Genomic DNA, 252929 nt, shown 5'->3' with positions numbered 1-252929 from the left:
GGACAGGACCCCGTGGTTTTCGTTTAAGCCCTGTTGTAGAGTATTAAATTTAAAAATTAAAAATGATTCTCGTTGTTCGCGCTCACGAGTGTTTTTGAAGCCACTCTGTAATATTGTGACTTTAAGATTATCGAACTCATGTCCCTCCTTGCGAAGGTGCTTCGAAAGGGGGAGGTTGGGAAGGGTTTGAGCGTGCGAGCGGTGGTTATTAAATCTCAATCGGAAGGAATTATCTGTTTGGCCAATGTACTGCATACCACAGTCACCACACTCGAGCATGTAAACAACATTGCTAGAATCGCAATTTAAATCTTCTCGTATAAAATGTTTGAAATTTGAGTGGGTGCTTTTAGCTAGTGCTGTGGATTGCATGTGTTTACAGATTTGACATCGGCTTTTCCCGCATGACGTGCAACCCAAAGGTCTCGGTTTATTGACAGTTGAGTGGACAACGTGGTTTTGTAAATTCTTTGGTCTTCTGTATGTTACCTGAGGAGCAGTCGAGAATATTTTGGAAAGTCGTTGACTTTGTTCTATGATATTGAAATGTTTTTTAAGGATTTTGTTAATATTTGGGATATTGTCTGCGAAGGTTAGAATGAGATTACAGTGTTGTGGTGTTGGCTGTGATTCCGCAAGGGTGTGATGACGATTACTTATTTCAGCCTTTTTTATGGCATCTTCGATGATAGAGGGCGGGTAGTGTTGTTTCTCTAGTGTTACTCGCATGCGATTAGCATTTTCTTGAAAATCTATGGATTTTGAGCAAATACGTTTGAATCTGATAGCTTGCGAGTATGGGATTGAAGTCTTGCAGTGGCGTGGATGGCAGCTTTTGAAGTGAAGGTATTGTTGTCTGTCTGTGGGTTTTTTGTAAACGCTAGTGATTAATGCGCCCCCTTCAACTCGAATCAGAACATCTAAGAAGTTGATTTTACTAGTTGAGTAGGTGTGTGTGAAAGAGATGCTAGGGTGTATGTTGTTGAATGAGGCGATAAACTTTACGAGTTCGTCCTCTGTTTCGGTCCAAATAATGAATATGTCATCCAGAAAGCGTTTGTAAAAAATTGGTTTGATTGCACATGAGGACAGAAAGTCGGACTCAATTTTGCTCATAAATATGTTTGCGTAATTTGGAGCCATTTTGGTGCCCATAGCTGTACCACTAGTTTGAAGATAGCATGAGTTGTTGAATTCAAAAGTGTTAAGTTTAAGGACCAGATTGGCTAGTGTCTCGATGGTACTTGGACTAGGAGAGTCTAAAATTTTATATTTCTCGTATGCTCCGATCATGGCCTGGATTCCGTCGTCATGTGGGATGTTAGTGTAAAGTGACACCACGTCAAGGGTGACTAGAAAAGCGCCATGAGGGAAGGTAATATTGGATAATTCTCTCAGGAAATGATTGGTGTCGCGTATGTAAGATGGATGTTTCGGAGGTATGTGTTTGATTAGGGAATCGATATAATCTGAAATTGGCTCTGTGAGTGTGCCGATACCGGAAACAATAGGTCGCCCTGGATAATTCTCTTTGTGTATTTTCGGGAGCATATAGAAGCGCCCCGCTGAGGCATTTTTTGGCGTCAGTGCCTTACTTACACGTAGGGGTAATTCACCTTCATCGGTTAGTTTAGTCAGAGTTTTTCCTATGATGCTCCGGTGTTCAGCGGTGGGGTTCGATGAGAGTTTCTTATAGAATTTTGGGTTATTGAGTTGACGGTTGCCCTCCTGAATGTAATCTTCTTTGTCTAAAATGATTATACCTCCACCTTTGTCGGCGGGTTTAATAACAATGTCAGTTCGTTTGCCGAGTGAGCCTAATGCATTACGTTCTTTCCTTGTGAGGTTAGGTGGGCCAGATCTGCGTGTCCCAAAGGCCTGAAGAATATCCCCTTGTACTGCTTTTATATACATGTCAAGATATTTTTCCCTACCAGGTTTGGGCGTCCACGGTTCCTGAGGTCGGGGGAAGTGCGGATTACTCGAGTTTGGTTTATCGAAAAAGTATTCACGTAGTCTAAGATTTCGAGAAAAGTTATCCAGATCTTTGAATAATTGAAATTCATTATACTTTCTATTACTTGGACAGAATTTTAGGCCGCGTGACAAAAGGGACTTTTCATCGGAGGTGAGTTGAGAGTTTGAGAGGTTAATCATAATTTCTGGAAGGTGTGGTTCCTCGGGTGTTTGGTCTAATGTGGTTAGGTGTTCGGTTACGGTTTTGAGGTTCTCGTTGGATGGGTGTATGTGGCTCCCTGGTTGTATTTCTTTTGTAGGGTCTATGTTTGCATCAACAATTATGTTATCCCGGGAGAACTTTTTAAGTTTCTTTGTCCAAATTTGCTCAATTTTGCAAGACTGGAAGACCTCAAGCTCGGTTGCCTGTGATGTTGAAAGCAACATGTTGTGACGCGCCCGCCTCTCCTCGACGTTTAATGATGCCAACGTTTGTTCGAAGTGCTCAATTGTTATTTTCAAAAGTTTAAAAGATGCCCCGAGTAGTTCTTTGGTCCATGCTAGTCGATGGGATTCCGAAAGGTTATTCATCGATGGGGTTAGAGATAGAGTAAGTCCTCTCGGTACAATTTCCGATTTCAGATATATTCGAAGGGATTTTACGTGGAGCTCGTGCCTGATTCTTTTGTCTATTATTTTTCTTAACTTTAAAAAATTTCGAGAGTGTATGTCATCGCCAGAAGGAGAATTGGTGGGCGCGTGAGCCTGGTCGGCCTGTCAGTATTGCTTCAGCCGTTGGGCTGAGCCACAGCGTCGTCTGAGGTCATACCTTTGTTTTGGCGTGGTGGCTTCATCCCCGAAGCACTGCATGGTGACTGATGATTGCTGGGATCCAAGTGCCGGCTCCATTGGTGCCGACATTGGAGCCATCCGTGGTCCCGGGGTTTTCGGCGTGGCAGCCGGCGACGTGTCGCCCTTCCCCATGGGCGTCGGCAGTAGGGACGGGCAGTTCGATGTAGAGCTTGGGAGCCGGAGTGTGGTGTCTCGTGCTGCAACACTTTGTTTCGGTGTAGCGGCGCTCTCTGGACGGTCGTTTTCATTGGAAGGAGGCTGTTGGTGTCCCGTTGGGTCTCTTGGAGTGGGCGTGTTGACGTCATTTCCGATGTCCTGCATGGTGGATGAAGCTTGCTGGGATCCAAGTGTTGCAGCTGAGAGTGGATCCATCCGGGATCGGGGCCTCGTCGAAGTGGAGACCGGGGATGTACCGCCTTGCACAGCAGGCGTCGGTAGTAGGGACGGGCGGTTTGATGATGGGCAGGTGGGGTTATTCGGTGTGAGATTTCCTGTTGTTCTGGATGGTTTTGCGGCGGCTGGAGGCGCAGTGAAATGTGGTGATCTTGGAGTTGGCAGCAGAGCTTGGCGAAGGGGCGTTTTCGTGAGTGTAGTGTAGCCTGAACCACTTGGTGGTAGGTTATGCGTGGCACGGCGGCATTTCAACCCAGATGTCCGTCCTTGGTTGATCAGATGATTTGCTTCCTCAATGGTTGGGAAATCCGGTGTTGCGGGTGGACCAGCATCTTCACTATATTGGGATGGGACCTCAAAACAGCTGGCAGCTATTCGGGTGCTGTGCTCCATGGTGGGTTGGTGGGTCTTATCTGAGGTTGGCAGGTAGTCTTTCCATGGGGCCATGCAGTGCCGTTGAGCACTGAGGAGGAGGTTGAATATATTCCAGGCGAGCACCGAAACACCTCCAAAACTTGGGTGCACTCCATCAGCAGCCAGAACTTTGGTAGCGGGAAAGGCCTCCAAGGAATGGTGGAGGTGGAACACGTTTTCGCCTTGAGAACACAATTCAATGAGTCCGTTGTTGAACTGCATGGCGCGTTGATTAAATTGATTCACCGTCCGCCAATTCCCGGAACCTCGTCGGCGGTTAGGAGCCCGTGGTAGCACCAAAGTGGCATATACTGCCTCGATTTCAGGCCGTGTGGCGCGGATGAGTTTAAGTGCACCCGCGTAGCGGTTGAGGGCATCATCGATGCTTGTACGGGAGATGTCGTTGGTGCCCAAATGAAGAATAAGTCCACTTACACTTGGAGGCACGAAGTCCAGGAGGTTTGTTATGTCCTTGATTTCAGCACCGGGTTGTGAAATGAAGGCTGGAGAGCACCGGCTTATATATATATATATATATATATATATATATATATATATATATATATATATATATATATATATATATATATATATATATATATATATATATATATATATATATATATATATATATATATATATATATATATATATATATCTGGTCACCCGGGTCGCAGGCCTGGTGGAACACGAACTACCCGACCTTCTCGGACGCTCGTTCAACAGTACCGCAGCTCTCTTGTTCTCTTCCACTCGCGCCTCACGCCGTTCAAGCCCCCCTGCACGTTCTCCTCTTCTCTCTTCTATCTTTTTCCCGAACAGGACTTTTCCTACTCTTTACTTAGTTCATTTCTCTCCCTCTCTCACACAACCAAGTTCTTCACACCGCCTATATCTATGCACTTGCATTATTTGTCTGTTTGTTGTTGCTGCATTATGTAACCCCAGTTCCCTCTGTAATGCGCCCGGGTCTGATTGTACAGTAAGTAAATACTTAGCTGATGTAAATTAATGGGATAAAAAAGAATGATTGTGAACTGGCTTTGCAATGACCATTATTATTTCTTTTCAGCTGTCATCTTACATTCGAGCGCGCACTGAACGACCGTATTTATTTCGGTTATGCTTCAATACGATAGTCTGCAGGAGTGACCACTTTCAAGCCCTAGCTTGCATTTTTTTATTGCAGGACAAGACCATGCCCGGAGCAGATATCATATCCTTGACTCCGATGGCCTGGACAAACACATCTTCGACTTTGGAAATAATATAGTGTAGCTGTACATTAAAATCAGAACGCACCACATGACGGATTGAAAGAGCAGTGCATGCATGCGTGTGAAGAAAGGTCAGGCCTGTTCTTTCAAGGCTCATGTAATATTCAAGAGTAAGTCGAAACGGATGGCATATTTATTATTGCTACATTGCTATTGCTACTGCTATTGCTGTTGCTATTGATATTGCTACTACTACATTGCTAATGCATTTATTATTGCTACACAGCTCTAAAATCATGAAAAGATGACAAAAATTAAACAGCATTTTCTCCGAACAGCGGAAGGCTTGGCTGGTTGGCTTATAGACTGAGATACAAACACGTCGGTTCTTGCGCGTTTCTCCCTTTTTCGCCTTGTAAATTTCGCGATGCGATTCTAAAATTAATATATTTTCTCGGAAGTTTTCTTGTTCTTTTCTGGTCGCCACATCTTGTTTAGTGTCAACACCAACAATGCAAATCCATGACAGTGTTGGAAGTAGAAGAGGAATGACTGCCCCCTTTCAGAGAAAAAATGTATCCATGAAAAACTTAACATATTTTAAATGCATCACTTGAACAAATTAAGTTATAATTTGTTTTGTTTAAGCAGGAGATGTATACTTCAAGTTCAAGTTAGAGAGGTATACGTCTCTAACCATCCCCTCCAAGAGTCACTCATAAACCATGTCCTGATTCACAAATATGAGGGCCGAAAAAAGCTATACCAGAGCGCTACGGTCGGATACAACTGAAGTCTGCAGCAAGCGCCACACAAAAATCCTCCGCCGCACAGAAAGCAGACCGCTGTTGAAGTTTTTCTGGTTACCTAAATAAAAAGTTATCAACCAGACGAAATCATGAGCTCTCGAATTTAGCTGTCTCTCGCTTGTTTGGTATATTAAAATATCAAAAACTGACCATGTTTACGCTTTGGCGGAGTAATACACACAACGTGCATACCACTGCACATAGTTAGCAACTGCTGCTTTTTTAGTTGTATCCTACAATAATAGTCTGTCTTGTTCATAGCAAGGTGGCGGAAGCGCGTTCAGCCAGGTGGGCTCCGATCTAGCAATTCTGTTATACCCTCCTTGTTTCTAATCGAGGTTTCAGCAAATACGGCCTTCAAATGCCGCGTGAAGCACTCTACATGGAACGCACGCACGCACGTGCACCCTCCCCCTCTCTCTCTCTCTCTCTCTCTCTCTCTCTCTCTCTCACACACACACACACACACACACACACACACACACACACACACACACACACACACACACACACACACACACACACACACACACACACACACACACACACACACACACACACACACACACACACACACACACACACACACACACACACACACATGCACGCACACACACAAGCACACACACCGATTACTTCATTACCTGTCGAAAACCTCGCTGGAAAATATTTCCCTCATACACTATCATGATTTCCGTTTTAAGTTTCTTTGCAGAATTCTGTTACCGACGTCACTAATTAACAACCTGTAAACGACTCGTCATTCCTTCCGGCGTCGATATGCCGACGTCGGGGAAAAAATTGGGGTAGGAGTGGGGGTACACTTAAGGGATCCTCGAAAGGTGATTTCGATCTACAATACAAGACAATATAATACAAAACAAAACAATACAATACATATTTATTTTCCAGATTAGAACCGGATGGTCTCTGGGCTGAGAGCTACACAAGAAGCTACCCAAGCGGCAATTAACATGGCAGCAGCATGAAATGAAAGCAGTGGTAATCTCGCTACTAAACAAAATTAAACTCAAGAAGGTGACAATAAACGGGGAAGCTTACAACTACGTCAATTTCAAATAACTAACCAGCATCCAGCATTCAGCAAAAAAAATAAAAAATACAGTTATAGAACAACGAAGAGCGTATGTGATGCAAGAAGAAACAAAATAAATAGGTCATACTTGCACAAAATTAGAATGCAATTGCTTTTGTTCATGCTCTCCCTATATCCGTATTTGTTAAGCGTTGTTGGCAGGTTATGTGTTAGTGACTTAGGTACAGAAAAGAGGAAGAACCTAATCATCAGTATTTGTTTCCATCCACGTTTATATTTCGTCGCTCTAAAGATGCCAAATAGATTAGCAGTTTTTAAGCTTCGCTGAAGGAAAAGTAAACTGACTGAAATAAACAAAATTCATGTAATCTGTCGACGCTTATTGCATTAAATGATTCAAGTGGATATTATGAATTTTCTATGGCTTCAATGATTGCAATGTAGCAAATAATTTGGTTTTTTTTTTTTTTTCATTATGAGTTCATCGGTTTTGGTAGTTGTGACCAAACCAGACTGCAATACCTGAGATGGGAATTAAATAGAACGTGATATAGGTCCAGTTTTATCATTGTTCCAAGTATTTTACGACATCTTTATGTAACTCCTGTAATAGAACAAAGTTTTGTGCGAAGGTAGTCACCATGAGTGTCCCAAGTTAGATGTGGGGAAAAGCGCATACCTAAGCTTTTATGGAGGTCAAAAATTTATTTCTTGGCACTCAAGTGTTGTGATATCACTTACTCCGACCAATTTGTTTCTATCGCCAAATGCAATTGTTTTACAAGAACTTGAAGGCGATTTATCTACGGCTGCTTAGATTTCCGGCACAAAACACTGTTACATTTAATTATTAAATTAACGACATTAGAGCCACAAATATTCAAAATACTATCATCAGCATACCCCAGGCGAAAAAAGCTACAGAACCGTGTCAAAAGTACGACACATATTCTGTAGTTCTGTAGTAAACGTCAGATTTTTCTGTAGTTCTGTAGTACTTTTCTGCAGTTCTGTAGTTTTTTTGTAGTATATATTTCTGTTCTCTGTAGTTCTGTAGCATTTTCTGTTGTAAGTTGTAACTGCACAAATAACGTCCTGTGTTCACAACAGGTTTCCCATCAAAAACCGCACAGAAATTCTGTCGTAACCACAGAAAATTTTCTGAAGTTTTTACCGACTGGGACAATACAGATTGTACTGCATTATCTATATCTACGAAGTCATTAACATATCTATTAAACAATAGTAGACCTAAAACACTGCCCTGTAGCACGGCATCATTGTATTCATAAAAAGGATTAGCTATAATTTTTAACGAAACCTTCTGAAACCTGTTACTGAGGTGGAACCTCAGCCAGGCTAGCTAGACAAGTCCTGTAAATTCCGTGACCTTGAAATTTTGGCATGAAGAATTTTATTGTTCCGGCAGTCGGAAGCCTGGCTGAAATCTATAAAAACAGCAAGCGAGAACAAGTTACTTTTGAATGCAGAGTAATATATCCTATTTTAGCATTATTAAAGCAGTTTCTGTCGACTTGACTTTCCTGAAACCGAACTGTGCTTTAGTTATTATGTTTTTCCTGTCCAAAATTCGATTTTTTTTGCACTAAAGAAATATTTTTTTCAAGCACCATAGAAAAAAAAAAAAAAGAAAACAGGGAGAACTGACAATGTGTGATGGCTTATTTCCAAGTTTGGGTTTCCTCCCTCAAAAATTACTTAACCATAGCACATGTCATTCTTTTCTGGAAAAACGCCAAGTCTAGTACTAAATAAATATGTAAGAAAGTACTCAAGTAATTAGGATAAATACATACTTTAATCATGTTATTTGAATATTTTCTATATAAATTATTTTATTGTCTTAGAGCGACACAAAAGTATTGTAAACCTCATGCTCATCAGTTGGCTGAATGTATATGATTTCAGCGTACCATGAAATGAGAACATTTCAATGAGTTTATTTTGGCCCACTCAGCGTCGTGAGACCTACGGGGACGCCACCTATTACCAGGAATCATGGGAATGAGGGCTCTGATCAACTTTCGTCTCTGTATTACGCCGCGGTCGCACAGTGCATAGCACTGTATAGCACTGTCCCTGAGTGCCACTGCGGTCGTCTGTCCAGTGCACGTACCATGGGCATTCGTTGCTGCCAAGAGCGCGTTCTAACGCGCAAGGTTTACTAGCCCCGTTACGCCAAAATCCGTCTGTCGGCGTGAACACTGCATGGTACTTGTAAAAATAGCGCATCGCAACAGCCGTTGTCTAGCCGCCAAAGTTGCAAACGTGACGACGGCTGGCACGACTGATACCCACGTATAGCAGGCCTCCTCCATCCTATATCCTCTGACACGTCATTGGCTCCTGCATCACTAAATTATGGCCAATAGCACTGACGGATGTTTCCGCTCTCTCGCATCAGAATTGTGACACAATAGTTCTTCATGCAACATTCCGAGTGGTGGTGTACCAATCTACATCCCTTTTAATATACGTATCTGGTGTACGTCAAGTTTGAGGCGGCTTTCATTCATTCATTATTTATCGCATATCTTGCAAAATACAAATATTGATGAACCCATGGCCAATGGCTAGTAATGGGTCGATAATTAACATAGGATACAAAATAAATACAGCACGCGAACAAATGAAACAAGAAATACAATCCATAACACAATAACTCATAATATGCACAGTTTATAGAAAAATGAATATGAAGACAGTCATCATTCACAATATTTCCGAAGATAGAATCTCTTTAAAGCAGGACTTTTTAGTGGCAAAGAATTCCAAATAAGAGCATTTTTCCGTACAGGTTCTGACATGGAGGTGGATTAAAATTTTTGTATGTGGCAGCTCTTGTGTTTAGTAACGGAATTTTAAACAAAGTGATGGAAAGTGGATCAGTAGTTACTATGATTCTGTGAATGATCTGAGCAATTTTGAATTCGTACAGTGCATTTAGTGAAAGAACATGAAGAGACTTGTACAGGTATATGCTATACTGCCTGAAAAGGAAATAATTCTTAATGCGTAGACGAAATACAGGTTCCAGGTAAGTAGTAATAGGGTTATGATAGAGTTATGAATGACGACATATGTACCTATAATGTATGTTTTAATCCCCTCACCACACCACGTGACTTAGTGCTACAGGTCAGAGGAGGACTAGGGAGGGCACCGCCAGAGAAGCAGAAAGAGTCAAAGAGAGTATCGCGCTACCGGTTGTGCACTGCAGCGCACCACAGAAGGAAGCGTGGAGAGCGGGCGTAGCGGCAAAGCATCGCGCGAACGAGCTTTCGCATTGATGCACGAAGGCGGTTGTGACTGCCTGCTGAACTTTTTCGAGCAAATCTATCGGCAGCCGTTGTCGCTACCGATCAGGGGCCGTCAAAATCTTGGCTCCTATCCAGATTGACCATGCACATTCATTCCATCGTGCAACTGCCAGTGAGTGCTTCGAAAGCAGCTGCTGCTCCAGTGGTGCAGGGGAAAAAATACGCCGCCCATGCTTTTCTTGCCGAGGTCTAACTCCGGTCGGACTCTTCTGAGTAATTTCAAATTACACATATGTCTATACAATAAAGAGTATTCATGTAATTATGAAAAGCCTCTCTCGGCAAGGCATTGCGCAATGCAAGGAAAATGGGACAATGGCAGCTGACAAGTGTAACAGTAAGTTGTATCACCACCTTTCCGGACAATTCAAAATGGCAGCTGGGCATTTCTCACGCGCTTAACCGCGCGAATAAAGTGAAGGGCAAGCTGACCGGAGCTTCGCATTTGGCCGGTCTTCATTATATGTCATTCCTTCCTTGTCATTTTGAAGTGTCAATGTTTCCCTCCATTACTCTTCTCTCTTTCCCTGCTTTAAAAGGAACAATCTGTTTCTGGCCAGATTTTTTTTTCTTGCAATAATTGAAAGCTCATTTCTCAATTTAACATATTAACAAAAAGGGCAGGGCAGGCAGGCAGGCCAGGGCAGGCAGGCAGGCCAGGGCAGGCAGGCAGGGCAGGGCAGGGCAGGGCAGGGCAGGGCAGGGCAGGGCAGGGCAGGGCAGGGCAGGGCAGAGCAGAGCAGGAAGGAAGGAAGGAAGGAAGGAAGGAAGGAAGGAAGGAAGGAAGGAAGGAAGGAAGGAAGGAAGGAAGGAAGGAAGGAAGGAAGGAAGGAAGGAAGGAATTGGGAATTGCACTCTTTAGGGGGACCTTAGCTGCGTTTGCATGGACTTAACAGGAGCAGGTTGAGTTGAGTTAAAAGGTCGAAAACCGGTTGCAGGGTTCATGTAGACACTGTCGGGCCGGGCCGAGAAGTCGAGGAGTTGAGTGGAGCCAACTCCGGCGCAGGGGGTGGGTTGACTGGTCTCGACTCGACTCTGCTGTAGGAAGCATGTAACGGCGGTCGAGGTGAGTCGGGACACAATGAGAGATGAAAACAGTGCGGAAAACGCTAGAATTTCGCGGGGGAGCTAGTATGTGGTTATTTTATCATATATCCAAAAGTCGAGCAAACCGCGGCCACATTGATCCCCATTTCCTGCTGTCGTCACAGCACATGTTCATGCACTGCCCCTATTATGATTCAACGCCGCATCTATACAAACCAATATGTTTTATGTAGATGTCTAATTGTGTAGGTATTATACGTAATCTGTCCAAACCTACTCTTCTTTTTTTCTTAATTTCTATTAGAATGCTATCAACTCGAATTTCTCCTCGCTCGGCTCCATTCAAAGAACCAAATCGGTTATTTCTCGCAACCATCGGCTTTCTTTCCGCTCGTTGTTGCGCTGTACCTTTTCCGAGATTTTCCCACTTTGATTGAGGGGGAGGGGATAAAATGCATGGAGTGGGTGTCGTATTTAAGTGCAGTGAAGAGCTTGATCAGTGGTTCTTTATCGCCTGCGGCGCCTCTCTTTCACTACGAAACTGTCTTCCTGTTGAGGAAGTACCCCCAAGCATGGGTAATTGTATTTTTCAAGCATATTTCTTCCGCCCGCCATAACTCAAGCTCGACCTCGAAACGACGAGCGCAATAGAAAAGTTTGCATTCGCGCTTATGTGTTGGAAACAATGTACGGATGATTACATAGTGCGAGAAAGCGGCATTTCCTTCACTGCCGACCCGTTTCCGATCGCTTACTTGCTTCACACAGACAATGAGATACAGGCCTGGAGCAATGGAGAAAAGGAAGAAACGTGCCGGTACGCACGTGTACAGCGTATACTGCGAAGCATGTTCCTGTCACGATTAAGAGGTGCACAATGGATGACGCGCGAAAGCAGCGCACCCCTCTCCTCTCTTCTCAATCTTCGGCACCGAAATAATAGCGACACTGCGTCGTTACACCAGTTCAACGTCGATGTACGGTGGTAAAACTTGCCTCGTTACCGGAGGCGGGCAACAGTATAGGGGGAAGAGGGAGGGTTTATATCTCGACTATAGATGAAGTGCGCGAGAAGTGGTCTATGAAAACGAACCACGATATTGGATAATCACCCATTGTCTCCTAATGGAATCGTGTCCCGCGACCGCGATGCAAACGGCGAGGCGTGGCCCTGTTCCGGGGGACTATTTAATTGCCCGCGACGTCGTGCAGCTCAAGGAGTCACGCTTCTTTCGGGCAGCTACTGCTTCGTAAGTTCCGCGCTCGTGGCAGGATTTAGATAAAACTCCACAAAGCCGCAGCTTTCTATGTGGCCACCGGCTTGGCGGCGGTGTAGCCGCTTTAACCTCGGCCACTGCACGCTTCCACCACACCGCCATATTAGTAGGGTGTTTGTTGTGTCTCGCTTTGCGCTGGACTTCGTCTTAGTAGTGTCAACAAAAAAAAACACCGCCATATTAGTAGGGTGTTTGTTGTGTCTCGCTTTGCGCTGGACTTCGTCTTAGTAGTGTCAACAAAAGTCACAGCCATTATTAGAATATGGCATAGAAGATTGCTTTGGATGAAACCTCCAGTATATAAGTCAGATCAACTCCAAACAGCAGCAGTTACAACGAAGGCTCGCTTATTACGAACGTACCGTATAGGCCAATGGCTGTGCGCCTGAGATAAATGGAACAAACAACCGTGACGATCTACGCCACTGGTTTAGAATGAACTAGGATGAAAATTAAACGCCTTCACTTTCGAAAAAGCAATAAGTAGGGCTATAGGCTTACTGGCTTATAGCGCATTAATAAGCGAAGGCTGGTTGGACTTAGGACATAAAGGACCAAAGTGACAGGGTTGTTTTGCCGACTCTATATATTGTAGCAGTCCTGAAGGCGAAGTTGAAAAGTGGAGCGAAGGAAAAGGACAATGACGTTGGGCTTAACACTCATGCGGGCGCGTAGTCGCGTTGACCAGCTGAATTTTAAATCCTTGGTTTTTGTTTAGTCGACAATAGATTTATTACGTTAATCCAGTATCTGCATTACAGTTGGCTGTCTACACTGAACCCTGGACAAACCCCGTTAGTAAGTGTGTGTCATTTAATATAGCTAGAAGATGAAGAACACTGAACCCTGGACCACGGCCGCTCGATGGAAGCGCTTCCATCGAGCGGCCGTGCCTGGACAATTCCCGTTAGTAGGTGTGTGCCATTTACTATAGGTAGAAGAAAAAGAAGAAGGCCGGCTGAGTTACCTGCCTTCTTCATCAGTTCAGCGCCCTGGCAATAAACCCCGGCTGTAACAAATTGGTGGCAGGTGCGAGGTACGCCTACCCTCACGACGCATTTTCAACCGCTGGTGGTGGTGACAAACTTTATTAAGGTGAACCTTAGCAGTAACATCCTAGTGATGGGATTGCTCTTGAATGCGTGTCGTGGCCGGCAGGTGATGCTTCCCGGCGACTTCCAAAGCCCAGTCCACCAGCTGCCGTTGGGCAGCCGGGTCAGAACTGGACACCGCAGCATTCCATCGCTCGGGGTATGTGAGTTGCCATTCGGCTGGTGGAAGATGCTCAGAGAAAGAATAAAGAATGTGAGCAAAATCCGCTTTGGGAGCACCACAGATGGTGCTATCCGGCCTGAACAGTCCCGGGTGAACAAGGGTTAAGTATAGCAGAGGAGAGGAAGGTGCGGGATTGTAGCTGGCGTCCCGTCATCTGTTGCAATTTAGTGAGAGACTTGTGTGGAGAGAGATAGGTAAGGTGTTGTTCACGATAGTGCATAGTGATCTCGTGGTAAGCTACAAGTACGATCTCGAGCGCCTCCCCAGGTGTAGGCGACTCCTGCTCGGCAGACGAAACCTCGAGCTAAAGAGTGAGCCGCCTCATTACCTAGGTGGCCGGCGTGGGCCGGAACCCAGAGAAGCTGAATAGGTCGGATAGGGAGACAGGCTAAGAAGCCGGAACGCGGGTTCGGAGATACGGCTTTTCGCAAAGTTTCGTACCGCTGTCTTTGAATCAGTGAAAATGAAGGTCGCCGATTGCTAAGGCTACTGCCGCCTCCTCCGCTTCCACAGAAGTGGAAGCGATGACAGTACCAGCTGTAAGAGGGGTGGAGGAGTTTGACACTACCGCCAAGGCAAAGACGGAAGAAGAGATGTAAGAGGCAGCATCAACGTAGACGGTCTCCGGCTGTGTGCCATAGTGTTTGTGTAGAGCCCTAGCAGCGCGACGAGCCGCGTGATGTTAGGAGTGCATGTTCTTGGGGAGGGGGCGAATGGTGAGATCTCGTGTGCGGCGTGGGAGGGACATGGTGTGGGAGTAATATCCAGGGGGATCATAGGCCAATAGCATTAAGAACGTGACGACCAGCTAGGGTGGAGGAGAGCCGATCAAGTTGGGCAGATCGATGAGCCTCAGTGAGTTCGTCAAGAGTATTGTGTAATCTTGCCTGTACTCACCTATGGGGCTGAAACGTGGAGGCTAACCAAGAGAGTTCTACTTAAGTTGAGGACAACCCAGAGGGCTATGGAACGAAAAATGGTAGGGGTAACATTAAGAGATAGAAAGCGTGCAGAGTGGGTCAGAGAAATAACTCAAGTTAACGACATTCTAGTGGAAATTAAGAAGAAGAAATGGACATGGGCAGGACATGTAGTGCGAAGAGAGGATAACCGATGGTCGCTGAGGGTAACAAACTGGATTCCAAGGGAAGGAAAGCGTAGCAGGCGGCGGCAGAAAGTTAGGTGGGCGGATGAGATTAAGAAGTTCGCAGGGGTCAAGTGGATGCAGCTAGCACAGAACCGGGTTAAGTGGAGAGATATGGGAGAGGCCTTCGCCCTGCAGTGGGTATAATCAGGCTGATGATGATGATGATTGTGTACACCCATCCTAAGAAAGCACTCATTCGACGTGTGGCGGGGAGGATTGAGGGCCGTCTTGTACGCCTGACGGATAAGGCGGTTGACCTTGTTCTCCTCTACTCGAGAGAATAGACTACTCGGCTAAGGACGAAAACATGGATCAGGGGACGGAGGTCGTGTTCCTGCATGCCATGGTGCTTATTAGCGATTCGTCTAATTAAGCGGACTGTTTGCTGCACGGTAAAAGTGAGCTTGGTGATCATGACAGTGTTCTTGCCATTGTTCTGGAGAATCATCCCCAGGATGCGAACTCTTTCTACCTCCGGGATGCGGCCGGCACCAATGGTGACCTCGATGCTAGGTATGGGAGCTTTGTCTATCCTTGCGCGATGCGGGCGAAGGACTAAATGTTCAGATTTGGTAGGCGAGCATGCAAGACCGACTCTATGAGCATGAAATGCCACCCCGTCAACGCCAGCTTGCAGTGTCTCTTCAATGGTTCCCAAATTACCTCTGGAGGTCCATAGGGTGATGACATTCGCATATAAAGAGTGCGAGAGGACGGGAATCTCTGACAGAGCCTTTGTCATGGGGATGAGAGTAATATTAAACAAAAGCGGAGAGAGCACAGATCCTTGAGGGGTACCTCGGTTTCCAAGGGTAAAAACAGGGGAACAGAGCGAGCCGAAGGTGATTTCAGCTATGCGCTGACAAAGAAAGGCTGATATGTAATGATGGATACGATGCCCGACGTGTAGGGATGACAGGATGTCCAAAATGGCCGAATGAAGTACATTGTCGAGTGCCTGTTCCAGGTCGAGGGCGAGCATCGCTCACGGCCGCTTCGTACGTGTTACGGGGGTGGATGATGTTTACTGAGAGCTGGAGCATGATATTTTGAGTGGAGAGGTGGGGTCGAAATCCTACATTTGTGGGGAGAAAGGGGCGGTTATCGCCCATGTCTTCCTGGAGACGAGCAAGGATAAAGTGCTCAAAGAGCTTCCCAAGACAAGACGTCAGAGAAATAGGGCGCTAACTTCTGATATCCAGAGGCTTGCCTGGCTTGGGGATGAAAGTCATGCAGGCATGAGTCCACTGCGAGGGGAGAGGTCCCGTTCGTCAGCACTGATTGACAGGTGTGCAACAAGCTCTACAGACGATCCGTCCAGATTGCGGAGCGTCCTATTAATGACTCTGTCAGCGCCGGGGGCTGAGGTGGTTCGAAGTTTGTGCATGGCCGCGCGAACCTCCGCTGGGGAGATATCCACGTCGAGGTCTGGGTTGGGGTTCCCCGTATACGGGGGAAGAGGTGTGGGCGGTGTTGTGGAGATGTTGATCTTTAGGACTTGGAGAAGTTCGTCGTCTGAGAGGGGGAGTTAATGCAAGAAGCGTGTGACACTTGCGTTGGGTAGCCTTGGTATAACCCGGTACAGGAGATGCCTCAGGAGGGACCAAGTGTTTTTGAGGCCTAAATTGCCACTCGTACGGTCACAGGATTGTCCCCATTGTTGATGGGATAGGTGGCGTGCATGCGCTTCAATCTCGCGTACAAGGTCAGCGATACGTAGTTTGAGGGGCCTATTGTGCTTTTGACATAGCCAGCGCCGTTGCAGGCTGGCGTGTGCTTCCCACATATGGAGAAGGCGGCTATCAGCACTCGTTGTGTCCTCAGGTTCTGGAATGGTGGAAGAATCAAGGCCAGATACAAATTTGACGGAATCGATGAACAGCTTATCAACCGACTTAATGACATATATATAGGCCCCGCATTCCCGGCAGTGTATAAAGAATATCAGGGGGCAGAGAATCTGCTACTGGACGAACCTATTCTAGTAGCAGAGGTCAGAGCCGCGCTCTTTGACCTCAAAAGAAACACAGCGCCTGGGCCAGACAAGATAACCTAAGGCATGCTAAGGAACTTAAACGACAACTCTATAGTTCACCTTACAGCATATTTTAACAAAGTTTGGGTATCCGGGGACGTCCCTAAACACTGGAAACATGCCAACATAATTTTTATCCATAAGAAGGGCAAAATTCCGGGTATAGAAAATCTCAGGCCAATTTCACTGACCTCGTGTCTAGGCACATTAATGGAGAAGGTAATTCAGACGCGAATAACTCTATTCGTGGAAGAAAACAGCATCTGGCCCTACCAGATGGTAGGTTTCAGACCTCACCTTAGCGCTCAAGATAAAGCTCAAACACGATATAATAGACAAACAAAGACCAAAGATATAAGAGCAATATTGGGCATAGACTTAACCAAAGCGTTTGATAATGTCAGCCACTCGGCCATCCTTGACGGCCTGTCAGATATTAGCGTAGGGAAGAGGACCTTTGATTACGTCAAATAATTTCTCAAAGACAGAACAGCAACTCCATACATGCAGAGCCTCAGCTCGGAAGAGATTGAATTAGGAAACAGGGGCACCCCACAAGGGGCCATCTTATCCCCCTTCCTATTTAATCTAGTTATGAAAGACCTCGCGCGCAAATTGGGAAGCATCGAAGAGCTAAAAACGAGCGTCTACGCAGACGACGTGAACGTTTGGCTCAATGATGGCAGCGATACGTCTATCAGCGGGGAGCCGACATCATAGACCTCCATGCCGAGAGTAAGGGGCTGAGCATGCTCCTCGACGAAGTCGGAACTACTAATCATCAGACCTCGGACGAGGACAGCCAACGCATCTCCTCCCAGAATCTCGATAGAATTGAACGGGAAAGAAATTGCGAAAGTAGATGAGATCCGAATTCTGGGCATGCGCAAACCATTCAAATCCTTATTTGTTCCTTTTCGACAGCCGCCGGCATGCGGCCTTCGTGATTGTAGCGCACGGATCGATTATGTACTCTACGTTTGTTCATGCTCCTTGTCGCCAGACGCGGCTTTATCATTTCCTTTCTTGCAAAAGGTGCTTCTAGATGTGTTTCGAAAGGCTGCAGCCACGCGCATGTGTTTCTATAATGTTCCAGGGTATGCTAGTCATTGTTTGCGGTTTTATCGCGATCTTTCTTCGCCGCCTTTAATTGGCTAGGTAGTACAGGGAGAGGTGATGGGGTGCAGTGTGCATTTGGTCCTGATGGAAGGGGCTGGGCATGGGGAGCAGGATTGATGCACTATAGCATTATAGTGCGAGAGGTGTTGCAGGAATCGGAGGCTGGGCATGGGTGCATCATGTATGGAAAATAGCAGTGGACTGTGTTGACCATGGTAGTTGGCAGTGAAGGGTCGATGGATCAAGTGATGAGGATGAGGGGCCGGGGGAAGCGCATGGCCCAGGCAGTAAGCGGACACCCCGCAGGAAGCTGAACCATTCAATCGAGCGCTGACGCGTGAAACGGGCATTTCCTGTTTCAGAACCAGCGAGCACGTTTGATGTTATCGCCGCCGCCGAATTGCTTAATTATTTTGCGGGCGCAAGTCAACCAAATAAAGAGGTTTCTTTAGTGCACTTCAAGATTTTTCTTGTCATCGGCCTTTTCACCACCACACGACAATATAGAACTTAGATTGACAGGGGCTAGAGGTTTGCCTGGTTTGGAAATTAGGGTCACTGTGTCATTCTTCCAAATGGACGGAATAACCCCATTTCACAGACCTCATGAATTTAGTTAGGTATAATGTGAGATGCAAGATCCGGTTCTGCAAGTCTGGACAGAAGGGTTCACTGTACGTGGTCCGAGCGCGGGGGCGTACGTATACGTTTGATAGACATTCATGTGGCTTTGACTTCAGCCTGAGTGATGGAAGCGTTCATATAGTCGATATCATTAGGTTAATTCACCAGCGCCCCGCCAGGTTGGTGCAGTGGTAAGACGCCCGACAACTGGGCCGGAGTACCCGGCTTCGAACCCGACCTCGGCGGCTGCGTTTCGATGCAGGCGAAACGGAATGGCGTCCGTGTGCTTTGCAATGTCAGTGCACGTTAAAGAACCCCAGGTGGTCGAAATTTCCGGAGTTCTCCACTACGGCGTCTCTTATAGCCTTAGTCGCTTTGGGACGTTAAACCCCACAAAACCAAACCAAACCAAACCAATTCACCAGCATGTTCTTGATACAGTGGGCTGTCGGGAGCACAGAGGTAGCGCCGCTGTAGGTGCTCCAGACACTCTTGACCAGCCATGTCCGCTTGGTGCAGGCGAAAAATGTCTCCTGAGCGATCCGAGCGCGCTCCTGGTTGAATGAGATGGCGAAGAAGGCCCCAAGTTCGAGCAGTGCCAAGGGTAGCGCGAAGCTTGTTACAGAGTGTGCCAAGTGTCACTAGTTACTGAGAAGCCTTTCTCAGCTATTTGGTTTTTCTTTTGTTTCCGATTATGACGTTGTCGAAGACAACTAAGCTCCAGCGCTTCGGCACACTTCCCACAGGTGCAATAAGTGGGTGTCAACACCCGGAGTGTTCGAAGAGGTGGTGATTTCTCGGTTTGCTTGTCTATAGTCGCTCCTAAAGTGCCTGCACCACTACCCACCACTCCTTCTCCCCAGGACCAATTAGGGAGCGTTTTGGTGAGGGCACTACCCGGACAAGGGGGCCGCCGCATGATGCCATCACAGGAGTGGGCTGCATCAAGCGTGAAGACTTGTGGTTTGTAGCCCCATCGTGGCATTGAGCCAACGAGGCATTGGACCTTCATGGCCACACAACAGGTGTCACCAAGGACGACCGTTCCCTGTGATGGAATCGTGCAGCGACGTATGACATGACATTTACCCTGAAAGCTGAGTGCATAAACCTATTTCTGCGCATGTGGTTTCAGGGTATCTGCATCATTAACCTTCTATTACCTGGTAGAGTGCGAGCTATAGCCGAAGCCAATATGCAATACGAAATCGACGACTAAACGGCACTAAAACCAGCAGAATGCGGCATCCTATTTCATATTGCCGGCTTCCTTGTCAAATGCAGTGCAAGGCTGCTCTGTTGGTTCAAATGACACTGAATACTGCTATCTCACAGGACTAATTGTGTATATTCGAAGTGGTGACAACCTTCGTTACTACATCATTGAAATAATCAGCGTACTAAAAATTAGCAGGACGCTAAGCTATCAGCTTAACGCGGATAGTGTTCGTTCGTTGGCTTCATTTGTCTTTTTGGCAACTACGGACAATGGTGCAAAGACTGAGCACATTTAGTACGATGGACTGTAGCATAATGACTAATCACTTTCAGTTTGTTAGTTGTGACGGACTACGACGCGATGACTAGGCACTTTTAGTTTTCTATTTTTAATTTATATTTCTTCAACATTTAATTTTATTATTTTATTTTCCTAAGCATACAATTTTAATCTTTGATTCTTGATTAATCATTCTGTTACGGATTTAGCATTAACCGCCAATCACCCATCACACTTCCCACCGATTTCCTAGCACTTATCGGCCAACTAAAGGTCTTCATTTTTCCTATCGTGACACTTGCGACAGCTTCCGCCAAGTCTCCACAACACCCGAGCTGAAACTGAGGTACGGCGATGGCCTTTCGGCCGAAGGAGCGTAAAATCATTCTAGGAATACTTGAAGCCTCACAGAATAAACAGAAATTCTTCTCACTGTAAAATCTCCTCTTCCGGTCGTTGTATCATACTTAAGCAAAATGGTCAAGGTCGATGTGAAGGATGGACTATAATGAAAAACATTTGAAAGCTTCTGATACCCACATATGCTCGAATGAGGCCGCTCACCTGCGGCAGCTTGGAAAAAAAAAAAAAAAAAAAAAAAAGAAGAAAGAAAGAAAGAAAGAAAGAAAGGAAAATAAGACAAGGGTTTAACCGTGGTTACACCCAAGATCGAGCGACAGCTGTACGATGATATATTCTGATTCTACTCATTAGAACCTCTCAACGATATATGACTTCACCTGCAGCATAACATTCAATCAGATCACAGTTTGTATTTAACTATAATTAAGACCTCCAATTAATGTGGTGAAATCATGGGCGTTATTAACTATTCAATGTTGTGTGACTTAATTATGCAGCACAAACTACAAATTTTTAATCGCAGTTAGCTAATAAATGGTATTTAGATTCGATTTGATTTGTGGGGTTTAACGTCCCAAAGCGACTCAGGCTGTGAGAGACGCCGTAGTGGAGGACTCCGAAAATTCAGACCACCTGGGGTTCCGTTTTTCTTTTCGCCTCCATTGAAAAGCAGCCGCCAAGGCCGCGATTTTCAGCAAAGTAATTAGTAATGTAATTTAATTCCTTTTCAAAAAGTAATTTTGCCAAGTATGCCGGCGACCTTGGCTGGACGAGGCCAGTAAAATTTTTTCTTTAGAAACGTGCCGGGGACTGCAGTACGTGCCAGGTGTTCTTTTTATAAGTCCAGAATACGTAACTGTCTTTAAATTTATTTTAGCCCGTATTGGCGGCTACGGTGGACACCAGGTAAGAGGTAGACTGCCTAAAGCAATTTCGTTATCTAAATACGCTAACTTTTTAAATTTTCATTTTAGGTGCTATAGTATTTGCAGAATTGGAGCTTGTCCTTCAAATAACATAGCCGAGAAAGAAATTGAAAAATTGTCGTGCGCGTTACAAGGCCCAGAAATATCATCCTGATATACAGCTTCACATCGCAACACATCGCGTGCGCTTGTGACTTAGATCGCCTCATCCAGAGATTTCGTCACTCCACTGGCACCGCCTGAGAGCCAGGCGGGCGCGCGGCGGTTTGTTTTCAGTTTCACTTCAACCGCGGTCTCGCTGATAACCGCTGCATCAGTAACCAATGCGGTCGCAATCCGGCTTCAAACTTTGCTTCAAAGCACCGAGGCGTAGCGATCTACGCAGGATGCGCCCGCTGGCGCTGTGTTTCGATGCGAAGCCGCATATCAGGCTGACGCGCTACAAAATTTAAAAAATGCCTTTTTCTCGGCTATTTGACGGACACGCTTCAATTCGGCAAATACATCATAGCTCCTAAAATGATTTATTTTTAAAGCCCTGCAGTGCGAGGAAAGCTGACGGTTACTTTCCATACGAAACCGAAACTGAGCGCAAAGAACACGCAGAAGCTCCATACAGACCGGCGATAACATAATGCAGCGGTTACAGCGTCAAATTCAAACTGCCTGCTCGGCAGTAGCCTGGAGGAACATACAGGCTAGGACAATCCAAAACCTAGCAAAGTACCACAAAACCAGGCCCGAAAAATTCAAAAATAACACATGCACTGCATGCGGCGAAATCTCGGACATGCCTTCACATGATATGGAACTGCAAAGAGCAATTAGATAAATATAAAGTTCGAGCACTCAGCCAAGCGGAGTGGGAGGCAAAGTTGGCCCACACGGGTCTCTCTGAGCAACGCAGCCTGCTCAAGCCAATGGTATCCTGGACTGACGAAACCAACCAATTAAAGTTTACTATCTATCTAGGTTGGTTGGTTTGTGGAGTTTAACGTCCCAAAGCGACTGAGGCTATGAGAGACGCCGTAGTGGAGGACTCCGGAGATTTCGACCACCTGGGGTTCTTTAACGTGCACTGACATCGCACAGCACACGGACGCCACTCCGTTTCGCCTCCATCGAAACGCAGCCACCGAGGTCGGGTTCGAACCCGGGTACTCCGGCACAGTGGTCGGGCGTCTTACCACTGCACCACCCCGGCGGGGTTACTATCTATCTATCTATAACCACTTTATTTGGCTCCGCCGCTTGAAAAATAAGGACTACACAGTTGGCAATAACTGGCCTTTCTTGCACCAAGCTAGGAGGCAAAATGTACATGATGTGGCGCCATTTCGGTTGTAGTTCGAACTGAGCACCGTGGCCACTTCACACGTGATCACCGGGCGTCGCGTTTATTCTATACCGAGCTTCCCGAGTCTCTGGCGTGTACGGAAAAGAAGCGTCGGGATCCTCACTGTGCAGGGTATTAGAAAGCCGATTTTTCTTCGTTTCGAAAACTGATATGTCGTCGCTTTGTACACGGCTTCGAACCCCCCACTAGAAATAGCCACACAACCTCGATAATTATAGTAATTATAGTGGGTTTTAGTTTAGTAGAGTAATGAATTCTTACTGCACATTGTGTACACCGCGTCTGAGCTTGCTCTTGCATTTTTTTTTTTTTTTAATCTTGAACTCACTCTATATTCAGAATTTTTTTAGTGTTGGCTGGAACACCCGGTACAGTAGACCACAGGGTCGAAGCATAGATAAGTACCTCCTTAACACGCCACACTAGGTGAAAATTTGCCATTAAAAATTGTCAGGTGAGCATGTGCATGGAACCAGGGGGCGGTTTTATAGTCCCCTGCTATTGCATTCTACCGGTACTGCAAACTCGGCCGCAAGTAGTTATGTTTAGGACATAGTTTGTGGGATTCGGACTTTCCGCTTTCGCCTTTTGCGCGGCCTCCGCCTGTTCTCATATTGTTCTCCTCTTTCCCTTTCTCCCTCCTCTGGCCATAGAGAAACAGATATGCTCTGGCGGCGGAGAGGTGTTGGGACGACTTGTCACCGGCGCTCGACCACAGCTCCGCCCACGCGTCCCAATGGCTTTTTCTCATTGGCGCCTTTTGGCGGGAACACGACACCGCTTCAAGTGGGGCCGAGATAGACCCCTCCGAGACATTGCAAAGTGCACAGGCCATTGTTCTTATCCGCCGGCCTTTGTCCGCGCAGACCAGTGTGGAGTACTTCAGTTCGCCCACTCCGGGTCGTACCCTTTGGTCACAGCATCGGGCATATTCCTCATGCGCGCTCCCGGGACGCGGTGACGGAATGTGTCTATCGCTGGTCGACGGCGTTGAATAAACGTCTCCTTCGTGAACCTGGAGGCTTGTGTCATTGCAGCGAAGCGCTTTCCTTCCGGCGGAGGTTGAGTGCGCGCTGCGGTCTTTTAGTGTGCGCGTGGTGACATCTGATCGGGGTCTCTCCTCGTGCGACGCTCGAACCCGCGGTGGTTAGATGGCCTAGCCCACGTAGCAACCACAAATTGTATCATGAGATCTCAGACTAAGTTTCCACCAACCTTACGCATCTGATACATTCGCATAGGGCAAGAAACGGTTGAAACTCCTCCTCTCTGGACTGCTGGAAATGGGTTCCCCAAGAAGTTCTCACTGCAATTGCACGTACAGCCTCTGTCAAACGTGTAGAGCCCAATGGGTCTGCTTCTGAGCCCTGTAGTAACGCTGATTTAGTATTAGTGGAGATCGTTCACATTGAAGTGGGTAGGACAGAAAAAAAAAGTCTTACAAATTTGGAACACTGGAAATGAGTTACAAGCCGCACGAAGCGGCTCAGAAGCAGACTTCCTGGGCTCCAGGCCTGCTCCTACGCGGGAAACGGCCGGGTCGAACACTGACGGCGACCAATGTTATCAGTCGCCTTTACCACGTCACAAGACATGCGTCTCAAAAGTTCGCTCACTCATCGACTCCGGTTCTGAGATATTTGCCCTTCCCCCTAGGTTGGCTGAGCGGCTCCATTCTTTCACCGCTGTAAACGGATCTATGGACATACTGTCAAAAGTCGGCGACTCTCAACATCGGCCTCCGACGCACCTTTCGCTGGGTCTTTGTAATTGCTTACGTGCGCAAGCCTATTATCGGTGATGGCATTTATACCACTACAAGCTTGTCGTTGACATGCCGCATGGTCGCATCTTGGAATCTGAGGCGAGCTTGGCCGTCCAAGGAATCTCCTGTCGTGCTCCACTTCCCCGGCTCCTCCAGGTGCACACCATTTGACCGATCTTTGGTCTAGTGTAATTGCCGAGATTCCAGACATTTTCTTCAGTCTTCGGAATGTGGCACAGACCTTTCAGCGCTTCGTTGGCCAGGTCTTAGTGTTTGACATGCTGCTTTGCCTACATGGACGACGTCCTTGTCTTCAGCCCACCACTGAGGACCACAAGCTCCACTTGCCTAAAGTGCTCGCACACCTCAGCAAATTCGGTCTTGCAGGTTTGCATGAAAGGAAATGCACAGTACTATTTCTTACTCGCGGACAAATATCCCCAACGCGAGATTTTGACACTCATTTCACACTTCTGATCACGATCAAGTATCTATTTGGCTCAAGTCAGTAACACATCCACTTCCGGTTGGTGTGAGGTCGCATCCCTTGGACGTCGATATTGGTCGTAAGGCTATTTAGACGTCTGATTGATTTTGCTTTTACATTTTTGGCTCTAATGATATGTCGTCTTGTTCACGGCTTCGAATCCCCCACTGGAAATAGCCACACAACCTCGACAATTATAGTGGGTTTTAGTTTAGTAGAGTAAGCAGTAGAGTAACTAATGATCTTATTGAAATAATTTTATAACAGCAGCATCCTCGCATCATTATCCTCTACTGATCACAACCTACCTCTTCTGAAAATGACACAATGGCTGCGAGCGCGTTTTGCTCACGGGAACCCGCCGACATTGCCTAGGAAGTTTTTCGATCACCTTTAAAAGTATGCATTTCATCGCTTTATCCACCATCACTGATGCAAATACCTAAGACAGTCTAGAAAGGTGGTACCAAGCTAGAAGTGTATTAATGATACAAAACGTAACTAATGAGTAACCTGGTATACAGGTTGCGCAGTGAAGAAGGAGGTTGGGAATAAATGAAGGAATAAAGGGAATAAAAAAAAAAGAAATGCTAAATGCAGGGCGTCTGCCTACTTTGCAATATACAGTCACACATATGGTATATACATCATTTGTCCTGGGGTGTGTGCTTGGTTCGAACCTTATCTGATTTTAAAGTCATTTAGTGGGAGCCGGGAAAAAACATTGCTGTACACGCAGCAGTGGAAGTTTCGCTCCAAAATTAAATTCACGTGAAATTCTGTGTACCTAAAAACACAGCAGGAAACATTATTTTCATTTAACTTTAACAGCTTTAGTTGGTTATGCCACTGAAAATATTATTTTTCTCCCATCCTGCTCTAATTGTCAGTCACTCATTATAAACATTTTGCTGAGGTCTGTACAACCAGTGGAGCATGTAACATCTGACGACAAAAACAACAGATGGACAACTATATAAATATTTAGCTTTTATTATATATGGGAATAAGAAAACTCAGTATTAAAAAGTGGAGTAAAAAAAACACACACACTAAGTTTTTTTTTTAGAAACCCGAACCCGCTTGAGCTGGTTCAGGCAGGATTGAACCGGTTCGAACCGGAATGAAATGTGTCTCCGGAGCTGAAACTGAGCCCCCGAACCAAACCGAACCAAACCAAAAAAAGTCCGGCTCAAAACCCCGGGTCCTAGCACCCTGTGGGTTTGCAGCTGCAACGAAGCACACTCGCATGTGCTACTAACAAATCACTTTTATTTACTCGCATATCTCCCCTGTCCCGTACATGAATGCATGATCACTGGTGGCTTAATGGGAATGTGATAGACTGTACAACAAAAAAAGGTATACAAACAACGATCAAGGGCAAGGATGGGGGCAAATGAAATGTGACAGTACACAGTGCCGAGCAGACAATGTTGCTTTCAGTGTTTACTCTTTTTGCTTTTGTGAGTCTTTCGTGGAGGTGACTGCGAAGAGCGTCGCCTGTGAGGTGACCGTGACCGAGAGCGCCGCGACTTGTGTGGGCTTCGGCTCCTGGACCTGGAACAATGCACCACACATGACAATGGTGATTTGGCTTGCCTAAAAAACAAATTCTGTAGTGGCAAACCTGCAATAAACCTTTCCTTTAACTGCAAAATTTGTGAGGAATCTGCGGAACTTTTGCCTGCATTTGCACTGCTGCATATTAGTGGATGCCAGCAAGTAACCCAATTCCCTAAGTGATAACGTATCGCTTTTAGCTAACTCAAACAAGATTTAGTCTTTTAAGCTTTTAAATTTCTTTAGAACAGGCAATAGTTCAGCCGTATAAAAATCTTGGGACCTTTTTTTCCAGTACCTGAAGTCAGAATTTACACGATTTTACAGCACTGAGAAAATAACATATTAATGATAACTTATTACAATCATAAAACCAGTTGAAAGGACAAGTGTGTGCCATTCTCTATACCTTATGTTGTGCAATCTTTTTTACAACTGCACACAAAATGGTTCCAAAATAGGATTTGTGTGCATAGTTGCACATAAAGCCAATCAATTAGTTATGGTTCTTGCTGAGAGGAAGGTCTGATAATAAAAACGAAAAATTATCCAGACCCTTGAATTAAGAGAGTCTACTGTACACAGTAATTAGTTCCAAAGAAGTGTGTTATTATGATTACTACTTGGCTCAAAATAATTCAAACTAATCGTATTGCTTTCAGCTAACTCAAACAAGATTTTGTCTTTTAAATTTTTTGTAAAGATTTTGTCTTTTAAGCTTTTAAATTTCTTTAGAACAGGCAATAATTCAGCCATAAAAAAATCTTGGGACCTTTTTTCCAGTACCCGAAGTCAGAATTTACACGGTTTTATAGCACTGAGAAACTAACATATTTATGATAACTTATTACAATCATGAAACCAGTTTAAAAGACAAGTGTGTGCCATTCTCTATATCTTATATTGTGCTATCTTTTTTACAACTGCACACAAAATGGTTCCAAAATAGCATTTGTGTGCATAGTTGCACATAAAGCCAGTCAATTAGTTATGCTTCTTACTGAAAGGAATTCCTGATAATAATATATATATAAAAAAAAAGAAATCTCCAGACCCTTAAGACTTGAATTAAGAGAGCCTATTGTGCATAGTAATTAGTTCCAAAGGAGTGTGTTATGATTACTACTTATTCAGGCAACTCTGCGCTTTGTAGCAGTCAATCCATACTTGCGGCCACTATGCATGCAAATTTCAATCGTGAACTGGCACTTTGTATTGAGCCTGCCTCAGCTCAGAGCGACTGCAAAAATATGTGGAAAACTATGTACTTCTATTTCATAAACTCAAAGCCATTCAATTACTGCCCTGCTTTGGGAGGTGGAAACTGCACTGCGAATTTTTTTATCTGAAAAAAGTTCTGAAGAACTCTTACCGCGAACGTCCACATTCGGCTGTTTGAACATGAGCAAAATACAGTCAAGGACTGATTTTTCGGACATGCTTGATTATTCCGACTTTTTCCCAGCCCCAGGACATACCTTATAAAGTCAATGTATTACGCGGTTCAAAATTTTGAACATTCTATGAAGGGCTATTTAATTTTTCGGACATTCCAAATGTCAGCCGGGCGAACTGCCACATTTTGAGCGGTGTCGCAGGCATCTTGTTTGTCTACTTTTTCCTTCCATAGCCTCGAAACCAGTGCCGGCCTTGCGTGCCGCTCCTCGGCTAAACCGACGCTGGATTCAGGCTATATGATTTGCCTAGCAGCTTCCGCTTCCGGAAAACACATCTCTGCTCGCTGCCGGAGTGTTTCTTCTTTCTTTTAGCTTGATCGCTTCGACTGCCTGTTCCTCAGCGTGTGTGCCGTGCATTTCACGTGCGTTGCCGAGCAGAGCGAGCAGGCCTAGCCGTAGTCGTGCTGATGCGAGAACTATGTTCTGTCGCTACAGTGGCTCGTATTTAAATGAACCGGCTTCAGTTCATCAAGAAGCTGTTTCCAAATTTTATAAGGAGCTTTGTTTTTTTGTTTTTTTTTTTTTTTTTTTTTTTTGCGTGCAACGCGGCAGCAAGAAGGCACTCAACGGAGTCAGTGTTATGATCCAGTGGTTGGTGGTGGTGGTGTGCCTCTGCAGTGGGAAAACCTACTCTGTCGATTTGCTTAGAGCACTTAGTATGCTCGCCGATGCGTGGAAGTCGGTGGCACCCACAACGCAGTGAAATTGCTTGCGCCATGCGGGATTTGTGCTGAATGACGAGTTGGCTGCCTTGGACGAGGAGAGCATCGTCGAGCAGCTGTCAGGCAATGAGCAGCTCGTCGACGACCTCCGTACTGCAGGTGTCGACATTCCATCGACCTTCTCGTTTAGTTCACAGACATGGACCACGAGTTGGAACTGTGCGCTGGGCTCACATATGCAGAAATTATTCGCCAAGTGCTTGCGGAGTCTGACAACGATGACGACAATGACTCACCTGCAGCAGCACAGCCGAAGCAAGCTGAGCTGATGCAAGCGGTCGCAACCCTTTCGTTGGCTTGCGGCGACACTAGGACTCTAAGCCGGACCTGTTAGCACGGAAGCGGAGCGTGGTGCAGAAAAGCATTCATGACTTTTTCCAGCCTCAAAGTCAATAACAGGCAATAAATTGAGTTTTTCTGGTGCACATTTGCTTTTTCGGACTGCCCAATTTTTCGGACATTTTCGCGGTCCATTGAGAGTCTGAAAATTCGATCGTCGACGGTAATCACATGGACTGTTGATGACAACACCATCTCAAGAAGCAGTGGGAGGAACGTAGGTTCGTTACACTTTTGAAAACGAATGACACGCGTACGTGAAGCACAGCTAGCCAAGGTCAAGGAATAACGGGTGTTTCCTCAGTCAGTTCGCAAGCGCCACCTACAGTAAAACCTCGTTATTCGAAGTCATTGGGACCACGGCAATCTTCGAATTAACTGAACTCGGAACACACTATACTACTATTCAGCATATTTTGAATTATTTTAAGTAATCATACTACTGTGCCGGAGTACCCGGGTTCAATCCCGACCGCCGCCGGCTGCGTTTGGATGGAGGCAAAACAAAGCGGTGTCCGTGTGCTGTGCGATGTCAGTGCATGTTAAGATCCCCAGGTGGTCGAAATTACTCCAGAGCCCTCTACTACCTCTCCCCGTCTTTCCATTTTCACTTCCACCTTCCCCCTTCTCTTATGGCGCAGTTCAGGTGTCCACAGAAAAACTGTGACATATATTATTAAGTAATCAGAGATACTAGTTTGCCATGTCTGGTAGTTTGCGGCTCCGAAGGTATGTTCTCGAGTTGGTCAAATAGGTGAAACATTTCAGAACTTTCTTCATTTCATTCAACAAAACTGCGGATAATGTTCAACGACCCGATAACTTCACTGATAGCAGGTGCTCAGGGAAGCTCGTCATCGTTGTCGTCATAGCGTATGTTTGCAACAGCAGTAACCTCACTCTCGAAGCCTGAGTAGCCTGTCTGCTCACCACTTTCAAAGTTCAGATACTTGGCGAAGCCTAGTGTGTTGGACTCACCATCTTCAGCGTAGAGTGCATTGATGCGGTTGCAATACTTTGCCCCTTCTTTATCAAGCGCACATCGGTAGTCTGCATCAGCATCAACAATGCTTTCACTGAAAATATCAGTGTGTTCAAAACACCGCCTGATCAATGTGGGCTCCACTTGTTTCCGAGCGTACACTATGAGGCATATGGCTCTGAAGAGGTTGATGGAGCATTCCCTGCCATTGTCGTAGCAAAGGAGCACGCACTTGAGCAGGTGGCGCCAATAAATCTTCCTTTGAAGCAGCGAGGCTTTCCCGTCTTCCCGGCAATCAGTAGTGTTAGCTTGTGTTTACTGCACACGTTCGCACCGAACAGCACAGAAATCCTGTCCTGGGCCCGTTTTCTACTCTTGACTGAAATGTCCTTCAATGCAAATGGTTTTGTTGGCAGCATCTTATAAAAAAATGCAGCCTCGTGAACGTTGTAAACGTCGTCTGCACCGTATTCGCAGAGCAGTGGCACTAAAAAGTGCGACTCCCAATTCTCGATGACGCTCTCGTTTGTGCTGTCGTTCTCACCGCAGATGGTCTCAAATGTCAAATTACTGAGTTCTTTAAAAGGGCTAAACCATCCATTACTACACCTGAATTCTTTACGCACAAGTGCAGAGCCAGGTAGTTGACCTTCTCCCGCAGTATTGTTCTACTGAGAAAAGGTGGGCTGCGTTTGCTTTCTGCAGCCAGCGAAGCAGAGCAAAACTTGATATGCGGGAGCCCGCACTCTGACTGTTTCGAAGACTGTGTCTTACTGTAGGCCTCTAGTATCTTAGACTTGTTGCTCAGTATTGTGGACAACGTAGAGAGGGGCATGCCAGGCCTTTTAGTCAACACTGTCTTGGAACAAGCATTCTTGTTTGCTTCTTGGATCAAGCAGAATTTCTGCTGAAGCATTAAAGTTTTGTACTTCGGAATTTTGTTCACTTGTACGGTCACAAAGCTAGCACTTCTGCACAGCCCAAAAGAACAAGGCGCAGTAGCTGCCCCCAAATCGCTGCGCTCGACACGAAGAAATGGTGCTGGCGAGACCTGCTTAGCGCATACATTCAGCATCGGAGGCACCAGGGAAGAGTGGTCGCGGCATGGAACACGTGCTGCTGCTGCTGCAGTGAGAAGAAAGGATGAAACGTGCCGTGGGATGGAGTGGGGCGAGACCATGTAACAAAAACAGTATGTTCGCCGCGTTACAGTGAAGCACGTCTTTTCTTCTGCAGGCACGTGTTTTGGCGGTCCGCAGCCCACACTATGGTCCGATTTTTGTGCCCAGAGTGCTCCGGCTCGGATGCGTCACCTATAAATTATCGCCATCACAATGTGGCTTCGCCTCGCAGCTCCATAGGGCCGTCGTTTCGCAGGGTTTGCAGCGAAACATGAATTAGGCATTGTCACATAGCACCTCAAATTTTCGAAGATTAACCGGGCTGGCGGAGACCGCCGGTTCGAATTTCCGGTCAGATTTACATTGGAAAATATGAGACCGCATAAAACCTTCAAATTATCCGGGATTTCAAATGAACCGAGTTCGAGGTACAGTTGAATCCCGCCACAACGAATACCGCCACAACGAAATTTCCGCGACAACGAATAATTTTTTATTCCCCGCGAGTATCCTCTAAGAATTAATGGCCTAAATTTCTCTGCACAACGAACCATTTTTGCAGAGCGTTTCCGCTTCAACGAAATTTTCGCGTTCAAAATCGAAACCGAAACTAGTTTTATTGTCGAGAAGTCCAAGTCAAATCCAAAGCCACATTGAAATCACGTGATTGCAGTTCCGCCATTTTGGCTTTGTGTCGTGGTCGCGTCGTTCACTCGCTGCCTTTCTCTTCGACAACGACGAGTTTTCATCCGCAGGACATGATGGCAACGCAAGTGAAAAAACGCAAAACTCTTTCCCTTGAGCAAAAAGCTCAAATAATCGCCCAAGCAGAAAGCGGAAGGAAGAAAGCGGCAATTGCTGAAGACTTCGGAATTCCTGCAAGTTCGCTGTCAACGATTCTAGGCAATAAGGACAGCGTGAGAATGGCACTTGCTTCAGGCACATCCTCGAAGCACAAAAAGGTGACGCGGCCCCTTCATGAAGAGTTGGACAAAGCAGTGCATGCGTGGTTTGTGGAAGCACGAGCCAGCAACGTCCCCCTGTCCGGAAGCATCGTCCAGCAGAAAGCCTTGAACTATGCATGCCTACTTGGCATTGATGATTTTAAAGCCAGCATTGGCTGGCTAAACCGTTTCAAGGCCCGCCATAACATCGTTGGAAAAGTGTTGTGCGGCGAGTCAATGTCAGCAGACGTGGACGGAGCAGCTGCTTGGAAGGCGAGTAACATGGCCGGAATTTTAAGCAACTTCGCGCCTGCAGACATTTACAACGCCGACGAGACCGGGCTATTCTACGAGATGTTGCCGGCTAGGACGCTCGACTTCAAGGGGCAGCGCTGTCACGGCGGCAAACACAGCAAAAAACGCATCACAGTGCTGCTTTGCACAAACATGGATGGCTCGGACAAGCGTCCGCCGTTAGTCATAGGCAAAAGTGCCAAGCCGCGCTGTTTTAAGGGAACTCGTAGCCTACCTGTGCAGTACAAGGCGAACAACAAGTCATGGATGACCCGCGCTATTTTCACCGAGTGGATGATGGCATTCGACCGCGACATGAAGCGGCAGGGCCGTAAAGTTTGCTTGCTTTTGGACAATTGTTCAGCGCATCACTCCGACGAAGTCAAGCTCACTAACACGGAGCTGAGGTTTTTCCCTCCCAATTGCACGTCTGTCTTACAGCCTCTCGATCAGGGCGTGATTCTTAGCCTGAAGCGCGCTTACCGCGGGAGGTTAATTCAGCGGCTGCTTTTTAACACTGAAACCGGCCGAGACACGAAGGCGGACTTGTACGTGGCACTGCAGATTATGTCTGCTGCCTGGAGCACACTGGGGCGCTCAGTAATTGTGAACTGTTTCAGGCACGCCGGATTTGCCGAAGGTCGACCCGTACACTCTGCTGGCCTAACACCAGGCGTTACAGACGACGACGAAGAGGCGTCACCGGCTCCGGGGATCGCGGCCGCCTGGAAAACGCTGGGAGAAATAGGAACCGTGCCGCCTAATCTCGAGCTCGTACATCGGCGCTGACGCTTGTGTTGCTGTTCACGAAGATGTGAGTGATGAGCAGATCATAAAAGCTGCCCGGAATGATAAGGACTCTTCCGATGAAGAAGACGACGACGTACAGGAAGCGCCGGCTGCGGCAACCGCCGTACAGGTGATGGACGCTTTTGATGTCATCAGGAATTTCGTTGCTGTCCGAGACGACGATGTTGCAATGGGTTTGCTGACCGAGTGCGAAAATCGCGTGACGGCGTTGCTCGCCGTGAAGCGTAAGCAAACCAAGCTTACAGATTTTTGGCATTAAACGCCTTTGCTGCTGCTTGGGCAATTCTTTCTGCGTTTCACGTCAAATTTTTGCGATAACGAAGTTCCGCGAGAACGAATTTTTTTTCGTGCACCGTGAATTTCGTTATAGCGGGATTCAACTGTATTACTGTAGTTGCTCCGGCCAAAGTATGAGTGTTCCAAACGCAGTCGGAACGCATGCTCTCCGCCGGATTCAGGTGCTATGTAGCGGAGCATGCGGACCACTCTAGCTCTGCGATTGGAATTCACCATATGAGTCAATCCCTCAATTACACTATGTGTCAAGGATGTGATAGAAAGTATTGAAGTGTGAGTTTTCTCTCAGCCTGCTTCTCCTCTATTACTGCCGCTTGCTGCATACACCAATGAGCCCGTGCAGCTGCCAATATTCCACATTCAGCGACATACTTCTGTTGTTGCTCTCACCACTAGTATAGATTTTCCACTACGGTAGACACATGTGACATCAATTCCGGCTCCATTTCAACCCAACCTCGTATGCAAAGCTGTATAGACATGTCTGCATGCAAGCAAGCGCAGCTGTCAACTGACGCTGAGCACAGTGCGAGTGCACAACCTACCGGCACACCTGCCGACTTGGCCATGTCATATGGTCTCATGACTTTGCAATGCGATGCCGCTGATGGACAACAGTTTCTGCTGCAATGAGGCTTCTGTGCTACCACATAATAGTACAGAAATCTTCACTACAAGAATTGTGAGCTACTCAGAGAGGCCCACTAGGCTGACCTTGCAGGGAGGGCACTACGGCAAAGGAAAAGGTGGCTATAGAAGTGGGAGGAAAGCAGCACAGGTTGTTTAGAAAGAGGAGGCACTGAGAGTTGAAATGATAAGTTCTGAAAAAAAAAAAGAAAGCTGGCCAAATGGAAGCATGAAACATGTACATATTTACACGAAATCTAGTAGCAGCGATGGCACAGGTGCCAGCAGCTGCTGCTGCATGGGTAAGGTATGCAGTAACGAGAGTGAAGGCCTTGCTGTGTGTGGTCAATGGTGTTTGCACATTTCTGAAACACAGAGTCTCAAATAATGTTGATGTATTTGCTGCACGGTGTTAACTTCGCATTTTTTTCTGCAATCCTTCACGGCTCGGAAAACTGTGGTAGCATAATAGCATTCCCCCCCCCCATTTTCGTGAGGTCTCGATATCCCCTTAGCGTTACAGCTGAACCTCAATATAACGAAATTTGCGACGTAACACCATTTTTTCCCCCAATCTCTAACCCTACTGAAATCATATTTTTTGTTTTTGCGATTTAACGAAGTAATTTTAAACCATACTTTTGATTTAACCAAGTCCTCGCGCATTGCATGAGCAGCCATCTTGACAATCGCATGTGAACTAAAACTTTAGCCGAAACGAACCGCATTTTGTATATATGCCTTTTACGTGCCAATTTTGCCGGCAGTCTGGAATTGCGAGAGAAACAAAATGATAATGATATAGGAACGTACCGCCGCGCCATCTGTCCTGTGCATACAGAATCCACAGTGTGGAAGTTTCAGGATGAGTCATGCTATAAAGTCACTGGCTAGTCGGAACTGCAATGCGCTAACCGGAAATACCTATTTATTCGTGTGATGGACCACATAAACAAAATATTGACATCAGTTTGAGGGTAAAAAAAAATCTGACAGGTATAATATATTTTGCGAGTCATCCATCGTTCCACTTCTACCCACCAATTTTCAAAGAAAGCATACGGTCAGCCGTGATTATGATGCTGGCTTTTTAGCATTGTTTCTTTAAAAAGCATTAATTTGCTGTTATCACATGTTCCAATAATTTTGTGGCAGTGGACGACATTCAACTCAATAACAGCGTGATAAAAACCATAAAGCCAACATAATGAAAACCAGGTTTGTGCAATGGAGGAGAAGAGCAAGCCACTGCCGGGTCTCCTGTCAAGGCTGCTGGCACTCTGCTAGGTGCCCCCCAACCCACCACTAGGTGACGGCACCGAAACAGAGGGACACGCTAACGTCTAACATCAATCCCCCCCCCCTCCCGCTTCAAGTTTTCAGCAGCAAAAGTGAGAGGCGGGTTTATTATGCGAGTAAATCGGGTACAGTAGAACCCCGCTGTTACATTCCTCACTGCTGCGTTTTCTGGTCTGTTAGTCGTTTTCATCCGGTCCCGGCGTAGCTCCCCTAGGATGTAAGGAATTGCAAACCCTTGTAAACTTTGTAGCTGAGAAAGGGTTCCCGCATGATACGTCGCAACCTGGCTCCTCGAATCTGCCCGAGAAACGTACGCCAGCCGCCACTTTGGCTTTTGACAAGTCTTGGCCAAGCCTGGCTACGGAACTGGCGGCAAGAAGTCGCACGAGAATTGGAGAGGCTGGCATTACATACCACATGCCTCGTGAACATCGAACCCAAATTTTTTCCACCACCGTCAAACTTGTAATGTCTGTTGTGCTTCGATAGCGTCACGTAAACAGAAAGCTTCCCCTAAAGGAAAAGCTAGCCATACTCAACACAGTCGACAGGCAGCCAGCATGAAAAAAAGTGGACATTGGGAAAGACCTTGGTCTGTCATACTCTACACTTAATAGGACCATCTTGAAGAGTGCTGAAATCGAGGGAAATGCAGCGCTCTTCGGCCCGAAGGCTAAGAAGGCTTGTGGCGCCAAGTATAAAAACCTCGACAAGGCTCTTTCTTCTCACCTGGTTTAAGCAAGCTCGTGCTGCTGGCGTAAATTTCGACGGGAGCATTTCTGTATGAGAGGGTGATGGACATAGCTGACAGATTGGGCATCACTGGCTTCGCAGCATCGAATGGCTGGATTGATTGTTTTCAAAAGAGGCACATAATCGCTTATAAGATGGTAAGCAGAAAAACAAGTGTCAGATAGAAACAGTCCATGATTCGGAGGCCACACTATCTGCTACAATTGAGGGATTCAGCCTCATGACAGCTATAACGCTGATGAAATGGGCCTTTTCTTTCAGGTGCAGCCGTCTGAAGGGCAAACCAAGCTATGGAGGCAAATGCAGCAATTTACGGAGCTCCTTTGCAGTAACATGGATGGCTTGGACAAGCTAAAGTCCATAGGTAATTGGAAAATATCAGAACCAATGGTTCTTGAAAACACTTGCTGCCATGTCAGTACAGAAGCAACAGTCGTGCATGGAAGATGTGTTCTTTGTCTGAAGAATTTCTTTGGTACAGTGGAGACCACTTATAACGTAACCGCTTTTAGCGTGGAACCGGTTATAACGCGGGTTTTTCTGACTCCCGGTATTCGTACCATAGAACTCAATGTATAGGCAGACCGCATAATACGCAGGCGCACAAACCAGAATACCGGTTATAGCGCGGTATTTGGGAGGTTGAAGGGCGCACTCCGCGCCCTTCGAGGGAGCGCAGTCCGCGGTGGAGAGCAGTGGCTGCAGTGGCTGTTGGGCGGACTTGCGCGACGAAAACAGAGAGGGAGAAGGCAACCCCGAAGCACCCGACGAAAGGCAGGCGCGTACATCACCATGGTAACCATGGAGCATGTACGTCATGCTGGCAACGCCCAATCCGAGCGTGCGCGGCACGGAGTCCGGGGTAGAAGCAGTAGCGCAGCCTTTTTTTTTCCCCGGCCCGCCAGTCTTTTCGTTGTGTCCGTCGTCGTGACTTGTGCTACTTGTGCTGTTGATTCTGCTGTCATGGCGTCGGCGCCTGCGTCTTCAAGCGACGTGAAAAAGCGGCATGCTTTATCGCTCGAAACGAAGGAATGCATTATAAAGGACGTCGAGAGCGGGTTGAAGAAAGTGTCGGTGGCGGCAAAGTATGGCATATCCGACACAACCGTGTCGACTATTTACAAGAATCGGGAGAAGGTGCGGCAGCAACTGCAGCAAGATTCTTCTTCGCTGTCGCGAAAGAGAATTCGTGCGTCTAAGTATGAGGACGTGGACGCAGCACTTTTCAGATGGTTCCGAGAAGTGAGGGCTCAGAGCATACCAGTAAGTGGCCCCCTGCTCCAACAAAAAGCTAAGTGCCTCGGTGCTCTTCTAGGACACGACGACTTTAAGGGGGGACACGGGTCTTTGGGACCAAAAAATGACCAAAAAACCGATTTTCTGAAAATGGCATTTTTTGAATCTGTGGCTATTAATCTACAAGTTCACCAATTTTCTTCTTCCAGAAGTCAGTATTTTCAGCATAATAACGAATTGAAATCATCGCGCGGGCTGAATTTGCGCAGCAGCAGATGATAAAACGGCACATTTTTCGTTGCGCGCAACTGCCGTTCCGCCGGACCGATCTCGGCCATGTTAGGCTCGTTTGAAAGAGCGCTTTCTGGGTTTCAATTTCCCGCCGCTAGCGCTTGTCTGCCCTCAATGGCCACTGAGAAAAATAACCACAAAGAAAAACGAAAACGCGGCATCTGATTCGCTGCTGAGCGCACGTGACTGCAACTGAGCCATCCGATTGGCTGATTCTATCGCACGTCGTCTGCTTGCGGCGGGCCAGCAGCCGTTGAAAGCGTCCGAGACGCCATTTTGTTCTGAGTCGAGACCGAGGCGAGACGATGCCCCTCAGTAAATTCCGCTCGCGCCACAAATTCGGCAAAAAGAAGAAGAGTGCGCGCGGCGACAACTTTCGGAACTGTCCTGCGGCACCCGAAAGCTCCGAGGATGTGCAGGAGCCAGCGGCAAGTCAAGAAGTCCCCGCGGCCGAAATAGGCCTAGCGAGCTCGGCGGCGCCTACGCCCAGCGGACGCGTCCGCCACGACACGACGATGCTGCAGCCTTCGGACTTGATTGAAAAGAAAAGAAAAGCCGAAGGAATGCTGCAGGAGCTGGGTTCAACCGCAGCGACGAAGAGGAAAGCGGATTTCATCGCCACTTCTGATGCCCGTCTTCTTGACGCGACCGGCGGTTGCCGTGCGGACGATACGACGTTCACTGTTGTGAGTTTGGAGTCGCTGAACGAACTGTTGTCTGCTGTGAAATGTAAAGTGTGTGGCGGGGATGTCCATATTTCAAAAGGAAATCGTGAATATGGTCTAGCCGTTAAACTCTCTCTCGCGTGCGTGATTTGCGGGGACATTTCATCGGCATGGAGTTCGCCGCGCGTGCAAGGCAGCCAGAAGATAAATCCGTTTGCCGTGAATATCCTTGCTGCACGCGCGATGCAAAGTACCGGACATAGGCAAACGGCGCTGAATGATGTGTTTGCGGCGATGAACATATCTCATCGTGGCCTGCACACGAAAACGTGGCAGGACTACGTAAAGAGTAAGCTGACGCCCGCAGCAACACGCGCAGCCGAAGGAGTGTTGAAAGACAGCGCCCGTTCTGTTCGGCAACTCTATAACGAGTTGAACCTTGACAACCCCGGGAACATTTCTGTCTCTTTCGATGGTTCATGGATGACCCGGGGTCATTCATCCCACATCGGTGTCGGCGCCGTAGTAGAACTTTTTACTGGACTGGTACTTGACTATGTAGTTTTCAGTAACTTTTGTGCTGGGTGTGAGCGTGGGCCCAAAGAAGGTGACCCGTCCCATGAGGCGTGGAAAGAAAGCCACTTGTGCCAAAAGAACACGGACAAAAAGTCCGGTGAAATGGAAGTTCAGGCCGGACTTGTTTTGTTCGAAAGGTCACTGGAGAAACATGGCCTTAGGTACACGACCATGCTCTCAGACGGCGATAGCCGCACATTTCTTGCATTGCAAGAATCAGCTGTGTACGGCTACATCGAAATCAGCAAAGAAGATTGCACAAACCATGTGCAGAAGCGGATGGGAACGGCCCTACGCAATGCAATTGCCAAGCATAAAGGTGATGCAAAAGAGAGCTTGAGTGGCAAAGGAAAGCTGACAGGCGACCTTGTCACCAAGTTGACATCGTATTACAGCTGGGCCCTGAAGTCCCATGCTGGAGATGTTGGGGCAATGCATAAGGCAGTGATGGCTACCTATCATCACGTAACCTCCAATGATACCGTGTCAAATCACACCCTCTGCCCGACAGGCGCAAACTCGTGGTGCCGCCAGAATGCTGCTGCAGCCAAGGGAGAGCCTGCTCCCAAGCACAGATACAGTTTGCCACCACATGTGTGCAAAGCACTTTTGCCTATTTATGAGCGTTTGGCAGACCCAAAGCTGCTAGAGCGGTGCCAGCAGGGAAAAACCCAGAACAGTAATGAAAGCTTGCACTCCCTAATATGGTCACTCGCACCAAAGGAGCGCCATGCGTCACTGTTCTCCGTTCAAGCAGCTGTTGCGGAGGCTGTTGTCCGCTTCAATGCAGGAAACCTACAAGCATGCTCAAAAATACTGAGTGAGCTAAATATGAACCCTGGCGTCCAGAATATCAGGAGGATGGCTGAGAAGGACAGGCGCCGAACAGCCGAATCAGTACGCAAGCGTGCCTCTGCGGAAAACATGCATCGGGCACTGAAAAAGCGGCATTCTAGTCAGCCCAAGCAGTCAGATTACATGCCTGGTGCATATTAGCTGTCTGCAAGTGTAAATATGTATATATCTTTTCGAAATTTTGAATAAATTGTGCCTAGTTTGTTTTTTCCCATTTTCTCAAAACTCAAATTTTGGACACTTGGCTGGTTTAGTTCGTCGATATCTCTGCATCTAGGACAGATAGAGATGTAATTCCTTTTTCTACATAAAGCTGAAGGTGCAGTGAATGCAATGATCGAAGCAGAATTCTTTATTCAAGCTTCAAAAATTTTTTATTTTGCCAAGTTAATTGAAGCATGATACCCAAGCGGCAAGCCTATGGTCGGCCCGCGCTCGGACCTTGGCAATATGGCCGACTGAAACTCACCGGGCCAACCTAGGCGACCAACCTCAGCCCAAGGTCGGGGATTGACAATGGCCTAAGAATGGCCAATCATTGGCAATCGAGCTTGGGCCAACGAGTATGGCCGACTTGGCCAGCCTACCGCCACGCTAGGGTCATGCATGGGCCATGGCTTGCCGACTTGGCCAGCCTACTGCCGCACTTGGGTCATGCATGGGCCATGGCTTATCCACACATGGCCCAACCTCGTCGGTGGTACTCGCTGGCCGGTGGTTTATCCACCATCGGCAGTAGACCTCGGGCCAATGAGTATTGCCGACTTGGCCAGCCTACTGCCGCGCTAGGGTCATGCATGGGCGCTGGCGTACCCACATGGCCCAACTACTTCGGCAGTACACGCTGCCCAGTGGCCTATCCATGTGTAATTAGTGACCTACTCATCCATGGCCTATCGTTTACCCATTAAAACGTCCGCAGTGCTATTGTTGCTGAAAATTAGTGTTGCGGCAGCATTTTGAGATGCGCATCTTCTCCTCCAAGCGGGCTCTAACTTTGTGGCATCAGCAATGCTGTTCTCCGGGCAGGTGAAAAGCAACCCATACGTATGTAGCTTAAAAAAGCCTGTGCATCGACAAATGTAGGTTTAAACAGCACTTTTTATTGGTCTTTCTTAAATATTCGAAAGGCTCAAAGCCCTCCTAATACAAAATGGCATTTACAGCTTACTAAGTTTGTGAGGCTTCACAGCAATTTATTCTGGCATTCAGCTTCTAGGCTGAGTTAAGGATGTCACGTTTCCCTGCTCGTTGTGCCTGCCGTCCCATTACTTCACCGTTACGAGCCATCGCTTGACTGCTGCCGCGGTCTTCCTGGAGAGGACGTCACTCAGGTACACGCTGCCTCTCCTCAGGCATCCTAGAAAATATACGAAAGAAAATATCAGCCTTCATTCCGTATTCATGTGAATTTTCTAGCCTGTTAAAGTGATAAAAGGCTGTCACTCAAGCATTTATAAGGCCCTTCAGTGGGATCAGTGGTGATGTAGTCATCGGATGATATATTTTTACACATATACTGCTTGTGTAAGCAAATTTGATCCAAGGGGGAAAAAAGACATTTCTGAGGCAGGGGAAGGAAACCAAATACATATCGCTGGAAGCTACCTTGAGCACCACAGAAAAGGTTTTGTTTGGAATCCTTAATTGACATTATTTACCTAAGTTACTGATTAATGACTTACACATTAAATGGTGTTGCTACTTTGAAGAGTACCGGCTCAAACCACGTTTCATTATTTGCGATAAAGAACCCTCACGTCTGCATTTTGTTCCCCAGTACAATAGGAAACCCCGAAAATGCATCCCTCGTTCCCCATCGTCTTGACGCTTCCCCTCCTTTGGTTCCAAAGTTGCAGCAAGTCATCCGCAAACAAGTCTCAGTACTTCCCACGCTTCCTGAAGCTCCTGCTGTCGCTCCCTTGACATACGTCGGAGGACCACTACAATATAGCCAACCTTCTGTCCCAGCCCCTTTGACCTACGCGGCAGTAGCTGCGCGGCCTCCGCCTCAGCCGTTACCACCCGTGCAGCCTGTCCTACGTCATGCACCGCTTCCTCAAAAGGCTCCGCTTCATCCTGCGACTCCACGCTATTACAACCCGTAGCGCACTTCGGACAATCGCCCAAGTTACTACTGTGGTTGCCCTGGACACGTGGCTCGTCGGTGCCGTCGCCACATGGCTGCGTGTCCCGAGCCTGCGTCTTTGGAGGACTCCCCACCGCTGCTTCATTCTGCTCCGTCTTCACCTGCATACGACGCCGAACAGCGTTCGTACACGACCCATCGTTCTTCTCCACGTCGCAGGTCACTGTCACCAATGCGCTGGCGACCACCCCCTGCTGATGAGGGAAACTAATGGCGATTTCCACTGGTCGATCGGAGCTGGGCGTCCGAGCCGACCTAAAGCGCTACAGAGCGAATCAGCCTTGGTCGACCAGCGGAACATGTAGAGCGCGCGGCGGAAGTAAAGCTGAGCCGGTTTCGAAAGTTGTAGCCGCATCCCAGCGCCAAAATGTTTGCGCTTGATAAATAGGCAGGAGTGCGGCCCTCAACAACTTGCTTTCTCATTTTTTTAACGCTGCAGACGTTTTTCGATAGACGCACTTCGACAAATTCGCGCAAAATACGGTGACATCCAGCGTCCTCTGCCGATGTCGCTGAAACGGTCAAAAACAGCCAAAAGAATCCAGCAGCATCCGGAAGTGACCGCGTCAGCGACTAGGACTTCCGGCGAGATCCGACTTCGGTCGGCGGATCGAGCTGGAGCGGCCCGAGCTGCCCCAAACGACCAGCGGAATACGCGCAACCTATCTTGGTCGACCAGTGGAAATCGAAATCGTCGTCCCGGAGCAAGAAAACGTGCTCCGTAGCGACCAGTGGAAATCGCCATAAGTTCCGCGGTTCATGAGGCGAGAACTGCTTGCTCTGCGAAAAGCTCAAGGCCTCATATTTTGCCCACGAACGTTATAGTAATCTCTATCGATGGTCTGCCTGTACATGCGCTGGTCGATACAGGTGCTGCAGTGTCTGTGATTCATGAGCGACTTTGCCGATGATTACGAAAAGTTACAACGCCATTTAACGGTTTGTCACTCCGCACTGCCAGCGAAGAGAGGATTGCACCTTTAGCAGCATGTACAGTCTGTTGCAGAAGTTTGCGGCCCAACGCGCCGGGCAGAGGAGCAGTATCGCTCCCGAGAGGCGGCGCTGCGCCCGACGGCGCTGCCTGGTGACGTAGCTATAAAGAGTGAGGAGGCTTGTTCTCTTCTCCTCATCCCGCGGTTGATATCGCACATCTTTGCTCTCAGCCGCGGGATGAGGGGAAGAGAACAAGCCTCCTCACTCTTTATAGCTACGTCACCAGGCAGCGCCGGCGGGCGCAGCGCCGCCTCTCGGGAGCGATACTGCTCCTCTGCCCGGCGCGTTGGGCCGCAAACTTCTGCAACAGACGGTACAGCGCGTGTCGTCATTGAAGGTCTTTTATACAGTGTCGAGTTCGTAGTTTTGTCGTCTTGTTCTCACGATGTGATCCTTGGATGGGACTTCGTCTAAAAATAACGCCGTGATCGATTGCGCCCGAGCTGAAGTGGAATTTTCTGCACTGTGCGACGTACTGCACGACGAAAACCGTTCAGTGTGTCCTCAAAAGCTTACCATCGCTGAAGATGTCGACGTAGCTCCAGAAGCTTGTGCCCTTGTACCTCTTTCGTGTCCTGCCGTGTCAGCCGTTAGTGTTCTGTTTACACCATCTGCATCCTTCATCCACCGCAAGCACCTGCCGCTGTCGTCTGCTGTTCTCGATGTTCACGAAGCTACTCATCTACAATCCGTCTCCGCGCCCGATTACTTTGCTACGTGGGGAATCTCCCAGTTCCATTGAACCAGCCCACCTTCTCTCTGACCTGGATGCCTCCGAGACCAAATGTGGTAACTACATTGATGCTCTGCAGTCCGATTCGACGCCTGATTCGTTGCCAGACGACTCCTTCCGAACCGCCATCGATGACGCCCTTCCTTCCACCTACCGAACGCAGCTTGCGGCCCTTTTACAGACGTTTTGCTCCGCGTTCGACGCCGCCCACACACCTCTCGGCCACACTTCCACAGTCGCGCATCACATTCAGACCGGCTCTAACGCCTTTTCGACAGCGCCCTATCGTGTGTCAGCGGCAGAGCGCCGCGTGATCAATAAGCAAGTTGAGGACATGCTACGTGGTGTGATCCGTCCATCTCAAAGCCCCTGGTCTTCACCAGTGGTGTTAGTCAAGAAGAAAGATGGTTCGTTTCGCTTTTGTATCGATTACAGACGCTTCAACAAAATTACCCACAAGGACAATTACCCCCTTCCGCGTATAGACGATGCTCTTGATTGCTTCCAAGGTGCCGAGTACTTTTCATCCCTTGATTTACGTTCCGGTTACTGGCAAGTACCAATGGCCGCCTGTGAACGAGATTAAGACCGCATTTGTGATGACGGATGGCCTTTATGAATTTAATGTGATGCCCTACGGTCTGTGCAATGCGCCCGCCACATTCGAGAGAATGATGGATAACATCTTGCGGAAGTTCAAGTGGCACATCTGCCTCTGCTACTTGGACGACATTGTTGTCTTTTCCACTGACTTCGCTACGCACCTAGAGCGCTTGCGGCAAGTCTTGGTTTGTCTTACTGACGCTGGCCTACAATTGAATCTTAAGAACTGTCACTTCGGTGCCCAGCAGTTGACAATTTTGGGTCACATCGTCTCTAAGGAAGGTGTTCGTCCTGATCCGGCCAAGCTGCGCGCAGTCGCAGAGTTTCCTAAACCGTTCTCACTCAAGCAACTTCGAAGCTTCATAGGTCTGTGCTCGTATTTTCGACGCTTCATACAGAACTTTGCTTCTATTATTGCACCCCTGACGAAGCTACTCGGGGGAAACAGTCAGTTAAGTGATTCGTCAGCCGAGTGCGACGAAGCGTTCACCGCATTGCGCCATCTTTTGACATCGCTACCAATCCTTCGCCACTACGACCCGACCGCACCCACTGAGGTCCATACTGATGCGAGTGGCATTGGCCTCGGAGCTGTCTTGGCTCAACGAAAAAACGGCTTTCAGGAATACGTCTTCGCCTACGCGAGTCGTGTTCTCTCTAAAGCTGAATGCAACTACTCAGTTGCAGAAAAGGAGTGTTTGGCAATTGTGTGGGCACTAACGAAATTCAGACCCTACTTGTACGGTCGCCAGTTTGACGTCGCCACGGACCACCACGCGTTATGTTGGCTGTCCTCTCTTAAAGACCCGTCCGGCCACCTCGCAAGATGGGCCCTCCGCCTTCAGGAATTTGGCATTCGAGTTGTATATCGTTCTGGCCGTAAACACATGGACACCGACGCTCTGTCTCGTTCTCCCCTATCCAGCGAACCTGCTTGCTCCACGGCAGCTGATCCCGTCCTGTCGACTCTAACCATCGCCGATATGCCTGCGGAGCAGCGCAAAGACCCGTGGCTCGCATCTCTTATCGACATCATGTCCACTTCTCCCAACGCTGCGCCTTCTCGGACTTTACGCCGTCAAGCACCACACTTTGCCCTACGAGATGGTTTTCTCTACCGCCACAATGATATGACTGATGGTCGACGGTGGGTTCTCGTCATTCCCCGCCATTTACGACATGAAATTTGCGCCCCTTTCCATGCCGACCCTCAGTGTGCCCATCCTGGTGTAGTCAAGACGTTTCAAAGAATTTCTCAACGCTACTATTAGCGCGGAATGTACGGTTATATTCGCAAATATGTCCGCTCCTGCATCGCCTGTCAGCGCCGCAAGCCATCCACACCTCGTGCTTCTGGCCCCTTACAACCCGTTCCATGCCCGGCCCGTCCTTTTGATCGCATTGGCGTTGATCTTTACGGGCCACTTCCCTGCACGGTCTCTGGGAACCGCTGGATTATCGTCGGCATCGACCACCTCACCCCATATGCGGAGACCGCTGCCCTACCTGCCGCTACTGCCCGTGAGGTCGCCCTGTTCTTGTTTCATCATTTTGTCCTTTGCCACGGCGCGCCGCGTGAGCTGCTCAGTGACAGAGGCCGAGTCTTCCTTTCCAATGTCGTTGAAGCTCTACTGGCCGAATGTCGCATCATACATCGAACCACCACAGCCTATCACCCTCAAACTAACGGGCTGACTGAGCGCTTCAATCATACTCTTGGAAATGTGCTCACGATGTACGTTGCCGCCGATCAGACTAACTGGGACGCTGTTCTTCCTTTCGTGACGTACGCGTACAACACCGCCACGCAGTCAACCACTGGATTTAGCCCTTTCTTCCTCCTTTATGGGCGTGAGGCTTTGTCCACGATGGACACTATATTACCATATCGTCCAGACTCCTCCGAGTGGACTCCACTTTCTGACGCTGTAAAGCATGCGGAGGAATGTCGCCAGCTGGCCCGCAGTTTAACATCGGAATCTCAAGGCCGCCAAAAGCATCGTCACGACAAAGATCAGACGCCACATGTTTTCCCTACAGGGTCCCTCGTTTGGCTCTGGGTTCCTGGCACCCCACCGGGATTGTCATCGAAATTTCGAACTGAATACCACGGCCCCTACCGCATCGTTCACCAAACCTCCCCTGTAAATTATATCGTGGAGCCACTCACTCTCTCTTCGGACATGCGTCCTCGCGGCCGCGAAACTGTGCACGTGAACCGCCTCAAAACATACTACGACCCGCTCGTCTTGCCCTCACCATAGGTCGCCAGGGTGGCTCCTCTTCGCTCCCGGGAAATTGTAGTGAACGAAGAGCAGATGTCACGAAACACGAGGAAGAGAACAACGAAGTGCCGCTGCGCTGCTCGAGCTCGCTGGTTTGTGCCTAGACGGACTGTGTTCCTGTGCTTTCGCCGTGCAGCTTACAGAGGACTATATTCTGTTGAACCCTCAGTAAAACCCATTTCACACTCATTTATATCCTTACCGCTTTGTAGTCGTTATCCGCATTGCAAAGTTCGGCGCGCTCACTGTAACTCGCACCTTCATGTGTGCCAAAGGGCCGACGTGAAGCAACCATTGCCAGCATATCACCCTTACTCATGCATGGGGCCAGCCATCATAGCGGCAGGTTGTTTCGTCCGCTCAAAATCATGTTGAGAGCAGCGCAATTGAGGTGCGCGAATGGGCTGGTAACGGTCTCGGTATTTACATAACCCGGAATTTTTCTGCAGACGAATAAAAAGTTACACATGAGGTTTCTAACCGCAAATATTGAAACAGGGGTTTCCGAACGTGCTCGCCGACTCTAAGTCCTATTTATTGTCTAAAGTGAATATTTAGTACTTGGAGAGAATAACCTCACTTTCCTATGCAGAAAATAAAAATGTACTGCGCTGTGCGAAGTGGCTGCCAGCAATGCACCCCCGGTTTCCATCGCCTGTTTCCAATGGTTTATTTCTAACCCTTGTCTCAAGCTATCGGACACACCAGGTGTAATGTACCATGCATAAAATCTGCGTGAGAGCATATTAATGGGTAGATTTGTAAGCTTTACAGATTTCACTTACAAATACTACGAGAATCGCGTCACTGCGGCCTTTCTTAAAATTGACACGCAACAGTGCAATATACGTGGCTAAAATATAGTACTCAACGTATTAATTCAGCTTCGCAAATGCAGCTGTAACAGAAAGTGAGGGCTGGAGACACCGAAGGTGCGCCTAGCTTTCAAATTTTCTTAGATGGCACAACCGTTCGAAATATGTAATTTTAAAAATAAGCCCTTGATAGCAGCTTTCCCACAGCATATATATGGGTGCCTTAGATAAGAATTATAATCGAGGTCCCATGACCATCTTTAGTTTCCAATTAAATTTTTGTATGTGATGGGCAAATATCAGAAACAAAGGAATTAACCTTAGCTTTGCAAGATACGGCGTAGTTTCCTTGAAAACAAAAAAATTGTACGGTATATCTTTAGAGGTAGAAATTAAACGCTGTTTTTGTCATTTCAAAATGTTGCAAGTTTGGATACCACGATTTTGTCATGTATGTTTTACTCACTAAATTTTACATTTACAAACACTATTAGAAATCCGTCTTGTTTTTGCAGTTGAGTTATTAAAAATCGCAAACTTTGCTTCAAGAGCAATGGGCTGCAAAAATATTCATTTTTAATCTTATATACTGGAATATGATGCTTAGGTTGGTTGCACTAAATATGTTTTCACTTCCTAACGCATGTTCTTAATTCCAAGCAATTTTTGGAGCTCCAGACCGCAAGGTGTGTTCTCCACAACTTATCAAAATTGCCCAAAATTCGAAAACAGCAGTAAAGTGTAAATTTGCTGCAAATAAAAAAAGGATCATATTCGATTTTCATTCAAATCCCGGTCAAGAATCTTCAGTGCCTCAAAAATATCACGGACTAAAATGTGTTGCGTTATATTGTTTAAAAATATAACGTTGAATATTAAACCGAGTGCTTGTCCTGATAATGGCCAAATTCAGTCTGCATTCTTGCAAGATCCAATAATATTGTGGCACTGAAACTATCTCTAGATTATCAAGGTTCCATTCTTTATTTCTAAAAAAATTTTAAGCTCTAGATTTGTTTTTTTCTGCATATTATATTGAAATCGGGCAAAATTTAAAAAAAATGATAAAATAAGGAAAACTGATTAGAATTGAAGAAACTGCCACAACATCGATTTGTATCAAAATCTCTGGAAACAATGCAAACTACTTTGTTAATACGAGTCAGTAAATATATTCAATTCTGCAAAATGAATTATTAGAAACATAAAAATGCCTGTTTTTATTCTATAGATGTGCTTATATGGCTCCACCTCATGGAGTAGGCATCAAATCTTCAATTTAGTATTTGCTGAATTTAGTTACAGTCTTGTAAAATTTAAAGCCTTGTCAGAGCTTATAAACCCTTTTTCTGCTTGTCGGCAAAGACTTAATATAGCTTAAAATTGAATTATTCCCTATTTCTGTCAAATTCATGACAGAACGCAAGTGAAGGCTGAACTTTTTCTCTGTCCTGCACTCTTTTTTTATTGCTAGGTGCAGTAGTATTCAATCAAGTTTATTATTGACCATAACTAACAATACTATAATTTTGAAGGGGAAATGAGGGTGCTCGTTATAATACATGAAGGAAAGAAGCCAACAGTCGGCGAGGCCGAGGAAAGCGTTGGGGATGGTACTTTTGTCTTTTTTTTTAATGTTTACTTGGATAATCACAGAAATTATTAATGTAATCTGATTAGGGGAAACATAATTAAACACAAAGTAGAAGAAAAAACAACGTGCCGATGGTGGGAACTGAACCCACGACCTCCGAATATCGCGTCCGGTGCTCTTCCAACTGAGCTACATCGGCCGCTGTCCCCCCTGCTACTTTCTTGGGTATTTATGTTGTCTGTATACGAACCTTGAGAGTGTTCACCAGCGCCACCCTCAACCATAGCGGCGGACGTGGAACGTCCTTTGTTACCGCCAGCGTCGCATAGAACGTGATCAAGAGCGAGGGCGAAAGCTGTTCTAGAACCCTCTTACGCTACAAGCAGATCAATTAAGGAGGAATGAAGGTGCTCGTTATAACACATGAAGGAAAGAAGCCAACAGTCGGCGAGGCCGAGGAAAGCGTTGGGGATGGTACTTTTATGTCTTCTATTTTTTTAATGTTTACTTGGATAATCGCGATATTCGGAGGTCGTGGGTTCGGTTCCCACCATCAGCACGTTGTTTTTTCTTCTACTTTGTGTTTAATTATCTTTCCCCTAATCAGATTACATTAATAATTTCTGTGATTATCCAAGTAAACATTTAAAAAAAAAAGACATAAAAGTACAATCCCCAACGCTTTCCTCGGCCTCGCCGACTATTCGCTTCTTTCCTTCATGTATTACAACGAGCACCCTCATTTCCCCTTAATTGATCTGCTTGTAGCATACGGAGGTCTCGGTTCTGGCAGTCTTGAAGCCATAGGTAGCGTAACAGGGTTTTAGCACAGCTTTCGCCCTCGCTCTTGATCACGTTCTATGTGACGCTGGCGGTAACAAAGGCCGTTCCACGTCCACCGCTATGGTTGAGGGTGGCGCCGGTGAACACTCTCAAGGTTCGTATATGGACAACATAAATACCCAAGAAAGTAGCAGGGGGGACAGCGGCCAATGTAGCTCAGTTGGAAGAGCACCGGACGCAATATTCGGAGGTCGTGGGTTCGGTTCCCACCATCGGCACGTTGTTTTTTCTTCTACTTTGTGTTTAATTATCTTTCCCCTAATCAGATTACATTAATAATTTCTGTGATTATCCAAGTAAACATTAAAAAAAAAAGACAAAAGTACCAGCCCCAACGCTTTCCTCGGCCTCGCCGACTGTTGGCTTCTTTCCTTCATATAATTTTGAAGGTCATTTTTCAATGTGTAATTTTTTATAATTATAATCATAAGCAAATCTCTTTCCAGCATAATAATTTTGGAGGTGTTACAAAGAACACACATACCAGCATAGAGCTCCAGATTCTGCCTTAAAATAACAATATAACCTGCGTAATAAACACAATGTTTTAGTGCAAATAACGTAACGCATTACGCCAGTATGTAAGGTCGAAAATTAACATTTTTGTAGCGCGTTGCTCCTGAAGCAAAGTTTGCGATTTTTTACTAAATCAACTGAATCAATGAAACAAGCTTTTAATACTTCTTATACAAATAAAAGTTATGTTGATTTGGTGAGTAAAAAACAATGGATGACAAAATTTTAGTGCGCAAGCAGCAGGCCTCCAAATGTGCAACTTTTTGAAACGACAAAAAACGGTGTTTTCTTTAGTGATAGGCGTTCTTGTTTTCTTTTTTCGGGAAAACTATGCTGCATCTTGCAAACCTAAGGGTCTTTCCTTTGTGTCGAGACATTAGCCCACGACATAGGAAAATTTAATTAAAATAAAATGGTGATGGCACCACGATTACTGTTCGTGTCCGAAGACATGCATATTTGTTTTCATTTCGTCTCTTTAAACATGTTCGTTTAGGCAATGCGGTGAATAAAAATATCATCGCATATATTAAAGATTTCTGCGCTACGCGTTATACCTAAAGCCACCTATATTGTCACAACTGTTATTCGTTATTTGTAGCTGAAACAACATCACAAAAGGAATTCGATCGCAAATTGTTCGTGAGTTAAATAGACGTACAAGATGACACACGTATACTTTGTAGAATACAATTTAAGAAAGAGCAGTTACAAACTATAGGCAAATAATGCTATGATATGGAGCATATGTATTACTCCGGTTAACAGTAAAAAAGGCGACTTTTAACATATTAATGTATTCGACAAACTATTGCATGAACACAATTATGGGGTCATCCACGTATGTAATGTCTATGGGCATTAGATGTGTGAATGACTTCGTTTTAATCCAATTTGTGCGTCACTCAAACTAATTGAACAAGGAAAAATTTAGTATTTACACAATTTTCAGCGAGTATACCACAAAATATACTAAGGTGCTTCATATACAGTCACATCACATAGCAAGTGAAGTGGGATACCAGAAGTAATCACTCACTCTGATCAGCATTTCGGTTTTGCGTCATCTTTGTAACTTTTTAGGCAGGCTTTTTCACTGATTATCCTCTTTATTCCTCTTCCAACCACAGGACACAGATCTTCTGGGGGTGCCGAAGTGTTGGTTTTCGCACCAGTGATACAACTCAATCGATCCATTTCTACGTAGAAAACACTCTCAGTGCGCACCTAAAAAAAATGAAAGCATGTATGTGTAGGCGAAATCATTCACCCGTGATAAAATAATATGATTTGAACGATAAAATCGAATGATCACACTCGAAACAACAAGAAAGTGGTGGAGAGATAGGAATTAAAGCTTGAAAGGCGGTTGCCTACTGCAATAATAGCAAGAGGTCCACTGTCTATAAGAATAGGCAATAAATATAAGGCACATTTAAAGGTGCATGCAGCAGTTACAGTGATGCAGTGCTACCTTTTGTTAGGCAGGCTTTTCCGCTGATTATCCTCTTCTTTATTCCCCTTCCAACCACAGGACACAGATCTTTTGGGGGTGCCAAACTGTGTCGGTTTTCGCGCCAGTCATACAACTCAATCGATTCATTTCTATGTAGAAAACACTCCCGATGCGCATCTAAAAAAAAAAAAAAACATTATGTATAGGCTAAATCCTTCACATGTGATAAAACAATACGATTTGAACAATGAAATCACATGATCACACCCGGAGCAACAAGAAAGTGGTGGAGAGATAGAAATTGAAGCAATGAAAGACGATTGCTTACTGAACAAAGCAATAGCAAGAGGTCATGTGTCCATAAGAATAGGCAATAAAATTAAGGCACGTTTAAAGGTGCATGCAGCAGTTACAGTGATGAAGTGTTACTTTTTTTTTTTCACTGCAGTAGTTGGTATAAATATTACAGCAATTGCTAGGTATCAGAGGTAACCCCATTGAAAACCTCATCCAAGGTACCGAGCAGCAGTGGCGCGTTTGTACCTTAAATGAAAGCGACTGAACAGTGGGTGTTGTAAGAGGTGCAGCGTCCCTAGGAATAGGGACCAAAATTAAGTTTGCTTGTAATAACCAAGTACAAAAAGGAGCAAATATGCTTGCAATAATATCATGATGGCCTATGTTTTCATCAACAGCTGTAAACAACCTGTCACTACCAGTCGGTTCAATTTGGATAGAGTTGTCAATGCCAGAGCTTAAAGCTAAGAGCAATATGAGTAATATTTATTGCGGTCACGGCTGTAAAGAATTCTAGCACAACACTCCATTACTGTAACTATTGAACCGTCCATTTGTATACATATTGTTCATTTAAGAACCATGCACATCTTATTAAGTTGCTCTTTTCTACTCCCAAATGGTTTCCTATAGAATTAGAATACGTAGATCGCTGCTTCGGTTTCAAAATTTTTGTACGATGGCTATGACGTGCACTTCATGCATACAGTACGTTCATTATTTCCTATTCTTCTCCCATACTCGTTCTATCCTTCTCGGCCGCTCAATTCTCCGCAGCTTTTTTTTTTTCCCGCAGCCACCCTAGCTTGGGGCATTCTAGGTTGGCCTTTGTGAAGCTCTGCCACACTTGGGAGGAAGGGTGTTCGCCACAAATGCTTTTCGTATTTATCTTCATTTTTACCATGTCTTTTACGGCTCGGCTGCTATCGTCTATCGACTTTTGCCAGAGCTAACAAAGGTTCCACACGTGGCTGCACTACAATAGACGCTATCTCCCTTGATTCATTCGGGGACACGGTGCCCGATTCCTTGCCTTCAAAGTCCTCTCTGTCACTGACCTGAGCCACTCTGCCAAAATCTGATACTACCTTGGTTTGCCACTGCCTGGCCCATCGCGAGAGAAAGCTCATTCTTCTTTCGGCTTAGTTCAGCTGCAATTTCGCGGGCTTTCAATCAAGTGAGCGCTTGGACGGCTCGGTCACCGAAGCTACGACCTTCCTCCTGCAGCATCTGCTCTGACCTGTTCGAAAAGAGGTACGGAAACTGCTCTGGCAGGTTCCGTGATACCGCTGCCTCTATTTCCAGAATGCCAAATGGGCCTATTCTGACACGTGCGACCGGCAAACATGGGCTATTCTTTACGGGAACCTGTTTAATACATGCACAATCCCCCGTTAAGTCAGCTGCCTTCACGTATGTGGGGTGGATTACGTCCATGATGGCCGCGGAATCTCTCAGAACCCGACAATGCTTCCCATTAACCTGCATCTTTTAGGTATGGCTCTAGCAGGCGCATGTTTTTTTTTCATCTGCATCTGCCGAAGAGAACAAAACCTTCAACTTCCTATGTGTTGGCAAAGTGAACGGGCTCGTTGCATCGGAAACAGACCGATTTTTCTTTCTGTTTCCTTCCCTTTGTCGGCTGTCACTTTAGGGTAGTTACTCGACTCTGCCCTGTGGCTTTCGTCTCGCTCCAAGGTGCCGCTTGCTAGGTTTCCAGTCTGGGTTCACGTTTTAGTTTGCTTTAGGGTTTCCCCGAGAACGCGATCACTCCGTTTCCCACCTAGCATGGAATTCTTCGGCCAGCTCTGCTGCACGTTCTAAGCTTTTATTTCCCGGCCTGTCTTGCACCCACACACACGTTCATGCTCCTAGACAGCTATAGAATTGTTCCAGGCAGATCACTTCTATTAAGGAATTGAACGGCGGCGCAACACGGAAACGGACACAGACAAGAAGGGGACACCACATGCGCACACTACCAACTATTTATTAAACGGAAAGGTGGCATATTTATACGTTCATCTCAAGCATCAGACTCATCGCCACAGTCCGCTCCAAACCCAACACGTGAACACCGAGCACCGCCAACAGGAAATCAGACACGATATTTCTAACCTCAGTAGATAAACTATCAAAAACGGGAAAGAAAAAAAAATTTTTTTTTTTTAAACGGAAGGCAGGCCATATCTCATAGCAAATGCAGTGTGGACCGAAAACAGCAGAGTAAGACATGAGAAGCGGCCAGCCCGAACCCTAACAAATAAAAAATAAAACGATAAAACAATCGTAGCAAAAGCAGAGTCAAAACAGTTAAGCAAAAGCAGTCAAAACCCTAAGCCAACAACAAAAGACGATCGTAGCAAAAGCAGTCAAAACAGAAGAAGCAAAAGCAGTAAAAAAAAAAACTAGGCCAACAACAAAAGACGATCATGGCAAAAGCCGAGTCAAACAAAGGAAGCAAAAGCAGTCAAAAAACCTCAACCAACACCAACATTCGTAGCTCAGAGTCAAAGAAATGAAGCAAAAGCAGTCAAACACAATCGTATACCAAAGGCGTAGTCAAAAAAAGGGGGAGCAAAAAGTCAGGAACCTAAAAGCAACTAAAAATGATCGTAGCAAAAGCAGAGTCAAAACAAAAGAAACAACAGCGGTCAAACCTAAAACACCAGCCTAAAACAACGATTTCCTGACTGTTTTTGCTCCCCCTTTTTTTGACTTTGGTATGCGATTGTGTTTGACTGCTTTTGCTTCATTTCTTTGACTCTCCTTGAGCTACGAATGTTGGTGTTGGTTGAGGTTTTTGACTGCTTTTGCTTCCTTTGTTTGACTCGGCTTTTGCTACGATCGTCTTTTGTTGTTGTTGGCCTAGCTTTTTTTTTTTTTGACTGCTTTTGCTTCTTTTGTTTTGACTCTGCTTTTGCTACGATCGTCTTTTGTTGTTGGCTTAGGGTTCTGACTGCTTTTGCTTAACTGTTTTGACTCTGCTTTTGCTACGATTGTTTTATAGTTTTATTTTTTATTTGTGAGGGTTCGGGCTGGTCGCTTCTCATGTCTTACTCTGCTGTTTTCGGTCCACACTGCATTTGCTATGAAATATGGCCTACCTTCCGTTTTAAAAAAAGAAAAACTTTTTTTCCCCCCGTTTTTGATAGTTTATCTACTGAGGTTAGAAATATCTTGTCTGATTTCCTGTTGGTGGTGCTCGGCGTTCACGTGTTGGGTTTGGAGCGGACTGTGGCGATGAGTCTGATGCTTGAGATGGACGTATAAATATGCCACCTTTCCGTTTAATAAATAGTTGGTAGTGTGCGCATGTGGTGTCCCCTTCTTGTCTGTGTCCGTTTCCATGTTGCGCCGCCGTTCAATTCCATCATGCACCAACTGGCCCCCCAGGCCGTTATTCACTTCTATTATTTTGTCATGAGTTCCGAAAGCCTCTTCTCCTCTTTTACCATTCTGTCAGGTCTGCCTTCAGATTGTAAGTGAAATGCGGAAACGACTGATTACGTTGTTACCTGGTTTCCCTGAAATGGCGGCAAAACGCATCTGAGGGATAGGCGGTACTTTTTGAGAAGCGCTGCCTTTGCTTTAGCATAGTCGGCTGCTCCTTCTTTTGTCAGACGAGCAAGCACTTGGGCTGCCTCACATGGGAGGATGGTCAGCAGCTTCTGGGGCCAAAGCTCGGATGATAACTCAACATTTTCACACGCCCACTCGAACTTTACGAGAAAAAACCCTATGTCTTCTCCTAGTTTGTACGGTAGCAAGAGGTTTTTTATTTTAACACTTGATGCTTCCTGACTCACAACGGAGTTTGGTGTGTGTCTCCCAGTGTATTTTGCCTGTGCTAACTGCAGATCGAGCTGTTTTTTTCTCGATCCCCCTTTCATTCTACTTGTCTTCAAGATCCTTTTTGAGTTTCTCCTGTTCCTCAGCCTTCTTTAACTCTTCTTGAATAAGCTCCCAACGTTCTGCTATCTCCTCCGCGTCCGCACCGATGTCCTCAATTGCCCTAATCAGTTCTGGTTTTCTGCGGATGGGCCCACAGTCAATGCCCAATTCCCCAAAGATTAAAACCAGCGCCAGTTTGTGCAACTTTTTTTAGTCCATGACTACTGCAGCAATGGCAAGTCCCTGCACTATATGGTTAGAGGAAACCAATCTGCCTCTAAAACCACCCTTCATTTGCCGAAGCTTACAAATATCTACAAGTTGTAAAACCTGGCAATGTTCCAAGAGAAGGACCATGTACTTACTGTACCAGAGTCAGGACTGGAGGCGCAGACCATTACACCGCAGCCATCCACTTGATGCGATCAGGTTCGGGGCCAAGGCTTCTGGGTAGCGTGATCAGGTGGACAAGACATCGGACGGGGAGCAGCAGGTAGAGCTGGCAAAGAAGTTTTATATACATTATTTACATGTCAAAACAGGAAGAAAAACTCAGACGAGGAGAGCAGAACCGAGCTGAACTCCTTAGCTACCATGGATAGCTCCACACATTAATAAAGCGTCCGCAATCTCCAGTTCCCTAGCTGGGGAAATGAAGGTCAATTGGGCCTGTCAGGGGGAGTACAATTATGCTATATCCAGCTTTTAACACTAAACAGCATGACGTATGGTAAAACAGTGATGAATGGTTTTGTAGCGCATTGCGTGTAAAAAAAAAAGAAGGTCACAGCTCAGCGGTGCGCTACTACACTGCGATGGAAGCAATGACTTCCTCTTGCTCCTTTAGAAAATTAATATCTACCCACACTAGCATATTTATTTTCCTTTACTACCCTACCAAGCTTTTACTGAATTGTCTCGATGCGCTCATATATGCACGGATCAGACGAAGTGAGCGTCTGCAGGTTCTTCGCTCAAATCGGACTAGGAAAACCAACTTCGCTCACAAAAAAAAAAAAAAAGAACCAGGACGAAAATTGAGTAGCCCAAAGCCTTCTGCGATTGGCTGCCTAGCGAGCTGTTTCTGCGTGATACGCGAAATTTTCTACAAACCCAGAACCTGAGCGCGACAGCGCCGAGCGGAATGCTTTGGCGTCCCTCGGCCTGTCACGCCTGTCAACGCTCCACTGCACTAAGGGAGCTCTTGTAATTAACGGAAAAGAACTCTCAGGAAAAACTCAACCTTATGATTTTTGAAGGAAGAACTGGGTAATGCTTGCCAGCTTCGCGTTGGCATTCTGCCCGACAAAAGCGTCCTCTAGCTGCTAAACGCATCGCATAAGCCGTTGGTTGCCGCCGCTGCATTCAACTTTGTTGCGGACACCACATATACAACAAAAATCAGTCAACGCTTCGTGGATATGGCGCGACAAAACAGAACCCCACAATCACTAATTTGCTCTTGCCGGTATGCACATGCGGAGGGCAGCTGACCGAACCACGCCCAATAAGACCCATCAGCCCCCGCGTGCGATCGGTGCTTACGTGACTGCTCCCAAGGTGAAAAACGGCTGCGTCTGCGGGAATTTTGTATTCGCTCTTTAAACGTGACTGCGTTCAGCACTTAATATAAGAACAAAGCACTCGCTTGGAGCCCCTATCACTTTTTGGTAATGACCTGTGTCTTCGATCTTTGCGGTCAAAATTTCGACATATCCGCATTATGCCCGAAAAATGCTTCGAGATAAACGGGAGTCAGTACATAGTACCTATGGGAGGTGAAAGCGCGACGTGGAAAATTTTGAACTTAACCAATTTTTCGAGATATGCGAGTCCGTGTTAACGAGGGTTTACTGTATTTTTTTTACTCACATACCTTACAGGCTCCAACTGGAGTATTATGTGAGGGGGGGTTACATAAAAACCTGGGGTGCAAAAAGAAGCAAATAGAACACAGTTACTTGAACATTGTTATACAAATAGTTAAAAGCCAACCAGAAAGTTGAATGCAGTTAGAAAAGCTTCAGATCAAGAGCTGAGCACCCCAAAAATCAGCCACTCAAATAACACACTAAGCAATGCATCTTTAGCTAATAGAGTCACTAGCCGCTATTTACAACTGAAATTAAGAAGTGAAGCTCTCATTTCCTATTTCTGTTGATTTATTTGGCCGTGCAATGCAAAAGAAAATACTCTTTGTAATATTTTTACTTCCATGACCACAAGCTATATAAACAGGTAATAAAAGGAAGTGAAGGAAAAGCCCTATGCTTATGTGTAGCAGACTGCACAAAATATCATGCAGTGGAATGTTTACTTCATGTGCCTACACTATGTACAAAGATACTGTCCATGTCTACCTTCTGGCTTCTTAAGTGTTATGGACAGAAGTCTGCCATCAAGGACAAAATTTACTGGACCACTCCACAGCAGCATATCATGCACACATTCATGGTAACACACCAGGTGACGAGACTGGCTCTAGGACCATGCGTGTCCTTCGTTACCAACAAGCATGCTATTTTTCTGTCACTGAGTAGCTGCTTATTGATTGCCAGGGGCATGCTGCAAGGCACTGTTGCAGCAGTGGCATTCTGCTGACTCACCAGTGCGAGCAGGTGCCTATTGTTCCCTTGCTCGGCCACTTGCACACCATTGTGATAATGCACATCTTCGGTACTGTGTATTAGCATAAATACACTGCCGCATGCAACGCATTCATTACAAAAAGTTCCGGTCTGCACGTCGCTGCTTCTTTATATTTGCACAGGCAGACAAGATGTTGCAAACTTGAGCATGCACTGGGGAGCACCTATACACAATACCAATGAATCAGAGTAATATTGTAGATAAAAACAAAATATAGAAAACTAGCTGTGTGGGTATTGCTCATACTTGCTCAAGATATCAATTGCATCTGTCCATGAGTTATCACTTATGCAAACACCTGGTGCCGAATTCTCTAAGGTGCTGTATGTTTGGCGACGACCCCTTAACTGATGCAATAAATATACCAACCATTTTCCTTGTTGGTAGATCATTTAATATGCAGCTCTATTGCAAAACTACATTCATGAGAACTGTGGCAGTGTCCACTCATATGATACGCATGGAGTGTGGTGGCTCGTAAAGGCACAACTGCTTTTTGCAACATTTGAATCAAATTAGCAGATAAGGAAGCTTGGGCAAGTTGGTGACAGTACTCTTGGTACCAGTGGCCTAGCCAGAAATATTTTTCGGGGGTATTATACAACAGAATACAACAGACAAAACAGACCAACCAGAAGGGGAGAGCGGGGAAAGGAATGTGGGTGCAATGTTCAGAGAATTTTTCTATTGTTCTCCTCAATGTTACACTAACTTATGGTTTCTGCTTGTATATAGATCCCAAGTACTAAATCGAGACCACAGTTCTCACCTGGCCCTTAAAATGTAAGGAGACAGTAAATTGCCATTTTAGAAATGCGCTGTTTACAGCACTGCATTTGTTGTTTTATTTTCCTAATATGGCCTTTTAATAAGATGCGGTTAAAAGTGCTGAAGGTAAGCATAACCATAATTGCATTAAAGCTCCCGGGTAAGTGCATGAGACGCGCCTGACCATGCCAATTAGTCAGCGGGGTGCCAGTAGTGCAACAAGAAACTAGAAGCACATTCTTGACGACCAATAAGAAACAACCCGAAGCATGAAAATTGGCATGCTTTAAGGGAAGGATTGGGCATGCTCCCAACATTGGCCTTGTCACAAGGCGTCTCACTGTTAGAGTATGTGCAGATATCTAATTAATGAGCAGCAAGTCAAGTTTAGGAAAGTAACCAACATCTTCAATTTCTTTTCGACACTGAATATTGCTAAGGACAATGAAGATGAAGCGAGCAGTGGCACAGGCATGAGCACTTGATCCAGGCCTGCTCCCATTATTAAAAACCATCCCATCCCATCACCATAGGTCATGCTCTTTCTTCACTAGCTTCCCATCCTGTAACAATGTTTTTCTAATCTTTAGAGACAGGTAAAACTCAACACTGGGGCCCCAAAAGCCCTTCAAAAGAGGTATTCCAGCTGTACAACATCATGGCTTAGCCAGCTGCCAAGCAGCTCATCTTTGGGACTGCTGCAGGTACCACTTCTTACATAACAGCAAAAGCAGAAGGCAATATTCAGAGATAAACACAGGGGTTTCAATCCTCAGTGCCTTTACCTCTTGCTTCTCCCTGCCCTTCCGCCATGTGCAAGGTGGGTATCCAATTTCATTTCAATATTCTCTGCGAACACATGCAAACAGAAACAAGTCAAGTAGAGTTTGCAACCTCGTTATAGGTAATTAACAAGAAGCTGATGTTTGCAAGCTTCCTTCATGCACTGCACTGCATCAATGCTAAACACTTTTTACAAGTGACCAACATTTGACAACTCCTTGCATGCAAGCTACAATGAAAAACATTGTTTACAGCAAAGAGAAAGCCTTAAAAGAGCTTCGAAATGCTTGTTAAGCACATTGTTCTGCCTTTTGGTTACGTAGATAGTGACACAATAACTGCTGGTTGTTTTGTGTATTATCCAGCGTTTAATGCTTTAAGTTGGTCGCGAAAAATGAGTTCGGGCCACTGAGGGTGCTGGCACACAATGGCCGTTTTTGGCAGCGGATGTGTTATCACTGGGTAGGGGTTTGATGATTGGACGAACAATAAATTCACAGCTAAAAGGGCTCATAAGTAGATATATGTTCTGTCATATTTTTGTATTTTCTATAGTATCTACAAAACCAGCATGTTTGCTTTCGTCAAAGTACTCCAAAGTATTACAAAAAAGTAATCATTGCTACAGGCTCTGGCTATTGTTCTGCCTCGGAGAACTCTGCGTCTCTCTACATAAATGGCTTTGGCAAGTATAGCTACCCTCTATGCACATGCAAACTCTTGCCTAAACAGCTGGTTTCTCGTAGGTGATATCTCGTTGAATTCTGCGCTGCCATGAGAACGAAAACTAGGCAGCACCATGCTACTTGAGCAGCGAAGGCAGTGGAAAAATGTTTTTTTTTTTTATATATTTCCCTCTCAGAATGAGCGAAAAAAATATGGATGGAAGTTCTTGGCATTCACGAGCCTGACGCGGCGGGTGTGCTCAGCACATTTCACTCGAGCACGCCCTCGAAACTCCTTAGAAGGTTCACCAATTCGGCATTCGCTGGCTACAAGCAACGGCGGCAACGATGCGACGCGGTGCTGGCGGTGGCAGGCACTCACACAAAACATCAATTGAAAAAAGTAACTATCGTGCGCATTAGCTGAGCAGTGAAGGCTCGTTCCGATCGGAGCCTATCCATGTTCATACATAATAGTTTGCAATGTTTTCACTGCTGTTCTTTTCTCAAAAACTCACCATCACGAGTAACGTCCCTGGCAGCAGCTCACTGTGCTCTCGCCTGTTGGCTTAGTTTTCAGTCAGATTAACGCGCATGAGCACACTTATTGAGAGCTTACATGCCTTTGAAATATTTATAATATTGCGTTACCATCGGATGCATGGATTGTCAGCGCCAGGTTACAGTGGAGCACAGGAAGGTCAGCGAAATTTACCACAAGTGCACCATTCCTTTTTTTTTTTTGCTTCATTGTCACTAGGAAAAAATACTGACGTATTTACATCTATGGGACATGCGTTTCCTTTTTTCTTGCCAAAGCGTCTGTTGACGCAACATAGATAAAATGTATTTTCAGCCAACCCTGCTGCTGTTGTTTTTTTTCAATGACTTGAACCCATACATACCAAATGGAATTGATCAAAAACTAAAATGGGAATTTATCAACTGCGTGCTGGGTGCTTTTTTTTTTTTTTTTTTTTTGGAATGTGAACCTTTTGATTTTCCCTCGCAGGACGCAAATTCGGAACGCATTCACAGGAGTGAATCAGGCTGTATTCTATTTGAAGCAATAAGTCTTTTGAATGCATCTTTGCAATAGTTTGATACCTTGCTTGAATTTGCGCAACTGATCTAAGCGTCATCCTCAGCATTACTGGAAATGTCTCACTGCCCTTTGAGGTGTGCAGGCAATTTAAATATTAAGGCCATGAAAGATGAATGTACACAGACAAAGCCTCTATTCACTGAAGATGGCCGCATCAAATGCAAAACTGGTGGCACATCTGATGATGCCGTGGGCTGTAAATTGTTGGAGACTCCATCCTCCCTCCCTCCCTCCCTCCCCCCCCCCCCCCCCCTACTGCTGCCTTAGCACGAACCCCGATAGGTATACATACAACTGGGCGCCGTGCGCACCGCTCTGAAAAAGTCGCCGCAAGCCACCAGCTGACGGCCACTTGCCGCCCAGTGCTACGTAACGTGCGTCCCGATACATACAACTAGGCGCCGTAAACAGCGAGCCCCCAGCTGACGGCTACTTGGCTCTTCCACTAGGGTACCCCGTAACTCAGCTTCCGACAATAAAGTTTTGTTTCTCTAGTGACGCGCAACTGCCGATACTGCTACTGCTAGCCCTACTGCCATTGCAATGAGAAACAGGAATAGGGAAAAGGTACATACGCCCGTGTAAACATAGTTGCAGCACTTACCTGCCAATTCTTCGCCATTTCCATGATAAAAGTTCTTCTCTTGCGGTCATCTCCTGGCCTGCCGACACCAGTAAGCCTGCCCTTCGCAACATTCTTTGTAGTCTGTGGCTTGTATGCTTTCACAAGCGATACGTTCACGAAATCTTTCCCTCGTCGTCGCATACCGCATAGGCTATTGTGGAGCTTCCATGCCACGCGACAAACTGCCTGCAGGCAGTGACTGGCAGATATGAAACAATGAATACTTGCGTACAACAAGAGCATCGCACACCGTGACCGCGCACAAACACCGCCATTAACGCAGCCTCCCAGACTATCTTGGCTACAGGAATGCCTAAAGCTTTGGATGGCTCTGGCTTCGTTCGTTTTGCGACGTGATATCGTCTGCTAGTAAATTATCGTCTTCAGACAGGAAAACCGGTTAGGTCAGATATTTGTCATGTAGTTTTAACAGATAGGAAGCACTTGCTGCTATTTAAAGTAAAGAAAATTATCATTTTATTACTGATGTCCACCGTGGTCATATGGCCAAAGGAAACAAATATACACTCTCATAATCACGGAGGTTAACATAACCGCGCGTTCACATTACCCCATTTTCTATGCGCTTTGGTGGAGGACGTGTTGCTCATTAACGTGTGCATTCATAGCAGCATACATACTACCGCGGTATTATTATATCACGTGATGCAAATTTTGTGCTATTAATTTTTTTTTTTTTTTTTTTGTGACCACCACATTACTGCGAAAGGCGCGGTCGCGATTCTACTGTACATTATACCATATATAGTGTATATATCTTTATTTTCTTATTTTTGCCTACCCTGTCCTTTCTCTCTGTCGCTCTTCTTTGATTTCCTCTACCGCTTCCTTACTATCCTTTCATTTTCGCCGCCTCAGCCAGGTGCTGCCGGGGATAGCAAACATCTTTTCCTCCCTTTTTGATATCTAATGATAAATAACCACATACTACTGTTTAATTTTTGTGGCACAGTACGTCGATCTAACGTCGTTACCAGCGTAATTTTGCAGTAAATCTAAGTGCCCCAGCATATGTTAAGTTCAGTATCCATGCATTAAATGTACAGTCCAATACCATCACAGCTAAAATCGAAGGGTTGGTCCCCAGCATGGTCTTAGAATGGCGCAAACTGTAACGAGGCCCGGAGACGAAGTGTTGTCGCGTTTCATGCCTTTATTATATAGCTTTATTTGCATGCAATGCTGCTATGTTCAAGTCCGACTTGCAGACTGCCACTTGATATATGACCATACAGCTGCACAAAAATGAAAGTTTGAAGCCATATCAAGCCCTGTATGCCCGATTATATTAGCACACATTTTTTACCATAGGGTTTCCTCTGCAAATATATGACCATCACATTAAATGCTCCTACTTCGATTTTGTCTCATTGCATTCAGCATTAACTCAGGAAAACAACGTATGCAGTTACTATACGTCCTGTTACTATACTTAATCCCTCTCTCATAACATAACGAGAGAGGTGTCCCTTACAAGGATTAGGGCCCTTACCCCATCGGTGACATGCCGACGGGGCTCTGAAGAGGATGCAGTGCAGAGTACATGCCCTAAGTGTACAAGGCCAACTGCCGAGGTGGGTCTTCGCCACCTTTTATGAACGTGCCCATGAATGCAGCCGTCAAGAATAAGACAACTACAAGAAGTTGGACTGTCGGCTACGAGGGAGGAACATTTATACGTGTGGCTAATGGACAATATTAAGAGCCGGAGCTTGCTCCGGTTTCTTGAAGAAAAGAGACTGCATGACTTCCTTTAAGAAGACAGCCTCATTCTATGCCACATGGCAAGCCTTTGAATAATAATAAAAAAAAATGAGTGCACTTCTGGGTGACCATTTTCCTACTAGTGAAATGCAGGACATGATAAGGGGGGGGGGGGTGGCATGATTAAAAATTGTCAAATTTACAATAATTTATTTCTCAACTTTTGATGTGAAATTTTCTCTTGCAATATTTTCACATCTGTCTGAAACAAGGCAAGGGAGCAAATAATACAAGTTGAAGTTCATATACATATATGTAAACAACACTGTTTTATACAACACTGTTATCATTGTAGTATATGCTCTCACACATTATTGACCTGAGATGTACATGCCACTACCAACCGGTGGCAAGATGTGGCTCCTATTTTATACTGTGCTGTGCTATTCAGGCATCCTTCCCTAACCGAATTTCATGATGCTTGTTGGTGCAGTATTCATACTACTTTTAGAAGAGTTGAGTGAAGAACAGCTATAGCATACTGGTAAGTTGAAAAATTTTATTCAGCTATGTTGTTTCAATATTTTAATAGTTCACACTTTTCTAACAATTATGCATGACTTAAAAGAGATTAATAAGAAAGATACATACGACATATTTCAAAATGTACAGGGATTGCAATCACTGGCTTCAATTAAACTAAATGAGAGCTGTAACTATTGTCATTTACACATTCCGCAGACAAAGCAATTGCTGGATGTCACAACATAATATGTCACAACATAATAATAGTAGCTGTTCAAATACTAAGTAACAGTTGAGCTTGCACTCTTCGTGGATTTGCCCCTCTGCAAAGGATCAGTGGTTAGGGCACTTGATCGCTGTGCCCAAGGATGCAAGTTCAAACACAGGACATGACTGCTGCTTTTCATTGGAGATGAAAAGCAAGGCACCCGTGTACTGCATGACACCAGTGCACTTTGAAGAACCCCAGGGGGTTGAAATGACACGGAGCTGTTAACTGGTATACGTCTACCATTGTGGATATTGCGCATTAAATAATGCAGTGCATTTTACAAGGCGTGATTTCAGTTAACAAGGTATCACTTCATTTTAATAGGGATAAAAAATTTGTTAATCCATGCAGAGTATCAAATTTGATATTTGTCGGACAATTGAACTAACCAGAATCCATGTGTGAGATTGTGCATGAAGATGCCAATGTATGCTTTATAGTCATATTTTAGCATATAGCTAAAATGAATAATATTCCCCAGGAAAATAAAATGGGCACCCAGTCAAATACAGCAGATCCTATCACAACAGGCTGAACAAACCCAACTTTCCTGCCTTTGCAATTGTTTTGCTTATTGCACAGAATGTTTTGCCAGGGCTAATACATGCTTTATTTGTTCATTTCTGTGGTGCAGGTCACTTGCTACAGGAGTTTGTTGGATGAAGACTCTATAACCGGCAAATGATGATATTCAATCTGCATCAATTGCTTCACCTCGTAACAGCTATTAGAAACTTTGGATATCTGTGGGGACATAGTGTTTTTGTTTTTGAGAATGGGAGTGGCAGGCTCATTAAAATGATAACTGGTGCAAAATGGGTGCCAAATAAGGTGGTGGAGAAGCTGGTAATGCTACAACAGCTGTAGCTCAACACTTCATTCCTTTGAGAGATAAGTGAAAGACCTCATTATTGCCATGCTAGCTAATCCACTTACTGCTACAGCTACACACATATTGATGGAGCATGTCTTCTTGGTCATGCCAACTGCACACCTAGCCTGTCAGCAGAGGCCATCATTTTGATGGTACTAGTACTATTTTTCTTTGTAAGAAACTGGTTTGCATTGATAGTACACACAGGCTGCGAAGACACATTACTGAGTGCTTTTTGTCTCTTCTGACTGCTCTGTCAATATTGAAATTGAATGATATTGCAGCATCATGCCTTCTCATTGAATTTCCAGCTGATGACACAGCATATATGTATGTGATTTGCCAAACCTTATTGAGCGGGATTAAGATTTAATACTTTGCTTGTACTCTCAGTTTGGCTTATAGGGTTTAACATCCCAAAGTGACTTAGTCTATGAGAGATGCTGCCATGATGGGTTATGGCAATGTTTAAACATCGTTGCTCTTAAGAAACACTGACGTAAAGAACGACACGAAAGACAAGAGCACAAACTATCAACTGAAATTTTATTGTGATGAACACACAGATATAGCATATTACACATACCAACATCACAAAAATCGACAAGTCAGCAAAGTAGCTATCGTCTCAAGAGTGAACGTGATATCTCCTTCACAAAAAAATATGCACGCTCTCATGCGGTCGTGCATATGTGGGGCAAACGGGAAGATGCCTTAAATAAAGGCTCAGAGAGCACAGGTACAACTGTAACCAAATTAGTGTATCTGGAAGTCTGGTGCCACACTGCGCTAGATGCAAAGATTGTGCACCATTTTTCAATGAGACGGCAGTTCTTCTGAAATCTAAAGACAAGCTAACAAGGGAACTGTGGGAGGCCCACTGTATCGAATCCGGGAATGGGACATGTGTAAGCGACCCTTCGGTCTCTCTATCGAAAAAAGAAAGGGAATTCTTGGGAAAATAAAGAAAAGGAGACAAATGGTTTTTTTTCTTTTTTTTTGTGAAGGAGATATCACATTCACCCTTGAGACAATAGCTACTTTGCTGACTTGTCGATTTTTGTGATGTTGTTATGTGTAATGCTATATATGTATGTTCATCGCAATAAAATTTCAGTTGATAGTTTGCACTTTTGTGTTTCACATCGTTCTTTACGTCAGTTGTTCTTAAGCACAACAATGTTTGAACATGTCAGTCACCAACTAGCCCAACTAGAAACCCTCTTGATGGTTATGGCAATTTCAATCATCTGTGGTTTTTTTTTTAAATGTGCAGTGGAATTGTACAGTAGACAGGCACCATTCTTTTCACCTCCATTGAAAAGCAACCACTGTGGCTAGGATTGAATTCGTCTTTGGGTTTATATCAAGCCCTGTAAGCACTGAGCCATCATAGTGAGCATATGCTTTGTACAGTGCACTCTGACTAGATTATGATGAAATGTCACTCAGTATGGCCCACAATTTTTAAGACGCAGCTACTGTTAATAAACGTGGGAGTGCAGCGATGGCAAAACTTTGCTGCTAGCTGCTAACAGAATATTTTCAGTGTCTTGCTGTTTTGTATTAAGGTGCATTTAACTACTCTAAAGTTCAAGCTGGTTACTGTTTTCTTGAGCATGTTGTAAATCACATTGTCATTATACTCTACAGGGTACAGGGTGCTTCTAACTGTAGCTAAATACCAGCTGCTGCTTTCTCTTTACTTGTACCCAGCAATAAATATGCCATAGATATTTTGAAGTAGTGCCTGCAAAATGAAGCTTATACACTTAGCTAAACAAAACTACACTTAAGCAAGTAAATTAGGTCTACTAGAAGAAATAGGGGGCATGAGGGATTGGCAGGATGCTGGTACACAATGCTATTGCCTTGCAGGCTAAGCAAAGATTCACATAGCTTTCCTATTTATGAAGTTATTGTCTGATATCAATGCTCTAATTCAAAAAGCAGATGCCTCCAGGTCAATAATAAGCTTCCAAAGAAAGTCATGCAGCACCTTAGCATCAAGTTGTGCCACAGGTAGAATGTGTACGTCTGTTTGAAGAACCCCTGGAGCATGAATATGTGGACGGCTTTCGCAGGGCTTCACAACTAAATAGCAGCCAAGCCAGCTTTGCGATCAAAATTTGCTTCAAGTTGCATTTCATCTATCATTAAAGTTGCTGTTTGTTCATGCTCTGTATGTGTTCAGAACCCCCTTCACTTAAGAAAGTTAGATTCCTGTTTTATGTAGCCGGACTTGTGTTTTGTGATAACATCCAGAGCCATTCTGACTGTATTGGTGTGAGACAACCTGCCTTCAAACGAACTTTTAAAAAACTTATGAACGTGAGATGAAACTGTGAATTGACTTGCAAAAGCTAAAGAACCTGGGGGGCATCAGAGTATTGTTTAAAACAAGATTGACTTTGTTTTTGAAGAATTTTAGCACCTCCAAAATGCAAAATGCTCATCACTCACTTAATCCAGTAAAGTTGCTACCAAATGATAACATCGCACGTATTAACTGTTGCACGTTATTAGCACTAAATTCTTCATTTTTCCAGACGCAATATGTGGAACGCCCTGCCAAACACCATCGTATCATGTACTGATTGTAAATCATTCAGGGTAAAACTGAACGACCAACTTTTGTGAAGGCATTGATGGTGACGTCGGCGGAATTGTGGGCGCGCGGGGGGGGGTGGGGGGCAGGAGACAGCGCTTACATTGTCTTGCCTTTTTTCGCGTGTTTAATACTTCATGCATATAACATAGATTTATATAACAGTTTCGGCATCATTTACTTATGGTATGTTGTTATTTTTACTTTTCATATTGTTCCGTTTAACCCGGCCATGCACTATTTCTCTCGTTTCTGTTTTCTTGTTGTTCCAATGTTTTCCCGTTCTTGCTCGCATTGCATATTAAGTTTGCTCCCCCCTTATGTAATGCCCTCAGGGGAAAATAAATGAAATTAAATTGCAGAAGATGAACCCTTTCAGAAGGCTCACATGCATGCTGATATTCTTGTGAACCTCTATTAAAACACATGTAGCACTGTTTTCAAATCCCTTCGGTCACTCAGCTTTTCAGGCTCAAGCAACTCATCACAATTGCGCAGCGTCACCAAAAAAACGCTTCTAAGCAAACATCGGCAATGACACAATCACCCGCGAACGGATTGCGGAGAAGAATGAATAGTACCGTGCTATTGTTTTCTTCCGAAGTTCGCGGTTGTTTTCGGTACATATCCGTGCGTTCAATGAACGCTGATAACATGCAAAGTGATAGCGGCCAAGGCGTGGCGATCGTTCATGCTACCGATCGACTGCAGTGCGTCTGCAACTGCTATTACCGCCGCGCGAGCCATTTTTTGGTGCGTCTTAATTGTCACCGCGAGCCATAGCTAGTCTTTACATGGCTTATACATATACGTATGATTCTCTCAATAAATGTATAAAAAGTGAACGAAACAGCCTCATTAATTATTTGCAACGACTGCGTTCGGGACACGTGGCTCAAGCGAGTAGCTGTGGTGAAGTCCGTTTCTTCCGCATTTGCCGGCCTGTACAGCGAGGCTTCCGCTTACGCGGAACGGAGTATCCGCATCAACCGTACGCACTCCGTAGTTACCGCATCATGTCAGTGAGGAATCCGTATGCTCCGCACACATCCGTCCGCAATCGCCGTACATGCTCCGTACACTCTATTAGAACATCCGTATCAATCGCATGACGTCTATATGCTCTCCGCACACGACCATCCGCATCCGCAGCATGAAATCCGTAATTTCCGCAAGGACTTCCGTAACGAACGTATGAAATCCGCTTGTTTTCTGTAAGTGTGATGCGAAAAACGTACGGAATCCGCAACATTTTCTGTACTGCTGCAATAGGGGGGCTTGCCATGCTCGCAGTCTATGCGAAAAGCTGCCATTTTTTCTTTTTTTTACCACCGTGTGAAACTAAAATGGCAAACTCGACAGTCTTCCGACTTTTCATTTTTCAGGGATTGCATCTAGAAAGTGCACACATCGTATTCGGTCCTTTCCCCAGGTAAACATACGATGCTGCGCTTAGTTCCTGCGCGCAGAAAACAGTCATTTATTCGATCAACTTGCGGCAACGTTTTCTTTCTCGGCAATGAAAAAGCTGTCTTCTAATCACTAATTTAATGTCACATGATCGTGCTACGACCACGCGGTTTTGTTTTGTATGTGCGTTCTCACTGACAACTGGATTTGTACAAGATGTTATGTAGATCCAGGGAGGTAATCGGCGTCCACTACAGGCATATTGGGTCGTGAGTGCTAGCCGGCTTCCTGGCCAACATGGCACGCGGCCGACTGTGGGCAGCCAAATGCCCAAGCAACCGTTGCCAAACAGGTCGGCGTTCAGTCGGGGTTACAAGCTCGGGCCATGGATGCTGGCCGACTTCTGCCCTACCTAATACATGGCCGGCCATGGGCCACCCATTGACCGAGCTACCGTGGCAAACAGGTCGGCGTTCAGTCGGGGTTACAAGCTCGGGCCATGGATGCTGGCCGACTTCTGCCCTACCTAATACATGGCCGGCCATGGGCCACCCATTGACCGAGCTACCGTGGCCGAATTGGTCGGCGTTCAGTCGGGTGCCTGAGCTTGGGCCTTGGTTGATGACCGACTTCCGTCCTACCTGGTACATGGCCAACCATGGGCCGTCATTCGACCGAGCACCGAATGCCGGCAGGTCGGCTGCCGACCAGCTGCCGATGACCGGCCATAGGTCGGCAGTCGGCCAATGCTGTCTGGGATAGGCACGTCTTGAAGGACAACTTTCAAAGTGCAGCAAAATTGCTAATAAGGGTAAAATGGAAAAACTGCTTTGATCATTGCACTCTTTGGTCATTGTACTGTACCGCCATGCATTAAAAATGATGTTTTATAGAGGCGTTTTTTTTGCGCGGAAGTACTAATTAAATGAATAATTAATATTATTATCTCGGGAATTAACTGACATAGAGAAAAACAAGTTACATTTTTGAAATCAGCATAAAAATCTGAACAAGAGGGTATGATTTTATCAGGATTGGCTTTAAAATAATGAAAATAGCTCTAAGACCAGTGTCCCCCCTTAATCCACTTAATGGGTGGATCCAACGTTTCAAAGACCGCCATGGCATCAGCTGCAAAGTTGTTTGCGGCGAAAGCGGTGAAGTGAACGACGAGTCCATCGCAGCCTGGCTCCGTTTAAATTTGGAACCTATGTTCTCGTCGTATGCGGACAGGGACATCTACAATGCTGACGAAGCTGGCTTATTTTACAACCTCCTGCCCAACCGCAGTCTCGCGCTGAGAGGCGAACCCTGCTCTGGCCTCAAGGCTTCGAAGGAGCGTATCACAGTGTTGTTTTGCGCAAATATGGACGGCACCGATAAGCGTCGCTTGTTCGTAATTGGCAAATCGGCGAGGCCACGTTGCTTCAAAAAGAGTGAGTACCTGCCAGTGACATATAAAGCGAACAAAAAAGCGTGGATGACGCAAGAGCTTTTCACAAGCTGGCTTTGTAAGTTTGATGAAGATATGGTGGCAGAGAAGCGGCGGGTTATGCTTATCCTTGACAATAGCACAGCTCATAACATCCAGCCAAAGTTGACCGCAGTCAACTTGAAATTTTTGCCTGCTAACACTACCGCTAAAAATCAGCCCCTTGACCAGGGCGTCATCGCCACTGTAAAGGCACTGTACAAGAAACGCCTTTGCGAGAGAGTTCTGCTGAACATACAGCAGCAGCAGCCCCTCAAGGTGCATCTAAGGGGCGCAATTGACATGGTTGCTGCTTCGTGGTGGCAGTTGAAGGCCACAACGATAAGCAAATGCTTTCTGAAGCTGGCTTCATGCCGAGGCTCTTGAAGCTGAGGAGCAGGGCGACGTTGTCGATGAGGCAGTCGACGCTGACGACGTGTGGTCCGGCCTCATTGAGAGCAACTTTGTTTCCGCGACAGAAACTTTTAAAAAATATGTCGATGCTAACGAAAATGAGCTGGCTGTCTGCGAGGAAGTGAGCACGGACGATGCGACTGTCGAAGCGGTGCGCAGTGGCGTGGAGCTTGCGACCGAAGATGAATCTGACGACGACGATGTAGACCCGATGCCTGATGTGCCTTGCAAAGACGCGCTCGAATGTCTGAACAAAGTTAAAATTTACTGCGCGAAAAACAGCTTGAGCGATAAGGCGCTTCAGTGCTTAAGCTTGGTTGAAGACGAGATCGTTCGGAGTGCAGTGAAAAAACGCCGCCAGACGAAGATCACCGCATTTTTCTGCAGATAATTCACTTGTGACAAACATCGTTCCTGCAGAGTTGCAATTGTTTTGTGTGTGTATGTGTATGTGAAATGTGCAATAAATTGTGTTTAAAAGGTAGGCTGCTCGATTTCACATGTGTAACAGCCTAAAAACGCGATGTTTTGGTTATAACGCGGTACCGCTTATAGCGCAGATTTTCGCAACTCCCGCGACTTACGTTATAAGCGGTCTACACTGTATTTTGATAACAAGATGGGTTCCCAGTGCACAAATGTTTTTCTTTTCCTGGACAATTGTGCTGCCAACCCGAGAGACCCGCTGTTTCTTTGGAATTTGAAGCTTGTGTTCTTCCCACCTATAGCTACTAGCCATTTGCAACCGTTGGATGCCAGCATCAGAAAGAACTTAAGCATGCCTACAAGAAGCGCATTGTGAAGCACTGTCTAGCGCGTATTGATCGCAGACAGCAACCTAGGCCATTTCAATATTCAGCGTGGACTGCAATGAGAGCGTCAAGTGCACAGCACTGCTTCGCTTTGTGTGGCTTCCGCATAGACTGGGAAATGGAAACTGCCATAGAGGCTGAAGAGTTGGAAGTAGCATACTGTGATCAAGAGCTAGCCGAGGCTATGCACAGGAGTCACATATGACGACTATGTCGCCATGGATGCTGCCGTTGTGACGTCAGAATGCTAGTGCATTGCAGAGATCGTTGCGAATTTGGTTATGAGTGAAGCCACTGACTGCGATGACAAGGAGCACGAGCTGCTGGATTCCGGAGAGTTGACAGAGCAGAGTTTTGGAGAAGCAGTTGTGGCTCTGGACCTCCCCCCGCAGGTACGTCGCACCTCAAAGTGATACTGACACCAATGCGGTCTTCCAGACTATTGAGAAACGCGTGGTGCTTTCCAACGAGCGAAAAAAAAACAAAAAAAACAAACAAAAAAAAAAAAAAAAAAAAAAAAACGGCAATTCACCATTCTCAAGTTTTTTTGTATTTAAACTCAATAATTTCAAGTCAAAGCTGCACTGTTTTCACCCATTTTCGAAACTTTCCTTACTGTTACATTTTCCCGGCTGTTACTTTTTTTTTCCCGGTCTGGTGAAAAACGTATGAATGGATTCCACTGTACGCGTACGTGAGGCCTCAGCAAAAGACTGCCATGCCCAAGGTAGCCGTGCTGGTGGGAGCTATGCGAAATTACCATACGAGTCCCTAGATCAAACGTTGATGATGATGATGCCAGCGGTGACATCTGGCGACAACTTTGAGTACTAGGTGCTGCGCTCGCTCGTTGCTTTGCACACATTAGTTATCACTCATTATGCTCCTGATATACAGAAGTATATCCGGTGCCCTCGTTAGCGCTACCACTGCTAGAATTTCTTGCTTATTTCCTGAATTCATAATTTACAAGTTGCTATCTACTAGCAGCGTTCCATGGACCTGTTACTTTATCTGGACAGCTAAAACATGGGAACGGCGACGAAACGAAATTTCTAATATAACGAAATTTCAGCTGCAAGTACGATTTCATTATAATCAAGATTTGACTGCATATATGTGCGACTACAATACACATGCCTCAATAGGGGTGGCATTAAGGATTTAGAAACATTCCAATATAAAAGAATTTCCAACATGGAAATTCGTTAAAACAACAACTTTCCTATATATCCCTGTAAGTGGTGTTTCTCCTCCAAATCACTTTTTGTGCAAGTAACTGGGGTGACGGTGTGGCCTCAGGTCTTCAAGGACTTTTTTTTTGGGCTAGTTGGTGCAGCATTTTTTAACAAAGGACAAAGCGCTAACGACACATTCACAAGAAAGAAGACACGGACAAGCGCTTGTCCGTGTCTTCTTGCTTGTGAATGTGTCGTTAGCGCTTTGTCCTTTGTTAAAAAATGGCCTCAGGTCCTCTGCTGACAGTGCTACTGCTGTAATACCGCGAGGCAAGGCGAATGTGGGGTATGCTTGAGGGTGGTCTTCAATCTGGCCTGCTCGTTTTTAGTTAAGACGTTATTGGATTTATAGTGCACCAGTAATAAAATTAGTCCTCTTACAATCCATGGTGATTTCTCCCAAAGCACCACCCACGTGGCTTTCATGCAAAAAGAGCTGGGCCTGATAAAACTCAGACTCAGCGGGAAGTGCGCTTCCATTGCACGTTGCAACACACCGTTGTAGAACGCTGCCGTCAGCGCGGATGCACTGTATTTATGTTCCTGGGTCACAAATAAGCTAATCTGGCACCATGTTTTATATACCGAATTATAAACGCATCGAGCTACTTGACGGTCCCCTTAAGAGTCCGAAGCATCAGGGATAAACTGCATAAGTGGGCAAAGCTCAAAACTGAGCCTGGCTTGCCTCCTTTTCTTTGGTGAACGTGACCGGTGCGATCTGGAAGTGCGAGGTGAGCGTGGTGAGCGAGACCGCCGACTTCTTCCTTCAGAGGAGGCTGGGCTGAGCTTGCCACTACTACGCTGGCTCACTCCTGACCGCACTACCAGGGGGCTCATGATGGGTGATCGTGACCGTGATCGGGACAAGGACCGGGATCGCTTGCTGCGTTCCTTGCGGCGCTCACTTGATCCGCCACTGGACTTCTCCTGATCCTAGGGGAAGAACAAGCCAACGGAATGACTGAACAGGCTGCACAATGTTCCAATATTTTGTGAATCAAGTCTACTATTAATAACAAGACTTTCTCCATGACAGGCTCACACCATGTGAGCCAGGGTGGCAGAAGAAAGCAAGTTTACTATATTTTACAGTGTGGTGAATTCGTAACCGCACTGTTCTTTACAGGCTCCCAGGCTTGCTGCACACAAGAATGTGAAACTGATGCAGGGAAAAGTAGCATTTGCATTCATATTTACACTTTTCTGCAAATTTGGTAGAATCGTTTATAAATATTCTCTCGCCTCAACCGGAGGCTTATTTTCGGTGAAACACACATAAAAAGCTTGCGCGTTGTTGACCCTTTTGTTGCATAGGAAGTTTAAAAGTAGTGCTTACCTCACTTGGCCGCACAAGACAAGAAACCAGAACAGCCTGCGACAAAACTGAGGGAGCAAAAGATGCCAGCGGTGAGTTTCCGACAAAAGGCAGCTGCGGTGTCATTTAGCGTGGCTGAAGTAAAGCGCCGCGACTCTAAAGTGCCGAGGCAAACATGGCGAGTTTTTGTAATGATGCTAAATGGTGCCACCACTGCCATTTGTCGCAAAACTGGCATTCGAGTCTTTCACTCCTTCAATATCGCCACAGAGAAACTGGGAAAAACCCTCATCTTATTTGGGTTTCGTCTCAAGTGCAGATAACCATCATGCACACGTTCATTAGATAAAACCGCTGTGATGCAAATGGTCTTCGGCAAATTTTTCAGGTGCATCCAATAATTCGAACATTTTTTCTGGTTCTTTGAAGGATGAATTAATGAGAGTTTACTGTTCAAACGTTGCCACAGTTGACGTCAAAAACTGCTGCCAGCTACACGCCCTCTGGTGTGCAACTACACAATGAATAAACAGTCTGCCCTTCTGCGAGTAATCTCACTATCAGACTACTTTCCAAGTGCAGTACTGTCTTTTTTGTTTATAAATGAACTATATTGGCATTTCTGTCGGCAATGGGCACGAACAGTGAAACAGCTTGGTGTGTGGTGCCAGACTAGTTTTAAGCATTATAACTTAACAATAGCAAATTGTCAACCTTAAGAATCCTTCTCCTTCTAATGCAACAGTCCTTCCACTCACCTTTCTGATAAGCTTTTGCCTGTAGTGTTCTACTTGTGCGCTGATTGTGAGGCCTGGCTTGCGTGGCCTCTTCCCTGACTCAAGTTCATCCTGGAACTTCATCACCTTGAGCTGCAAACACGCATACATCAAAATTTGTAATGCTATTTCAGCTCAAGGCTATTAAAATTATGTAGGAAGGAAACTGTACCTCGATTTCACGCAGTTTTGCCCTTCTCTCTTCTCCGGACTCTGTTTTCAACAGATCCATGGCCGGCATGGAGTCCTGAGAGTCGTCCCTGGGAGAACCCTCTTCAAGGGGCCTGTAAGCAGTATTGGAAAAAAGAAGATGAAGCCACTTCCTCGCTACAGAAAAGCTGCCAGCAACCCCAACATCATGGCCCCATTATGAGCCCCAGGCACGACCTTTTTCTTTTCATGCTGGGCAGTGCTATGGTGCCAAAGTGTGCCTTTATCATACTGAAGGCATATAAGGATATAAATTTATGACTAATCAACAGCCCTGATTAAGTGCATTGTCAAAACAAGGGCACTGAAAAAGTATACAGAAATCAGCAGATGCAGCCCACATACATTTCGTGGGATTCCCGATATGCTGTGCAGCTATTGGCAGTAGACGGCGTATTGCACTGAAGTCTTGATGTAATAATAAATAGAATAACTCCGTGACGGCATAATATTCCAGAGCACAACCTGCAAAATTTTTGAAGGGACTATGTGCTGCTGTGCAGTGAGCCAGTGCAAGTCGGCTCCGTAGCTTTTACTGCCTATCTGCAGAAAGTTGTCCTTGAGTATAGTCAAATGCTTCTCTTTTCTTTAGTGCCAAGCTTGTACACCGCAGTTGAGAGCTCTGCAAGTTTTGACCACTCGAGTTTCTTTACACACACTGACACTGCACAGTACACTGGTCTTTGCATTCTGCCTCCATCAAAACAAGGCCTAGATAGAACTTGCATCCTACAAAAGTTTTTGTCTCATATTTTCCGCAATTCAGTCTGGCCAACACCACTGCACCAACCTCCCTGTCATAGAAGGAAGAGTGTCATTAAGATCAGTCTGCTGCTTTCACTCACTCGCCATCGATGTCATCATCCATGGAGGCTGCGATGCTGCTGGCGCCGCTGGTGGTGGGGTGGTGCACTGCTGGACTGGCCAGGGAGCTAACGCGCCGACTACTACTATTGCCCTCTTCCTCCTCCTCCTCTTCACCTTGGTCGAGCAGGTCCCACTTGGAGGTTGTCACTGCCTGCTGCGACACTGTCTCGGGGTCGACGGTCTCCCACTTGGATGGCACAAATTTGGCCGGTGGTGCCCTACACAAAGACCCAGGACAATGCAGCAAGCGTGTTACATAGCTTGCCATCAGTTTCATAACTTAAGGGGGGAGGCTACCTTTGAATACCAACTTCGTTGTTTCTTGAGATAATTGAATGAAATTTTCAGGGTAGACTCATGGCATAGCCATTTGAATAACTGCAAAGTTTCATGGAGCTGCGCACATTGGTAATCAAATTAGAGAAGTATATCAGAATGGTTCACATGGGTTCCTTGTTCCATGCCTGGTGAACTTGCAAAATGTGTTGGCACTATGAAATTCATTATGAAGGTTCCTGAATAGGTACCACAGGGCAAGACAGAGCCCTTTTTTTTAATTTCCCTGCCAAAAACTTTTAGCAGTGCATTGAAGTTAGTGCCACTAATTGGACTTGCATTAGCCTAATTTTGATTGTTTATTATAAATTCCAGACTCAATAATTTGAAAAAATGAGCTTGTCTTGCCCTCGGAAATTTATTCAGGCACACAATAAAAAAAACCAGGTGGGAATCCGATTAGCGGTTCCAGAAATATTGCGGGAATAAGCAACCATAACATGAAAAAAATACGTTCTGAGAAAATGGCCCTTGAAGTTTAAAACAGCATTTTGAAGTCTAAGTTTGATTTTCACTGCAGCACGTTGTGCCTCCATCTCCCCGATTCCCTCGGAAAGTGCATTTTCATGCGAACAGCGGACGACGCTGACGACGCGTTATCGCTTGCGATGACAGACGCGATACGGGAGGCCGAGATCGCCGAGGTTGATAAGGTCGGTACAGCAGGCACGCTTCAAACGCCGGCTCCTTACGTTGACGCGAAAGATACGCAGTTGGAAGTGGCAGCGCAGTCGGTCTAGTAGTGATGGAGCAGAAGCAGCACTAATAGAAGCGTCTCTGCGCCTGTTGACAACGCTTTTCGCTAACTTCGCGATTCGGACGGCATTCACAGAACGACGACGTATGTAGTGTTTTGAACTTCTTAGCGTGCATCGTAGCCGTCCGTGCAATAATCCACAAGTGCACATAACCGTTCAAAACACGCCACCAGAATTAGTAACGAGCGATGATCACGGCGATCTCAAAATGGTGAAACGTGGAGCGATTCAGCGAGCGTACAAAGAACGCCAGCTCAGTAGCAAGCCAGAGCAGACGACGCGCCGGGGAGGGGCTACCGCGTCAGCGCGCGCAGCAGCCAATAGCAGTCGCGCAATCCCCCGCGTTCTCACGGAGCGCGCGCTTTGTCCAATCACAGCCTGAATTCGAGACGCGGGAAGCTCAACAATCCCTGTGAGGCCCCCAATCACAAGCGAGCCACGCTTCTGCTACGCCGCGGACGCCGCCGGCGAAGGCAATATGGAAAAGGGCAAGCATTCACAAACAAAACAAGACCAAGATGGCGGCGCTCAGTTCAGCGGCAGAGAAATGGCGCGCGCGCGAAGTTTGGGTACTTTTGCCGTTCGCTCGCGACTCTGGGGCTGCCGCGCCCAGTTGTATATTTAATTTAAAGCAGTTCCACGATGAATTAGGCGTTTATAATTATAGGAAAGGTAGTTTATAACATATACAGCCGAGATATGTACTTTTTGAAAAGCCGACTTTTTCGCGATTTTTCGACTTTCAAAGCCCGCGTCCCCCCTTAAGAGTAGATCTCAAGAATGACAAATGTTCCTTTGCCAGTGCCTGCAAATCCTAGGAAAAGGTCAGTGAAACACAGCTGTCCACGACCCTCAGTACTAGTGCGCTCACAGCTCCAATGCAAAAGGCAACACATTATCTGCACCAAACCAATGATTACACCACAAGATGAGTACAAAGTACACTTTTTTTTTCATTGCTATATTGCTAGTTTGTTAATTTTGAAGTAACTGGCTAAAACATTGTCTGATTAATTGAAGCGAGGCTGCAATACGAAGAGCACATGCTTCTATGCCAGGTAAATGACTGAACAGCACTGAGCATGGCTTAAGGGGGGAGGCTACCCTTGAACACCAACTTTTTTATTTCTTGAGGTATTTGAATGAAATTTTCAGGGTATGCTCATAGTACACACATTTGAAGAACTACCAAATTTTATGGAGCTGGGCTCATCGGTTCTCAAGTTAGAGGAGTATATCAAGATAGTTTACATGGGTCCCTAGGGGCGGGCCTAGAGAATTTGCAAAATGTGCTAGCAGTGTAAAATTTGTTATGGTCATTCCTGGATAGTTTCGCCAGGGCAAGACAATTCCCTTTTTCCGAATTTCCTCTCTGAAAAATTTTAGTACAGCCCCAAATTTAGTGTTCAAATTTACACCTGACTTAACGATATTTTAATTGACTGCCCCTAATTACACATGAAATATTTAGAAAAAAACGAATTGTCTTGCCCTCAGAATTTTACTTAGGTATATAACAAAAAAAACCTCATGAAAATCCAATAAGCGGTTCTTGAGCTATGACTTTCCCTAGCAGCCATACCGTGCAAAAAATTGACTCTGAGAAAACGGCTCTCAAAGGTTGAGAGAACAATAACTTTTTTGTTTCTCAAGTTATCATGATGAAATTTTCAAGACAGGCTCATGACATTAACAAATGAAAAACCACCAAGTTTCATAGAGTTGTGCATGCTAGTTCTCAAGTTACAGAAGCATATCAAACTGGTTTGAATAGGTCCTTTATATCACGCCTGGAGAAATTGTGAAAGGCACTGGCATTGTGCAATTTGTCATGCTGATTCCTAGATAGGTTCCTCAGGGCAAGACAAAGCCCTTTTTCTAAATTTTCTTGCTGAAAAATAGCATAGAATTGGATTTTTTGTTATCAATTAGACCTATGTTGATTAACCAAATTAATTATGACAAATTCCAGACATAATATTTTGAATACATGGGCTTGCCTTGCCCTCAAAAATTTATTCAGGTACAGTCGAGCCCACTCATAACGGCCCCACTTAAGACGAACACTCGCAATTATCACGAACAAGTCCGGTGTGACCGTCAAAATATACATTAGGGCTATGGCGCTCCATCGATCTCGGCTACAGCGAACGCCTTGGTGCCGCGGACCGCTTTCCACATGCCGAGATCCGTCAATCCTGTGTTCTGCAAGCCGCGACAATCGGCATTCCCGATTCCCCTGCGGCATTTCGCCCTAGCATGATGGGCGGCGCAGACGCAGCAAGCGGTTTCCCGGTTTATCTATTGCGGCATCTCGCCGGAGGAACGAGGAGCGGCGCAAACACGACAAGCGACTTCCAGGGTTATCTTCCGTGGCATAAGCGCCGAAACGAAACGAAAAAAAAAAAAAAAAAAAAAAGCTAGCCAAGTCTGGCACTGAATGCGTGTCGCACCTCGAGGCATCGTGAGCGACCACGCAACGTTTAACACCTTGCACGAAACCGTTCAGAGGGCACGACGAGAGATCGTAAATCCGGCGATCGCAAAAATGGCGAAAGGCGAACAGAACGTACGAAGTACAAAGACAGCCAACAACGACAGCAAGTAAAGAGCCGTAGCAGACGACGCGACGCGGGGAGGCGGAGACCGACGCGTCAGCGGCCGCAGCAGCCAATAGTAGTCGCCCGATCCCCCGCGTTCTCGCGGAGCGCACGCTTTGCCCAAGCGCAGCCTTGAATTCGAGCGCGGGAAACTTGAAAGCCGCCACGAGGCTCTCAATCAAGCCACGCCTCGATCGCGCCGCCGTCGCCGCCGCCGAGGGTGGCAGAAGAAAGCGCAAGAATTCACAAACAAAACAAGACCAAGATGGCGGCGCTCAGTTTGGCGGGAGAGGAATGCCGCGCGCGCGAAGTTTGGGAATTTTCGGCGCTTGCTCGCTGCTCCGCGGCTGCCGCCGCTTGCTAAATAATTAATTTCGAGTATTTCTACGGCGAGTTGGGCATTGATAATTACAGAAATGGTAGTTTATAAGACATACTACCGGAATATATAATCTTCCAAAAATCGACTGTTTCGCGATTTTTCGGTTTTCAAAGGTCGCGTCCCCCCTTAAAGTCAGCTGGGAGAAGAAAATACGCATCAAAAGGTTTGTTCACAGCATTTCAAGAATGGCGAGACAGAGTCTGCTGGTCAACAGCACAGAGAGGAAAAAGAAGGTCCTGCGCTTTTTTGTTCTATGCCTATAACTAGGGGTGTGAGAATATTGAAATTTTCGAATATGAATACAGGCAAAAAATGCATTCGAATATCTGATCATAAAAAAAAAAAAGGAAAACATTGTCTGTACTGTTTATTTCAGAATTCACATGGTATTTGTAAATAAAATTGAAATAATGCTTCCTTATACAGGGCTTCGGTGGCACTGCCATATGACTGCTGAATACAGTAAACTCCACTTACTTCGGCCTTCACCAGAAAACTGTCCGAATTGACCGAAAGGTCGAGTTATCGAATGGATCTGACAAACTGCCAGAAACCATTTGCATCCCAGTAACTTTACTCGATGAATACCTGAATGCCAGTTGTCTGCATACAAGACGAAGCGGGAGTAAGTTCGTCAAATGCTTTGCTTTGCCCACATTGTCGGGAACGCCCTCTTCCCAAAGGAGAAGGTCCCGTTTCAAAAACCAGCATCGTCACACTTTGAGGATGCACAGTACGCGCACTGCGGTGAAGTGCGCAGAATTTGAAAATTTTCAGTGTATTCAGTAATTTGCGAATACGAATCGAACGACATACTCGATTTGTATTTGAAATTTCAAACGTTTGCACACCCCTACGTATAATAAAATTAACGTGAGTTTGTAACACTTTTCCAATTTTTCCGTTGGCACGCCTCGGCAGTGTGTGATTTCACACAGTGATAAGATTACAGACTGCAGCCTGTGGCCTCACAGGGTTGAAATCACACACTGCCGTGTCACACACTGCCTCTGACACAGCATGGAAAGTGGGCAGCCTTACCGGCGCAATGGGGCCACATCAAGCGGCTGCCCATCAATATCTGGATCCTCCACCACGCCCAGTGGCACTCCGTCTAAGTCTGGGTCCGCCACCGGGCCCACCAGAGGCAAGCCGTCCAGGTCGGTGTCGGCTGCTACCAGGGGCACTCCATCCACATCATCCAGTAGATCGTCCTTGACGAGGGGAGGGGGAGAGCCCTCGCCCTCCGTTGACTGGTCTTCACAGCTCGGCACAAGACTCCCGGGCTTCTGCTCCAATGTGAGGACACACACAACTCAGATATTCTTGCATTATCCTGAACAAATTAAAAAAAATATATTTCCCTGATCTCAAAAGCTCTGTTACCTTTTCAGTCTGAAAAAATTGAAATTTTACGTGTGCAGACAACTCGAAAAGCAGCGCCCTACAAAATATTATCAACACATACACTAGATAACAGGGTGATATTTGTTAACATGAGCACATTTGAAATTTAAAAAAGGAACTTCATTAAAAAACTCTTTCCTGTTAATCTAAATTTATGGTCAAACATTGTGATACTTTTTTTTTTATTTTATTTCCTGTTAATCTAAATTTATGGTCAATAATTGCAATACTTTTTTTTGAACAGCGCCCATTAGTCTGACACACACAATCTCGTGCTCTCCGCAAAAAAACAAACTTGTGCTTTCTTATCACGCTTATTTTTCTCCCTTTGAACACCTTATTCAGGTCATAACCAGAAGGAGTCAGACACTGATTCCTGAAAACGAAATTTTAAACTGAGGCAGCTAGCAAGTTAGCAAGTGCCGCAACACTGAGCTTCCATCATGAAGATAGTGGCGTTAATTGAAATTTCGTGACTACTGTGCTGCGCAGTCAAAGGGCAAGTCCTGAAGACTAGCCTTGATGCAGACTGCCTGCACCACTAGAACGCTACATTCTTACAGTTAGTTCACATTTCTGGACTGCAAAATGAGCAACTGGTGACGAAAATCAGCTCGCTTACAGTTGAAGGCACAAGGCCCAGGAAGATGTTCTGTAAGCGTATGAGGAAGTCATTCGGGTAGATGGCCCAATCCTCCCAGGCTCGGAAACAGGACATCACGCGTTGCTGCATACAATAAGCCCAGTAGAGCGTTGCGATCAGTGAAGTGTACTTTTGAGCAATGCCAAATATGGAGCCCCCTAACAACAATCTCGGAGCAAGTACCAGTTAAAGGTAAGCATTGCAGCAATATACCAAATGAAGCCATGCCTAGAACATCACAGTACAAAAGAACAGACACATGGCAAAGAGCTTTGTCTATTCACTGCCCACAAAGACAAATGAACATATTCTGCGGGCATTAAAATAAACGTGACCTAAACTACGGTGAATGTGAGAAGTCCAGACACGCTCGTGCTTGCTGTAGGATGAGTGACGGTAGTATCCTGATAATACTACAATCTCGAATGGGCTCATGAGAAGCATTCACATCATCTGAAATTTGCATGCAGAAGCCGCAGAAACACTTTCACACAGATTTGCCTGTGGCCGGTGGGATTTATTCGCAGCCATGTCACAGCTGACTGTTTTCATCTGCATTACATGTGACAGGTGATCAAAACATCTGCAATGCAAGGGCCACACACAACCTCTTGCTCGAAACAGTGACGACCAACAAATCCACAGCGGGTACCGTGCGACTGGCAATAGCAACGGCATGCGGGGCATGTTCAGATCGCCTGTAGTGGTGTTGGAGGGTGTTCAGAACATTTAAAATTCTGCCCATTGTAAACAATGCCCTCTGGTCGGGGAAGTTCATTAAAAAATATCATCCCAAACTTCATGCCAAAAATGATTGTATCAATGAGATTCTACTGTAATCTCTGACTGCAGCTGCTCCGAGTGCAATGGCAGAGAATCTAAAGTGGTGCATGCAGTTGAGCAATGTTCCCCATTCTTGCATTCATTCTGCTTCGCATTTCGATCATTTAGAAATCCACTTCAATTAAAATGTTTCATGGGGCGAAGTATAGCATGTTATTGAAAGGAGCCCCTGAAACAGGGCCATCTTTACATACCTTGAACTGTTCTGCTTTTAGTCGACCCTCAATGCTATTGAATGTCTCATGAATTTCCTTGAATATTTCCGGGAGGCAGACCTGAAACCTTAAAAGAACATGAAAGGAAATAAAAAAGCAGGTATGAATACTAAATGAAGGTTTGGGTAGTTTAGTGAGGCAGAACATCTTGGTGATAAAAGGGGCAAAAAGATGTTGCGTTCTGAGCATGTACAGGTCACTTCAATACAAAAGGGGAGCCATTTTGCACAAAAGAACCACTTGCCTACTCAGTACTGAAAATGCCTCATGGCCATTTTCTTGGCACAGCCAAAAAGCCTGTCACATACACTTACCCTTTCCTGAAGAATGATGCATTTGCCACCTTAACACTGCAGTTATGCAAGATGTCGGAGATGAGGTACAGTCTTGCCACCTAAACACAAAATAAAAGAAGGGTTAGTGGGTTACCAAGTACCAGGCCCACCGGTTTTCAAAAGCAAGCACTTACAACATTTCGAGACATGCCTGAATTGACAATGCAGAATTTTTCCACACTGTGTTTTAACACAAGAATGAGCAAGCTGTGCAGAAATTTACAGAACCAATAAAAATAAGCAAGAGCATGTGAGCTCTGCATTTTTCTAGCGATAATACTACTAAAAGAATGAAATTAACTAATGCAAGTAACTCTTAAGACATGCTAACAACCGAGACGCAACTGATATGACCTAGATAGAGTGCATCTTTTAGATATTTTAACCATTTATGCCCCGAGCTATCATGAACTAGAGAAGGCATTATTTGTCACATCCTTTAACTGATATTTATGACAGGTCAACATTCAGTGTTATCCATGAACACAAAGACAACATACACACATGGTGGTTTATCTGGGCTGTCCTACCTTTTTGTGCAATGGTGTCTGGAGGATGGACAGTGACTGGGTGATGCAGTCCACAATCTCCTCAGCAGCATCTGCGTGCTCAATGCAGTATATCATGGCCTCCATGATGCGGGGCCGCTCAGGAGTAAGGGCACGCAGCATGTCTTCAAGCTTATCTCGTTGGCTGCAGCAAAGCAATCAGACACAGGGTTAGCGTGCAGCGTAAACCCTGTCATCATTTGCCTGTGGGTAAAGAATTGAAAATGCTCCGTCTTGTGAGAAAAATGTACTAGGTGTAATATTTTATTAGTCTGTCATTATCAGGTTAAACTTTTCTAGAAGAACTAAACCTGCCTGCCTGCCCGCATGACCATGACTGACTGTACGTAAAGAATTTGTCTAGTTAGCCCCTGTGCAGCTCGTGGGGGTCTGAAACTCAACTCACTGCATTGGCTGCAATGACAAACCTTTTTGTTTCCCATGGATCAGAAACAGGAGAACGAAGGGGATCAAGGAAAGAGAAGCGATCATTAGAAAAGGACACTTGCCAATCAAACTTCCTTTCTTTCTTTTTCTTTTTTTTTCTGTCATATCCACAATATTCAAACCATCTAGGCTGCTCTCACAAGAGGAAACATTTCACACAAGCAGAGACAACTGGCCAGCAAGAAATTATTTACAGCTATATAACATCAAGAGGGCAAAGAAGAGAGGGAACATGTGGGGTTCATCTGAAAAAAATGTACAGTGGCAAAAGCCAAAGGCAGGACCCGTCACCTTGAGACTTCTGCGACTGGCTACTTGAAACCTGATAGAATATGGCCCAAGGTCTAGTTGTGCAAGGTGATAATCCCGACCTCAAAAGTAGCAGACGGATGATGTTCATCCCAGTGCGGCTGTCAAATTTGGTGTTAATATCAAACTGTCACATGAAAATTATCCAAGCTGAATGAGAAAAAAAGTATTTTCATGAGCTGGCCTGCTTGTCTGGTGCCATAAATAACCTACAACTGCAGACTGAAATGGAGAAATTTTTTTAAACCCCTAGGCTGAGCGCGTGAACAGGTGGCTGCTCTCTTCGAGGTGCCACTGCATCCTACATGGCTGTACATCAAATCAAAGTGGCACAGGGCACTCGAGGTGGTGCATTGCGTCTGTTACTGCTTTGCTTCAATGTGCATGGCCGGGTTAGATGCAACAGTGCTGTGAAGAGAGCAACCACCTACTCGTGCTTACACTCTAGGAGTGGACAACCTTGTACATGCACTTAATCTACTGCTTAATCCCCAATTTCTGAATTTGTGGGACTGCTTGATCCCTAATCTGAATTTGTGGTTCGTGGTTTACGAGGCTTAACGTCCCAAAGCAACTCAGGCTATGGAGGCGCCGCAGTGGAGGACTCTAGAAATTTCGACCACCAGGGAGGGACTCTTTAACGTGCAGTGATAACACACAGCGCACAGGTGCCTTGTTTTTTGCCTCCACTGAAAAACGGCCGCCGCGGCAGGATTTCGATCCCGCATCACTGGGCGCAGTAGTCGAGCGCCGTAACCAGTGCATCACTATGACGGGTTTCTGAATTTGTGCCTCGATTATAACCTTACACATACTTACAGCATCCAGTCTTAAGCGACCGCGTTATGTGAAAGACTACCCGCCACAGATATAAAGCTCTGCTTTAGCAAGCCAACATGCCTGTGTGGCTCTAAGGAAAGCGACTCTGACTCGGGACCCAGGGCCCACGTTCAATTCCAAACTCAAAGCAGCTCTGCCAACTTGGCCACATCATGCAGCCTTGTATTGTCAGGCCACCCACCGTCCATTCAGTGCCCTGGTCATGTCACTTACCAAATAGCAACTGCCAGAGGTGTGCCCGTAATTTTTTGCCTACAGTGCCGAATTTTCTTGGGAATAGGGCCATTAACGCTATCATATTAATTATAAGAATGCAGATCTGTGACAGTGACCCTCCTGCAAAATGTGCAGCTAGATGCCTGTCTAAAGAGACACTGATGACGACTCAAACTAACTACTATTCTCAGTCGAAACCTCAGCATTTCGTTTTCTGGTCAGTTTTTGCAGCTAAAACCTATGGTTTCAGTGAGAGGGGCCCCTTCGTCCTTAGAATGCAGTAACCCTCCAATAGAGGCTAACTTCAGTTTGTCCTCAGTGTCAGTTCCGGACCGAAGCCCTGTGCTCATTGAGACTACTCCCCCAAAGCAAACCCTCGCTGTTATGCATGGCCAGAGCTTACCTGTCACTGAGGGAGCCCTTCTTGTTGTCGTCCTTGGCGGGGGACTCCTCCTGCTCCTTCTCCACCAGCTCTGGGGGCATGCCCTGGAGGTAGGGATTCATGGGGGGCGGCTTCCACAAAGAGCCCCCCTCAAACATGCGGAACTCCTGTGTCCGCCACCGGTTCGGGTGGTCACCCTAGAGGCACCAGCAGCAGCCGAGGGAAAAGGGGGACGTGGTTGAGGAGGAAGAAAAAAACAGAGCACCTGCCTTTCACACAACTGTGACTCTGTATGCACAGAAAAGAACACACTGAAGATCCCCTAAAGCAGCTGAAAGAAAGGTGAATGCTAGCAGACTGCGTGAGACAAGAAGGCACAAAAAAAGTAGACTAATAACAATGACGTTACAGGAGACAGGAGATTACTATTATTTGCTTGGGAATAATTAACTGAAAGCACAAATATGAAAGAAATATGCCAACACACTGTGGTTACGATTTTCTGTACAAAAAAATCGTTTTGTTCAGTGCGTACCGCACTCCTTAGCTGCAATGCCGCAAGACCAAGGAAAAAACCAATAATTTATAAAGGTCAGTGCTTCAGTTTCAGTTCTGTTGCTTGCTATTTCCAATGTGTGACATATATCAAGAGTTAATCTTCATCACAGTAATTAATTATTAGCCCCATCAAAGAGCTATGGCACAATTATTCTGTCAATGACAGTAAAGCACTAAATAATGAAACAGCAGTGCAAAAGAGGCATTAAGGGAATGTGGCATTCTTTGTAACATTGTGGTCATTTGAATTCAATGAGAATGACTGTCTAAGATAGTTACCGAATACAACTGGAGGTTATAAAAAAAAAAAAAAAGAAAATCAGTTAACTGAAAATTTCGACTGAACTGACAATTTCATCTGCTCATAGACATGACAAGTGTATGAAAGTCTTGAACACTGACTACTAAATTCAGCTGGACGTAATAACTCCATTTAGCATCCTTTAACTAAACGTTTCTTTGAAAGCTACTCTTTCAACACAGAAGCATGGGAGGAAAGCAACATGACGTGCAGTCTTGTAAAAACCCAACATACCTAGTGATGGCACTCAAGTCTGTTACGTGAGGTTGCATACCAAAATACTATGTATGTTCAGGGCACACAGCCATTCTGGCACTCACCTGTAGAATGGAGAAGAGCCGCCAGCGATAGTAGACATGAGCAGGGCTCTGGTTCTCAAACAGGAACCTAGAATATAGCCAGCTCAGGGCTCACACAAAAGTACTTTCCACCAACAAACAGAGCAACATCAATTTGTCAACATGGCCCCCAGTACAGTCTCGTGACAACTGCTTTGTGTTCCTTACGCCACTGCTCACAACTGCCACTCAAACGCTGCGTGATCACTCACAAGTTTGGGCAGGACGATACGCAACGAGCATCTTACATTGTGATCACAAGTGCGACTTAACATGCACCTGAAGGTTTATACGAGTGTGTAAAAAGCCACTGAGCCATTTCTCCAGCACAAGAATTTGTAAAAACAAAGCAGATGTAGGATAAAAATGTTGACAACTGTTGTACAATAGCAACAGCAACCACTTGAAATTTAATTTTAACAGCACCAAGAAAGCTTTCCCAGCCATTGCAAAGGCTTGGAGCTGTTTGAATTTCTCAAGAAAGGATTGCCATATTATAAAGTCGTGCCTTGTTAATATGACCCCCGTTAATATGGACGACTGGAATTATGGACAGTTTTTCTGGGGACCAAACTTTTTACATGCATTTACGTCTCGTTAATATGGAAACTGTCTGGACAATGGACAAGGAAAAAATGCACATATATCATTTGGGTCCACATATTTTTGTCGAGTTAATATGGACAGTCATGAAAACCAAATAGTTGCACTGCTTTAAAGATACTTTCTCTTCTAGATTTTTGTTGACAGGCACTACACGAACGCAGTGCCAATGACAGATTAATTGCCCTTTTTGCTTGTGGTTTCATATTTTACACTGCGAAGTAGCGCAGCCGATGCATGTTACAATTTTTTGTATTGCATGAATTCACTTGAACAAAGCTCTGACAGCAACTTGCGCCTTGTAGAAAGACTTTCAGCTGACTGAATGCTGATACGTAGCAGGGGTTCGTGGGAGATGAAAAGTAGAAGTAAAGTAATTTAGTATTAATGAAATGCCATCGAGAACAATATGCAACTATACATCACAATACTTTCAACTGCATCGCATTTGAAACATAACGGTGAGTGGGATAATGTTCTTGTAGCTCCTAATGCCAACTTCGCTGGCTTGCAATATGCTCTAAAGCAGATCTAGTTTTTGTTTGTTTCCGATTCACTATTACGGACGACTAGCTTTATGGACAGTTTTGTGCGGAAACGAAAGTGTCCATATTAACAAGGCACAACTGTAATGACGTGCAGTTTACATCAATTTGTGGAAAGTAATGAGAAGCCGTTAAAATGGCCATGCAGCATCGTCTATATAAATTCAAGAAACTAATGGCCAATGTTTATTGATCAGAGTGCACAAGTTTCAACAGTAACGACAAACTGGGTGTGTCAACAAGTGCACAAATCACTAACAAAACGAGTCAGCTGCTGCCGGTTTACCTGAACATGGGATTGTTGAGCTCTCTGTTCATGATCATGGCCTCAAACATTGGCCCCTCTCGTACGACGAACTCGATCATGCGATGAATCAGGCAGAGTAGGCTCCTGTGGGTTTGGAGAGGGTCAAAAGAGAAAGAGCCACAGGTAGTACCCGTCCAGGGGGCAACAAAAATGTGGCCACAAACATAGAAAAGAGAGATTAGCACGCAACAAGTGCTGTGACAGCCATTTTAAGATACTGAACACACCAATCCCCATGCAGGCAATGTGCAAGCACTGAGCACGGCTGCTAGTCGTCGGGTAGCAAAGGAGATCACGTGAACGACCAGTACAATGCAACCGAGCATGGCTTGTCAACAAGGCAGGAAAAAGGGAAAAAAAAATCACGACTGCTCGTGCCTGGTTCTCTACAAGCAGATACACCGCAAGAGCAAATCAGGGTTGCACGAAGTGCAATATACGTCGAGATTTCGAATGGTACATTCAGCTGGGGCAGATCAGTAGTTCTTAAAATCAGACCATGCCCGCGCTCTTTCCATTTGACAGATATTATGAGGCAGTCGAAGATGCAACCTTGCACAGGATGTGGAGGAGAAAGCCCAATCCACTAGACCTCTTCTAAAGAGGCTTTCAAATACAATCTTAAGCATTTTATCTGTTTTGCCCTCCAATTGCACCACCCAGAACAGCACGGATTCAACATATTATTTTATGCAACCAGCGCCTGTTTGTCCCAAGCACAAATGAAATGCTGTCGTACATGACAAAAGGCAAATGAGCTGTTAAGTATGAGCTAGCATACAAAGGCAAGCATCATTACAAGCCTAATTGCAAGAAATATTGCCTAATGTTACTGACTATGCACATTAACCTGGCTTAAAATGGCACACTTTATTTCATAGTCGAGTGCAAGAGAAGGCTTCACTGAAGTAGCTGCCCATTTCAAAATAGATGTACGGAAAATATAAGCGCTCTTTACGGTGGAAATGAAGTTATAGTCTATAATCGCACCAAGAAAAAAAAAGTTGGAAGGTTGGGATGACTTGCTGCGAAGAGTTAACGAAAATTTAATGAAAATACATATAAACACAAAGATTCAAAAATGGTAAAGAAGGCGCAAACTCTCCCGCTCTATTTTTATCAAGTATACCCTCCAGTTTGAGTATCAGGAATGTGCAGGATGGTGTTATGAGTTTAGAAAGATTTGCCTAATGCCAGGTTTTAATGAGCAGTGCTGGTCTGGAACTGTAGTGACAAAATGGAATCAAACCATACACCCTGACCCAGTGATGCATGGTGTTTGAGATCATGTTTCCATAAGAATGTTTTCAAGAGTAATTTACGGCTTTATAACAAATTGCTTGTAGGTCGTGGGAGTGGGAACAAAATAGTGCTGTGTACCGTCACCTCCCTAACCACAGTGGCACCAACAACCGGTGAATGTACCGGATATGTGTGTCCTCGAGGTACAACGATGCGAACTAGTTTTTGCACCATTCAGAGCTTTGGTGCAGAGAGGGAGTGCAGTGAATGAAACTTTTAGCAGTAATAACGGCTGTCGCGAAATGCAGCTGCAGTAACCAATGAGTTATTTTGGTCTTTGTTAAGCATATGACATAAAATTTCCTTTTGGTATTCTCCTCCTTTGCTGAAATTCCACTGTTGCCTTTTCTGAAGAAAAGAAGTAGCTACAGAAGTGCTCGTTTTCAATTGGAAAGATTTTCAGTTCTACCAGTTTGCAAAGCATGCAACTTTTAACCACTGGTGGCATATTCCAAAGCACACGCAACCAACACACCTTTAGTTAGCCACAGAACCCATAAGGAAGTCCCTGCTGTGGTATACACTAGATGCTTCCCACACAATAATCTCGTAAGGCCTCACACCGCTGACCATAACTTCATTTCCACTACTTTGTTTCTGAACTATACCCTCACTTTATCATAGAGCCCAACAGAGCACAATTATCCTTCGATCAGTTTTAGCTCGACACAACAAATACAATTATGACTGTTCTTTGTAGCAAAGGTACAGCAAGCAGCATGACAGAATAAAAAATGATGTATGCAATGTATACTGGTTGCATAGGCTTCTGATTACTCAAGTAGTAAAAATGGTTAACCTTAAATGCAAGAAATCAGATTTGTCATGAGAACTATTAGCTCATGACTAAGCCTGGTGCGCCCGCCCCAACCAAGGATAAGCAAATGCCTATGACTATGTGCAGCTGCTATTGTCGACATGCAGTCGAATATCTGCGGCTACTCAAGACACATGCTATCGAATTTTCGAACTCGGTGACTGTTGGGTAAAAGAATTGGAGTTTTTTGATATCTAAGATAAAATAAAGGTGCCCTGGCAAGACAACACACAGATCTAGCGCCAAGGTTCAGTAAAGAACAATGCGACAATGTAGGCATTAGGAAGAAAAAAAGAATTCCAGTACCTTTCAGTAGGGATAACCACTTTCACTACTGCGTTGGCTAATATCTGCAGGAAACAGCATCGCATCGTACATGGGACAGATGAGATACTCATTAATATTAACAGATTCGATTACAGCCAAAAAAGAAAAAAAAAAAGAAGACTACAAACAGAGTTACTATATATATAAATAAAGTAGAGCAAATGAAACAGTAGCAGGTATGCATATCTGCAAATAACACACAACCAGCAATAAACTGCAAAAGGTGAACCTGAAGGCACACTGCTGTATTAGACAACAATTACAATGGCTCTTAACTGTCCAACTACTAGCTTTCGTTACCGGCATGTCCTGTCAGCCTTTGTGAAATTACTAATAGTAGAAACTACAGGCAAGTGCACAGCGCAGAAAAAAAGACTTTTCGCTACACAGTCATGGCACACTAACACAATGCAATGTTATTAACACCACACAGGAAGCTACATAACTTGACCTGAATGAGCTAATTGGAACAAAGCAGTATGTCCTAACAACGTTGGCTGGGCTGGTGTGTGAGTGTGGCCCTCGACTGTTCACAAGAGCAGTGTGTACGTGAAAGGGCCTAGTGGCGACCTTCCCACTGACCTTGTCCAGCTCTTCAGAGTCCAATGTCTGAGGGTCAAGGGGCCGACTGGGTTTGCGTTGGGGCTGGGCATTAAAAGGGAGTCCTGAAGGCGGTGGTGGTAGCGTCAGTTCCACCATGGCTGGTGGGATGTACACAGGGTGCGGGGGGATGGGCACTGCCTTGCCCCAGCCCATCTTCATCTCAAAGCCCATCACTTCCTGGCCTACGAGAAAACACCACCAGTGCCATCAAATGTATCTGCAGGAGGCAAGATTTCTGGAACAGCACCAGTGTTCAATGCCTTCTTTACCGTGGGGAACATGACCATTTTTTTTAGATTTTGGTAGTCTTTTTCTTGTGCAAAAGCTACTGGACTGAATATTTTATGTAACACATGATATGGAAGCTAAACAAACATGCTTTTGAGGAATATATGTTTTAACTACAAAACATGCATTCCAACGCACTACTTTAATTGCCAAAAACAAGATTCAACGAAAAAAATTGAACAAAACTTATAAAAATACAATTTTTCCTGAAAACAAAACTAATATCTGCGAGAAAACGAATGCTCCAAGTTGAATAGTATTCTTGGCACAAAATAATAACTGGAAAAAGAGAGAGAGAGAGAGAGACTAGCGACGAAAACAAAACCGGCACGCAGACGCCGATGTTCCTACCTGGTTTCTGTCATCGCCATAGTTAAAACTGAATTCTGCATGTTAGGACTCACTGATGCCCGGTAAAATAAAAACATAGACAGATTTACAACTTTTTCGAGCTCTAAGACGCTACTGCGCCTTTGAAACACGGTCGAAAAGTGGTGCCCCCGAGAGCAAGAAAGCAACACTGAAAACAAAACTTCAGTTATCTGTCAAATGAGCATAAGCAATGCGGAAGGCTCCAAAATCGTCATATGAAGTTATTTTCAGTGGGCTAATGATGCTCAATGGGCACGGTAAGGGAAGAGTTAAGAATTTCAGACAGTTTTGTCTATTCAGCCTCTGGGTCTCGTTCACCTCTTGGAGCCTCCTCACAATGCGTGCCCTGAGCTGAAGAGCTTTAAGACAAATGCAGTTCCACTATCTAGCTCACTAAAATATGCCCATCTATGCTGAAGAAACCAGGAAAACTCATTAAGGGGAGACCTTGGCCCTAGACCCATTTTTTCTATTTAAAAAAAGAATTATGCCAAACTATCAAAGTTTGTGCATTTTCATGTTCAGATGCCAAAACTGTAATAATTTTTCTTCTACAGGAAATTGTTCTTGGATACAGCAAAGAAAATGTCTTTTGTTTGGAGGAGCTTTGTTCATTAAACCTTAGAACTCTTGGAGAAGATTTCCATTTATAAATGGTCAAGAGCTACGAAGGAGTGCAATAAGGCATAAATGAGCCTTCGAGGATAATTTGGATGCAATTTACAGCTTGCAAAACTTAACAGAGAAAAAGGGCCATTGTGGAGCGTCGGCGCTTTTTCGTTGATAGTATCATTGATCGTAGATAGCTTCGCAATGGTGGTGCAGTGGTTAGGGCACTCGAATACTGTGCCCAAGGATGCGGGACCGAATCCCAGCCACAGCAGCCGTTTTTCGATGAAAGCGAAAAGCTAGGCGCCCTTGTGCTGTGCGATGGCAGTGCAAGGTAAAGAACCCCACGTCAAGAGAGATGCTATACAGTTATTCCTCAGTATGGGTAATAAATAGCCATCAGTTATGTTCGAGTCACCTTTAAAGTGAAACTGACAGCTACCACGGCTTAATCGCATGAGCACATCATATAAATAGGGCAACTGCACTAAAAAAAACACACGGACAAGAGAAGACGAAAGACAGGATGCGTACAGTCCTGTTCATCAACCAACTAGCCCAGCTCACCGCTCTACTACCGCATCAGCACACACTCACCGAAAGAAAGACTATAAGTGAATGGATGTTTCGAGATCCTTAATGGTTCCTTGTTTAGGTTTTCTAAAATGCAATTCTTGTTGGTGCTGCAGTGCAACAATGTTTTGAAAGTGCACACGTGTTCCAGCCCTTTTTCGCAGTGCTCAATGGATTGAGCGAAATTGGCTCCTCTATTTATGGTAAGAGCCAACGTACCACTGAGATGCTTGATGGCACGTTCGCCGTCCTTGCGATTCATGTAGGCGACAAAACCACAGTTGCGCTTGCGCTGCCGCTCCTCCTGTGACCGTGGCCACATGATCTTGACACTGGCCAGGGGTCCATAACGGCCAAAGATCTCACACAGTTCCTGCTCAGTCATCTTGGGGTTAAGATTGCCCAGGTAAAGGTTCGTGGTGTTTGGGTCTCCCGTGTCAAAGCTGCCCAGGCTTGGGTAACGGTAATCGTCCCCTGCACATGAAGACAGCAAATGGAGTCGAAAGCGGCAGTCAGTCCACTTATAAATATATTAAAAAAAAAAAAAGGTAAATCCGTTCGTTATTATCAATTAACATTAAAAAGAACACACCCACAAATTTTCACATGACTGTAGGCTTGCCTACTTAGCAGCAAAGAGTGAATTATCGTAAATAGCAATGAACAGCTTATTATTGGATAATAACAAGCGATAAAATAATTTAAGCATACTCAAAAAAGTTAAATCCGCACTTGCTTGAGCAACAGCTGAAGCTTGACAATCGTTGTAAGCATCACTTCCAGCAGCGCGTACGCTGGCAGCAGTACTTTTAGCATGCACGAAACTGATCACGAATGGACAAAGTGCAGGACATCTCCAGCCAGCCCTGATAATCGTAAAAATCGTCGAGTGCAATTGCCTGTATGTTTTCATGGGGCTTCTGACCTTGAAACCCTGCCAGAAATCCCGATGAATCTGTTGTTTCATCTCGAGAGCTATCACGGCGTCGTCCTGATGTGCGCCATCTCCCACGGATGCAGAATCACTGATTGCAATGACCCTTTGGCCACCCTTTACACGGCAACAGGCAGCGATTGCGATGATGATAGCACTCATTTCAGAACCGCACACAATGCAACTGACGGACTTCTCTGTGCCGGTCCGTTTTCACCACTTATGTCAAGTTTTTGCGCAATTTATTTTATTTTCTTTTGGTATTTTATTTGTCCCAAACAATTGGACAAATTTTCATGTTGAACATCTTCAGGGTGGCCAGAAAACTATTGTTGCATCCGACATGCCACCAATAATTGAATTATATATGGTTTCTTTTTACATAAAGGCAATGGGTAAAATCTCAGCAATTTGATCACTATAAGCGATATATTGTTATATCTGGTGTCGTTAAAAGTGGATCACACTGCACTTACAAGATTGTAAGTCTACCCGTTTGTTAAGTATGAAGTGGAGGTGTGGGGGTAAACTTACAATGGAAACCAAAAGAATGGCACCACCAATAACGGCAAGACAAATAAGATATAAGGAATGTTGCTGTGTGGTTAGAATTTTGTTAGTTCTACAGCTCTACAAATAGCATACAAATGCAGACTTGCATTCGCGCAAGTATGGTACATGCATTAGACCCAACCCAATTAATTCAGCCCAAAAGTAGTGAAAAGGACCATTTATGAAGGCTAGATAAAATCACCACAAGTCTACCGGATTAGCGGCAAGCAAGCAACACCTGCTCTGAATCTTAGCCAACACTTTGATCTTAATTCACAGCCACAGTGAATGGAGATGGCGTGCTTGGCACGTGTGCGGCAATCCACCACACATGGTCAAGACAAAGCCAAACTGATAAATCAAAGATGTGCTCAAAGATGCAGCTATGGAAGCCTCAGTGTCTCCTCTCTTACCGTAGTTTTATTATACAAGTTTCCAGCTAGTTGAATTAATCTTGAAAACTTTGCCAATTAAGCAAGCATGCCTGAAGTGCCAAAAAGCAATACTGTCTCACCAAGTCTGAGCCCTATGTCGCTGTCTCCTTTCTTGAGATGGTCTTTGAGGGCTCCCTTCATTTTGTAGCGCTCCTCTCGTTCCTCTTGGATTCTGCGCGTGCATAAGCAGAGCATCTTTCAACGCAACCAAGGTTGTGCCAATCCGATGCACAGAGCGTTTCTTATCCACCTTAAGAGCAAGCTTCATGTTTGCAAAAAAGAGCAATGTCATTTGCTCCATGACTTGGACGGCAAACCTCGAGCAAGTGACAGGCGATTTATACAACACGTGCACCCCCGGATATGCGTGGTTCTGCTTGGTGCTTATGCATACCGGCTTAGTAAACCCTCCCGTAACCTGCAAGCAAGCTATGCGAGTGAACTGTTACACATCTGAGTGCCCATATCTGGCTAGGATTGAACCACATCCTACACTGTCCTCGCCTTTGGAGTGCACTAAATGTTGTTAGCCCCCTTTTACTGACAGAATGGCCCTCTAGTTTTTTTGTTTGATCAAGCAGGTCTATCTGCCAGACAGGCCAAAAGGAATATTTTCTCTACAGCAATAGTGCAGCGGCACTGGAGATGACCAAGCCACATGCTTGCAGAGGTGAAGACATCACAAGGAAGAAGCAATGTGAAAAGCCTTTAGAAAAGGCAAGGGAAGGTCTGATTGTCTAATCACAGAGGGATTTCCAAGAAAAGAGCAAGATTTTCCATGGACTGAATGACAAGACAAGCGACACTAGAAAAAGCACTCGTTTTGCACTCAAAACAGCAGTAACACCTAATTTAATAGGAAGGGACCTTAACAAATAAGGTTCACTTATGTCTGACAGGCACTGTGTCTAATGCTAATTAACTGCCCCATTTACATTACAATCTCACAACCAAGCTGCAGTAGAATGTGATGCTATCAATGCACTCAATACAAACCTTCTTTCCCGTCCGCTATGATGAGCAACTCTCACTCCTCGTGCGTACTTAAGTGTACTTAAGTGTAATGTAAAGCGAGGGCAGACTTTGCATATTGCCCAAAAGAAAAAATAAAACCACTTGAAAAAGTACCTTCAATAAACATTGTGGTCCTTGCAATCTCATCAAAAACGCTTATTCGTCGTCGCCGCCGCTGGAGGCCGAGTTCTCGGAAACCGAGTATTCCTTTTCACTCCTGTCCTCACAGACGATGTCGTCGGAAGCCTTTGGGGCCAGGCTCACATTTAAAAATCACCTCCTACTGCATCCACCACCCACGCATGGCAGATTAGCTAACGTCTAGCCACCGAGCTGCCGCATAATTTCCGATTTATTCTATCATAACAGCCTTTCTTTTGAAGTGAGCGTCTCACTGTGCACAGTGCGTTTGTGCGCGATAACAACAGAAATAACCGCACTAATCCACTGCGAAAGAGTGGCAAGCGCAGGATAAAGGTGACAACATGATCCCTGAGCCTCCGAGCAAAAAGGGCAACGCTTCTCACTTTGGATGGATTGTGAATGTGAATTAGCCAATTTGGCTTCCCTCGTACCCAGGTTGCCAACATAACCAGAGCGTTTGGATCATACCAGTTGCGAAAGTCCACTTCAAAATGTGACTAGTTTTTTAATGCATATTTCGAGTGCTTATGAATTGTAGCGCCATCTGGAAGCAGCCAATAGAAGCTATTTGATATCGCCGTTGCTCCCTTTTGGAAATCACATTTTTCTCTCCTTTTCCATCTTAATTATTTATATGGCTGTTATCTTTAAGGAATTTTGCTACTGCAAGTCAATTTATTTTCATCGCGGTTGTGCATTTCTCAATAATGTGAAAGTTTGCAATTTAGACGCAGTTTCTTGTAATGGCCGCGGGCACCGTCACTATTCGTATAAACCCGAATTTTGACCAATCATAAAGCCCCCCCCCCCCCCCCCCCCCCTTTAATACATGGGCCCTACGGGAAGTTTCGCAACTGGTAGTATTGAACATGCATACTGGTAGTACTGAACATAACATAGTAAAACCGCGGAAACCGAAACTGAGTGGTGACAGATTCAATATGGCTGCACTCTGGCGCTCCTTTAGGCCAACCGAATCTCAGTGTTCTATTATAACGCAAGGGTAGACTTTGAAAGCCAAAAATCTTGAAAAAAAAACTCGCGTTATATTTGAGTAATAGAGGGTTTACAAAAGTACGTCTGGCAACCGTGAGCGGCACGCTGATCCCGCGCTGGCCGCCATGTTTTGTTCGCTCCATCCGTTCGCTTCGTGTCCGTCCGTCAGCGCTCGCCGTTCTGTTCGCGCTTTTCACGTTCTAACCTAGTGTGCTGTGCTTGGACCTCTGTTCGGTCCCTGGCGGTTTCGGTTAGCGATGCCTAGAAGCATATTTTGACAGCCGAGACGTGGCGGGGCCCACCGGCCGCGCTGCCGAGCGCAGTTACAAATTGCTCTACGAGTCGTGCATGGGCCCCTCGGCAATCCGCAGCGTCATCCCTATCCAGGTACAGTATCCAGAGTTCTGTAATGTGGATTTTTTTTTTGTCTGTGCACCTTTGCTGTTTGCTTAAACGCCTATGAGAGATTATCGCGAGTTAGTTTGCTTGGTTTGCGCAATCACCGGCGCTCATCCTGCTGGAAAATACTTGGTTGGTGAAATGAGCGAGGATGCATTTTATTTTATGATAAAAGGATCGTGCGTAATTTGACGTAAGTTGGACTGGCGCTTAGCACTTTCCTTCCCATGCTGTCGACGCAGTAGTTGGCATTAGTCACGGAAATAATCGGGGGCTGCGTAAAAAAAAAGTGCCATGGTAATTTGTGCTTCCAGTGATTGAATATTGATTGGTGTGCGATATTTGATGACGAGTTAATAAAATCTTTGTAATTAATTGATCAATTGATGAAATAAAGAAATGAAAAAAAAGGAAAAATTGGAAAGTAAGGGTTTAAAGGTGTCAGAATGAAAAACCAGTGCTTGGTGATGCTAAGGAAGAAAATTTAGAATGTGTAATTGATTAATTGAAACAACTGAAGAATGTGTTCAAAAGCCGATTGTTGCTGACGGATGCGTATTGGTGTATAAAAATATAAAACGTCAAAAAAATAAAAATAAATACAGAAATGATAGACATATAACATAACATACGTAACAGAAATATAACACATATAACAACATATAACACACTACACTTGTGTGTAGTATGTTACTTTTGATGAATTCATATTTCACTACATTGTATTATTTTCGCCCCTCCTGCTAGGGCCCAGTTAGGGCTTGCAGTAATTGATAAAATAAAATAAATAAATAAAAGAGCTAAAATATAACACGTGAAGAAAGTAAACATTGTGCGTGTGTGTGTATGAGAGAGAGACACTATCGAGTTATACCTTTAACGGCGGAGCTTAAGTGACCCCCTAATTTTTCTATAACGATATGATATAATATAAATCTGATTTTATGAACACAGCCAGTTGCACAAAGCACAAACACTTCGCAGTGATGCGAGTTGATTTTTCAAATTTCTTTTCGTTTCAGCCGAGTTCCTCCTCCTCCGAGTTCCTCCTCCTCCGAGTTCCTCAAAGCTTCCAATGTCAGCGCTTTCATATGAGATTACGTTTCAAATGTTTACTTTCTGACAAAGGGAATAAACAAGAAATCGACATATTTAAAAATTCCATTGAATTTCAGGTAGCTCGCGAACCATCGGGTGACTCGAAAAAACACACAAAAGTGAAGCGCACGCTTCGTTATTTTATCAGCCGCGCTGACAAGTATAAAACCTGAGCTGCGCGCTCTGGACGTGGACCGGTCGAAACGGGCTGCACGTGAGCATGTTACAACACACTAGTGGGATGTCATCTTTTCCTGCTTTTCTAGACGCCGCGGGTTTGGCAGCCGCTTGCTTTTGCAGCGTGAAACACGCACCTCGGGCGCACTATAGACAACCGTATTGCTCTCTGCACCAAGCGCTACCATTTCGTATGACTGTGAAAAGTAGTTTCGATAATCATGTCTGTGTCTTAAATCCAATACACAATGGTAAATGCAACCTACGTACAAAATGTTTCAAAGAACGTATTGGCACAATAGCGTTCGTTATACATGCATTGCTCCTTCTCCCGTGTCCTCCATCGCAACATAAGCTTATCCTTCAAGTTCACAAGGCTCCATAGCACGCAAAACAGCCTTGCTGGTTTAGGTGATATTACTTTCTGTGAGCTAGCTCCCAGTCAGAGGGACGTGCAGTAATGATTTACATGATGCATGTGACCCTTGTAAAGCCGATTAGGACTGCAAAAGAACGGTCACATACACGAGTATACCTTGATTCCGTGCGCGTCTATGACGGTGCGCTGGCTGCAGAAGGGCGCGCAACAACATGCTGGCATCATTCCGAATAGAGCTTGGAGCTAACAGCGACTGCTGTGATGTTAAAAAATGAAACAATCGCTTGTGAGCATTCCAATGCACCTTTCGGTGCATGCACGGGTTCTACGAAGGCGCACGTTCACAGCGTACTCGATGGGAGGCGCGGGCGGACTGAGCAAAACATGGCCGCCGCGCACAGTTTCTGTTTCTTTCACTAGATGGGGCTAACTTTTGTAAAGCCTCTATTATGTAAAGCCTCTATTATTAGTTACTGCTGCTGGCATGTTTAGTGTTTAAGAGTTGTTTTATAAAACACACTAATTTTCTTCAGTAAAGTCAGCATTTTGATTAAGTCAATGTTGCATGACTAAAAACAGTTACAAATGAAAGCGTGCTTCGGACACGTGAAAGAAGCAACAGAATATATGTTCTGAGGATAGACTTACATCTTGAGTTCCTCTTTGAAAAGCTCGAGGTTACTTTTCTTCTTCTCTTTTTCTTTCTTTTTTGCCTGGAACAAGAACAGAGTGTTGTGTATATATGAGACAAGTATACACAAAGGAATAATCAGCCTCAGCTGTAACATTTTTTGTTTCACACAGTGAAAATTGGGTCTCATGAACGTTTACCTGCCCTTGCAAAGGAGAATGCTATGTGTTGAACTCTAAACTAGATACTTTCAACATCTTTCCCCTCTTCAGCCAGTCAGGGAAATAAGTAGCACAAAGAGCTGAAGCATTATCATGACGTGTACATTGCTCACCAATTTAAAAAAAAATATGTACACGAATTGGAGACACTTAAGCTCCGCCTTCAAAGGTATGATGCAATAGCATTAACGGCTCTTGTCTGTGCCTTCCCTTGCGGTTCTCTGCACACCTGTAGTCTCTACTTGCTTAATTGCCAATCTCTTAATCTGGTCTCTAATACCTCACACATTCTTATAAGCGTAGAGTCCTAAGCTACCACGTTATCCAGCCAGTGGTCATAAGCAACCACCTGACACCAATATAAAGCCCTGTTATAACCAAGCCATACAACTGTGCCAAGAGACCTGGAAAATTGATTCCTCTCCCACCCTCCCATCTCAAATGAACAACCCCAGTAGGCAGTTACCTCACGTTTTGTGATATCATGTGCTCTCATTATGTCCCACAATCCATCGAAGAATCAGCACCTGGCTGTGTCACCTACCAACTATGTGCCCATGGTCTTTCGCTCACAACATCAACAACGCCAATGCCAAATTTCTGCATAGTGGGGCCTTTTAATGCTATCGTGTTACAAAGAGGTAGCACTCACTAAAGTTACCTTTTCACTACAAGAATAGGCAGCCTCATGGAAAACATTAGAATACCTTAGTCACTGAGCCACAGTTGTGGAGCTGCAGTAGCTAGTTATAAAAATATCTATAAAACTGAGCTCTCAGTGCAAGCTCAGAAGACCATTGAGGACGCAAAGCACAAGTGATGAAAGTGGCACATGCGCTTGTCTAAAGACAACCTAACTTGCAATGCTTAAATTACTGGTTCATAAACCATCAAGATTCAAGAACACATTTGCGGGGAACACCAGATAAAACAGGAACTGGACAAGAAGTTTGCACAAAAATTCTTACCTTTTCTCGTGCAGCAGCAGCCGCAGCAGCACTCTGAGAGGCAGGTGAATGGAGGTCATGTTGCTGAGCCTGCCGAGACTCCTCCATCCGCCTCGTGGCCTCCGACAACTTAGGGGGCTTATACAACTTTCCAGTTTGGGAAGTGGTTTTCTCCTCTATAGATAGACGCAAAAAACATGCAGCAATTAGCTAGATAAATGCTTCGTGCATTTATGTAGCGCCTGGGTTCTAGCAACTAAAAATTTACTCCTGTAGCACAGTTTTGTTATGGTAATAAGGTAACACGTTAGCTATGCACTTCATATAACAAAAGTTTAGTTTTGCTGCATTTTTATTAGGTGTTATAGTGTTTAATGCCCATAGTGGAGGGCTCCAGAAATTTCGACCACCTGGCATTATTTAATGTGCACCGACATCACCTAGTACATGAGTACCTTGAATTATTTCTCAAACTACTATTCATTTTTACAAGTTCCACAGATTAAAAAAAGGAAAACCAGGCATTAAAAACACACCGACTTATCCATGTTAAGAAAGGCAAATCAAAAGCTGTCTTCAATTTAAAAGAAAACATTCCAGAGAAGTCTGTCCTGTTGGAAATGTTAATTTCGGAGCCGAACAGGTTCTGAATAATAATAATAATAATAATAAGAAATAATGCCGTGTTTTTTTTTTTTTTTTCCCCAGTAAAAGAACTTCGTTAGCATCTATCAACTCATACACAGTAAAATCTGGCACATCTTTAGCATGAATAAAGACCTTATCCATGGAATACAATTTGTACTCTCGTTCCTGGACTGCTATGGCGTAGTCTGCAAACAGTCCTTGATCATAAATAAGTATTTCCGTGAGGCAAGACCCTGCTTCATTTGGTCTAGAGTGCCTTAACGCAAGGCAGACGCATCAAGTAAAGCAGGGAAATTGTGTGCTTGAAATGCTTACCCCCAGATCCGGCATTGATGACACTCCCTCGGACAAACAACTTTCCATGTTTAGCAGGTTCCTCAAAAGATGCTAGAAACTCCTCGTATGCCTCAGCAGCAGCTTTGTCTTCTTCCTGTACGAGGCAAGCGCACTTATCAACGTTTGTCAGCGGGGCTTAGCTCAACAGTAAAAAATAAGGTTTAATAAAAGTCGTTTATACTTTCCGCATGCCACCTGTAAGATCACATTACAGCACCATCTACAAAATCTAAACACTAATGCATACGTTTCCTATCTTGCCTTCCTCGAATACGTGTCTGCCATTCCGTAAGGCGCACATAACTTGTGGAAACGAGGCATGATTGTAACATTTAAATTAGACACTGTAAAAACACTCTGAACGGAAACTTGTAGCATCCACAAACTGTTTGAGGATCTGGAGAAACTAACAGTGCAGTTCAATTAAAAGAAGATAAACTGAGAAGTGTTTCCTGTGTCACGATTCCACGAAATACAAGAGAGCGTAAGAACTTTCCAATAAGTTTCAAACTACTTACCTCTTTCCTGAATTTGTCTTTCACGGCCAATTTCTTTGCAAGAGGGTTTATGTTAAAGGCTTTCACCTTCGGTCCTCCCTAAGCGCAGATAATTGCAGAAAGAGAATCACAGACGCATCACACAGCACAGACATGTCAGGTCAATGAATATATTCCAAACACGCCTGATGACCTATCCATCGACCACCGTGGACGCCGCACAAACTGCGTAGAAACCTCCCTCAAGAGAAACAACACATCCTGATCAAGTCATAATCTGCAACAACTATTAATGACGACATAAGGCGCAGGAAATACCGTTTCGTCGGTCTGATCACCAGTTCTGTCGCGCTCACGCAGCATCGCTGATCAAAGGCAACGTTCATGAATGTGTACACCGCTGATGCGCTTAGAAGCTAACAAAAACGCAACGTGAACCAATGGACCATCGCACACTAACGCAGCAAGACGTAACGATGAATGCAACGCATGCAAACAGTGAGAAAACCAGTAAAATCAAGACGAAGCTGCTTGTTGCTCGCCTGTCTAGTGGGCATTTAATCGTCACCCTAGGCCTAAGCACCAGAAAACAAAATCACATGTAGTACAAAACTAAACATTCCAAACTTAAGCAGAAAGGTTAGTGCGCATTAGCTAAAAAACAACCGCTGGATCTGCTTACCGATCCGCTCATCATGAATTACGCTATCTACATAACAAAGCAATTTCAATAACGCACGGAGCACAGCACGACACCCAAAACCAACAGTCCGGGTTTTGTGGGTTTTCTGAGACACATTTTTTGAGTTGTTAAAAATCTTGAAATAATTTTAACAGTTTCTTATTATTAAATTCAAGATTATATTACAAAATACATATATTTGAATGGAATGTGTAACTTAGTCAAGTTAGCAAACCTCCTTTTCGATCGCAGTGATTGCAGTTTTGTTTTTTGTTCAGGCTGCAAGATGGCAGCTTCCAGGCCACTGATAGCTGGTGAGCTGCAGTTTGTGTGTAATCACCACAATAGCTTCTGTTACTTTCAGTTACTTCTTTAATTGTGGCATGTTTTACTCTTATCTACCTTATTCTCACAGACGCTTTCATTCTGATATTGTTAAGAAAAGCACCGGCGTATGACAGGTCACGTTTTAGACCGCGAGCAAGACATGCCGCATGCTCACTAACACGCTTTCTTAATTGAAGCCCATTGCGAATGCTTGAGCCAGCATATGCCGTTTCTTTGAACACCCATAAGCACCACTGCGGTATCCATATTTCTGAGACAACGACGCACTGTCGGGCCGAACCATGCTCAGGGTGCAGTGAGCTCTATATATAAACCCTGTGGCACGACTCTGGAAGGACTGCCTTTGCCATCCCAATACGTTAAGACAGATGTCTTTCCGCTGTTCTGTTACACAGCATTTCGAAATTTCACAAAGACAAAAAACACGTGAATTTGTTATCTGCTCGTTTAAATCGAAGCACGAAAGCTGACACCACATGGAAGCCTAGTGCTGTCTCCAAGCCTTGCGCTTATTGCTTATGGGCGGTTTGCGTATCTGGAAGACAACAAACTGTTTTCCGAGAGCGTGCCTCGACAACTGATGCTTGTTCGTTTGCATTGGCTTCTTAAGATTATGGGATGCATTAGAGGAAACGCGCTTACCTCTTGGTACAGGCGCAGCTGTTTTAGCGAGAGCGCACGCAACGTTCCCGTAACTTGGCGGCTTTTTAATACCCCGATGCATCTATAGCACACATGTATTCTGCTACTGTCGCTGCATAGAGAATGTTCCGTCATTGCGGTATTCTCACACCTGTTGTAAGCAAATATAAACAATGGCCGTTGAATATATTAACTGTAAAACAACTCTAGTGCTACGTGTAAATGAACTAGTCAGTGAACGGACTTTTTGAGTTTCAAGACCATGGCGCCATTATTCAGCAGTTGTGAAAACTATAGCTATGAACTATAGATGAACTCGACAGAGTCGGGTTGAGTGTGCCTGTCGAGCAAAAACACCAGCTGCCATGTTCACATATTTGCAGTTAAGTCGAATGAAGCCAGTGGCAGAGCGAGTAGAGTTAACTCGCTGTCAGGGGGTAGTAGATTTTCACGCTTGACCCACTTGCTAAAAGCATGCAGATGCTGTCGAGTCAGGGAGCCCAGTTATGGGGAACTCTGGGATCAAAAAAACTTCCGGCATGGCTTAGGAGCATCAGCGGGATTGAATTCTTTCTAGCCCTCATGATAAAAAATAATAATCAAAGCTCTGGATAGTAAAAGGCAATGGAATCAAGCACGGACAGGAAGTTTGCATAATAAGTGCAAATCTCGGTGCTGTGTGCCACTGATACTTACTCGCTAGAAGTGGGTTCATGTAGACACCAACAGGGTTGAGTACGATTGACCTCGGTTACCCATTGCTGACTTGACTCGGTGCTGTCGAGTTCATGTATACAGGGCTTATGCCACCTTAGTGAAAACGATGGGCAAGCATTCCTTACTGCACTGCATAAATTTTGCCATTTATAGAATAGAAATACTGTATGCAGGATGCCCTCTAAGAGTTCAGCAGATGCTTTCCCAAAGTATGATGCAGATACATCAAAGTAGCCTATCACAGTAAAAAAAGACGAGAAAAATAATTTAAGAGGTTAACCGGAGTGCTATTAGGTTGGTCACACAGCACCAAAAAAAATAATTTAAGAGGTTAACCAGAGTGCTATTAGGTTGGTCACACAGCACCAAGAAAAATGGTGCGAGGGGAGGGAACAAATGGGGGAGAAAGCAGAGCTGAGATAAGTGTCCATGCGTAAAGGTACACATGAAATCGTAAGTGCTTAATGCAACCTCTTGCTTCAAAATACCACAGTTGCTTGCTGTGGTGAGGGTGCACACTAAGTATCTTCTCATCTGAGGAGAATGGCATGTCTAGATGGTCTAGGGTGGTCAGTAAAGCCTTGCATGAACGTTGAAGCATGGACAGATAGCAAGGGGGGTTTCATTGATCGCTTCTGGACAGGATCGGTGTGTGTGGTGGGTACACAGTCCTATCTGATCCATGTATTTCTTGGATTTTTTTCTTTTTGTTGGCAGAATAGCATTTAAGCGTGATTGTTCCATGTAGAACTTCTTGCCTGGGTAAAGCGGGGAGGGAGAAGACAACCCCCCTTCTTTCATAAATTTGCCCTGACCGAGGAAAGGAATGAGTTCGGTTGTTAACGTCCCTTCAGCATCTCTCACACACCAAGGCATCAGCTTTTGTTGGTAATGATGAGGCATCTGTAAACGTGATCCCCAGTCGCACCGGGTGCTACGGGGTTACATCATAGCTACATGCTGCGTGACAAATGTTTCTGGCAGTAGCTCAGAAGCAACATTTCCATGCTTTATCTCACAGTTATGTGTACTTGCCCTTTCCCTGTCAGTGCCATGGACTGTATATGTTACTACAGGGGAGCTGTTTACATGAAGATATCCTGTAGCCTAGAGGCAAATGGCCTGAGACACCAAATCTACTCACATGTGCACACTACAGCATGGTCATTGACATACACACTCCGTCACCCCATCGTACACTAAGGGGGCTTGGGACACGTACATAACACTGCGAACTTTTATTAACAATAATGGCTGCACTTGGGTTGATGCTGATGAGTAATTGCTCTGTTATTTCATAGTCGCTATACTTTGAGGGATGCTCATAAACACACTGAACTCTGTTAACTATTCCATGATAGCAGCTGACTGAAGTGTACCAGCCACAAAGGAACAGTTTATGCAAGGAGTGCTGTGGATGACGCCTGCAAATATTTCCTTAAAGTTTGCCTTTTACGCAAGCCAAAATGTATCGGAGCTGTGATACTGACATATGTTATTAGCAAATCGGCTGAATAACTGTGTACCAATTAAAATTCCTTGCTGGAACTTTCTTTACTGACGGCAGCATCGTAATGCAAAAATTACTAGAAAACAGTTCTGCTGCCCATAAATTCACGTAGAAACCATGATGGTTTTGTAATGTAATCTGCCATTGTATATAATGAGGTGGAAGTGTTTGCTGTTTGCTTGGCATTAGGTTTCATTCTGAACACTGGACACCGTGTGATAAAGAGCACCAGTAGTCAGTTATATGTCTCTCTCCTGATTCATTTAGGGAACTGAGTGGGCATTGCTCGGAACTCTTTCGTTGCACACCTGAATGGTCACAGTGCAATGGGTGCGTTTAGGAAGCCTATAAGTCGTTAAATTGACTATGATTCGGCATGCTGAATTTCTAGAGCTCAATCTGTTTCTACACTTTCATCAACATATTTGGGATTGCAAATATGACTGTGCAAAGATTCAAGCACAGTGATGGCTACCCAATTCGATGGCTGCACTCAACCAGTTCTGTTTGCTCAGACATAAGTTACCACCAGGTGAAATCACCACGCATTATGAAAAGCACTTTTGTGCTGGAGGATAATGGCCTTTTATTTGATTTAAATTATATTTTGGCTGTAATTGGCACTTCTAGTTTTATGTTGTTGCTGTTTTCAATGAGACTAGTGTTTCAATAGAGTAGCAGTGTAGGTTTGATTGTTAAGAAATTATCTCTGTTTCATTTTTCCCAGCATGCTTAGAGTATTCCCAGCATGCTTAGTGTAGCAGGGCAAGCTGCATCCCTCTTTTAGAAAGGTTAATGGAGAGGCTCTCTGGTAAAGTTTGTGGTCGTCATAGTCTTCGAAAATCGTCTGTGTAGCCGAGTGAGACCAAAAGGAGGAGCGAGGACACCCCTTGTGGGTATCCCGCATGGCTTGATAGCCATGGGGTTGTGTTATTTGACCACTTTGTGCACTTTGCCCATGCCTTGCACCTGGCTCTTTCTCTGAGCAAGCAAGCTGACTTTACCCGTGAAATGCATATTTGTTTTTGTAGTTATTTATGTACAGTCGTGAGCAAAAGTGGTATACAACACTCAGCCAGTGGTAGAGCTTGGGAAAACTGCATCAAAATGCCATCTAGCGACAGCGCAAGGGACAGCAACATCGACACATGCATGTGAATAAAATGGGGCACCGCCACTATTGTCTCGATTTTAGATAACTGTTGCTAGATTAAGTTGGGAGGCAGTTTTGTCGAGCTCCGCCACTGGCTGAGTGTTGTATACCAATTTTGCTCGCGACTGTACATGCAGTCAATCATGACCATGGTAGGTGGGGGGGGGGGGGGGGGGAAGGAAGGAAGGGCCAGAAAAGTCCTGCACATGCATCCTGTATGGACTGCATTTTTCTCTGTGTAATCTTTGTATGTTGGTGAGCAATGATTTTCCCATTTCTTGTTCTGTAATCATCATTCATTTATTTTTTGTTTTGTTTTGTTTTCTTTTGCTTTGGGTGCTCTTTAGAACAGTGTAGTCAGTGGGCAAGAAACATAGCTGCAAAACTGTGCTTGTGTCAAAGAGTGCATTTGAATGTCTCGTTTGGTGAACCTTTGGATTGTGTCTGAAAGTTTCGAACTGATACTTTTGCAGTTCGAGGATTGAGGGGAGTGGCATTTTATAAAGGGCAGCAAGATTACTCTGAGTTGAGCGGATTCCAAAGGTGAGCATCACCCATGTGCTGGCACATGGGAGATATATAAAAAGCGCGTACTTTCCTCTTTGGCTGCGTCTCTGTGGCGCATTTGTAGTGTTGACTATTTTTATCGCTTTCAGATGCAGTAATCTTAGGAGTAGCTGAAAGAGGTTTCATGATTTTTTTAGAGCCATAATGAATTATATCTCGACGCTTCTCTGTAAGAAGGCATGAGGAACATCTTGTCACTGTCATCGTCATGGAGCACTTTAGAGAGTTGAAGAATCGTGTGAATGCAACAACAATAAAAAAAGTGCAAAAATCGAAGCTTAGGAGTCTGTAAAGATTTAGTCATACGAGTCTCTAAAAATGTATTTCCACTTGTATAAATTGGGGTTTTAAAGTGTTGGCATGTTCTAAGCAGCTAGCATTGCTCCATGGTTTTTGCACATGTTTGTTGCTTTTGAAGTTTGAAAATGAATACTCTGGAGTAATGTTTTCTGCAGACAGTGTGTCTTGTTTACATTTGGCCAACTAATCGATAACAAATTCCAGGGACCCCACAAAATACTGCAGAGTTATTGCCTTCAGCAAGGATGGAAAGCTTTTTGCATGGAGCAATGAAGAGAAGTATGTTTTTCACATTCCATTTTCAATGTTTACTGTTTTTCCCTCACAGCATTTTATGGGCAGTAATGACTCCATTCCTTTTGCAGGGTCCAAGTTGTCTCTGTACCTTCATTTGAAAGAGTACTTGAAATTCCCAAGCCAAAAACATTGTATTTGGAATTCTCACCAAAAGGGAATATCTTGTGCACATGGGAGCAGTACACAGGTACGTGGCACTTAGTTCAGTGACCTGTGAGAATCAACTCCTGTGTAGCTGTACTTAAGTGCTTTCTGCTCTGCACTGCATAATTTTATTTCCCCGCACACTTGAAGGTCTCGTTTGTGAACCGCAAGATTGCGTCCCCAAATTTTGAGCTGAACGTTAACTGTTTGGTCTTAACTGGTGTGGATGTCTAGCTTATTGTTTCTCAGCAGAACAAAAAGGTATTTGCATTTTGAAGAAGGGATCACCTGGTTTTTTGGTGAGACCTTTTCTTACACTCAATGGGCAATATCAAAAACTGAGTTCGAAAGAAAATAACTACTTTCTTTATGCCTTATTTATGGGCCGGTGGTCCCGGAGAAAGGTAAACAAGACTTTTCAAAATAATTGAAAGTGTCCTAGTCTAGGGAAATCAACTGAGGCTATTGAGAGTCATGTGCTCTAACTGCCTAGTGGGTAAAATCTAATTAGCTAACATTTTTAACCGTTGACTGGAGGAATAAGGTGTCAGTTCAGAAATTGTCGATTCTATTAAGAAACAGCTGGCTGTACTGTTTTTACTCAGGTACCATTTACGCAGCTATATTTACCAGCCCTAAAGGACTAGACACTCCAAATTTTAGTTGTTCATTCAGTCTTTAATGTTTAATTGAATTCTTTAAGTCATTAATTTCAGTTTTGGTTTTAGATTGCCGAGTGAAGGTTGCGATTTCACAAGTGAGTAGTATAAGATCATGTAAGGTGTACAAAAAGTGAAATATAATTGGGCTTTGTTATATTAAGTTATGCCAGCTGTTATGCTAAACTACTCCGGAAGCTGCAGTGACAGCATCTGGACAAAGAGGTATTGTAATTTCTGTGTGCCTCACATGATCTCATGCTGCCTTGTGAGGTCACAACCATTGTTCATTTGCTGAAACCGAAATGGTGTGGAGAAATATAACTATAAATTACTTTAAACATCTTGTCTCTAGTCTTTTAAGAAAGGTAAAAAAAAAAAAAGAAAAAAAAAACAACTTTTTTACATAGATGCAAACATTTCTGCAAACTGCTCTCAAGGTGTCCTACAACTTCTACATTGACATTCTATTCCTGAAAACACTAATTAAAAGGTAGCTAATTTAGTATTTACTATCAATTTTGAAGAATGGGAAAATATTTCAGGCATGGCCACAGGACTCTGAACATTCCTCAATTGATTTCTGTTGGCGAGGGCACTCTTTCTTATTTAAAAGCTTGGTTATGTTTAGCTGGGGCACCTTGTATAGGACCTTTCATCTTTAGGATTACAATTACCAGTTTCTAGGTAAACAACCAATGGCGGATTTTCTGGAGAGTGGGCCCTTAACACTATCACATTAAAAGATAGTAGCATTTAATTTGCTTAAATTATTAAAAAAAAAATGGGTCATTAAAAGAATGTTCTATATTTCAGTCTTTTACAGGCTAATTTTCCAGAAAACAATCTACTTTTGGTGCATCTCTTTGTGTGGAAAATATAATGCCATATTTCTTAATGATCATTACTTTTATAAAAAGTATATAAATATAGCTTCTAAAAAAGTATTGTTCACCAGTTCACGATATATTTTTTTCTACATTGCAATTATTTCATAGCACTTCCACATATGTGTTATGTCTGCTTGCTTGCAAGCACTGCAAAAGAAATTAAGCATTGCAGCACTTGAAAAGAATTCATTAGCATATTGTAGAAAAGCTTCAAGCTGGGTTGGTTGGTTCATAGTTATTAAAAGGATTTACAGCGCTAAAGGACGACCCACAGAGAAGAAGCACAGGACGGCACTACACTTTCAACAATGCTTTATTACATGAAAACGCACAGAATATATGGTGCAGGTGATAAGTAGTTATCATAACACGTGCTACAATTTTCAAAATCTATCAAGAAAGGCGTATTCATTCTTGTGCAGCATCAGTGTGACCGATCTCGCGCAGCCAGACCCAGTTCTTTCAATGTTACGATTCAATGAGTTGTTGGGTGATCACGTCACTGCATCTTTTCAAGACGGTTGTGTCATACAAAAGTTCTCGACTAGTGCCATCCCTGTATTTTCTACAGTACAAAATGAAGATTGGAGCCGGTGCCAGACCTTAACGAGTTCTTGTGTTCCCGAAGCCTTTCATTAATACATTGGCCTGTTTGGCCAATGTATACCTTCCCGCAAGTGAGAGGGATGCTATGCACTACTCCCTCTGTACATGCAACATAAGGCTTTTTATGCTTATTTTTGCACCCCGGGAATGCTTTCTTTTCCTCAGACGTTTTCTGACACAAGCTGCCAAGCTTGCATGGAGCGGAAAATACCACCAGAACCTTGTATTTTGTGCAAGCTTGGCAGCTTGTGTCAGAAAATGTCTAAGGAAAAGAAAGCATTCCCGGGGTGCAAAAAGAAGCACAAAAAAGCCTCATGTTGCATGTACAGAGGGAGTAGTCTATAGCATCCCTCTCATTTGCGGGAAGGTATACATTGGCCAAACAGGTCGATGTATTAATGAAAGGCTTCGGGAGCACAACAACTCGTTAAGGTCTGGCACCGGCTCCAACTTTTCCTTACAGTGTAGAAAATGCAGTGATGGCACTTGTCGATCACTTTTGTATGACACAACCATCTTGAAAAGATGCAGTGATGTGATCACCTGACAGCTCATTCAATCATATCACATTAAAAGAACTGGGTCCGGGTGCGTGAGTTCGGTCACACTGATGCTGCACAAGAATGAATCCACCTTTCTTGATAGATTTGGAAGATAATAGCAGGAGTCATGATAACTACCTGTCACCTGCACCATATATTCTGTGCGTTTTCACGTAATAAAGCATTGTTGAAAGTAACGCCGTCCTGTGCTTCTTCTCTGTGTGTCATCATTTAGCGCTGCAAATCCTTTTAATCACTAACATATCTGGCACTTGATGCGTTGACTTCAGTTAACAAAAAACCATTCTAGTTTGAATACCTGCTGGTTTTTGTCCAGTGCTTAGCTTTTATGCACACGCAGGGGGGCAACAGCTGTGCTATAAACGGAAATTTTTTAAATGTGTACCACGCTGTGTCAAAGTGCCCCGAAAAGTTTGCCACACTCGGGGACAACTTTCTGCTATCATGATAATGGCCAGTCATGACATTTCAGACATTGCAGCGCACGTCTCTGGCATTTTAGTTTTATTTTGAGATGGCGTCACGCCGTTCTGATGCCTCCTCATAGTTTTCTCTCTTACTGCCAAATTTGCCATATATGGGTGCTGGAACATCGAAATACTATCAAGTATGTTGTGTGCATGAAGTATATAACCTAATATCCCGAGTCATCGCCTACCTCCCCTTAATCAAAATATTGTGCCTAAAACCACCGAGTATCGCAAACCCATAGAAAGCGTAAATCACGGGCTGAAGACGCGCTTGGTCGTCAGTTCTCTTTGCTATCTGCTTTAGGCATTGCCCTTCTGCCTTTTAGTTGCTGTTTTCTTTTCGTTTTGTCTTTTTTTCTGTGTCTGCTTTTGAATCAACATTTTGTTTTTGTACTGGGCTCACTTTTGGGCGCAGGCTTATGCAGTCACGGCTTCGAATTGAGTTCTTCAAGAGCTACCTTGCACAACACAAACTGGGGATTTCGCAGACAGTAAAACATTGTTTTATGAGTCTTGCGAGCAAGATAAGATCCCGTGATTAAGTTTGTCAAACCTAGCTAGTTGCAAAAAAAAAAAAAAAAAGATGCATATTCTCCAGCTTTTTCCATTTTTTTTTTCTGTCCCCGAAGTTTGAAAAATTAACCTCCTCGGTTTTATGGCTCACCTTCGTTTTTTTTTTCCTCTTTTTTTTTTAGTGTGATAGCATGCCTTGCAGTACAAACCACTTCTTTACAAAAATAGGTGCACGCAGCGCCAGTAATAGGTAGCCCTTGCTAGATTTCCTTTGGATCACATTCATACGGTCCGACATGCACATCTTTTCATTTTTTTTTTGTGCCAAAAGCAAGGTTTTATCCCTGTTTAATGACTCCAAAATTTGAATTCATGCTCCAAAGGGCAGTTGTTTCTTTCCTGTGAGCTATTTCAAATAAGGATTTCACTGCTTCAAAACTAAGTTTTTGTTGCTCCAAAAATTGTTACAAATGGTATTTGAGCCGTTGCACCCCTGCACATGCCAACTAGACTTTGAAGGGGCATTCTCAAATAGAACTCAGATTTAACTAAGGTTAAATCAAGTTTTATCTGAAAGGGAAAGGCCCTGTTTACAGTGAGACTTTGATAATTCGAAATCTAGGATAAGCCAAAGAATTTCTGATGTGACTTTTGCTTGATAATTCGAAGCGCTGGTCTTCTCCACCTCAGTTTATTAAAGGATCTGGGATGCTCTGCGGTAATGCCCGATCTCCATCGTTCTGCAAACCTGTAGAAGCGATGGCCCTTCGGAAATATGAGATCATAACACAGAGCAATGCCAGTGCTTGATAGGCAATGCGTCTCAGCCTCAGTACACCCTGCATAACAACCAGCTGATAGTATGTGCATCACTGCAACATAGCTGGGATACTGGTCGCACGATCTCGGGGCGTCGTCAAGGCAGTTTTTTGCAGAAGCATCTCCTACCTCTAGCAGCATCAGTAGCAGTCCCATGTGTCTCGCAGCATGGCTATACTGGATTTGTGCCCACAATTGCTTTACTAGGCGCCACACCGGCTTACACCATTTCTTTCCATGGTATGCCATTGCTTGGGCCCTAAGCCATGACACGCCATGGAGAGGAACGGCGCCGTGTTATCTCCAACAAAACATTTTGAAAGAGTGGCAAACACTCATATAGTACAAATGTATTTAGGAAAACCTTGTTACTTCTAAGTCATTCGAATCACAAAAACAATTCAAATTAAGCGGGCTTTTGTTTTAACTAAGCACAGCAAGGAAATCGGACTGTGGCAATGCAGTTACTTCGATTGCTTTAAGGTTTTTAACTAATTGTGAAGTTCATCCAAAGGTAGTGCATTCCTGGAATGAAATGTATTGCCTTGGTTCCATTTCTGTGTTATGCTTATTTTGTTTGAAAGTTTGCGTAATTTGGAAAGCTTTTGCTATTCCTGTGACCTTGAAATACTGAAGTTTTGCTGCTTGTATGCTTCTATGGGGTAGTCTGCATCTCGTTCAAAAACTGTTGTTGAGGAAAATGCAGCAGCGGGGCCCTACCGCCTGCTGAAATACAAGTGAACCTGCTTTGCTTTCTTTGACTTTGCCACATCAAAACATGCTTGCAATGCCTACCAACATTTTGAGAGCTGCTGAAGAAGGAAATGATGCAACTTCTACCACGGCTTTCTCACCTAAAATTTTGTTGTTCACTGTATTGACTAGATTTTTCTTTGCCACACCCCGGGGGGGGGGAATATTGCACTTGCTGAACATTGTTTTCGGTAATGTGATGCATAAAGAATAGTATGCTCACTCATCTCAGCATTCCTCTCAAAAGTGTTCTATAGTATTTTTGATATCATTGAAGGAGTTTGCAAGATCATGCACTTTGCACACTTAAACTTTCTGTTATACCAATAACAAGTTGTGTTTTATGAAACATAATTATGAGTTGTTTAAAAAAATGCATGAACTATAATCAGTGTTGGAATACTAGAAGTCAACTGCACTGTAATGACTGTCCAAAAACATGGTAAGAACTGGCTCGGTGTCTTAGCACCAATAATTAGTTCCAGCTTTGCAGATATTCTAATAATATCTGTTTTGCTAGTGTTGAATAGTAGCAAAGCGGGTTCCACTTCTACAGTACATATGAGAGTAAAAGACACCTGCATAAAATATCTGCAGTCTTCCAAAATGGATGTTGTCTTTCAGTGGCGCTTATACTCTAGGCGTATTGCACTGTTTCAATGAAAGCATCATTTACATACACGTGATTATCATTGTAGACATGGTAGGATTGGGTGCGAAGGATTAATCATACTGTTTGCACAAGGTATCTGACATAGTCAGTACTAATGGTAAACGTTGGCCTTTCATTTCAGGCTCGAAAGATTCCCAAGAACAGCCTAACATGTTTATGTATGATATCAAGTCTAAAAAGTGCCTTCGATCATTTGTACAGAAGAAACAGAGTTCGTGGTAAGCAGGGGTTCTCTTGTTAACCTCTGTTGCAGTTTTTCACTTTAGCTTAGGTGCGCGGGTCTCATTTCTTTTAAAAAACTTTTGCACCACACCTGTGCCAAAGGTACATTGAAAATCCTTGGCATGAGCGAGACCGAAATTGGAGCGGACACTTTCACATGTTCGCTGCGTGCACTTCTCCAACGACTGTCACTTAAATTAGTAGGTATGGAAATAATCCAAATTTCGAGTAGTTTGTAAATAGCATCTGATGCGTGATAGGGGTTGTACCGCACGTTGCTTTTTAAGGTAAGATCAAACATATATCCGAAAATGATAGATGTTCCTTCTCCCCAGAATTTGTGGTCAAAAAAATTTAACTGCACTCACTAGGTCGATATGCGCGATCTCATTGCTGTCACATAAATTGAACCTGCGTTTCCTTTGTGTGGTCGATTTTCAGCACTTAGTAAAGGCGCACTTATGATAGAGCTAGGCTTTGCATAAAATTTGTTGATGGCCTTTTTGGAGCTGCCGCGGTCGCTTATCTCTCGTGAATCGCACAGCGGAAGTACAACACTATGCGATTTGCCATTGCATCTTGCCATGATGTGGCTTATAGTAGTCTGTGAGTATAGGGAACAATCTAGTGAAGAATGGGAACAGGCGTCAGCGTTACTGCCCTTTTTGATCTTGATGGTGTGTGGTGCTCACAGAAGTGGCTTGTAGCTGGGCAGGCGTAGAGAGCTTCCTGCGGCCACTTTCACACTGCACAGTTCTCATTTATTAGAACGGTACATTAGGCTGAATGGGTTTATTCCTCTTGCAGTATAGATTTGTTTCCGGTCGTTCGGTTTTGAACGTTAGCGTTACAGCAGCAGTGAAATTGCATCAGAATGAACAATGAAATTCACATTGCATGCAAGGGCATGCAATGATGCAGGGAGCATCATTTGAGAAATTTTCGGATGATTTCCTGAACTGAAGTGGTCGAGCGATCTTATGAAAGCACGCTTCAAGCGCCATTGGATATGACTGTCACTCTTGTGAGCGAGAAAAGAAGTTCGGATATTGTCGTATTTTAACTGTCAGGGCTGAAGGCTCAGATCAGTCAAGCATTGGTGATGTGTTAAGAAGAAATTATTGCTGTTGAAATTACTCCTCTGATTATAGCTGAAATTCGGCTAAATGTATGAGGGTTGAGTATGGCCGAACCAGTAACTAAGCACTAAGCATACTACTTCTTGCTGAGAAAGGACTTCGGCAGAACTATCCTGCCAGCTTTGCTAACCAGGCATAATGAAGGTTATATGTAAGAGTTTTCTGTTATTATGATTATTATTATCATTATTATTATTGCAATAATATGCGTTGCAGCATAAAATGATATCTACAAATACAAGTGCAGGCCAGATTCTTTAAGAAAATTTAGTAAAAAATTTAGCAAGGGCCGGTGGTGAGGATAAAATATCCAGGCATCCACATCCGGTGGTCAACCTCCTGGGGGATGCTTGCATTAGAGCAGGTGTTCAGAGAAGATGTGTGGCGCCTTGGAGACGGGGGCAGGTGTCATCGAATGGAGCATGGCACTGTGCTGGCCACAACCAGGTTACCACGAGGGGTTGAGGGCGACACGAAGGTGCAACCTTCAAAACAAGACCTCCTAGTGCACAAGGCCACCAGGGAAGTCGGTGCCATGTGGGGGGAGAAGCGCTCCCATTGCACGCCAAAGGATATCTTTTTTTTTTTTTTTTTTTTTTCAAAAAGGAGTCTAGTCGCTGGAGATGAGGGTACGAGTTGGTGCCAGTTCGCATTGTAGCCTGAGTTTTACTTGGCGTTGACTTCTTGAGCTGCCTGTTATGTTGACGCAAAGAGGCCCCTCTTCGTGTCTTTTCAGAATCAATAAAGAAAAACAATTAAGAACTGGAGGCTTTAATTTCATGATTATCACTCGCATTTTCTGCGCATTTTTTCTTGTGTTGTTGTTTATTTTTCAGGTTTAGCAGATATTTTTGTGCATTTAGAGATAGGGTTTGGCTTTTTTGTTTTACTGTGATCACAATGAGAATCGGTGCTTTCTTGCTGCAAAAGTCAAAATTTTGCTAGAACTCTCCTTTATTTTCATGCTACAGCAGGAAATAATTACGGACAAAAAGCAGGTTTCTTGTTTGTTTGTTTTTCTGCTGTAAAACCATTTTTCCTGCTACAAAACCTGAAATTGCTGTTACAAATTGCAATGTTTTCTGCTACACAAGCTGCTACAGAAAGTGAATTGTCAGTTCTACTACTGGATCAACAAAGCTTGTTAATTCTGCATGGAAGTGGAAGCTGTCAGGCTTACGTTTTTGTTTTTTGAAGCTCCAAGCTGGTAAGTGTGCAGTGATAAATCAGGATCAACAAATGTGTGTTAGTTGAATTGGTTTTTTAGTGTTGTTGTGGCAATTAAATAAAAATAAACCTTCTTAATGTGTGCTCCTTCATATCTTAAGTTCTTTGATACCTAATTATTGACTGATGCCTGATTGCTTTTTGCTACCTTTAGGCAACCACAATGGTCTGATGATGAGAGCATATGTGCACGGAGTGTGAACAACGAGGTCCATATTTTTGAAAACAACAGTTTTGGTAAGTTGAAGCTTCACTGTGAGGCCAAGCCACATTTTAGCTGAAGGGTGGTCTCAGACATTTGCATGAGTTAAGGATTAGTCCGAAGGCGGTTATCCGCAAAGTAAAGGAAAATCCTGGTTCTATGTGCAGCTTTTACAAACCGTTCAGTCCTGTTCTCACTGTTATAATGTATTAGAACTGCCATGACCATATCATATGACTTAAGTACGCTTCCTGTAGTGTGCAGTGAGTGCTCTGAAATATAGAATTTACACAGCTCATGGGATTTATCCTTTGTGAGTTATTTGGTTGCCGAGGTCCAGCTGGTGATAAGGTATTATCCCAGTTGAATTGCCAGCAGCTGCATTATGCTTGCATGGCTAGTTTTCAGAGGGAAACAAAAGAATAGAAAGGCAGGGAGGTTAACGAGGTTAGTTTTCTACCCTGCACGAGGAAGAACAACAAAGGGAGGAAAAAAAAAAAGGAATAGATTAATATTAGACCAGGTTTACTTGTTTCTATAGGCCATTAGTGGAATGGTTCACGGGGTTACACACTGTCTGACTTGTAGCACAGCCACGCAAAGAATGACTGATTCAATTTTTTGCTCATCACAATGTTGATAATAGCATTAAAGGTTCCGTTCTCTGGAAAATGCGGCATTTGCATAGTCAGCACTGCGAGAAAAAATATTACTGGCATGCCTCTGGCAGGTGGTAGCGGGCAGGTGGTAGCTGGCGGGTGACATGGCCGTGCACTGATGGGTCGTCGGGTTACCTGAAGTCACGAGGCCACATGACATGGCAGTGCGAACAGTGCTGTGCATGGAATTGATGACTGGAGTGTAAGGTGGTCCTCTGATGTATTGGCCAAATATCTTACGGCGTAGCTCTCCTTTTTCTTTCTCACCTTAGAGACCTTCACCCAGAAGATTCACCTTCAGAAGCTTGCAGAATTCAGTCTGGCTCCTGGTGAAAAGCCTTATCACATTGCATGCCACGTACCTGGCTCCAAGGTACGACCTTGTGCTGTGTTGGTTTAGACACCATGCCGAGCTTTGGTCCTTGTACCAAGGCTAATTTTGCACATGTGCATATTCTTAAAGAGCAGAAACAATGTGTGCACCATGCAGGGAGACATTTCTAGGGGCAGCAGCTATTATGGAGTTGTTAACGCCTTTACCTGTTCATTTGTTCTCCCTTTTGTTTAATTGTGTGATTTTGGCATATGGGACTCCTTCCTTGCTGGAATGTTGTCAGGTAGCAAAACAAAGCTTCTGGGATCCCTCCATGCATCAATCTTGGGCTGAAATTTGCATATTGGGCTGTATAGATCAAAAATGTTTTGTTTTCTGCCAAACATGTGAAAAGGTTGCATTTTTCAGTGTGTCTGTTCTTTAATGTCATTTGACTCTCATGGGGGCTTTCCTGGTTTGTCCTCATGTAGCATGCCAGCTTGAGCTAAGAAGGCGCTGTTTGACCGTTAGACTGCACTGTTGCCACCAGGAAAAATAAGTAGGTAGTAAATCTGAGAGGAAATGACTAAGAAATCAGAGGGCAGTTGCTTGGCTGTTCAAATTTTTGGCTGAAGATAGCTTAGCTGGCTAATCGCACTTTGGCTGGTATATAAACGCAGTTGTCCGACAATTCGTGGCAAACTAAAATGATAGCAGTAGTTGCATTATTAGCATGCTCACCACATTGTGTGTTACCAATGGGTCATGCTATGTCTTCCTGCAGTGCAGCCTTGAAAACTGAGTCACATCATGAAGCTGCGGAATAGGTCAGTGTTTCATAAAGTTTTCATGTTGCTTGGAATGTGAATTTCATCAGCTTGCTCACGAGTTCGCTTCTTCGAGAGCCCTTTGGTGTACACTCCATGAATATGAAAGGGTGGTAGGTTTTTTGTGCATATTGTTTTGCTCTAATATTGATCTCTGCAGCTAGGGTATCAGTAACATACTGTATCAAAATGGCTGCTTCTTGCTTTCAGTGTTCAGTACTGATTTTGCCTCTGTCCTTACTCTTGCAGGGACAGCCATCGTTTGTAAGGGCATTCAGGCATCCGAACTATGAGGGTCCGAGTGCAGGCATTGCCAACAAAAGCTTCTACAAGGCAGACAGAGTGGATTTTTATTGGAACAAAAAGGGTTTGTAGTCACAGTCAAACTTAAAATCTTGGCATCGCTGTCATTCAGCACTGAAATTATGGACACAGTGGTGATGCCTTTCCTATTATTAGCACGCGTCAGATGGAAAAGAAGCCAAATATGGGGTGTTTCAGTGAACACCTCATTCAGCACTGAAATTATGGACACAGTGGTGATGCCTCTTCTATTATTAGCACGCGTCAGATGGAAAAGAAACCAAATATCGGGTGTTTCAGTGAACACTTAAAAAAATTTTAAGTATAAGGAGTTCGAAATAGAAAGAAAAATTTGCACAAACCCTAAGGCTTGGTTGACACATCATTGTCACCACCGCCACCATCAGCCGAACGCTGATGGTGGTGAAAAAAAGACGCTGAAATTCCACTCATTAGCAGGGCTTCAGAAAAGTGGTTTTTCATCGTTCTAAAAACTGTATGGCATCGTCTTGTCCATGGCTTCAAACCCTCCATTGGCACTAACATCCGGACTGTGTTCATTAAAAAGTTAATTACACAATTTTAATTAGTTCTATAATTAGAAGGGCTTTATTGCAAACTGTGTTTGCTGGGGCTGAGCGTTTGTTCTTGCTAGTATTTTTTTTTCCTATTTTGAAGTCCTTAACTTGAGGAATTTCTGAAAGGGTTTACTTAAACATGCGGTATATTTCTTGTGGGTGGCTTTCAATATGACAAAGTAGAGAAAAAAGAAAAGTAGTGAAAATCTTGTAGACTCAGTAGGGTCTTGAGAGACGTTCTAGAAAAAATCATGGCCTGCAAAAACGGGGCCTCAAATGGACACTGAGGACAACTCCATTAGATTGCTGTTCTTGTTCAAAGTAAAATATGACAGCCGGGCCTTCTGTGACTCTGCTGATATTTTTGCAGCAGCTGAAGATGTGTTCATTGCTAAGAATTATAAAGATGGAATATTTTTTTCCCAGCCCTATTATCAAAACTTGTGATGTTGTTGGTGATGTGGTTGGGCTTGAGGTTAACGTTGTTGCTTCTTCGAAGTTTAATTTTGCTTTTTCATGTTTTTTTGTTGCGAAAGTAACATTACGACAGCCAAAGTGAGATCTCAGGTGGCCACAGCTGTGTCGTGAAGAGGCTTGAAGAGGCATAGCTACGGTCTCCTCATAAAATAATAAGCCTGCCATGACATTTGAATTCACATTACCCCTATCCCACGGGCAGGAGCTGCCAACTCGGGCCGCTCCTTTAATATGACAGGGTGATATTCGATTCAGCCTGCCAGAACCATTTGCATTCTCATTGCCTGTACGACACGCAGGCACGTCTACACGGCTTGGTTGAAGCGCGACTTTATATGTGGACTGGTAGCTTACGCTCTAGCATCATACCCTTAAAAGATGAGCTTAAGTGTACCCAATAATGTAGCACCTTACACTGATAGGGCGTGATAGGGGAATAATCTAGCAGGCAGAAGAAGCTGCCGTCGTTGCTTTCGCAATTCAACTAGGGTTAACCAGAGCTAAACCACAACTAATTTTTTGTGAGACAAATAGCACCAGTGTTAACTTCACAGATACCTTAATATTTAAGTGCATAGTCTTCTCTTCTCTCTTCTGTGCAGCAGAATATCTCTCCTCACATTACCACAGCCTAGATCCAAAAAGTGGCTTTTAGTTGTAGTACCTGTCTCCTAATTTTGTTCTTTTTTAGACGTACAAGTGTTGCTTATTCATCGAAAGCACCCTCGTTTTCATGCAAAAGCAATGACCTGTTGCTCCTGGCGAGCTTTAGTTTGTCCTCGTTGTCCCATTGGTGAACATGATTAGACTTTTGCCTTGCGTGTATATGTAAATTTTACATTATACTATTTACCTGCAGAAGAAATTGCATGCATCACCGTCTTGGTATTGGGAAGTAGCCAGAATTTTGTTTTGCCCATATACACGGGTTGTGCGCGACACAGTGCACGGGGTGTACCAAAGTGTACTGCAGTGAAATACATTTCATGTTTACATTTGTCTGGTTAAGATTTTAGCTTTTGTTTTTTTTTTTTACAAGCCATTTAAGCTATTCTGGTTTTGATCATTCTTAGGGACAGAACTAGAAAATGTAATGACAGGCCTAGCATTGACATTCACAGCTTTATTTTCTTGTAGAAAGCAGTCCCCATAGTTTTAGAAGACAGAAGCGCCATGTGACCACATCCTGAGAAATTTAAAATTTGATAGGCTGAAAATCAATAGGTTTAAAATAAGGCTCTTACGTTCAGAGGAAACTAAATAAACATGTGCATACCCAAAATGCATAGAGCCAAGGGCACATCGCTAAGCTGCGGACAAATTTACTGTGATTGTATCATAACAGAAGTGCTAGAGTCAACCCACTGTCGCCAAAGCAGTGGCAGGCATTTGCAACAAAGGAGGCAGGAAAATTGTTTTGGTGGTTTTATGGTATGACTCTATTTCATTAAAAAAAAAAAAAAAAAAAAACATTTCGACTGCTATTGCTGGTTTACGTGCGTAATTTTTTGTTATCGTTCTTTTTTGCAGTTGTTGCTTTCTTTCAATTTTTATTGTTTTACCATTTTAGGTTCACATTTCATGCCCTTACACTGTTGTTGCTATGACATACTTTTAGTGAATTGATTCGCAACCTAACGACACACCTTGCAGAGATATGTGGCCTTGTTGTAATAAAATATTTTGTAGTCGGCAGTAGTTCTGTTGTTCACAGATTTCTTCATTGTCCATTGTCCTTTTTTTCTTTTTTTTTTTTTGCACTGCTGTAAAATTTCGATTAGCCCGCACAAAATTTTTAATTAATTACTGTCAAACACTTTATGAGCTACGGGGTGGAGAATTGGTGCTTTGCTTTCGTATTTACAAATGTCTTTTGCGATGTTCTACGTGCGTTTATAACAAAAGTTCTTTTTAGTATGGTATAGACTTTTTCATCGTGAGAGGGAAATGTCGAAAAGCCTCCTGTCTGGACTGCAGAAAAACCGGTTCGGCTTCAGCTTCCACCGTGCTAGCAACAAGCGCAAAATGCAGCCCAGCAAGCATTATGGCGGTGCCCAGCGACCACTTATTGAAAAGGTGTATATAGTTGCTGATGTAACATGGAATCTGTTATCAATAATTGGTCTAAAATTACCCGTGAGGTTATTTAGATCGCTGTAAATATCTTTCAATGCAAAAGTAAGGATCAAGCTGTCATGTAATACAATGGACTCTGTTCGTTGCTACACAGGTCATTGAGGTGGGACAGGGGTAGTAAGCATTGTCCAAGGCTCTTTACACTGCGCATGAATCATGCTGGCTGCTGATGTGCGAATTTTTTTTTTGTAAAGTTTTGTATTATATTCTGGCTGAGTTGTAAATATTATTTTTATTTACATGGTCGTTACCAGGCACCGGAGTGCTGCTGCTCACCAGCACCGAAGTGGACAAGACGGGGGGCTCGTATTATGGAGACCAGGGACTACATTTCCTTCGCACCAATGGAGACACAGCCATGGTGAAACGAGGCAAGTATGTGCGATTGCATATGCATGCTGTGGCTCACCTTTTTTTTTGGCACCGTGCTTGCTTTCGTTATTCGGACACTGTGCGTGACGGATGAATTTTGCGTCGAATTCAGTGAGCACTTCTCTTCCTTTGACTTCAGTATTTGGTCAGTGGCAGTGATTGCTTGCTTTTGAGATGAAGACAGTTTTACTAGTACTGTTCCAACATGACGACCTCCGTGGCATCCTTTATAGTGCGATATGGTATGGTAGCAGTGAGGACCTCTCACAAGCACTGGCGTTTTTGTGTGGAGAGACATCGCTGCACAAAGAAGAAATGGCACGTGACCAGCGCGCAGTTCTGGTGCATTGAAAGAAGCGCATGGATGATGGCGAGGGAAACTCAGCAGCGCCAATCAGTGCCCAAAGCAATGCATTGCAAGGTTTGGTTGGGCAACTGATGAGTAGCCAAAAACTGGCGTCCCCATAGGATATGCGAAGCTCAACAATCTGAAGTCTGAACTGTGCGGTCAGACTGTTGTTGAGGATGGGGCCGTTCGTTTGTTGTCATGCCTGAAATTGTCCGCAGATCAGAGGAGTGCGGGAAACACTGCTGCTTGCAATCCAGATTTAAGTAAAGCTATTTTGAAAAACTCTTGCCACACCAGTCACAGCTGGCCTAATTTTGGCAGCTCATTTGATTCAATTGGTCGGACACTTGTAGCATTTAGTTGGTATCGGATGCCATGGACATACACGAGTGTTGGCTAGCTTTGCAACAGCAGTTTGAACTATCCAGAATTTCAAATAATGGGGTTTATGAAATCGGTGAGCTTTTATTGTGTAATGAAGAAAGTTTTGCTGGCCACAGGTAACTGAGCAGCTATGAGGTACATTGCTTTGAAAGGCTGTGGACTAATTTTGACTCATGCAAATTTCCATGCACAGAGTTTGGCTTTATACCTCCTTTGAAGTATGACTATTTGAGCCTATGTGGCAGCTGTAATACGGAGCTGAAAGCACTAATAGTTAGTCTATGGGCACAGCAAGCAAATTACACTTGAGCAAGTAGGTTTGCGTGGCTTGACAGTTCATGCCTTAATGATGCATGCTGTTTCTCCAGTTCACCCTTGAACATGGAAATCTGTGAGCTGGATGTCGTACACTTTGGGAGCTCTCAAGACAGATGATGCATAGTTCTTTAGGATATTATGGATACATAGATTACAGATTTTTATTTTTTCTTACCCTCATGCGAGTTTCTTGTATGTAGACCTGTTTCTAGTAGCAGATGTATGAATGTGAAACTTTGGATTGTATTTTTACTGTACAGAATGGCAAGCTGTACCTTAGAACCACAAATGAAGACGGAATGAACACTGGAAATGTTCAGTATAACTTGTTCTTTCTCTCCTCTTAGATATTTTGATTTACTTCCAACCTATTTGTTGCACTCGGCAGACCTAAAAACATGGTCCGAATCTGAGAAACCCTTAAACTTGAAAAAAAAAAAATCCACTTTGGAGAAAATAAATTCCGTGTTTCTTCTTGGTAACCAACATATTAAATTGTGCTTGAGGCAGAGTCACATTTTTGTCACCTCTGGATCATTTTCACTGTCTATACTAGAATGTGTGACGCGGCCGCAAATTATGTCGCGAATGTGCCGCAGTGCCCTTGCCACTCCTCTTGCAAAACAACAACAGATAACTTTTCGTGGCGACAATGATCACGAAGACTAAGTGGGTACCCAAAGAACAAACAAACAAGGAGATGCCTTCACATTAATAAAATAAAAAAAGTTTAATTACTGTCATCACCGTGAAAAGCTTGTCTGCATTCTATGTTAGAGGCATAATTCTCAGCATGAATGCCATCAAGAACAGTGTCTGCAGAAGAGTTCTAGTCCTTGATCGTGTCGCTGTTCTTTGTGCAACCTGTTTCATAATTTTTGTATTGAGCCGTGATGTAGCATTTGTGTTGGTGTAACAGATGTGCTGGCCTTCTTGAGGGCACGGACTTAGTAATTGTTAACCTTTGAGTAGTAGACGTTTCTAGATAAATCTCATTCAGTTGTACTCTGCCGTGCACAGTCTTCCATATTTTTACTGGGCCCGCCTTACTATGCAATTTAGAGGCTAACCAATTCAACAGACAGTGACCTTTTTTCTGAAATTTGAATCTTTTTTTGGCATGATTACATTCTTGATGGCTGGAAACACATTTATTCTTTCTTGCATCTTCTGCAAAACATAGGGGAATAGCTGTAACGATTACTGTAAGAAAAATATTTTTTTTTTTTCGAAAAAGTTCAAAATCTATAAATTTGTCCTTATCTTAATATTTCTATATACATCAAAATAAACAGAATTTTGTTGTTGGTTTGTCTATTTTAACCTGCAGTGTCTTCAAATTATCTGTAAAAAAATATATTGATATAACATGTGTAGGAGGTATGGTTTCTCACCACAGTTTTTTGCTGTGCAACTTCTTACTAAAGCTGCAAATATGGGATGGAGGTCACAATGCGAATATACTTTTCAAACAAAGAACAAGCCAGGAGAGCATTGCGGCACAGTCACATAATAGCCTATGATATTTTCTTTGATGATGAAGCACAATGTCTCGTTCCTTTGGCATGGAGCAACCAAGTCCCAATAGTAGTAGTTCTCCTGTGTATGGTCAAAATTTTCCGATTGTACAACATACCAAAAATGGTCACGAATTTTTTTTTTTCTCTTCTTTTTTTCAGGTAAAGATGGTCCCATATACAGTGTGGAGTGGAGTCCTGACTGCGACCATTTTTGTGTTGTCTATGGATGTATCCTTTTACTTTGTGTATACATATATGGAAAAATATGTGTATATATATATATATATATATATGAATAAATTAACAGTAATAATTAGCTATTGGACTAATTTAAGAGATCAGTGTGAAGTAAAATGTACACATGCTTGGTCTAGGCAACTATAAGCCATGCTGTCCTAATGATGTCTTGTAATCAAATCCTTGGGTCATATTATTGGGTACACTGTATTATTATGCACTTGCCACAGGGATGGCTGCACCCAGGGCTCTTTAACGTGCCCTTGAACCTTGAAATGTGGGCTTTTTGCTTTCCAGCTCTGTGTGGCCGCCATGCCAGGGACCGAACCAACTGGCTCTGCACGTGATTGCCATGACCACTGCCACTGGGGCAAAGTTCTGTTGTTTGCTGGGCATTTGGAGTTGGTGATGAAATACAAACATAGTGCAGTACTATGACACACAAAGAGTAAAGTCTAGTGAGATTGAAATGAAAATCTTAATGAAAGCTTAGGTTGCTATCTTATCATAGCAGCACGAAATATTACATTATTGCGCAGTATTTTTTGTGATGGGACAAATGAGAATAGCAAGTCGAAGAAGGGAGTCCTGTGAGATTTCCAAACGTTTCGGTCTTCCTTAACCTGATCTGTATACAGTCATGCCTGCAAAAGCCACCCTGTTCAACCTGAATTGTGACCCCGTGTTTGACATGGGTGCTGGTCCAAGGAACTCTGTCTACTACAACTTGCAAGGAACCCATATCCTTCACTTCACTTCTTGGAATGCAGTTTAATTTGAAGTAATTTCTTTGAATGCTTTTTCAGGCTTGTCTCTGTTGCATTTTGTGTAGCTGCTGGGCAACAGGCAGCATTCGGTCAGGCTTTGGGCCTTTGCTTAGCTATGCTGTGTGCTTGCAGCCTAGCCTGCTTAGTCACCAAAAGTGCCATGGAGATTAGCACAAAAAAAAAATAAAATAAGAAGGGCATCATTCGTAGGCTGTCCTGTGCATGGCAATAACACGAATGTGTGGGATATTCCTATCCCATGGCCAATACTGAATGCGCGTTGACCTTAGGTCTGGCAGCCAAATTCCAAAGCTACTTAAGCGCTAAGGCAACTACAGGCGTCTAAATCCTCAGCTATCCTATGTGGTTGTTGACATTTCTGTGCCTTATGATGCAGCTAACTTGCAAAAGGGTCGATTAAGGCCAGGCTGGCTCAGTCCTGGCCTTATATTGAGTAGCCAAATTCTCGCAGTCACTGAAGCGCCAAGGCAAGTGCAGGCATCCAAGTCTTACTATCTTCTGTGGCTGTTGACCTTCTATACCTTTAAGCCTTATGACAGAGCAGACTTGCTAAAAAGTCAAGATTAAGGCCAGGCTTAGCCTCTGCTTAGTCTTAATGTTTTTAGTGTTGGCAGTACGGTAATGTTTTCCATCTTAAAACATGGTAGCAGTCTGAGTGATAGAGCATACTTTTAATGAAACTGTCTCTGACTCTGCCTTCTTGTGGTATATTCAATTAGTAATAGTAGTGAATATATATATGTGGAGCATGATCTGTTTGGTGTATGTTTATAACTGTTAAATGTATGCAGCGCCAGGCATATACAACTGTTGTGGATGTTACTGCATGTGTATCAGTGAAGAAGTACTCTTCAGTGATCACTGGAATCACTAGTGGTTTTGCATGGATGACATAGTGGAATGAAGTTCGATGTTGCTTCGGGTTATGATGCTTGTTTCCTGCCTTTAGTTGAAGTATTGAAACGTCAATGTTTACACTTCTTTTGGTGCAGTTGTTTCTATTCCGAATGCAGGATTTTGTTGCGGATGCTGTGAACAGCTGTGCTTTTAGAGAATTTTTTACTTGTGCTCTACTGTTTTGTAGTTAAAGGGGGGGGGACTTAATAGCCACCGCGTGTCTCTTTTAATGTGCTTACATGTACTTATGTGCGTGTATACTGTTCTTGGGCTTGTGGTGTTGTGAGCACATTGAGGTGCTCAATGTGATACATGCATACAAAATGCCCCATTTTGATGACTTGTGATTAAAAGGAGGAGGACCTATTTGGGCACACGTTTACATTTTTTCATTGGCTGCATTTCAGTCCGTTGTGCCTTTGTCACCTTAACTCGATGTACACTCCTGATTCTCGCTGGATTTGGGAATTTGCGAGGCAACGTAGAGGTGTGGGATGTGAAGGGTCGCAAGCAGGTCTCCAGGAGCCAGGCTGCCGACTCCACACAGCTCTGCTGGTGTGCGGACGGGGAGCACTACCTGACGGCCACCACTGCTCCCCGGTTGAGGGTGGGCAACGGGTGCGTGACATCTCTCTCTCTGCTTTCCTGGAAATTATCAGTTTCACAGGAATGAGGGAAAGAATTCTCTCACTGTGAGAGGCACAGAACTATAAGGAAATTTTGTATAGGGTGCATATAAGTAGGTTTAACTCACTCAGTGAGAACAACGGAGAAATTGGCAAGGTGTGCGCGTTTATGCTAATGTGGTGCAAAAATACCGAATAACTGGTGGAGATTTCTAGACAACACAGAGCTTGCATCCTGTAAAATTCTGCTTGCTATCTGTGTTTTAGGGTCTGTGTTAACACACTCACATTTGCATTAAGAGCGCTGAGCTGCAATACAAGCCTTTTCTTGCTCAGCTTGAGAAAGCAAACATTTAGGACGTCTTTGCTTGTGTGTGCGCCTTAGCAGCTCCAAAGGGCACACTGACAATGCCCTTGTGTTAACAACAAACTGCGGCTTTCATTAACTGGACTTAACCTCTGAACGCAGTTGATTGGTTTATATGGGGCAGTTAGAGTGGCTTCTAAATTTATACAGTAATTTGGAGACTCAGTGGAGGAAAAGAATACTTGCAATATTAAATAAATGCTCGAATACATACTGGGTGTTGAATCGGAACCAGAACCAAACCGAAAACCAGAACCGAACCGGGATTTTTGCCTGGAACTGGAACCGAACCGAACCCGAATTTTTCTGACATCTTAAAACTGAACCCGAACCACAGCAGATCAGAGGAACTGTTCTGAACTGAAACAAATCGGAGGAGCCGTTCCGAATCGGTTGGCTGTATGGTTCTGACCCATGTTTGCTGGCAACTTACTTTCATTATTTTTTTATATTATCACTGCTTGCAAAGCGTTCTTCTCGCTTATTTCCAAAGTGCCATTGTGCACTGCAAACATCAGAACCATATTTAAAAGTCATCCCTTGCAAAAAGATAAGGAGCACAAAGAAAAATATATTTCCACATGCAAACCACCAATCTCTGTTCATTATAAGTATTTGCAGAAGTCTGCACACCCATGTGGAGCCCATCATACCTAACAAAAATAGCAGCGTACTACTACCTATATGAATTACGTATGAATCGGCTTTTATTGTATACTGGGTGAGTAAAAAAAAATAAATAAATAAAACTGAAAAAGTGGAGTTAAAAAAAATATACCGTTTTTTTTTTTTTTTTTTCTTTTTAACAAGTTCGAATCGATACAGAATATGTCTCTGGAGCTGAAACCAAACCAGAAAAGCGTGAACCTGAACCCAAACCGAACTTGAAAAAATTCCAGTTACAGGCTCTGATTACGTATGGAATTTTGACAAAATGTTAATTGATATCAGGCGTGCATTTCGGCATACTCTGTAAGAGAATGTTATGAAGCTGATTCACTCTCGTACGTCTTACGAAGATTTTAAGCCTATTTGGGATATGAAAGCACAAGCATGTTGCTCTGGTTTCAATGCACTGTTGCATTTGTTTTGGAACTCCACCTGTCAGCAGCACACGGGATAGGTTACATTATCTAAATGCATTTTGCTGTCTCACTGCTTAAAAGTTGCCCAGATTACGTAAATAATTTTCTCACCCGATTTCTTCGCAAACTGTGCTATTCCAGAATAGTTTTTCAGTGTGAGCACTGTCATAGTCCTTGAGGTTGCTGACTTGGATACTTGATCCCTGAACACATTTCTGAGTTAATAACCAAATACCTACCATCTAGCTTCTGAGCCTGATGTTTCAGGTCTACCTCCTCATTGCATTTCAGTCTGGTGATGTGTACAGACGTCCATTTTACCGCTGTCTTGGAATTTTGCTTGTGGCAAAGGGTTGAAACTAATCTTGAGACTTCTGCTGTGAAATATGTTACAGCTTGGGCGTTGTTTTATGAAACAGAGACTGACCGCTTGGGCATTGTTTTATGAAACAGACTGGCAACTTGGGAATTGTTTTGTGAAACAGAGACTGTAAATCGTGTAATTGATTCGCAGGTACAAGGTATGGCACTACTCGGGCAGCCTGCAGCATGAGAACATCTGTCGCGAAGGGGAGGAGCTTTGGGATGTGTTGTGGCAACCATGTCCTGTTGACACCTTCCCAGCCAAGCCAATCTCTTACAAGCAAGTCGGTGGCATTGAGTCATCGCAGCCGCAAGGTCTGTTGTATGCCCTTGTGTAGCATGTTGTCGAAATTGTGGCCTCTTAGAAGTAACAAGGTACCTTGCAGGAAATGCATGTGAAAAAATAATTTCGTCACCCGCCAAGTATGATTGGGTCCATGGTACTTCAGCAGGTCCCATTCTCTTGCTTCTATTCTGTCCCTGAGTGGTGTTCCCAGTTAAATACAGCACGTTGTGCACATCGTCATAGCAGTGCCACTCTGCTATCTGCTGCAGGAAAGCAAAGGAATACTTGCAACTGAGGAGAAAGCTCGAAAGAGTCAAAAGTGTAGTTTGCAGAAATTAAGAATTGAGGCATGAATTTCTTGGAAGCTCTTAGTAACTTAGCTTAGCTTATTTGGAAGCTTCTTTTGAATGAATTCTGCTCTAAATTAAAAGACGTGTTACATGCTACAATGAAAAGAAAAGAAAACTGCGCAATTCTATGAATTTCGAGTGCCACTCTATCAGGAATTATGAACAATTAATTTCATTTATCTTTTGAACTAAATGGCCACTGGAATAATAGTTGCATATTTGAAATCAGTGCAAGAAACTGAATCAGAATACCAGGTTTTATCAAATTTGATCTAAAAATGGGAAAAACAGTTTTAAGAGCCATGTAGCTCTTCTTAATAGTGATAATACAGGTGCGCATTGAATAGTGTAGAGATGAAAAAAAAAAAAAAAAGAAAGCCTTCTTTTTAAATAGTTATTTATTTATTTATTATGCATGAAACCTGTATTTTGCCAACAAAAGAAACCTCAACATGGCCAGAGAGAGCCACACAGGGTTGCCGTCAGCGTTATTTCAACCAGTGCACTCTGTCGTGCTGTGCTTATGAGTAAGACAGTGGACTCATGTGTGTGGTCGTTTTATTGTTTGACAGCGTCGAAACAGGTGTACAGGCCACCTTGTGCCAGGGGACAGCCCGCCTCGTTCAAAGTCAAGGATGACGAGAACTCAGCTGGCGACAAGGCTGCTGACTTGGCACCCAAGTCCAAGACTGCAATCAAAAACCAGAAGAGGAAAGAAGCCAAGAAGGCAAAGAAGGAGAACTCTCAGGCAGGGGGAATTACTTTGACAGTTACTTTGAAAGACCCGGCTCCTTCCCTTAATCTACAGCGATAGTGTGGGCCTTCTACAAAAAGCTCTTATTGAAACAAAAATGCGGCTTAATCTGATGCCCTGGAGTCACATTTATACGTTCTGCAAGGTGGAGTGTGAAATTTAGTAACATTTTTTTTTCATCTTTCAGACAGCGGAGGTCACAGACAAAGCATCGGCAATACAGACAGTTGTCGAAGTTATGGGACAGAACTCAGCAACACAGGAGACAGAGGAAACTAGCAAGGAAAAGAAAATTCGGAATGTGAAGAAGGCAAGTTACACTTTCTAACCTTTATTTTTCTAAAGTTGATCGGCATAATAAGTCTGTTGTCTACTTCGTGCAGAAGCTGGGCCAGATAGCTACACTCAAGGAAGAGCTCCAAGCAGGAAAGAAACTCGAAGCAAATCAGGTAACGTGAAGGGCACTTCTACAGCCTGCATAGTTTTATTCAAACACTACGTACCACTGAGGGTACCCAGTGATGGAGCCAGAGTGCGAGGTGTGAAACTTAAGCCTAAGGAAGCTAAACACAAGTTCGCCTGCTTGCCTCTTTTTGTGGCCATATTTTGTCACTACTTTTGTTCCTTTAACAGTGCAGCACCATTTGTGCTGATAGCCATTTCCACTGTAATCTAATGAAACTATATTTCCATCATTCTTTTTTTGTGAGGATATTGATATTTCCTAGGGTGTAGGAGATCTGTGCAACACGAGTGATACAACTGTCATGCGGGCATGGCTAAATGCATTTCAACTTCCTTCAAACAAGGTAGTCATTATATTGACGGGGATTATATTGACGGGGATGTGCACCATGTCACACGGCAGTCCTTAAGAGGAGGAAGTTTTTATGGAAAGTGGATCCAGCACCTCTCTAGAAAGGTGAAGGGAGCACTCCCCTTTCAAATGTGCTTTACTTCCAAATAAGTAAATAGCTTTTTCTCTTAAGTTTAACATGAAAGCGTTAAAGGTTCCGTCCTCCGGGTGGCATCGGTGTTGTGAGCGAAAAATCACGGGCATGACTCTGGCAGGTGGTGTTCGACAAGTGGCATGACTGTGCGCTGACTGCCCACTGGGTTGTGTGATGTCACGAGACCATACAAAAATGGCAGGTGCCTGCGAGATGGGAGTGTGAGATTGGAATCCAGTCCTCCAGGAAGGACCTTTGGATTTCTAGTTTGACATGCTGCCCCAAAGGCCTGCAGGCACGTTTGTACAACTCGGTTAATGCAAGTGCTTTATATCTGTGCTGGGTGGTCTTTCATATAATGCGGTAGTGTATGACCGCATTTTAATGAGTATGTGTGCTATAGTACGAGCAAAAATTAAAGACTAGTGATTCAGCGAGTGGCAGGCCTAGAGGTTGTGTGTGCGGAAAGTGTCCACAGAACCAGAGCCGGCAAATGGAAGCCTCCGACGCTGTCGCATCATATGCTTAAAAGCAGAAATTAACTGCCCTCCAATTTTTCCTTTCGCACCTCTTTCGACTCTTGCCCATCCACATGTTATCAGTGGTGGCTCGACCAGAACCAATTGGTAGGCGTGCAGTTTTTATATATATATATATATATATATATAATTTTATTTTTGCTGTTATTATTTACTGCTATTGTACTAGTTTTTGCTGCATAAAATAACGGTTAAAATAAAATAACAGTTTCTCTGGCCATTACCAACATGCTGAGTGCTGTGCTGAGAATGTGCTTGGTATATTTTTGCAAAAGCCTCGGCTTTTTTAAGAGCATGTCTAGGTGATCGCACTTAGTGATGAAAACAGAAGTGTTAAAAAACATATAAATTGTCTTGAACATGATTCTTTTATGTTTGTTGCCCCTGGCGGCTCCTTTGAGAGAGGATGGGTGACGGGGCTGCAAGTGCTTTGGTGCATAACTCTCTAGCACTCCTTTAGGTCGAGGAAGCCGTGGGAATTTGGTTGAGTTACAACCAGAGCACAAGTTATTCCTTGGTTGTGTTGTACTGCTTTCTCTTTAATACATTATACTTAAAGAACCAGATCACTCGGGCTGTAACCTGCCAGAGGAATGGTGAAATTGGATGCTCAGATTTGGTTTAAGTGCCTGGTTGGTGTGCTTGACTGAAAAAAGCACAAGGGCCTGACAGCGTCAGCATGGTTTGTAAGTAGATCTGATGTTTGACCAGGCATATCATTAGGGAAATACTATAACTTCGATATCATTCCTTTCATTTCATTTATTAATACTGTCAGCCACCATAAGTAAAAGGAGCAGAAAATACAAAACGAAAAAAAAAAATGAGAACGCAATGAAAGCCAATAATCAATCAAAAATCATCTCTGAATACACACACAAACAAAGCAAAAATGCATCACACAGAAATGAAATGAATGATGTCAAAGTACTCTTGCTAGCTTTCTTCATTAGACGTTTGACGTACTGCTTGCAAATTATTAAATGAAAATACTGCAGGAATGCACCTGCCTTTCCTGTCCTTGAAACCTTCTCCTCCTCATACTAGTACTAGGTGTCACCACACACAAGGGCTCAGGTATTCATTCAGCTTGTGCATTGATTGGCATTTACTGCACTTTTTCCGTCATCATAAATGGCTCCTCAAAGCTCTTAAAGAGCAGCTGCATCACTTTTCGAGAATTTCGCGATATTCAAGGATTCAAATCTACATAGGCTGTAGGTAATGCATGCAAAGTGTTTTTGCGCTAGCATTCAAACTGATGACGTAATCGACGATTAAACGTCGAGCTTCTCCTCAGAGCACTAAAGTTCTGCGGAGAAGTTCAGTGATGACGTCACGGACGGTACTATTTCTGATGTTCGTTGCCTTCGCCCACGTCCTGCTGCACATTTTCTGACGGTGCTAATCAACATTTCTGGGGCTTTGTTTTCGGCAGCCTTGTTTTCATTTCTTCAAACCTAGTGTGCCTACGCAGAAAACGTATCGGTACCGTCAATGACGTCATCATGCGTCTCTGTGCAGTGCGGTGAAGCCTGATAGCTGTGGCGATTTTAATCGCTAATTGCGCCATTGTTTCAAATGCTAACGCCAAGATATTTCGCATGCTTTAAGTACAAGCTATAATCATTCAACCGCTCGAAACTCATCAAAATCTAAAAGCGATGCACCTTCCCTTTAAGTACTATGACTAAGCAAGGAGAGGCAAAGGGCCCAGTTCAGCAGTTACCATGCCTTTCCTAACCCCATGTATTTTTTATATTCCCTTGATCTTGATCTACATCTTTTCATCTTCCTCATAACATTTTCTACCTGTGCAGCCATGTATGTAGTGTATGCTTATGGATGCACAGAACACAAATCACTCTTTCTTTATTCTAGACATTAAAATTAGTCCCTGCATTAAAAACAAAAGTAAAAAGTTAAGGGGCACTTAAGTATTGCAAATGCAATAGCATGGATGTCTGAAGTTGGCTCACCTTGCCTTTCCTCCTCTGTCATTGCTGGTTGCTACATACACAGAGTCTATGCAGTCACTGATACTTCAGCGAGATCTTGGTTACAGTAGACACACGTGGCGTTCATTCTGACTCCATTCTAGCCTGATATGTGAAAGTATGTCAGCACGCATTCATGCACGGCCGCACGACCAGCCATGTTGAATGGTCTCGTGATGTTTTTACACCCTGTTGACCAGACAGCAATCGAACATGCCATGTTACCCTGTGGCGTCGTGTCGTCACAGCTTCGACCATTTCGGGGCTTCTGTGACTAACCGCGTCATTCTTATTTCGCAGTGAGGGCTTTAATGCTGTCGCATTAATAATGCAACTCTGAGAGTTTTGTGATGTGGTAGCAGTGAGTTCTGTTCTCTAGAAGCACTGTCGTACTATAAATATTGCAAAAACGTTTCTTTAGTTGTTTTTTTTTGCCTTATGCCTTGTGTTGCTTCTGAGCACTTTTCTTCAGTTGCCACGTCCACATTTTTTAACTTGACCTGAATTGTATCAAATCTTATCCTGTACAAGGTACAATTTCCACAAATGTGAGAGCAAAATATGTGCTGATGTCTGAACGATATTGTGTAGAAAGATATCAAAGCAGGCATTTGAAACATGGAAATCCGTTTTGTTAATCAATGGGTTAGCATTTTATGGTAATTATGCTATAGCTCCCCTGAGTAGCAATTCTCATTTGCTTATTTTTGCAGGAATGAATGATTAAATATGCATCAATTATCTTGATTTGTTCACATGTTGACTTTATGACAGTAATGTTAAAGGAAGTATATTTGAGGCATTGAACGTAATGTGGAGTCATGACATGGATATATGAGGACCCAAAAGAATTAGCATACTTATTTAGCATGAAAGGCTGGATATTTTGCGTGTGTTTAATCCTGGCGTACCATTTACGAGTCTGATGTTTTGAAAATTTCTCCCCCAGTGGGCTGTGCACGTGAATGTGAATAAGCACTGTTATCAGTCAGTGGCTATTGTTTTGCACTCACCATGCTTTTAACTTGTGTGGAACATTCTTGTGGTGCATTAGGCTAGGCTGACTGAAGTCATCTCAGTACAGCATTCCATTCAGGTACATGGTCTGACAAAAGCTAGGAGTACATTTCACATCATTCTAACTGTGTACACATCCTATGCACTGTAAAATAGAACTTTTGCTGTGCATATGCAGTATCACAGAGACTGCCGTGTGTGTGAGCACTGAATGCCTCGTGACATTACTGGCATCGTTAATACTGCAGTTGCTGAGCGTGCTTCATAGATTGATCTTCAGGCACGCCAAGTAATCAATAGGTTTCTTTTTTTCATGAATCGTTCTGGTAGCAAATTTATTGTGTAAAAGGTTTTAAATGCAAATTTTACTTTTCTTTTTTGGTGCCCAGCTTGAGAAGATAAAGCGGGAGCAGGAACTTCTTGATGAACTACAAGCCCTAGAACTGCAATGATTGCACAATAAAATATTGTCCTTTTCCTTGGCCCTGCAGCACTCTGCTTGAATTCGGTGTGCTTTTTTAATGCGTTAATGCAAAGGCCTGGGTAAGTCGGCTTTTGTGACAGCCATCAGCTCTGCAAAAATGGAACACACTGGAAAATATTCATGTGGTGCTAGAACTGCAGGGACTATAGTAAGTACCTATTTCATTTAGCAACTAAACAGACGCAGAGAAAACCTACTTACTGAAATTTGCCGAGATCATACTTTTGTTCCTTCCTAATGTTTGACTTATTTAGCGAGAGACGATATTGCAACATATACCCTACAAACCAAACCAAATTGCAACATATTCTGGTGTTCCGAAATATGATTAATGTACTTTTATACTGGTAGGGGTACCTGCCCTTGGCTCACGAATTACCTTTGTATACTTAATTGTACCATAAGTTTGGTACTGTGATCACACACACAGATCCTGCAAGAAAATAAAGAATGACGAAAGAATGAAAATAAAGAATTTTTAACGCCTGTCGAAGTATGCCCGGAAGATTTTGGCGGCTATTCATTGCTCCACGTGATGCTGCTAACGCTGCCCCTAATTCAGTTACAATTCTGGCACTGACTTCGCCGATGCATGCTGGCCTGGCATGCGAGATGGCGTATGCGTGCTCCTCACGGGAGTCCAACGCTGCTAATCCGCACGCACTTGTCAGGACACGAGAAATCGTGCGCCATGCGCTCGGCGAGCTGATGCGGACATCTGGAAATGCATCACAGCCATCACAGCCCACGGAGTCACAGCTGACAGCCAAACTCTCGGCCAATAGCAGCCAGCTCAACTGTCACGTGACCGTGGCCAAGCAAAAAGCAGTTGTAGCGAAGGCCGCACACTTCCGTAGGCAGCGCCTCTTGGCAGACGAGCGGTGAAGTTTAGGGCGAAGCCATGGCGGCTGGTTGTTGTGGAGCCAAGAAGCAAAAGATGAATAATAATTCAGCCCCATGTTGTAATGGGACGATTGTGCACCCGAATCACTTCCAGCCCAGCCTCTACAAGAATGGAATGGTAGTGTGCGTAGAAATGTGCTTCTTTTGCTTCGATGTGCTCTACTGCCACCTCAATCAGTACGAGCCGCCCAAGTCGCCCAATTTCCCAAATGAATGCTAGTGAGTACCTGATTTCGAGACCTGTGTGCTTGTTTTCTTCTTCTTATGCCGTCTGGGGCGCTCTTGATGGGTAAATGCCCGTGTCTAGCCTAGTAATTGGCGAGCTTGCGTGGGCCAGGTAACACGCTTGTCAGCTGATTTTACCTCCAAACAAAGACATTACTCTCGCCACCAGCTGTTTCGAGGCGACATTGCTTGGTGGAACAAAGCACTAAAACACTTTTACGCCACTCATCTTGGTTATACCACAAAGCGAATATTATTTGCCCATCGTCGGTACTACACCTTCGTATTGGAATGGCTTATAACTTTTTTCTGCACTTCCTAAACGCGTTCAATGTGTTTAGCTGTAGGCTTAAATTTGAGAAGCTTAGCTCGCATGCACGGCATGCACCATATTTTTTTTTTTAGTTTCGCGAATCGAGGTAAAACGGGGACAAAAGCTCGTAGAAATATTAGTCGATAAAAAGACCCTGGTTTTCCCGCATGACGCTACGTAGATTCACGTCCCGCCATGCGCTTTGTTTCTTTGGTTTTGTTAGCTGTCTGCAAAGCAAAGGTCCTCGCCCTTCGTGTTGCTAGGCTCCCGAAATACCACCCTGTCGCGTTTCCTAATCAGCGTGCTGTTTCGGAGAAAACACCTCCGCATGTTCTGAAACTCGAGACCTGCCAGTATTACTGTTAATGGTTCACCAGCGATCGATTTGTGAAAGTAAAAGAAATCCCAGAAGGGCGCTGTGAAACGATTAAGCTCTTTTGTATATATTTATCTCCTCAGGGCACTTTCACAATAGGATTCAGCCTTTCTTTCCAAGGCCTCGTACTGCAGCATCTTGCAAGCGTGCAGTTTCATTGTCGCATAAAAAAATCGAAAGGAAAATGCTCGTTTCGTGCTCAGCTGTAGAAATTCTTGTCGGTACAAATAATTCGCGCTGAGGAAAAATTATGTAATTGGTAGCAGCAAATATCCTGCTCTTTGAAAACACGCATCTTTCAAAATGTAAGAGTGCTCACAACTACGGATGCACTTGAACATTTCGTTTAATATATGAACAAAGGACATTCCTTCAGTTTGTCACACATTGCAGGTGAATGCAAAGGGCATGCGTTAGTGTTTCAGCCAGTTGGAGGAACACTGCTGCAAACGAGCACAGAATTCATACTGTTGCCACTTCTTTTGTTTCTTTCTCAGATGTCATCTTCGTGCTTGACTGGCCACCTAAACATGAACACAAACCACTAACTGTTCTGTCCCAGATCAGTATGTTTATGCCCCACCTCCACAAAATAATTGTATGGCAATACATGAAATTTCATAGTCATTACCTGAAGCTGCTTCACTTGGGTTATCAGTTGTAGTTGACCTGTGGCACTGTGGAAGTCGCCTCTTCCGTTGAAGCCAGAAGCAATAAGCACAGCCTAAGAGAAGCATTGTTGCTTCAGGATTCTATAACTCATCTTTACATTTGCAGGTGATGTAACAAATGCATTGTGACATGAATTGTCACTGTGCATGCTGCGTGAACAGAATGCACGCACCTATTCTGCTGGCAGCCGGCATTTCCTTTTTCCATGGGCTGTGTGCACACACATGCACACATTAATTTCCTTGCAGGTGTTAGGCTTTACAGCCTTCTTGTAGCTGCTGTGTAGGACTGCATATGTTTGTAGACATCTTGCTCACCTACATTCGTGTGTGCCTGTGCTGTAAAATTTGTGAACAAAGAACCTATCACTGTGGTTTCTAAAAAACATCCACAGCCACTAATATCACAACGCTTTGAAACACTTGGAACTGCAGAAGGCAAAATATAACACGTGCAAATCCGTTCTTTCTGTTCCAGGCTGTGCAGGTTGTTATTGAACACAGACCTCTATTTGAAACTTTATATGCTTGCATTAGCTCCACACACACTGGTACCTACACAGAGGCATTCATGCCAGTTGCTGGCAGAATGGTTGCTTCCAAATTTGAGAGGCAAAACCAAAATTGCGAGGGCAACATTTTGTTTATTTGCCCTTGTGTTGGAGGGGCATTTTTTTTTTCTCTCTCATTTGTGTAAGTGAACCGTCTGGGACTCTCTTTCCCCCCTTCAAAGCCCACTATTTGTGACTTGGAACATTGGCAAAGACAAGAGGCTGAGAGGCTGCATTGGCACCTTCAATGCAATGAACCTGCACTCGGGTCTGAGGGAGTACGCTGTCACCAGGTGGGTTGTGCACATGCACTTTTTAACCCTGTTTGGTCCTCACGTTAATTTATTTATTTTAATTTTTTTAATGGGAGAGCCAACATGCATTGGTAGGCGTTAATTTGCAATTCGTAGTAGTCTTAAGTTGCACTTTCTACTGTGTGCATTTTCTACTAACTGCTTTGTGTGTATGTGTTACATGTCCCATGTTGCATGTCGGAATTTGGCTTGCTCAAACCTCACCACATGCTTTTAAAAAAACTTGTGTGCTTTCAGTATAGTCATTTTGTGCAGGCATCTTTCATAGCCTGAGTCGCTTTGGAACGTTAAACCCTACAAGCCAATCATTTTGTGCAGATATTTGTGCTGAAAGGTGAAATATGCTCAGCATAAACTGGTTGTAACATCAGAAATTATTTAGCTTGGGGTTATTTATTATAGTTGCTTTTAATGATCTCGCATTTTTCTGCACTTTTACTAACATTTCCCATGCTAAGCAATTTCAGTGATGTTTCATCAATGGTAATTAAATATTACATCGGCTGACGGGCTGCTGCATTTGTTAAGTTTTTTTTTTTTTTCTTCTTCTACCGGAAGAAGGGGGGGGGGGGGGGGTCATTAGAGTTCGAGCTTTGCATAAACTGATGAATCATTTGTAAATACAGAGATTCAGAGGTGATCTAGGTGGCGTATTTGTTTGATAAATGCTTCCATTCCTTGTTGAGAGAAGTTTCCCAGTGCTGGCGATAGAAATCTAGATTTTAGGTTTTACTGCTGAATGTTCAATTCTCTACTAGTCTTTGGTAACTTGAAGTGCAGAAATTTTCCTGTAGCCATTGTTCCAGCATATTTGCAGATAAGAAATGGTCTGAACCAGTATTGTGGGTGGTAAGGCATCCTGTAGTGAATTGCTGAATTAATTTTGACCACCGTACTTGTCACTGGAACCTGGTTTTGAGTACTTTTCTCTGCTTCATTGAAATGTGGCCGCTGTAACTAAGATGTGATCCCATGGAGCCAAACACCACGACCACTTGGCCATGGCTGTGGGTGTAACCGAGGCGGGCTCTTACTAATGTACATAAAGAGGGCTGTGCTAGCTCGAAGTGAGCCAAAGATTTCACAGCTGTTTGGAGGTGAAGCAGTAATTTTTATTGGAATCACTTTCATCTGGGTGCCACAGGATAATGTAGGCGTTCTCAAAGAAGGAGCAGTACTAACAGCTTCATTGATTGGCTGTCATTCTTTATTCAAACTTTATCGTAAACTGAGGGATGTCTTTGGGTAGCACTTGTTGGTATTGTATACATTGTATTCACAACACTGAAATACTCCAGCATTGCTACAATTGTTTTTTCTGATTTTCACATTTAAATAGCTAGACAGGTGCTGAATATGTTTTCATTGTAAAGATAGTTTTTATATGAGAGAATAATGGCCCATTAGTAGGCTCACTGACAGAAACAAAACATTCTGTGATGCAATGTAACATCATTACAATGAGTTATTGGATGCACCAATTTGCATAGGATCAACTTTTGGTTATTTACTTTTCCCATGCATGTTATTTTAAGTCTGCCGTTGCTAACTAAAGCATGTATTTGGGTTGTATTGGGGTGATATAAAAAAATTGCAGTTTGGAATTTATTGTTGCGGCATCTTTGCTTGCTTGATGAAACGGTGCAAGGGACAAGGATGTTGACAGAGGAGGACACATACAACGCGTCTCTCTATTGCCTCGACCCTCACACTGCTTCAACAAACATGATCAATGAACTGGCCCGCACCACAACCCTTGCAATCTCCGCTTCGTTTCAGTACAGAGAATTGTCGCCCTCAACAGTGCAACTTCTACAGTGTGGTCATCTCGCAAACTATGTTTCTTTTTGTTATCCTTTCGGTACAGTCCTACCATAGATGACTGTGCAAGGCTGTGCACCTCAGCCTTCTTTATTATTTTTTGCTTCATTTATTTTTCTTTCTGGCCATGCATTCTTGCCAACTCTGCCATGGCGTAACAGTGCATTCAAGGACAGCCGCTTCAGCCCAATCACAAGGGATGAGTTCAACAAGCTCCATGTCTCTGTGTCCATTCTGCGGCATTTTGAAGATGGCAACGACTACATGGACTGGGAGGTAATCAGTCTTGTGCTGCATTATTTCTTTTCTTGTGCTGTATTATTTTGTTTCTTGTGCTCTTGCTAGTAATGAAAATCAATATCTTGCTTCGTTTCATACTATCCTTTAGCCAGCACATGTGATTAAGAAAGAAAAATGGAGGTTTATTGATGTCCCACAACTCATTGCTTCCAAAAAGTGCTCAAACATCACAGATCACTTGTGAACTTCTCCTCAGTGACTTGAGTATGCAAAAAACTTTTTTGTGCCTCTTGTGGCTGTTCTTGACAGCTTTATCATTTTGTGGCGTTGAAATGCTGGTCGTTTACACGGTATTTGCTTAGTGAAGTGTTGATTGTGTCTGGAACCTGTAGATTTCTTTCCTACTTCGTTACTTTCTCATGTTCTCGAACTTTACCATGAGGAACGGAAATGAGAATGAACGGTAATAAAGGAATACCTTAGTGATGTGCCCAGTTTGTGAGCATTATGCTCCTTGTGGGACTGTACAACTTTGCATAGATGGTCATGGTGATGCAGTCTGCTTGTTGAGCATAACTTGCTAGCCTCAAAGAAGGGATCAGGGCTGCTAAGAAACAAATAGCTCAGTATGGTACTAATAAAGATATGCAGCTCTGTTCTGCCATGACTTGTGAAAGGTTACGCAAAAAATTGATTACCGGTATACACGGTTGTATTGAGTAGCTGGAACAGAGCTAACAAGCAATTTATTGTCTATACTTTTAAAAATTGGCTGGGCGACGTTTTCGGAACTATAATAAGGGATTAATTACTCATTATTACCCACCTAAGAGTAGCTATACAGCTGTAAAAAAAAAAAAAAAGACCTATGGCCGTATGGCAGTTCTTAGGTGGATACTAATGAATAACTGCTCCCGTGATACAAATCTACTCCACCCCGGAATATTCTGCTAAACTTGGGAAAACTGATTTTTAAAAAATGTGTATATGTATCATGAATCTATTATGTCGCAGTGAGTGACAGGGAACCTAGCACTGGTATTTGCTGCAAGAACGACAGCCGCTGAGTGTGGCCGGGCTAGATTGTAGGGGAGGGAGAAGACTTATTTGCTTTTCCTCCATTGTGCTGGGTGAGTCTAAATACGTGTGACCACTGAAAATAAACAAACCAGTTGTTGATGTGTGGCATAGTTGTCGACGAGGTGCTGACTCAGCCTATTTTCTTTATTATGAGAAGCATACGCAGCTCTTTTGGCCTAATCAAAATTGAGAAAAATGTGTTGCAGAAAATAAGTGCAGGTTTTGTATAAAAATTGTGATGCAACTGTTCTTCGTGCAGCATTTAGGATGCGGTCATCGTACCATTTCGATTCACGTTTAACATCCATCTTCTAGTCCAGTTGGAGGATAGTTTGCGATAGAGATTCGAACCAACGACTAATGTACCTCAGATAAGTGAAATAGTGCACCTTCCTTTCCTGAAAAGCCAACTTAAGCAAAATAATGTAAAAGTATTTGAGGAATGAAAAGGCAGGGTGAAAGGGACTTTGCATCTGCGCTCACAGCAAAGGTTGTGTCCCTTTAATATTTTTTTAACATGATGAATCATGAGAGGGTAGGCAGGAGTATCCTTTTTCATTAGTCACTATCTTTTGTGTTCGCAAGCTAGCCCATGAGCTCCTTGTGGGGTAACAAGTGGTGGTATGCCTGTCACTCGGCTGGCTTTAAAAAAAAAAGACATTGCAGTAAACCTAAACACGTGCATGACATAAGGGGAGAAAATACAATTTCAATATACAGCACTCTTTGCAGTACAAAAAATTTGGCACTGGCGAACTAAGGCAAATAATGAGAAGAAAAGCAAAAATGAAAGCAAATGTTGCATGGCAACACATGAGCGCAATACACGCTATGGAAATGCAGGGCAATATACGCTAGAAGGAGAAATAATGCTACACTGACAGTAGTAACTGTCATTAACAGTCGTATTGACACTCATATGAACATATTGATGCAATCATATTAGCAGGTGGTTTTGTAACGTGCTGAAAAAAATGAGGGAGAGGAAGCTGCTATTTCTGCTGGCAGGCAGTTTCAATCGTGTATTGTTCTTGGGAAAAAAACAACCTATATTTGAAAGTTTCTACTTGGGAAATGTACTCGCAGGCTTTTAGAGGAACATCATGCCTACACTTGCTGAAGTGATTTCGTTGTAGACTATACGCACTGCTTTCTTTTTACGAGGTACGATTCTGTCCAGGTTAAGAAATGTAGTAGGGATATTCAAGAGTGAGAGAGCTTCTGTAGTATGTATTAGGCTGTGGGCAACTAACTAAATCAAACTCTTTTCGAGTCTAGAAAAGGTGCAGTCCACCTGGCAAGCGAAATTGAAGGAGACGGAAATGTCATGGTTGGATTCTACAAACTGTGTTTCACACGAGAAGCCGAACTGAAATCCCCGTAGTGCTGTTAAAAAAAAAAAAAAAAAAAAAAAAAAAAAAAACACTTTTTGTTTTATAAATGGCTGATCAGCTGAGTATGTATGACATGCTCGAGTGTTTTGGAGGGTACGCTTATCAGAGATATGGGCTGCTAGTTACAAGTTTGTTTTATCACCATTCTTATGTACAGGCTCTTTTCCTGTTAAAAGGTGAATCTCATCTTTGTAAAGATTTTTGAAACAAACTACTTGTACTTCGTCTCACAAAATTTTTGCAGCACTGCGAAAGGCAGAGGCACCCCGGTCCAATCAGGATCACTCGCACTACAATTGGCAATTGTGCTCCTCTGCACCTCTCATCCCCCAAATTGGCAGGGGTGACAGTACGAGCAGAATTCTGTTATAGTGCGCAGGGGCGAGAGGCACTTAGGAGCACAGTTGCAAGGGCTCCTTTACCTTTCGCAGAGCTGCAGATATCTTGTGAGACGAAGTAGAGGTACAGGGCACCTGCAGCAGCACAATTTTATAGAAATGTAATTGGAAATGTTATCATGTCCTGGTGCTGATGTCATTTTCATTTTCTGTAATAAAACCATGATTCCCCAATAAGAAATTTCAATTTAATTCATTCTGCTCAGGATGCTTGAACGCTGAAAGTTTGCGCATTAATAGAATTGGAAAACACTGACTGGAAATAAAATTGAAAATGTTAGCTTTCCGTTCTCAATTGTTGCTAAAATCATTTGCATCTGGTATATGAGGCAGATCAGTACTGGCGTTTATCTTATTTCTAACATATTTAGTGACTTCTTTGCTGTGTTTAAATACTCCCTTTTAGCCTTCATATGTTTTTGGATCTGCTCATCTTTATTTTTATTTTTTTTTTTTTTTTCATTTCGGTATACAGCGCTAGTGCAGGCCTATCACAGTATCTACAAAGCGGGCGTTTTCTTCTATTAATTGTAGCTCGCAGCTGTCTATTCATCCAATGCTTATAGTCACGACACTGGGCTGAAATGAAGCGGGATGGGATAAAAGTGTGCTTCAGTGATAACATTTTAATTTAAACAAGTTCCAAAATGAATCTATATTCAGAGACTGTCCGTGTGAAAGGAACTCGGGAGGGAACGCATAGAGTTTCTCTCTCTAAACCTCTGTAAATATTTCGTTTCATATTCCCTGTGACATTGCAGAATGCCTTGTGACATTGGGTGCGCATGGTGTGTTCCGGAGCTGTGCTGGCATGCTACACAGCAGGGCTGTGTAGTATATGGTGATGTCCATATGGTGATTTGTTGTGTATGCAGAGGCACCGTAACACACCATAACTACTACTGCGGTGGTCTAGTGGCTTGAACATCCACCTTGCATGTTGGATTATGTTTGGTTATTTCCCTGGTGCCTTCCTGAGATACATTGGGTACTTAGCTTCTCCTGGCCTGGTGCTTATCTTGATTAGATTATTGCTTTGGAAATGGATCTTGGAGAATAAACACCTTGTGCCATGGTGCATTTTAGCTAAAGCTGCCCTTGCGCCAGGGACATAAATCATAATAAAGCATTGTCTTTTTATCATTTACAGATTGGTATTCATGGTATCAGAATAGAGTTTTTGACTGAAAAAGGCTCAAAACGCACTGCCACTTACCTTCCCGAAGTAGCTCCTGAGCAAGGTAAGCTGATTTTCTTAAAACAACTGAATGGACACTTTCATCCATCCATTGGTGGTTACTGTGTGCCTAGCGCAAGCAAAGAGCTGGAACACTTGGACAGTGAGAGTGATGTGTTTACTTGTTGTGGCCTCTGCTTAATGTCAGACATGCTGTAATCTTTCACCTAGCAGGTCTGAAGTGTAAATAAAACCTCTGTGCACTGGCTCAACCTAGCTGACTCTCTGTGCATACACATAGCTTTGCTGGTTTGAGACCGGAGCATCTGCCGGCTGCAGTCCAGCGCTGAGTGCATGCACTGGGTGGTGAGGCACACGCTTGTGTAAGTACAGTTTATGTGAAGAATGACTTGAAGCACAGGAAAGAGAGCTGTGCATAGTAGCCCTTACGTTAGTGCATTTCAATTTTTATGAGCTCCCTAAAAAGCTGCAAGGTATGTCTGGGCATGATTATGGTTGTTGTGTGGTTTCTAAGGGCCAAGTGTATTGCATGGGACAGGCTATTTCACTGAGTGCCACTTTTCTACATCTCTTGCATTGCTATAAAGCAGGGTGGTTCTCAGACTTTTTTGCCTCGAGGAACTGCAACAGCCATCAGTATGCCCCCCCCCCCCCCCCCCCCTCTCTCTCTCTCTCTCTCTCTCTGCTGTCACAATAAGGCAATGCTTGTGACCTGTCATGGTCGGCTCAATTTTTATAAGCATTTGTTTGTTGCTTTTGGCAATCGCCTTTTTGTTAAATGCCCACCTCTCACTCGTGCTCAGACCTTTAAATCCTAAACAAGAATTCAGAAAACCAGTCACAAGACCAACATTCCACCTCATTCGCGCTCTTGGACAATGCTCGTGTCTGGACCGGCATCCAGTAGGTGCTCACGGAACGTGCAAAAGCAGCTCTCTGAACCCAGTTTGAGAACCCCTTTGCACTTTATGCCCCAAAAGCTGTCTCTATATTTGTGAGTTAGGTCAAATGGCAGCTCCCCGCCAAAATATTTCAATTGTCACCTTTCTGTAACAATTTTTTGTAACAAATGTTTGTCCTCGTACTGCAGAGCAAAAAAAAAAAAAAAATTACAAGCATTAAAATTTAAGGTTTGTTTTTAACCATTTCACTGGCCTGTTATGAACTGTGCTGCAAATTCTTTATTGCATCTGTTGGAGTTCATTTGTGGCCTGCATTTAATCAGTGTAGTCATTTTACTGTTTTGGCCAGTGCTGTGCCTAGTGAAAGTGTGAAAGTACATATTAGCTTCAGACTAGCTTCAGACGCCAGTGAACTTGCATTGAGGCGTCACATGCTCCTGCAAAGTTTAGATACAGTAGCAGTGCACTGCAGCTGTTGCATCCCGTTTTCCTGCTCAGGCTGGGACCATGTGCAGACAATAGACTCCCTGCTGCGCAAGGGCGGCTACAAGGGCTCTATCTCCAACGACTTGCGGAAGTCAATCCACCTGACGCGCTACCAGAGTGAGAAGGTCTCCATTAGCTACCAGGAGTACCGGGACTTTTGGAGGAACCGCCAGTGCTAGCCCCGGTGGTGGGGCCTCTAGCCTCTCCTCTCCTGGACAAGTTAACGGCGACTTTGCACTTCCACGGAGGCCTTTCCCCCAAGCCACATCAGCCTTCTCCCACGTGCCCTTCTCTCCCAGTGGACACGCATCTTCCCCCCTCCTCCTGCTGCATTCTGGAAGCTGCTGCCGACTGTGCCTGGTGCGCGCCTTTGCTGTCTCCCTGTTCACTGAATAGCTGCCCTTGCCTTCTCCCACGTCCACTCCCTCCCCACTCGTTCCCATGTTGAAGGAGAGGTTGATCCGTCAGTGGTTGTTTGTTCGCCGGCAGTCGTGGTCCTGGCTGAGGGAAGGTGGCTGATATGCAAGGCTGGGAGGCCCGTTTGCTGTCTGTGTGTGTGTCTCGAAAATGTCCTCCATCTGCTTGGGACTGTGCTTTTATCTTGCTCTGCTTTTTTTGTGGGGCTCCTTCGTATCCCATGTTTGTCTCTGCTTGGTCTTAATGTTGTGGAGGCAGCACGTTGTCATCTCTTTGAAGAAGTCTTGATGCTGAACTGGCCTCATTGTTTGAGGGAAAGGCATGGAGTATAGGCAGAAAAGAATTTAGGCCACTTTGTTTGTTGCAGCCTACACCCTCTAATTGCCTGCTTCCTCATCAGACATGAGTGAGGCATTCTTTCTTGTTGCTCGTTTTTATCTGCCTCCATATGTTTATCAGTTGCTGTGATAAGCCATTGATGACTGGGAAGCAACTGCTTACTCGGTGCTTGCTTGTCAGGTGCAGCCTTCTCTTGTGTTGCTACTGTTGAGCAGCTACTGTAGTGCGTCTTTGGAAGGAACTGAGCTGGCGAAAGCAGCCTTTGCAATACATGATGTGCTGCATATTGCAGCTTGTTGTCGAATCTTTTTGGCGCAAGGAACTTCACAATGCTCTGTTTCATTTTAACTGAGCGAAGTTGATATATGGCAGTGCATCCAGCTTTAGCCTCTGATCGCAGTGGATTTTTAGTTGCTGAGCAGCTGTGCATGTTTCTTTTTATTTTTTGTCACTCACTGCTTGTTTTATATTCATTCAGTAACTGGGAGTAGAGTATTCAACTATGTAAGCGTGAATCTTATTAGATTGCAGCTTGTTCTGATGGGGCAGAACGCAGCTTTCCTGTTGAGGTCATTCCGGACATGTTGGGTCATAGGATGCAGACGTGGAACGTCGACAGATATGAATGGATGGCTTCACTTGAAGTGGCCAGCAATTTCTGAGGTCATGGCAGGCCTTTCTTCACCATGCTAGGCACACCAACATTCACAAGGACCAAGCACTGCATGGAAGTGTGTAAGATCTTGGAAGTGGCTGCATTTATTTTGCAGCTGTGCATGAACTGTCTCTCTCTCAAGTAGCTTTCTCTGTGCTCGTCTTGTTGCCTATTAACTATACCAGCATCGTGCGATAGCTAGCGCCCTAGTTTTGTGCTCCTGCATTCTGGCTGTGCCCATTTTTCTGGTGCGTTTGGTCGGAGTGATCACCGCAAAGGCGGTGTCAATTGATGGTCAAAAGCACATCGCGTGCAATGGTGCTGGACAGAGCCATGGTCGGCTGTCAAGCAGAAAGGCTTGCTTTTAGTTCTCTCTCCCCATGTCTCTAGGCCGCCATTGTTTGCTCAGAGTTTTCACCGCTTTCATCTCTGTTTCCTTTTTACTATGTTCTTTGAGCAATTGATGAAAGAGCAGTGTCATTTGAGGAGTGGCTGAAGTTGGCTGCTCCTCGAAGGCCACCGTAAAATGCACTGAGTATTGGGGAGGCTTGCTGCTCGCACCAGTTGATGACTACGTGTTTCACAACTCTCCCTTTTACCCTTCTCACGGTAATGCCATTTACCCGAGATGCGAATTGCCCTCCGTTTCTGAATTTTCTGACAAGAAGAGAAAACTGCACGATGGTGCATTGCTTCAGTTTGTTCCATTCTCTTGCGTTAACCGCTGTTAACCATGACCCATGGCTTGGCGCTGAGTACTACTTCTCAGCCGGGCCTTGAGGCAGCATTGAATGGCCAAGCTGTTTGCCTGGAGCTTGCTCATGTGTTCGAAAAAGACAAAATGATGCTGTGTGCACTCCCAGCCCTTGCAGTACTTAGCACAACCTCGGTGGTCAATCCTCTTGTGATGTGGCTTAAGGCTAAGTGTTTCTGGTAGCACACTGCAGCCCACTTTGCTGTGCTTGGGAGCTCCCTTAGTGCCTGTGCTTTCAAGAAAGCTCGGCTGGCTTCGTATAAACTTCCCATGTCAGTTGCACCTTTGAGGAGACGTTGAGAACACACTGCCAGATTGAACATACATGAGCCATAATTATTTTTTCTAAGTGTCCAAGTGCTTTTTCATGAGGTTTTCAGGCCGGACGTATGTGAATGGGGATGGTCTGACAGGAGAAAGGAGAGCCTCGGTTCTATCACCCACACACATGGAAATAGGTTCAGCTACACCTGTGGAAGTCAGCCACATCTTTCAAGCCTCTTCAAAGCTTTAGGGCAGCTCAGCCCAGAGAGAGGAAACAAGCATCCATACACGGCAGTCCTTTCTTTTTGTTGCTTATTTGAGCACAGTCTGCTAGGCAAAAAAATAAATAAAAATAAATAATGCTGCAAGGTGTACTTTTACCGAGATACTAGGTTAGTTATATTTCAAAGTGTTCTTTTTTTTATCTGTGGTAGTATACCACATTTGATGTTGAAATGCTTCAATGTGAAGGGTATGAGAGCATAGTTGGCTGTTAGAGGTCATTTATTTTGTCAAGCTAAAGACTGGCAACTGCAGCCTCCACGCTTCTTGAACTCATACCCTGCACATTGGAGCATTTGGAGTGAAACAAATTGCGACTCACTGCCAGCTGTGCTCCTTTCACTTCAGGAGCACAGTGTGAGCTGCCTGCAGCAACATTGACCGACCTGATTCTAGATGGCATATGAGAGTATCACTCTTGGAAGAGAATACATCTGAAGGCTCCTATATATTTCTTTTTTCCTGTTTGTCGTGATCATAACATTTGTGAAGGAATTCCTTCGTTGTATTCTGTCTGTTCTTCACTCCAACTGTGTTCAGTTTGCAAACTCCATCACTTAGCTGAAGCCATTAGAAGGCGTAATGAAGTCATTTTTGGGGGTGGACCCTAAGGACTGTTAGGTAGCGTCTAAAGTGAAGCCTTCAGTATTCTGCATCTACTATCGATTATGTTTCCTTTCGATTGTGCTTGGGACTTCGTAGTGTTGTTGCACTTGCTGCTGGCAGGCTGTTGCCTCATGCTAGGTTTGAGCGAGTAGCATGCAGAAGGAAATGGCGTTGTTGAAAGGACTAAATGGCTGGCTTCTTTTCCTGCAGCCAGTCCCGTTCTCCATGAAACTAACTCACTGTGAACTTTCTTGCAATGCCGCCACCTTCTAGCATGTCTCTTTGCAGCTGCTTGTGAATTTTGCAGCTGCTTGTGAACTTTCATCACACGAGAATGGTGACACAGCCCTACTGGTTCTGGGGGAAAAAAAGAAAACGGGAACATTGCCTACTCTCTTTTTCTCTTGTGAAGTGTGTGCTTATGGACAGGAGAGTGACATTGCTACAGGCCTTGTAGTTGTGCAGACGTTGGCTTTACTTTTCCTTGGGCAAGAAGTGTCCTCAAAACACACCAACACGCAGTACTTCAAAGTTATTTGCAATGTCTTGAGGTGACGTTTAAAACAAAAATGGAAAAAAAAAAAACTGGAAAAGGTAAAAGTGATAAAAAAAAGTCAACCACGTAAGAGTGTTTCGATATCTCTGATATGCACATCTCTATAGCAGTGCTTTTTTCTTTTTCTTGTAGGCAATTTGAGTGATGCACCGGTACATGTTGCTGCTGTCTGGCAAGGGAAGGCATGCTATATATATACATATATATAATATTTCAATGTTCATAATTACTAGGTCATCTCTAACAATTGTAAAGAGGTGTGAAATGCAGATTCAGAGGATAGCACACATATGTTGAAATGTGCACGTGCTGTTGACTTCAAATGCGCCTGTTTTGTTTAATTCGCGATTCTGGGAATTGCGCAGAAGGGTCGTAGAAAAGAGGGTCTAGGAAGTGGAAGACTCAAGGGGGCCTCCTCTTTGATGTCAGTTTTCTTCCTTTCCCCCCCCCCCCCCCCCTTTTTTTTTTATATGAGATGTTTTTACGAGGCCTGCACAGGACTTTTGCCACATCTCATAACTTCACATTGAGAGTTATTTCTCTCCACATGTGATTTTGAAGACTCTCCGCTGTTACTACACCGCTACTCACCAGCAGTGTTTTCAATGCTGGGTGTTTGGTACTGACTCGTTACATGGTTATTCAAGCATTGCTGCTGCAAGGGAATGTGTGAAATCTCAGTTCGTTTGACTTATGAATTCGGCGCTGCCTGTTCTTTGAAAGCTGAGGAATATGTGGAATTCAAGGTGGCTGTGATGAAGTATTGGAAGGTGCTTGAAAAATCTTGTAGCCCTGTGTACTGGCTTGGCTTCCATCTTGCACAGTTATTTGCATGTTTGTTAGCAGCAAGCCATTTAAATATGGACTACTTCTTTTTTTTTTTTTTTTTTATGAGAGCCATCTTGTAACAGGAACTGGGTGGCGCAATTTCACAAATGCATAACTTGTGTGCTAGTTTGCCTATATTTTGCATTTTTGTAATGGTGTTTCCAAGAAGAATGAGCTCGTGAGGAGGAGGCCCCCTTTGACGCTGCTTCATTGTGAGAACATTGTATCATTGTGCGATCTCCATTCATAAATTTGGTCAGAAGTTCTTTAGAGATTCATAGAGCTTGTCTTCGGTGCCCAGTACAGGAGTGAATCAAAAGAGTGCTTGCAGTTCTAGAGTTCAAACATACCATGCTAAGCTCGGAATGATGTGGAAGATTAGGATGTGCCAGTATTAATAAAATGACAGGCTCTCTTGATAAATGTGTTTTTTCACCTCTCTTCAGCCGAGGAAGCCCTTTCAAGTGCAGCTTTCGTATAAAAACATGCGGACATTTCTTGTCTCTTTCTCCTCTTCCAATGCCCACTTTCTTTCACATACGACCAGCTGCTGCACATGTATAAATTCTAGTTTGGACATATCATTCGCATAGCCATCAACCATTCTGTGTGATCAAACAGGGTTTTAGCATCACCGGCATGCCTATGATTGGTGGTAGTTGGCCTTGTGCGTATTGTTCATTTGGCTGTGTGACACCATGAGAACACGACATGGCCAAGCTTGCAGCTACTTTGAGATAGAAGGGCGAGATGAGAATGTAACTGTGATCCAGAGCCGGTCATGCCACTCCTAGGCCGTGTGAGCATGTTTGTATGGCTTGATTAGCAAGGCTTTATGCCTGCTTTTCTTTCATATAAATGTGGTAGCTGATGACTGTATACTAACGAATGTGTGTTCGGTGGTATAGGCACAAATTAAACGAGTACGAAAGAGCTTGTATGCAAATGATCTGCAACGAGAGCTGTGGACTGGAGCCATTAACACTTTTTTTTTTCATTCCTCTAACAGCGGAGTTCATGCATTTAGTTACAAGCTATTCAGGAGACAGCAGTGTAGTGCACACTAATAATCTATTTCTCTGCGGCAGAAAAAAAAAGCAGATGGTAGCTGTCCCTGATTTTATAATTGTAACAGGGCTGCATAAGGTGTGCAATAACTGCAATACACTAGCCCCATTCAAGATATATTCCGCTAGTCATCATAAAACACAGTAAATATAAAGAATTGTCAAAGGCTTGTCTTCCTTCTCTTTAGTTCTCATTCTGTCATTCCTTTTGGCGTTCATACATCAGCTAAGTCTGAGGGTCACTAGAGTACCTCTTTCTTGAAACTTTGATACAAGCATACTGAGAGTTGCCCTGGAGTGGCTGCGTGTCAGAATGGTAAATAGTTTTGCACATTTAATGCGGTGGCCTAGAGGCTGGTGTGCATCTTCGGAATGCAAGGTGCTGTGGTTACGTGCAGCCAGGTGTGGCCTCAGTGTGGCTTGTAGTTGTGGAGGTAGAGCTTCACCATGTATCTAAGTATTGCAGCAGTGTAGTTTTGGAAGTGGCTCTGTATCACTCTGGCCATCAAATGTAGCCACCTTGCATGAAACGAGCTCATGGCAAATTACTATTTAGAAAGTTTTACCTGTGAAAATGTGGCTTAATGGGTGACCTTGCTATCTAAAGCAATATCTCTGTAAACAAAAGGTGGAATGAAAACAAATGGAACAGTTGAGCATAGCTGGATGGGCATAATATAGGAAGGATGGTTGGTAATAGTGCGAATGTGTTAAAATTGGAGTAAAAGCTAATTACTTGGGAAATGAGCCAGAAGTTGTCTCAATGCAAAAATTTATCACAGTGGAGTAAGCAACCGATGGCTATGCAAGAAAGGAGGCATGTTATGAGCGCAAAATATATATGCAAATGATATTAATGAGCTGCACATGCCTTTCGCATTAACACCATGCAATCTACAGGATGCTGGACTTTTTGATGAACTTCAACATTTTGTATTTCCCTTTGATGTACTATGTTGCATACACCTCGATCTACTCGTACATTTTTATTACGTTTTCAGCACTCTGTTTGTTTTAGTTCATTCCTACATTAACATGACATCACTAAAGGTAACAGTCTGCAAAGAATCCGCTGTCTGCATTGCAAGCGAAAAATGAATGCGCAGTCTCTGGCAGATAGTAACTGGCAGGCAACTTGGCCAAGCCGGACCGATTCGTTGATGAATTGTATGACATAATACCAAGCATCTTAAAGTTATGAGGAGCTGTCAACTCTGGTTGCTCATTTGAGGTGGAAAGGGGGAATAGGAATCAATATTCCAGGGCTCTTGGATGCCGAGTCAAGCAGGCTACATCTTGGCTACACAGGCACATTGATTGATACAGCTCGGTTAAAGCGGGGTTTTGTATATATCTATGCTGAGCGGTCACTTGTGTCTGATAGCTGGATGATGTGGTAGTTAAGGACTCTGCGCTAAAAAAATTAGTGGTGTAATCTATGTTATGTCTAGATTATTCCACTACCCGAATGCATATGTGCTGACTTGTGCACAGGACAGTAAGTACGGCATGTGGTAACTCAACGAAGACAGTTCATACTGGTTACATCAATCATGTTGTGCGAAGATGTAATCAATGCAAGGTGCACTTCTGGTATTGGCTTGAAGTAGGCTAACAATTGCAACCCCAAGGAACAGTGGTTATGGCGCTCGACTACTGTTCCCAAGGACGTGGGATCGAATCCCGGCCTCGGCGGCCGCTTTTCGATGGAGGCGAAAAGCAAGGCGCCCGTGTGCTGTGCGATGTCAGTGCACGTTAAAGAACCCCAGGTGGTCTAAATTTCCGGAGGCCTCCACTACGGCGATTCTCATAGCCTGAGTTGCTTTGGGATGTTAAACCCAACAAACCAAGCAACCCCAAGGAGTTGCTTGCAGATAATAAGGGGAGCATCCAGTTCCTGCATAACCGGATTTTCGGCCACTGTGCGGACAAGTGACACAATCTGGCGCCATCACTGAGAGTCTTGTTTGAACGGCTGTGTATTGCGCAGTAAAAACAATCCTTGGCACCGGGGCGCACGCACTAAAAGCTCTTCCAGACCAGCAATCTTTTGCCTTCACTGTGTCGTTATTGTAGGCAGTAATAAAGCAAAACACATTCGCAGTTAGTACTGCTTCGCTTGACAATATTTGAATGCAACAACAAAGAATATTTTTAAACTCCTCTAAACCTATCTTCGGCACCCATGGATGTCCTGTAGTCATGGTGGACGGAACCGTGACAGACAAAAGAAGTTGAAAATATAGCCATTAAATGCATTCTTTCATTAAAAGAATAATAGAGGCACAAGCTAAGGGGCGGGTATTTAAGCAAAGAGAAATGTATGTGATCAGGGAACTGCAAAGGAGCCACAGATGGGAGCCATTAACAGTAGTATCGTGTCATACCCTTCAAGGCAGAGCTTAGGTGTATCAAGTTTTCTGTGCACTTTTCTATTGATAGCCCTTTTCGATACAGAGTGCCATGACAGCATTTAAAACTAGCAAGTATTTTTTATTAAAAGCCCTCTCTCTCAACCTTAATGTTAGAGTAAGACAAAATAAAATTACCAAAGCAAGCAAAGCTAGACCAATGGTCCTCTCAAAGCACTTGAATGTGCAAAATCGTCAATATTGGTGCATGGCAAAAGAGGTGCAGAGCTGCCCCTCTGCACCTCTTTTGCCATGCCTTGAACCACCAGGCCTGTGCATAAAAAAATTCAACACACCACTTCATTCTCACTATCAATGCTTGTCATATCTAACAATTCCTTGTAGAATTATGTATGCTGATAATTTAAGAACAATGAAAATAGGTTGTTTATTTCGGCCGCTGATGCACGTGGTATAAACTTGGATGCATTGGCATAGCCTGCACTATTTGGAAGTTCTATTGTAACAGTCCTTCTAAGAGATGCCTTTATCAAATTACTGGAGAACTCGTATAAAGTCAAGCCATTGAAGCAAGACATTTAAGCATTTTATGAGTCTCGGATAAACGGGAAGTAATAAATAGAACATTCTTAAGGACTGGCGCAGAAATTCCTTCAACACAGCAACTTTTCTTTCCTTCTTTTTCTTGCTTTGAAATGACATGAGTTGTCAAGCCTATCGTGATAAAGTGTGGCTGCAAGCGCACTACCGCAGAAGCACATGTGAAAAGAAGCTCCCGGCAAGGTTCAGACTATGTGATGCATAAGAGGATCTTTAAATATTTGCCAACATTCTTAATTTTAAGCTACAATGGAAATGTGATAAAGACGAAATGTGGTTTTAAGTGCACATGCAAAGGAGTGAATGCAGAAGTGAAAACTATAGGCTGAAGAGCAGTCAATTGCTGCGTTGCTGTCTTGTCTACAACCAACACGATACAACACTTACGAGACCACTCAGTTCTGTATCTGTTACTGGTGTGATAAGCATCAAACTCTGCAGGAATCAACTAGATTCAGATAAAGAATGGGAAAGCCCCATGTGGACTCCACTGCAAGCAATCATATTTATTTCACAAGAGCACTTTGAGGTGCTACTTTACAACACTCCTGCTTTTAAACACTAACTGCAAGCTTTCTGTGAGCTTTCGATACAGACCATATTTGGGACAGTCTCAAATGCACTCCAGTATAAGCAATCATGCTTATTTCACTAAAGCACTTCTATGTCTTGCTTTACTACACTCCTGCCTACAAATGCTCGGCGTTCAGTTTTCTGTGAACTTTCAATATAGAGCGAATCTGCATGTGGTTTAGTGTGAAGGCAAGAACACACTGGAAGGCTGCCAGTCCACCAACTTTCACTCGGTGCTTTTGCAGAACACTGAGAATTTCACGAAGGATCTCTTTGTAGTGTGTTTGAAAAGGAAGCACTGGGTAGGTAAACGAGCGCATAGCAACGTTTATGCAAGCCACGGGAGCCATGATGGATGGGTAGATTACTCCAAATGTGAGTTGCCAACAAACTGCTTTCATTTGTGTGCAAATTACACACTGGCTGTTCATAAGGACTAAATCATGTAGTGTCTTCGTGCTCAACATGAACGCAAACATTCCAGGCAAGGCAATGGTGGGTGCGGTAGTCGACAAAAAGCCTGCATGCCGCAGGAGGAAATGCTTCCTAAATATTGCATTCAGCACGAGACCACCAAACGATGCCGCAACTCCTGCTATTGCAGCACCACATGTGATAGGCAACCTAATAGGAAAGAGAGAGAAAGGGAAAATAAGTGAAAATCGATGCCATCCTCCAGTTCTCCTGTTGTGGTCACATGATTTCCCTTGTCACTACAGCAAAATTTCTGCGACTGGAATATTGTCATCTGTTACGTTAGTTCGCTCATAACTGAGATTCTTTCTGCACTAAGTCACATTTAAACCTAATGAAAAGTGACGTTTGAAATGCAGTACACATTGTGTGGCAAGGATAACACTTAGCATGATGGTGTCATTGTGCAGTCATGTAGTGTCTCGCTATCAAGAACTAAGTGACAGTCATAACATACCTGAACTTGTGCGTACCTGGTGACCATAACTAGGCATAATTTAAACAAAAGCTCTTGATTCGGAAGGTGAGCGGCACAATTGCCGACAAAAATTTTTATTGTCTAAGTGAAGCCCGCTTTTCTGATTCTGGCATTTTGTACACAATTTTGTACATACAAAGCAATTTTTTTTTTTCTTTCGGTGTGTAGCGATTTCTTAGTTTCCAGCGAATTGAGCACCCTTCAACAGTCGATAATGTAACTCAAATCAATGCAAAAACATTTTACGGTTATCTATCACTTTCGTGCACACTGATTTCACTTGTCACGAATTCGTAAATGATTCATCTGTCAAAAAAAAAAAAAAAAAAAAAGGAGATAAGTTCTGGTATCTCGAGGCTAACTCCAACCCCTGTGAGGAATTGCAGTAGAAGAGCAACAGTTGACGCTTCGCGTTGCAAACATATCCGATTTCCTTGAGGCTCAGATTTACGTCCTTAGCAGAACAATATATATATATAGCCAGAAAACTAGCTGCGCACGTCTTTTTTTTTTTTTTTTAAGTAAATCGGAAGATACACTAAGCATGCGAAAGGACAAATCTCTTATCGCGATTTTTTAACATACAATGCGAACATGCGATAGGAAAAACTAGAACCTCACACGTCGCGTTTCGGCTTCCAGTGGGCGAATAGGTCCAGCTGATGCTTAAGAGCCTCTTCTTTGCTCAGCAGCACGGCACCCGGTGGGGCATCACCTGGCGATGCGCGAGCTATTACGCCGCTGTGACTCGTAGAGTTTAGCGAGTCATATAACTTTGAATGCTGCGACATGCTGATACAGTGCTCTAGACAAACCAAAGCAAATTGGCCTTTTATAGGACGTTTTCTTTTCCTCCCGACAACTCAAACAACCGCATCATAACCACATTACCACATGTCAGTGGGCGCCGCCATCTTATCCCATTGTTGGCGATGGACAGAAAACATTCGCTAGACGCGGCTAACGCGGCGGTGAAAACAGACCTCGCCAGCACGGTTATGCCAGCCGATGCCAACGCATGCATACCTCAAGGTAGCAAGGGACCGAAAGAACTGCATTTAAGCTATAAATAAGTGTACACAAAGGCACCATTTCTCGAGTTAAATTAAACGACCTTCTTTACTATTTGCGTCTAAGAGAAAAGGAGAAGTGGAACCTGGGAAAAAGAAGAACTGCCAAGAAGCTGCCTCATATTTCTGGAAGCGCGTGGTTTCTTCACGCGCTCGTTGCTTTGTGCCGGCATTAGTACTGTAAAGCGTACTGAAACATATACGTACGAAGATGGCCCAATCTATATCGTCTCCGACATCTGCAGCTCGCAGCCCGCTCCCGCGGAACCCAGCACCAAGGACAGCGAAAGACCGAAGAACCAAAGACTTAGCAGGTGGTAAGTTGTGGAAATGTGCAGGCTGGCAAAACGACCGTACCAAACATGAAGTGACGCACTGCCTGTCCCCAGGTTCTCTAATTCAGTCTTGAAGCGCCCAAATGCCTAAATACAACGAGCTGCACTCGCGTCTTGAATCCCTTGCGTTCTCTTTCCACACGCGATGCTAAGCTACAGTGCCTTGTAGCTTAGCTGTCCCATCGCGATGGCACAGTGGTTACGAACGTTCAGCTACGAAGCACAGATACACATAATCAAATACAGATTACGAAATTAAATTAATACCTCTGGCGCACGAACACTTCCTATCATAATTGAACTCGATCTGTTTTGAGGCTTTCAAGAAGGATTCAAGCATCCGGTGCTACACGGCCGTTTTAAATGACCATTTATAAATTTCTTTCTTGTGCACCGGGTAAAGTCGAGGGTAGCGACGCTTCTCCCTAATGTGCTTGAAAACTCAACAGCGCTTGAGGAGGCAGCAGAGGCAGCTTTGAGCCAAGCAGGCCCGGAAGCAATTGCCTTGAAAGTTGTCGTGTGACAACCTCGATCTGCATTGAGTTGAATGCAGATCGAGTTCAGGGAGGATCGAAAGTGTTCGTGTAACAGGGCCCGTATAACTCATTTCGGTAGAGGCGAAAAGCAAAAGTTGCTGGTGCTACAGCATCTCTTCTTTTCGCTACTTCGTCCCTTCCCTCACGGCATGCTTGAAGTGTCCACCGAAAATCAGATATACTGGAATTGGCCGACCGTCTGTAAATGGCTAGGCAGAGCTCGGCAGCCGGTATTCTCGGCCAGTCAATGGAGGTACAAAAGTGGGCCGTGGTTGGCTGCCAGTTACACTGGTTAATAGTTGGTCAAAGGCTTCCAGCAACTATCGGCAAATGGTACGAAACTAGTCGGCATCCAACTCTCGGCAGCCATATGGCTCAAAATAGGGCCATGGTTAGCTATAATTTCAGCCAGCCACATATGTCGGAAAGTGGTAGGGAATTAGTCGGCACCAAAACATGACCCAAAGCCGCAGTTGGCTGCCCAATAATGGTTGGCCAATCATGTATTTAGCTATTGCATTTGCATAAGGTTCGCACAAAGAGCAGTGCGAATATCTTAAATACCAATTATCAATAACATGAGCATTTCCTCTTATTTTTCTATTTTTACCATCGCAAATTCAAAAATTATGAAATTACCTCTCAACTTGCGAGGGTCATGAATTAATGTCTTTGAAGTGAGCGCCTCATGTGGGGGATATACAAGCTCGCAGAAAGTTGCTCTTAGGTTTATGTGTGTGCAGTGCGATGGCGTCTTGTTTCGTTGTGTTCCTTTGGTGCAGTGTTTCTCCCATGATTGACATGACGGACCTTGTCTTCATGAAAATGCTTGTGATAACTATGTCCACTGCCAGGTATTTGCTCCTTGCAATCTGTTGTCTTAGTCACTGTATCTGTTTCAGCTTTGTAGAATATTCTGAGGGTCAGCAAATTTGTTCACGAACAAGCGTTTTTTATTTGTTGGCAACGTTTTGCATTGCTAAGGTGGACATCGTCTGCAACGACTTCCGGCCTTGGCCCAACCTCGGCCTATCCTTGACATCCATATTTTGGCATAGGTCGGCCAGGTCGCTTGCCGACGTCGGGCCTGCATAGGGACATCATGGGGTCGGCCGATCTAAGGCCAGTAACCGAAAAGGAGCTCGACCCAACCTTGTTGACCGTGCTTGGGCCAAGGTCAGCCATGATGTGTGTTGATTTTGATCCAGCGTACGGCCATGGTCGTTTTTTTTTTAGTAGGGTAGTTACTGCATCTCTTTTCCGCAAATAATTTCAGTTTTACTAATTAATTTTGTGAGCAGTATGCGCACGTAAAGATGCACAGCACTGGACAGGCAGAACACACGATGAGGGAGACTGATGCGCTGAATTATAGCTCTTGGTGTCTCGTCGCTCCCGGTGCACATCTACGCTTCACTATATGTCACATGTACTATGTATAGTTCCTTCAAGAACCATGCTATATATATCTGTCCAATTAAGAGCTCCATAAGGAAAAACAGCACTACTACACTGCCAAATGTATAGGGGGCCTGCGGCTCTATCAAGCTGTCATCGATGACATCTTTTACAACAGGTCTCCAGTACGTGCCATAGATGTATGTGACAAAAATAAAGGTATATTGATATAATACACTTGGCTCTTAATTAAAGGCGCTGAACTGGTGAGAATAACTCTTTTCTCCAGGCTTCCAGACATTTGCAGAGCTGTGCATGCACCTCTGCAGCAAAGCTTCCAACGAACGCAGTGACCTGTGAACATTTCAAAACGGCATTACGTGAGGAAAACGTGTTTAACATTTAGCTGATTGTGATCACGAAAAGGCGTGATAAGATACACCACAGAGTTTAGTAGGATTCAATCTCATTATTCTGTTCCTTAGCTGGACCACGTTTAATTTAAACTATAGATTTCATCACAACATATCCATTTTGGTATCAGCTGTATTACATATAGCAATCACACCATGCAAATGATTTACTTCAAATTTTTGTTTGCTTTCTACATATCCTGAACGTGACCGCTTTATATTCCGTCAGAGACAGTACTAAATATACTAAATATACTCAGGAGGTACTAGAGTGTCATCGAACTGTAAACAAATTTGGCTTCTGAACATGACGTAGATAAACCTTTCCGGCTACGCGTCTGATCATCTTCGCAACCAGTATCAAAGTGAATACACGCAATTTCGGCATTCAACTTATTAATCTGTAAGTAAGGGTCAGAAGCACAGTTTTTTTTTTTTTTTTCTCTTTTCATAGCATTTTTCCTGGCCATATGGCAACCATGCAGAACACATTTTATTTCAACTTTAATGCAGAAATGAAGACAGAAATCATTATTCTGTGTGAACTGCTTCCCCTTTTCATGCTGGTCAGACTATGATACTGCGACACCTCTTAGTTGCAAGGCAACTTCATGTGGGATATTAAAAAATGTATACTGTTGTGCCACGTTGATAGGAAGGGTCTAAGCTTCCGGTGCGTTGCAAAAATCAGGCTTCGAAGTATTTTCCCGCGCCTGCAGCGAGTGATATTTTGTATAAACACCCCGATCAGATGACCAGGGAAATCGTCGAGGCTTACCAAATGGGAAAAAAAAAAAAGAAAAAAAAAACAAGATTGTAGCACGTGCCTTCTGGTTTTATTGTTCGGTTGTTGCCTGTTCCCTTTTAAATGCGTGTTTCCTGTGATTAAAATTTAGTTGAGAGTCAGCACTTGTCCTGTGTTTTTCTACCCTTTGTCTCCGTTGTTCACGCTGTTATTATTATTATTATTATTTTATAATGATATTGAGCTTCTGAGCCACTCCAAGTAATCGGCTGTTGAAGTCTGCCTGCGACCCCTTCGCTCTTGCTGACGCCCAAGGATGGATGCCCTGGTCCCGGCTGACGAGAACAACTTCCTAATTCTCAAGCGAGGGAGATATCATCCGCACTGTACCATGCAGATAATGGGGTCTAAGGTTGCCAGCTCGCCGCACAATTGGCAGTACGGGTTTACTACGTCGGGAAATATACTGGAATACGTTTAGGGGTTTGGCTATGACCGCGTTTGCAGCTGCTGCCGTGTGGTAGTATGTTCATCATCATCATCATCAGCCTGATTATACCCACTGCAGGGCGAAGGCCTCTCCCATATCTCTCCACTTAACCCGGTTCTGTGCTAGCTGCATCCACTTGACCCCTGCGAACTTCTTAATCTCATCCGCCCACCTAACTTTCTGCCTCCCCCTGCTACGCTTTCCTTCCCTTGGAATCCAGTTTGTTACCCTCAGCGACCATCGGTTATCCTCTCTTCGCACTACATGTCCTGCCCATGTCCATTTCTTCTTCTTAATTTCCACTAGAATGTCATTAACTTGAGTTATTTCTCTGACCCACTCTGCACGCTTTCTATCTCTTAATGTTACCCCTACCATTTTCCGTTCCATAGCCCTCTGGGTTGTCCTCAACTTAAGTAGAACTCTCTTGGTTAGCCTCCACGTTTCAGCCGCTGAGCAAAACGTGCGGAGGAGGCAGGCTCACTCTAAGCTCCTTGTTATAACTGGCAATACGTAATCTGACATGTATCGAGTGCCTTGATCACCTCGTGTGCTACCTGCGTCCGAGACCCCTACACCAGCTTCGAGCAAATTGATGAGCGGCCCAGATATGTCCGACATTTTAGAGTATGAGTTAGGTACTCGCACTCAATTTTCTAGTAAAGTCGCCCTTACGTAAGGCCATCAAGTTATGCAAACACATAGTTTACGCCAACGTCGCAGTGGCCGCTTTGTCTCAGACCAGAAGCGCGGTGGAAAACCTCTTTTTCTAATCCACTCATCCGACCGCTCCGGCCTATACTTCATAAGCCTTGCTCTGCGATTAAAAATGACGCCATGTGGCGTCTCACGTTCGTTTTTCTTCGGAAAATGTGAACGTGCACCAAAACTGTAATTAGTCTATAGACTGCGATGTTTTCAAATAATCGTAAAAGTCGCCGTGCATTGCAGCACATAATAATCAGCCTGCGCGCTGGTTTTGCTTCACAGAAGTAGCATCCGCTGGTATGTATTACTATTCCGAAAAAGTAAAATGTGTGAAAAGTACGTTATTTTCCGAAACCGAACCGAATGCGCTTCTCTATATCAAATCGAGTACGAATAGGGCAGTTTAATAAGCGAATCAAATAGCGAGAGAACCGAATCGAATCAAATATTTGTCTGATTTATCGACATTTGTGCGTGTATTCGATAGGAGAGAGATATTCGTGCCAGACAGTGTTCATATGGAAATTAACACACAAAAGAAAATTTAGCCAAGTAACTTCACTATACCTAATGATACGAGCGAAAGCTCTGTTAGCATGGATACACTTGATCTGACGTGGTGAATCTAACGGGTGACGCACTCGCAGATGCCGCAGCACTCAGCCTAGCACGGCGTTTTTGATGATACTTCATTTGGCCAAGTGAACTTCCTTCTTTTCAGGTTTTTCTTCTCGTTTAGCACGTTGCTTTTGCAGTAGCTCCGCACGGCGACTAATGTCGGCACTGTGATCAAACGCAGCCTGGCGTCTGTATTGGACCGTTCTTGCACTCACTAGGTCCAGGCCCCTCAATGGCGCCGCTAAGGATGTCGAAGCAACTGGACTAGCGAGAGCAGTTGACGCGCTAGTCACGTGGTCTAGCGATCACGTGGCCAGGCGAAGCAGGATAAGCGAGCGTAGCGGCAGCTAGCTGCGGCGCAGTGAGACGCGGTATCGCAGTGGCTGTCGCGTGGTTCGAGATCACGTGGCTGTCACGTACGCGCAGAGAGAGAGAGAAACAACTTTATTTGCTCGAGCTAAATGCGACGTCTGCTTAGACGTCGTCGATGGGAGTGGTTCCCTCTTCACGGGACCCATATGCATCCCTGGCCGCCTAGCCCCTGGAGATCAGGACGAGCTGGTCTTCTACGGCGGGGCTGGTTAGCAAGGTCTCCCATCGCTCGGTAAAGGAGGATGAGGGATGGGGTGGTGGGGTAGTAGGGCAGGTAAGAGGTGTGGGAATTTCCTTGATGAAGTTGCATACTCCAATGACATGTTGGAGCGTGCCTATCTCAGTCTTGCAGAAATCACATTCCTTCTGGTACCTTTCCGGGTACATCTTGTGTTGAAGGTAAGGGTGCGGGAAAGATCCTGCCTGTATCTGCCTGGAGATCGCTTGCTGTTCTCTGGTAAGCGATTTGTGAGGGTCGGGGTAACGTCGCCTCTCCGTCTTGTAATAGTTCGTAATTTCCTTATATGGACTGTGGCTCACCTTCCTCTGCCCGGTGTTCCATCTCTCGGGCGAACTGGTGGGCAAGCTCGTTGCCCTCCAGCCCACAGTGAGCCGGTGTCCATGTCAACTCTACTTTCCTTTCAGGAAAGTCGCGTTTACTTTTGAGAATTCTTAGTGCCGCAAGAGACATCCATCCCTTTCTGTAATTGTTATACGCCTTTTGCGAGTCGGTGACAATTCTTACCACTTTGGGCTGCGCGAGTGCAAGCGCTATCGCGGCCTCTTCTGCCACCTCTGGAAAAGACGTCTCAATAGAGGCGCAGGTTACGAGCATATTCCGCGTCGTAACTGCCAGCATGGTATTCGATGAAAACATGGGTAACGAAGCGTCTGTGAAGAAAGTGGCACCCTGTTCCTCTTCTTCTATTTTCTCTAATGTATCCGTCAAGGCCGCTATGCGAGCTTGTTCTGCGGCCGTCGTTACGATCCGGCCTCATGTTTCGAGGCAGCGGCTTACTCACGATTTTACGCGCCCACAACGTGGGTAACGGTCCCGTTCCCTTCCGGTCTGCCTCTTGCCAGCCCAACTTGGCAAGAACGCGACGTCCCGCCGAAGTTTGACTGAGCCGGACTCTTTGATTAGACAAGTGAGCTTCTATTAACTCTTCATCATCGTTGTGCTTGGCCATGCCTAGAAGCTTGTCGGTCGAAGAATACGTCGGTATGCCCAGCGCCATCTTGGTTGCCTTGCGTATAATGATGTTCAACTAGTCCCTGTCTTTCTTGAGTAACTTCAGGTATGGCGCCGCGTAAACGATGCGTGACGTCACGAATGCCTGGACGAGCGTCAGTGCATCGTCCTCCTTGAATCCTCTTTTTCTGTTCGTTACTCTTCTGATCATGTGCGAAATTTGTTCCGTTGAAACCTTGATCTTGGCGAGCGACGCCCCCGCCTTGCCGTTGTTCTGGAAGATGACACCCAGAATACGTGCTTGCGTGGTTGGTGTTATGTTCGCGCCGTCGATGGTAATGCGGACGTTTTCTTGGTCTCCTTTCTTTCTTCTTGGTTTGATGACAAGTAACTCCGACTTCTGGGGCGAGCATCTGAGGCCGCACGATTGAGCGAACTCGTGCACGGTCTTTGCCACTCTCTGAAAGGTCTCCTCCATCCAACTCTCCGACCCCGCCCTCGACGTCCACACGGTGATATCGTCTGCGTAAAGAGCGTGATCTGTGCCCTCTATGTCTTGAAGCAAAGTCGGGAGAGGGAGGAGAATCAGGTTGAAGAGATGCGGCAAAAGAACCGACCCTTGCGGGGTGCCTCTGTCTCCCAGAGTTATTGGTTTCGACTTCTCTTCTCCAATTTTGATTGTTGCCGTTCTGTTGCTTAAGAAATCCTGCACATACCTGAAGGTGCGCTTTCCACACCCCGTTTGGCGCAGGGTACGGAGGATACTTTCGTGTGTAACGTTATCGAAGGCTCCCTGAAGATCGAGCGCCAGGATAGTTCTTGGCGTATGAGGCTTCGCTTTCTTGATAACTAGCTCGTGTAGTTGCACCAAGACGTCTTGCGTGCTCGGGTGCCTTCGGAATCCGTACATAGTCGGTGGCATCTGATCAGTGACGTCCAAATGTCTCTGTAGTCTTTTGAAAACCATACGCTCGACCACCTTTCCCACACACGACGTGAGGGAGATGGGGCGCAGGTTGTCGACGTGGGGTGGTTTCCGTGGCTTGGGAATGAAACGTATCTTCGCTTCTTTCCATTCTTTTGGTAACGAACCCTTCTCCCAGGCCGCGTTGGCGAGGTTTACCAGTTCAGCTCGGCTTTTGTCGCTCATATTTTTTAGCATCTTGTATGTAATGCCGTCAATACCCGGTGCGCTGCCTTGATTACTTTCATCGATGGCCGCAACCAGCTCCAGCTCGGTGAAGGCTTCGTCCATCTCGACGTTGCTATCCCCTTCATACTCGGGAGTCGGGTTACCGCTCAGCCGCTTCTCCTGGTTTCAAGGTCATTGCGCGGCTTTGGTGAACTTGAAAGCTGTATCTCGGAAAGTAAGGTTTCCGCCTTAAAATGCATCTACGTGTTGAGGTGCAAATCGTGTGTCCACTTGCGAGTTATTCACGTCGCGTTTCGAAAAATATTCTTTACATTTTGGCTTTACAAATGGCAAACATGGTGTCGATGTCGTGTTTGGTGAATCGACTACTTAATTTACAATGTCATCTACTCAGGCAGTGTAAAGCTGGCTTGCCCGCATCATGACTCTTATTGTGGCACTGCAGCGGGAATGATTGCAGGGGCGCGGCCTAGAAAACCGCGCGGCTGCAATGCAGTCTGAGGCAATTGAAAAAAGAAGGTGCACATTTTTTTCCGTACAGAGCCAGAAGAGATAACCAAAAAATATAGATACAACATTCTATTTGCAGATAGAACTAAAATAAATTTGGAAGATTACTAGTTTGTTAAAAGGAGACACTTTTCTGTCATTGTTTTTCTTATTCTTTGTCTCATTTTGTTTGCTCTGCATTTTCATACGGATTACTTTTCCGTGTTTCTTTTTTCTTGCAATCTGTCCTATATTTCTGTTATTTTATGCTTTTAATATCTCTTTTTTTTTTCTTGCTTTACACTGGTTTGCTACCTTAGATTTTTCTTTTTCAATTCCGAACTGTAACTGTAATCCAGACATTAATATGTATTTTTGTGGTCTTGAGTCCTAAGATGGGTATGAATAGAACAATGAAAACTGCGTTGTTTCTCTGCTTATGCCAAACACGTCGCATGTGAAGCCGTCGCGAAAAATTTTCCGAGTGCATCACCAAAGATAAATAAAAGTGTGCAGTCCACCCTCTCTCACACTTATAAAGTAATGCTGCTTTTGTAGAACTAACGGGCATTTATGGGAGAGAAAATCGCGTTCCACTCGGACGCAGTCTGCTACCGGATCACACACCTTTGTTCGTAAATGCTCAGCTGTTCCGATGGGTCATGGTCTCTTCTTACAGTCTCGACATCGTTGTCGAAGCCGCTGTCATCCGCAGCTGACTCGTCGAAGCCCACAGCTGCCGGCTCGCCGACGTGTGGCACGCCGGTGAGCGGCAGCGCACCCGCGGCGGGGCGCGAGGGAAGTGGCGGCGGCGGTGCGGCCAGTCCCGCGCCCAGCACTCAGAGCTCGTCCGAGTGCGGCGACCTAGACCTGGTGCCCCCGCCCAGGCCTGCACGGCGCCTTCCGTCGCTGCTGAACCGCCTGCAGGACTCTAGCCGCTTGGCGATGGCCCTGTCACTGCCACTGGCCGCCACGCTGCTCACGCTGCCCCTGGTCGCGGCGCTCATCTCCGGAACGGTGCGCGCCCATGCGGTCGAGTTCTTTAGGACGCCTGGCTATATTCACGCACGTTTAAACGAATTCTACAGGATAGGCATCTAATTTCGGTTGCTTGTTTTACTCCTTGGAAAGATACGTACGGCGTTGCTATACACGGAGCCTGCGACCGCTATATAATGTATAATTGAATTTTCTTTTCTCACCTGTTTCAGTCTGTATTTCAACGGACGAGCGATGGTTATAACTTAAAACTTAAGTTTAGGTCACGTGAAAGCTGAAAAATAATCGTTCCTTCATCGTTTCGATTCACTGAAACACCAAGCTTCATCAAGAGCAGGAATCAAAACGAGTGGAGAAGGAAAGATTACATCGCAGTCATGTTTTTCACCCCATAATGTGACCTAGGGCCATATTTCCAGTTTGCGTCGTTATTGAAAGTGTCGCTATCTCCCAGACCTCGAGTCATCTGATTGGTGGAAATGGCGGTACCGGACGTCACTACCACTTCCGGTTACGGCATTATCCCCAATCAGATGGCTTGGGACCGGCGACACTTTCAATAACGACGCGAACTCGGAATACGGCCCCTAGACTCGTGGATGGTCAGTGCGCGCGTTCGCGAGCAAAGACATGTGAGCCCGTGTAAATACTTGGAGCAGGCGAGCTTGACGTCCCGTCATTTCCACCTTGCCATATAGTGCGCGCAAAGACCGAACTCTACGCGTGTGCTATCTCGGGCAACAACATCCCATTGTCCCACATCGGCCGTCAGTGTCAGTGCCATCGCTCGTGTGGAGGCCCGCCCGCTGTGCCAAGTGCTCCAGTGAACTAAGACAATTTACGGGCGGGCCTCAAGCATCCTGCTGCGCCCATGTAACATAATGTCCATACCTTTTATTTTTACCTACCCTGTCCTTTCTTCCTGTCGCTCACCTCTTTGATTTACTCTCACTTTTACATGCTATTCCTTTACTTCCGCCGCCCCAGTTCAGGTGCTTCCGATTACTAGATAGCAGATACTGGGCTGGCAAATATCTTTTTACTTTCATTTTTTGTTTATTTGAATAAAAACACTTACTACTACACTAATAGATGAAGGAAAGCTGTTTTTCATTCCTGCATGCCTTGACTCAACTTTGACGTCATAACAATCGCTCGTTTGTTGAATTCCAAAACAAAACAAATTAAAAAGCAAATTAAATTATAAACTATTTAGTGGTCAGAAGAAAATCATTTGTGAGTCACGTGTAGTAATAATGTCTTTTGTACTGTTTCTTGATGGTGACAACGCAGTAGACAACAAACTAACAAACAGGCGTAATACTGGAATCAACTCTTTACTGGACTCACTTGCGCCCACAAAAGAATTAAGAAACACGGCGGCGTCGCCAGCAGCAATGGTGCTCGGCGGTCGTAGATAAACCAGCCAGGAGACTCCGTACAGAACATTACGGAAATGCTTGTGCTTGCTTGCGATAATTCCAGGCTAATCTCAGCGCATCTCCTGCTACAAAGAAAGCGATAAAGGAGCGTTTCACGATACAGAGCATGAACAAAGAGCACAAAAAAATTCGAATGGTTCAAAGTAGTATCAATAAGAATAAGGAAAATTTGCCAAAAATTGATGTCTACACTTCCTTAAGTTCATTTGTAAAGCAAGGCTGATTCTTGGACTAGTTGGTAGAGTTCAGTCATTTTGGTGAAGCTTGAAGCGCAATCATTTTTAAAACTGCGCGAATAAAACAAGGACCGAGCGAGAACGCAGAAACACACACAGCGCAGAAAAAACACAAGTGCGCTTGTGTGTTGTTGTTGTTGTGGCTGTAGGAAGAAGGAAAAGAAAATGCACGGGCCTGCTACTGGCTCTGTAGCTGAGCCACCTCCGCTGCCTCGTGCAGACAGAAAAGAAAATAGAGAAGAAAAAAGAAGACGGAGAGAAAGACGCTCGCCGCAACAACAGCCGTCGTCCACCACCGAAGCAGCGGGTGCAATGACGGCCTACAACAGATAAAAATTCGGTGGTAGGGCTGTGTTTCTGCGTTCTCGCTCGGTCCTTGTTTTAAAAATGAATGATTCACACCAACTAGCCCGCCAGAAAACACTTTTGAAGCGCAAAAAAAAAAAATGGTAGCAGAAGGTTTGGTGAAGAGGTATCCAAGGAACTGTTCCTCAGTCCACCAATAGTATAGAAAGACGGCGGTGATTCCGCATATGCACTGAATTTCACACAGGCTTAAGAGGGTGGCCAAGAAGGCAAATGCGAGGCTGGTTTTCTCTGCCCCAGGCAAGTTGTCAAAATTGTGCAGAGTCATGAACCCGGTTCCAAGCCGCTCAAAGAATGCGCTAGGAGGCATGAAAATAAATTTGTGGAGTGCACACAAGGAGTGCACGCAGTGTTCCTTCGACGTGGCCGAGCATACACGTATACAGATGATTGAAAGACTAGCAGAACAAGTGCAATGTAGCACAACCAAGGGAGCTTGCTATGACTGCCCTAGTAAAAATTCTAGGGGGCACTTTTGGACCACTAAAGTGCGATGAGTCGAAAGCCTTTGTAGCGCTGTTATCTGCAGCTCTCCTTACGGCACCTCTTTCTCTATCTTCTTTCACTCCCACCTTCCTCCTCTTTCTTACGGCTCAGTTCAGGTCTCCGCGGAGAATTGACAGATACAGTGCCTTAATTTTCTTTCCTGTAAACCAAATTGAAACGCCGCTGATGCCTGCAGTAGGGAAACGCGCGCGTCTTTTGTGGCTAGTGGACGCGTAGCGCATCGGCTTCGTTGTTTTCGGTTGAAATCTGTGGAGCAAGATCTCTGCAGTTTTATGCCACCGACCTCAAGACATCGAGCGGTATCTGGAAACACCGCGTTCCCCAAGGTGGGCCATATTTTGGCCGGTCTAGGCCCGTTTGAAGCTTCTGCCATGCCATCACGGCGCTAAGCCTCGCCTCACCCGCAAGTCGCGGTGCAAGTCAGCTGGAGACCTATAGTAAGCATCGGCGATTCCTCATCTCAGCCCGATGACGTGCCTCTCAGTGAGGAGGCATGCCTGCAAGTTATGGCGCGCCTAGGTCAGGCTCAGAGACCACATAACAGTACCGCTGTTGGCGAATCTGCCGGATCAGGAGTACGCGTCCTACTCGTCGAATACGTCAATCATATTTGGAATGGTGCAGGGTCTTTGCCGGATGAATGAAAGACTTCCCTCGGGACTTTCATCCCCAAGCCCGGGAAGGCGGCACACTTTGATAATCTGCGCCCAATTCCCGTACTTCATGTGTCGGAAAGCTTATGGAGACGATGGTAAGCACGGGTCGAACCATCTTAGAATGGGTGGGTCGAAAAATAGATAGGGGCACAGCCGACAAGTACGTTGCCCTACCGCCACAATGTCGCGAGAACATCATTGTCCCTCCTTTCCCCCGCAACATGCACTCAGAATACCACAAAAGAGAAGGGAAAAGAGAGCAGAAGCACTGGTTAAAAGAGCAAAAGAATTCAGAGTAAAAGAAGTCGCCGACGCTGCAAGCGGCCGATCGGGAGTGGCAGTCGCCGCGGTAGTCAATGGTAGCGGCGCACCAATCGTCTCCGCCACCATCCGGAGCAGAAACATAGACACGGCTGAAGAGGTCGCAATAACGCTCGCTTGAGTCGGAACGAAGGCTAGATTCATCTTTAGCGACAGTAAAACTGCTCTCTGGAATATCGGAAAAGGCAGGGTCTTGGAAGAAGTCGCCCGAATTCTATCAGCTGCAGCTAGAGTCGATCGCAAGATCACCTTAATTTGGGTCCCAGCACACACGTCCGCCACCGGCAACGAGGCGGCCCATTATTTAGCCCGAAACCTCTACTTCCGGGCAAACGCGGAGCCGTCCGACTGCCAGGAGATGGGCGAACGTTTGCAAACCTATAAAGAAATCATCAAAATTATAGATTAGGAAGACGTCTGATGCCGCCACCAGGTCCTAGTTTAAATAATAAAGAGGCCATAGCCTGGCGGCGATTACAAGCGGGAAATTTCCCAAACCCTGTCTGGTTGTTTCACACCCAGATAGATGTGAGGACAAATTATAAATGTAAAGCCTGCGAAGCGAGGGGGACCCTCGACCATATATTTTGGGAATGCCCTAAGTCCCCGGGTGCTAGGGACAACATTAAAAGTAGAGAAGCCTGGGAGGGCCTGGGAGGCCCTAGCTGCTGCCAAGAGAAGTCCCCGCTGACCAGCAAAGAGCCGTCCGCTTGGGGGCTGAGGCCGCCGATAAACAATGTATATTCGCCAGTCCTTAGTCGTGGAGGTTCCAGCCCCCTTTCCTCGGGCCTGTCGGTGCCAGGAGCAGAGAGTAGTGGGCCTTCTAAATCGGTGGAAAATAAAGTTTCAACCATCATCATCATCATGCATATACGAAGCTGACCCCGCCGGGCGTCCGGTCCAGGCGTCCGTGCGGCGCATTTCATTTGCCGCTTCCTCGAACGCCGCACCACACAGCAAACAGAAGCAGACCCAGTACAGCAGGCATCAGCGGCGTTTGAAACTGATTTACAAGATAGAAAAGGCGCAGTATCTGTCACAATTTCTGATTGATTTATAGGAAGGAAAAGACGCGGTAACTGTCTCACTTGTTTTCTGTGGACATCTCAACCGCGCCGTAAGTGAAGGGAGGAAGTTAGGCGGGAGTGAAAGGGGAAATAGAGAAAGAGGAGCCGTAGTGGAGGGCTGCGGAGTAATTTCGACCACCTGGGGATCTTTAACGTGCGCTGACATCGCACAGCACGCGGACGCCTCTTCGTTTCGCCTCCATCGAAACGCAGCCTCCGAGGTCGGGTTCTAACCCGGGTACTCCGGCACAGTAGTCGGGCGTCTTACCACTGCACCACCCCGGCGGGGATACAATTCTCCACGAACATATATGTACCACTCCGTAAAGGAAATGAGGAAGGTGCCGGGAGTTAAAGAAGAAAGGAACATAGAGGTGCCGCAGTTGAGGGCTACGATCCCGCACTATAATGGCTTTCGGCTTAGTGAGTGAGGGAGTGAATCAACTTTATTGCCCGACAGAAAAGACTCTTTTCTACCTCAGGTCCTCCCCTCTAGAGGAGAGGTGCCTTGGGGCAGGTGAGAATCCGCTTCAAGTGCTGGCCAAAATCCCCTGGATCTCGGTGGCCTGTTCAGCCGGTCGAACCACTAGTAGCATGGTGTTCCGGGGTTGAGCTTTCCTACAAAAGCCTCCCAGGCTTCTAACAATTTTGTTTTCCCTGCCTGGGGAATCTCCCATATTATATGGTTCAGGGTTCCCCTCTTCCCGCAAATCCTGCAGCTCTCATCTTAAAAATCCGGGAATATATATTTATTTAAGACCGGATTTGGATAAACATCTGCTTGCAGACACCTCCATGCCGTAATCTGTTTTCCATCTAGAGTCTTGTCTGGAGGGATTAGTTTCAAACGCTGCATCATAATACGACAGCAGACATCCTTCTCTGTTGTAGTCTTCCTCAGGTTGCTCAGCAGTAGAGATCTCGAGCCAGGTTGTGAGCAGCCTCGTTGCCACTAACAGACTCGTGCTCTGGGGTCCAAATCAGATTAATTGTCCTATCCAATTCTTTTCGCCTTAGAATTTTAAGTGCCATGGGAGATATCCTTCCACTAGCAAAATTTTGAATTGCAGTTTTACTGTCGCTCAACACATACGTGACCTTGGTGCCGACGCAAGCAAGAGCTATTGCAACCTTCTCTGCCACATCAATACCACCACTCTTAATCGATAGTGCCGAGATCGAGCCCCCTTCTCCGTCAACCACTACCACTAAGGTGCCTTCCTTCCGTTTTCCGCCCGCCGCATCCACAAATGCGACCTGCTCCCTCGGCTGCCTTGAATAAATGCGTTCCAGAACCTCAGTCCTTTTTTGCCTTCTATCTTTATTGTATTCCGGGTGCATGTTTCTTGGCAATAGGGGGGCTCGAATACACTCTCGTGCCTTCCACCATATGGTGGCCTGCATGCCCCTTCCCCTAACCTGATTCAGCCCCGCTTTTTCCAAAATTACCTAATTCCCATCCTTGTGGTGCTGAGCCTTTCTAGCTGCGAGATATTTACCGCCTCAATCAGTTCCTACAAAGTATTATGCATTCCCATAGCCAACAATCTCTATATGGATGACAAAACTCTCTTGATACACTTCCTCATAAGGGCATCAATTTTGCTCCTTTCTGCCGCCTTTAAGTTCAAGTAAGGTGTCGCATAGCTCACCCTACTCGTAATAAAGTCCTGAACCAATTTAATCAAATTTTTCTAAGACTCCCTTTCTTACTTCATATTCTCCCCAAACTCTGCATGACATAGCCTTCCAGCTTTTTGATTGTAACAGCAATATGGCCATTCGCCTGCAGATATAAGCGCAGGATCCTAATAGTCTAAACATCCGGAACCTGCACCCCATCTACCAGAATTTGAATTTTTGAAGGCGGTTTATCTCTAAGCGCCCTGACCTTGTATAAGAATAATTCCGACTTTTCCGGATAGCACTCCAAGCCCCTTTCCACCGCGTATGCTACAATACAGTCGGCTGCCGCCTGTAGAGTTTGTTCAATCTCTCCATCACTGATCTTATCTATCCACAAATTATGTCATCTACATACATGCTGAATTTAAGATTCGGGTTACCAAGCGCCTTTAGCTGCCCTGGAAACTTCCTCATGGCCATATTAAACAGTAGGGGTGACAGGACCGCCCCCTGCGGTGTTCCCATAGCTACTTCCGAAGTGTTCTGAAACACTATTTCGCTTCTCCTTTCTCTCAAGAAATCCCTGATGTAGTTATAGGTTCTTACACTTACTCCTACCTCATTCAGTCCCTCTAGGACCGCCGAGTGTTTTACATTATCGAAGGCTTGCTTTAGAACCAGCCCTAATATCACCTTTGCATCCTTTGTATTAGTTTCCACAATGTCATGATTCAGGAGCAGCATAACATCCTGCGTGCTAAGGTGCGGCCTAAAACTGAACATTTCATCCGGCCATATAGCTCATTCCTCTCCATAAATCTAGATAACCTAGCCTGCACTACATGTTCCATCAATTTCCCGATGCACGAGGTCAATGAGATTGGGCGAAGATTTCCTATTCCAGGTTTATTTTTTTATTTTTTTTTTCCTAATTGCACTTTAGTGGTCCAAAGTACCCTCTTGAATTTTTTTTTTTTTCACCACGATGGTTGAGAATTGTTACCTAGGACTCACAAGTTATCAACCGTTCACTTAGTAATTACCTGCTCGATTAGATATGCTCCTAGCGCTTTGCAGTGCAGTGACGCTTCGCAGAATCTTGTACACACATGATACTACTGATTATTTAATGCGTGGGTCTGCAAATTAGGACGCCCATATTATTGCAAAATAAATAAAAAGGAGTCTGGTGTTGGCTCACGAAGCCTCAGTGGAGAGAAATAAACTCAGCTCTCCACTGAGAAGGGTGTGTAATAGGAACAAAAGGTGAAGGCGACGAGGGGGGAGGGGTCGGAAGCATTGTCGTCATCAAGAGTCGAGTGGGGAGAAGAGAGGAATTCGAATGTCAATGCATACTCTGCTGCCTGGACTGCATTGGTCGGCCGTGATGTGCGTGCGTGCGTGTGTGTGTGCGTGCGTGCGTGTGTTTGTGTGTGTGTCAAATGCTGTGGATAACTGTGTGCCTTCTTACATTATACTCTTGCTTCCCGCATGTCTTGTTCTTGTGTTGCAGATACTTTTTCTGTGAAGAATGAATGAGCGTTCTATTTTTGTTGCTGACTGCATTCTGACGTATTTCTTTAGCCTTGCAAATACGCATCGGTCACTGTCTTCTGCATTGATTTAGGCCTAACGGGGGTTGACAGGGAGCCTCAGTCCGCATGCTAACGCCCGCAAGCAACTCAACCCATGTTCGGTTTTATTTGACAGCTTGCGGCCATGTTCCTCACCCCCTTATAACCCCATGAAAGATAATCTACCTGGTTTGATTAGACTTGAAATGCAAGTTGGGAGCGTCTGTCAGGATCTTTTCCCATCTACACTTGCCTTGAGATTCCGCGGCGTGCGGCGCAGGTGACCGACTGGCGCTCTGCGTCCCACGGTGGCGGCACCCTCTATTTGTGCAACGACTCGGTGTGCCATGCCGAGGCGCACTACTTCGACGACAAGCTGGACACAGCGGTGGGGCCCTGCGACGACTACTACGCGCACGTGTGTTCGGCCCACTGGCAACGCGTGCTGGCGGGTGCAGACCTGCGCGCCGCGCCGTACGCCAGCCAGAGCCCCGGCTACGCGTACCAGGCTCTGCGCGAGATGGCCTCCACGTACGCGGCTCAGGACTCCGACCGCATACACCAGAACAGGCACCACTTCGGACACCAGATACTGTTGTTCGTCGCCTCCTGTGCCCAGGTATATGCGCACGAAGGCGTCGAGCCAGGGCTGGCCTGGTGGAAGGCTGAGTTTAGCGCGCTACGCCACGTGGCATGACGCTGTCGGACTGTGACGCAGGGAAAGGCAAAAGACGGACGTAGCTCTCTTGGTTCCTTCTGGCGGCGCCCGGAAAGCAAGTTTACTGGTGTCATCTGCTGTGTGCAAACCAGCCGCGATACTTGAAGTTGAATTTAAAGAATAATGAGGAGGGGATGACGAGGATTCTGTGAACAGAGGAGCGAGGAAGTTAAGGAAACGCGTGACGTAAATAAGACCTGGATCCCTTCTCCGAACCGCTCCTACTGCACATCAGGCACCATCCGAGCTTAAATACCCAGGCTCGTGTTTCTCTATTTATAGCAGGAGTTCAAGGCAGCGCTACAGCGACTCATCACGAGTATATAGCGCCACGGAATGTTGGGGACGGCATGCATATACATTATACCGATAGTTGGTTTCAGCTCGCTACAACGCATCGTGGTGATGCTTAAAATGCATTTATGAGAGATCCAAATACGATTTGTAGTCACCTTTGGTCAGGGCAAAGAATTAATGAGATGGTGCGTTCACGAAGCAGGGAGGTATTAATTATAAGAAAATATCACTGATATAAACGCCTCCTGACACATGTCCATGGATGCTTGTGCACGCGAAGGAGTCGTCCCGTACGTCACGCGAGACGGACTCCCTGTCGAGCGTGTTTCGGTACCTGGACCTCGAGGGTTGGCCGTACGACGCGAAGCCGAGAGGCCGCAAGAACGTGGCACACATCGCGGGAAAAGTGGCCGGCTCGCTGGCCATCTTCCCCTTCGTCACCGTGGGTCTCGAGCGGCTGCCCTCTTCCCGCCAGACTGACCAGCAGCGCCAACCAGCCGCGGACAGACTGCTGGTCGTTCTTGGACAGGTATACCATCGGGCTCCCGATCCTTTCTGCACGAATGCGATTTCTATCAAAGTTCGCTTAACTATTTTAACTGACAGCTGTGGTGTCACTGCGGGCACAATTTTTAACCGTACAGATTTATATTCTGTCTATATCGTCTTTTGGTGGAGACAGTACCGTCAGAAAGAAATGAACAGACGAGTTACACTTCAATGAACCCTTTATTGAGATGTTATGCGCCGACAAATAATTAAGCATTTTGGCAGTGACGATATAGTAACAAGCGTGATTGACATCCGATCGTCCTACTATAATCTTCGATACTCTCAGCAGCGCTCAGTTTAAAAGCCACAAGGAAACATCGAGATAAAGCCGCCATAGGCTACAAGAACAACCAAGATCAATGTAGAAGCAGTCGCCCATGAATGCAATCATTCAATGAAAATTTCGGCGAATCTGGAGCTAACAATAAAGCGATAAGTCGCGTCCATGCAATGCATGAGTATGCATGAGCAAACATCACACGATCTTCGGGGCATTACCTACATCATTATGCGTGTTACGTGATAAGGTCGCACGCCTGTGGCTCTTGGCGGCAGCAACAAATAAAGACTGCAATAGTTCGCTGCATTATAAATAGTGAGAGAACTCTTTATCCTAACCTTAGGTAGACCATGTGAACTGAATTGAAGTTGATACATGAGCCACTTAAAAGTGGTGCCGAAGATTACCGTAAAAATATTTGCAAATTGTTTACAGCTATAAGAGGTATAACACTACCGTAGCGCATTATGGTGACAAGCATGACTCGATGGTAAAGCGGACGTAAGTTTAGCTCTAAGACAAAGATGCTGCACCCCTGGCCTCAGGCGCAGCTTCTGTTGCCTCCTCACGACCACATGGACGAGAGCCGGGCCATGGACTGGTACCGGGAGGCCATCGACCGCGCTCTCAAGTCCTTCTACAAAGGGCGGGAAGAGGACAAGATTATAAACACCATAGTGGAGCTGGAGAGACACCTCGCCCGCTCCATTGAGAACCAGCCCTCGCTCAAGCCTCCGCCTTTCTACAGGGTATGAGCTTGTTTCTTTTATATCTGTCTCAAGGGCTGACAGTAGCCGGTCTCACTGATTGCTATTTATATCAGCATACTTAATCTGTACACTTAATTCATATTTACTCTCTACACTTAATTAAACAAATATCAATAATGTGCGTCTAGCCATGATTCGGGCAGAGTAAATGACATGCCCTGGATCATCACGCCAACGTAGTTAATCTATTTCCCGTCCAGCCCGCTGCGCACCATTCCAGCCTTTCGACAACCCCGCCGGGGTGGCGCAGTGGTTAGGGCGCTCGTCTACTGTGCCCAAGGATGCAGAATCGAATCCCGGCCTCGGCGGCCGCTTTTCGGTGGAGGCGAAAGGCTATAGGCGCCCGTGTACTGTGCGATGTCAGTGCCCGCTAAAGAACCCCATGTGGTCGAAATTTCCGGAGCCCTCCACTATAGCGCCTCTCATAGCGTGAGTCGCTTTGGCACGTCAAACCCCATAAACCAAAACCAACCCTTCAACACTTTCGAGTTATTAGCGCTGGCCTAACTCAAATCACCGTTGATAAAGGTGGCTGTCTTGCGATAGATCACTGCTGTTCGGAAGAATGAAGTGATGTGACTGGAAAGCTATCGAGTTGACAGAGTAACGCTTGCCCTGTCATGCTTCGGTCTTGGTTCTCCGCGTGATCCAGAGAAAAATACCCCATATTCATCGCGAATTTCACGCCTCAGTCGAACAACATGCGCGCCTATGCACTCCATTCGCTAGGTGTCCCTGGGCAGCGTCCCCGGCAGCGGCCACTGGGACTGGATGATGTTCATGAACAGCGTGCTGAAGGGAAGCGCCGCAGCCGCCGTTGCCCAGCCTGTGGCCGTGCGCTCCATGCTGTACCTGCAGCGGCTGGCCAGGCTGACCCAAGGCACGCCGCTGGCCGTGCTGCTGAACTACGTTGGGTACCGGGTGCTGGTCGCCATGGCGCCTTTTTTGCCCGGACCCACTGGCGAACACCTGGTTGGTGAAGTGTTTTCGTGGAAAATTATTCGCTCTTTAATAATAGGTGCGACCTACCAAAAAAAAAAAAAAGAAAAGCGGTTTTAAGTTGTTGAAGACAATGAACTTTATATAATCTCAACTTTCTTTACCAGATGTAGTGGCCACTGCATAAAAAATGAATATTAAATGATCAAAATGACAGTGGGACAGTCATATATTACACATGATTTTTCGACGTCTTCTTTGGTGCGCATAACGCGTTTCTTTTACCATCCAACTTATCAGTCTTTCCAAGACGAGCTGATGGTTCGATAGATAGTTTATACTGATTCGAAAGCTTCACTACGCCCGGTATCAGCCAAGGTCAACCTCGGGTGGCAGGCCGCTCGACCTTCAATGAGCCAGAGGTATGGCTATATAGCTTAACAATGGTACCGCCTATGGTACACCACCACTTGACCACTGAGGGCAGATACAGCATCAAGTGTTCCCTCTTGTAGTTTACGACATCCTCGACTCCATAGGCTCATGTCTAAACGTAAGCTTAACCAAAGCAAAACCAAGCAAAACGATACGACCCTACGCCTAACCATGTTTAGCAGGTTAAACCTCAGTCATTTTTTTTTTCTATTGCGTTCGGTATCGGATTCAGCGCTTTATAGAGCGTAATCTGTTCTGAAACTGTTTTTTTTTTTATTTATTGAGTGCTTAGCCTCAATAACTCTTCCAACTCCCATGAGTGTCTGAAAGAAATAGAGGATCCAGGGTAGAACGAGAAAAAGATGGCTGCACAGTATGAGAGAGCACTGAACAAAGGCTGAGGGGGGGGGGGGGGGGACCTCAATTCGCAAGCCTAGCCAACGTTTCTAAGTGGACTTGTTTTCGTCTGTAGGCAGCGCGATCATCACTGGCGGGGGTACGCTTCTGCTTCCGAAGAAGAAAAGCCAGGGAGGGTGGAGGGAGGAAAGTGGGGAGAAAGAAGTAGGGCAAGGAGTGAAATAATGCTTCTTCCTTATGAATTTTTTAACCTGGAACCGATAATCCCGTGTCCTGAAAAAGGAAATAAAAAGAGGCAACAGCAGGAAAAATACAATGCGGGATGGAAGATGAGTCATATCATCATATAGCGGCTTAAATGAAATCAGTCGCGGCATTGCAAACCATTGTCGCCCCAATATTACAGTGCCCAGTGTTTTCAAGTGATTATAGACGTGTTGACGTGGGCGCAGGTTCCTCTCTCGGTGGACGGCCGTCGCATTCCCGGCATGGAGCGGTTGCAGGCGTGCGTGCAGCTCGTCGAGAAGGTGTTCGGCGCCGCGCTGACGGTGATGCTGCGACATGCCACGCCCTTCCTTAACCAGCCGGACACGGAACGAAAAATGCTCGGCCTGGCACACAGCGCCACCGATGCCATGGCGCACTTCATCAGACAGGTGCGCCAGCGTTCTGGTCGCATGGATCCTCGCTGTTTCGAACATCCCTGCCTTCCGCCCTCCTTTTCTCCTCCTTCCTCGCTGTTTCGCACTATCGTGAAATTTGTCATTGACTGCTGCAATTCTGTCAGTCGAACTGGCAGTGGGTGTGTATTTATTGTTGTTGGTATCTGCACGCTACTAGTCAGACCACACTTCGTATTACATCGCAGAGAATGAGGTCATAGCAATTAGGATGGCAGTGTAGAGAGCAAGGTGGGCACAGAATTTAATGGGAATTGGGCAGCCGCAGCTAGCGCGCGGCAACCTATAGATATACAGTTGATAAGAAAGAGCTTTTTGTCCTGCAGTGGCTTGTAGCCGTGGAGGTTCATAAATAATAATAATAATAATAATAATAATAATAATAATAATAATAATATTAATAATAATAATAATAATAATAATAATAATAATAATAATAATAATAATAATAATAATAATAATAATAATAATATAATAATAATAATAATAATAATAATAATAATAATAATATTAATAATAATAATAACAGTATAAACTGTAGAATGAAAAAGTGGGCTAGTATATATGTCACCGTTTTGTCAGCGCTTGTCTGCGTGTCTTCATTGTCCAGCGACTTGATTCGCGCTTTACCGTCCAAAACGAACTATAGTCTACAGATTTTAATGGACTCTGCATTCCGCTAGTCTGCAAGCTTCCGCGAAGTTAGAGCTATATTGCCACAAAACTGCCGGTGTCTGTTGCTAATTATCAGATAAGTTTGGAATTATTGGTTAAGTTCATAATGGTTAACAACATTATCAACTGGTCCGAACTGTCTCGTCTATTCTGCACCGTTTTTTACGCTGAACCTAATATACGATCTCCTCTGCGTTATTATATATACCGCCACACACCGTTACCCACACCTATGCCTGCCGACGATCGGATCACCAGGGCCAAGAGGCGTTGCTGCAGCCATCACTGTCCTTCCTCGCAGGCCCCGTGGCTGTCGGCGGAGGACCTGAACGCTACGCTGGCGCGCGTGTCTCAGACGTCTCTGTCGATGGGTGTGCCTCGCGACCAGCCGAGCGAGGCCGAGCTGGGCCAGCAACTGGTGGACGTGCCCACGCTCAACGAGCGCAGTCTGCTCGAGAGCTACTTCCACATGAAGACAGCTGTGCAGCGCAGATATTGGACCGCGCTGCACCGGACTCAGCATAATGGCTCTGTGGCCCGAGACGAGCACCTCGTCGGAAGCATGCTCGGCGTCAGCAGCTTCGACCTCGCCTACGGGTACGGCCAGGACACCTCAGCCATGCTTTGTTCGTAAATGCAACTTTCGGAAACTTAAAAGCTGCCATAAGCTTGAGGGTAATTTGCAATGCGAAAGCACTGATACGCTCAGGACCACCGTTCAAGAGTCTAATTGTCCGTTCTTGTTTGTGCCGTTGCTCATTGGCTAAGCTGTTTCGTGAGTAAAGCCCCTCAATAATTTGAAAGTAGCGACACTCTCCTCCACTCCGGCGTTTTCCTCCTCGAATATTCTCGCCCGCCGGCTGCGCGCGATGCACACGGCACGCTTTTTTGGGCAGCGCTCGCTCGCCGTCCGGGCAGTTGGCTGGCACATGCGCGCGCTCTTAAGTTCGCGCTTTTTCCACACTCTGTTATTGAATAAAATCACGAGTAAGACATGCGACACGCTTGACTACCACGAGCCACATAAGTTAGCGTCTCGTACGCGCAATGAAAGTGTCAATTAAGAGCGCTTGCGGCACGAACAAAACCACTTACTGCATACATCTCACATTCCTTTTGACTTTTCCTTACCGTCTGTCTCAACATGGCATAGTATATGAAGCTTAATATTTACAATATATTTGAACATTCCAGAATTTTTTCAGCATACCAATTGTTAGCTAAATTTAGATTCACCTCGAACTAATTTTCGCGGAAGTACAGTTTATGAAGATGCTCACGAGTGGAGTTTTAGTAGTGGGATGTTTGCTGGGAACAAGCTGGGACATTTGCTTTGATAGCCGTCTTAAAATTTTTCATTAAGGTTCAGTCTGATTTTGGCACCGCGCAGTGCACATGCAACGGCTTAATCGTTTTTGTAGTTGAGAATTTTCGCGGCGGTTTGAAAACGAATATGAACTCTTTTCTATTAAGCATGAAACGCCTTTAGGTACGGCTGTCGGCGACTTTGAGGTGATGTCGAGCCGAAATCGAGAGCCAAAGATCCGCGCACAGATTTCTTGTCATCCAAGGAAAGTATCCGCACCCCAAAATTTGGCCCTCTCGACCACCGAAATTAGGATTCGACTTCACTGAACTCGCCATACCCAAAATATAGGTTAGACATCGATTTTGACCACATTCGGATGAGGTCAAATTTAGAGGGTTCCTGGGGCTGCATTTTGCGGGAGGTCCCGAAATTTGGACGTAACTACTGAATTCGCTATATTCAAGTTAGGTTAGACGCCAATTTTCGCCAGATTCGGGCAAGGTCAAATTTTAAGGGTTTTAAAGAAATTTTTGATGTGCGGATATATAGTTTTGCGGACACGTTCTGTGGACGAGTTCTCTACACGCTTTCCTGCAACATAAGCCTATTAATGCCTAATAATCTCCCTCATTGCACGCGCTATCGTTGAAAAGCGAGACCTAGGTTCAGAAATTAAAGCGGGTATCGTATGCGAATGTATGCGCATTGTATGCATCAGCCGTCGCTATTATTGCACGTTGAGCGGAACCATGAAGTGAAAACAATAACACGCATAACGACGCAAAATGATCAGTGAATTAAGTGAGATTGCCAGATTAGTGATGCGCTTGCATGCAGTTTCAGTATACACATTCGCTTGTACCTCGCGAGATGGGCAGTCTTCGTCGGCGTAAAGTTCTTGCGGCCGATGTTGTGCAGCCACTTTTTTCTTCTAACGGTGTCTTTCTTGCCGCTCGGAATGGCGAAAAGAGCAAAGCCTTTTTCATGCCGGCTTGTGCACTGAAATGCGCAGCTACTGGGCTGCACTAAAGGGGCGTGTATAACGCGAAGTACAAGCGCGCAATGTCAGGGAGCTCGGTCGTAGCAGCGGCGGCTGTCCAAAAAATGTCACCGACGAAAAAGGAAAACACAAAAAGAGCGAACTTAGCGCGCGCTTTTCCCGAAGACCGCCCGCGGAGCCAATCACCGTCTGATGGGAGAGGTGAGAGAGGAGGATCGGCGAGGGTGCGCAGCGCGGCGGCATAGTTCACAAAAGTCGCTACTTTCAAATTATCAAGGGACTTTATTCGTGAGGTCACAACTACGCCGCCTCACGCGGGTAATTAAAATCAAGTCCGGCGGCTCCAACGTATGGCCCTAAGCCAACAAGCCCATGGAGCCTATGACTGACAAATGGCTGGCCATGACCTCTTGCAGTGGTCTCACACGAAAAAAAAAAAAAGAAAAAAAAAACTTCATCGGAATATATTCGAACCGATTGGGCTCTACCGGACTATTTGGATTCAGTATCCGTACGTTTTAACCACTGAGTCAACGCATCCGGTGCTTTCGCTCGTCATAACCAGGGAACATCCGCCTTTGTGTGCGGCGGCTTTAGGCTGAACCCGTGGCCTCCGCAATCAAGCGCGCCGTTGTAGTGGAGCTAATTGCGGAGGCCATAGTTAAACCACCGCCATTTGACGCGGCGGCTCCCAGGTGGCGCCATAAATAAGGCTAAACTAGGGAGCCTATACATGTTGCACTGCGGGCACCATGTAGGTTCCCTAGGCTAAAATAGGCTAAATTCGTGACCTCCGCGATCACGCGTGCCGTTGCACCGAAGCTAATTGCGTTGGCCGCAGTTAAACCTCCGCCATTTGACGCGGCGACTCTCTGATGGCGCCATATGCACAGCTGAAACTGAAGCGCAACAGGCCCATAGCCGCAGAAAACATCATTTATCGTTTGATAAAAAAAAAAAAAAAAAAAAAAAACAATTGTAAGGTTACTTGGCGTCACCACAGGCAAAGTGATAAACCAGTTCATCGAGCGTCTTGTGGAAATCAACAATCAGGAAAGTGTGATGTAAAAATAGCAACTACACCAACTTAAAACAAGACGAAAGAAAGCCCGTGCTCTTGAGTTCTGAACTATAATCGATTTAAGGTTTAACGAAGATATAACCCCTTCAATTGTTTTTGCCACGTCACCATCGCCTTTCGGAGATATTATTTAGGTAGCGTGGATGCAGCCATTCTTAGCTTTTTTACTTACCACACAAGGTTTCTTTTCCGAATTATCAAACATAAACAAGACAGCATACACACAGGAAGTGACTTTCTGGCAGTACTCGACCAGGTTAGGACTCCTAAGAAACATGCACGAAAACTTTTCTTCCCGACTGTGCCAACTATGCGTATATTGAATGCATCTCGGGCATTATGGTATAGCAATGAGATGGGGGGAAGGCATGGTGCTGGACATTAACTTGCTTGAGCGAGTGCGCAGGTGCGTTTGAAGCTTGAAAAAAAAAAAAAAAAAAAAGATTTACATGGCTAAACTAAAGGTAACTTGAGTGCATTAGGACATTTTGCCCATGTTTAGCTTTTTTAGCTTGGTTTAGTTTTGGTTATCTTTTGTTTCTGCGCTCCCCTTTCACATCCTCGTTTGCGTACATTCATGAGTCTTGCTACACACCTAATCTCCAATTCCTTCACGTGTGTTTCATTTTATACTCATTAGCATAAAACCGCAGGGTGCCGCAGTGTGCGAAAACCCGTCTGATGTAAAAACCCTACTTTAACCAAGCCGTACGATAGTGCCTATATGTATACGCACCCCAGGGGTATCGTGTCTGAATTGGGATCCAAGGGTCACGGTGAGTTCGATTTAAGTTGGCAGAAGCCGGTCTTGTGATGTCACGCTACCCGCCGACCAATCAGTTGCCGGTTATGGTTTCAGCTGAACATAATGACTTTTTCTTAAATGATGCCCAGCTCTAGCGTACTAAAGGCGTGGCCGAAAAGTTTATCCTCTCCTGTCTAGTTTGCTCGAGGACTGCCAGTCTAGGGGTGCATGTCTATACCCTGGTTTACAATTACTTGCCGATCAAATGCGTGCTAAGTTAGTGGTGCCCCCTCCCTGTGAATCGTACCTTACGGGAAAAGCAGTGTATTAGCACCAGATGCTGTACGCACGTGCGCATGCGTGCAGGCACGACCCGGAGCGCAACAGCGTGCTGCTGCCGTACGGCGTGCTGGGATTCCTGGTCCGCGTGCAGGACATGCTGCCCATGCACGTGCCCCGCTTCCTGCACTACATCCTCCGGGGACTGTTCGCCGTCGTTGCCGATATGCAGGCATGTGATTTGAAACTCACCGTCGATCTTGATGCCCGGGTCGTAAAAGCCTGCTTGAGAGGTCCCAGGTTTCAGCATAGTCGTCGGCGTAATTAACTGACGAAATGGGCACCACCAAAATGGCCAAAGGCAATGCACGACGCTGTGTTTGTCGTTAACAACACGCTACGATTCCACTCTGCTCTGCCAGAATTTTACGTCGAGCTCGCGAGAATGAACTGGGTGACTGTTGACCTCCGGCTTCGGCCATGACATATAGGTTGAAATAACGTACCTGCCCGTATTTTCACAACCATGCCTGTTCTTTGATTTGCTTTCTTGTAACCCTTTAGTGAAGTGTGAAATGTTTTCAAGCAGACCATTGTACAATGCAGACTGCGCACGACGCACCCTACCGTCCGTCGTGGAGCCGCGCGACGTCTCTTCGGTACGCGCACATGTCGTGGTGCTTCCTGCGCCAATACGCGGAGGCCCTGTCGGCCGAGGCCGGCTCTTCCGCGGCCGCCGCCGAGGACTTCCTAGCCGAAATGGTTGAGGACAACGCGGTGTTGGAGCCCCTATACCGCGTCTACCTGCGCTCCTTCCCGCAGCGCGACGGGCGGCCCGCGCTCTTCCGGCTGCCCACTCTGCGCGCCCTCTCCACCGACGAGCTCTTCTTCATCAACTTCGCCGTCGGACACTGCGACCCGGCGGCGGCGCGCAACGGCACCGCTGCCAGGCAGATCCTCTCTCGGGAGCGGCTGCCAGCCAAGTTCAAGGTGTGCTCCTCTCGCTTTGTGCTCTTCACGCTTGCCAACTGATGCTGCATTGGCTGGGCGCCACATAAGCCCATTGAAAAACTCGGAGCATTTGCAGACTTCGGCGCAGTGAGGAACGCATGATTCACCAATTCTATTCTGAAGTAGTTAAACTGCACCTCTTACCCTCTATATACAAAGTCCTGCACCTGCAACGCTCATGTGCGCAGCAAAAAGGCGAGCACTCCAATATAGAACCGAAAGTACAAAAAAACACATTTCCGAGGTCCAAGCGCTCTGTGTTTGGGAGGCAGCCATTGATACCTCGCGGTAAGCGCGCGCGATCTTGATGGCTGAACACGTATTGTATTACCCATCTTTGCATACGCACTTCGATGTTCCTAATTTCCTATGACCTATGCATCACTACTGTAACCACCCCAGCCTGTTAATAGCTATTCGTTTCTCGCGTGCGTACTGGGCGCCACGTATACATCGAAGGGTGCTTACGTAAGCCTTCGTTAGGCCCTACTTTCGCCTCGCCTTCAGCAACTGGCAAAAATCACACTTAGGTGCAGATGAATAGAGATAAACGTAGAGATAAATAAGCTGTTCTGTATGAATTGCTACCGAGCCGAGATCAAGTTAAAAAAAAAAAAAGACTGCATTCGATTTAATGTCAGAACTTTGAAAGGAGGCTTTCCGGGCAATGCCTTCGGTTCTTAACTTTGGTCCCCCTCCAAAGGGAGGAGGACCAGCTTTGTCCGTCTATCCCATGACTGAGCAGTTTAATTATTCCCTTTCTTCTGGGGACTGCATGAGCACCGGTCGCCAACACAACGGGAGGATATTTTTGCAGATCCTGGGGGCGCAATCACGTGACACAAAAGTGCCGAAGCCTGTCGGTGTTCTTTTTCTTTTGCTTGTTTTAAATTTGCTGGAGGGAGTGTGGGTGGCTTCAAGATTGATTCATTGATTGATTTGTAGGAAGGGAAAGGCGCGGTAACTGTCTCACTTGTTTTCTTTGGACACCTCAACCGCGCCGTAAGGGAAGGGAGGAGGGTGGGAGTGAAAGTGGAAAGAGAGAAAGAGGAGCCGTAGTGGAGTGCTACGGAGTAATTTCGACCACCTGGGGATCTTTAACGTGCGCTGACATCGCACAGCACACGGACGCCTTTTCGTTTCGCCTCCATCGAAACGCAGCCGCCGAGGTCGGGTTTGAACCCGGGTACCCCGGCACAGTAGTCTGGCGTCTTACCACTGCACCACCCCGGAATGTCTCTAGTCCAACGCGCGGGAAGGTGAAAAGAGGCGCTTGGTCGTCGGAACGCGGCGTCGAGCTGGAGGAGGGGAAGTAGTGGTAGCAGTAATTGGTTCGCAGGAAAGAGAAGGCGCTGTATCTGTCACACTTGCTCTGTGGACACCTAAACCGCACCGTAAGGGAAGAGAGGAATGCGGGAGTGAAAGTGGAAAAAAAGAGAAAGGGGAGCCGTAGTGGAGGGCCACGGAGTAATTTAGACCACCTGGGGATCTTTAACGTGCGCTGACATCGCACAGCACACGGCGCCTCTCCGTTTCGCCTCCATCAAAACGCAGCCGCCGGCGGTCGGGATTGAGCCCGGGTACTCCGGCACAGTAATCGGGCATCTTACCACTGCGCCACCGCGACGGGGTGAGAGGAAGTGCCCCTTCCTGCGAGCAAAGCACACGGCAGCACGCACGCTTCTTTTCAACCTAGAAGTGCGGAAAGGATGACAAAAGGGGCAGGCAGGCTAGCCAGTGTGGACAGCACGGTTTCAAACCAGTGACGGCTTGCCATGCTTGGAGCTTCCCTCGACCATGCCCTCGACAAAGCACAGAGCAGTATGCACGCTTCTTTCTTTCTTTCTTTCTTTCTTTCTTTCTTTCTTTCTTTCTTTCTTTCTTTCTTTCTTTCTTTCTTTCTTTCTTTCTTTCTTTCTTTCTTTCTTTCTTTCTTTCTTTCTTTCTTTCTTTCTTTCTTTCTTTCTTTCTTTCTTTCTTTCTTTCTTTCTTTCTTTCTTTCTTTTCCTAGCAGTTAGGTATGGGCTGCTTCGACTTGTGCGCCAGTGAAGGGAGCACTAATGATTTGACTGCTTCTGTGCGCAGCGCGTTATAGCACAGGGCTCAATAGGTCGCTTTCGTACCTTAAGTTGCGCCCGTTATGTGGCGGAAAATTGTCCGCCAATAAGCTAAACAACATCTTGTATAATTCGCAGCATAATTTCAAACGTGAGGATGATCTCAGTCTTGACAGTCATTTCTTTTCCGCCACTACAAATTGTGTGGGCGCGCATGTAGTAGTCAATATAATTGCGGCTCCGAGTACTCTCAATGAGGAAAGTAAACGCACAATCCCTGCAGCAGGCTGCGAGGAAGCAGTCTCACGACTCCGAATCCTTGCGTCGCTTCGAATACCAGCCGCGCCGCCAAACCACAGGAAGAAAAAGAACGAAAGCAAAATATCGAGAACACACAGAACCCGTGCTCACTCTACACGGGCTTTCTACATTCCTCCACACGTCGCCTTTTTACTGAACAGCGCGCCTCTCTCGAAAAAAAAAAAAAAGAAAAAAAAAAAAGCTGCACGAGACACGTGTACATGACGTATGAGCTACGCCACTCATGTGTCACTTGTTTTCACACCGAGGACCTGCAAAATATTCTCCCCAACCCGACGTCATTTTTCACCTACCGGTATAGGTATTAGTTTGAATTTTACACCATGCTTCTTCCCCAATTATGTTGCCTATATTCGAAAGGACTCTATTCAGACAAATGTAAAAAATGTGATGCCAAAGCCGATCTAAATCTATAATTTGGAAATGCCCACTGTCTCTACCTGCGAGCCACTTCATACGCGACTCTGATCACTGGGATGCTCTACTGCTCAGCCAGCTCAGCCCCGACCCGGGGACACAGATAAAAATTATCCAGACTCGCTGAAAACGCCGCCGCTGCCCAAGGGATAGTGGCCATCGTTTAAGCGGGGAGCAGCCATTCGGGTCGCTCGTCTGTATCCGCTGGAAATAAAGTTTGCCCTCCACCACCCCCACCATCTACCGGTAAGGTGGCTACTACCGATATCAGAAAGGGAAAGTTGTTTCGTGCCTCTTTTGCTGGGAGGTTCCTCTCCGTCGATGCCACTGGCTGGAGGGCTTCCTCTGAGGAATTTAAACGCGCCATTGTTGACTTGTTACTGACTATAGCTATATTGGCCAAACCTGAAGTATGTGGACGCTAGCACGTCGTGTTTCACTGTGCTTTCGGTTCGATGTTTAACCTCAAGCAAATGTCTCGTTGGTTTGAGAGCTTAGCAGTAGCGCACTAGGACGGCTTAGAGCACCTTAACAGAAGGCATTGCGATAGTGCGCTGTTTTGTGTACTCATTCCGCATGAAGTTGACGAAGACGGCGACAAGCAATGCAGAGAGAGAGAGAGAGAGAGAGAGAGAGAGAGAGGTGCAGTTGAACACGCGGGGTGATCGGCTGCGGCAGTAGCACAGTGCTCTCATGCAGTGACGAGCGAAGCCGATCGTCGCCGGTTTGCAACCTAGGTTCGGCACACTTTGACCACGTCCATTTCTTGCGGGTCTTGCTGTCTTTAGGCAAATACACAAACACAAGCTTATAGTTCTTTCTACTGAGAGCCCTACACTTTCATAGACACTGCGGGTCGCGAACATTTATCGCTAGACAACATTCCCCGGCATCAGCCAGTGCGGAGGTGTTCACTTGTGTGGTGTGTGCAAACGGCCCGCAGGTGAACGTCCCGCTCAGCAACTCTGAGCTCTTCGCTCGTGTCTACGGCTGCAAGAAGGGCTCTCCCATGAACCCGGTTCGGACCTGCTCCGTGTGGACTCCGACCAGATGACCAGCAGGGCTCCATTGGCGCCGAGGTCGTCGTGGGACACGCCCGCGCGGTTGTGCGGCTATTGGGCAGCCTGGTGTGCGCCAGCTGCGCACTACGAGGTGTCGCCGAATGGCGACTGCAATAATAAACCAGCGCTCGTTTCGCGTTACTTTACACACCCCTGACAGCTCATCTTTCTCTCTTTATCCACAAGCAAAATTCGTGTGTCTGCTCAAGATGCCTGACTCACTTCGCTCCCTTCCTTTACGAAATTTTGCTGATGCCATCGCACACTGACGATTTCACACAGTTAAGTAACCTCAAGCCGTTATTAGTATTGTTACTTTGTTTAAACTCTGTTTACTTCTCTACTGACTGTATTGTATAATTATTTTTTTTTATATATATCATGTTCACCTCCCACTCCTGCTATAGCTCCGGAGGAAGCTGCAGTATGTAAAAAAATAAAAAAAAAAAGAACAAAGAAACCAAAATACGTATGAGTGGTAGCACGGAACATAAGGAAATTCTCATATGATGTCAGCGAAAAATCCTGGAAGTTTACACCCGTCGTCCTGCAACACATGGAGTCAAAACGGCATTGCACGCTTTACTGTCGTGGTGCTTTGAATTCAAAGATGGGTAAAAGCTAGACATAGACTACCGGACGGGAAGAGCTAGGACTGGTACACCGTGGCTGGATTTACACGGGGTCGGTCCCACTCGCACCATCAAGTTTTTGGCTTGATTAAATATTTATGGCCCCGCCTTTGTGGTTAGGGCGGTCGACTACTTTGCCCAAGGATGCGGGATCGAATCTTGGCCACGGCAGCCGCTTTGCGATGGAGGCAAAAAGCAAGGCACTCATGTGCTGTGCGATGTCAATGCACGTTAAGAACCCTAGGTGATCGAAATTTCTGGAGCCCTTCGCTACGGCCTCTCTCATAGCCTGAGTCGCTTTGGGAAACCTCATAAACCAAATAAAAAAAAAACTGATAAGGTAGCCAGTGTGGTTTTCCCATGTAGAATTTCTCGCCCCGTTTTCAAACCTGCGCTTTGTAGGCGTTCCATTGATTGTATACATGTATCGCCGTGTCTATAAGAATTCGCATGTACGTTTCATGCAGCTAGCATCTGGGCGCGGCCGCCGCGACCACAAATCTATATATACATATATACATGTGTAGTGGCGCGGGTTTCACACTTCAGTGCGTGCATCGTGATGCATATAGCTAGCGATGCATGACGGTCGTCAAAATTGCGGAATTCGATGCACGAAGGTCGCGGCGAGCATAGCTGGTAGATGCTGACACTTCGGAGTGACTCTGAATTGAGGTAGTTGGCACATTTCCTAAATTGCGGAAATTTGTCGATACGAGTAACCAGGAGAGACGACAGGATACTGGCTCGTGCACGCACGTGGTGGCATCGGCTGTCACCATCATTTGGGATAAGTAGCTGGGATGGACAATTAATGTACTGTGTAGTGGAAATCACCTTCTACCTTTAATTTGTCCGTTGACCTTTGGGTTGACCTTTGACCTACGAGTGTCGAGGTGACGTTTTTCAGCGATCTCCAGTCTTCTGAGAGCCTGTTTAATAAACAATACAAATTCTCCATGGAGTTTTCTACGGTCATGGTAGTGAAGTTGGGAGCAGGATGATGTCTTGAAATCATTCCAGGCTGAGCATGTCTAGCATTTGCAGCGAATTTTTGCTTCTGGTGTGTGCATGGTAGCAGGGTCATATTAAAAAAAAAAGGAGGGGGGGGGGGGGGGGGGGGGCGACCTTGAACATATGCGCATGTAGATCCACTCCCTTCTTCCTCTTTATTGTTGGTCGTTCTCCGCCCGCGTACTACGCTATTGGAATGTCCACAACATTCATTCTAAGTACACCAAATTAAAGCGTTTAACGAAGTGTTGTAATGGATTCACGTGATTATAATTCGTTAGCATATACGTTCTGGAGCATATACGGAACATAAACGCCAGGATACACTATGGCACGATCTTTCTATTTCCCTTTCGGGAAGCGGGAGAAAGGGAGCGATGAAACTAATTTAGAGATGTAGGGCGACGGTGATGGTGGCGGGGAAAAAGGAAGATGTTTTTCTTCTTCCCAAATATTGTCAACAAAACAATACACTTTTTTAGATTTTGCCCCCCGCCCCACTCTATCGACGCCGCTGGATGGGTGAGAAACCACAAAAAGAACAAAACAACTTTTCTTCAATCCGTTAGCAAACACAGGTCGCCTAATAACAAAAGGGGCCCCTATAGGGTGGAGGGGTTATTCATTTTTGCAGGACAATATCTCCCCGGCTGATAAACCAGACGAAGTTACTTTAGTCGTAGACCTTTCCTCGTTCTGATTTTCTCGCTTTGTACATGTAGCTCGAATATTCGTTATTTGTGGTTCCACGAGTGAGCCCCTTTCCCTGCTGTCGGTGGTGAGGTCCTGGGCTGAGAGGCCATAGCCCTCCAGGATTGTAACAATTTACTTCTGCTGGACACTGAGCGAATCCTAGATCTGGATCATCAGTAGGTTTCGGATATTGGGAGCGCTGTATACGTATATAATTCCTCACTGAAGGTGTCCATTGCTTCGGCAGTGGTGGCGAGATCTGTTGCGCATCTCGGTTGCGACCTTATGTTGGCCTGGTGCTCTATGAGCGCTTGGCTCGGAACACTGGGAGTGCGGTAAGTGCTTTGTCGCTGCAGATGTGCATCACATATCGATAGGTATGACCAAGCAACGTTTGCTGCGAACGTCTCGGTTTCGCCAGATGTCAAAAAGGACAAGTTGCTGAAGTCGATGTATTATCTTTGGATCCCAATGGTTACTGCTCCTTTTGGTGACTTTCAGAGGTGACGACGTCGGCGCACCTTAGCGACGGCCTCTTTGTGCGTTAAATTCTTCCTTCTTATTAATTTTAACACCATATCATTCTATCTTCAGGCGGAGACAGTCCCTACAAGCAGCATCCTGATGACCACAATAATTAGCACGCTTAATAACCGTTGCCCGGCAGGTGTCACTGCTGTGTTGCTCAGAACAACTTGGGCACACGATGTTAGAAGGTTAGACATTTTTGGCACTGGGTTTGCGTTCGGACGAAAGGCCTAGCAACGTGTCGAAAATGCCTAACCTTCACGTATGTCGTAATGAAGTGTGCGGACATGCGGTATAGCAATGCCGTTGGTTATTGCTGGTCGGATAAGAATGTTTGGTTTGGTTTGTGGGATTTAACGTCCCAAAACGACTCAGGATATGAGAGACGCTGTAGTGGAGGACTCGGGAAATTTCGACCATCTGCACTGACATCGCACAGCACACGGGCGCCTTGCTTTTCGCCTACATCGAAAAGCGGCTGCCGATGCCGGGATTCGATCCCGCATTCTTGGGAACAGTAGTTGAGCGTCGTAACCACTGCGCCACCCCGGCGGGGGATAAGAATGTATAGGCAGGTTAAGTCTTCACCTGTGCTCAAAAATGCTTTAAACATGCATGGGAACTTGGCCTGCTTGATGATTGCGGGTAAACCATTCGTAGCCAGTAGTTCCGAAGGTGCACGTAAAGTAACGATAGTATTTGTTTTAAATAAACCTGGCTGTTCTACGTTTAATGTCTTCTAATTGGTTTGGTTTATGGAATTTAAAACCCCAATTCGACTCAGGATATAAGGGACACCGTAGTGGTGGAATTTCGACCACATTTGGTTTTTAACGTGCTGTGACATCACACAGTAAAGAATCAATCATATGCATTGGTTTGGTTTGGTATCACCAATCATATATATCTACTTATCTACAGAGCACTGGGATGTGTGCTGCGGTGCGAATTACGACAAATCTAATTAACGCAGCTGCTTTGTTAACGACGATGCGCTTGCGTCTATGGAGTTCGTCGGTCTTTTCGCTGCAATAGAACGCAAGTATTGCCACTAAAAATACCTTAGACCTTCACTTTATTTCCTCTGTACAGCTATACTATCGAGAAATCTAAACACGAATGATCGACTCTTTACAGCGGTGCCTTGCGTATTGCGCCACCAAAACGCGGCCGCCGCAGCCGGGTTTGAGCTCGAGTTTCAGGCTCAGTAGTTCAGCTAACCACTGAGCCACTGCGGCGGAGCTTAATTAAGTGATGCTTGTGTTTGTATATATCGGAGCCAACATATGTTAAGCCATAGTCGAGCACCGGTATAGGACTGATGCGCTATTTGCAGAGTTTTGCATTGATATACAGGCGGCCTTTCGCGTTTAGGAATTAAAAGAGAGGGCAGGCCGCTTTTTTCTGTAATTTTAGGTCTTCAGTAATAAATATGCTGGGAATTAAAAATCATCAACCTTCTTGATTTTCGATTTCTGAAGGCCATAGTGGAAATCGAAAGGCCTTTTTTTTTCTTTTTTTTTTCTTTGCTGAAGCCATACGGACTTTTTGTTTACGTAGGCGACCTGCCACAGCTCGCTCTCGGCTGATCTCTTTTCAGCTTGTTGGTATTCGGAGCTATTTATTACCTTATAAATGAGGCAGCCATCTGCAAACATGGGGGCAGTAACGTGCATCATTATGTGTGATATCAGTTAAAGGTAAAATGATAATTAGAGTCAGAATCGTTCTTCGAGCGATTTCGGAAGACTGGCCATCTATGGATGCACGTCAGTAATGGCGCGAAAAATAATCATTTAACCAACTCAGGTAGCACCGAAATATTAGAGAAATGTTACATTCTTGTTTCAGTCGAACGTTATTTTGATGTTGTTAATGTCCTTTTTAATGTTTTAGCGATGTTACATATAAAAATTAGTATAATGTCTCCATAAACATTTAAACAACATAAATCTGATATGTATGCAACATAAATGTAACATTTGAGAAAATGTAGAACAACATTGCACGAGCCTGTAGGCCCACTGCTCGTGGTGGTACACAGCTTACTCGCTTTCAAAGGCTCCATAATACATGCACCATTCCTACACTCACCTCTGAACAAATAGCATAGAGTCAATTAAGCTTTTATATCCCTCGCTGGCAGGTGTGCAACGAATTATAATGGCGAAGGGATAATAATAAAAACTTTTTAGCAAAATATTAGGGCTATGCTTGCATTCTACGGTGGGCATCACCTAAAAGCTTTAGTTGCAAAGAAATGTTATTGAAAAAAAAAAAATGATTACTGGAAGAAAAAGGGCAAAAGTGCTGAAACTCAGTTTGGAATATATATGCTATGCGGCTTTATAGTTATTATTCAGATATTATTTTAATGCAGACAATGTTAGATCTTTTTGTAACATCAAAATAATGTTTGCAATTCAACATAAAACATTGTATAACATTATTGTAAAATTCAAAACATTTATATGTTTTTTTTTTTTTTAATGTTCTACTTTTACAACTATGTGACAGAATGTGAGGCAACCTTCTGTCAACTTAGGTAGCAATTTTGTAACATTATTCTTATGTTCGATGCCAACTGGGAATTACGCTATCAGTGAAAAGAAGTGTCACTAAAGCCCGAAACGTGTACCATATACACAAATCATGAATAGTTTCAATAAGCTGTAATAATAACTGCCAGGCCGCCGTATAGAAGGCTTGAGAAGGCCCAAGCAATGCAGTCGTAGTGAGGAGAAGCCACCTTTATAAGCAAAAATCTGCACTTTCATTTGGATTCAGATATGTACATATATTACGCGTATGAGAAATAGCTGTACCTACTTTCTTTCCCACTCAATAAATTATATATTCAAGCTCAACGTTTTTTTCAGGCCAATATTTCTACGATCTAACTACAACTTTATTATCAGAGGGTCGGGAGCGCAACCACTCCTTAATATTTGATTTTCGTTTAAAAAAGAAAAAAAAAAAGGAAAAAAAAAAAAAAAACGTGGTTAATTCTGTGTGCCGTATTTAAATAATTTTGAATGATAGGTATGTAACTATTATCATTCGAGAAAAGCTAACGCAGTAAACGAACGATTTCTCTAGTTTCAAAAACCAAAATATAGAAGTTTTGCAAACCTGCGGAGAGACCACACCTCACCACAGCATCGCGGATTGTCAGTTCACTGCCCGCACGTTTTACCGCATTCAAATTGCCGCGTAGGATTGCCGTCCAATGAAAAGGGAATAAATTATTATTGTTTTTGTCCCATTGGCCAATGATGGCCACGTGACACCGAGGCAACTTGGGTGCCGCCATATTGGTTTGTAGCGCCGCCGCGCCGCTGCGAGTGTGTGTCTTTCGTTTGATTTCATTTCGCGGTGCGGTATCCAGCTATCTTCGGTGGTGCCTAAAAGAACCACTTGCTGCTGCTGTGTTTTTGGGCAGAAATTTGCGGTTACCCTTTTTGTGCTGCTTTGTTGTTTGCCCTGGAGTCGGCTCTGTTCCTTCGGTTGTTTGCGGAGGAATCACGAAGGTGTCTCGCTGGATACCGACGCTAGTCCGCGGCTGCTGCTTTGACAACGGCCATGCCAGTCCGTAAACAAGGTGGTAAGATCATTTCAGTTGTAGGCTTAATTTTCTATTCAATTAATCGTGCCCCCGGTGTCTGAGAGCAGGGCGCCGTCCGACTGACTTCGCCGAAGAGCTTTGCGGGTTTTCGCTTCCCTCTCCCGCCTTGAGTCCTCGATTTGTCACTCCCCAGGAAAAAAGCAAAAAAAGAAAAGGGAAACACGCTTCCGTGCCGCAGGATTTGTTGTGCTCTGCTCGGAGGAGGAGGCTGCGTGGTTTGTGCTGTGTTTTGACCTGTGTGTCTACGATGCACCTCGGCAGTGAGGCTCTCTTGTGTGCGCGATACCACTGCAGAGCCAGCGGATAACAGCCGACGTCCAGCGAACATGGGTCAGTAGCGGCGGAATGCACGGCGCACGCACGCCCGCGATTGCAGCCACCGAATCCGCGGTTCGAGCAGTGGTTGCGCGCCTCGAGGCTGCGGCTTATCGCTGGCTGACGCTGCTCCGATTCGCTCCTACTCTGTCGCATCACCTGCGCTCCTCCGGGCAGGTGGTAATGATAGCGGCAGCTAGGATGAAGATAGGTGCGCTTGAAGCGCGACTAATCGGTCGCGCACGGCCCTTGACGTACGCGGTGGGCGCGCCGCCGCCGACGCTCCGGGCTGCAGTGTTGCACCGGTTCTCAACGTTTTTCTTATTCAGGGGTGTTGAAAAGAAAACCAGTCGGCATATTATTTAATTCTCTCCTCGGTGGTGGGGTTGCTGCGAAATTTCTACGCGCTATGGGGGGATGTTAGCGAAACGCGAGCTGCCGATCGAATGACAATGACGCATGCGGATCGGAGCAGGTGTCAGGGGTTTTTCGGGCGCTGCAGTGGGCTGTACCGCGTGGTCGGAAAAGCTGTTTCAGATGACAGATTAACGCCTTAAAGATGAGAAACATAAGAAAAATAAGTTCTATTTGCCAGACTGCCGCTAGAGGTGGTAGAGAAATTCACACTACGGGGGTGGTGGCAGCTTTCGCACCCGTCATATATAAGCTCAAGGGCTACTGACGGATTGTAGTTTTGACAGTTGCAGATAATAATTGTACTGCACATACATCTCATCACGCTTGAGGCATGTAAGCTATTTGCACTTTGGTGACTATTTCGTTTAATTAGTTTATCAGTAGTCGAGGAAACACCCGATTTGCGTTCATGTTTAGATTTCATGGTGCACATTATCCTTGCGTGTTTCTTCCTTCCTTCCTTCCTTCCTTCCTTCCTTCCTTCCTTTCTTTTTTTTTTTTTTGCTTGGCGTTTGGTAAGTGACTATTAGTATCTCTTTTGTTTTGGCGGACTCTAGATTCGTCGCTTAGAAAGTGGAAACTTTTGTGTTGGAGTGGTCATTGTCATTTTTCTGTGAGAGGCTGTGGCACTAGCGTTTAGCCTTCGGAGATCGGGATGGTGTACAAATGGAAAGAAAATTTGGGCTGTAAGTGATATAGCAGCAATTTTTGCGTTCGAGACGTATGGTATGTATTGCTAGTAGCTGCATATTGGTTTCTTAAACAAATTTGCTCCGTTGATGCATGGATGCAGAATGCGGTGTTGGAAAACCGCATTGATATATATATCTTTTTCAATGAAGAAGTTCACGTGTGTTCTTGAAAATAACTTGCTTTCCCTTTGCCAACACTCCCCACCAAGTGTACATAATAAATCTGCTTGGTTTACGTGGTCTGACATCTCAAAATCTACCTTTGAATTGTAACACAGCGCATAGTTGCATTCCTCGTACAAGTCCTTGTTTCGACGAGGTTACACTTAGTACCAGAAGCATGTTAGCGGAAAAAAAAAAAAAAAGCTTTAAGAACAGTGCAAGTAACGGAGCAAGTAACAGCGTGAAGTAAGAGCTTTCTATTGTGTAATGTTTCTTTATGTTTGAAAGAGTGAAAATAAAGGCTTCATTTGCCTGCCTCACTTATCCATAGAAACCAGGAGCTTAGCATACCAGAAACTTTCTTTAGATTTATATAAAATATAAACCACATGTTCTTGGCACTTCTGCTTCATAACGGAAAGTTTTTGTTTTTTTCACAGTTTCAGAAAAGCTGCTTGTCCATACATGAAACCACGCTGTTGGTAAAACCAGTAGTGGTTTATTTAATCGTTTGTACAGTCTTTTCATACTGCAAATAAGATTTATGTATGTGCCCTGTGATCAAACTTCCAACATCATGGCATACAGATATTGTGAACTTCTAATTTTCCTAGGTGTGATTTCATTCAAACAAGCTACATAGGACAATGCTGCTACAAGTAGTTATTAGTGAAGCCGTATAAGACATGCTATATATTCCACAAAGCTAATATTTGCATTTCATAATAGGGCCCGTTAAACGCTAGCTGGCAAGTTGACTTAAAGGTTACGCATACATATTTCGATCGTTTTTTTTTAGACTCATGGGAATATCCAAATTTTTCAGCATTATTTACTTTTTGACGCATGATTTTACACCTCATATCTCAGCATCAGGTTTTTGTGGTTCTAGTGATAAAGAAAAAGAGAGAGTGGAAGTGGGAGCTAACTCTGGTTAATTAATAGAACGACTTGTATGTCAAAGCTGCGAGCTTACAAGTCGCCAGTAGTGCATGCACACCTGAAAGCAAAGAAGACAGGCATCCAATCCATTGTCACATGACATTCAGTGGAGCACCTTTGCTCTGGGCTTGGCCAACAGAGGGGTGGTAGGTGAGGTGGCCAATGGTCATGCAAAGTATTGTGGTTATCTTGTTCTTGTATAAAGGACAATTGCAAATGACATAACAGGTGGTTACATTTGAGGATCCTGCTGCATTCATTCATGCGAAGGTAACATTTCGTATATAAGTCTAAGCGTTAGCCACTTAAGTAGAATCTGGAAAAATTTAGTCAATTTCTTACCACTTCATGTAGCAATATGTTTTAGGACCTGCAGCAGAAAGTCACATTTGCAAGACATGTCAATACCAACATTGTTTACAAGTGTCCTTTGTGTTCTGACTGTACCTAATTTTTTAATGCTGAATGTATTAATACAGTACCTTTTTTGCTATTCTTCAGAGGCCCACAGGGCTCTGGAGCTTCTAGAGGAATACCACAGCAAGCTGAGCAAGCCACAGGACAAGCAGCTGCGCAATGCCATTGAACGTGTCATCCGCATCTTCAAGAGCCGGCTGTTCCAGGCTTTGTTGGGTAGGTGACCTTACCGTCTTTTTTCTCTAAGTTCCAGCTGTGTCTGATATCTGGGAAGGCATCTTGCTTGTTTGCTCACTGTGCTTATTCAAATGGATGGCAAATTTTTATGGTGCCTGTATGTGATGGTAACATTTTTGGTTTGGAATGCTTTCTGCTGGTGTTTTCACGAAACCACTGGAAATGCACTTTTGATCCAAGCCATAACTGTGGCCTGACACCCACAGAAACAGGGTACACAGAATTGAAATGCAAATAGCAGCTGATGTGACTTGGCTTTCTGAATATGTTGAACATTAGTCATAAAACTTGTCTAAAGTTGTGTACATCCACGAAAGGCAGGTGGTAATCAAATAATTTTTCGGCCGTAAACTGGATAGCTGGTTCCATCCAGTTCAGCTGTAAAAGGAAAGAAATTAAAGGTAATCTTTTTTTCAGGATACAGAAATAGTTGTCCATATATCCCAGAAAAATTGCTGTGGAAGGCATGATGATTACGAGTGTATGCATTTGGAGTGCTTCCATTCTTAGATTTGCGATGTGATATAAATAGGCCCATGACTTCTCTGTGAATCAGCTCGGAGGGAACTTGTTCAAACTAGAAGTAGGTGTTTGACAGGCAGAAACAGACACATCACTTGGAGACTCTCCTGCCAATTTGGGGTCATCATCAAGGGCAGTGGTACAGATGTGTACAGCAGGGTCTATTGCTTGTATTGAGAGATGTCATATCCGATGAGGTCGTGACTTCATTTTTTGTGGGCACTCACCAAGATATTCTTCGTAGAAAGCTTTGCTCATTGGAATGTAGGGAGATAGTGGTTTTTTGTCCTCCTTTTGATAGTTTTCCCTCTCATAGTGACTACTTTTTTCTCATTATATAAATATGGAAGTTCAGGAAAACTTTGGTGACATCACTTTTTTTTTTTTTTCTCTTTACTTGTATTCATAGCTAAAGATAAGAACTGTGTCACCTGTCATGGCTGCATGATCATGGCACATAATAGCATTTTGCATTTTCCTGTCGGCTACACTTTCTTCATATATTTTGGTTTGGTCCTGTTTCCTGGAAATTTTTGCTAAACTTGTTCAGTCAGTGTGTGAAAATTATTTGTGAGCAGCAGGCGTCAGTAAGCTGCTGATGTTACAAAGTGCTGTACGGTGGAAAGTTCTGCTGGTCAACCAGGGCAATTTTCTTTCTGATACATATTTCAGAACTGTTGTATGTAACTGCAGTTTCTGGCTAGCAGACCAAAGGTCATATTCAATTTTAATGCCTTTACATACAGTGCTTTGACTGCCCATGAAAAAGTTCGTAACGGTAAAAATTAATTTTGCTTCCTTCCCAGCTGTGTGCCTGACATACCATGTGACCGATGCCATCATTTTCACGTGCTGCTGTTTACAGTGTACTGTGTTTAGAACTTGTGAGCATAAGCGCATTTGCAGAGTGTATCTTTAATGGTTCTATCATCTGATGTGCTCTATCCACATTGCATTGACTGAGATGAGTATAATGCATCTTCATTCACACATGAAGATGCTTCACCACAGTGTACAGGGGGCATGCAATGAAGAGAATAGCAGTCACATAAAGTATGACCGGAGGCACAGCACAGATGTATGCTGCCAGGAAGACTTGTTTATGTGTGGCAGTAGCTTTATTGTTCTAATATTTAGCCATCATGCGCCGAGTAACCCTGATTGATACATTGATACGTAGCACAGAAAGTGGGTGGTTGCCTGTTTGGCCCTTTTTTCACTCTAGCTTGCTGGCTGGCATATGAAACAACGATCAGAAGAAGCATCACATCACCAACGTTTTTTCAATTGGTGATATTGCCACACCTGTAGGAATAGGACCAAAATTTGAAGCACATGTCCCTTTTCTTTTAAGATGCCTCAGTTCATTTGGGAAAATGTCTGAGCAACCATGCTTGTTTATTACACGTTTTCAATAGCTCCTAGTGGTTTTCCTAAACCTGGTTTCTAAACATCTTTTTTCATCACAATTGGAAATTTGTTGATGATTTAGCTACATTAGTAGCTTTTTGAATGGTTTTTCCTGGGACAGTCTGCTCTGTTGGTCTGTCTGACACACTCTGGTAAAGTGGTATGGTATTTGCACACAGGCAATGGAATCCCTCCATAGCATGAGTAACACCTTCATGAGGCAGTATGATAATGCTGCTTCCAGATCAGCACCAATGGCGGACGAGGACCGTTTGCTCGCCTGGTAGAAATGATGTCCTCTTCATTCATTTTTAGTATTCTAGCACTAAGGCCCCCAATCTCGAAGAGACCCTTTGTCTTAGTGAGGAAATAAAATAAATGTGGTCGCAACTGCACCACGATTGAGTTTTGATACCACAGCGGTGCAAACAGATCAGTTTCGCTGGCTACTGCATGGGAGCATTATGCTATCACCGTAACCGATCAACTTGTATGTTTAGCTGCCACTCTGTCATGTTACATACCTGCCAACCCGCCCAATTTTCCCGTGAGACTACAGATTTTTTACTGAACTTTGCGAATGTACGATCATTGCCCTATATCTTCTTATAAGTTGCCTCTGCCTGTGCAACAATGTTTTTCGCAAAACCATTCTTTCGGCAAGGCAGATTCTGTAGTTCTATTGTAATCACTAACATCCACTGTCAATGGCTGTGCAAGCACCATCATCATCAGCTAAAGAGCCGATAAAAGCCAAAGTAGCTGTGGCTTGTTTCAATTCATGTTTGCTGTTGCAGCTGCTTGTGTGCAATTTTAGGGCTAGCTAGAGCGCCTGTGTGCATTCTACAGTGCAAAGATAGAATTGTCGAGTGCTTGAAGTCATGTCACTTTCAAAGCCCAAAATAGATATTTGCAGAAGTTTTTGCGACCTTTTTGAATTTCCAGGCTTTGCGACATTGAAAAAATGTGAACATTTTGCATTTTGCACATGTCGAGGTGTGGATGCAGTGCCAGCGTGTCTGACTGCAGCAAAGTTGATTTGAAACAAACTAAAACTGGATTCCACTCCTTCGTCTATTGCACAACTCTTCAACATCTGCCTCGGGTGAAGAAGAGCCATTAGTCTGGCCCATGCTTTGAACAAAGCTATTTCGACAGATTTGTTTTAAACTAGCCAATTCTGCTATTGCAAAGTCCCTGCAAAAGGTCTCAGTGGACACTGCCTAAGTATATGTGGCATAATAAACGTGCAAATTAGGTGTTACTGATTAAGTGAGCAGCCAATTGTACATTTTGTTTTGTTATTGTTTATTTCCGCCGCGTATATCGCACGCGTGCTTGCTCTTATGCAATTTTTCATTATTTGCCTGAGTACATTGCATCATTTTCCCACTTTATTGTTTATTGTATTGCCAAAGGAGTGCTGCATTTTGCAGTTTTTATTTTATCTAGTGTGTCGTGCGCATGTTTGGTTTTCTGCAACATTTCCCCCTTCTTTCTTTTTTTTCCCCTTTGTCTCACTGCATCATCTGTCAAATTTATTGTATTGTACGTCTGTTTGTTTTTATGCTGTTTCCCCCCTACAACAATGCCCCAGTGGGGGCGCTGTAGGTATTCTGTATAAATAATTATAAATAAATATAAACATACATGAATAACGGTTTGCAAGTGGAGTGGCAAACGGGAGCCATTAACGCTGTCGCGCCATACCCACAAAGGCAGAGGCTAAGTGTCCCCCAAATTTCTTACATGTGGTGCTTTTGTTTTCCATCAGTTTCCACATTTTTTTAACCTTAAATGTCTCATAGACCTCTTTACTTGAGGTTTGATGACATGCACAAGCTTCGATGCAGTGAAATGTGAACTGTGTAGATAGTAAGCCGCAAATCTCGGTTCTGCTGCTTCAAGATGTGATAAAGTGTGGCATAGCATGGTGCTTTGTCTGGCTAGTGAGTGTTAATGCTGAATGCACTGGCTTATCAGGATTAAGTATTAGATGCGAACAACCTGCAGTTTCTATTGAGAAACAAAATGTATACATTAGTCATTTCTAGTCCTTACAAGAATTTTCATAAAGACGAGCACATCTTGATGGGAAGTTTTGCTAGATATGTAGCAGAGTGGGGACGTTGCACACTCTTGCACATGCTTTGCACTTTGTGCCTTGCAGACATCCAGGAGTTCTACGAGATCACCCTACTGGATGACACGAAGAGCGTTCAGCAAAAGACTGCAGAGACTCTGCAGATTGCCTGCAAGTGGGAAAACAGTCCTCCCATTACAGGCACACATTCCAACAGCACAGAGGTGAGGCCATCTGTACCTTTCTACCATTGTGGCCTTGATGGCTTGTGGCTTGATGTGGCCTTTTCATCATGCCACACAGGTGCAGTGATGCCCCGCTTCACTACAACACCTGTGCCGCTTGAATTGAACATCAGCACACGCTTTTCTAAGTTGCAACTGTTAGATTAATACAAAGAGACTACTGGACCTTATTGATTTGTAAGGATGGGACCGTCTGCTGGAAGGCTCCATACTTGTTTAGAACATGCATGGTTCTTTACTGTGTCGAGCAACAAACCATTTCGCCCCACGGGCAGAACCTTTCGACGACTGAAGGGTGATAGGGGTCATGGCTGATTAGCTGCTGACTGAAGGCATGGGGTGTGCATGGCAGATTGAACAACAAAACACTCTACTCTAAATCAGATTGCAACCAAAAGCTGTCACACACAGTGTTTATTACTAGCAGAGTTATTATCAAATGTCAAAGGTAGAACAAGAGGAAGAAGATGGCTACACAGTATGAAAGAGCACTGAACAAGCCTCTGTTTGCAAGCCGAGCCAACGTTTCGACAAGAGGACTTGTCTTCGTCTGCTTGCTCTATGGCTCGCCTTGAGTGGTGTGGGTGTGTGTCTTCTCCCACTCTAGATGAATACAAGCCTCTTGCTGAAACTTTGGCTTGGCTTGCAGACTGAGGCTTCCCCTCAACTCTTGCTGGGTGCTTTTTCACATCAAATGTCAAGGCACTCATGCATACAAGACCCGGAAATCACAAAGTTCAATAGGGTAGACACAAGGCAAGGTATGGTGAAACGAACACGTGGCACTTGTGAAAATGACTGAAATATGGTGCATAGACATATGCTATGTTATGTGACGAAATGAAGCAGTACCATGGGGGTGCAAGACGGGATATCGAGATTTATGTACCGTATTTACTCGCATAATGATCGCACTCGCGTAATGATCGCACCCCTGAATTTTTAGGTCAAAATTCCATTTTTTAAATTCCCCGCGTAATGATCGCACCCCGAACATGGAGCCGCCTAGTGGTTGATCTGCAGTCATCCCGCAGCGAATGCATTCCGACGAGTTCCCAACCTAGTCTAGTAACGTTGGAGTTCCCATGATTCCATGCTTTGCGGCGTTCGCCATTTTGCAATTCAGCAGCGTCGTAGCGTGCTTTGTGTTTTTGTGCGAGTTTACGCCATTTCACCATGGGGCGGTATGCCAGTTACACCGCCGCGTTCAAGCTCAAGGCTGTCGACTATGCACTGGAGCATGGCAACCGCGCTGCTGGTAGGCATTTCGGCGTGGACGAAATGAGGATACGCTATTGGAAGAAGCAGCGCGAGAAGCTGATGGCTACGAACAAGACACGGCGGGCTTTCCGTGGACCCAAAACGGGCAAGTTCCCTCGTGCTGAGGAGGCGGTCCTAGAATATGTGAGGGACCTGCGCAAGGATGGTTGTGCAGTGTCATTAGAAATGATACAGACGCAGGCGCGCACAACTGCCAGGAAGCTGGGAATCGCCGCAAAGGATTTCCGCGCTAGCTCCGGTTGGACGACTCGCTTTATGCGACGGAATGGACTTTCCCTGAGGCGGCGGACGTCGTTGTGCCAGCGGCTCCCAGCCGCGTATGAAAGCAAAGTGATAGACTTCCATCACTTCGTCACTAGGCTTCGCGAAAAATGCGGTTACCTCATGTCGCAAATTGGAAACGCCGATCGAACTCCACTGACGTTCGACATGCCCTGGAATACAACTGTGAACGAGAACGGTGCTCGGAGCGTCCTCGTGAAGACGTCTGGCGCAGAAAAACAGTGATGCACAGTCATGCTTGCTGTGACGGCCGACGGGCGGAAGCTGCCACCATACGTGATCATCAAACGGAAGACTATTCCGAAGGGAAACTTTCCCCGTGGCATCCATATACGTGCACAGATGAAAGGGATGACTGCAGACCTGATGGTCGACTGGATCAAGACTGTTTGGGGAAGAAGACCAGGAGCATTTCTGCTTCCCTCGCTTCTGGTTTTGGACAGCTTTAGGGGTCACCTTGTGGACAGCATGCGTGCCAAGCTGAGAGAGCTGCGCACGGACATTGCAGTCATTCCTGGCGGCCTGACTTCGCTGCTGCAGCCTCTCGACGTGTCTTTGAGCAAACCGTTCAAGGACAACGTTCGACGACTTTATGCTGAGTGGATGGCGATGGGCCAGCATGATTTGACGCCGAGCGGAAAGATTAGAAGGCCATCCGTGGAGATGCTGTGCTCGTGGATCACAGAAGCGTGGAGCAGTATCCCCGACGAGGTAGTGGCTAAGAGTTTTAAGAAGACAGGCATATCTAACGCTTTGGATGGAATGGAAGATGACTTCCTGTGGGATTGTGAAGATGCTCCCAGCGACGACACTGCCGTTTCCGCTGAGTCGTGCAGCAGTGAAAGCGAGGATGGCGAGGATTCAGACTTTGATTAGAGTACTGACGAAAAAAAATATATGGGCATTGTGCACTCCATGTGATGCTTAATGTGCGTGTTTATTGCGAAGGTAAGCCTTACTCAGCTTTTATTTTTGGTTGTAATCGAGATATATGTTCTAAGACGTCTGACCTGCAACTTGTTTGCGTTTTCGGTGCTCAAAAATTTTTTGTAGAAAATTTACCCCGCGTAATGATCGCACCCCGAAATTTGCGTCAGTATTTAAAAAAAAAAAGTGCGATCATTATGCGAGTAAATACGGTACCCAGAAAGTTTGAGAGCGAGAGGAAGAAGTAACTTTTTCTGTGGAGCTCTGGTTGCAAGGAGCGCTGCTTGCTGCAGGACCGATATGGTGGCATAGTTGCGAATCATAATTTTAGTTTTTTTTATTTGACACGTTGGTTACATTGTCCACATCACTTTTGGTGTCCAACAGTACAATCTCACTGGTCATGGTCTGTATCACAAAACACTTCAGTTCTTGCATAGGTGCTGCTCCTACATAGAAGCACTGTATCCGTCTAAGGCCAAAAATTCTTGCACTTTCTGTGTTTAGTTGGCAATTTTTTTGTGGTGATGTGTGGGCGTTAGTGCAATATGCATAATTTGAGTGGCTCCCTCGTTGCACTTGGCTTCTTGTCGAGGAGCACCAGGTGTTCTTGTTAATGCAACTGCCTTCTTTCGTCGCTTCTTGCAGCTGTTTCTCCTCTTTTCTTAGCCATTGCGTTTTTTAATCATCTTTTCCCACTTCTTGTTTAGTCAGTCTGCAGCTCGGATTGAATGGTTCATGTGGATCGTGTAGCTCGGTTCTGACCATAGTTTTTGCTCGGCTTCTTTTAGTTGTTGCTGCCTTGTCCGCGCGTATTCTGGTGTAAGTTCAAAAATGCCGGCGCAGGCATGAAACAAGAGACACATTATCACCCTCAGTCCATGCGTCTTTCCCTCCTTCATCCTGATCCCACCACCTTTGCCCTCCCTCACCCTCACAAATTTTTCTGTGCCAATCCTCCCTCAATCTTGCCTCACAAGTGCGGCCGTCATAAGGGGTCGCCCTTGTGAGAGTGCCTATGTCTTCTTCTGACTGCTGCCATTGTTTAAGCTATTGCCTTTGCTGCAAATTGGATTAAAGGAAAAAAGGATGTGGCAAGTCTGGCAGTATGTCTGGCACGGTTTACATGTTTTGTGGGCTTTGTTGCAGATTAAAAAAAAGCGGGGTAGGGACAAAGTTAGGATATGGTATATATGCTCTCTCCATATGATCTGACGGCTGCAAATTGCCTGCAACCACTATACAGCGTTGAAGAAATTGGTATTGTTTTTACTTGCTATTTGATCACTATGTTGCTTAGGTTAACTCTTGAACTTTGGAAACCGGGAAAAAAGAATGTTTGGGTGTTGTATTGTTCCTGATGGGAGTCCTAAGCCACCGACCTGTAACGGAACCAACACAGTGCACCACAGATTGGAGCTGAAGCAGTAATCCGCCGCAGGTGCACGAATGCTTAGGGTTGTTATTGCACATGATATGGTGCTTCCACTGCTTTCCTCGGTATTTGATTCACTCCTCAGCACCACTGAAGTCGTGTGCTTCTGTTAATCTTTCTGCTGTTTTCCGCATAGAATGGCAGCCTTCTCAAGCAATGCCTAGGACAGTCAAGACCTGACACCAGGGTTCAGTATTGGTCACAGGGTTAAACGACTGGTAGTTTATTTATTTACTTTTTTTAACGAAGGCCCTAGGGCATATGTTTGGCTTAGTGATGGCGCAGCGAGACTCTGGGCTTATTCTTTATTGACCTTATCTAAGTAACTTTTACATGGTTCTCTTAGGAAAGAACTGCCATATTTTGTGAAGGCTTGAAGGTGGCTCGATCACGGGACTTTCTGCAGTAGTGTTTTTGGCATAGTTATCTTTTCCTGTCCCACACTTGCAGCTGGATTTGCATCTTTTTTTGTCCGTGGTTTCCATTTTGGTTGACCCCTGAGTTTGAAGAATGCAGTTTAAAGAAAGCAGTCCATTCTGTACACTTCCTGAACCATAGCAATCAGTGGCTAAGCAGTGCATGCATTTTTTGCTTGCGCTGGTCCACGCATTAGATGTAATAGAGCTTCCAAGCACACGAGTGCTTCCTTTGTTTTCGGCTGTTCAAGTAGTACCTGTATCTGGCCAAGTTGTTTGAACTCTGAGCAGTTTACATCACTGTGAAAATATTCATCCTGGATGTTTTTTTATTTTTTTTTCAATCCTTGCAGGTTTCTCTCTAAAATCCGCCGGAAGTTTGGCAGTCTGATTTGTGCTAGTGGGTTCTGTGGCATGGCAGACATTATATCCTGGCTTGTAGGTTGTTATCAGACCAGTAATTGATGATTATTACCTTGGTATTATTTAATTTTTTGATTGGAGGCACTATGTTGCCATATTTACTTTATTTTAAGCACCCCCCTTTGTTTCACTTGCACAATGCTGGATTGAGGAGGGTGCATGGATTCTAAAAATGTCTTGAATCGCTAAAAATGTTTTAAGTGAGCAAATGCGCTAGCAGGCTTGTCTGCGTGCTCTTCCTTGCAAAAAGCTTGGGGGGGGGGGGGGGGGGGGGTGCTTAGAATCGTGAAAATCAAGTATGTGATGAAATCAAAGCCATTCAACGTCATCGGCATTGTGGTTCGAGATATAGGGAGCTCAATCAAACTTGGGTTTCACTGCAGGGCCGTATTTCTCGTGTGGTGACAAACTGTGGAAAGTCGGGGCATCTCCAGTGCAGGTGCTTCGCTAGCTCCCTGTGCACATGAGGCGAACGAGTTGCACCAGGTAGTTTTTTTCCAATACAGAAGCACTTCTGCCAAAGCAGGATGAATGTATGAAGCAGTGTCATATCATAAGCTGCCGCAACAGCATACGAAACATTAAAAAGCGAGACCTATGTGAGAAACTATACAGGTTCTTCTCTCAGCTTCTCTGCAAGGCTTGTTTTCCAACCATAGGCTTTTTTTTCTGAGACGTCTTGCTCTGTGGAAACTCGAAGATGTTTCCAATTGACCAAGATTGCTTGGAGAGGAGTTGAGAGGGCACAGTGGTTTAATACCATGCCGAGAAAATGAAGGGGATGGAGAATTCTCCTTCGCCATGCTCCTCAAGTGTGACTTGTTTAGCCAATTTGCTACACTCTTCCCCTGCTCTATTATTTCATCGAAACACACGGAATTGACCGGAATTGAGCGTGGGATGGCTGCTTCTTACAAGGGTGAATGTTCCCTAAGGGAACACCTGCCTTTTCATTTCTTCAGGGACCAAGAAAGTGTTGAGGAAGGAGGTCTCTTGGTTGGAAAACAAGCCTTGCTAAGAAGATGACAACAGATTTCTGAAAATTGGTCAATTATTTAATCTTGTCACATGCATGATACGACAGCATGCCTGGCTCGATACCATTTACATGGAACACCCCATTTATGCCACAGGTTTCATGAGTGCTAAGCTAATACATTCGAACCCCACAATAACGAAAGTGTCCGGGAACAAAATGTTTTTTGTTGTCGCGAAAATGGGCAAATAAGTACACCCACTACTTAAGAGAACCAAAATTTAATGAAAATAGTCTTTTTTTTTCTGCTTTCTCTTGTGCATGAGTTTCATGACTCAGGCCTCACAGGCTGGTAAGCTTTTAATGGCTTCGTTGTAATTATAAATGCGAAAGAAATTCTTTATGACATCGAAAGCATCAAGCACGTCGCGCGAGCTTGCTTGTTTTTCTTGTGCTTGGCTTTCGCCATCTTTGTTGTCACTCGCATCTCCTTTGCACACACGGTCGATAATAGCGTCGTCACTAAACTCCTCGTGGACAATTAAGTCGGCGTCTACACGCAGAAAGTCGTCCAATCCAACAGTGTCAGGCACCATTGTGTCCACACTGCGAAGTGCGTCCCATGCTTCTGCTAATGGCTGCAGGTCGTCGCCACTTGCTGAAACACTCGCTTCCGGCTTTTCAAAGGCTGCCAAGGCATGCTGACCGGCAGCGAAACCAGTGTGCCTGAAGCAGTTGTGGATAAGGGTGTCCAAAGTAACGGTCCAGGCCGTGGCACAAGCATTTCAAGCGACATTAAAAGATCGATCACCGTAGGCCACTTCGTTTCAATGTTCAACAACATCTGTCAGATGAGCTTACTGAGTATGCTGAGTCAAGGCTCATATGACCTTTTGTCCAGAGGTTGGATAACAGGCACGCAGTTTTGGGGAAACAATCAAGCGGACATTCACCAGGACAACGTCTTCATTGTGGTGGACGCTGCAATTGTCCACAAAAAGGCAGACGGCGAGGTTGCATTCTGTAGCAGCGGAGCGGGCAGTGTTTGTGACTGGTGGTAGTGTCACATGCCAACGTTGTTGTTGACAGATAGTCTGGCAATGCTCAGTTTTCAGTAGGAAAAAAATCAATAGCTATAATCATCATTTCACCGACCGAATGTAAACTGCAATGGCCGCGGCAATGCTTGTTGGATCAGTGTGCTGCTGCAATTCCAGTACTGCATTCCCAATTGGCTTTCGTGCATGTGAAGAAACATTTCATTTGCTCTGCATACTTATTCTTCGTCAGCAAAGTTCGCTTTATTAGTGTCTTAATATAATAATCCAAACCGTATATATGTTGCATATGCTGCAGCCGAAAACGATGTCCAATGAGTGTACCACCTTATTGCACAGTGCTTGACAATAGTATAACTTTTTCGTATCTTAAACATACTAAATATGATATAATATAATAACATAGCGGACTTACCTCGAGGAGCACGTCCTGCACGATGTTGAAACTCACGTGGCTAGCGCATTTCATGATTAAAAATGACCCATAGTCGTCAGTTGCCTGCTCTACAGCGTTGACGGGAGTAGTTTTTCCTTTTTAATAGGCTTGCTTCGTGAAAATTCATGACAATCTGGCTGATCTTTAGTGCACAATGCAGGCGATACATTGCAACATGCCAGTGCGAGCGTGAAAACATGCGCAAGAAAGCGCGTGGCGCACATCGGGAAAGTAGGAAGCGGAGCAGTCAGTGTTCTTTTCTGTCGCAGATGTTGCTGTACATAAGGGGCTGCAGCGTTGCTCAGCGATGCTTTGGGCAGCTGTAAAATCTGCAATTGAGCATACAGAACTGACCGATTCCAGAACGTATGCAGGAGATGTGTTAGAAGTAATATAGTTACATTTCATGCCTTGAGGAAGCATTCGAAAATTCGAAAGATGTAGGATGGAGGAGCGTTCCTTGGGCATTGGACTGACTAGCACCTTTGCTCTTCGCACTGCTGTAGCCAGAACTTTGACCAAAGAGAGAGGCAATACTCTGAGTGCGGAGTTGTGATGCGAGGGAAACGCCAGCATGTTCAGGCAGTAAATTGCCATGGCAGCTCAGCAGAGGAAAATGCAGCGGTGCGGTTGACTAGGTGAAGTAAAAAGCAAGACTGACATCTGGTGCCGCCTTCTTTGCTTTAATGTTGCCAAGAATGCAGCAATATGCTTGTGTCTGCATGGCTATGTCTTCAGGAAAGGCAGGAATGTGTTTCCTGCAGTAGAGAACCTGCGCATGCTTTTTTTGTGGCCGAGTCTCCTTGCCTGAAGTAGGGGTATAGTGCCACCATTTGCGGATGCCGCGCGTTTGTTTTAGTATCAAGTGGTTTTGCATGCATATCTCGGCATTGGATATCTACAACTGGAATGCTTATTTATAAATTTCAAAAACTATGTTTACCTACAATATTGAAAACCATTGGTTTTTAATTATAATATTGTGTCCTAAAGCCAAAAATTACCAAGTGAAATGGGGAATATTAAATACCTACAACCACAGACATTATGCATGCCATGTTGTAGAAACTACCTGTACGGACTGCACTGTCGCAACTCTCGCAGCTTCGTAAACAAAAATACTGTTATGTCACACAAATCGCTTCAGTCATCTGAGCATTGAAATCCATTTGTAAGCATGCATCACACAACTACATGCTGTGTGCTGAACTGCAAAAGTAAAGCAAAAAAGGGGTTTTCACATGATGTACCTAACATGTCTACGTGTAGTAAATCATATTCACAAGGCACTGAAGCAAAAGCAGAAAGTAGTAGTACAGTTAAATAAAGGGAAGCTAAAATGCTTTTTGGACAGAGGAAGATACAACACAATCTCAGCAACGTGGCCAAGCGCTATGGTGTAAAGGTAATCTTTTCCGCTCCAAATAAGCTCAAGAAAGTGTGTGGCTTAGTAGGCAGAATGATGGCTAATCGGAACGGACAAAACAAAAATAAGAAAAGATCTAAAGTATGCCTTGCTTCAGGGTTCATTCCCTGCAAAACGGGGGTGGTATACGAGCTGCCAGTTTCCTGTGGAAAGACCTACATTGGTCAGACAGGACGTTGTGTAAATGTACGGCTAAAGGAACACGAAAAATCGCTATCAGTGTCAAAGTCCTCGCATTTGGTTGACCATTGCAAGGGATGTCAAGATTGTAAGCCGTACTGTAAGCCGGAGTGTAAGCCGTCGTGCAAGAAAAAATGTGAGCCCCTTTACGAGAAGGCAGAAATATTGTCAACTCATAAGGAACGACTTCAGCGTGAAATCACGGAGGCTTTTTACATATCAAGACAAGGGAGTACATGCATAAGCGCACCGTCGATTGCTCTAACACAAAAAGAACTCTCATATCTAGACCACACATGGAACTAATATCTCCCGTCGCTTCCTTCATCTTTTTAGGTAAGTCTTGTTTGCTTTCGTGACTATGAGGCTTTTGTGCTTTTGTTTTTACATCTTATCTTAGTCAGTAAGCATCCCCACCAGCTGTATCATGCCCTACACTTTTCCTGTACTTGATGCTATCACCATTTTTGTGTTTTAGTTTCGCGAGATGGGTATTTATTCCTTGTTTTTCAATAAAAAGTTTAGTTGTGAAAAAGTGCTTGTGTTGTGTTTCCACTCTTGGTCCTCGTTTTTCACGCTACCTTCAAAATGTGTAGAGAAGGGTGCGAAATTTGGCCCACACTGACAAAAGATAAGACGTGCAATGCAGTTTTACATTTTAAAAGATGTTTAATGAAATCTGTTGTAGTACAATGCAGTACAGAATCATAGTACAGCGCCACTTAGCAGTTGACGGCCAGACATTAAGCTCGGAAACTCTAAAGCTGGTTTTGCCGGAACCATCAAATTGAATACTGGCAAGATTTATGAGCTATATTTTAAGACAGCATTCAGGGGTGCCATCTTAACTCAAACACAGATTCTCAGCCTGCAGCACATAACAGAGACAGCTGTAATGGCAATGAATATGTATAAAAAGAAGAGGCTTGCACTGTAGACTAATTGCCTCACACACAGGTAAGCAGCCTTTTTGGCTGCATCCGTTAGTGAAATGGCCCAAGGGGTGTATGCATTGAGTTGCGAACATGCATAGTCACCATAGTACGTCAATCATCAGTGCAAATCTATAATTGTAGTCGATGCAATACTCATAGTGAAAACAAAGGTGCATTATCCTGCTTACTTGGCAACTCTACTCGAAAAACACAGAGCATAGAAAGTCCCTCCTTTCGGCAGTAGAGCTCACTCGATACTGTCTCTCTCTGACTAGGTGTCGAGGCGGTAGTTCACCCGAGTAAACTGAGTGTGGCGTTAAGCTCCTTCGAAGTTTTGAGTGATCGCGATGGGAGAGGACCCGCGTAACCTGTGTACATGCTCCCTTCCACCCTTCGACATCAGTCGGCCATTGTTTATTTCCAGCCGTCCTCCGTTGGAATAAATTCCTGCGTTGTCTTCTTTTTGCTTTCTTACACATCAGCCACATCGTTCTTGTTGCTGCTTATGTCCAGTGATGTATTTTTGCTTGTTGGGTTCCTATCATAAAGTGGTTCATCTTGTCTGCTGCCGCCATGCCTTCGTTGACCTACTGGGTCCAGTGGACCTCGGTGAAGTGTAGTGCTTTTTATCCTTTGCGGGGAACCTTTTTTCCCTTTGCAGTTGTCTTCTTTTCAGGCAGCACCATGCTGCTTAGTAGATGCTTTGGCAGTGGTCTTTGTAGCTTGTTGACACTTTTCTTCAGTTTTTCCTTGTTTAATGTGGTTTTGTTTGCCGTATTTTATTCTTTTATTGCTTCTTTGGTCATTACATAGCTCGGAGCATGTGGGATGCACAGCTCATGCAGCTCGGTGCCAACCAGATGCTATCGTGGGGGCCTTCATGGGTGTCCAGTGTAACATTACCGACATAGTTCGGAGATATTATGGCACTTTTCTCTGCCATGCTTTCTACCAGCAGTGGAAGTAGGGCTGGCATAACATAGTTGATCAGCATGCTGTTTTTATCCCCTGACTTGTCAAGCTCCTCAAGATGTGCACAGTGTTCTTGTGGCACACCATCGTAGTGTGAGTCATGTCAGTAAAGGTTTGACCGACAAGCAGTGGGAAAGCTTGCACATTGTTGGGGACCATGTGGACCTGAATGCTGGCTGTAACCTGGTCCACCGTCAGTGTTGCTTTAAAGCTGGCCAGAGGTGTCACTTTCTCCAATTGAAAGCAGCTGATCATGAAGAGACTGCTCAGCAATTTTGCCTCGCTTTCTCCCATTGTTATGCATTGGCTTTCCATGTGAATGCATGCTTTAATTGCCTTCCCGTTCAGGTTGGCACTCATGAAATACTTTGATTTGGCACCATGCTGCTCACTGTACTGCTGCGCTCTTGCTCTAGGATTGCTATTTGTGGAGCCTTTCTTCGAATAGCAGTGTTTGGCTCGTGGCCTTAACTTCCACAATTTGTGCACCACGGACTACGTTGAAGTTTTTGGCATTCTGCCGTGAAATTTTTTTATGAGGAGCAGTTAAAACAAAATGGCTCGCCTTTATCGCTGTATCTCTGCCACGATGCCCTTGTCATTTTGTTGTTGTCAACAGTGAGAGGTGGGCGTTGAGCAGCTGCCAGTAGATAGCCGTTACCTTCTTGGACGCTGTGTGGATGCCGGGTAGCCAGTAGCTGATACAGCGTCTTGGGCCTGGTTTTTTTGATCGCAGAGCCGTTTCATACACTGGAGCAACTCGTCTGGGTTGGCATGCCTTGAACGCAGCGGATACAGCGTCTTGAGCCTGGTTTGTTTCATGATATTCATTTGCTTGTAGAGCCATTTTATGTACTGGAGCAACTCGCCTGGGCTGGCGTAGTCTTGGACCCAGCTGATAAACTGTCTTGAGCCTGAATTGTTTCATGATATCCATTTGTTCGCAGAGCCATTTCATATACTGGAGCAACTGGTCTGGGCTGGCATAGTCTTGAATGCAGCTGATATAGCGTCTTGAGCCTAGTTTGCTTTATGACATCCGTTTGCTTGCAGAGCCATTTCATGCACTGGAGCAACTTGTCTGGGCTGGCGTAGTCTTGATTGCTGAGATGTCACACCAGATCTTAATCGTCGAGTCCTGTGATGATGTACGCGATACATGCTGCCTCATCGATGTTGCAGTGCTTTGTTTTGGCCAGCTTGTCGTAGAAGTCCGCCTCAGTACTTTCGTGACGCTCCTTTTTGCATGCTTTCATCTCTTGGAAGATGTACTTAAAGCTTAATGCTAAAGATAACGCCCTCTTCATCTCAACTTTCCAGTCAGGCCAATCTCGTTAAACATTTGTGAGGCCATCATACCATGTTTTTGTGACATCCTGGGGTTCTGTGAGGGTGAAGCAAGGGGTTTGCTGGTCGCTCCAACTGTAGGCTGCAGGCTAATTGTCCACTTCATTGAGGCAGGTTTCAGCTGTTGGCTGATCGCTCGAATATGGTTTGCATCCTGGCATCAGTTGTGCACTTGCTGTGGCCAGTCGTCCATCCTCGACATATGATGATGAGAAATCATCACTCCCTCCGCTGGTTGTCAGGGTTGAAAAACTTGAGGCCATCAGTAGCTGAGTGCTCTGTTTGCAAGAATACAACTATGTTGTAATGTACAAGATTCGGAAAAAGACACCTAGTTTGTGAAGGAGCAGGTTTTCACTTTCTATTGTTGCCACGTATCGGCACTGAAACTTTGGGTGCTTTACTGGTTATGTTGTGCACGAGATCTGTCTGAATATCATCCAACTGATTAGTCCACCATTATTATTCCAATTGAAAGCATTGAGGTTTTACCCTCATATCAAAAGGCAAACTGGTACCGCTGTTCGCTCGTTGCTTATTTCAGTAGTCTCATTGGTTTCCTAGATCAAACACTTGCTTGCAGTGGCAGCTGCGTCAATTCAGGTTTCAACATGGTATGCACTGCTGCTTTATTCACCGTCCCTTTGGTTGCTAGTCACTCCAAGTTGTGCATTAACCATTTTATTTCACATTTTTGGAGGTGTTTCAGTTTTGTAACCACGCGAACCCCATTTATTCAGGCTTTCACTAGACACTTTACTAGAATGCTGCTGCCTTTTTCTTGACCATGTGAACCTCTCCAGTTGTAGCTTCCTTTACTATTGATTCCAGTGGGCAACTACTGGTTTGTCATAGTTGTGGATTCTTGTAACATTTATATTATTTTCACATATTAGTGAGGTGTTTTCTATCACCTTACAATGTCCTAACAAATACGGGGTCTGTCTTGAAAGTAATGAAACAGGTTTTAGTACTGTGCGTCTATGACAGTGATTGAAAAACCAGTTTCGGGGGATCGTCTGGGAACCTTCAGCTTCAAATTGGTGCAATTTCAATTTGCTTAAAATAAGTGAAGCGAATGGAAAGGTTTGAGCAGGTACCCTGATTTTGTAGCTGCATTGAGGAAAACACGGAGAGGGCTTTGGAACAGTGATATGCGATGGAAGTTTTGCAATAAGCTGGGGAAGTCATCTACTGAGACCTTCGACCTGATCAAGACACCAAACAACAATGATGCAATGTGCTGAATACGAATGTTAAAACAGCTCAAAGCATTTGCAGATGACCCTAAAGATTCTCAGCCCAGCAATGGTCCATGCACCCGTCAGCGAATTGTTTAGGGCACTAATGCTGATTGTGTGCGTGTTTAGTGAACACTGATAGGCGTTTAAGTTTACGATTGATATTTCAGAAGAGGTAGACATTCTACAATAATGCTGATACTTATTTGCTGACTAATGTTCACTAAAGAATATCTGAAATCAGCATTGGGGTCCTTAGCCATCTTCAAAGGATGCATGGGCCATTGCTGGGCTGGGTGCCTATGCTTGCCTGCAAATGCCTTGAGCTATTTAACACTCTTATTAGACTAATGTGTTTGCTGACCTTAACCTCTTGACAGATGTTTTTTCTGTTTGCAAAATTTAAGCAAAAGTGGTCCTTTAGTACCCATACCACCACATGTCGGCTGAACAAAACATGTGTGTGAAACAAGCCATCTTTGTGGCATACTGGACCCAGAGTGCAACAAAACACACGGCAGTGTTCCTCCGTACTGTGTACAAGGAAGCACAGATTTTTTTTTTTTTCTTATGACATTATGGGCTTGCATGCTTGAACTTGCGCTTCATATTCTTTGGACGCATCACAATGCTATCTTTGGGCAGCTGACCAAGTAATTAGAGAATCTGTTTAGCCCATTTGCAATGACTAGCACTGCTGTAAGTTTCAGTGAGGCGGTGGTAAAAGGAGGTAGGACAAAGTAGCAGCACTGACTGCTATTTGGCTGCTGCAGTGGAATATCATTCGGACTTGGAGTGAGGATCTGTGAAGTGTAGGAAAGTAGGGGTAGGTTATGTCATCTGTAGTGTTGGCAGGTGTTGTTAAGCAAGAATACACTTGGTGACAACTTTCCTTGGCAAAGAAGGGGAACTTGTTGGGCTTAAGTGTCCGTAACTTGGCCGCTCCACCAAATAACTCAGCCTCCACGCCGTAAAGCTGAGGTCCATTTTAGATGTAATCAGAGGTAAAAAGCTTGTTACCACCAACATTGTCAAATAAGGGCTGCTTTCATTAATTCTGATGCACACTTGTGGTCACCTACACTGATGATTTAGAAATAAAATTGTGATTTCGGGGGTATTAAGATACCTGCTGACGGAATAATGCAGGTGCTATTTATTTTATGTGCAAACCTTTTCTAAATGCGGTCAAAGGGTGCGACCATGTTGAGCACCGGGCTGTGCTTGTAGCACAGGAAAAATGTATGATTGAGCTCCCCCGCACTCACCTGACAGCTTAAAGAACGGGTTGCTCCTAGGGTTGTGTAAATGTCTATAGGTGGATAATACCAAGTAGTAATATGATCTACGCTGTCAAGTGAAAGTTATCGCGACACGAGATGTGCACTATGAAAGGATGAAACAGCTATCTCTTGCCCTCCTTTTATCTGTCTGTATTTTGAGCTAACAGATTACAACTTCCTTACAACTCTCAAACCACAAGAATATAAATCAAGGCTATATCTAATGATGAAACATACTGGCGATCGCACTTATGTGTAGTCACATGTCCTTGGAGATTCTTGGTCTTCTGTCTGGGTTTTCTCCTGGGTACTTTTTTGTCAGCTTGCACACATGTGCACAGGAAAAAAAAAAAACCACGGACATGCAACACAGTGTTTGTTCCCATGCGATGAAGAGTGCCGGGGTTGCTCGTGTTAATTTTTTGCAACTTGAAACCAAGCCTCGATACGAAATGCATTCGCCACAAAGGCCTTCACTTTTTCAATTTTGAACTGAAATGCTCTCTTTACTCCTGATCGTAATAAGAGGTGGGTCATCACTACAAAAGAACACGACAAAATAAGAGATTGCTCTTCCACACATCCAATGATGAGGCCAAGACAGTTGGGTACATAGCATTATATAGTAGCATCACCATAGCCTGCTCTCACCGTGGTCCTGTGTTACCCATCTCATACTTGCATTGTTAACATTTTTTTCGTAATGACGGGGGTGGAGACCAGAGGCATTTTTCTTTGCCAGAGCCAATTATCTTGAATGCTTGCAGCAGACATGTCTAGTAAGTGCGATGTATCCAAATAAAGTGTATTGCCATAACTCTAATTTTGAAAATTTGCTGTTAAACTTTAAGCAACAAGTAATACCAGCATGTTTATGTTTTAAGGGAGAATTATTAACTATAGCCAGAGGACATATTACACTGCATAGGAAGTAAGGATGTGTTTCAGCTTTGCCGCTTTCACTGCATTCCTAAGAGATTGCACAGTATAGAACAAGATCAGCAAAATGTGTTGTGCTGTGTATGACAGCTTTTTTTTTTTTTTTTTAATGCTCTGTGCCTTTTGTGCACTGATGTGCCAGACCATCTTGCCTATTAGCCTAGAACTGCCTAGAAGGATACACCTGTCCGATATATCACACTGTCCAGTATATTTTACTTATCAGGATGGCACCTCCTCTGCAACTTCATATTTTGCAAGGCAATAATTTCCTTTGGGCAATTTTAGACTGCTGAAAAGATTTCACAATTTGTTTTTTGTTTCTTCTTCTTCTTTTTTTTTTTTTCAAAGCACATTCTTACTTATTTTTCAGTCAGGTTTGTTAATTGTGGACTGTAGGATTCGTAATAATAATTGGTTCACAGGAAGGGAAAGGCGCAGTACCTGTCACACTTGCTCTGTGGACACCTGAACCACGCCATAAGGGAAGGGACAAAGGTGGGAGTGAAAGTAGAAAGAAAAAGGGGAGCTGTGGAGGACTAGGGAGTAATTTAAACCACCTGGGGATCTTTAACGTGCTGACATCGCAAAGCACATGGAAGCCATTTCGTTTTGCCTTCATCGAAACGCAGGCACTGCGGTCGGGATCGAACCCAGGAACTTCGGCACAGTAGTTGGGCGTCTAACCACTGCACCACCGCGGCGGTGCCAGTAGGTTTCTTGTCTGTTGATAGCTGTTGAGTTAACGATATTTGTACCTTTGTGCGAGAACGTGTCATGTTTACCCCATCACCTTTGGGAAAAATTATGATTGCTTTTGCAAAGGTTCAGCTGTTTTCGGTTTGTACGGGACTGGAAGCCTGATTAGTTTTGTTACTTTTGTCTTGTAGTTATTAGGAAAAAGATGTGGAAACATGACAGAAGACGAGCAAATAATTTATCGGCTGCAAGCTTCTAGTGAGTGCCTCGGCCTAAGTCACTGGTCTCATTGTCATCTTCTATGAAGCTCTCCTTATTAGAGTACTACAGTCAAGCTCACTTAGGACGAACTTGATGGTCACACAATTTTTCTTTTTTGTATCCAGAGTTCGTATTATAAGGACTTTCCTTATTTCAGCCAAGAAATTTAAACTGACAAAAATGACGTTTATTTCTTCAAAGAGTCACTTGTGGTTATATGTTCCTTCAAAGCAGACACTATCAAGCCACTTGTTAAGCTCTCATGCTTGGTCATATGTTCCTGACTGAGGCATAGTCTTGTTACCAGCTGCTTTATGAACACAGTAATAGTGATAGCAAATGAGGTGTTCACCGCATCTTGAGGTAGGTTACTACCCACATTTTCGATTCTCCACGAGGTAGTGGTGCCCAAGCTACCGCAGTGCATGTGTGCATGGCATAGAGTACACGTCTGCCGGCGACGCGTGCGCCAGACTTGGATGGTCATTAAAGCATACCTCATGACTAGTATTCAGGCGTCATATCAAGGACTGTGGTTGATCATCGGCCTTTTAACGCTGCCCCTTTTATGCTCTTTCCACTCGTTCGATTTCTTCCACTGTAGATTCTTTACCCAACTGAGGTACATACACGCACCGATGGACCTTGTAGCTTGTTTTCTTGGAAGATGGACACTTTCCTTGGGAAGGTGAGGCACAGGACTTGGGGTACGCTCTTCAGTCTCTGTATTGGCAGGAAGCGCAGCCTCTTTTGACTGTGGTGGTATGGCAAGTCACCGGGTTTCTCTGTTCATTATAATCGAGTGGTGCAGTCACTGTTTGTTTTATCTAAGCCGCAGTGCCATAGCTCTAATACACGTTTTGACTTCGGCTACACCTTGTTCATAATAAGCAATCGTTCGTTATAGCTGCGTTCTGTTATAAGATGGCTCGCTGTGCTTTTGAAGATTAGATCGTGCCGATTGCTTGTATTTCACATTCAGTGGCAAGAAACGTGGGTTCTCACATTGCTGAGCACTCTTACATATTTGGTATCCCTTTTTCTGCACCCTCATGCTAACTATCTTTGTTGTGACCATGGCAAGGCCGGTATATAATATGGTTGTAACTCGGCTTGCGAATAGGTGATTTTGCATATCAAAATGAAAGATAGTGAGAACAGCAATAATGAGAGAAAAGGAGATTTTTATTGACATGAAGATTTGCGGACTTGGTGTTTCTGTCATCTCACATAGGGTGCTAATTGCTGCCATTGTAGTCTCTGAGATGGTACTTCTCCGGGATCTAGTTTGAGTGCTAGAAGTGCTTAAAGTCTGCCTCCATCGCAGGGAGGTTTCTAGGGATTCTAGCGCAGGTGGAGAGGATACGAACCTGGGAGAGATAGAAAGAGATAAGAGAGAGAGAGGGGGGGAGGGGGGGGGGGTCTGCTTTGTACACCATGTTATGCAGAGGGGAAAAATCATTTTAATAGACCAGAAAATAATAATTCCCAAGCTTTGCCAGTGTACTTGACAATATCTGACGTAAAACAGCTGTCACGCTTGTAATATTATTAGTGAAGTTGCTATCCTAGTAGCCTTGACATTGAAAACAAAAGGCGGCACTTCTGAACAATCTCAACAGCTAGTGCGATGGAGACTTTGTAAATGTAAATAAATACAAATAAATTTTTCGCAGGTCAGTGTGCTTCAGATAAACTTTATAGAAGAAATGGAGGTTTTAATTACACTTTAAGCATCAAGTCAACCAAGTGGGGAGAAATAACAGGCAATAATTTTTGCTTTGCAGTGAATGAAACGAAATGAGCAAAGAGATAAGAACAATAAGGTTGATCTGCTTGACAAGCGACAAGTACAGCCTCCCAGTTGTTTAATGATATTGTGCGTGTGTAGCGAGAATTCACTCAGTCAGCGCCTTAGCACACATGTGCCAAGGGCATCAATTCCATGTTGTGTGTGATGTGACCAACTTTTGTTTTTTCTCTGTTTTGTCTTTTAAAAGCATGCTTTAATGATTCATACTAAAACCCATTGCAAAATATTCGAAATTATAGATATCTTCCGACCACCATGGACAAAAAGAATAAAAGTTGCAAGGGCGCATTTAAGTCTTCATACATGCGAAATGCGAAAGCATTGCGAGTACTATCACACCGCCTGGTGGATTTGCCCAAAACTATGCTCACGGACCTCATCGGCAGTCGCTCATATGGCATATGTGTATGGTGTATTTACCGAGATTAAATGAAGGAGCGGCGCAGATACAACTTTGTGATTATGACAGTGTTCATGTGTATGGTGTATTTAGCTAGATTAAATGAAGGAGTGGTGCAGATACAACTTGGTGAATATGACAGTGTTCACTACACAGCGCAAGAGTGCGTTGCAGTTGGAGCTTGTTGTTTACTGCACTGCAGGAGGGTGTGATGCAGTTTCACACGAGGCATGATAGGCTGTGGGGATAGTATAGGGCTCTTGAGCTTGGACTAGGGAAGCTGATCTGTTCTGATGTGTTTGAAACTCAGTCGCAGCAATGTTTTTTCTCTATTGAGAATTCGTGCGGACGCGCTATGTCCATGTGATGAGGTTCTATGAATGGAGATAAAAAATCAGAACATGAGGCGGCGGCACTTCGAAAAAACAACTCTAATTTAATAATGAAGAAAAAACAACACACACAGGCAAGAAAAAGCAAAGAAACACGCGCAACGAACAGGAAAATAATCTACAATAGAAAAGGAAAGGTGCATTCATGTGTCCGTGTCCTTCGAAGTGGTGGTGCATCCGGCGGAATGGCCTGTCTGGGCGTCGGCGGAGTCTGCATTTCTGGATGCGTCCCGAACCGATGAGCCGGGTCAACGGCCGCTCTACAGCAGGCCTCTGCACTGCAGCCTGGATCCGACAGCTACATGTCTCGTGCGCATACTTCAGATGGCCGAAGCAGCGTCTGGTAGAGCTATTGGGAAGGTCCAAGTCTAGCTGCGCCTGAGTCCTGTAGCTCAGGCAGATGCGTCTGGAGTCAGGATCGGGCCAGTCCGGGTCTGGAACCCCAGACGTCTGTGGCAGAAGCCCAAGCCTGGTCACTCGGGTCGCCAGCAGAATCTTCTGTTGTCGAGGGCGATCCGGGTCTGGTCTCGGACGTCTGTGGCGGAAGCCCAAGGCTGGTCACTTGGGGCGCCAGCAGACATACACAGTGGAGAGTCTTTTCTTTCTTACTGTTCTCTTCTGTGTCCTCGTTCCAACTCTCTGCTTTGCCTGTGCTCTCGTCTCCATCTGCTGCTTGCTCCACATGGCATTTGCCCAATGTGCCACGTGTTTGTTGCTTTTTCCACGTGGCACTTTCTCAATGCGCCTCACATTTGCTCCTTTCTTCTCTTCGTCGTCTTCCGCATCCTACTTACGTGGCTCTTGCTCCTCACAGTCCACAATTCCTCATCACACCACTCATGACACAAGAAATGCTTTCACATAAAAAAATTACTGCCTGCTTTGTGTTTGTACAATCTACTTAAATCCAAGCGCGGACGGTCTCGTAGCCCTTTCATATATGGTAGAGGATGTCAGAGCACCCAAGGGCTCCCTGACTTTAATCCCTGAATGCTAGATGTTGTACTTGGCATCATGCCTTGGGCTCTGTGGCGTATTAGAAATCAGCAATATTTGATGGTTTTGCTGTTAATAATAGGCAAAGTTGTTTTTTTTTTGTGTGTCTTTTAAACAGGATGTTTTCTAAATACGCTACTAATAGAAATTTTGGCTGCTTTGTTTTGGCATTCAAAGGCTTCTTACAAGGCTTGGGTAGGTGTGATGAGTTTCCGTTATCAGAAGGCAGTGTTTCAAGGTATTTTGGCCTCATTTCTGGTGTGGCAGTGTAGAAAGGACGTTCGAAAAAAAAAAAAAAAGAGGAGGAGGCTGTGATAATGATTTGTTCATGTCACCCATTCCCTCTTCTTACAGGGTCTGTGATCAGGTCCGGGCATTTTAAACAAAATGCATAGATCAGGCAGTTTATGATTGGTTTTAGCAAAATATTATATAACCATGCATGTATTGAAACCCATACTCAAAATTAAGTCTATGTTCTCTCTTAGCAAAGCCAACTTCAAACTTCAGCCACAGTTAAAATGCTCAAGATGTGCCTTTGTCCCAAAGGGCTCTAAGCACTTCATTAGGCTGTCAATCCCATCACCCAGGTTAACTTGTCGGTAGCCAACTTAGTTTGGTATTATCTTTTCGTGCCTTCTCAATGTCTTTTCATTGAACTCATACTTTTTTATTAGGCCATTCACCATTGCACACATGAAAAGAATATTTTGATTTCGTGTTCTGGTCGATGCGATATGCCTCTGCCAGTTTGTCGAGAGGAATATCATCCGCAGCAGCCAAAGCTACAAGTGTCTGAGGCAAACGCTGTAGGAAAAGCTCAGGTAGCAGTGGGCCCTCACTGTCTTGAGTACGGTCGCTGAGTAGTTGTCGCATCCAATGTAAGAATTGTGGTGGTTGACGATCGTCAAGTTCCCTCGCGTTGAGGAGTTGCTGCAGGCGGCTTTGCTCCGACATTGTTTTGCGTGTGAGCACCGTGTCCTTGAAATGGCCGTAGGATTTTGTCGGGTGCGGGGCTCTCATCACATTGTCGAATTCATCAGCTACCTCCGAAGAGAGTGCTGAGGTGACATGGAGGTACATCACCCGTCGTGATGTTGTGCATCACAGATCGAAGAGGGCTTCGATTTGTGCAAACCACACTGCGGGGTTCTTCAGCCAAAATGGTGGCAGGTGCACTGGAAAGTTTGAAATAGCATCCATAGCCACGCTATAGTGCCTAGAATAGCCATGCTGGGGCCTGGAACATCGGAAGCGATCGTCGAATGAAGCTGTGATATTGGGGTGCCATTGCTGGTCGTTGCAGCATTGGCTTTATTCTCCATTGTGTACAACATGCGGGTCACCAAGCTATAGGGGCACGAGATATGTCTGCTATATACAGCACACATAAGAAAAGGAGTGAAACATTAGTGCGACCGCCGAGCAGTCGAGCAGCCTTGAAACTGAGATTTTATTTAGCGTGGGCCCACAATGTGCGCCGAGGAGGATGACGTTGCTAACATCCGCTGGCTGCAGAGAGGTACACAGCCAGCTGGATCTGGCCCATATTCTCACTCCTTGCTGAAATCATACTGCAGCTTGGCAGATATCTGACGCCAAGGGCATGGACTTGTGGCTCCACACTGCTTCTCAGTGGGCGCTGCTGCTACATCGATTTCTGCTGGCACATACTGGCACGCATGGAGCTTGCAGACATGTTGAAGCTTTCTTGAAATGCACTGGTTATACACATGTTTATGAGCACAGAAACGTTCCAGCAAAGTCCCTTCTGTTCATTACGTGCTCATTACAGAGGGTGTGTGGAAGCATTCAATGAAATGTAATTACGTAGTGTCTTGCAGCATTTGTAGGGTGGTACATAAAGCTCCTGGTTCAAGTTTGTGGGTTGTCTTTGGCTGCGTACCGCTTTGGTGGAAGCCATGACTAGCGACTTTGACGAAGGCGTGGTCTTTCCTGGGGTTTCCATATGCTTGCTGCGCATCCTCGTAAAGGGTGTCTACAATTGCTAGGCATGAGGCTGTGCTGGTGATGGACACCAATGGTGTAACTGTTTCCGAACAAGCTCTCAGGTAACTTTCGCACTAGTCGTCAGCATTGGCACTATCTGGATGGTTGACAGAGAAGACCTGTAGGAGCCAGTTTTACTCCTGAGCTGAGACGGCGAATGTTTTCACATTTGTAGATGCCTCGCTGGCGGAGTTGCTGTCATGTGTTGTCAGCAATAACTGTCGGTTTCAAACCATGTTTAGGCTGGGTCACCCAGCTTAGAGAAGATACCCTTCAGCTTTGTGTCATTGTCCCAAGACACAATCAAGCAATTGCATCATAGCCTTTGGCATATTCATAGGGTTGGCTGTGGTAAGGCGCCACAAGGCTGAAGAAACAAGAAACAGACACAAGGCTGAAGAAACAAGAAACAGATGTGGACCAGGCTCTATTTTTGAGGACTTAGGAGAACAGCAGTCAAACATTTCAGGTTAAGCACAGTCACTGATGATAGACAGTCAGGCTAGGAAAGAACTCAGTTTTTAAAGCTGATTTGTGCAAGTGATGGTACCAACAAGTAAGTGTACTTTGTAGTCACTGGGGCAAAAAAGGCCACCATTTGAAAGGGACATTTATGACAGCTCTATCACCACTTTTATGTTAGCAAAATGTGATAGCTTGGTATTACATGACTTTGTTTTTACTTGTCTGGCAGCAAAATATGTATTTATTGCCAAGATGTTTTGATTCGAAGTTGCAGAGGACTTTTTCTACTGCTGTGATTCAAACTCGGTTTTCCTCTCTAATGTGATACCAAAAGATGATGCAGATCATGGCATAAACATGGACTCCTGGATTGCTGGTGCTCGGCAAGCATTGCGCACTAGCTGCCGAAATTAAAGCTACCATAGGAGGAGCCGTTGCTTCGTTTGCACTAGCCATAGATCTCGTTCTTGGGCTCGACAGCGAAGTTCTCGCAGCATACGCTGGTGTGCGCTTCAGTGTCGTTGGCCCCACAGAGCGTGAGATGCTTTTTAGGGCTGAGGTGGCTCACCTAGTTAGATATCGAAAACGTCCAAGCATTGACGAGGCAGCAGCGTCGACAGCAAGCAAAGCTACTGGTGTGGCAGCTGAAATCGCCGAGCCACTGACAGATGAGTAAAGTCTGCTGCGTGTAGGTGTTTTAAAAGATAGCAAGGGGTGAACCATAGATTATGACAGAAAAGAAAATGAAGTAGAACAAAGGTCTGTTTTGTGCGATTTATTCCATTTCCTTCGCTGTTGTGCTTTTTAATATGAACCAACTGAGCTACCCTTTGTTCAACACTTCCTTGGGCATTTACATCTTAAGTGGTTCACATGAAAGTTGTCAGCTCCGTTGTTCTTCAAAGTAAAGGTTAAGTATGCACTATGCCACAAAATGATTTGCCAGGTGGCTGTGTGTGTAGCAAGAACTGTGTTCATGCGCAGATAATGACAGAGCAGCGAATATTGAGAAATTAGAATAATCTGAGATACCTCTTCAAAATTCAATGCTGACATCAATGACGTCACTTAACAGGCAGCCAAAAGACTCAGTATCTGTAGGGGGCAATTGTTTAACAAGGATGGCAGTTTCAGTGCTTGAGAAAAATATCTGTAACAGAGCACAGTTACATTACAGAAGTAATAATTATATGATTCTTTCGACGTCTGGTATGGCGCGACGGTGAATGCACTGGGGTAAAGGTTCGAAAGGTTGAGTTGTTGTTTTTTTCCTACTTTTATTATTTCCTTAAGCACTCGTGGCATTATCAAGCGTTAACTTTTTTTTCCAGCCTTCCTTTTCTGTTCCGGCAACTAGGGCTGGCAAGCAATACAAGGCCAGCCTGTACAGCAGCTCCACCCAGTTTCATTCAGGTTCATTCTGCACAATAAACCAATATATGCAATTTTGTATAAATTTTATACTGAATTTTTCAATAGGAAAGTGCTTGCCGAGGCATGAACTTCGTCCAAGTGGGCTGAAACCTGGCAGGTAGCAAAAACGTTGTACAACGCAGAAAATTATGGAGGGCAAAATGGTGGGTGTAACGTTAAGAGTAAAGAAGCGTGCACGGCGGGTCAGAGAAATAACTCGAGTTAATGTCATTCTAGCTGAAATCAAGAAGAAATGGGAACGTGCAGGAAATGTTATGCAAATACCGATGTTCGCTAAGAATATCAAAATGGATTCCAAGAGAACGATTGCTGCTCCGCACTTGTAAATTGAGGCATATCGGAAAAAAAAAAAACATATGGGCATCCAAAGTGCATAGCTGCATTTGTGCAACACCGAAGTCAAAACGAACATACCAAAAAAAAACTGGTCATCTGTGGGTGTAGGTATTTTTTGCATTCCAACCTTTAGGCTGCCTTTTAGCCATCTTTGTGTGATAAGAGTGCGCATGAAGTTTTGAAACAAAATCTTCTTCATAATTCAGATACCTAACTGTAGTGCATATTTGCCAGCCTCCGGATTCCTTGGTCGTCATGGCACCTGTACTTGCGAGAATTAGTTCATTAAAATTTCTTTCTGGGCGAGTTTGAGCATAACATACACTAATAAGTTATAGCACAAAAGAAAAAAAAAAGTCAACCACACACAGACAAGGTGTGTTGTCATCATTTCTGTGCATGGTTGTCCTTTTTTTTTTTTGCGTTGTAATTTATTAGTGAGACTAAGTTGTGGCAGTGATACCTCTATTTTTGTTCTTGCTCCGTTCTACCTTATAAGGGCATTTTTTTTAGAGCGGTATTTTGCGATTAGGAGCTGGTATTCTATCGACATAAGCCAACTTCATTTTTCTTAGTGTCACTTTAAGCCATGCTTAACAAGTTAATGGGGAACTTTTGATGCAGGACACTCAAAATACCCACAACCATTGCAAAATGTTGCAGATATGGCTGTGCATGATCATTACCTTTCTAGAGTGTGCTTATTGTGTTCTGTGTAGGTAACAAATTGATAAAGCTGTATGCCTTCGGTGCAGCATGTAAAATCACACAACACTTCTAGTCAGCAGAAGCATCCTGCCTTACACAAGCTTTGCGACTGTTGACTGCGCCATGACATCCTCACTTAACATGTATCCGTTGGTGCCTTGATAGCTTATGAGAGGAGGATGCTCAGCTCTGCCTTTTTTATTTCTTTGTGTGTCCTTCATACAAAGCATTTTCGTCCATGCTGGCTACCTTTCTGACATCTTCCTCCCGAAACCTCCTGACAAGGTCCGGGTGCCAGCCTTAGTAGCTTTATGGCAAGACAGTCCACCAGGAAAAAAAAGAAGCTAGCTGGGAAGTGAAAGAATGGTTTTGTTTTATAGAAGTCTTCTCCACTCTTTCTTTCCTGAGGAGCGAGAATAAAAGGAGGCCCCTGCCCGTCTCTCCTGAGCCATAATGGCATTAAGGAATGTCTCTTCGGTTGTGAACTGAGTAGCCAAGGGTATGGTAATTATAGGCTGTTGCTTGCACTGGTTGTGCCTTCTTGCTTAAATCTGCCAAAAGGCATTGAGAGTACCTTGTTTCGCCTACAGTACTAAGAGATCCCAAGCTACTTGGGGACCCGCTTTTTTAGGTATGCAAAGAGAGGCCTGAAGAAAAAAGTTGGCTGTGGTTTAGCGCTGGTTAACCCTAGTTGAATTGCGAAAGCAACAGCTGCATGGCTACGCTTGCAGTTGTAGCTTGGGGTTAAGTGTGTCTGGCTTAGCTCTATTGTATTGCAAGACAAACTATTTGGGTAACGACAAGGTTTTTTTTCTTTATACCAGTGATGACGCTGCGATGATAAGTGAAATAGTGGGACTTGGTTTCCACTCTGCTGACGACGGGCTCTGTATCTGCCGAGGCTCTGTGTAAATCCAAGTCTAAACTGCTTCCCCAATGTGTGGTGGTTTGAGGCTGGTGCTGGCTTAACTCGAGTAGAAACTGCTTCTCTGCAGCTTCAATGAAGGTGGAGCTCTTGTCTTTATTAAAGTCCCCCGTCATGACAACCAACTCCTTTTCAGTTCAGCTAGGCACTCCGGTAGCCAGAATGTCCTACGCAGTTTCAACGCTGGCTTGGGGAGATGTATACACCCCGGTTACTACGACCCCCGTCTCGCACAGTTTCACACAGCGATGGCAGCGGCGTTTACGGCGGCGCCATCTGTTGGAGCGCGTTCCGTTGAACTAGCGTTCAGTTGAACGCATCAAAGTTCACTGGCGTTTTAATTGGTAGTGGTAAAGGCGTTTATTGCATCTAAATGGGGGGAGGGGGGCACTTAAGCTCTGTCTTTAAGGTATGGTGCGATAGTGTAGGCTACCAGCCCACATATAAAGCCCCGCTTGAACCAAGCTGTATGAATGTGCCTTAGTGCCCTATAGGGGTAACGTGAATACCAGGGTCCTGGCAGGCTGATGCTGACATAACCGTCTCGACTCAAGTTGGCAGCTCCTGCCACGGTTTCATTGCGCCTGCCATTTGTGGCTCTACGGCATAAGAGCATACGTGGCGAGCCGAGCTGGCTGGCGTAGTGTTGCTTTCAAAAAAAAAAAAAAAGAAACTGCATTACATTCAAGGAAGTATTGTGTGCCTTCTTGGACCTGTCTTTTGACACGAAGTAAAGATCTATGGGATCACTAATCATCTCTCAGAAGTGAAGTCAGGTGGGTAGAACAATGTGGATTAGCCTTATGAGGACAGACGTGAGCACCCATTTTAATGTCAAGAGCTGTTTATGGAATCGAATAAATCTTCGTTCAGTCCATACTGGGATGCTGCAATGGTTTTAGGGGGTTTGGATTTTTAGTGTGCATTGCCATTACTCTCTGGCTAAACCAAATGGTATTGGTTGCGTCAGACTTTGTCCCTTCTGCACACTCTTCAGTTGAAGGCAGCGTTGTAGCTTTCCATCTTCCTGAGACAAGAGAACTGCTTGGCCTCCTGCAGGTCCTGCAGGGAGTTCTGCAGCGAGCTGCTTTCTATATCTAGCATTCTCGAGAAACGAGAAGCTTAGGACAAGCTTTTAACCATATTATCCTTGCAGTTTTCATTGTTAGCATCATATTAGCATGACCACCTATGTCGAAATTTGCTTCGAATGCTACCTTCTCTTGGGTCACAGCTTGCTTCAAAAATGTCTTCAGAATTCTCTGTCTGTATCAAACTATTTTAAAGCCGGAGCCACCCTACTGCTTTAGCTGCTCTGCACGGTGATGGCGTCATATTTAACTTCCAGCAACCTGTTTTTACCAGGCCGATATTCATGAAACCTGCAAAGCACATATGCTGATCGCAGTTGAACATGTCAGATAGCACTGTCTTCTGTGAATAAGCATCTGGAGGCAGACATCCAGTTGTTTAGTGCACATCTATAGAATTGGTGCGTGCAAGCTATCATGAGTCATCTTTTATGCAGGTTGGTAGCATCTAGTTATGATGCCACATTATTTCAAGAGCTCTGGGGGTCTGCAGGTCGTAAAAATGTCGCCGAAAGAAAAGCAGTTCAGACGTTTGGCACGCACTCTGCAATTGAATAGGCTGCACATGTTTGCCCCTGCCTGGGCCCTGGGAACTGGACAGACAGAAATTGTAAACCTTTTTGTTGCTAAGCAGTGCATGCTTATTCTGAAGGACTAGTCACTCGTGTCAAATTAATGATGCGTCAATCACGCAATTACTTCCGCATGACATATGTTAGTACAGTGGTAAATTATGCATTGGGGTACGGTTCAGCCATCACGAGGACGATGATTTGATCATATTAGCACGAGGGCAGCTTGGCCAAGAACAGAGAGGGTTCTTGGGGTTGACCTTAATGGTTCATCACAACAAAAGCTTGTTCTTTGAAACCAAGGACGTAAAATCACACTGCATGCAAATACGGAGGTTATGAGTTCATCGCTCACTTTTGGCATGCTATCTGTTGGCCTACTTTTTGTCACATTTTATCAGGTCTAAATACGTTTTCAGTTAATTTCCCTCTCTAAGCAAAAATAAAGAAAATACAGACATCTTTTTCCCTTCATTGTTTCAAAACAGGGTACTTGTCAGTTGGTTTTCTTGGGTACAAACAGTTTCCCTTTCTTTTCTTATCCTTCTATTCTTTACTCCTGTTCACTCGGATCATAACAGGGTTATCTGGCTGTCTTGACGACACTTGTAGGACGAATTAAATAGATTTCACAGTGCTGCTTATTATTGTCTTGTGCCACGTTTTGCCTGGCATTGTAACAGGGCGCATCACGTCTCCACTGTGGCTGAGCCTGGCTACAGGCAAAGCTGCAGTTGCAGGTTGTGGCGGTATGAGGGGGACGGTCAGACGGGTACAAGCCGGAGGTTGATTTACAGTTGGATAAATGCAAATGCCTTTGAAAATAAGCAGAAATAGCTAAGTTGGTACACCATCACAGGCGACACACGAAGGCCTTGCGTTCCTATTTCTCGGCTGCTCTCGGGTTGTGCAATTGTCTTCGCACATAGTGAAGCCATACAAAGTGGATACCTCTGTTATTTGCGATGCCTCGCTTCTTGTGTATTGTTCGACCGCTATCCCAAGGTCACTCACGGGTTCGAATGTCGGCTGTGCCGGCCGTATCTCTATGGAGGCGAAATGCTGGAGAGGTCCTTTCGCTATGCGCTATCAGCGCGCGGTAAAGAATCCCATGTGGTCTAAATTAATCCGGAACCCTCTTCGGGACGTTAAACTTCCCACACCACTAATAGATTGTCGTCATGCAAGGCATATACGATAACCGCATTTGTTCTTGTTTGTCTCCTATATTTGATACGCGTTTGAAGAATTCGACTGCCATTCTGTACCATTTGGGACGACATGCGACAAACAAAAGTCGGATGGGATTTGAAATTTTCATTTGCGCAGTGTCAATTGGCGTTATCTATTATTGCATAAATTCAACCTCTCATTTCCTCGGTCTGCATGAATGGATGTATAGATGGAATAGAATATAGGAGCGTCTCTGGTGGCAGCAGTTGCTATCATGCTCATCCTATATCTTAATTATTGTCTGCAACAATATCTTATTGCAGCAACGCACCAAAGGCGGCCACTGTCGGGGAAACGGCACCAGTCTCTGCGTCATTGCGGTGAAAAATGCATGCATGCTGTCGGCATCGGGAGCTTTCGGCTGCGTTAGCAGAATGCGAAACAGCTCTGTGCCGGGCGTTTTATCCTGAAGGGCCGTGAATCATGTAGGCTCATTAAAAAGGATTTGCTGTCGAGTCCTTTGTAGCGACCGGGATCGTGAGATCGTTCGGGACGCGACCCACCGCGCGATTGCCTTGTCAGAGTTGCGTGTTGAGCGGCGACGCGCACTGTAGCAGAGTATCGGTTTTAGCTGGTTTTTTTTTTTTCTTTTTATTTCTTTTCGTGGGTTCTAGGAACAAGGGGTGGACTGCGCACTGCACGCCTTTTCTGGGGCGTCTTCGCTCGCGTGCCGCCGGCGACCGCCTTAGCTTCTGGGTGCGTCCCGTCGCCATAGCAACGGGTCCTCCCTGTCGTCGAACCCGGGGCAAGAAGAGGGCAAGGGCGTGCGCCGCTCGCACACAAGTCGGAGCCGGTTAGTCACGGCTGTTTCTGCTGACGGCCGGCATCACCCATCATCTCCCGGTCTCGTGCTGACCAAGAGAGTTTCTCTGGAACCACTGTTTGGGTGGGAGGTCCACCATTTGGTCTATTTGCGTACTGCTGTTAGAAACAGCGAAGTCCGGATAAAAATGCATTTGATTCGCAGCATGTCGACGCCGTCGCATCGCGTATTACGCAAGAAGGCGGTCAAAACTGACATTCGGTGCGTCTGGCGATTAGTGGGCCGTGACCTTTTTGCTTTGAAATTCGTAGACTCTATTTTCGCCCCATCAGGGACGACTCTTCAGTGGCAAGATAGCGCTGGCACATATATAGCTAACATACTTGTGACTTTGACCTGGGCCCGTATTCCGAGTTTGCGTCGTTATCGAAAGTGTCGCTATCTCCCCGACCTCGGGTCGTCTGATTGGTGGAAACGCCGGAGCATGATGCTGCCACCTCTTCCGGATCCGTAGTGGCAACACCCGGTTCCGGCGTTTCGACCAATTAGACGACTCAAGGTCACGTGAGACAGCTACACTTCGATAACGACGCAAACTCGGAATACGGGCCCTGGTAAATGTGAACTTTACGTAAAGAAGGCGATTAGCACCATTGTTGTTTTTTTGCGATGGCTGTGGGGAGTTAGAGCACTGCGCAGCTGTTGCCTGCTCTCCATTCAGAAGATCGGAAATGAATGCAGCTGTATGCTTGCTTCGGATGACGCCGCATTTGTGGACCGTGCATGTGAAGGGCTGCTCACACCGAAAAAATGTTGTCGGCATTTGCAGTCCCCAGATATCCTCAAAGCCGCAAGCCTTGCTGACCCCCCACGCCTACGTTTCCCACCAGCCTCTGTGCAGTCGTGCCGGTCGCTTAGCTCTTGCTCTCGTGCAGTGCAGAGAAAGATATGCGATGTTTATCCCCGTTACCGTTGTTAGCTTTCACATGAAACAGAGTACCTAGAGCCTTTTTTTTTGAAGCGAAACCTTCACTACGCCAGGTAGATCGAGCCGTCGGGTATGCACGGTTTTCACCTTCAACTGACCTTTACAGACACTGCGGCTTTCTTTTCTTATAAACCAATTTACAATGGAAGCGAAATGTCAGCGCACGTTAAAGATCCCCAGGTGGTCGAAATTACTCCGTAGCCCTTCACTACGGCTCCTCTTTCTCTCTTCCCACTTTCACTCCCATCTTCCTCCCTTCCCTTACGGCGCGGTTGCGGTGTCCACAGAAAACAAGTGAGACAGTTACGGCGTCCTTCCCTTCCTATAAATAAATCAGTTTTAAACCTTCACTACGCTAGGTACAGCAGGTATTCGTGCAACACTAAATTAGCCCTTCAAATGACCTTGACCTAATTAAGTGTCAGTGTCCACGATTTCGTGGTGTTCGCTCAAAGGTATACTGCGCCTTCCTTTCCTCAAACCCTAACTTAAACGGACAGGCAGCCCTGGGTTGTGCGATGTCACCTTGAACAACCTTGAAACCTAATTAAGTAAAAAATACATTAAAAAAAAGCTGGTGTTAAACAGGCTATCGCTGCAAAAAACACGCGTGAGCAGCTGCGCGGCGAGACTTATGATCGTTGACGTCAATATCGAGTGTACGCCAAGTTCAAACTAAGACGAACTTCTTTACGGATCAGCGGAGTCTCTTCCTAGCCATAACGAAAGAAGAACCTTCTGCTGAATAAATAGCTTTACCATGTGTAACCATGCTTCAGCTTTCGCTTTACACGAGGTTTAATCGAAGCTAAACCGCAACCATTTTTTTTTTTTTCCCCAGGCAGCGTTATTGCGCTAAACTATACCGCACGTGCTGCGTTTGTCGGGACAACGGGGAAATGGAAGGCGCTCGAACCGCTTCCTCGTCGACCACGATGGATGATTACCTTTGGAGGCTGAGCAATGCCGTCCCGGAGTAACTTTCTCTCCTAACGCGATTCGGGGAGCGCACGTGCGAGCGGCGCCTCCGATTGTCTCGATGGGCGAGGAGCGCGTGGACGATGTTTTGATAGCGCGCACTGCCGTGACAGATGCGCGCGGTGAGGTTCACGCGCGCCTACGCGTTCATTACCATGTCTGGCGACAACTTTGTGACAGCCATTTCCTCCGCCCGTCCTCAACGAGACAACGCGAAACGTAAAAAAATCAGGATGCCGGACAACAGCCCTGCAGCGAAGAACGCGGGGCGAATGGTGTTGCGCGATATTTCGGGGCCTTGGAGCACAGGCGCGTACCGCGACATCTAGAGTCGGAGAGTGCGACCAGTCTTCCTGCCTTTGCGAGCGGCGCGGAAGAGAAAAGTACAAAGATGTGGCTGTAGTAATAATTTACGAGGGACAGACGAAAGGCGGGCGTCCGCTATTGTCGTCGATTGAGCTAGAAAAAAAAAAAAGAAAAAAAAAAAGGCGAGGGAGTAAAAACGAAATGTGAAATGACGGTGTATCTCAGTGCGCCGAAAGTAGGATTGCAGCATCGAATTGTCGGCTATATACACGACTGCGCCATTGCGTACGCCCACATATAGCGCAGCGGCGGCGGCACTTTCACGCTCTCGAATCTCTGGTTGTGTACTGCCGTACGCTGGTTTTTCGTGCGATGAAATAAGCGCTTGTGCCCCGATTGTCGTCTCGTTTTCTACCGCCACGTGCTGCTTCTCTTTCACTGGCTGCCCATACGTATTGGCGTTGAAAAAAAAAATCTAGATATATTTGTGCCATGACGTCACTGGTGTAATCGACGTCGTGAGCGAAAAATCACTAGTGCGCCTCTGACATGTGGCTGTTGGCAGGCCGCAAGCATTGGCAGCTGCCAAATAGGAATGGGAGGTTGGAATCGTGCCCGCGACCCTTGGTCAGGCATGCAGCTGTTCAAGCACGTTTGTACGGCTTGGTTATAACAATGCTTTATATGTATGCGAGGTGGCTTTTTTTTTTAACACAATGTGGTAGCTTTCGATTGTGTGCTGTAGATGTGCGAGATGATCTGTGAGACGAGTATGGGATAATAGAGGCACAAATGAAATATATATATATATATATATATATATATATATATATATATATATATATATATATATATATATATATATATATATATATAATGATTAAGTGAGAAAAGAAACATGTCCGCGCGCTGCTCGAGGCGAGGTTGACGGGGCACTGCGGCGGCGCCGGAATGTGTCATGTCAGTGCCTCCTTTTTAACATCCAGGTACTCGGATTAGATTGCATCAGTTCAAGGATGGTTATGTGAAATAATATCTAGTAGACTAGCTTTAACCGCACGTATATACAAATATATTTCTCTTAAATCATTTACCTCAGCATATCGCGAAAGTAAAATATCCGAAGAGCTACATTCAAATCTCGCATTGCCGAATATCGCAAACATCGGTCAATTTTTCTTCTCTCTGTGCCCAGTAGTTTCGGCCTTTTTTTTTAATTTTTTTTTTAACGAAGTGTCCAGAGATACGCCCGACGTACTCAGTCGATTCTCACTGAATGTACGACGGACTCCGTTGTAGGCTCATAGCTAAAGTCACATCGAACGTATGCCCGTCATGCTGATATCTACGTGCTCTTTTCCACAACGCGCGTGCAAGTTACAAGCTGCATTCGCGACATCTGAGGAGGTACAAAGAAAAGTTCGCCCATACTTCTTTGCATTCCCACAAACGACATATTGGCGTCTTCTTCACTCCTGGCTGCGCGCAGCGAGCAGCCCTGCGACTCGGTCCAGGCTGCATGCAAGTGACGACGGCAGCCGACGCGACGTACATACATTGGCCAGCAAGGATACGCACTCCTTCGGGCCCTTCGCTTCGCACTTACTAAATATTCCCGTTGTCTGTTACCTACACCTGCTCGTAATATAAAAAAAAGCTACCACTACCACTTGCGCCATCCGCGTTTATGCGCCAACATCTGAAACGCCAGTTGTATACGTACGTGTTGGGGATCGAATCGCTCGTGCCCGGTACAGCACAACCATGCAGGACGCCCGTCGGCACAATTTTCCGTAAGCGATATATTACGCTAGATATTCTGTACCATCAAACAGAATAAATAGAGTGTTCATAACTTGAATTATAGGGCTCTACCTCGCAGCAATGGTAGGGGGCATGTTGAATATTTTTATTTCTGCGCTGGCATAGAGGCGATGACCGGTCCGGCGAGCTTGCCGAGATGCAGACGTGCTCCATCGCAATTCATGGGGGAGCATGAACGACCCGCTTCCAGTTGGAACTTTGTACACATTTTTTTGGGAATCTATACAAGTGCTCAGCTCGCATCTTTGTTTTCTCGGAAAAGTTCGCGTGTGTAGAGCTTAAACACCTGCGGTTCCGAGGTGAGCCCGAGTGTAACGATCCGGCCCTCGCTCAACCGTCTCCACACGCGAGCAAAGGTGCGGTGGACGCTCAGCTCTGACTGGTGAATACGGCATAGAAGAGACAAAGCCTCGACATACTGGAGTAGATAGATAGATAGATAGATTTTTTGAAAGGAAAAGACAGGGAGGTTGGCCGGAATAATTCAAATCTGGCCTGCTACTCTACACTGGGGATTGGATTGGATTGGAAAACATTTATTTCGTCGCTCAAGCAGGTCGATGGAGAGACGTACTAGATGGCCGCTAGTCCATGGCTGGCGGCGACCTTATTAGCCCGCTCGATGGCCCGTAGTTGAATCCGCGGGTCCGAGCTGACCAGCACGGCTTCCCACTGCTCGGGAGAAGGGAGCTGTATTAATTCCACCGCAGGTGGATCATTTGCGCAGTTCCAGAGAATATGATCGTATGTCGCTCTTTCGCCGCATTTACTGCAGGTTGGATTGTACTGGCCTGGGTACATCAGGGCAAGCACCGCCGGATTTAGGAGAGAGCGTGTTTGTAGTCGGCGCCAGGTAACTTCCTGTGCATTTGTTAAAGATTTGTGGGGGGGGGGGGGGGGGGGGGATATGTGCGCCTTTCCAGCCTGAAGTGATGGGTAATGTCATGAAAAGAAATTAACCCGTCCTTCGTGAAATTCGGGTCGGAGGGCGCGCTCACTGCCCGGTCGACGAAACCTCGGGCTTGCGCGTGAGCCGCCTCGTTCCCCGGATTAGACGAGTGGGCCGGGACCCAGATTAGTTCAATTTCCCTAACCGGCGTAGGGGTGCTTTGGAGGATGCGGAGGGAGGTAGACGTGATGCGACCCCTCGCGAAATTGCGAATGGCTGTTTTAGAATCACTGAATATAATATCGGCGGACGTGTTTGCAATAGCTAAGGCTATGGCCGCTTCCTCCGCCGTCTCGGAGAGGGGAAGGAGAGAAGAAAGAAGGTCATGATGGGTGACGATGTGGGAGTAATTTTGTAGTCTCCAAGCTGCAGCAACTCAAAGGCGTCTGCCACCCCACGCGCGCCAGTATGCTCAATCCAAGCACAAATCGTATCAACTGGAACTGGCCCTTTTACGACAAAAAAAAAAAAAAAAAAGTGATATGCGCCTGACTGAAAATCACTGATTCGATCTGTTCCGTATACCAAGAGGAAAAAAAAAAAAGTGTATCGGGTCCGTGCGACAGCCTCAAAACGTGCCGGTCGGATGCGTCCGTCGTTCCGAAAAAAAAAAAAAAAAAAAAAATGTATCGCGTCCGTGTAACATCTTTAGCTGCAACCTTTTCTTAAATTGGCCGTCATTCGTTTTGTTGAGTGAATACGACAACACTGGAACAGTGAAACCATCGGCGCCCTTCCTTCTGAACGAATGTAATACTTACCTCACACTGATGAAACTAATACCCGCTTTGCAATAATTTCGCTTTCACACTGTTCACGTTTCTTTGTTTTACACTTTCTCTATTTTCTGTCCCATCGACATAGCGTTGCGTGCCGAACGCGGCAAAGAGTCGGGATTTTCCCGCTGTTACGAAATGTACTCGGTTTGCGGAAGGCGTCAACGCTGGTTTTTGGGCCGTTCTCACGACTACCCACATTTTTCTTAGATTTCCTATCGTCGTTAAAACGGTGCCGGGACGGCGTCAGGGGTCCCGTCGGTCATAAATTTTCTTGGCGAGAGCTGGCCGCTGGAGCACGTTAGAAGTGCGCCAGAGGAAATGCGTGGACTAAAATAACCCGGCAATCACTTGCGGGAAGACTAGCAGCTGACGTGATCGGCTGGTCAAGTCTAGATTGGGAAGGGCACTTCGTAGGGCGGACGAACCGAGTGATGCGTAGTTATTATTGGACGGGTCACATGGAAGTGAAGCAGGATTGGTTGATTGCTAGAGGTCCAGAACCTGCCGTCTTAGGTGCACGCATCTGTAGTGGTTATAGTTGGATGTCCTTCCAACGTCCATATTTACTTTTGCATTTCAGTAGCGATCAGGGTCATTTCTGCAACATTTCCTTCTGTTAGCTTCTTTAAACCAATCACTTCGGAAGAGGACTGGGACTTATTGCAGTGCGATTCAAGACTCTCTTGAAATTTAGGTAATCCTGATCTTTTTTTTTTATTTTTTTTTTGCCGTGTCGGGGTAAGATTACTTGGTCATTGCGAGGGGCTTTGAAAGCTCTCTCGGTCGGAAAAATTGCGACATTGTTGGGAAAAGTGGGACATTTGTTGGGAAAAGTGGGAGTGGCATGCACCAGGTTCTAGATACTTTGCTGAACGTAATTGTGCCCCTTAAGCACGGAACTTTTTACACTGAGAAAAACGAGAGAGTGAAGCGAAGAAGTAGCGCATTATTTTTCTTTCTTTTTGCCAATCTATGCTTCATGTTATGTGGGCGACATTACTGTAAGCGTTACCAGGGTGCATTGCCCTCAGTTGGCCGGCTTGCCGACTGTAAAACTGTTGCGTCCGAGGAGAACGGGAATCAATAGTACTTAATGGGCAGGCGCCAGCTGCCACGCCCAGTTAATCTTTTTACTGTTGTTTAGCTGCGCGCAGGTGCTTGGCGCAAATTACAGGAGCAGAGTTGGGGGTCTTCGTATTCGTACTGCACGCTGCCTTCTTTTTGCTGGTTTCCTGTAAAGCGTGCTTCTCCTTTGACATGGGTGTAGTGAAACGAAGACGAACGTTCCGAAAGGGGAGATAGAAGAAAAGAAGCGAGTGTATGTAGTAGTGGTGGTGGTGGGAAGGGGGGGGGGGGGCTGGGGAAGGGGCAGCAGCTTTGTCGAGCACGGCTCCTCCTCCTCCTCCTCCTCCTCCTCCTCCTCCTCCTCCTCCTCCTCCTCCTCCTCCTCCTCCTCCTCCTCCTCCTCATTTTGTTCTCGTGCCCTAAGAAACTGTGCCCTCTAGGGTGAGGTAGGCAAGAAACAAAATGGCAGTGTGGAATGGCGGAACACGAGAGCGCGTAGTGAAATGTTGGGTCGAAGCAAGAGCTGCCCTAGTTGAGACCCCCGACTGTAGCGAAACAACGTGGCGCGAAGTCGCAGAAAATTTCGGCTGTTCTTTGGAACAAGTGGATTAGTTTCCGGACAGCTCAGGAAGTGAGGAGAATCGTGTCGGAAAGGAAAGGGAGCGAGCTTCCGGAGACGGCCCCAGCGCGAGCGCGCCGGGAACACAGAACTGGCGGGGTCCTCGCCTTCCGACTGTGGCGTACGTAATACTGAGTACGTAAATAATGTCGATAAAGCAAGGCTTGTTCACCGCTTTTACCGCTCGTCTTAGGATGGATGGATAGATGACAACTTTTATTGTCCACCTTAGATAGAGGCCCCTTACTCCCCACCCCCGGCACGCAGGCCTAGGGGATGGGGGCTGGAGCCTCCGCGACTGAAAGCTAACGGTTTTGACTTCAGCCGCGAATTCTTTGCTGATGGGTGTTTACTTAGGTTTTGTGGTCGGTAGTGACAGTGTGCAGATTTAAGACGCGGACCCCGGCGTTTCGACCCAGAAATAACCGTTATGCCTACTTACACTCATATGCCCTTGATATGATTTACACCTTCTGATTTCAGCAGAAAATTTGAACGCATTCGTCATTCTGAATGCAACCATAGAGCATTTACACCAGTTGTTTTGGCAAGCTTCCGGAAGTGATCAGCCTGGCGCATTCCTGAAAATCGATGTCGAGTTTCGACAAATAGCATTTATTTCTGGTCACCTGAGTTCTCTATGTAACACGGCCTCAGATCCAAATATGGGCAGTTTATCTTTGAAGCAAACATTTATTCGCCGTCCTCGCTGTAGGAGATTTAGCGCTCATACTCTTTTCTCGGGTTACAAGACATGGAGTTATTGCTCCCGGCGTGTTGTCGGCTCATTAATCGTACCGAGTTGTTTCGAATTATTCTGTGTATATTTGCGTTTTCGAAAATGTTCCGGATACTTTGTGCAGTATGTGCCGGTGTATTGTGGAGCAAGACGGATATTATGTACGTTATTACAGAGCCTAATGATCACGCGATTAATCAGCTAATATCAGCTGATAAGCTTCTTAATTTTGATTTTAGGGGGCAGTACTATATTGCGAAATTGAACACCGTCAACATCATAGGTGGTCCCCGTTTTTGAACTTTCTTAATCGGCATTGTGGCTCGAAATAATTACAGAACGTCAGAAATCGACATCTGAAAGCTTGTTGCACTGCGACACAGCGACTCAGCGGGATGTGAGGGCTGTGACTGTGGAGGCAACCAAACGACGCCTTGAGAACTGGATAAGGCATACTAGATGAATAGTGTTGGTGGCGTTGCTCCATGGCGGGACAGACTCCGTCACAGTAGGGAATTGACTTGGCTAGGACCTTTCTGGTCCACCTGGTAAAAAAGGAAAGCATCAGTACCAATCCAATCCAATCCAATCCAATCCAATCCAATGCACTACTTTTCACTCATTACACATTTTTTATGCATCAGATTCTGATGATATAGAAGAGGGTAAGATGATCTTATCGTCAATACCATGCGCAACAACAACGGTGTTTTATAAATGCGCAATGCGTAAAAGCCAACTGAAGGAATTTTAAGATGCGCTGTTTTGGCGTTCGATATTTCGTGTCACATAACCGATCAAGGAAATTTAGGAAGGGAATTCACATTTGATGTCTACGGGTATTCTTTTCGTAATAATGTATTTCTCCTTAAAGTTAAAAATAAAAAAAAAGTAAGCTTGGTTAGTCAGTTTCAGTCTGTCGTCTAATCATTACGTTCTGCGCACACGAAGAGCCGAAGTCTTTTGAAAAAAAAAAATAAATAATAATTTGAAGCACTGAAAGTCTATAGCAGGCCTTTCTTCTCGCACGAATTTCGATGCGGGAATTATCGCATGCATCCCTATTCTCAGTGAATAACTGATATGTTCAATAATTTCGCTCATTACTTCGACGTTCTGCATGGCTATTCGTAGCGGTGTTCTTTTTCCGTGGATGCGCTACTTCCTGCGTCAAGTTACATGCTTTTCGTTTATTTCCCGGTTTGTGTTCGCTCATATTTTGGTGCGGGCGTTAGCTCTAAAAAACCCCCACACTTAGATATTGCCCGTGCTTCTCTGCACGCAGCCTCTCTTTGACTGTTAGATAAGATAAAAATATGGCCGCGAGTGGGTTTCGATCCCGCGGCGGTGCGCTAGCGGCGAGGTCACCATCGCTGGCCGCTGCATTGAACCACCGCGCTGTCGCCGCAGCCGTTTACACCGGGGGTTTAACTTCCACTCTCTCGCGCTGTGGTTTGCATGGCGTCGCCTCCATTAGTTTTCATCCGGACGCAATAGATCCGAACTCACCGATATCGCACGGCCCTCTTAATATGCCTTACGCGGCGCCAAATTTTTTATAGTGCGCTACCACAAAGTTGTCCGGTCACCGATATCGGCGATCTTTGCCTAAAGCCTAACCTTAAAACCCTAGCCTCGAACCGAAAGCGGAGTGGCAACCGACATGCTAACTCACCTAATTCTGTACTGACCTAATTATCGCTCTTATGAGTTCATAACTTTTGTTTTACCTTTTTGTTTTAACTGCACCTATGCGTAATCGGCATAATTTTGTCACCTTTTTGTGTCCACCTTATACTTTAACCACATTTGCCATGTGCTTTTGAAGAGCTCTGCGTGAAAATGTTCACGTGAAAATGTGAAAATGCGTGAAAATGTTCACGTAACGTGCCGCTCTAACGTTCGGTGCTTTCGAAACGGTTAGTGTTTATTTTACGAGAATGTAATTTGTTCGCAGTGCGTAAAGCTTTCCGGCAGAGTTGAAGCCATTCCCTTTCGTCACACAAATGCGTTAGTTTTTTCTCTGTAGTATGTGGAGAGCGCCGATTAGATGTACAGATTATAGTGGTGAAGAATACTCGGAGCTGTGCAGTGCGAGAAGGAAGAAGAACGCAGCTTTCAAGGGAAAAAAAAACGCGAGGAAGCGAAAGAGCTTTGAACTAAAAAAGCCCGTTGGAGAGGAAGAGCTCCTGTTTCGTAAAAAGGAAAAAAAAAATAATGTGGAATAGGGAAACAAGGGACGGATAGAGAAAAGCGGCTACGGGGGTCGGAAGTTCGTTAGCTCGACGCGTTGACGACATCGAAACACCTCACGCCCGCGAGCGTTAATTGAAGCTCCTGTCGGTTCGGAGCGAAGCAATGCCATTACGCGTCTGCCACGTCTTCTGCTCGTCCTATTACGACGCCTTTAATTTTTATTTATTTATTTATTTAATTTTGGTACCGTCCTCTGTAGTTGCTTCTCCGCAAAGCCATCCCTTGTTCGTGAGGCGCTTAGCTCGATAGGTAAGGCGTGAAAGAACACGGTCGCATTAGCGTTCCATCTTGGGCCTACGACCGTGTATAGGATACGCGCGCATAGTATAGCTCCACAAGCTTCGCTTGCTGCTGAATGACTGCTTTTCAACTGCTGACCGATGCGAGCGCAGCATTGAGCAGCGCTCTTCGGAGCGCACCTGTAGCGCCGTCGTCAACCGCATCGCGAAGGCTTCGGCACCGATCGCTCCGCTCTGTACGGAGGCGGCGCGGCTGGAGTGGCGACATCGCTCCTTTTTAGAGCCGCGCGTTTCGCTCGGAGACTGTACGGGGAATCGCGAGGCATTGATTCGCGCCTTTTCTCCGCAGCCACGTTCGGTTTACCATAATTGCCGCTATCGTATGTAGGGTACAAATGAAAAGAAAAGCAGCAGTTGGTTAAGAAGAAATTAGCGCTAATACTTGGACGGGGACAGAAGAAAACACTCGACGATCGATTCTTCTTGTCCCCGTCCAAGTATTAGCGCTAATTTCTTCCTAAATAAGCAGAACCAACTAGCCCGACAACACGTACTCCTGCTCAGCAGTTCGCAACGTTGGCCGTGGTCCGCGGCGCCCTATATTACTCCGCTGACCAGTAACAGTAAGGGGGACAAAACTCAGCTTTTCAGTGTTTGAATATATAGAACAAGGCAGATGCATCAAAATTCATGAGCTTATATTTTCGCCCGGTTCTCCTTTTCAAGTAAAGCGTTCGCGAGGGACTACTTCTTGTCGTGAAGGAATTCTGTGTGCCGGTTCTGAATTTGATCGGAGCTTTATTGCCGACTTAATTTGTATCCGAGTGTTCACGTTGCGACACGATCGAGGAGACGTGGATGAGAGGCGAAGGAGAAGGCACTTCGCGCGAACAGAAGAAGGATGACCCCGTCGTCCCTAGTGCTGGCGGCGGCTTAGCGTCGGCCAAAGAGTCTGTAGAATGGAAGGGACATAGAGAGGGAGGGGGCGAGTAGTAGCGGGCGACGAAGAGCGGTTGCACGCCCGGAGCTGTCTCTCTCCCACTTCTCCACCGCCGCGTCTGTTGCCGCTCTCTCCCCCAGCTCTGGCCCGGGGCCCTAATGCGCCCTCGCCTTTCGTGCTCCTGTTTGCTCTGCATCCGGCGGCGACTCCGGCGAGGAGCCGTTGACGACGGCCGCTCGAAGGGGGGGCGAAGCGCGCGGGAAAGTGGCGGCTCTTATTAGGGGCCGTTCGATAGGAGTGGGACACAGCGGCGTCTGGCCGAGGGCACGATGGGGGCTGCGATTATGCGGCTTCTGACGACGGGCGCGTTTTATGTAGGCGGGAAGGAATAAAAATTAACGCCCCGGATACGCGCCGCTCTGTCTGTCTGCCGGCGGTCCATTGCCTCGCGGCGGGGCCGCGAAATGCTGTTTACGAGCCGATTGCTGACGTTTCCACAGGTGTCCCTTCTCTTTCTTTCGCCCTCTTTGCATGTTGTGCGCGCATCTGTTTGCGCGCTAGCTCCGCTTTGCTTTCGAAGGATAGGGACTCTCTGCCTTTAAACCAACATCTCTTGGTCTAATTTTTTGTTTATTTGTTTCGGATATCGTCGAGCGTTAGTGAAGTCGTTAGAAAAGTAGGCTCGGTGAAGAGGCTGTGCCTCAATATCTTAATGCTAGACAAGTGGCTCCTAATTGTACACATATATTTCACGAATATTAAGATGCTTCAATTGGGAGGCTTGATTTTGACTATTTGTTTGATGAAATAAATGTCGGGGAGGAACGTTTTAGTTGCAGTTTCTTGGAAAGCGCGATTTCTTTTTTTCGTTTTGGCTGCTTCATGAGAAGAAAGAGGCAGGCCAGCCATGTCGTTTTCATGCGTTCTGGGAACCATACTAGCGTTCTGTGGGCGGCATAAAACGAAACGTGAACCCTTAATTCTGCTTTGTCTCCATCCATTTTGTGGCCAGGCTAGGGTAAGTCAACCTAACGGATGCTTGTTTATTTGTTTACTGGCTGCCTGCATCGCCCCTTAGGGCATTGCAGTTGGGGGGCTACATACGTAGAGTATGACGACATGTTAATTTACTGCATGAAAAAAAAAAAAGCAGCATTGGATGTAATATATGCAGTGCTTGATGACGAACTGTTCCAGCCTGGGACAGCTTTATTTTGGACAAATGTAGTCACCGCTTGAGCGTTTTCGTGGGGAATGTCACGCAGTGGAATCGATGAGCTTACCGATTGAGTTCGACAGCACGCGAGCGGGTTTACATTTCTCTTTCAGGAGCCTGCCCCTCACTGAGAGATCAAATGTTGAGGCGATGACCAGCGGGGCCGTTCCACCAGCCGGATGCGTCAGCCGCATCGGAGTGTTGCGTGGAGTCCGCGCACAGGGCGCTAAACGCGACTGCTCGGGGTATTCACCGCGCGTCGTGAAATGCGCTCCTCGCGCCACGTCGTGATTAATTGAAATTTCTTGGAAGGCACCGGGCACAATGCACGGCTACAAGACACTATTGGATCCCTTTGAGAAGTAATAAAGAAAAGATAGATAAAATTCCCACGCACCATTCTCGCCAAAAAAAAAAAAAAAAAAGAAAGTTGGTTGGTTGGTTTGTGGGGTTTAACGTCCCAAAGCAACTCAGGCTATGAGAGACGCCGTAGTGGAGGACTCCGGAAATTTCGACCACCTGGGGTTCTTTAACGTGCACTGACATCGCACAGCACACGGACGCCTTGCTTTTCGCCTCCACCGAAAAGCTGCCGCCGAGGCCGGGATTCGATCCCGCGTCCTTGGGAACAGTAGTCGAGCGTCGTAACCACTGCGCCACCCCGGCGGGGTACGCCCACAGATCAGAGCAATGTGCGAACTTTTTCTTCGCTGGGAGCGTTCGCTCCCCACTCTTTCTTTTGTGCCAGGACGTTAAGGTGGCGCGAGCATCCGATCTAGCGTGCCGCACATGCTTTTCCCGGGTGACCGCCCTTCCGGAGGGCCTCATCTCCATCCTCTCCGGCCGGAGGAAGAGGATGCGAGAGAGCGAAGGCGAGAGCGAGGTTGCTCGTGAGTATTTCCGGAAGCTCCCGTGGCCGGGGCGCGGGGCGCTGCAGTCGGCAGCGGCGCCTTGCTGCTGCCTCGGGGCTCGAAGGCGGCCCCGTGTTGCCCGGTGTGGCCGCATCGTGACGTGTACGACGACGGCGACGGCTCGGTGCGTCGTCGGCCGCCCGCTGCTGCAGGCTCTCCGCTGCGACGGGTGCGCGCGGCGGGAGTTGCTCGCCTGCGCTCCCTCTCTGTGCGGAGCGAACGAACGAACACGCAGTGCTTGGGCCCCGTCGCGGCGTGCGCCGCCGCGCGTGTCCTCTTGTTGCTGCTGCTGCTGTCAGGAAGTGGTTGCTCGGTGGTGCGCGTGTTTACCTCCGCCCCAAGTCGGGAAGGGAGGAAAAGGGGTGCTGCGCGTTCCTCGTCGCCCCGTGAAACCGTTCCGTCGTCGACGGTACCGTGAAGAGGACGCGGAGATAGAAGTCATCGCATCGGATTCGACTGAGATTCGGGAACCGGAGGAGCAGCAGCAGCTGTTCTCGAGGAAAGCCGCGCACGTGGTTCAGCGGTGTGCCTGTGTCTTCTATGCGTTTGGTGTGTGTGGTTAGTGGAGTGATCCAGTGGGTCGCGTCCCTGAAGTGTCGCGGCTGTGCGCGCGGACCGACGTCTGCCCTCCGGCTGTTCCTTTCTTCCGGAGCAGCAGAGTCAGCTTCCGTTCTTCGTAGCTCTCCTGTGGTCGCACAGAGTGGTTCCCACTTGACCATATTTGACGCTTGATTCTCCAGTGTTTAAGTGGAACCCTTCGCTCTCTGCAGCGTGAAAGCTGTCTGGCGCGCGGGCGCTGGTGCAGCGACTTCAACGAGCTCACTGCTGTTGACTGCCGTTAATTATCTTGCTCGGCATCCCTGTGGCGAACCAGTGTGTCTCGGGTACACACGAGGTAGATCGCCGGTGGTGGAGTCTTCGTTATAGGTGGTCCGCGGCGACTGCGGCGCGAGAGCTGTCACTCTGTCGCCCTATACCGAGGCGTCCGACCTTCTATCCCCCGCGCTGTCTTGGCCCGCGCCTTCTGGGAAGCTCCCTGCCGCTCACCGAGCTCGCTCCTATTTCGGACGACTTTGTTGTTGGCCCATGGCGTGGCGTCGCCCTTCGTTGTCGCCGCAACCCCAGAGAGGGCCCGGGCCCTAAAAATAAGGCCCGCCGAGAGCTCTCTGCCGTAATCTATTGTCTCGCCGCCACAGGCGACCGGGGCAGCTGCTACAGTGCTACTCCGGGAGCTTTCGTCTTCACGGCAACGCCCGCGGCCCGGGTCTCGATTGCCCAGTCCACTGACGGCTGGCATCAGCGTTCGAAATGCGCTTCTAACCGCAGTTCGAAGCTCATTTTTAAGTGCAGCTGTAAACTCCGCGCGGCAAACACGTAATCGCGAATCCCCGAATGATCCATCCGTGTTCTCTCTTCCCCGTCCATGCTCTCTCTTTCGTTTCATAGTAATAGTATTGTTGCCATTTCCCATTTGCATCAGATCGTCCTGTTCCCCATATTGACACCAGCAATCTGTGCTCGCATTGAATTCATCATCGCTACCGTTCCTGGCCTCCCCGTGTTCAGGAGAGCGCGAGCGCTTTTTCGGGACCATTGGGTCGGGACAATTTCGGCCCCGGCAGTAATTAATCCACGCGGCCCGCGAATTCCGCACGGCAGCGTTTGGTGTAGTTCTGACGGTGCGTGCTTGTCGGCCCAGCTGCAGGGAACGCGGTGCGGCCCGGTAAGCGCTGCGACGGCGCGCTTTAATTAAATGCAAATTTGAGCCCCGGCTTGCGAGTAGGCCATTGAGCTTTGCCCGACGTACCGCAAGCCCCTGGCGTGGCTTGCTCCGTGTGTGGCGCGGATTAAATCGCCCTGTTTCTTTCGAGAATTTCCTCGTCGGCTGGGCTTGGGCTGACCTGCTTCAAAATACAGTTATTTCGTCCTCAGTGTAGTTGCCGGCTGATCGCCTCCCTGTGCCTACGCTTCCTTGCGATATTCGTTCCCGCGAGGCGTCTTCTATGATAGCGACAATCTGACGGTAGTGCGCGTTCGAGCTGTAGGTGCGCGTTTGTTCCCCTCCGGTGCAGTGTTTCACCTGGCGTGTGCTGGGCGCTGTGCCGGTCATCGCTACCGCTTATTTTTTTGTCGTTCGCTTTTGACCCTTCCGTCACCGGTTCTTTCATCCACTCGTGAAAGGGGTCTTAGCGTTTTTTGTCTGCAGCGCGCATACACGCGGTTAGCTTGACTCGTGCTTTCTACAGCTTTACGGTCGTCGATTTGTCACAGACGTCATTCCCCGCTTCGCCTGTGTCGGCGCTTACGCGAGCACTGCTGTGCCTCATCGCTTCAGCGTCGACAGCTTAAAGCTCTCGTTCATGCCGATACTCTGCGAGAGACGTGCGCCGCCTTGGACCGACTCCTAGGTTTGTGCGGAGCTGGGGAAGTTGCTAGTTCTCTGGGTCCTGGTTTTTCCTGCTCTGACACCGGGAACCCGTGACACCTCATTGGGCTGCATATATGGTGCACCGCATGCTCTGGTCGACGCTTTGCGACCCTTCCCACTCTCCCTCGCCAGCTATACGGTGGCGTCTTGCTGGCGCACGGCATGTCAGCCAGGGAAGCAGCCGCACGAGTGGACGCAGCGAAATCTTCGCACAGTGGCCCGCGCGGAGCTGACGGCGACGGCGCGCTTCTGGGAAGTTTTCCTGGCGCCCAGTGCACGCACGGCTTAGCCTGAAGCGGAAAGG

The 252929-nt window shown here is 45.2% G+C and overlaps 6 protein-coding genes, 1 long non-coding RNA gene and 1 other non-coding gene across 13 annotated transcripts in view; 5 read left to right on the top strand and 3 right to left on the bottom strand.

Annotated features, from left to right (window-relative positions):
• Positions 1–26211: 26211 nt before the first annotated feature.
• On the bottom strand, positions 26212–105082 carry LOC146199488 (U2 snRNP-associated SURP motif-containing protein). The gene is made up of 22 exons (XM_084594978.1): positions 104976–105082; positions 104315–104392; positions 103776–103890; positions 102834–102988; positions 101662–101726; positions 96887–96978; positions 95106–95360; positions 93024–93226; positions 92421–92464; positions 89975–90079; positions 88523–88589; positions 87365–87540; positions 85132–85294; positions 84581–84660; positions 84246–84333; positions 83188–83292; positions 82200–82447; positions 77061–77300; positions 76178–76289; positions 75988–76098; positions 74600–74847; positions 26212–26519 (listed from the first exon to the last, which is right to left on the bottom strand). Exons 1-22 carry the CDS (start codon positions 104988–104990, stop codon positions 26402–26404), a joined length of 2883 nt encoding a protein of 960 aa, XP_084451104.1. The 5' UTR covers positions 104991–105082; the 3' UTR covers positions 26212–26401.
• On the bottom strand, positions 40874–62862 carry LOC146199489 (uncharacterized). Its single transcript, XR_014705086.1, has 6 exons — positions 62543–62862; positions 60171–60234; positions 56334–56467; positions 51796–51954; positions 51361–51548; positions 40874–41150 (listed from the first exon to the last, which is right to left on the bottom strand). It is a non-coding gene; the product is annotated as an uncharacterized LOC146199489 (long non-coding RNA).
• Positions 49951–50023, top strand: TRNAL-CAA (transfer RNA leucine (anticodon CAA)). The gene has a single exon. It is a non-coding gene; the product is annotated as a tRNA-Leu (tRNA).
• Positions 105083–105219: 137 nt separating the features above from the next.
• eIF2A (eukaryotic translation initiation factor 2A) lies at positions 105220–138371 on the top strand. The gene is made up of 17 exons (XM_084594975.1): positions 105220–105289; positions 109819–109888; positions 110417–110491; positions 110578–110696; positions 116721–116817; positions 119342–119424; positions 120321–120421; positions 121438–121555; positions 124937–125053; positions 127785–127853; positions 128501–128602; positions 129991–130165; positions 132140–132303; positions 133197–133372; positions 133566–133688; positions 133762–133827; positions 138271–138371. The coding sequence occupies exons 1-17, from the start codon at positions 105262–105264 to the stop codon at positions 138331–138333; spliced, it is 1746 nt and encodes a 581-aa protein (XP_084451101.1). The 5' UTR covers positions 105220–105261; the 3' UTR covers positions 138334–138371.
• Positions 138372–139191: 820 nt separating this feature from the next.
• On the top strand, positions 139192–150497 carry LOC146199486 (nuclear protein AMMECR1). Its single transcript, XM_084594976.1, has 5 exons — positions 139192–139487; positions 141587–141697; positions 143701–143815; positions 147802–147892; positions 149250–150497. Exons 1-5 carry the CDS (start codon positions 139267–139269, stop codon positions 149414–149416), a joined length of 705 nt encoding a protein of 234 aa, XP_084451102.1. The 5' UTR covers positions 139192–139266; the 3' UTR covers positions 149417–150497.
• A 7966-nt stretch (positions 150498–158463) lies between these two features.
• On the bottom strand, positions 158464–160433 carry LOC146199485 (transmembrane protein 126). The gene is made up of 2 exons (XM_084594977.1): positions 160124–160433; positions 158464–159174 (listed from the first exon to the last, which is right to left on the bottom strand). The coding sequence occupies exons 1-2, from the start codon at positions 160291–160293 to the stop codon at positions 158667–158669; spliced, it is 678 nt and encodes a 225-aa protein (XP_084451103.1). The 5' UTR covers positions 160294–160433; the 3' UTR covers positions 158464–158666.
• An 8983-nt stretch (positions 160434–169416) lies between these two features.
• LOC146199484 (neprilysin-1-like) lies at positions 169417–192792 on the top strand. The gene is made up of 11 exons (XM_084592135.1): positions 169417–169420; positions 169701–170038; positions 178096–178434; positions 179111–179359; positions 180208–180411; positions 181162–181404; positions 182616–182819; positions 183820–184115; positions 188020–188164; positions 188539–188922; positions 192682–192792. The coding sequence occupies exons 1-11, from the start codon at positions 169417–169419 to the stop codon at positions 192790–192792; spliced, it is 2517 nt and encodes an 838-aa protein (XP_084448261.1).
• A 6216-nt stretch (positions 192793–199008) lies between these two features.
• The window catches only part of dlg1 (MAGUK family member discs large 1), a 627306-nt gene continuing 573385 nt past the window's right edge, over positions 199009–252929 (top strand). For 2 of the 6 annotated variants that reach the window (XM_084594969.1, XM_084594966.1), the window contains exons 1-3: positions 199011–199270; positions 202321–202452; positions 206576–206712. In XM_084594969.1, the coding sequence (XP_084451095.1) occupies positions 199249–199270; positions 202321–202452; positions 206576–206712 (291 nt within the window). In that variant the 5' untranslated portion in view covers positions 199011–199248. Of the gene's footprint in view, positions 199271–199334; positions 199622–202320; positions 202453–206575; positions 206713–252929 lie in introns of those variants that run through there. The other 4 variants (XM_084594971.1, XM_084594967.1, XM_084594972.1 and 1 more) reach the window with 4 other exon arrangements.

Source organism: Amblyomma maculatum, chromosome 2 (assembly GCF_055883805.1).
Source record: "Amblyomma maculatum isolate TAMU_Amacu chromosome 2, ASM5588380v1, whole genome shotgun sequence".
Taxonomy (NCBI): Eukaryota; Metazoa; Arthropoda; class Arachnida; order Ixodida; family Ixodidae; genus Amblyomma; species Amblyomma maculatum.
This window is presented reverse-complemented; position numbering and strand designations above follow the sequence as displayed.

Excerpts from the sequence above, each read along its gene's own strand:
- eIF2A (XM_084594975.1), top strand. The coding sequence starts at position 105,262 with ATGGCAGCTTCCAGGCCACTGATAGCTG. Across the intron at positions 105,290-109,818 it reads TTCCAGGCCACTGATAGCTG|TTCGAGGATTGAGGGGAGTG; the intron begins GTGAGCTGCAGT and ends ATACTTTTGCAG. Across the intron at positions 127,854-128,500 it reads TTTTTGTGTTGTCTATGGAT|TCATGCCTGCAAAAGCCACC; the intron begins GTATCCTTTTAC and ends ATCTGTATACAG.
- LOC146199485 (XM_084594977.1), bottom strand. The coding sequence starts at position 160,293 with ATGTCGCAGCATTCAAAGTTATATGACTCGCTAAACTCTACGAGTCAC. Across the intron at positions 159,175-160,123 it reads TGGAAGCCGAAACGCGACGT|GTTGCCTATCACATGTGGTG; the intron begins GTGAGGTTCTAG and ends CTTTCCTATTAG.
- LOC146199486 (XM_084594976.1), top strand. The coding sequence starts at position 139,267 with ATGGCGGCTGGTTGTTGTGGAGCCAAGAAGCAAAAGATGAATAATAAT. Across the intron at positions 139,488-141,586 it reads AATTTCCCAAATGAATGCTA|CCCACTATTTGTGACTTGGA; the intron begins GTGAGTACCTGA and ends CCCCCTTCAAAG. Across the intron at positions 141,698-143,700 it reads AGGGAGTACGCTGTCACCAG|TGCATTCAAGGACAGCCGCT; the intron begins GTGGGTTGTGCA and ends ATGGCGTAACAG.
- LOC146199484 (XM_084592135.1), top strand. Across the intron at positions 182,820-183,819 it reads TGGCGCACTTCATCAGACAG|GCCCCGTGGCTGTCGGCGGA; the intron begins GTGCGCCAGCGT and ends CCTTCCTCGCAG. Across the intron at positions 184,116-188,019 it reads AGCTTCGACCTCGCCTACGG|GCACGACCCGGAGCGCAACA; the intron begins GTACGGCCAGGA and ends GCATGCGTGCAG.
- LOC146199488 (XM_084594978.1), bottom strand. Across the intron at positions 90,080-92,420 it reads GTGGTTATCCCTACTGAAAG|GAGCCTACTCTGCCTGATTC; the intron begins GTACTGGAATTC and ends CCAAACCCACAG. Across the intron at positions 26,520-74,599 it reads CGTTCACCAAAGAAAAGGAG|GTCCAGGAGCCGAAGCCCAC; the intron begins GCAAGCCAGGCT and ends GCATTGTTCCAG.